At 37.3% G+C, this 288,358-nt stretch overlaps 3 protein-coding genes across 6 annotated transcripts; 1 reads left to right on the forward strand and 2 right to left on the reverse strand.

Moving 5' to 3' along the window:
* Nucleotides 1–294: 294 nt before the first annotated feature.
* On the reverse strand, nt 295–54,465 carry MTNR1A (melatonin receptor 1A; the record flags this gene model as incomplete). 2 transcript variants are annotated; one of them, XR_014183920.1, is made up of 3 exons in its annotated part: nt 54,066–54,170; nt 52,086–52,138; nt 49,036–49,305 (listed from the first exon to the last, which is right to left on the reverse strand). XR_014183920.1 is itself a non-coding variant. In XM_082051165.1 (2 exons), exons 1-2 carry the CDS (start codon nt 54,256–54,258, stop codon nt 295–297), a joined length of 1,062 nt encoding a protein of 353 aa, XP_081907291.1. In that variant the 5' UTR covers nt 54,259–54,465. The 2 variants fall into 2 exon arrangements, 1 of the variants encoding a protein (XP_081907291.1); XM_082051165.1 differs by lacking the exons at nt 49,036–49,305; nt 52,086–52,138 and adding an exon at nt 295–1,163 and having other exon boundaries at nt 54,066–54,465.
* Nucleotides 54,466–90,841: 36,376 nt separating this feature from the next.
* FAT1 (FAT atypical cadherin 1) lies at nt 90,842–202,490 on the reverse strand. 3 transcript variants are annotated; one of them, XM_082051729.1, is made up of 29 exons: nt 202,472–202,490; nt 190,952–194,240; nt 165,056–165,370; nt 144,295–144,356; nt 139,203–139,532; nt 138,463–138,673; nt 134,052–134,191; nt 124,589–124,864; nt 124,158–124,368; nt 117,569–121,636; nt 116,742–116,938; nt 115,905–116,058; nt 114,237–114,470; nt 112,481–112,870; nt 110,923–111,137; nt 110,375–110,512; nt 109,913–110,056; nt 107,544–107,741; nt 102,629–103,430; nt 101,559–101,690; nt 101,285–101,448; nt 100,275–100,737; nt 99,612–99,765; nt 99,292–99,402; nt 98,441–99,072; nt 98,056–98,193; nt 95,954–96,013; nt 93,239–93,274; nt 90,842–92,309 (listed from the first exon to the last, which is right to left on the reverse strand). In XM_082051729.1, the coding sequence occupies exons 2-29, from the start codon at nt 194,217–194,219 to the stop codon at nt 91,684–91,686; spliced, it is 13,869 nt and encodes a 4,622-aa protein (XP_081907855.1). In that variant the 5' UTR covers nt 194,220–194,240; nt 202,472–202,490; the 3' UTR covers nt 90,842–91,683. The 3 variants fall into 3 exon arrangements, with proteins under 3 accessions (XP_081907855.1, XP_081907856.1, XP_081907857.1); XM_082051730.1 differs by lacking the exon at nt 95,954–96,013; XM_082051731.1 differs by lacking the exons at nt 93,239–93,274; nt 95,954–96,013 and having other exon boundaries at nt 202,472–202,486.
* Nucleotides 202,491–202,859: 369 nt separating this feature from the next.
* On the forward strand, nt 202,860–233,290 carry LOC309439505 (uncharacterized protein; the record flags this gene model as incomplete). The annotated part of the gene is made up of 4 exons (XM_082052172.1): nt 202,860–203,187; nt 221,519–221,662; nt 231,781–231,935; nt 233,198–233,290. The coding sequence occupies 4 exons, from the start codon at nt 202,860–202,862 to the stop codon at nt 233,258–233,260; spliced, it is 690 nt and encodes a 229-aa protein (XP_081908298.1). The 3' UTR covers nt 233,261–233,290.
* Between the last annotated feature and the right edge of the window lie 55,068 nt (nt 233,291–288,358).

Consider the following 288,358-nt stretch of genomic DNA (forward strand, 5'->3'; position numbering starts at 1 on the left):
CTTCAATCTGTTTCTAGTTGTTTATCTCCATTTAAGGAAAAAAAAAAGTATCCATGCATAATTTTGTAATTCCCTCAAGGATATCACTGTGTTGCTATATGAGAGATACAACATAGTATAATAGAATCTGTTTGACAGAGCTCTGTAACTTGAGTTCCCAAACACCATGCAAGGAATTTGATCAAAGTGCTTTCAATGTAGAAGAGATACTTCACTATAATATTTAACAGTAGGTCTAATAAAACAGATACTTTATTTGGATGATGTTGAGTGACAATAATAAGATTCTCATTTTCAGACAGAGTCCACCTTCACTTGATTGTTGTTTGTGATCAATGGAGAAGGTTTACTTCTCATCCTGTCTCCTGCATCATTAGAACTATCCTGGAAAAAAACATTTGCTGTACACAAATTGACAATAATTCTCTTGTATTCTCTTCTGAAGTTCTGGTTCAGGAGTCCATATATGATAGCATTAAGGCAACTGTTGAAATAGGCCATGTAATAACTAGATACAAACAACCACTCCGGAATCCTAGGGATTATAGTTTCTGGGTTGACAGCCACAGCAAGGCCTATGAAGTTCAAAGGAGCCCAGCAGACTGCAAACAGTACAAATACCACAAACATGGTTACAAAGTTTCTGAAGTCATGTGGTTTCAGTCTGGGGTTGTTATCTGGTTTAACCCTTCGCCTTACTTGAATAACGAGGATCCATATTCTCAAGTAACAGAAAGTAACTATGGCTATGGGAAGCAGGAAATGGAAAAACACAACTGCTATTGTATATGCTGAGCTCACAGACTGTGCAAATGTACATGAGTAAATCCGGGGGTCATACTGTAGCGATCCCACAAACAGATTGGGCACAATAGCAACAAATGTTAGGACCCAGATAAGAACAACATAGCACAACGAATTCTTGTCGCTGTACAGCTTGTCGTATTTGAGACTGTGGCAGATATAGCAGTACCGATTGATAGCGATGCCTGTAATATTGAAGATCGATCCAATGACACTTAGGCCCATCAAGAAGCCGCTAATCTGGCAGTGAAGGTATCCCAGATTCCATCCGTTGTGAAATACAGATGTGAGGACCAGTGGATACGGGTAGATTGCTACGACCAAGTCGGCAACTGCCAGGCTTACAACAAACACATTTCCTGTAAAATAAATATTAAAAGGCAAGTATTAGTTTTTCTTGCACTCTTTTCTGTCATTTCTGTTCTCAATATATTAATGACTAGCTTCACTGGAACACTTTAAATGTAATTAGTTTCTACTTTCTATATCAAAATTACGTGTCAGAAGTAAGACACTCATTTTTAATCTAAAAAGTAAGTAACATAACTTAAGCTGTACTTTTAAAAAGAAAACTGTCTTTGATTTTAATTACCATGACCTAATATTTTTATCATCTCATTTATTTGGATTCTTCTGATCATACAGACTCAGAAATTATACCAAATTAAAATATTAATAACTTTAAGCCCTGCTTTGGTTTTAAATATATAGTGTCTCTTGAAAAATCAAATAATATGGTTAGTAGTCAGTTTCAAAACATTTACCTTCCATATTTAACTTAATTCCCATTCCCTACGTTGCCCCTTAATTTTTTCAAGTCCTGAAATGAAAATCTTTTTTCCACTTGTATTTCAAGCTCACTAATGTGACTTTAAAAAATCGTTCTTTTTTTTTTTTTTTTTTTTTTTTTTAATCTCATTGCCAGCAATTCGTATTTTGGTAAGTAGCATCTTTGGAATTTTAAGTAAAAATTTCTAAGAGTCTAGCTGAGCACAAACTTAGTTGTCTTTCCTAAGCTGAGAGACATACTTCTCATTAAAAGGACTGATGCTGGGCAGTGACCAGGACAGTTCCCAAAGAGTAGCAATGCCATATTTTTCTCTGCCTCCCAACTGGAAAATTAAGCAATGATCCATTCTCTTGGTTCATTTGTTAATTTAAACAAAGACATTATTTTAGATTTGTTAATTCTCAACAGAACTTATGTCTTTTCTCCATAAAAAATTGAACTCATAATGTTTTGAATCAATATCTTTTGAGCATAGATTATACATTCTTTTTTTAGTTGCTTAAATGATAACTCATATGAATTCCTCCTAGACATTCTAGTTTCTAAAGAGAAGGTCACAATATACATCAATATAAATTTTGTTATTTTTTAAAAAATAACTACTACATGTATTAGTCTAGTTATTCATGTCCATATCTACAGAAAACTATAAATGTGTATCGATATGTACATGTGTGTAGGTAGATAAATCCAAGTGTATGCATGTAGACATAGCTCTGTGTGTTTGAGATTATATTTTGGAATTCTAAGATTATTTATTGAAGATGAAATATGAGCTCCTATTGCAACCTATGAGAAAAATATATTGCTAGATTATGTAGAACTTCCTTATTAACCCAAAGTGGGCTTAGTGAACTCTTTTATGCATTTATTTTGAGCAGATAAAATATCAATAGATAAAAATAGGTTAAAAGGTAAAATTATCTATGGACCAATAGGGCATTTTTACTGCTATGATTCTCAAACCAATACTTTTTTAATATATTATCTCACATATCTTAAAATGCGTATTCTCTTACTAATCACATGTTTTAAATGGTCAGGTAGAAATATTAAATCCACATACACCTACAGAGAAAAGAATAGAAATTATCTAGCTTGGGATGCTACTTGTTGTTTTTTATTTTTTAAATGTTGATACATGCACGAAGCATCACATTTGATATTTATACTGGCAGATGGGACAAATGGCCTCAGTTAAAAGATTGCTACACTAGTTAAATATATTTTATATCTGGTTTCATAACTAACTTCCTCTTGATGGTTGTTGTAGTTGTTTTTTCTTTTGCCCAGGAATTCACTGTCTGAAATACACTTATCCTGAAGGCTTTGGCAGAATTCCAGATCATTTCAACACAAATAGAATATCTCCTTTAAGCAGAAGACAAGTGAAAAAAACATTGTTTTCAGAATTTGTCCTTGATATAGTACAATCGATACAATAATGGATAAAGAGACTGTATGAAACTCAGAGCTCTGTGTTTATCTTATGAATCAAGATGTGGAAAGTGAATGAAAAGTTGCTGTTGGCAGGGTTTTTTTTCCCTATCCAGAATATGGCAGGTTTGAGGAAATGGCACTATAGAAACTCCAATGGAAAAAAAGAGCCAGGACATGTATTTATATGCAATACTTAAAAGAATCCTATTTATATTTGTTTAATTTTTTTCTGTTTAGCTGAAGACTGCCCATCCCAAGCTTCTCTCTCTGCCATCCACTGAAAATTCTCCTGGTGCTCTCCATTGATATTGTTAATATTATCAATATTTACACACTTGAGCCAAAAGGTTCAGCTATAAGAAAAAAGCTCAAAGTGTGTAGAGGTCTTCCCTTTGTTGAAATAAGACATGTGTTATACTTATCTCTGAATACTTCTAGCAGCCCTGTGCTTTGGATGTAACTGAGTAACTGAGTCCAGGAAGAGTAGGCGCTCTGGCTTCAAATCAGCCAGATTTTAGGCTTCCATAAACTGGTGCACCATGGTTGTCCCAGCTTATCTTCTCAGTCAGCAGCCATAGAGCAACAAACTCTGAGAGTCTTGGAAATACAAGCTGCTTCATATGGAAATTGAAGGCTAGGAGGATATCCTGGGAGCCTGTCTTTTTTTAAAAAAAATCATAAGCTTGGAAAAGAAGTCTCAGGCTGTCAGCTTATGGTTAGCATGTCAGCTGGATGACCAAAGCATTGGGCTAGAAACTGTCTTGAAAACAGATACCTGCTTGCAGAGAAGACTTTCAACCTGCCTTTCAGGTTTAACCTCAAACTTGAGTTCAGATACTTTTTCCCTTGTGATAACAGAAACTTTTTCTTTAAGAACGGGAAGTTCAAATAAAAATGTGTTTGAGATTAGTTTGTTAGATATTTGGAGGTTCATTGTTTCATACTCTAAAGTTAGATATGAAATTACTTTGAGCTTTCACATGTTATATAACATACACTTTAATAATATGATCCTAGACGTAGGCACCTGCCATCAGTGGAAAATATGGATATTCTATTAAATTCCCATATATTTAATGGCATATTCTGAGATTAAACTGCTGTGTTTGTGGAACACCTGGTATTGTAGATGTGAGTTCCATTAAATATATATATAGGAAAAATTTAATTTTCATCTTCAGCATCAGGTTTGAACAGAATGCTATAAACAAAGCCTGAATTTCCATACTGAACCCTTTAAAAACCCACATAACCAAAATCTTTAATAACTCTTCCTTGAACAAAAAGTATTTGTTCTCTCTAGAGAGTGAGATCACATTGCTGTGAAAAAAACATGATTTATGTAACTTAAGAATGCATTACTGTGCATTAATACAAGTTGGCTGAACCGAGAAGGTAGAGGTTGAATTTCTTGACTTTGACATAAGTCAAATTAACTTTAATCAACTTAAGCAGATGTGCTACAAATGTATGTGGGAATATAGATAACATATTTGTAACCAGCTTTAGCAGGCTATGCTCTTAGATGAATTCTAGAGCAACATTCCATTAAGGATTTTCGCCATTCTTACTGAAAAAGATGCCTTTCTGCTCAGCACACAGTAACATCAGACCTACCTCCTGAATAAAAAGCTGGTTTAAATCAACAAAAAACTAACAAGTGCTCTGCCAGACACTTTGACTTCTCCAAGAGCAAAATGCAACATGAACTGAGTGTAATAACTTTGAGAGATTATTTAAAAATGCTTATGGGATTGTTGTGGTGTCAAAATGAATATAAGAACATCAAATAAGAACTACATGATGTAGTTGTATATATTATGCAAACACAAATAGCAACTTGTATCTGTGCAGTATAGACAAATTACTATGTGGGTTCTTATTCCCCTAGATTTAGTGCTAATTATGTCCTTCAGTTAATGGGAATTAGGAAGTTTCCAGAAATGTCTAGCAACTTAAATAAGTGCAGAATATCAATTGAAAAAGTTACAGATACTTAGTCTAAGTGATGTTGAATGCTTCCCATAGACTTAGACTGGAGGGCTGAGCACTTCATCAGCAGATCAAAAAGGATTAATTCTTTCTGCAATATTAGGAGAACTGATACGGTCTGCAGAGCTCTTACCTGAAGTGCTGAGACGATGAAGTATTTAAACTCCTCCAAAACTTTTAGCTTGAGCAAAAAAAAATATATATTGTAAAAAAGGGTAATGGCTCAACAAAATAACAATGTTTTGAAGCATTAGGGACTCCAGCTAGGATTTTTTGGCACTAAGGAAATGTGAATTAATTGTAGAGAAGTTCTCATTTTGTTGGCAACACTGGTAGGGCTACTCTCATCCCTTTTTTCGCAGATATTACGGTACCTACTATTGTTTGTACCAGGTTGCTGTTTCTATTTACCTATTTCAAATTATTTCCCACATAAATAATGTATCAGCTTATTATAACAAATGCTTTCCAGACACCATCGTGTTTTCATCATGTTGCTGCATTTTTAAGTATATAACACTTCTTGTTTACACATTAGTGTTTCAGGTTGCACCAAATTTAACTGAGGGATACAGAATCTTTATGCTAACTGGAGAGATGCTTCTGCTTCTAGGTAAGACCAAATAGTATATGCAGCTACCGTCGAAATAATGTACAAAGTTTTTGTTCCAATGGCCATCAACTTGGATCTCTAATGTTTATTTTTTAAGTATATCTTTAAGGAAAGAAGACAGCATAACCATTTGCAATGTTGGACCAGTTACATAATCAAACTTAATTTCTAACTACCAGGTCCATGCCATCCTTATCTACTGGGTTTTTTTATTGTTTGTCAGATATTTCCAGATACGTTAACAGTCACTTGTGATTGTTTCATAACTGGGCTTAATTAACAGGATGTTTTGCTATAAATGTAGAACAGGTTTTCTAGAAGCTATAATGCATTCAAATATAATATTGTCATGATTGTTATGACCACAGCTTTTACTTGTTAAATAGCACCAAGGTTTTTATTTACATTTTAAAGTACTCATTTCTGATCACTCAAATACTTCTACTGATAACTTACAGATTTTTTTTTTAGCATTTTGAAGTGTTTCTCATTAATCCAGCCTTTCCTGAGACTGTGAATCTGGGGTTTTATACTGCCAGTTGAAAACAAAACTAAGATGAGGTGCATGCTAATGAATTCCTGCAGCAGGAAGTAAAAAATTTAAATGTGGTACCTCATAGTTATAACTTAACACAGGATTGTACTAACACATCTACACCCAGCAAAAGTGACAGCATTGATAGATAGCAGATAAACCATCTGGTTTAGAAAACTAGTCACTGACCTTCACAACTGAACAGCAGGAGCAAATTAGTCTCTGATTGCAGAATATAAGTTATCACACGAAATAAGGCATTGGGCTAGTTTATGAAGAAAGGAAAATTAGAAAGCTAAGTGTAATACTTAATTGTCAAGGTTTAATTGCAAGGCGACAATAAACCATTGCAGATGCTCTCTGTTAATCCCTCCACCCTCCCCGCAGTGGATAAAGTCCTCGCTAGGGGAAGGTGACAAGGAGGAAAAAGGGAGAGAGGCTTTTAAATTGGAAAAAGGTTTTAAAGGCTTTACAAATGGTACTAATAAATAGAAAAAATATACAAAATATACAAAACTAATCTTGAAATTCCCGGGCTAGAGCAGCGTTTAACCCCTCCAGTGGTGGGTGGAGCTGGCGTGGTTCCAGCAGCTGCAGGGCAGGCACCTGGAAGTCCTGGGTGGGACTGCACAGCAAACCAGAAACTGGATGCAGGGATGCAGGCCTGGGACCAGGCCTCAGATTTGCAGGCACCACTGGCAGGGTCCTCTTCAGATGCCAGCCATGGTGGGAGAGAGTGAGACCTGTATGATCTCCCTCTTATATAGCGTGTATGACGCATATGGGGTGGAATACTCGGTCAGTTTTAGTCACCTGTTCTGTCCACTCCTCCTTGCAAATATGCCCCTCTCATGACACAATGTGTGAAATCTTATCAATATTCTTGGCCGTCATAGCAATAAATCTAAACATGAGCTTCTTCAGCATTCCATTGGCCACTCTTGTCTGTCTTGGAGCACAGTGTCCAAGAAACATGCAGGCAAAAATTCAGAAAAGTGCAGTTACTTAGAAGAACTTAGCTGAAAGGAAAATTCACTAAAAGATAACTGGTCTTGTTTTTAACAAAAACAGGACATTAATACAATATGCTTCATTTTGCCACTAAAAGCTGAACTTCTTCCTTACAAAGGCGTTTTCTTAGGCTTTCCTACTGGTCATGCCTCTGCTTCTCTCACGGCTGTTTCCATGCACAAAATGGTGTCTCAATGACAGGTTAACACTAGATTTGTTTCATATTCCAGGAACATTTTTGCTCTGAATGTTGTTCCATTAACATTGGTATTTCACTTCTAAAACATCACAAACAACTATAAAGCCAAGTATTGAAAGTTGTTTTTGTGAGTGCCTAATGAAAACTTAATGTCCTTCTTCATGTACCTGGAGACAGAGCTCAACTCTACATGCTCAGTAACTCTTCTCCCTGTGACCTAAACCAGTCATAATGTTTCAAGAAAAGGAAGACCTGTCCATAATCTTTCTAGGCAGCACAGTTTGGGATTCCACAGAGGCTGCATGCAATAAAAATTATTAAGTGAAAATACCTGTAAGTGGGGTCATTGGCCACTGTTTCTTAGGCAAAATCCCAAAGCCAAGTAAGGCTACCTAGGTAAGTGAGCATGCAGACAGCCTCAGCTTCACTGAAGAAAGATTTGAAAGGTTTAAGAAACTAACAGTCCTTGGAGGTCAGCATCAAAATAGCACAAAACAGCTGAGCAGAAATGTAGGAATAAATATTACATAAGCTCCATTTACTCCTGGGAGCCTCATTCTCTTTACAGATCATAATATCAACTCCCTTAGATCTGAAAAGCCTATTTTTAAACTAAAGGCACTATTTATAAACCTGACCTGAATCAAGAAGTCCATGTGCACATTAAATTTTAATAGTGTGATGGGCCTGTGGGTTTTGCTTCTCATTAGCAAATTAACCCTGATGCTCCAGGTGGTGATGCAGGGAAATTTGAAAGGCTTAAAGCCCACAATGTATCTTTTAGCTTTAATCACATGCAGAAAAACCTTTCTCATTCCTTTTGAGGTGAAAAAAGACCTTGTATTACTTAGCAATTTTCATAAAACCTCATTCAAATGTACATCTCTGTCACATAACGGAAGGGATTTTCAGACCTTCTATTAATATCATTTGGTTGGGACAGTAATGAAACCAGCTGTGTAATTATAGACATGGCAATTGCCTGCAGCTGTAATGATGTCAGGTAGCTAGCTTGTTAGCACTGAGCAGAGAGTATGAAATATTTATGGTTTGAACTCATTTATAATCTTACTAAGGTAGAAATTCTGAGTATCATAGACAAGTTCAGATCCTGGAGGGACCTAAATAACCTCAATTGTTAACTGCAGTTGATAGAAATTCACAGTGCTGAGTCTTACAGGTCTGGACAGCTGGAGAACTATACAACAGTATATTTGAGAGATATGAAAGAACAGATTTGTTAAAGATTATGTTATCAGAATGATCCATATTGTAATACTTTATTCCAGGGTGCTGCAAGTTGAAGAAAATTTGACATAATCAGCACAGCATAAATGAAAGATCATTATGATGCACTCTGAAAATAAAATGTTATACTGTATTTAGATTCTAGTAATTATCATAAAGAAACTTGCAGTGAAGCTGCAGCAACAATTTAATTTGAAATGCCTATGCCATCTTCTGGCCAAGAAGATTAGATGCATGAAAGAGTAATTGGCAGAAAATGGCAGCAAGGAATTGTATAATACTCAGAATAAAGGAAAGGAGGATTTTGATGTCAGGTCCAAGTTGACTGTAGCCAAACAGTATGTAGATGCGATTAAGTAGTTTTGCTGATATGCCAAACAGCGTACAGTTTTCTGTGACTTTAGCACCTGCCATCTTTTTCTGCAGTCCCATGGCACATGTGTGAGACAGCTACTGCTCTCCTTCTTACAATCTAAAAATATTTGGCACTGCTATTTTTGGTGGTTCAGTCATGAGAGGAAAGCGATGTGAGTTTTGCTGTCAGGCAGAGAAAGGAATTGAATCCATATGCTGGATGAGTGCTACAGACTTGGGGATGTACCTTGCCTCTGGCAGTTCTGTATGACATGTCAGGGCTTCTTTGAAAATAACTCTTGTATTGGACCTCTCACATGATAGGACTACTTAATTTGTACTAGGCAGTAGGTTTAGTATGTGCACAGGATATCGAATATCTCAGTACTGGCAAGACTGAGGTATTTCTGCCTATTGTAGGAACAGACAGAAGTTGACTGAAGATCTTTTTGTGGACCTAAACTTAAAAATCAAGAGTTGTTCAGGGCTTGGGTGTTTTGTAAGGATTTTTAAGAAGTGCAGTTTTGAAAAGGACTTTAAATAATAGCAGTCAGAACTACCAGTGAACCTCAAGATACAGTCATCTTTCTGTTACATTATGCAGTGCCAAGAAATATTTTGCTTTGAGACTCTACATAGTAGGTTTACATCCAAGATATTTTGCTTTAGAAGCAGCAGCAAATTGAGCAAGGCTTCTCTTCTTTTATGGAACCCTCTAAAATTTGATCAGAGTAATATCTAGCTAATACATACTTACTTTGGTAACTAGATTGTAAGAAACTGGCACTGTCATACAGTTTTGTAGTTTTATAATACTGAAATACCAGATGAAAGTGGCTCTTGTTAAACAAATGGTCCTGAAATTGAAGTCAACAATTCAGGTTTTTAAACACTTAATTGACAAATCTCCAGTAGATGTTGATAAAATAAACAGTTCAACTGCTGTTTGACAAAAGTTTGAAGTGTTGCACTCATATTTCCTGACACTCAGAATTAATATTGCTATAGTTATGTGCCCCATTCAGTATCTATTAGTGTTTTATTAAGTTCTATAGGTGCTTTTCACCAAAATATGAAGTCATGACAACTAATCCAGTCAGACATAATTCTGTTTAAATGATTAACTTAGGTTTTGTTTGTCCACCCAGCCAAGGATGAACTAAGACATAAAATAAAACAGCAAGAAGGCTTGTAATGACAATGAAGTGAGTGAACAAACCCTGCTGTATTGCAGGCAGAAGTTAGAACCCAGGGCAGTCAGGCGTGGTGGTGGATGCCTCGAGTTCTGCAACCCTGGTTTTGGCTCTGGTAGCTGCCTGGACTGCTCTTTCTGCAGTTCACTGGGCTGGTGTGTTTTCAATGTCAGGACATCTATTCCCTTTGAATATCATCCCATTTTACCATGATGACAATATTTTGGAGACCAAATAGATTTGCCTGAGTAACTTATCCACTTTCACAGAAGGGAATTATATTACCGCTTCTGATTTGATCTTTTCTATCTCTAATTTCTATGATTCATTTGGAGGGAAAAAAATCCTGCAGAACAGTTTGTTTTCCAACAAGGTGTTGCCTAGATGTCACAGAACGCTAAGGTTGTCATCACAGTTCAGCAAGCTGTATGAAACCGATTAGAATAACAATACTGCTGATGTCAGAGGATCATGCTACTGAACTGCATCGCAGCAGGATCAGCTAAGGGTACTTTTTCAACCCTTCAACTGTATTTGCATTAAAGACTGGAAATAAATGGAAGGACAAAAATGGTACTATCACAGTAATATCACTGCTCAGATAAATAAAACTAATAATACAGTTCGGAAACTAAAATAAATGGAAGGGGAAAAGTGGAAAAAGGCTAAGAGGTATGCTTGTGAAATATAATTATGTTTTGTATTTGTACAAAATCTCATAGATTAGTCAGGATCAATGCTGGAAAATGTTATTATACAGCCAAATCCTTTCCCCTTGACAAAACAAGTAGGAGAAAACAGGAGAGTGAAGGTGCAACCACATAACTGACAGCAGACTTCTATACTGTATATAATATTGCAAACTTGAAATCCCTTTCCTGAATCTCTTTGAAAGTCACGGTTTCATGTAACAGGATTTTGTGGCTGAATTTATCCATGGAATTATTCATGGGAAGAAAAAGAAGTTAAAAAAACTCTTAAGTCTACAAAATAATCAATTTTTTTCCTGTTATGACTAAGAACAGTATAGGTGGTCATTCAGTTAATCCCACATTTGATTACAGAGTTCAGAGTAGACAGCAAAGCTAAAGAAAGGAGTTCTTAAAACAGTCTTCCCAGTTCTTTCTCCTAAAATCAGCAATGGTAGGACTTTTGCCAGGAAACTGGAAAATATCACTATAGAAAATATCACTTAAATAAAGTTAAACACATATTTACTCTCCCTTCCTCTACCCATTCTCTATTCCTCTATTCACTTTCTTCCTTTTCTTATTTATTCCATCATTGCATGTCTTACTGCTTTACAAGCCAAAGTATTTTACGTTTATACCAGAAGCCTTTTTCCTCCCTTCTTTCCTCTTTTTTTGTCCCAGGTTCCTTTAAAAAGGTGAGAAGGTTCTCATGTGACACTTCCACCTTAGTAGTTCGAGGATTTTTAGGGGATATTCCATAGTGTCATTTTCAAAGACCCAGCTGCCTCCAGTTCTTCCTGCCTCCATCTCATTTCTTCATTTTCTCTTTTGTGCTACAGCAAAAATCCAGAAGTTGGGTGGTCCCAGACCACTGGGGGACAAGTGAAACAGTATCAAATAACATGGGGAATTCACTAGAATAAGTGTGATTTTAATTGCAATACTAGTGGGTTCTGTTCATTAAATTAACTGATGGTATCAAGAACTCTTGGTCTTCTGTAGCATCAGAATTGCATTTAGCACTGGAAACAAAAAGAAGGACAAAGAAGTGGAACTTGTATACACATGGCAGCAAGGCCAAGGATCTTAATACCTGTCTAATGTTTGTCTATTCCTCTTTATGAGAGGGAAATGGGAAAACAACAGTTCTGATTAAGAGAGGGTAAGATCCCATGATATGTAGTTCCTTTCCTCTATTAAAAAAATTATAAAACCTGAGAAATTTACTCCAGTTATTGGACCAGAATAGACTGTTGTAGTCCTACCCTGGAACACCTACACTGTCCTCCCATGTCTGTGTATATCTGCAGCCTGCCAGCAGAATCCCTTTCTTAGCACATGTCCTTGCAATTTGGTGAGCACAACATCAACTGCAGGGTTCTGCACCTGCCACGCTGGGGTAAAAATGCAGTAAGGAATACAAATTAAACCTAAACTGGTTACCCTAAGTGTCAAGCAAATTCAAAGTACGACAAAGCAACAATTTAGGTTTCAGCCAAGTTTCTTAGAGCATGTTGGTGTGAGAAATCTATTCGGGATTGCTGCAGCAAGCAATTAAAATGATAGCCCTAGCAATTTAAGTGTGTCAAAAACATAGAAGCATTAGTATATTTTCCCCCTCTGTATTATTTAAAAAAACATCAATTTAGATATAAGATACAGAATAGATTATTAATGAATTAGGTAGTTTATGCACTATTCTCCTGATTCATTCAGGTAATTAATTATCAAATTTTAGCACCTGTATAGTATAGTTCACTCAGAAATAATATTTGTTTGCTAATATGAGATGTATATTTTAAACTAGCCTCCTGACTGCGGGTTACACTTGAAATTTTATATTAAAGGAGAAGGAATGAAGACTTTGCTATACCTTAGGTAAAATCTGTATTTTAATTTGTACCAAAAAGTTGGGGGAAATATAAAATTTCTCTGCACCTAAACTTTTTTCCTTTTCTTTTATTTCCAAAGGATCTAATTTCTAGTGCTCTAACAGAACTACAACGGACTTGGAGAAAAAAGTTTCTCAGTTCTCTAATGCTATCTCCTTTGCAATAGTCTATAGAGATCTTAAGAGAAACTTCAACATTTATGGCATTTGAATGACCATAAAAATATTTTCATTTATTTTAAGGGTCCCTAGGATTCTTATCTTTGTACAATTTAGCTTCTTCATCACAAAAGCAACTGGCAGTACAGATGAAATAACAGAGAAAAAATGACTATAAAGAATTTATATAACTTAAAAAATATATTCTGAAGTCATTATTCCTTTAATTCTTCAGACAAATAAAGACCTGAGGGGTTTTTTAAGTATTTCTTCTGGACAGCCTCAAATATACACTGTGACTTTACTGCAGGCAAAAAATGAAGCTATTTTAAATAAATGCTGATACTTTTACAGTGTTCAGTGATATGAACAGTACTGATGCATCCTCTAGTTAGTCTGCTACAGGATTCATGATGGTGTTTAAAAACATTAAAATGGTTTAAATAATTTTAAATAGAATGTTTAAAACAAGAACTGTAACCCTACCTAAGCTCTTCATAGTATGAAATGTTTGGAATGTCCTCCATAAATGGGTCAATTGATATTTACTGCATATGACCGAATATGGAAACAGGATGCTTGGCTTGCATATACTGTTACACTTGCAGTTAATGAATATCACTCTGATAAATCTTAACTATTTTTTTGCCTTCAGACTGAATGATAAATCTTCCACAGATGTTGGCCATGGTTTGACCAGGTTCTAGAAGTTACAATGAGAAGGGGAAATCATTTATTGCTTGTTGCTTTTTTTTTTTTTTTCCTTTCATGATGACATTTTTCACACAGCACAGAATAAAATTTTTAATCAATAATTATTTGAGACAACGTTGTAAGAGAAATACTCAGGTATGATTGCTCTTTGACATCATAGAAGACTTCAGGTACTTCTACAACGTACCTTAATGAGCCTGCATAACTAAGGTCAACCTTGTACAGGACCTTCCTTCTCTTTAGTAAATACTGACATACAACTCCAAAATATTACAATATCCTCTTGGTTAGTTAATTAGCAAATTCATTACTTTTATATTCAATGCTTATTAGAAATGAAATTGGGTTTCGATTTGTGCCTTTTATCTTAAGAGTATTAAATTAAGTTCTTTACTAAGAGCTCACGTACATGGAGACGTAATTTAGCATGCTGATGAACTTGCCAAACTGTTGCATCCTTAGAAGCAGGCTTTTGACTGGAAGCAGTTGGTTAAAATAATTATTTAGCTTACTTCACTGACATCCGATAAGTTGAAGTATTGTAAGTAAGCAAATAAGTGTCTCTGTGTATTGACTGTATCTCATAATTTTATTATTGAATTATTATTTCTCTCCACCTTGTTTTAGCTACTTCTCTTTCTCTGGATTTTTCTTTCATGACGAGTGGTGTGGAATTTTTCAGAAAGCATGTATTTTTCTATTGCTTAAGTCTACAATGAAATATAATATTAAAACCAATATTTGCTGTCAAAAGTATTGGATTTTGTATTATAATAATTTCAGTATGGTAGCATTTAAAAGCTAGGTTATGATACCTAATCTGACATATTTGTACCCATTGATTTTTGTTATGACTCAGAAATATCCTAAATACTCACCTTGATAATCCAAACACGATTTGTAAAATCAAGTTCGATACCTCCAGTATAAAAAATGTGAACCCTTTCTCTGTGTGAAAATAAAACAGATTTGAAAATAAAATAAAACCTTAGTCTCATAATACTAAGTATATAATATCTTGGCTACTGGAGGTCCTTTGCTTTTATAATAGCTATATTTTTCTTGTACTTCTTTCTATCTTTGTTTAAATGTTAGAGGGAGTCTTACAAAAAAAAGCTTCTAAGCAAGCTGAAAAGCTAAATATAGACAGCTAAAGATAGTATCCTTTGAAATATTCAGTAAAAACTTTGCTTGTTCTCCTTCTGAACCTTACTCCAGAGTTCTTCATCTTTTTTTACATACAGGTTTTTAGTGTACCAACATACTTCATTATTTAACAAAATTTAGCAAATCAGAAGTCAACACTTCTGCTTAGAAAGCTAAAAATAAAGAACGCACCCAAAGAAAGGTGGGATAATTATCTCAATGAATATATATATATGTGCATATATATATATATATATGTATATATAAAATCCTTATCCTGAAGAGATGCCAGAAAGAAGAGATTCTCTACTATCACTGTATGTCAGTACACAGATGCAGCATATTTATCCTATGTTGCAAAACCTGACCTGAAGTTTATTATGAAAAGGATACAAGTAGTGAGCAAATGATGTGGTAGCCTTAGCTTCAGACAGCACCAAATAGTGCCTTTGCTTTTCTTTACTTTTGTCTATTAGGGAATAATCACCTTATTTTTTAAACAGTAACCTTGTAAAATGGAAGAAAGTGTCTTCAACATCTCAGCTAAAGCCTCCCAGATTTTCTTACTTTAATTTAAGAAACATCTGCATTTAGCTTTGTAGGCGAAAAGCTTCCTTCGACTGTTTTAAAAGCGAAAGACGGCTTGAGCTCCTCAGAGAGCCACTTTAGCTGTTTGCATGTATGACCACAAAAAGGTCTGCTTTGGTAGATTAATGCATTTTGTAACGTAACAGCAGAAGGGCTTTCCCAAAAGATCTGAGAATCCTTTACTCTTTGGAAAGATACGTAAACCCAGGCTAATAGCCTTAATTTGTGTGAAATAAAACTGGTCAGTCCATGATGCAGAAGGAAGTTTTTTGTAACGTGTAAAAATACTTCTTCAAACTCTTGTATTAAATTGTGTGTGTCAGTCACAACCACCAGTGGGTAATCGTAGTATTTGCTGTTATTATAGTTGTTGACTTGAATATAGACTTTAATTCATATTTTAGGAAAGTCCAAGGGGATTTTTTTAATAAATTCCAGTACCTGGAAGAGGAAAGTGTCAGTTCTTTACAATCTTTTTAGGTATATTTTATTAACAAAGTCAAGCTTCCTGTAAATTTGGTGTGGCATGAAGTTGAGCTAGCTAGAGCTTTAAAACAGATCTATTAACTTTCTTCTTACAGTGAATTCAATGAAGAAAACCACTTAGACAGAGAAGAATAAAAATAAACTAGTTTCTCCCTGCCTTTTTTGTATTTTCAAGACAGATCCTTTTTTCCAGATTGATTTCAGTCAGTTCAAGGACTTTGATAGTCTCCTGTGGTCCTCTTCTCCCAATTTCTTAGGCTTGATCTGTTTTCTGTTCTTCTCAGACACCTCAGTCCCTGCTGCAGCTGCAAACTCTCTTTTTCTTGATGCTTTCCTGTGGCTGGTCTTCCTCTTGGCCAGTGCTTGCTTTTTTTTTGATGCTGCTCAGCTGCTTCTGAGGGACAGAGTAATCTCCCCTTCCTTCTGGGGGATCAACCTCACCCCAATATGTCTTTACTAACAGACTCTAGCACACAGTGTGAGAAAAAAGGAAACACCTTTAGTTTGACTCAAGGAAGAGAACAGTGGTTACACTTTTAATGTTCCAGAAAGTTTCCTGAAAAAGTTTCTTTTAAGTCTTCATGGAATTAAAAACTTATGCCAAACTGCCAAGTCAAACAAATGAACAAACACATTCAACCTTTTTCTTCCAGGATAAGAAGAAACAGTTATAAGATTTTCAGTAGATGTATGAAAGTCAGAGGTACAAAGCAGGAACAATTTCAGCAGTGCCAACAAAGTATCTACCTCAGCTTGAGTCATCAGACCTTTACTCTGATGGTTAATTGTCTGAACATCAGACCAAGTTGGAGACAGTATCACTGACAAGCAAGCATTGGTCATAATAAGAACTTGTTCCATACTGCTGAACAACTCCCTAAAGTGGGAAGAATAGGGGGTAAAATAGATGGTAAAAGTGACAACATGGCAGAACTCCTTCATATGACTGGATGCTGAGACAAATAAACAAACAAAAAACACTGTAAGAGAATGAGAGTCCTAGTGTAGGGAGAAAAGACTTTGTCAAAGACAAATATGTTCTTCTGGAGTAAATACATTAAAATTAAATTACGGCTGTTAAAGGCGAAAATAATATGGCATTGTTCCTTAGTTAATGTTCCCTTTTAGTAAATCCTGTCCTATAGGACACAGTACGTTTTTGCTACAAGATCTGTTTGGAAAGGATATAAGAAAGCTGTTGGCATGTTAGTTGCTCAGTATCTTTAGGCAAGCATAACTGAGGTTCAGCTCTTATTAATCAAGCAGCTAATATGAAGACAGGAATCAGATGTTAGCTTCTTACTATTTCTCTTTACCAAAGAGAATGTGATTGTGTTCTGTGGACAAAAGACACACTAGAGTCCAATATTTTGTGCCAATATGCAGCAGCTGGCTTGGTTTATTTAATCAGTTCTAGTCCATAAGTTTTCATGGAACTAATGCTGTAGTTCCGTGCTCCATACCAAGCTCTTAGACAAAAAGAAGAAAAAACAATATATAAAAATGTGAGAACCTTCACACAAATCTCTAAATATATTTTATAAAAGTCAGAGAATCTACCCTTCACCACATCTCTAGAAGGAAATATAGATGTTCAGTTATTTACAATCTGAAGTGGGACCAGCACTAAGTGGAAGGCACAGGACTGGATTTTGCCAGTGCCTCACTGTGCAACTTTTAATTCCTTTTTGTCCTATGAAGCTATACTCTTGCCTTGTATTTGTATTCCTCCTTTTCTCAACTTTTGCCCATATTTCTCTTTCTCCAGTATCTGCAAATTTTGTATTTATAACCATTCTGTGGACAAAAATCTGTATTCTCAGTGTTACATAGGCTATTGTATCTAACAGTATACAGTTAAGAAGAAACACTTAATTGATTTATTACTATACTTCCATTGCTGTCTTCAGATAGATAATTAACATTTAGCATACAAAAATTAATAATTTTTTATGGCAATGAAGTTCTCCTCCCTTTTCTACCTGTCTCTGAGTGAGCAAAATAGCCTAAAATGCACAGGATGCTAATCACCGAAGAATGATAAAATTCTGTTATCCTTAAATGACATAGAAATTACATTCCTGCATTTTATTGTAATAATGAGGACTGTAATACTAACTGATTGCATGAACATTTGTTCAACATCTGGTTTGCTATTGAGAAATGCTAGAATCCAAGCATTACAGGCTGCCTTTTCACAGTGAACACGGCTGCTCTTGCTCCTCTCCTGTGGAGACACTTTCTAAAACACAGTTCCCTGGGGGCAGGAGGGAAGTGGAGATGGTCTTTCTGCATCTTCCTGACACAAATGCATCCAGGAGCTAAAGCTCAGCATGGTAGTTTCATGTGTTTAACATGCTGACATTGTTTTCTGTGAAGATGTACACACAGTAACACTTTGATCTGTATGTGTTGCTTGTATCAGTTTGCTTTCTAATGAATTTACAAACAATAATTGAATAAATTCATATAGACATGTAATGATGACTGTTGAACAAATATGGGCCATGCATGGCTGGAAATAATCTTAGTTATATTGTGGAAAAGAAGTATGGACTGCTATGCATTTGTACTTCCATAAGTAGGGAAGATTATTGAAATCACTATCACCTCTAGTTCAAAATGAAAATTTAAATTTTAATGTAAATTTGATTATAGTTAATATAAGATTTAAGATTTAAAAATCACCCTATCCATGAGTTTAAGTTACAAATTAACCTCACAGCACCTTCAGTTAGTCATACAAATACAGAGTACTTGGACTATGATTTGTAATATTAAATGAGTGCATTAGTATTTTTAATGTGATAATCCTATTGTTTATATATAAAATGATTCACTGAGAACACCAGTTACTATACAGTGATCTCTCAGTGTTCCCTACAGCATCTCGATCACTGAGACTATTAATCTTCATACAAATGAAGACAGGGAATCCCCAGCCCCCAAAAAGCCAATGACAGAAGCCTAGTAAAATTTTCAAGCCATCATGAATACGTCCTGTATTTTTTATTTCTCAAACTCATTATTTTTGCACACAATCAAGCTCTTCAAGGAAGACACCTGCAAATTTCCATTAGCAGTAATTGCTGCATTTTATTATTTTAGTCACTTCAACCCAAGAAAAAATGACTAGAGTGTAGTGATTTCAAAGCAATGCTTTTCTAGAAGACAACTCCAAGAAGCAATAGAATTAAAATATTACCTTTTGGCTATTTAAAATGTTGCTATAGTAAACTGCTTCAGAATTTTTAAAATCAAATTCAGAAAAAGCAGCATGAATGCAAAAAACCCCACTTTAATGGGACCTGAATAATGCTAATTTTTTAAATTGAGCATAGCATCTTTTTGAGTTCCAACATTCTAATTCATTACGATGCAGTCTCCAAAACTAAGAAATTATGCATAACTTGTTTCCTTGTAAACTATTCTGCAAATTGAATTAATTTATTTGCACCTAAGTGTGTTTAAGAGTGAGTAAAAGCATCCCAATAGATTCACTCATACAAAGTTCTGACCATACCTTTGAAGCAAATTTGAGGGTAAAAAAACAGATATATCAACCTTTTCCTGGCAAATGTTAAAAAAATTAAAATAATGCTTTTTACAGAAAGCAGAAATATTTCCCGTTCTAAGCTGAACTTTGTATGCATAAATAAATTGACATTCTAAGTGGAAATAACTCATGCGGAATACCAGAGAAACAGATGACAGAGACCTATTGCTCCCTCTAGAAGACATTTCTGAAACAATTCCTGGTTAAGTGCTTGTTTTAAACATCTTTTAGGCACTATATGCTGTTCGCTGATGGTGCTTTTCCTTGCTATACTGTAAGATCAGTGCTTGCTGTAGAAATCCACCTAGATTTCACAGATCCTTTTCTGAGCGAAGGGATTATTTATTTTTTTTTTAAATCTCATTAATACTAAGCTGGATTGAGAGGTTAATTTAAAAACCCTAACACTTAGTACAGCCAACTTTGTGTCTAGTAGATTTTGCTAAAAGGTCAGAAAGCAAACCTTCTATTTTCAAAAGAATGGTGGTATTTAGAAGGACAGAGCTGTAAGAAATTCTGAGGTTCCAATAATCTTAAGAGAGCTGCAGCATGGTCATGTCCAGCCTGACGTGAGCCAGGAGAAGATATTGAAGATATATCACTTCTACAGACAGTAGATTAGTGGATTGCTTCCAAAATTATGCTGGCTTGTTTGACTTGTTTGTTTTTGTTTTCTTTTGGGTTTGGTTTTTGTTGTTGTTTGTGTTTCTGTTTGTTTGTTTGTTTTGTTTTTTTCTTTCATTCTTTTTCCTTCTGTGTTCTTTGATTTCTTCTCCCCTTCTTCTTCCCTCAGTTTGAAGAACAAGTAGCAGAAAACACATTGCCTCTAGAAGATGAACTCTGCTTCCAGAGCACTGATGTTCCATAGACAAAAGGAATGAGGCATTTGAAAGCACCTTAGCCACACTCAGATCAACTCTTTTGCTTCCTTTCTTTCTTTTACTGACAAATTGCTGTTAGATGGTATATGGAGAAAGACAGCCTCTGGAGAAAAATGTTTCATATTCCCTAGTCTAGTAGATATGTGAGAGGATATCACAGTGTTCTCCACTGAGTGATGGACAGCTTCTTGTCCTGAAGGTTTTATGTCATTCTGTTGAGAAAAAATAGGTGTCTTTGCCAATGGCATGTGTCAAGTTAAAGTGAATTTGATTGTCTTTCTTATATGGCTGCTGGAAATCTTTAGAAACTATAATATAAATATCCTATACTTGTGTTCTTGACATTGTAAGCACAGGATAAGGTCTTATGGAGGTTGTACTAGAATTACTATTAAATTATTATAATTGTTAAATATCTAAAAGAGTAAAAAAAATTCCTCATGTTCTCTAGCAGAAGATTACCATTAAACCTACTTCCAGTCTTTCAGGTAATTTTTTATTCCAACTGGCCAACGCTTCGTATGTCATTTAATGTTGGTGCAGTCACTTAAGTTAACAAATATGTCAAGCCTGTCATCCTCTCTTGCAAAGCTCACTGTTTTGTGAATATAATTTCCTTCTTTGCTCTCAGTTCTATTTAAGAATGAATACAAGTAACACAGTGAATTCACTAGCCTGAGAGAATCCTCCAGTTATAGACTTGTATTCTTACAGCACAGAGGAGTCATGAAAGAAAAAGTGAAAGACCAGTGTTTGTGCTACTACGCATTCATGTGACCATCTCTAAAAAGGGCTCCATGTTGGAGAGGAATTGTAATTGTGACAATCCTTGCTGGAAAAGTGCTGCTATGGGATGTGTTCACCTTCTGGTACATTCAAGACCAACAGAGGTGATTATGTTACCTGCCATTTATGTGTCTTTTCTTATGATTGTATTGGAGGAAAACTTTCATGTCCTTGGTTTTGCTTGAGTTAATCAACATATTCACCGTAACTTTGAGGAAAGTATAGAGGTTCACAGGCATTGAGAATAAAGCTATTTTACAGTTTCTCAGATTTAAGTCACATACATTTGTCAATGTGTCCTTCACGAGGCTTAAAATCAATAATTACTATTCTCCCATAGTCTTTCCAAAAAATAGACAGATGTACTATAATTTTATTACATTGAAGTCTATCTTATTATTTCAGCATATTTCCTAGATGAAAATAGAAACTCTTACTAAAACTCATGTTCACATCCTTGGCATGCTTGACTTTTAACTTTTATTTAACAAAGAAAATTGGTTTAAATATCAAACAGCAGGAGCATTTTTAGATCTGTGCATGTTGCATTTTCAGAAAGTCAAGAGAAGAATCCACTGTTTCTACAGGCTGTTTCTCAGCTGTATTGCTCTTTGTATGTGCAGACACAGGTTGAGAATGTTCTTTAAATCACCTCATCCATCACAATATGAGATATCCACATTTCTTGGTCCCTGGCCATTTAAGAACAACATGCACAAACAAAAAAGAAGTCAAAAATGAAGCACGTATAATTCTCAATTCAAAATGACATATGCTACCTACTGTAATAAGTATAACATCAGAGGTTAAAGTGTTTCACCATAGGAACACTTTCTGTTCTATAACCTGGACAGATGTTCATTTTATGAAACAATGAGCTTTTAGACGTCTATTTATTTCTGGTATTCACAAATCTCATGCTATTGGGAGCTGCAGCAGATGAACACATATTAATTTTCTGGCCAGTTGTTTGAGCTACAGGTCTGTGAAATAATTATTTTTATTTTTTGCTATACACACAAAAATATTATAGTATTTCAGAAGATATTTTAATTATGTCAACAGTTGGAATCCTGTTTATTAGCAACGTTTTATTTTGGCTCAGATCTTACTCTGTATATTTAAATTAAAATACTTTTTAAAAGAGAGAGCTTATATGATAATTTAGGAAAAAATACGTACTTCCCTAGCCACTATCGCTAATCCATAACACTTTTCCTTGTACATGACTGTCAACTGGAACAAAGAGTTATACACTGAAAATAATAAACAGTCCTTGTAGTCAGCTTAATCAGAATGACTCAGTGTAAGAAGATCTGCAAGGAAGAAAGAGATACACAGCAAATGTAAATTGTCCAGGGTCCTCAAAGCATTTCTATTAGCCCCAATATGACTACATATTTGATATGGACAGAGATTAAGGTTGGAGGAACTTTACTTAATCTTCTGAACCCTTTCTTTCTCCATTAGACTAGAAAGTGTACAGATTAAGGCTTTGGTTCATGTCCAGATCATACCTATATGCAAAACGTCTCTGGAATTAATCACATCCAAGGGAGATGAACTCTTCAGGATCCTCAGTTAGTTTTAAGTTTTTCTGAGATGAAATGATCAAATCAGTATGAATTTGCATATTTGACAGCAGAATTCTGCCCACTGATTTTTTGAGAGCTAGTAGCGTACTACTTGTGAAAAACTCTGCCATCATTGGAAATGTGTTTCATTTAATTCAAGGATGTCATTAACTCAGTGAATACTTTTGCCATAAAGAAGATTTCTGTCACTTCATTAAGTTTAAATTTATATTTGTAATATGCTTTTAAAAAATCCTATATAGTTTTCAAATGTGGATTAAAATATATCTGGGAAGACCATATTTTAGGCACCTCTTTTCTTATGCAATAAATTACACATATTTATGTACTTGCCAAGCTCCACTCATTTCAAGTAACACTAATAACCAACATGGTCTCAAAATTCAATGCTCAAAGAAAAGCCAAATATAAAGCAGTGACGACATCTCTAAAAAAGAAATTTGTTGGAAAAACAGATGGATGTCGAAGTTGAAGTTACGAATCTTTTCTGAGCCAATATTCTGTAAATCTAACATTTTAAATGTGCAACCATGAGTGGGTCCACAAAAATATTTTAATAAAGTAGTAACTTAATGACTTGCACACAGTGCAGCTCTGTTCTCTCTCCTCATAATGCTTGCATCTGTAGTTTAAATGCATTCCATCTTCAAAAGATCACAGTCAGGAGAGACGACTTGCAGAAGTAAATAACTGGATATTTTATGTTTCTGATAAGAGAAATTATACACTGGATACCAGTTGATCAAGTAGCTACTAGTCTTCCTTCTCAGAACAAAAACAAAACCAAAAACAAAACCAAAATTAAAACAAAACAAAAAATAACTTATTTACAAAGTAATTAAAAAAAAAAAATTACTGTGGAAAACATTATAATAGTATTCAAAAAGTGACAAAATAGATGTACAAGCAGCAACCCAGTGTGTGGTAGCACTGAATCTTTATCATTACTTTTTAAACTAGGGTATTATGCAAGCTGCATGTGATATTTGACTGCGCTCAGTATGCTATTCTAAGGAGTAAGCAAACACGCTTCCTGCACCGTGAGCTGCAGTGGAAAGATGGCTATACATCTTCTATAAAAGAAGTATTCTCCAACCTATTTGCTAGACAGGATACAAACATCACCACGATTCTTACAGCTCTCTGGGGAACTGGCTGAAACATAGTTTGCTGGCAATTTAGCTGCATTTGAAATGGCCCTAACATACAATACAGACCTCAGAAAGGACCACTGAGCTGTGCTAGGTATATGTATAATGTAGGCTTGAATTTTTTATGTACAGAACCACTTATGTAGGTTGGCTACAAAACCAACACGTAACATTTGTAGAGTGGGTTTAGTAATTTGACAGTAGAGGCAACAGAGATAAGAAATTGCAGAAGATTAAATTATAACCCATTTTTATAACTTCAGTTCAGATTTTGAAAGCTGCATTTAATGTTTCAACTCACATTGTCCAACAGTTTTAAGTGGAATTGGCCATTTGGCAGCTTGAAGTGGCTTTACAAATGTTACCCACCAATTATTATTTTACTCTACCAGTAGCTTGTGTTAAACTGTCTTAGGTGTTATGTCAGACACTATGCTGTAGTTGCTGGGTTAGAACCAAAATGACGGTACAAGAAAGAGTAGAGGAAAAAATATTTCCCATCTATATGAAGAAAGAAAAGTAGAAAATTTCTGGAGATTTTTCATATTTTATACGTATTGATAGTCTTTTGCGGTATAGATTATGATGAAAAATGAGATAAAATTTATTGACAGATATATTTGCTAGCAGAAGGATCAAACTTGGGTTCTAAACAGTAAGAAATGCTTTTTTTAGATAAGATTTTTAGCTATCATAAAGCCTCAAGAAAAAAAAAACAAACATTAAAGACACTGCAGTTTGGATGGCCCCCTTTTCCAATGTCTGAAACCTTTTATTGAAAGAGTGTCTCTAAGACACTGCTGCAATATTTCTACAAGTCGTGTGAAAAACTGTAGCTGGCTAAAAGAACTGGGTAGGCAGGCCAAGGGCCCAAGGTGATGGGAACAGAAGGGACAGTAATCAACAAAGCAGCAGAGTTGACGTGGATCCCTTCGTGCGTAGGCTCATGGAGAAGGAAGTGCCTGCAGAACAGCCTGTTGGGGAAAGATCTTGAGTCTGTACTGGGGAACTGGCACACCTAGGTGCCTCTCTGGAACACCTCTGTGCTGCATGCAGCATGGAGAACAAACAGGAGGAGCCAGAAGCCTGTGTGCAGCTATAGGGTTATGACCTGACTGGGATAATGGAGACATGGTGAGATGGCTTACAGGGCTGGAGGGCTGCAGTGGAGATACACAGGCTGTTTAGGAAGGACAGGCTGAGAAGGCAAGGAGGGGGAGTTGCCCTTTATGTGCTGCTGCCTCAGGACACGGATGCCCTGCAGGTTGTTTCTATGTCCCAACCCTGTGCAGGCTTCTGTCTCAAACACCATATAGCACCTCAGATGGTACCTAGGTTTAAGTACCTCATTTGTAAGTATCTTAAGAAAGTAAGATGAATGTCCAAAAAAGCTATGGAACAGACAGTGAGAAGAAAAACAAATAATATATAGAAAGGAATGGAATCTTTCTTTTAAATGTTTTCAATTGTTAGAAACTTAGTGCCATGCTTTGTCTGAGATTGTCTAAAGAAATATGCCCAAAAATACTGAAAAGATAAGCATGAACTTCTAGGATCTTGGAAACCGAGTTGGTTTGTGCCATATCTAGTCAAAGGTGAGACATTCCTGGAAAAATGAGATGGAGCAGACTCAGAATAAACTTTCCTAAAATAACAAGAAACAGCCTTCTTTGTAGAAGTACTTCTTTGTAGAAAGTATTTGGCATAGACAAAGATAAATCAATATTTCCATATAAAATATGTATGTCACATAGCTGCATCAGAAAAGAAAGAAACATTGTAGTAGCAACATGAAGAAACTAAGACTATGCCAGATCATTCATTTACACTTCCGTATTGATTCTCCTGTACTACAAATTCTCTCAGTAACATTTTGTGCTATTGAAGATTATCTGCAGAACTATGAAACAGGAGGCCTAACCCTGTGTACAACAGTTCAATTTTGTGGAATGCAGGTTAATCCAGCTTGAATTGCACTTAATCTTTGTTAGGAGATTAACAAAATATATTTTCCTGTTGCTTCTAGATTACATAGAAATGTTTGTAGATATTAGGAATTGACATAGTTCAGAGGTCAATAATAAAAGCTTTATTGGTTATGATTCCAAAACTGGAAAAACACTGTATTTGCAATTGACAAACTCTCTAGGAAATAGGAGGACACAAATAATCCAAAGTCACAGAACAAATTGAAGGTTTTCCTGGATATATATAGTTTTTTCCATAGGGACCCATTCAGGTTAATGATTTTACAACTTCCACATATGATTATGCAACTGCAGGAGAAAAATCTACGTCACTAATTATATGCATATACATAATCATGCTTAGATAGACATACATAGTACTGTATACAGGTACATAATGGCAAATTGTCTCTGGTATAAATATAGCACAAGAAATAAAATGCAGGTAGCTGCAGGCTCTATGAATATCAGAGTTGTTCAAGTACATAGCAAATCTATGGCAGAAGCCTGACTCTATTACAAACCAAGTTGTACTCTGTTGATTTTTTTTACTGCATTCATTTGATCATAACTCATAGAATAGCCAAAACTGTTGAATAACGATGTTAGAAAGCAATATGATAGAATAGTACAAAATTAAGCTACTTAACATATTCAGAATTCTCAGTGACAAGTCTCATTCATTAAGGATCTATTTTCCCCTTATTGAGTACACATCAGTCTCATTAATATTAACTGGAGTGATTTCTGAATGTTTAAAACTGAAGGTGACATTTAATAACTGCATCAGCATTGCATGAATATGTGTTAAAATAATCTGACTACTAATTTCTGGAAATCATTTTCTGGAACATTTCAGCCTTGCTAAGTAGACATGTTTGCTATACATTATGAAGCTGCCTAAAACATATGAAGTGCTCTATCTTGTACATTATTCCATTATAGATGTATTATTTTTACATACGTGGTACCTTGGTTTATCTAACGAGTTACACATTTTGATTTATAATCAAGCACTTTGTGTGAGGCACTGGAGTTTTATTGCTGAGAGAATTGTCAGAAAAATTTCTATAAAGACATATTTGTAAAAGAATCAATAAAAATAATACATTTTCACAATTATTTAAAGTAGCTGTATAGAATCCTGTCTAAACTGTGTATTTGGCTGTCTCCATGTAAAATCATCTACTTCCAGATGACTAAACCAAACAATTTGTTTGTAGTGCACTTTTCCTTCATGTTCAGATATATTTACACTTTAGAATATAACCTCAAGAATTTGGGAACTTCTGAAAGTTTTGCCATTTGTTCCTTTTTATATTTCTTAAAGTATATATATAAAAATTATTTTGGGGAAAGCTGTCAGCCTTTTGCTTGTTGTGATCATCTTCTTCCTCCTTCCCTGCCCCTGAATGTAGTTGTCACCTACTTTGTCTTCTCACATACCAAATGAGCATCAAATGAAAGTTCATGTTATTCTTCACTTGTCAATGCATCTTTTGTCACCTAGTAAAACTAGCACAGCATTATCTCTCACTGTACTATATCATTCAGACAAGGGGTAACCAATTATGTTGAGTAATTCTCCTGGATGACACTTCTATTTATCTTTCCTCTCTTTTACTCTGTTACTTGCATCTATCAACATGAAAAACAGATTAACATGCATCTCTGTCCTACAGAGAGTAATCCTATACCTTTCCCAGAAACGAATCCACCGAGACTGAGTCAATCTAAGCAAAGAAATCAAAGTAATAAGGTAGCAGATGTCTTCATAGGAGAACCTTGGACTGAGGTTCTAATAAGGGCCTCGGGACATGGATGCCCAGATCTCACTCAAGTTCAGTTGGAGCCAGAATTCTAGTTTTTTTGGGGAGAGTCTCAATTACATTTTTCAGCAGTACTAACAGCAGGTTGTATTAAGCAGTTGTAATAGAAGCACAACCATAAGGATTAAAAAGTTATGGTTCTGAAAACTGTGGAGATAACTGAACTTCAACCTACAATACATACAGAAAGCAAGCAGATAACATCCCACTGCTTTTAACACTGTCCCCATATGGCCATATGACTTTTAGTATTGGAGACATTGCAGCATCTGTGTTAGAATGCCTTTTGGCTTAGTTTGAGGAGTACACTTGCAGACATCTGTTGTGCTCTGTGTTACTCATGACTGTTCTACAGCTTTGTGTGTCTGTCTGGGAGAAAACACTGCTGAATTTTCAAAAATCTCCAAATTATTTTAATTATATATCTATTTATATATATATATATATATATAGGACTCTGTAAAGATCTAAGTATGCCTTTTTTTTTTTTTTTAATGTGTTTTGAAAAGCAGAACATAGAGAATATAGAGCTCAAGTAAAAAAGCTGAGGCACATGCTTGGAGAAAAATGATCACAAACATAAAAGAATTATTTGTGTTCATGAAAATTAAGGTGTGTTTCCCAGCAAAGATGAACCACAGTTTCTGTGAATGAAGACACATCTATAAAATGTTCATGAGAATTTCATCTGTAGATGGGAATGAAATGAACCAGCTATCATTACCTAGACAAAATTCTTACTGTATTTTAACGGATTTTCGGCTTCTGTAAGGATTAAAAAATCAGACTCTATCACTTCTAAATACCAGCTGACTGCTTAGTAAAGAATACTGTTATGAATCTTGTGTTCTCTCAGATCTGAGGGCTAATTCAATGACTCAGTAGCTACATTACTACAGTATAATTAATCACTTCCTGCTACAACAAGAAAATCTGTAACAAATGTTATTATAAGCGACTGCATTCTTATTCTGAGAAGTCAGGCATAAAATGGAATACATTACAGTTTGGTTTGCATCTTGATGGTCTAAAAACACAGAACATTTTTCCCCTCTAGTGTCTGGTAGTGGAAATTACAACTAGTTTAATGTGGTTTTGAATAATTACAATATTTTAGTTAATTTATAAAGATTTTTTTGAATTGTGAGCATTTCGAAGTCTTAGTTAGACCGAACGAGTTATTTTGAAATTATTTCCTAGTGAAGAATTAATATCAGACCGAATTCTCATACTGAAATCAAGAAAAGTTTTCTTGTTGATGTCAATGGGTTTTAAATTCCTTATTAAAATGAGAAACTGGGGAAAAGACATATCTTCAGAAACTTCACATGAGTTGAAGTAACATAATACTACTGAGCTAGAAGCAATTGTAGCAAATATAGATTGCAACTCATACTGAAAATCTAGAAAAATTCTACAGCTTCAGAGATATCAGTACCACCTGCACTACAAAGCAATTGGTTTTGGGAATAGCCAACACCTGTTAATTTGTAGTCAGAGTCTGATCTGCTCCACCTGAACTTGCCTATATATTTAATACAGTGGAGCCATAGATTGATACTAGCACTTGCTAGAGCAGCTAAATTCAAGAAATCCAATTCAAAGTGACTGCTATCTGTTTCTGTCATGTATGAGTCCTGTAGAGTCAACAGAGAAAAGCAGGATCTTATAGGAGATGCTTTGAATATGGAATTTTCCTGTCTGTGTAGAGTGCTTTGGAGAATAGATGGTCAGAACCATTCATTGCTGCTTTGAATGTCACTACAGCAACCTGACTTTCTCATAGGCCTGAGAGTCTGTTCTCTGAATACAACCAGTAAGAGGTAAATATGATTAAAAAGAATCAGACTAAACAATGGAATGTTTCTAATCTCCTGCATGGACTATACAAAATTTACAATCTATTATATAACTATATTAAACTAAAAACCTCTGTGTGTAAATGAGACTTAGCCTGGGTTTTGCTGCTTCTTGATGAATCTCATGGGAGGAGTCTATGCCTGGAAGTCTGTATGGTGTGTTCAGCTATTATTTTAGTGAAATTTATTATCTCTTTGCAAAAATCTTACCTCAGATAACTAAATTTCTGTAACTTTTCCAAATTGGTGTTCATGGCAACTTTTGAACATTGTTTCTCCTGATGATTTTTTTGTAGTTTTGGTTTTGAGTTTTTTTCCCCTGAAGATATGCTGTCAAAGAGAGCAAGCTCACTCTTGAATACTCAGCCTACTCTCCAGCTGCCCTCTGTCAGGAAAAGCAAAATGAAAACCACTCATGTTCACCTGTTCACACAACCAGAGTACACATACACCATTTCTTCCCTCTTCCCGTTCTCAGGCTGATAAAGGCCATAAGGTAATAGAGGGATCTTTTATGGCTATCCAGTAGTGAGCTAAAATCATGTGCACTTCTCCTTGATGAACTTCATGAGAATCCTGTCATCCAGCTTCTGAAGCCAGATTATCAAGAAACATGTGAGGAGTATTAAGAGAAAAACCTTTTCAATGAAACCTCTCACCATGCTCCCTCTCTGCTATACGCCATAGACATTCCTCTTCCTCTCAGTGATTCAGGCATGCCATATAAGAATGAGTAGCTATCCCAGTAACGAAATTAAAAACCAGAAATAGTTACTAGTGGAGTGGAGCAAGTGGCAGCCGGATGTTTGTCTAATAAGAAAAAGATGGCTCTCAGAAAAATTGTAATAGTGCCCATTATTATCAACCATCTGAATGGCACTCTTATGAACCTCTGAGTCTTTTTGCAAAAACATGATGGAGAGTCTTTTCTCAGCTGACCAGCTTTCTGAGCTGTTTCCATTGATTTTATAGAGGTCTCTCATACTGTACTCCTGAGGCACTTTGGTTGGTACTCCACAGCAGAATTCTTAAATGACACCCCAAAAAAGAGAGCAACTATCATATAAATCACAGATACAAAAAAATAAGAATGCCAAATATGAATACTACCCACTCTTGTTCAAGAAGCAGAGATATGAGTTTGAAATTAATAATAAACAAACAAACCCCCAGTAAACAGTGTCTAAAATAAGACTTCTATGCTTCTGTTTAATCTCTCAAACATATTACTCAAATTTCAAAAGTTTTTAGCTGTCAAAGATCCGTAGACTTTTGATACAACACTGTATTTTCCCTGTTCAGACAATTGCTTAAGTATTTTCTGGCCTAAAAACTATTAGTGGAGGAGGATACATTCAGGATAAAGAACTCCTACATATGACAGTTTGTTTTATTATGACTGTCCTATGAAGGCAACAAGAGAAGGCATATAATTTTTAGAGACATTTTATAAATAAACTCAAATGCAATACTGAAGTCCATTATTATTTAAAATGTTTAGCATTCCAGTATAAGAATGGAATCAAATAGTTATTTTTCAGTTAAAGAGGATGTTGGTCATCCTAATGGAGGCATTCTTACAAAAATATATCAGGCTTAACAAAAATGAAGAAACTATTTCAAGAAAAGAAAGTTTCAATGCCCTGTAGCAATCTCAGAAAAATATGCTTTATGTACATCAAGTAATTAATCTCTCTTACAGAAGTGGCAAACTGAAAGACGCTGCAACTTATTATTTTATTGTCCTTTAATGAAGATAATTGCCTTACAGGGAAAAAAGTGCTAAACAGTTTGATGCAATAACACACAAGATTTTTATTGTGGTATTCCCACCCACTGCCAAAATCACTGCTCACAGATTACTTTCAAAATCTCAAGAAGCAAAAAATCTTACCAAGCTTGGGTGAGTTGTAAAAATCTGACATTTGTTGAACCTTTGGCTAAATAGTGCCAAAGGAAGTATAAATCAAATACTTTGCCTAAAATTGCTCTTTAAAAAATCCCTCAGAGTTTGCTGGAGATGAATTAACCAGCAATTGGTTGCAGAGGGAGTTCTTTGTAGATGGCAAGTTAATGAATTCTGACAGGTTGAATGGTGCAGAGATAATGGGCTGAGCTGTCCATTGACTGTAAAGCAGAAGCTGATTAAGGTTAAGACTTTAGGAAAACACCCCAACAAAACTGGATTAAAACTGATTTAGGGGTTGAACTGCTAAGGTTCAGCTTCTTTACTAAACATTGATGCGTTAGCCCAATTCAAGCATTTGATGTTTTACTCTGGTTATCATGACTTGCTACATACTTCATGATTGTTCTAATATTGCCATTCACTCCTCCTTCCCAAATACGAAGGGTCACACAAAATTGACTTTATCATCTTAATACTGTCTTCCAAATAACTTCAGATTCAATTAGATATAAAGAGTCATTATTGCACAATTTGTTAGAAAACTTTTTCAAAACAGACTACCTGAAATCAGTTTTCAGGAGATGGAGAAGACTAAATAATAGTAAGAGTTATCCACCAAAGAACTGTTACACAGTTTTTCTTCCAGAAGTGTCATTTTTCCTATTTAAAATCATGGCTGATGAAACTAAGACTTCATGTAAGAAAGGAGACAAGACACATGTAAAAATGCTGGATTACTTTTGTCAGTCCTAGAATAAGTAAAAAATATGTAGGGCTTGTTATGTGAAAAAGGAAGTTTTGCTTCTAGGGATATTCGTTTAGCTTATGCACAAAACAGATTAATTAAATGTCTCAGAGACCAGCAACAGAAGAAACAACATTTACCCTTTTTATCAGCAGCAGAATGAAAAGCAACTAAAAAGATACTTATTTCCTTTTTTTCTGTCATTTTTCTACACGTCATCTGCAAAAGCAGACAACTGTTCTAGACGGTGACTTGTGTAATCAGGCAAGGCTGGATCCTATTATCACAACTCAAGTGTCAACAGACCAGGGTGCTTTTCTTGGTCATCATTACAAAGACTAAAAGAAATTTCCCCAAACCTAAACATAAAAAAGAAACAGAATCTGAATCTAAAGGTGAACTTGGCAAGACTTCAAATTTTCCAAGCTTTCGTAACAAGGTTCTGAAAATTCTGATGGAGTTATGAATCATCAACATCAGTACGGTGCTGGAAACAACTTACAGGGAAAACCAAACCAAAAACTTCCACAAGAAGACAAAGACTATTTTTAATGGACAACTGTGGAACCTTCAGTGTTGACAGTCAAGGTTAAGCTGTATCTTACCACTCTCAAACTGTCAATAAAAAAACCTTATTATTTTCAAAAGAGATGTAATAATATCACACAGTATTTTTTTTCCTTTTATGAAATATCACGTATCTTAAAGCATAAAAATACAATATAGTTTGAAATGAAAGATTTTGCCTTCCAAAACTGTCAGCATTCCAACCTATGCAGACATTTTTTGTCATAAACCTCAATAAGACCCAAAGAAGGTTTCTAATTGGTCAAACCCTTTTGACAATATTCTTCACAAAGTCTTAGGTGAAGGATAAAGACCAAGTGAATATTTATCATATTATTTTATTGGAAAATGATTATATGTTATTAGAAAAATGATTATATGTTACTGGAAAATGATTGTGTGTTTAATATTTCAACGTGACACAGATATGTGACAAAGATAGGCCTCTCAGAGATTGATGATAATACTCTTAAGATCTCCCTTCATCAATTCCACATGCCATGAGGAACAGAAAGAGAAACAACACTTCCTGAACAGAATGAGAAAGAAGTTGCTGTATGCACAGATGCAAAATCAGTCTTTATCCCATAACCCTATTGCACAGAAATAGGCAAGCTGATTCTGAAATACAATAATGAATTAACCTAGGACATACTTTTTCAGGGTCATGTTGGCAGAGCTAATCCTGTGTTAGGTAGAGTAAGAGGCAGACTAGCTGACTCCTTGAAATACCTACAACAGCTGTTTGCCCTCATCCCTCCAGAATTTGACATATCTAGTATGCTGACAGCTACTAATGTTTCATTCTGAGGGCACGAAAGACTAAGAGGTTGAAGGCAGATAGAGTGGAACAGCTGTAAATTTCCAACTAGAAAAAAAAATGTCAACATATATCGTAAGTTACTGAGTACCTTAAATTATTTAAGGCCATGCTTATATGTCCCACACAGAGTTCAAGTGCCACCATAATGTCCTAGGTCTTTTTTCAGCCACTGGAATCTGCCAGGTAGAAATCAGACAGCAATCACTATGGCTATATATTTTCCAAACTGTTGACAACACTGATGTGAGAGATTTTTCTATTCTGGATAACCAATTATAAGACAAGGGGCAATGGGTACAAACTGGAACAGAAGAGATTCCACTTAATATGAGAGCACTGGAACAGGCTGCCCAGGGAGGTTGTGGAGTCTCCTCCTCTGGAGACATTCAAAACCCGCGTGGACACATTCTTGTGTAACCTCATGTAGGTGTTCCTGCTCCAGCAGGGGGATTGCACAAGATGATCTTTTGAGGTCCCTTCCAATCCCTAACATTCTGTAATTCTGTAGTATACACGTACTCTAAAAAGACCTTCTGCTTCATGCAGGCGTTAATAATACCACTGGCAAAACATACTTGTCAGGCAGATTTGGCTAGACAGTCCAACAGCTAGTAACTTCATCCCTTTTCTGGAGATGGTATTCTCTTATGACAGTCATGCTCTTGGAAATTTTGGGAGAAAAAAATCTGCAAAAAGTGCCATTTAGCTTAAAGGACATGATGGCAAAAGGAATCACTGGCACAAAACAGTGAAGTAATTTGCTTGCTGGAAATGGTCAGAATTGTCTTTTGCAAACCATCCAGAATCAGAAAAACCCTGGCAGCTTAAAAACAGCAATAAGAGCTCTCATATGAAAAACATTCAAAGATGGGGTAAAATGGATACTAAAATTGTGGAATAAAATCACCTGTAAATTAACTTTAAAGCAAAAAAGACAAATAAACCCCAGAAAATTTATCACTGAAAGCTCCGTTTGAACTTTGGATTGCAATTGATGTGCACAGATTTGACCTGTCAGTACTCAAAGAACAGCATCACAAACTTTATTTTGATGAAAAGCAGCTGCCTCTATTAATATGACTTTCATGACAATTCAAGCAGCTGAGGATAAGCCAAAGGGGAATGCAGTGTGTTGGAACTGATTTTGATTTTAGATAAATCCATGGATTTGAGTGACTGGAACATGGACACACTAGGAAAGTAGATACAGTGACATAAGAACTCTTCCAGTTACCATTGCTAAAAATGTGTATTAGGAACTTCATTTTGAATACTTTGTTTACCAGAAGAAGAATCGAGTCATTTGAGCAGAAAGTGCCTTGAGCATCTGGATATAAAATAAAATAGATTTGTCTCTTCTTCTCAAGTGTAACTGGCACTGAGGCTAGTTTTTTTTTGTTTCCCTAGATGTTGAATACATCAATCATGCTCTGCTTTTGTGGAGGTGTTGCAATGAGTTGAAGACAGAACTATCTGAAATAAATCAAGTATTTTTGGGACTCATTGCAAATTCAGTGGCAGTATTTTGTGTGCCCTGAATATTTTCTGCTCTCAAAAACATTTGAATTCTAAGTTCAGTTAAGACAAGGAAAAAAAAAAAAAAAAAACAGGAAGACAAAAAAAAATCTCTATAATGGCTTTAAGTTTCAAGCATTCCAATGGTGACATACACAGCTGACCCCCAGACCTGCAAAGCAACTAAACATAAATCTGCTTCCAGAACAAGCATTGTTTGACTGGGGCATTCACATCCTTAAAATGTTTGTGTTGGAAATGGAACTGCACAGAAAAAGAACATTGAAGAAACAACAATAAAAAAACCCAGCAGTGACCACCTCCCCACTCCTTCACTTGTACAAAAAAAGGTCATGTGAAAAAAGAAACTTCATCTGAGCCCCATGTGAGGTAACTATATTTGAAAGACAGCAGGAACCAAGTTTCTAAGAAGGTCCTTAGCAAACTGTAAAGCCTTGCTAACCTACCCATGTTTTCCTGAAGCAGACAGAATGGACTGTTCTCCAGTCAGTAGTTTCCACAACACAAAAAAATTCCTCCACTGCAGGGACTGTAAACAAAGACATTCACTAATAATTACAGATCTTCCGAACTCTATGCATGCCCATGGCAGTACAGGAGGTACATGCACTGGAAACCCTTCAGCTGGAGAGTCTGTCTCAGGAATACTCCTGTAGAGCTCACCTGTTCTGCTGTTCTTTCTACTCTGCAGTGAGGATAGAGAAGCTGCTACTTGTTTCCCACCTCAGTGGAAAACTGAACTGAACTGCAGAACCATAGTCTGTCAAGGACTTTGAAAAGCAGATGGGGAGAGTAAAACAGGATGCAGAGCATGCATGTGCATATCACACATTGCAAAGCTCCAGTTCCTGGTACGGAACTTTTGTCGTTTACCTCTAGCACTTAGTCACATGCACAACATACCATGGGTGATTTCCATCTACCCTACACAGTTTGCAGCTCCAAAGATGTCTAGAGGACTGCTTGGCTAATCTGTGTGCTCTCTGAGGCCTCTGCAATGATGTAAAGCAAACTGAAAGTGTGTAAGGAGTTTTAAATGGCGTTATATGGAAACAAAGATTTTTGAAGGGAGGACATTTAATCTAGCTGATAGTATCCAATCAAGTTCGGTTTTGGCTTGAGTGGGCAGATGTCATATTGAATAAGAAAACACCATAGCTTCTTATGGCTTGAAATTCAATTTAAATAGGCAAAGATCATTTCAGGAGGAGTGTGTAACATCAGCTGCAGCTGACTGTCGCAGCTGTAGAAGCTGAGAACATTAACATCAGTCAAGGATCTGTTTGTTCAATTTAAAGCAGATTAAGGAGGAAACTACCAAACTCTGTGGTGGTACAGACACCCCACTGTCACACAACAAAATGTGGGCAATGCCACTGCTATTAAAATCTACTGTGAAACTCTCAATTCAATGTAAAAAAATCAGCATAGCTGAATTCAATGGGACAGATGGCTCTGAATTTTCATCGGATAGATGAAATATGACACTAAAGTGAAAAGAACAGTTTGTAAGGGATGCTGCTCCGGGCAACATAAAAGATGTAATGTAACAGGGATATATATATTACCCATAGTATATGATATGCATAGTATAAATACATACATATATATACTAAAAAGCCTTTCAGCCTGCCACATGCCTTATCCTACTCTAATACAAGTTATAGCTGTGAGACACATCTGGAAAGAATGATCAGTAGAGAATTCCAGAATACTGCTATGATCAGACCTGAAATAACAAATAATTGCACCAACACAATTCCTAATTACTTGATTACAATCCTTTTAATAGGGACCTCTTTTTTTGGTGCTTTTGCAATGTTTACTACATCGAAGCTCAATCCATGACAGATGCAGTATAGGCAAGCATGAAATTGGTAAATATTATTCCTATTGCTATGTACTTTAATTTCTGTTATCATAAACATAAGTCTCTTTCATCTTTTCCTATGGTTTAGAAAATAAGTTTTCAAATTAGTAGATAAGGCCCATGGAAGTTAAAACAAAAGACTGTTGCCAAATTTGTACCTTCCCCTTGTACTGGTCATGGTAGTTTCAATATTTAAACCACTGCATATCAACAGAGGGACCACTTCAATGCTTTTTAGAAAATCTGTTTACAGCTGTATTAACAAATCTCTGAGTCATGCTAGGAGCTTGATTTGTGGTTTACTCTATGTGACCTCAGCTTTGCTATTTAGTTTGTTCAGATAATTTTTTTTCAGGACTCTGATCTGCTGTTGCTTTTGGGAGAGAGAACATTTAGTTGTTAGTCCCAGACTAATATTCTAATGTAAAAAAGCATGTTAATTCCATGCGGATTACTTTCAAGTCAAAGTCATTTATTGTCTCTTAAAATTAACATCAATGTAGTAAACATGTGCCAGTAGAACAGAAACTTTCTAAATAGTTTTAACGTCTGCAGTTTATGTGGCAAAGACCATAACTGTAGTAGCAAGCATTACTGGCAATTCTTGCAATGATTTTAAAGCTATGTCATACCTATATTTTATGACTACTCTATAGCTGTCAGTTGAATTTTCACACACACATAGTCACTGTCAACTGGTCTTTCAACTTGTTTACAAGGACATAAACAATTTTATTAGAAATTTAAAAATTTACAAGCTAAAGGAGACCTGAATTTCTTACTATAAATCTGTTCACAGATAACCTGCAGTCTTCTAAACATGGTCATCAGATGTGCTGGTCTTAGGAGACAAAAGACAAAGCTGTCTGTAAATAAGAAGCACTGGAGGCTTTCCCAGCAAGTACACAAAAGTGGGTTTTGGCCAAATTGAGGGGCTGGTCACTGATTTCACATATTTACAATTCAATGTTAACTTCATTGATGTTAGCAAGCAGAATTTTAGCAAGCATAAAAATGTGCCTCAAGCCTATCTCCTGCTTTCAGCAGAGTCCAGTGTCTTCTGTGAAGTTTCTGATTTCAACAGTATGGAAAGCTATGGAAATATGGTGGAAGAGATGACAATACTTAGGTCACCTGGTAACATGGAGATTTTAGGGCCAGCTCTGTGAGGAACACCATTAACTTTAGGCACTGGTGCAAGAAATGAGAGAAGATGCATTCTAGGGCATATTAGACATTATTTGAACTGTCATTTGAGACATAGAGTGGAAATATCCGAAAGCTGTATTTTCACTGAAGCTAGGCAATATGAGGCAGAAAAAGTCAATTAAATGGCATGGCTAAAGGGGCTGACAGAAAACTAAAAGAATTCATATAACCTTTTGAACTTTGTATTACTAGTGACCAATTCATATGTTTAATTCAGTGATCTCCATGATGTACCTAGATCAAAAGAGAAGTAAATAGAGATAAGAGTTTAAAATGGCATTATATGGTAATGCTGGAAGTAAAGACTTTATGGAGGCAACATAATCTATCTGATTGTATCCAATACCCGTAATGTAGTAACAAATGTTTTGTTACAGTTATCCTGAAAAAAATGCTGTTGTGGAACCCAACAGGTCAGGTGAGTCACAGTCTCGTGAACTCCACTACTTTGCCTCCTAACTGATGCCTCTCAAAATGTTCTGTTTGGAACAATTCCAGAGAAAAACAAACCAAACATCTTCTAATGTTTATCTTCACTGTACCATCTAATTCAAAAACAGCTGTGCAAAATTAAGTAGGAAATTGCATGAGTACATGATCATGAAAGAACACCTAATCCCATAATTCATTTTTGAAGGTGTATGGTACATATATTCTCTGAATAAAACACTTTTGTGAACAAAAGGCATTTATATGGACGGGTTTTTGGAGAAAAACTCAAGTGTTCTAAAGTTATCATTCTTGCTACATGCAAGGTACATTTTCAGAATTTCACAAGCTGCACAAAAAATTGTTTTAAAAATGTATGGGAAAATTAAGACTGAATTGCATACTGATAGACTCACAGACCACTCACAAAAGAGCAGGGACAGTATCAAACTTGCAAGTCAGAAATAAATGTATGTAATTATACACATGGAATATATACAACAGCCTGCACAACTGGGTCTATATACAGACACAAGTGTTGAAGTAATGGATCACAAATGTAAAAAAACATAATCGCAATCTGCCATATTCAGAATAGATGACTTACCCAAAAGGTAGACTCACAAATTTCTGCCTCAGCTCTAAAGTACTGCAAAATAAATCACATATAAATCTTGGAATTCAGAGAAACTTGTTATCCTCGACTGTATTTAGAGAATTTATCTCTCAATCTTCTTTCAATCAACCTCAATCAGACTGAAGCCAGTGTATTGCATGATTATGGATCCTCACTTTATAGTGATAACAGGTCTCCCTCAGATAAAGTAGTCTGGTAGTCTGACATTGTGCTTGTAAAATGTGAAGGGATTCAAAAAGCCCAAGGTGAGATTACCTTAGTGGAAGCAACAGTCCAGAATAAGAACAGTTTTTAATACTTTTTCTCGAAAAGTTCTACAGTGCCACTGAAGCAGTAAAGATTCCTTTTTGCTGAGCTTAAATATGCTAAACTAGGCATGCTCTGAAGAAAAGCATCCATCACTGAAATAAATCTAATTGTGCAGTATCTGAAATTCTTTGAGGGGCTAAGGGCATTCCTGAGCATTGTACATTTGTAATGATTCATATACTCCCTTAAAATACACATTTCAGAAAAATGGATTGGACTCAGAACTACACCTAGAAAGGGAAGAACCACAGTAGTATGAATTTGTCACAACAAAGGTTAATAGCATAGCCCTAAGGTATCCTCCCAACAACAACTTGTATTGATCTAGAAGATCCTAACATAGGTATTAAGAAATAAGAAGAGTCCATGCACTTAACCACAAGTATTTAAGATCAAATAGGTGGTGAAAACAAATTAACTATTCTGGATAAGGAAAAAAAAAAGATGAAGAATCAGCTAGACTAGGCACACTATTATACATTTCTTCCTATTCTTTTGGGGATAAAGTCAACTATGGAATAGTTTTGTGGAATACTTCCACAAAAGAACTAAGAGACTAATTTAGGGATATTACAGGCATCTGTGCAATAGCTAAGAACATGATACAAACTCAGAAAATATGACAAGGCACTGAAGAAAGCAGTGACAGAAAATAGCAAGATGTATCAGATAACAGCAAGGACATAGTGAAAGAATTGACAGAAAAGCTGCAGTCATAGTGAGGCACATGGAACATAGGTGCTGTAGAACATTACATTCCCTGGACAGTTATTTCAAATAAAGAATCACTGACTGCCCTGCTGAGAAAAAAAAAAGACTGTTACAGAATGAAGCTGGGAACTGTTCATGGGAACATAACAAAGCATTGGTACAAGTAAATTCAACAGCAGAACTGGGGTGTTACGCACAAGCCATTATCATTCAAAAAGTGAAGTCCAAAAATGGGTTAGGAACTGGGCTTTTACAATACTACAACAGCAGTTGTAACAGGAGAGAGACAATTGCAGCATAAGATTTTCAGTTGAAAAGAAATTACTTATCATTACATATGCCTCAAAGAAATGTCAACAAATACATAAACAGTATAGGTCAAAATCAAACAGATTGCATTCAATTCCAGACGATACATCATTTTCTTGGAAAAAACTTTGAAGTTTATGCTGAGCACTACTTCAGTTGAAAAAAATTGAACTTAAAGTCATCTTCCTATTCCAGTTTGTATAGAAGGGAATCAGAGGTCACTCTAGTCTTTTTTTTTCTTCATCAAATATATTATTAACTCTGCCTACAGCATGCCTGTATGTAACTTCATTTTCCATCTGTATCTTAAATCAGCATGTTATCTAGTATGCTGCTTGTCCTGGACTGATTTTTTGCACTGTCCAAATCTCATTCACAAAGTACTACAGACTCTTAGAGAACTTCACAAGCTCTGAAAACTGAGTGTCTATAACATCTTTTGGCATCCCTGGCATCTGCAGTTCCAAAGTCAAAGGCCTTGTGTCTGATTAGGCTTGGACAGAATCATGTCCAGGGAACATACAGGTCTTTAAAAGAGAGTCACTACTTTTAACTGCAGCTGAGTCCAGATCTTTCTAATACTAGAATTTCAAAAAATCTCGTATCATTGGAATTTTTTGTTCCATACTTAGAGACCTTAGTCTTCTTATTTCATTACACACTTCTGTTGCCTATTTTTTGGTCTCAATAGTTTGCATAATGTATACACTTTTACTGCTCAAAGGGCTTTATGGTATATCAGAGAAAACAGTTTAGTCCCAAACAATAGTTAGCTGTACAAGTAAAAGTCATTGATAACAGGGGAAACCTGCATTGATTTTTTTCTGAATTCACAAAACTAGCAAATAGAAATGTCAGGTCCCTCCAAGTTTTAGGTTCAAAATTATTCTACCATTTGCTCCACTTAACTGAAACTAATTTCAAGACTCATATTAATCCTGTTTTCTGCAGTCCCTTTTCTCAGAACAGTGCCAGTACACCATGAAATTTTGAAGGCAATGCTGAGTCATTAAAATAAGTAATCTGTCTGGACAATGAATGAGGTATTACATACTGGTTTAAACAGCTTAAGTCCAAGTAGACTTTTTTTCCAGTGGCCATAATCCAAATCAGAACTTGAAACAGCAAGAAGCAAAGAACATTTGTCAGTAAATCTTCCTAAGAAAATCGCAGAAGTATTATTGAAGTAGCTGTACTGTTTTGCATGGTAGCTGAGAAGAATTCCAAGTCGGAGCTAAAAACTAAGTTGAATAACTAATTTCAGGCCAAATAAGTCACGGTACTTATAAAAATCAGGATACTTATCAAGTGACGCTAACTGCAGGAAAACCCAACCTAGAATGTTCTGGGCTCTGAAGGGTCCAATTTCTTTTCCATGAGCAAGAGAAATAAAAGAAAGCAAGAAAGCATGAGAGAGAACAGCACCATTTTTAGGCTGCTAGCTGAATGACAACCTGTGGACTAAAATCACCTTGTATGACTGAAAGTTTGCAGTGAGGCCCTTTCTGTCCACCAGGAGTCATGTAATTACTGCAGCTGCACTCACTGAGTGGACTGTGGGGCTTTTAAGCCTGAGAAGGGACTCCAGCCCTAAGGAACCATGTAGGTACACATGCAAAGATAGTAGCTTACTTCTAATAACTAACTCCACACTTACACCTGTGAGATGAAGGTTGCTTTTAGGATTACTGCCTCATATGTGCTCTACTATAGCTGACATGTTAACCTAACTTCTTCAGTTATGCTGCATTTCAAACTTTTCAGCTCATCTGACTCTCTTCTTACCTCAGTAGAGGCTCAGAGGTTCTAAATATAGAAGGCATAATAGTATTTGAATTTGTAGATGATTATTAGACAGTTCTTTATTTCCAGTAACATTCCAATATACTAAAAGTTTCCTTTTTAGTCTTCCTAGAAAAAGTACTTGTTTCCATACTACATTTGTACTCAGCACATGCATATGTATAAATGCTCCTACAAAACAAAATCTTAAAATAATGTTAATAAATGTTTTCAGAATGGGTTTTAGCTTAAATGAAACATATACTGGAGTTGCCACTCAGTGGCATTGGAAATTCTATTACTTATACCTGTGTAAGAGAACAGACCAAAAAAATGACACAAACAAATTCATTATTTTGAGATTTATTTGCCCAGTCATCACAACGAACGGTCACCAATTCAAAAACCAGAAACAGGTGAAATGTCTCTGAAATTTGAATCTGATCAAGAAAGTTTTCTGAGTAAATATAGAGACAGGAGATAATATAAATATCTGAATATAAGCAAAAGATCTTAGAAACCAATTCACTGCTTGCTGGTAGTCTGTGAAGTTCTCTCTGCACAAGAAAGATGTTCTCAGGCAGCTAGACTCCAGTAAGCATTCTGGTAGCAAAGCCCCATCACTGCAATAGCTTGAGAAAAGTAAAAGAGAAGGAAGACCCACTAGGAAAGCCCACAATGAAGGGACGCATCACTGTTGCGACAAATGGGATACCACAGTACAAAACAGGAACCAAGAACAAGCAGATTGTAAATATTATGTCCACTAGGTTGCTTCAACTTAGCTTATTTGCTTCTTTCCCCCCCTCCTTGCTTCATACTGCTGCATTTACGTGTTTGTCAGATACAGCCATATCTTTTGGGCATGTTTTAGATAATGATTGCTGCAAGCAGTATTAACAAGGTGCAAGGGCAAGATTTGTACAACCGTAAAATCTACCGCAGGTTGTCACTAAGTATGCACTAGAAATTCCTACCAGGAATAATTGCAAAAGCAGCACTCAACGTCCTTTTAAAATGCTAGTATTCATAATGCCCCTAAGAACAGTGCAACATCTCAGTATTCTATTATTATGGAGTGTACTAAAACCAGCTTTCACAGACTGTGTAATAGATCCCATAAGGGAGAGACCCAAGTAAAGAACAACTCTAAAACAAGAGCCTTTCTGACAAAACCTGTCAGATCTACCCTCAATGGAAAAATGCAGGGGAAAAAAAGAAAACAAACAATTTCAGCAGCAAAGAGTTTAACAAGAATAGCGCAAAGTTATTCTTCAATACAGTAGTGGTAATCTTTATGCCACCTTTGGCATAATAACCAGTGGGTACAGGTCATCCAAAGAAAAAGTGCAAAAGCATGATGAACAGAAGCAGGACAAATTCCTAGATATGTCCAAAAATAATTGAACAAAAGTTGGTATGTTAGGTAGATACTGCTGGAGGAGAGTGTCTATGAGCAAGACAAGTATTATCCCATTAAAACAATGAAAATTAAGGCAGATTTCTAGCAACTAACAAACTGTTCATAGTTGACAATCTTACCACACATTGCAGAGATTCCCAGTAGTGAGATGCACTGAATGAGCAAGAGAAAAAGGGATCAGGACAAGAGCTGCAAAAAGCAGGAGCAGGACATTGACAAATTTGTAAAAGAAATGTCCAATTATTTGCTAAAAACAGTGTTTGAAAACCTTTGCTATGGGAAAATGTGACTGCATTTTAAGTTCTACATTAGGTATTTAATATATGCTAAGACACAAACTTGGTTCTGCCATCTTCTCCATACTTAGCAGAGGAGATTAAAAACTGTTTTACTCAACATTATGCAGATTACTCTGGATCATGTCCTGGATGCTTACATGCAGAATGGGTACAATGTGCTTGGCCACTGAGAGCTATGTTTATTGGACACCAATACAAAAGTCCCTGTTGGAGCCGTTTCAATAAGCATGAATTACAGAAGCACTGAAACTGATCAAATTTATACCATGAACTAAACCCACCACCTGTGTTTAGGTGAAAGATAAGGAAACATTATTGTCCTTCCTTCCTGTCAGACATGTTGAATACTGTTCTCCTACATATGAGAGACCATCATTTCTAGAGTGTGTATATTCACAAAAAATACACAAAAATACAAGTTACAATGTGCCAATGGATGCTGCATTAATGAGAAAAAAAAAAAAAAAAGAAGGAAAATGAAAAGGTACTTACTGTAAAAATATCCAGATAATTAGAGGAAATGTTTCTAGATGCATCTGTATCTGTAAATTCGTAGAACAAAAGTACCCCACAAAATGAAGCAAACTTTGGTATGAGTATCTTCTTCAACATGGTAAAAAACTGTAGGATTTACATATGTTTTAATATATATGTGTTTCTGTATTTCCCCAAAACAAGACACAGCCAATGCTAAGAAAATCCTTAGCAACAGGTCTTGAAATTTCTTACATCATCAGGAAGGGAGAATAAGATGGGTTTATGAAGCACTGCAGATTATCAACAGCATGTTTCTTTAGGCAAGGAAAAAAAAAAAAAATCAAAAGAACTGAAAAGACAGTAGTTGAAGACAGTCAGATTGATAAGAGAAATTTCCAAAGGAACATCATACATATATATGATGTCATATTTGGAAACACAATCATTAGAAAATCTGTACAATGAAGCTGCAGCAACAAAACCCCAGTTCTGAAATTTATTCTGCTTAATGAACATACTAAAGAACTACGAGTTTGTAGAAAGCAGAAGAGGACAAAGGTAACATCAAGGATAAACTGATGTGATCTGACCAGGCAACCCTAGTACAAGAAAACCATCCTTGACCTAAGCAACATAATATCCATTTGCTAAACAACAACAAAAAACAACCTAGAAAGGACAGCATTGCAGTAGTAGGCAGCCTCTTGTGTTTTCTTTATTCCCATGGGTGTTCTTGAAGCATCAATTCTCAGACTTCATAGCTTGCATACCTACCATACATTAAATTGTAAGCAGCTTTATGTGATGCATCCACCTCAGGATATGCAGATCAGGCACTCATGACCCTGATCTGTAATCATCCTTATTGCAAGGATATCAGTGATCCAACAAAAACCCTGTTCTGAGTCCAAAGTTATGATAAAGACTTCTTCACTTACCACATTTTGAGCTTAAGATTGCCAGCAGTATAGCAGCCTTCATGGGCAAATATTGCAGCCAAAAAAGTGAAAGGAGACAGGCACTGACCTCTCTAAGAGGTTTGCTATTGATTTCAGTAAAACCAGGATTTTGCTTTCAAGGAAGGTATTTCCAGAGATGAGGCATATTCCTGGGGGTAGTGCCCTCTCGCAGAAGGGGAAAGGTTGTTTTGCAGATAGACTAATAGAATTTGTTATCCGCTTTTTTTTTTGGACTAGCAAAATGACAGCCAAGCAATGATGTGTTTATTCTTACTCATTACAAAAATAGAGACATGTTCAGTAACGTTAAGTAACATCAGTACGATAGCAAAAGCATATAAACTGATGGAAAATATATTTAGGCAGTGAGAATACCCTTCTTAAGATGGAATAAGAAGAAAGCTATACCTTAAGGTGAAGAGTGATTCTGAAAAGATTTCTGTGTACACCTATTACACTTGTAAATTAGACTTGATGATCAAGAAGGTCCCTTTCAATCCTTTGTTTTAAGTGAGAACCAATTCAGCAACAGATTCAGGGAATGTTGGGAGATGTAACGTGGAATAATGGAAATGTGGTGAAGAACCTAGGCTTTTTAAAGTAACCTATAATTATGTGAACCTGTATGTTAGGTTCAGTCATTACAGGATGCAAATTACACAGGGCAGACCCTGGAATTACACAGCCAGAGATATTCTGGAGACATAACTTTAATGTAAATAATTACTATAATTAAGACAAACATATTAATGTTTAATACATGTAAACTATTAATAAAAGCAGGTGTGGTTTTTTTATTTATAGGCCATTTTTCATCCAAAATGAAACAAAAACACAGCTGAAGTAACCAATTTATCTGCATGTATGCAAACTTTGATTCTTCATGATATGTAAGTCTCATATTTTCCACAATATCCAGTCTTTCAAAATGGGTCTGTGGATGCTATTACTAAAAAAAAAAAAAAATATCCAAATATCCAGAGTGCTGAAGGAAAATAAAAAGCACTGCCATTCTTCATTTTACAAGTGGCTTTGTGATGTTTGACTGAAGCAGCAAATAGTGGCTGTAAATGAGGAATATTTACATAAAGAGGTGCTTTCCTTTCAATAGCTCTAACATTAAATTGTCCATACCCTAACTGTATTGGGTTAAGAAAACTCTTTCACCACTGAAAATGAAATCACTTCTTTTTTATCAAACACAGACAGGTAAAGGAACGTGTCTGTAAAAAAAAAAAAAAACCACAAGACTACAGAGTAGAAAACCGCTCATTGCTCAGTCTGCAAAACAGGAACATAAAGTAAAATCCATAGCTACTACCCAGGTGGGAAAGAGCATTCATTATTCTTCCCAAAACACACAAAGGCAGGTATCTGCTGAAATTTCTCTATGGTGTGAATAGGATATCAGTTTTCAAGGCTGATCCCTGTACTCATACTCATACATCAGTTTGGCCAAAGGCTACAGAGCTGGCCACCTTGTCTGGCTAAATGTCATATTGACTGCTGCACTATAACCACAGGGAGCTAACACTGGTGTGCAGCTGCAACGGCTGACTAACAAAAGCAACATTTCCAACTGACCTCACTCGATATCAAGCACCAAGGGGCTGGGTACTTCTGTTTGGTAGCCTCTCCCTGAAGACCAGGTAGTTTTGCTAACCTTGCATCTGCACCTCAAAAGCAAAGTCGATACAATTTAAAGAGATCTTATATTTCAGCATCGCATCTAGGATTATGTGTACACATCATGTAGAATGGGGTTTCTGTAGGCCTAAATAAAAATTACATATACTGCCCAATTTACAGAACAAAGATAGCTAAATAGTCTGTTTAAAGGTGTAGGCAGGAAAACAAAATATAATTGGCCTGAAACTGTCTATAAAACTTTCCAGCTGCTTAGTATTATATTTGAATAGAAAACTCCAGTGCCTGGTCACACACAGCAGGATTTGAAATCAGCTGCTTCTCTTCTCCGCCCTTTTTTTTTGTTTTGTTTTAAGAGAGCAGGGGACCTTAGGAGTTAGGGGAGATTAGATAGTCTAAGTAACACATTAAAGGACTTTCTTAGAATTCTAGCAATCAAAAGATGAGGCATCACCCATGATAAAAAACTGACCCCTCTCCCCAAACCCAGACAACCTAATTCAAGTCCTCAACTCAAGTATAGGACTCTGAGATAATCAAGAGCTGCATTTTTATGATGATCAATAAGGTAACAACTATCCTTCAAAAAACATATCTATATGACCTGGTACTATATTAGATCATATATAAAATGAAAAGAATGAGCTGAAAATCTTTTACTTCTAATGCAAGGTGTTTCTTCAAGGAATGAGTATAAGTCTGCCTTGTCTTTATGGATAACAAACTTCACTAAAAAAGAAAAAAAAAAAAAAAAAAGAACTACAGGACAAAGTTTTGTACATTTACCCGTCTGCATCGTAACACTATTTAGAAGCTACAGAAGTCACTATTTGAAGGCTGTAAACAGACTCACTGATTATACCTTAGTTTCTGCTCTAATTGAAAAAGAAAATATTAAGAAGATTGCAGCATAGTTATCACCTGAATTCAAGGTTATAGATAAATTTTTTTTGTATATTTTATCCATTCTTAAAATTAAGAACATAATCAGACCTTAATTCTGTCATGTAAAGTAGTAACCTTGGTTATCCCACTGAACTGTAATACTGCCCATTTTTGTGATTTTAGGAAGGCTGGATTTTGAAAGAACACTTCTTTAGTAGCAACATTTGTATTATAGTCCCAAGCATTACTTAACTACATGTGTTTGTTTGTTAAATAAGCAAATGTTAAAACATTAACAAATCATGTTAACTTGTCTTCCGGAAACAGATGTTGGTAATTGCTTCTCAGGAAAATGTGGAATTAGAGGCAGCTCACAGATGTGAGTAGAAGAAAAACTGCCAACAGCAAGGGTGACAAGGTTCTCATTGAGGTTGCAAAATTAAACTGTGATGTGTAGCATTGAATTGACACTGCAACATTTTTATTGCTCTAGGAAAGCAAGCCTCACTGTACAGAATGGACATTGTCATATCAGCACTGGATGCCTATTGTCAATAGCATTTCCTGTCACTAAACTAGACTTGCTGATATTGTCTCATGCTAGAGAGACATAAAATATCTATGTAATGACATGACAGAAAAGGAGATATTGTAAAAAGAAATAGAAAAGAGGTAAGAATAGAAACAGATTAGAAATTGCTAATAAAAGATAAAAAACTTAATGGGAAAAGGGAGAACCCCTCAAAAAATAACCTAAAAGAGTCAGCAAACACTATAGCATCTCAGTACCACTGTCCACTGGCAGTAGCAAACTAGAGAAAGTAGTGGCTCTAAAAACTTCAGAATGCAGAATCTTGCAGAAAGAAAAAAATAGATGAGTTTGACAGACATACTAGTAAGAATAGAGTATTAATTACCTGAAATACTCACCTTTACCTTTGGTCACTGACAGAACAGTGCCATTTAAACAGGTTTCTGAAGTAAACCTTTGATTCAGTAAATTATTCAATCAAAATCATTCTGAAGAACAGCTTTATTTGAACTGTATTTTTATGTGAGTTTTGTTCAACAATTGGCAAAATTCAGGATCTCCACGCCCTTCTTCCAGACAGCTTACCATTTTTAATACTGGAAGTTATTCATATCTGAAATAAATGTTCATTGTCATCAAGATCTCATCTTTCAGGAGAACCCTGAATTCGTGCTGCAACTTGATCTTCTACAAGTTATCTCCCTTGAGTCAAATATTTGTCAGACTACCCATTTTCTGTCGAGGCACAAAATGAAGTCCAAGGATCACCTGTGACAAAAACAATGATTCCATTAGTCCAAATTCACAACAGGAGCTTCATTTATTATATAAATAAATCTTTAATAGAGCATTTAACATTATCATTTTACAATAAAAAACAAAACATCATCAAGAACAATCATATTCTGAAAAGGCTGATGAGATCTCCAATCTCATCAAAAGACAGTTCCATTATTATATTTAAAATTTATATTCTAGAAAAATGCACTCTTCAACTAGATTCTTACGCTGCTCAAACCAACACCCAGGGCCAGTTTGAAAAGCCTCCAAAATAAAATTTCTGCTGATAGATCTGATCCCCCAATTCTGCAATGGCTGTACTGTTTAACAAATATTGAATTAAAAAAAACCAAGTAGCTGTGTTCTTTAGTTCTTCCCCAAGTGACTTCACTGATCTTACAGATTCTGTCAAGGATTACTCCTGAGTTCATTATTCTTTTGAGCACTCACAGAGCTGTCTTTACAGAATGGTTTGGACCTAATGCAGCTGAGGCAGATTTAGCCTATGAACATTGGGGTTTTTTTCCCTTTTTCATTGCCATCTCATTCAGAAAAGTAGTTAACGCACATACTTAAGTTTAAGCATGTGTCCAGTCCTAGTGAAGTTATTAATAGCTTTTACTTTGCTGCTCTAGGGCCTTGGGGCCTCAGCAACGTCAGACTTCTTCTCTGGCTTCTTCACTAGACACAAAAGGAGTTTTAGCAACAAAATATTTGGGCCAAGGACACGGGAAACTCACAAAAAGTACATAAACCTAAATACACCTAGCACAGAACAGAGATGGGTGAGAAGGGAGTGAATGCAGCTTTCTGCCCTGATACGGCAGTTGCTGGTTACCAGCTTGGCACCAGTCCCTGTGTTATCCCAACTTGTGCCAGGCATTGGCAGACAGGATGGGCACAGAAGAGTGAGGGTGGAACTGCTGGGGCTCTTCTCTTGCCTACTGGAGGCTCCCTTCCAACACAGGAATCTGTTGAAGGGGTGGTCACGGCTCCTTTGGAGCTCAGCACATAAGGCACCCAGGAAAAAGCAACCCACCAGGCTAAGAGAAGTTCCAAAAGGAAGAGAAAGAAAAGCAAGAAGTGTAACAACACTCAGGAGAGCTTTCTTCATTGACCTTAAGAATGGTCCAGTCCTGCAATCACTGAGCACCCAAATTCCCCTGTCACCAAAATGATAGGTACATGTTAACTGGCATTTTAATATAACATGGTAAACTAATCTCCATAGTCAAAGACTTACAACTGCTCCCTCACCTTGTTCTTGATGCATTGTTTTCATTGGTGTGGGTAACAACAAAGGCATAAGGATACTAGCAATCACTGAATTTGTGTTTTACTACATACATCACTTTAAATGATCTCTTCAGTTTTCTGATATGCTCAAATGCAATGTTGATAGTTTCAAGTAAACACTCCACTTGTTGCAAAGAGCACTAGTAGTTCTTTAATCCACCTTCCCTAAGGCTAGTTATTTCATCTTTTCCAGGTGGAACGTTTGTTGAATGACCTTATTTCTGATCTATGAATATTAGTGATAGAAAACAAGACACATTAAGATGATTTACACCAAAATGTTTTAAATGAGCTATTCTTAGTATTTTTAAAATTAATCACGGAAAGCAGATCAGTTTAAAGTTCAAGATGGATGAATATGCTATCACGATATGGACAATGAAATCCTTATGCCTTGAATGTTCCCTTGAACTTTGTTCTAATGTTAAAAGATCACAGACATCATAAACCAAATTCAGTCTTTGTGTAGGCCAGCATTAAATCACAGCTGTTCCCATCAGAACTGAATTGGTGTCAGGTGCCTGTTAGATTACAAAGTCACCATAAAAAAAAAAAAGACCAGAACTATGAAGCTTATTACAAGTCAAGCACATTAAATAAAAGAGGATCCTACCAGTTGCATCATCAGCTTCTGTGTCTAGAAGAGCATCTACTGAAGCCATGCTTGTGACTATGAAGGAGTCTGTAGTATCAGACACTCCTCGCTTGCTGAGATAAACTTCTTTGAGATACTGACTTCTCTGTTTTGATCAGTGTCTTTTACTAACCTTCTGACTGTCAGGAAGGTTATACCACTTGTTGAGAAGGTTTTTCTAGGCCTTCCTACTATTTCCCAATGCACTTTTTAAATTGCAAGTCCACAGGTTCAATTTGTAGTTATCTTCTGAAAAAATATTTATATAATAGAGAGTGGGGCACAGATGCAAGATGTTTTCCCCACCAAATCCACCTTTTTGGTGGTGTCAAAATACTCCTTATTTCTGCTAGTCCTCTCTTGCAAAGGAGGAAGAAAGTCTTCAGTGAGTTATATTTTCTTCAGGAGGTATCTTCTGTTCCTCCCTGACCTTTTTCCAGTGGAATTTTCATCCTGTGTCCTTTTTCCTCAATAAATGTGCCAGCAAAAGACTTATTAATGTAGGTTGTTGTAAAATCAGAAATTTCTTATTACAGCTCTGTGAAAAGTTGTAACTGTCTTTATAATTAGCAAGTTACAAATTAGTTGTATGTATAAATCAGATTATTTTCAATGTAATCTCTTCGTTAATAATCTGATTTAGTGTAAGCAAGATTTAGGAAACTCTTCTTCATACACACAGGCCAGAGTTTTCTAAATACTTATGCTTCATCATAAAGTTACTCACCTGAGTAACCCCTTCTTAATTCAACACCAAGTTTAACAGTGGTGCTCATTTAAAGAAAAGTTATACCCGAGCACAGGTTTTTGCAGGATTAGTTAAAAACACTTCACACACCTTTTTCAAGCTCATTCATTATGTTCTTTCTAAAGTTTCCATTTATCCACGTACTAAAAAAAAAAACCCCAAAACAACCCTTTGAAGAAAAGACTTTAAAAACTTGTTACTATTTATTTTTTCCTACAACAGACTATAAACTATTCCCCATCTTGTACCAAGTATTTACTTGTTTTAGTTAATCCTTAATTTCAGAGGGTAAACCAGTAATTAGTTCATGTTACAGTCTAAAATAATTATGTTCAGAACACCCTGCTCTCCTAGCTGTAGGAGCTAACTGTTGCCAGTTTGCTGCAGTTCTTAACAGTCACTATGACAGTAAAGGCAAGAACGAGAAATGAAATAAGAATGAGCACATGAGCATGTGTGTTGGGATTCAAGAGGCATTACGTGAGACCTACAGTAGAGAATATGCGCACAGAGTCCAGTGATTCAGTTATATTTTCAGAAAACAGGCATCATATTTATTTCAGACTTATTACCAGACACATCTGTATTGGAAACTCCCCACAGAAGTGCTGAAGTACGTTTTTAGTAATTGAGGGGGAACAGAATATCAGCCTTTCCCCTGGAGTAACCCCAGTGACGTGTCTATCTCAACCCATTCTCCCTTAATCTGAAAAATCTCCCTGGGAATCAAGGTTGTCAAGTGCTGACCTAGACTTCTGGAGGCTGATTCTCTTCTCAAATACATAGTATTGCAGTGTGTAAACCTGCCAGCTCCAGTGAATGACATTTCTATCAATGAAAGCAAGAAGAGAATATAGCTTTTAGAATTTACATCAGTGACAAATATAGGGAGGAAAAAAAAAATCTGTCATCCTTTTGATTCTGTGTGTTGGCATTCCACTGTGGCCAAATAAAACTGAAACATACAATCCATTTGAACTACCTGACTCACCCTTAGAAAGTTAAGCACGCCACTGTTTGCTGAAGTCCAGTATTAGCTACCTTTATTAGACTAGCTTATAGCAAAGCCCAGGCTCAAGTTCTCCCCCCTCAAGTTCTCCCCTCATACGAACCACTAACTAATTGACTTATTTGAGCTATAATAAAGAACCTGACAGGAAGTTGTGGGAAAAAAAAAAAAAAAGCAGCAGTGTCTCAGTTGTCATGGAATTAAATTCTGCTTTCATTAACAATGCAGCTCTCTTCACATGCTCACAGATTTTTTTCAATGAAAGATGCATAGGGTTTTGAGTGCACAGACTTGGTACATGTGCGCAGCAGCTGGTCTGACACGATAAAGCAGAATGAATCTGAAGAAGTTCCAGCCTGTCTGACCAATAATCCATGAATTAAGAGGGATTTACTCAGACACTCACAGAACCTATCCTGTCAAAATTAGAGATTTATTTTTTAAGAATGTGCCAGATCTGTTTTCTGTCAGATGTTTCCCATTCCCCAAAGACCTAGATAGCAAATAGGAGGTGAACAAAAAAAATGAAATTACTATCTTGTGGTGGTCGTTTTGTTGTTGTTTTGTTTTTTCTTTCCCTGAATACTGCAATGTCTATAACTTAATATTTACTTGATTTGAAGCTCCAATCATAGTATTCGTTGCTGGAGGCATTTCTGTAACTCAAAGAAAATCGATCAGAATAGCATCCAGCACGCACAGACACACACCGTATGCTGCAGCAGCATCCCCAGCACCATGTCTAAATTTTATTCTTAAGTAAGGCTTACTTGTCGGTTTTGCTAGGTGGGAACTATCGAGAGCTAAAAATAGCACCACGATTTGGTGGCGGGTGCTAAAAATACCCTCACCCGCTCCATCACCGACTCGGTACAAAAACCGAAGCCCTTGGCACCTGTCACAGCCTGTAACCGCTCGCAGGGACGAACGCTAAGAGCGCCCAGCCCTGGAGTTCCACACCCGGCCAAAGTTTTACCGACAGAAGAGGCCACAGCGCTGCGCCCCGCAGCCGCAGCTCCCCACCCCAGGCGGCCCCCCCGGACCCTCCCGCCGCCCCTTACCCGCGTTCCGCAGCTTCTTGTTGCGGTATACGGAGAGGATAACCAAGAGGTTGCCCAGTAAGTCCACCACGATGGTGAAGATGAGGATGGCGGCCAAGGTGGAGGTCACCCAGGGCGGGCGGCGCGAGGCTCCCTCGGCCGGCGGGTCCCGCGGGAGGACGGTGCTGTTCAACTCGCTCTCGTTCACTCGCATCCTGCCGCTGCTGCAGCCACCGCTTCCCAAGTCAGAGCCAGGTGCCGGAGTAGCGGGCGGGCCCGCCAGCGTCGCCTCCTGTGGGGGCAGGTCGGGGCGGGGGTCCCGGCCGCAGCCGTCCTCTGCCGCGGGGCTGCCCACCCTAAGGCGGAGCGCGTCTGGCGGGAGCGGGCGCTCCTCCCATGGCCACCCCTCCGGCTCGGAAGTTTCCCCGAAGTGTGCATGTGCCGCGGCGGGACACTTTTATAGCCTCCCCCGCGCCGCCCGCCCCGCCCGCCGCCGCCGCCACCGCTGCCGCCAGGTGACACCGACCCACCCCCGCGCCGGCACGTGCGCGGCCGGGGGTTCCAGCTGCCGCGCGGCGCTGGCGGCGGCAGCGCCACAGCGCCCCCCCGCGGCGCCCGCCCCTCTCGGCGGCCCCATTCACGCCCGCGCGCCGCTTCCCCCATTCATGCTCCCGGCCGCCCATTCACGGCGGAGGCGAGTGAGGTTTCCACGGGTATTGCTGTCTGCGGTTATATGGTTTGCGGCGTTCGGGGCTATTTTTAGCTTTCCTGGTTAACGCCGTCTCTTAATTAGGCGCGAGCTGAACTCGCCTCCCCTCCTCCCGCGTCTTTATTTAACATCGCACTCGCACAGTAACGTGAGCGCGGCGAGAAACCCCCCAGCGGGTCGGTGCTGCTATAAAAAGCTCCTCTCGGAGCCGCGCTCGTGGGGGGCGGGCGTCTGAGGACCCGCGTCCCGGGAGCGCCACGTGCCGCCGCTGCACGGGGGTGGCGGCGGGTGGGGGAGAGACAGGGCCCCGTCAGCCCCCCTTCCTCCTCCACCACCTCGGCAGCGCGGGTGAGCCGCACACCGCAGCGGCTGAGCCTGATGGGGTCTGGCTCCGCCGTTCCCCAAAAGCAGCGCGGAGAGAACAGGGAGCCACCGCACAGCCGTGAGGAGGCACCGGCTGAGCGAATGGGGTACCCCCCTCACCCTCTCGTACATGTTCCGGTAAAAAAAAAAAAAAAAAAAGTACTTTCTTCTTGCTTGAATGGTATAAAGCAGTTTAAAATATCTGAGCAAACTGGGCGTAGGAATTACTCTCTCATTCAGGAAAACCGGCTGCGAGCGCGAATGGCCATTCACACTGCAGTCCGCTAAGCACAGGGCTGTGAGCGGCGCTGGCGGCCACGGGTGACCCCCGCGCACCGCGATCCCGCCCGAACTCGTATTGGGGTACTGTGACCTGGCGTACCCGAAACCTCGGGGGCGGGGGGGGTGTCCGCAGCGGGAGAGCGGGGTTCCTCCTCGGGCGGTGCAGGTGCTGCGGGGCTCAGGGGGCGGCTCTGCGCGGGAGACGCTCCAGCCGGTGTCACCAAGTGACACCACAACCCCCGCTAAACCGCCCAGCGGTTACGGCGTAACCCTTGTAATGGCAGTCCAGAGTGATGAATACTTAAAGCCATCGTTAGGAGCGGTTAAAAACAGTTACGGCCAACGGTGGTTCCACCGGCCGCGTTACGTAATGATGGCGGGTGTGACAAGAAAACCGGCGGCCGTTGGCAGCGCGGCCGCGTCCGGCCCTTGCTGCGGGGACCTCGGCCAAAGTGGCTGCTCGTACCCCAAGGCGCTACCGACGGCCGCGCTTTCCACCCAGGACTGAACCCCCTCTTCGGGCCCGCCTGGTGCTGCCGGTCGTCGCCGCCTCTAGCGCTGCCGCGGAGAGGCGCGGAGAGGCACGGCGGCGGTGCGCCCCCCGGCCAGCCCCGCAGCCCCAGCCCGCACGGTTGGGCTGGACTGGGCCGTAAAGGCGGTGGGTGTCAGGGAAACCCCGAGTTCCCGATGCACCCAGAGTTTTCTTGCACCACCGCAGGCAGCAGAGCACGGAGCACGGCGGCTCAGCCTCACGCTGGTGCATTTTTTTTTCTGTGGGGGCGCGTTGATTGTCTTGACTTAGAAAATACTCAGTATTCTAGTAGCGCGTTTCCCTTCCCCTCCCCCCGCCCCCCCAATAAACAGCAGACCTGTGGAGATACGTCGGCACTAAAAAGCAGTCCTTCCAACTGCTTCCCTAAGGAGAGCAAAGCCCATCCCTGGAGATGGAGAGCAGCAGCCCGCACACGAGGGGAGCTTGCAGTAGGGCCACAGCCCCCGGGAAGAGGAGGGTGGTGGTGAGCACAGCCTGTGTGTGTCCCCTTCCCCCGCCCTCTTGGAGGTGATCTTGCAGGGAGACAAAAGCGAGTGTGTGTGCCCTTGTAGGTGTGTTACAAATAGGTTATCAAGCTGTGGAAGAAGATTAAAATTAGAGAAAGCCAGTATGAGGGGGCCATCAAGGGCAGGCACACGTGGAGACAGGCAACTGGCTGGTCCTCAGCAGACCTCATCGGTGTTTTCACTGGACAGGGAGGGGCTGCCGAAAGACAGTTGTGAAGTTTCACAAGGTCAGATATTTTTAACCAGAAGGTAGAGTGTTGCAATGAGGATCAGCCCAGGATTTTGCTTCAAAGAAACGGAGTCTGGTCCATGAGGGTACTGCTCTCATTTGTCTCATTGCTGAGATGTTCAGCCACATCTTTGTGATTTAGCCCCACAGGGGAATGGAAACATCACTCAGTCCCACTTCAGTCTTGTGACAAGAGAGTACACTGGGCACAAAAGCTGCTTGTACTGTTACGATTAATGCTTAGGTGAGGGAATGATTCCAGAAAAAGGAACTGGAGAGGTCCTGTCAGAAAAGCCTCTAAGAGCCAAGGGTGACCGAAGCACCAACAAGGACCAAGATACATCTGGAAGCCTTGTGCTGTTGCTCTGTGTGCTGACCTTGCTTTCTGGAGAGTGGGAACTGAGCTACATGGGTCAGGCTCCAGCCAGAACTATCTTCTTATTCTCCCTGGGCTGTCCTCTCACCTTGACTGAGATGCCCGATGCTAGAAAACATGCTGCTCTTTAAGGTTTTACAGATCTTTGCTGACATTTGGAGAGTTAGAGACTTCAAGATGGCACCAAAATAAGCAGGCTGTGCAAACTGCAGAGGAGCAGCTCTGAAAACATCAGCCTAGTTCACACTGATCAGCATTCAGAGTCAGCCAGACAGTCTTAGAGGCAGTTTGTCTGGTACTGTCTGTTACATCCTCTGGGGCTGGTCTCTCCTCACATTTTCTACATTCTTTTCCTACATACACATTTTTAAAGTATAAGTAAGTGAAGTTAAATTATGCTTTACATGAAGGCAGTGTGGAAGTGAACAAAGCACAAACAAGAGCAGGCAAATCACAAGGGCCAGTCACACCCTATTATAATAATTTAAATCAGGATTGACTTCACTGTAATGAGTAAAGTTAGCAGAGATCCAAAACAGCCTTTGGTAAATTTACTTTCTTACATGAGTAAACACAGAACTTGGTTGTTCTGTCTTAGAAGAGCCCTCATTTAGCTTTGCTTGAGTTATGTTTTGAGTGTGTTTGTTGCCAGTCCCATCTCTAGTCTTGTTCCTGGATGACCTTGGACTTGATTTTGGTCCTGTCTCCTGTTGAGCCTACTTGGGCTCTCTGGATGGGTGCTAGGCCTGACTCATCTCATTGCCCTGTCTAGGGCTATTCATTGAGCCTGTTGTCAGCATCTGGCACTGCCTTCTGCTCTCACATCCTGTGAGATTCTGCTCTGGTTGGTGAGGGCACTGCCTGTGCTGTGGTTTCCCTTGGCTCCTGGCTTGCCTTTCCTTGTGGAGAAGGTCTTACTGCTACCCAGCAAGGGACACCAGCTGAGTCAGGGGAGGTCATGGTTCCACACTGTCCATCTGAAAAGATAAGTGGAAATGTAGAAAGCATTAAAAGAAATTAGCAATTAATCTGGTTCTCTGAGTAAGAGAATGGAGGTAAGAGAATGGCAGATGGGACTGGAATATGTGGTGGTCAGTAACAGGACAAAGTTCACACTCAGAGTGTGATGGTATGGGTGCCTGGCAGAGAATGGAGTGGGGGAGCAAAAGGTGTAACACTGTCTCCATCTGGAGAAGTCTTAACCAGGGTACTGCATGTTTTTCTTCCATCAGAGGGAACAGCCGGGGAGGCTGATGACAGATAGCATACCTGGGGAGGGGCTGACTTGGACACAAGTGTGGGAGGAAGGCCTTGGAGAGCTGTTCTGAGACAAGAAAGTAGGTACACTGTGGTGCCTGTGGCAGTGAAGCAGCAGCTTCTGATATCCTTTTTGTTCTGGTGCCTTTTTCTTCTGCAGAGAAGCCCAGGAGCTACATTAAATAAATACATGCACACTCTTTTCCACTTAATCCCAACAGGCATTCCAGTAGTGAAATGTAGAAGCTATCTTAGAGTTGAGGGGGAAAGGGATGAGGTAAATGAAGTGGCAGTGTGTTTCTGTGGCAGGCAGTAGCATGGGGAGTAGGAACAGCTGCTCATTTGAATGCTGAACATTAAGTTATGTGGGTGCAGATTCTGTCTGGTGCTGTTTTTAATAATAAAGCTTATTATTTTGAGACCTTCAGAATTCGCCCATTATCCTGAAGGACAGTTGTGATGCTGATGGTTTTTGGGAACTCTAGGAAAAAAAGAAACTCATAGGTCCTCTGCATGGTGGTGCTCTGAGCCGCATTCACTGTTAGGTTCGCCAGCCTCTTGGGGTGCTCTCTCATAGCACTGACACAGTCCTTTAGTTCTCCCCACAAACTTGCTTTGACAGCTGATGTTCAGTACGTGCTCTTGCTGTTACGTCTATGGGTAACCATGTGGGACAATTCCACTTTCTCAACCATAAAACTGGTGTGGCAATAAGTACGTTGTATCTCATCCCATGGCAGGAGTTACCTGCTCTTCATTATGTCAGCCCATTGGTTATGATGCTGAAGTACAAATGAACTTGGTTGTTGTTCCGTCTGTCTTTTAGAGGAATGATTTTGAGTGCTGAAATTTCATCATGTTTTATTTTGTGATCTATAGCTCTCTTTTCCTGCTGCATCTCTGTGACAAGTCTTTTATTTCAGTGTTGTTTGGGTTTGGGTTTGGTTTTTTTGTGTGTGTTTTTTGTTTGTTTGTTTGTTTCCCACAATTCCTGGCATCTTCTACCTACATGTTGTAAGTCTTAAAATAACTGTGTAAATTGCATCCTGTCTATGAGTACCTTTTTTGGGCAGATGATGTAAGAGATTGATGGAAAATGCACCAGCTCTTTAGTTCTTCATTCAACACTGCCTTAGTGCATGCTTTTTGCTTTCAGAGAGAGCTGTTATAACAGTTCTTGTGCAGCACAGGCTGCTTCTGGCTTCAGGTTTCTAAGGTGAGATGCCATTCACCACATGGCTAGAACAGGGACAAATGCTCCTTAGAAATGGAACTATGTACTAGGACTCTTCTCTGTATTAATACTCTTCTGTTGCAGCATGAAATGGCCTGAAAAGGAGACAATGGTAACTGCTCACTGTAGAACAGTATATTATCTTATTGTTAAAGCATTCTCCAGGATGATTAGAAAATTATCTTTGAAACTTTGCAAGCAGAAAAGAGAATTATTCTTGGCTCATCTGTGGTTTAGGGTGGGAATGTGCAATGTTGCATATTGTAGCTGTTTTAAGCATACTACCTCTTAATTTTAATTTTAAAGATTAATGCAGAGCTAACTTTGAACTAGGGGACATGTGAGTGGTTAAGGTTCAGGGCTATAAATCTTGATTAGAAACTGACACTTTCTGAAGTCTGTAGTCTGATACCAAAATTGCTGATATAAGTGAGTTAATACTCAGCTTTATCACCAGTGGCTCCTCTAAACTAAAAAAAATGAAATACTCCTACAATTAAAGTTCTGCCAAAAGCCAGAACATACCTGCACATTCAGATTGTCAGCTGATATTATTTTCTTGTAAGGCTGTTGCCTGTTTATATATGCCATTACAGTGCTTTGTTATTTAACAAACTCTGAAGTCCGTATTTCTTCCAGTCTACCCGTTTCTCTAGTGTTCCTACTGTGCTGAGCAAATGCAGGCTGTTTACTTAATACTTAAATTTGTGTTTTCTATGCAGGAGTCATACTTCCTGTGACAATGAGGGAAATAGCATATTCCTTTAACAGAGCATGAAAAATGGTTTAAATAGAAATTAAATTCTCTTTCTAGTTGTATATTTTTTTATACTCACCTTTGAATATTCTGCTGTCAAGGGTTTATTTTTTTTATTTTTTGGCAGCAATTTTAACATCTTTCAGTAGTCCCTTGTATTTTCTTCCATGACTGTTTTCTCAGGCTGAGTGAATGTTTTCTTTGGCTTTCCTTTTGTTTAAATATGGGGAAGAGAAGGGATGTGTTTTGAATTGAGATCACTGAATTGGAAAGGGACTACAAAAAAATTGAGTGCACTAAAGATTAATGTATTAAAATCCAGCCAGTACCATTCTTACTAAGTGTAGAAAGGCAGAAAAATACATGCCAGCTCAAAGAATGTGTAAATAAAGTTAACATGGATATGGTTGAAATGAATGGGAAAAATTGAGATTGATATTCTTTGGTATGAAGCTAGATGAGAATGAGCCGGGGTGGGGTAGGGCAGGGTGCTGAGCGTGGGGGAATGGAAGATGTTAAAATGTCTGTAATGGAAAAACATATGATTCTTGTGTCATCAATACACTAGTTTTAGGCTGATAATACTCTACTGAAATCAGTGGAATATAATTTGACTGAAACAGCGATGACACAATTCCATGATGTAATGCTATGGAGCACTTGGCAATGAGCCCTTTAACAAATGTAGAAACATGTGCAATTAGAATCGATGCAAAACCACAAAGATTTAATCTGATTTGAAGTTAGCAGAGGCTGTACCAAGTATTGAGTGCTTTTGATAATAGAGGACCCCCACAAGGAAGGAATCAGTGACATAGCTGCTTTTAAACTTTATTCAGCAAATATAGGCTGAGGCGTTTTCTTCATTTACAGTATTATCAGTAAAGCAAGGAAGAGCTCTTTAAACAGTCTCCTCTGTCTGTTTCCAAAAGCCTTTTCAGACCTGAGCCTACAAATAACGACTTTTTGCCTTGGAGCTTTTTTGTTTGTTTCTGTTTACCCACCCACCCCCATACCCTAATTCCTCCCCACCCCCCCGCCCCAGTAAACCCACAGCAGGCTCAGATGTAGTTTGTAGATGAGAATCAGGCTCATGACATGGTTTACCTTTTCCCCTTCATCTATGAAAATGACAAAATTTCCACTATATCATCCAGGTGATACACCACTGTGAGCAGTTCCTGAGGACAGAATGTGTATGATGAAATGGGGACTAGAAAGGCCAAATAAGTAATTTTGTTTGAACTGGCAGTTGTGTGCTACTGAATGTTTACTCAACTTCTCTTTATATTAATTTTTCTTACTGCCTTCAACAGCTTATTCCACATTTTATCTAATTTATTTTTATTTCCTACTCTTTGTGTTTCACTAGTAAACAAAAAATGGATTTAATAACAATTTCTGCCATAACCTGTTGATTCCCTCCTCACTATGACCCACCAGACTTCATCTTTATTAGTATTAGTAGATCTTCTGGTCATTAAGAGTCATATGTCGATATAAAACCTAGCCAAAAAATAAACAACAAGGTCAGCAAAGGTTTCTCAATCTTCTCAGGGATCTCAAAGTCAACAAATGTGATGTTTTCCTACACTAAAAAAGTTACACATCAGAGGTCTTTTAGAAAGGATTCAGCACATTTAGTATTGTTCAATAATAAAAAAGCACCTTTCTTTTTCAATTGAATGTAGTACTCTTCCACAAGACAAGTAGCAGCTCTGAGAAATGTTTCCTATACGTGGAAAAGATGCAATACACCCAGGGGATAGGAATGCTGTCTCTGTTACTGTTGTACCTTGAACAGGTCAGGTCAATGGTGTAATTCTGCCTTCACAGCAAGAGCTTGATGTCTTTTCTGAAAATGCGAATCAGGACAACCAGCTTGATGATAGCTATATTGAGGGAGTTAATATTATTCTGGATATGTAAGAAGACATGGTCTCATTTCCTCTGTGTGTGTGTGTTTGTGTGTGTCTGTGTGTGCGTGCGTGTGTGTTCGGAAAAAGGCTGGAGTGGTGACAACAGGCCATGAGAACTCACTGGGGTCAGTGGTGAGCACTACATCTCTGTCACACTCGGCCCAGCCTGCTCCAGGTAACGTGAACTGCATCTCGTGAATCCTCACGCATCCTATTCAGGGTTGATTGTATTCATTGGGTCTGCTGGCTTATATGTCCTCATGGCAAGATATGTGTGTGGGTGTTTGCTTATCTAACAGGTAACATCTTGCAGCTTTATTTAGTATTTCTGTTATCTTCCTCCACACGTCCCCATCCTCTTGTTGAGAAATCCAGCTTGTTTGGCCAACTTTGCCCCAATCTGTGTGCTTACCCACAAAAGTTCTCTTCAGTTTTGAGCCAGTCTCACCCTGTGATGTAATTTCTATGCCTGCAGTTTTTCATTTCACTTCCATCCTTAATTTCTCAGCTGTGGGACGATAAGACAGAGGTATTTATTAACTTGTGATCTCAACTTCTTCAGAGAATGCTGTTTCATGGTAATTACTCCCCTCTTCCAACAAACAACCTCTAAGGTCTGCACAGAAAAGATCAAGAAAAATGAGATGACAGTTAAACAGAAAAAAAGAAATCTGGTGATTAATCAGTCAGTAAACACCATTTGCAATACACGCGGTCACTAAGGGGATACCATTTAAATGCATTGGCTTAGAAATTTGACATCATTAATCCATTATTAATCTGTGAAAAAAAAATTTCTGGTTTCACCGAAACTGTTTTGCATTCTAAAACAAAAAGAAAAAAGTGAAAATATGCAAATCAAAACTGCCTGCAAAGGCAACATGCATGGTAATGAAAGACTGTCGAAAGAAATCTGAAAATCCTTCCCCCATGAGAATTATGATAGTTACCATAATGGTTATTTATTCTCACTAGTTTATATATATATATATATATATATATATATATATATGTATGTATAAAAAAAGGAAAGAAAAAGAAAAAAGAAACAAAAAAAGAACCCAGGTAGCCTCTAATAGTGAAAATGTTAGAGACTATTCTCATGAGTATAATTACTTATAGGCACAAGGCTTCTAGGCTAAACTCTTATAAACTGTTTTGACATAACAATTTATAGTATTTGTAACTCAGCTTGTGATATAATACTTAATAATCTGATGTGGTGGAATGGTTCTTTTTACAGCTGTAAAATTGTTTCAGTGCTCTTGAAGTTACGCACAAACAGTAGTTTCTTCACCCTCTGTGGAAAACATCAAGCCAAAGTTATAAAAAAAACTTGGGGAATTTCTTACTTTCAGGGGATACACATAAATGAACTGTTAACAGATATTTTCTTAATAATTTTTGGCTTTCAAAGCACATATTAAACCTGTTGGGTTTTTTTGTTTGATTCAGCAAGTATGAGTTTTTTCAAATATAGCAGGTGCACTCCATTCATGCAGCTTTTTTGTTGCATACTATTATGACACAGAAGAACATTTAGATTAAAATCTCACATAATCCTTGGGCAATTAACTTTACAATCCACTTTTTTTCTTTTTCCTTTTTTTTTTTATTTTTGCCTCAGTCAAGTGTTCAGGACGTGAATAGTAAGTTTGGGCTCTGAAACTATAATTCTGAAGTTTGCGCTACTGTACTTTTGGTAAAGGACTCATTACACTTTGCTTGCTCTAACATACTCTAAACATGAACTGTTGGGATTTGGTTAACTTCAAGACAATCTTCTTAATTTTCTTTGTAATGCCATTCCATTTTGTAGGTTTTCACTTCACATTTTCTTACATTCAGAAAGATAGATTTTTCTTTCTAGATCAATAGCAAGAGCGAGATAATTATATTTGAAAGTTATTATAACCAGAAAAAAAAGGAAGTGGCAAATCCAGAAAGATATTCTCTCTTATCTCTGATACACTCCATTAAACAACTGGAGGTACTATAAGAGAATGCTTACTGAACTGAATGAAGCAGGAATCATTCTGTTTTCTTGAGGTATTTAGTGCCCAAAGGATCAAGTTTTGCACTGATTTGCATTCTATATTGCTAGTGGATTTTTTTTTTTTTTTAATTATTAAATTATGTGCAAACTAGCAAGTTTGGATTTTATTCTAAATTCTAAAGTTTCAGTCTCAGGTAGATTGTGTTCTTGTAGATGCTGCTGACTTCAGAAAAACAAGCCTTCAAAAAATGGTGAATCTGCTACATGCTACATACTGTGCGTACTATGCCACAAATAGTGGAGAGCAAATAATCTTACCTACACAGGTAACATGAAAGTTACAGGTCTTTATCACTTACATTAGCTGAAGAGATGGAAACAGCAACAGTGGAAAGTTAAAGTCATTAAGAAAAGCAATATAGAATTTCTAAAAACAATTAAACCCAAATTGAGCAACTAATGTCTATTTTTTGTTTAAATTTGATATTCTTCCTCAAACCTAATACTCTCTCATGACTCAGCATTTGATTATGTGTAGTTTGATTGATTTGGTTAACTCGTAGTGGGCCCATTTTCTGTGGCAGCACATCTGCTCTTGATGTATTAAGATTTGATAATATTTGCTTATTTAGGATCCTATTATATGTAATTGTTTTCAGTTTTCCCAATAACAATTACTACAAATGAGTATTAAAATTAGTTTCAGTTAAGGTTTTCGAGTAACATAGCCTCAGTTTCTTTGGGGGATGAATCCTGGTTTGATACCGTTTTAAGAAAGAATGACTACAGGCCAATGCAATATGAATAATTCACAACTGGCATGTAAATTTTGCAGGATCACAGTAAATTCTGGCTATGTGCTATGTCATTGAGGAAAATAAACAGATTTCTTATGGGAAGGACTAAGAAATAAAATTATTTCAGGTACAGATACACACTTAGAAATATTTAAGAAGAAAAGTCATACTACAGTTAGAATTTTAAAAGAATATATCAGAAGCAAAAGGATAGGATAAGTAGAGAACATTTTGCCCACGTGGAGGATCTAGATGCAAGAGAGATGCATTAGATGGAAATTATTTTAGAAACAGAGGCCCATTTAACAGGCATATAAGAAGTCCCTTGTCATTGCCTGTGAAGTCACAGCTGCACCCCCAAGTAAAACCAATATAGTAACAATTCAGAGAAACAAATTCCATCTAAGTTGTGATTTTTTTTTTTCCAGCAACTAATCTGTGCATAAAGCACCTTATTTTCCACCAGAAAAGTTATTTTTTTGTAATGGAGAATAGGCTTAGGAGAAATGCTAAGAAATTATCTGATGTATTCCATTATTCTGTGTTGGAGTTAACCAAATTAATTCCTGACTTATTTTCTAACTTTTTGTTCTATCCAGGCATGGATGCCTCATAATACCCACAGGACACTGATTACAATTTTCAGTTATCCCTATAGCGGTGAAGATTTTCGTAAGATTTTCTTTACTTTTTTTTTTTTTTTTTTTTTTTTTTTTTGGTAGTAATTTAAATGCAGGCACTATCCAGACGTAGTATTGAAAAAAAATCAAGCTGTTACATAAGTAGTGAAACTAACTGTTTTACTATTTTCACAGATTTGTTTTACTTTCCTGTAAACTCTTTCTATATTCCTTCTCTTCCCGATGATACTCCAGACGGGTGAGAAGCACTGGAGCTGTGGCTAATTGGAAGCTATGTATATAAGTTTAGGAAAATCAGGTACATTACAGTGAGTTGTGTGCCTCTAGTTCTGCTGATGTCTTTCTAGCTTTTGTGTTGCTTAAAACTCATAGAAAGTGCCATTTTAGTTGAAACTCATAAATTAGGTAAGGGAGGCAATGTTTGAGAGAGATATAATGCACAATTGCATAAACCTTGTTTTGTAAGGAAATAAAGCTTAAAACTGCCTGGAAGATCAGCTTTTTAATTACAGCGTCATATTGAGATACAGAAAGCCCCTTAGCTCAGGTCTTGTTTTAGCCTAAGATACTCTCCATTGCCCAGGACAAGTCGTTTAGTGTCTGCATACTTTAGTTCTCCATCTGTAAAATGGATATAATTATACATTCTCTCTTACATTTCTTAATCTTATCTATTTTAACTGTCAGCTTATTAGGACAGGCACAATCTCTTATTAAATATTTGTTTTGTACTTAAACTGGAATTCTATCTGACCAGATCCTCTAGGCAATATTTAAATATAACTGGCTACTAATGTGTATTTGACTGTGGCACAAACAAGGTCAAATCAGGACATTCAGATGAGATTTTTGGCCATTCTTTTATCTTATTTACAAAAACCCAAAACCAAACCAATGACAAAGAGCCCCTCTGCCCCCTCCCAAAAAAGCTAAAACTGAACCAAACCAATAACAGCCCACAATGAACCTTTGATTCAGTAAAAGTTCAGCCTCAGTAATGACCAGTAAAAATTTCAGACTTTTACCTGTACTTGGTGAAAAGTAAGAAAACTTTACTTTTGCATCTATATCGTGTGAAGGCACTTCTTCCCTTCACTGAGTCCTGGCAAACTTACTCATTATGGAGAAAGGCCATGCTTTTGCTAAAGACATGAAGCATGAATTAAAAAAAATATCAGATAAAAACCAAAACAAACCAAAACAAACTAGCAATTAAGCTGATGAAGGACCTTGGAGTACAAGTCTTAAAGGAGCAGCTGAGGGATCTGGGGCTGTTTAGCCTGCAGAAAAGAAGGCTGAGGGGAGACCTTATTGCTGTCTACAACTACCTGAAAGGAGGCTGTAGCAAGGTGGCTGTTGGTCTCTTTTCTCAATTTACAAGCAATAGGATGAGAGGAAATGGGCTCAAGTTGTGCCAGGGGAGGTTTAGGAAAATTAGGACATTAGGAAAAATTTCTTCACCGAAGAAGAAGTCAGGTATTGGAACAGGCTGCCTAAGGAAGTAGTTGAGTTACCATCCCTGGAGGTATGTAAAAGACGTGTAGATGAGGTGTTTAGGGACATGGTTTAGTGGTGCACTTGGCAGTGTTAGATTAATAGTTGGACTTGATCTTAAATGTCTTTTCCAACCTAAATGATTCTATGATTCTATGAAAATAAAGACAAACTACTTGTTTAGATGATGAGAGGAGTGGTCTTAGTTTACAAGAAGAACAGTCATAAGCGATTGCAGCTGGCACTAGTGGAAACTCAGTTGCCTTGTGTATTTTCCTCTCTCATCTCTGTTTGGTCTCAAGAGTCTTTGCATAATTTCCTAAGGTTGTGGGGGGGTTGTCTTTTTTGTTGTTGTTGTGTGGGGGTTTTTTTTGTTGTTGTTGTTGTTGGGTTTTTTGTTTGTTTTGTTTTTGTTTTGTTTTTGTTTTATTTAATGCTACACTTATATATTGTGCACCTGTCTGGCAGTAAAATATTATGACTTACTTAATTTTGGATTACCGATGAAGAATGAGCGAAGACAAAATAAGAAAAAAAAGTGTGTCTGGAAAATTAAATTAGAGTCAGACTTTAAAATGTGCTGAGAATAGCTCACCAGCAAACAAAGGTGTGTGCAGATGCTATAGGCCTTGTTTAGGTTAATTTTTCAAAAGGGTGGGCAATAGCTTTCCACATTCACTTTTTGGCTAAAGATAACGGACTTGATTCCTGAATTTGTATTGCTGCCACCTTGTCTAATGTCAGAACTGATATGCACGGCCATATGAACAGTCTTCATCACTGACATGTTTTGATCCTCCTCAGTATTCTTAGAGGGGCAAACAAATCCAATACCTTCAAATTATTTAACATTATGATGGCAGGAATGAAACCTGTGGTACAGTTATGATATAATAATGTCAAGCGAAAGTCCTGCACTTTGATCTTATGTAAGCAGACAGTTGTCAGCAAATTTGTCTGGTTTTCTAATACCCAGAAAATGAATCAATCCCATAGAAGCCAAATTTCTATAGCACATTTCTGGTTGAGTTCAATTTGGCAAATGAATCCATATCTTCTGTTTTCTGCCCTAGAAGAATTTGCTACAGATGCAGAATCTTAGAGAGCCTTTAGGAGCTCCAGTCAAAGTGATAGCAAGGATCTGTAAATAAGTATCTTTTCTCTAGTGGTCTTCACTTTCCTCCAAAAATGTCAGTTTTGTAGAGGCTTTAGATTATATTTTTCTTCTACTGGCACTATTTTCTAATGTTTGTTCTGCTTCTGGTACCATGTGTTGAAAGAGAGTGAGTCTGACAGATATTTTCTCCACTGATTGATCAATATCACTAACATGATTACCCAGCAGCACTTTGAACTGGTTGATGCCAAATCAGCTTAAAGCTTCCCATCTTCAAAAGCCTGCCATTCTTTCTATCCCATTTTGTTAAGGTGTTTTATAACCAGCCTGTTAGCTGAAGTTAAGGAGACCCACCTGCTTTGTTCATAAGGGTAAATTAGTCACAGCTGAGTTTTGTATGTGTGTGCAGGCTCCTAACATCTATAAAGCCACCAGACAAAGAAATTTATTGTATCCTGATTTCTTGTGTAGTCACAGGTGCGTTAGCAGCTTTGTTAGGTTATGCTCAATTGTAATGTATCTCTTTTTAGCTGGTGGGGCTAATCAAAGGCCTATTGTATTCAATATTTGTAATTTTTTTAAGGAAGTTGATATGACTTGGAGGCTCAAGATTGTTATGGTAGTTTGTATAGGGAATATATCCTGGATGGAATATTTGATCAGCTCTGTGTTATCAATTTCACTGTATCTCAATTTTTACCATCTGTGACCTCAGCTATGAAAAACTCTGTAGCAATAATCTAAATACAAACATGCAGAGATTGCATTCACAAGTTGTCTGTGCTTTTTGAAGTTATACGTCACCCAGCAATTTTTAGTACCATCAACTTCAATTATGTTGATTATGTGTACAGTTACTTTGTTGACATGACTGATTAATTTCAGCAGCAATTTTCTATGAGGTCCGCTGGAGGTATGTTGTTTTCTAAAGTTGAAATTTTCTGTCTTAGATAAGGTCTGTACAACTTTTTACATAATTTTGATCTCTTTTTTTCATATCTAAAGATAGTAAACCACCACTTGAAGTTTTCATATACTTTTTATGTGGTCTGGGACACTGGGTAAATGCTGTGGCTATTATATTGTGGACCATGTGCATGAACTTTATGAAGCTTACCTGAATTAGTACTGCAATTCATGTTGAAATCAGCTTGAGAAGCTCATTTTCTTAGGATTTCATAGCAGAATTTAGCTATATCAGTGTGATTTCTTAGACAGGTGCACATATCCTTTAGATTTGTTTTTTTAATAAATTTGCAATTTTATTGATGAAAATGGATGACCAGCATTTGACTCTGATTCCTGTGATATCTTGTTATTATTGAATATATGCGGAGCTGGTCTGCAGCACTACTTTGTCAGAGTTAAATTGTAGTGTTTGGAAGTTGTATTTATTATTTGTGTAAGAGATTAGGAAATCATGAAGCTATTAGTGCATCTTTGGATATCTCCTTTATTGTTATATATTTTTGAATAATATAGCATCAAACAAAAGGGACAAATACATAATAGCACTTCAGTGGTGTTAAACACTGAAGCTTATTCTAAACTCCAGTAGCTGTGACATCATATAAACATATAAGCCCTTAAAAAGACTTATTTACCTTATGTTTACTCCATCAGAGTTATTTGGTAAGTGTTCACCATTCAGTGCTTTATATGAAATAGATTAATGCTTTTCATCCTGCTAATGGATCAAAGCGATGTTTAAACAAACAAAAAAACCACCTCCTTTTATCAGCATTTTGTAACAAATTCAGCTGACACAGTGAGAAAATAATGGAGGTGGAAAATGGCTTGCCCTTTTGTCTTTGATTGTAACTCAAAGTTGCAACTGTTGCATGTAAGTGGTAGAGTTAATTTGTCTGTAGAGAGTTTCTTCTGGATATCTGGTGACCAATTTATTGTGGACTGAATCCACTTGAAATAAACTTTGGTGAACAACTATCTGACTTTTAAAGAAGTCAAACATAATATTACTTAAAATGTTTTAATTAAGACAACTGAATTTACAGCTACTTCATTATGACTAAAGGACTCTTGCGATTTTATGCGAGAAGTCTTCTGACAGCAAACCCCAAAGTTCTGCACTCTTCAAATGATGTGGAATGATTTGAGCAAAATTTGCTTAGTATTATTGGTTTCTTTTGGTCAACTAGATTACCTTTTTTGATGACTTTTTTGATACTTGAGGAAATTGCTTAAAATACAGAAGGTAAAAAGGTGGTTGCTGGATAAAGCACAATTAAATAAAACAAATGTTACAAAGCTTGCCAGTATGAGGTCTGGGGGTTTGTGTGTTGTGGTTTGTGTGGTGTCTGGGTTTTTTTGTTGGTTGTTGTTGACACTAGTTTCACAGGATCGTAGAATAGCAGGTTAGAAGAGATCATAAGGATCATCTTGCCCAACCTTTCTTGGAAAAGCACAGTTTAGACAAGATGGCCCAGTACCCTGTCCAGCTAAATCTTGAAAGTGCCGAATGTTGGGGAATTCACCACATCCCTGGGGAGATCATTCCAATGGCTGATTGTTCTCATTGTGAGAAGTTTCCCTGTTATGTCCAATCAGAATGTCCCCATGAGTTACTTACACCCATTAACCCTCATCTTTTCCATGTGACTCCTTGTAAAAATGGAGTCTCCATCTTCTTTGTAGCCACCCTTTAAATACTGGAACATGGTGATGAGGTCTCCTGTAAGCCTCTTTTCTCAAGGCTGAGCAAGCCCATTATCAGCCTTTCCTCTTGTGGCAGCTTCCCAATCCTCTGGTCATCTCTGTGGCCCTTCTCTGGACCCTTTCCAGCCTGTCCACATCTATTTTGCATAGTGAGGACCAAAACTAAACACAGTATTCCTGGTGTGGCCTGACAAGCTCTAAGCAGAGCAGGACAATGACTTCTTTGTCTCTGCTGGCAATGCCCTTGTTGATGCAGCCCAGCATTCTCTTGGTTTGCTTTGCTTTGCTGCAACACACTGGTCACTCATGTTGAGCTCCTTGTCCACCAGGACCCCCAGGTTCCTTTTCTGCTCCCGAGTCAGGTAGATCCCAGCCTGTGCACTCCTGGATTAAGTTTTCCCAGATGTAAGACCTTATACTTGCCCTTGTTGAACTTCAGAAGATTCTTGATAGCTCAGTGCAAAATATTTCATGATATTTCCATGCATATTTGTATATAATCTCTATGAACTTCTTTCACTGCTATTAACTAGGCCTTCTGTTTTTGTCTGGAAGGTTGCAGGTGCTGTGTTTTTTGGTTGTTGTTTGGTTGGTTTTGTTTGGGTTTTTTTGTAGTTTGGGGTTTTTTTGTTTTGTTCATTTGGTTTTGTTTTTTTGTGTGTTGGGGTTTTTTGTTTGGTTGGTTTTTTTATTTGTTTTGTGTGTGGTTTTTGGTGTTTTGTTTGTTTGGGGGGGTTTGTTTGGTTTGTGGTGTTTTTTTTGTTTGTTGTTGTAGTTGTTTGTTTGTTTTTTTTTCTTTTTTTTTTTTTTACATGAGAAAGTGGATTGAGAGGTTGACCTACCATACACAAATATATCTGTCATTGTGTCTGATGTAGATTCATTACTTTTAGAGAACCTGGTCTCCTAGTATACAAGTTGAGTTATTTTTTTGTACTTCCTGCTTTGATTCTTTTTAGACTTGGTCATGCATGCTCTGGTCTCAGTGGTATTACCTGGGATCAGCATGCAACTTATGATGAGTTTTGTTTGACTGTCACAAAGTATCCTACAGAAGAAAATAAAAAATATAATCTGTTATAACTACCTGTAACTGTCAGTGTAGAGAGAAGATCCACAGTTTGTAAAAAGATGCTCTTTTTTACTTATTGATTGACCCACTGAAGCAAGTTATTACCAATTGAAGGTACCAAGTTTTTCCGTGTACATTCTTGCTAAGATACAATGTTCACTGAGTTAGAGGCTGAGATTTTTCTATTATTTATTAATATGCCTCAATTTGATATAGCTCTGTGGCATCTAACTAAAACAACATCAGGCTTAGATCACTGTGCATTTGTCTTACACACTCTTAAAGTCTTTTTGTCAGTGTTCCTAATGCCTCCAGAATCACTCAGGAAGTTTACTATGTAGCACAGAGCTACCTTGGTGTAGGGACTGCCAGATCTTCTGATATTAGGAATTTTTAAGTAGGAAAACAAAGAAACAGTGGAAATAAAGTTGTAATTTGAATGAGTCACTCAAAATACTTGGCACAGTTATGGATACCCGTATTTAGTTGATGCATGCCTTTGGTATGATTACGGGTGTATTGAGAGTAAGAGAAAATTAAATGCAGTTGCTGTTGCAGTGTTAATTCTTATTTGAGTGGGTTTTGTAAATTACAATGTGATTTGTTCAAATGATAAATCCTTTCCAAATTTTGCTTCACCCTTCCAGTAATTACTGGTATCATTTTCACATGTGGCTCTCCCATTGTCATGCTTTACTTACATGCAGAGAAAACTGTGGGCAGTAGTGAAAGAAAGGACAACATTTTTTCTTATTATATATTCTTGAATCTGGAAGCCTGGGATAGGTACAATCTGTCTTTCTAATCTAGTGAAGTCTGCACACAAAATACCAAAAAATCTAACAGAATTGATCACTACATCACAGAACTGGGGCTAACACGTGGGTGGCTCTTAAGGGAGAAAGCAGTGGCTTTTTTCTCCACTACCTCCTTCCCCATATTCCTTTTGCAGCAGATGCAATCACTAAATGTAAGGTGTGCTCCACTGTGCAGTGCAGAAAAAGCAAATGGAAAACTGCAGAGAGGACAAAATTGCTGTGTCTTCCTCATACACATACCCATTATTGATGAGTCCAGAAAGCATCTGTGCCTTATTTTTCTCAGTGCATAGGAGACAACCTAGATTTAGGTGACTGCCTAGGGATGTCGTGAGCATGTTTTCCAGGTATAGTTAGGCATATTCTAATGCTTGTTGGTGAAATTTTGCACTTGAAAAAAAAGTCAGTTTTTCTTATTGAGTCACCAGCTGTTTAATGTCTTTTCTCTGCGTGACTTTGTTCACATTAACCTGCATTTGAATGACCATGTTGGGTGTATGTGTGTCATTGCCTTTAATGAGCATGCATTGTGCACTTTAGTTGCACTATTTGCTTATTTCAGAGAGAAGTTGGAGGAAGCAGCAAGCAGCCCAGAAAATACATTGTCACTGAAGTGCAAGGTGAAGTTCAGTGTAGCGGAATCCAAACTTATAATGAAGCAATAATATGTATTTTCAGTTTGTTGGAAAAAAAAAAAAAAAAAAGGAATACATAACATACTGTCTGCAATGGGTAATACAGAAGGCTGGGATTGCGGGGGGAAAGAGATTTCTCTTGTTTTCTGTATGTTTATTTTCTGCAAATTCGACCCTGAATTAAAGCAAAAAGAATACAGTGTGCAACCATGTTTTGGACATGTACGTAGACTATCAAGCAGAAGGGAACCCCAGGGTTATGCAGAGCAGTGTATGGAGCCTGGTGTTTGTTTGAAACCTGGGCCAGAGGAGTTATTGTGGGAAAGGAGGTAAGAAGGGAGATTGTGCAGGCTGAGCTTCCTACTCCATGCACTAGAAATGGATTAAACAATATGGGGAGTAGTTTTTCAAAGCTGTCTTTCTTAAAGGACATTTCATCCCACTGTGCATATGCTAACTTGTTTTCTGCTGCTGACTTCTGAACGTATTCTTCTGTTCTTCCTACTATCCATACTCTGTTTTCTGGGGTTTTACCTACTTTTTTTTTTTTTTTTCCTTCCTATCTTCATCTGCTTCTTGTCATTGATGGTAATTCAATTTGGTTTGAAAAGACTGATATATTTTCTTTTCCTTTTTTTCTTAAATATATCCCCTTATTTCAGGATTTAGCCATTTCTCTACAGCTTTTTGCTTCCAAAACTGGAACTGTTCACCCTTACTTTCCTTTCCCTCCCAGTTTGAAAATATTGCTACAGAGATGCTTTTCAAGGGCAACTCTCTTTATTTTTTTTTTTTTTTTTCTTTTCCTGCACAATCCTCAATGGGCTACCATGGCTTCAGAACTATCCCTTTGGAGATCCAGCAACACAAATGCACAGTATCTTTTTTGACTGTGAAATTGGAGGTGAGAAGTGAGTACAGTATACCAAGTGTAATGTAGTATATAGAGAATAGTAAATGAGACTTGAAAACACATTTTGGATATTAGACTCTCAATCTTATTATGGGAAAAAAGGGAACACTATATATACGTGGAAACAAAAATTTGTTGCTCTTCTGATTAAAATCTTAGCAATCTAGTCAAAATATGACAAGGATATTATAAATGCAGTAATAACAGTATTGCCAGAATAATGGTGAAGTCAGACTATGTTAAATTAGAGGTATCATTAATAATAACTCTTATGCTAGAAAACTTACTAATATCAGCCCCTTTTCTCTGGTGGCATGTTCAGCCTTTCAATGACCCGCTGTGTCCTACAGTTGATGGCAACAGTAAATCTGAAGTGAAGAGGTTTTGGATGTCAAAGCAACTTATCTTTGTCTCAGGTTCATTCTCTTGAGGAAAAGTTTGACAGGGGATACAAGAAGTTACTTTCTTTTGAGCTTTGGAGTCTGCTGGGGCTGTCAGGCCTTTCCCACATGGGGTATTCCTGGTGCTCAAACCAAAACAGGTCAGGCAGCAGTCACTGACCACTGCACAACTGCTAAACCAAGCTATAACCAGCTCAAGCTGAGGCAGAGACAATCCTGAGACCCTGCACTGTGTAAAGCCTGGTGCCTTCTCCTGGTAATAGGGAAAATTGTGTTTATGGGGCTGCACAGGAGAGTTGTGGGGTTGCCTGGGGGCTCTCTGAGACCCTGAACTTCACAACCATCTCCTTGCTATGGTAGATGGCTCAAAGCATACACTGAAGCAAAATTTAGTGTCCCCACTCTAGGTAAGGACATCCAAGTTGTGTCAAGTTTTCATGACCAGTGCATGTTTTGCTCTTAAAAGACAAGTGAATTCTTGGGTGAAAGCAGAAAACCTGTATTTCCAGTTGCTTTTTCCTTTGTGCTTGTGGAGAAGGTCTGCTCCTGTGGAAAACCCAGCTGCCCGAGCCTGGCAGTTTTGCTTGAGTCTTCTCCTTTCCCTGTACAGAGTTGATGGACAGGAGAAGTAGCCCCAGTAAGTGCTCTTTTTAAGATCCTTTCTGTTTGTCTGGAGTCTGTTTGGAATGGCAGACTGAAAAACCTGGAAAAGCTTTTTTCTCACATGTGCCCTGTCTGTTTATCATATGTCATCTTTTCCCATTTAAAATCACTTTGACATATAGTAATTTTCTTTTGAGAGACAAATACTCTTTTTTAAATGATATGGAAAAGATAGTGCTCAATAACTGAATAAAGTCTTCTTTGTCACTGTCTGGACAAGATGCAGCTCCTCCTTCCTTTTCTCTTTTACTCATTTCTGATTACTGCAGCATCTCCAGACTTGCCAACTGTGGTGTATGTTCCTGCTGTGTCTGAATGAGCTCTACATACCTATGTAAAGCTGTGCTCAATGAAAGCAGGCGCACACACACACAAATATTTAGGTGACTGGACTTTAAGGTGACTTTTCTGTGGAAACTGCTGCTGGGACAACCTACTCTAGAGTTAGGGGAGGCAGATCTGCTCACAGAACTGTGCAGTTCCTGTCATGCTGCAAAGGGGGAGGATCTGCTTGGGTGGAAGAGGTTTTGGAGACTCTGGCACAGGTCTATTGGGAGTTCTATTGTACTGATGTCAGTATTGCAAGGGAAGTAGTGCAGTGAGGTAGAAGAGGAGGAATGAGCCCTGGATAGATGTTATGTCCTCTTTGATCTTTCTGCCTTTTCTGTCATATTATTATCTACACCTATCATATTGCTTTTGCTAATAGCAAATGAAGTAATGATACAGTTAACAGTTAATCTTCTGTGTGGAGGTTCATTGCTTTAACGGCAATAAAACATTCTTGTTACTAGTGTGAGAGCCTTGTTACAGCTCTTCCTCAATAAGCTAGTTATATCCTGATTTAGACTAGGATGAAGGATTTTTCAAATGGAGTTAAGATGTATGGCATATGAACACACTGGGAGCATGTGTTTTGCAATCCTCTCCCCTAAAGCCTCTCTTGCACCCTGGGAACTGAAAAAAAAAAAAAAGAAGCTGAATTGGAAAAGAAAATTCTGTGTTGTGTGAGAGACAGTATAAATACCGGAGACATTTATGCACCTAACTCTGGTCAGCTACTGTATTTAGATGTTTCCTAGGTCAGGGTCAGGGTAGAGAGAAAAACAAGTGAATGAGTAGGGAAAAAGACTTAGTTGCTTAAGCACAAGTAAACAGCAAAATCCAAGAGATGAACCTGGTATAAATATATGTTTAATCAATAAGACAGGCATTTTCCATCACTTATTACCCTATATGTTATTAGTCTTCCATTTTCCTCCAGGGGTCTGGAGGAAATTTTAAAGTACACCAGATGAACCTTAAAGCTTAGATCAATACACACAATAGAATGCTTAAGAAAAATCTTTAAACTTAGCCTTAACCTTATTGTGACATGTGCAAGAAGAAACACTGTTTCTGTTGGAAAGGTTGTTTGTGTGCTTCTCTTAAATTGCTTTTTGTTTAATATGGTGTATGCTGTTATAGGATACCTGTTAACATGAATACTTTGAGGTCACAGATATATTATTAAATAATGGACTACACCAGTACACTTCTATTTTCGGTCTGTTTGCAGAACAGATGCAGTCTTAACATTTATGAATGACAGCTTGTAGCTATAAGAGTCCAGAAAGATAAATATCTTGCATCACTTTATTTTTTAAGTCCTGTTATCAAGGAAATAAGATTTTGTTCTTTGGTGAATACACTTGCCACATAAAAATTAGCTCTCAGAAAAAAAAAAAAAAATGTCATAAATATTTATAAAACACTGTACCATTTAATTAGTCTTGTAAAACACAGAGTTCATTCTGATACCTTCCAGAATTTGTAGCTCTCTGCAAAGCAGACATAAGCCAATGTGAATTCACAATGAGACGTGTTAATGTCCAGGTAGCAGAGTGGCAGTGAGACTTAGGAGGGAAGGGTATCCAGGTCAGGAGCTCCTCTGTGAGATCTGTCAAATGCAGCCAATACACACCTGAATCCTGTGGGTTTGGTGTCATTATTGTAACTGCTGCCCAGATCCACATGTCTAAAAAGATGAGCAGCAGTAACAGTGAAAGGAAGAGGTGTGTGTGCTGCAAGGAATGAAGCCTGTGGGAGGCATCCAGGTTGTCTAGCATGCCCTAATATCTTGCTGTAGTTAAGTTTCTGCATTACTGGAGCCTCATGTCACAGGGCAGAGATCTATTAGCTTGCAAAGAGAGTTCACGTAAAGTCAGATTTGACTGTGGTGAAGCAACCAATGAAGTGATGTTGTGCTCAAGGAGGAAGAGGATATCTTCTTCCACAGTTGAAGAATGTGACAAAGACCTCTCACCAGTTACAAGTTAGAATGAGGAAGGAGCGCTTGAAATTAAGTAGCTGTAGAGTGGAGAAGAGAATGCATCTTTTCTGATCAGATACCAACAAAAGGTAGGAAAACACTTCCAAATCTTTGTGGGTTACAGGATGATAGCAATGCCCATTAGTTTAGAGAGTGCCACAATGATAAGTAAAAATGAGACTTCATGTTTTTGCCCTCTAGATATCCTGGTTCTTTTAGCCCTTTCTATCCATCTGCAGTTTAAGTAGCAAACTGGCTTGGGAAATGGAGTACTTTTATGGGTTGTTGTTTTGTTGTTTTTTTTTTTTTTTTTTTTGTCTATTGAGTTGACTTCTTAGTGGATTGTCACTTATTACTGTAACCTTTCCTCCACCTTCATTTTTGTATTTGCTTTTCAAGGTAATTTTCTCCCTAAATATGTATTCTGTGTGCACCCTTAAGGCTACTATTACATTACAGTCAACAGATACCCTTCATGATGGTATAGAGTATTAGCAATTACAGCAAAGAGCCAATGAAGCCCTCAGATGCCTTTGATCCTCTCACTGAGCAATGCAGCCTGTTTAAAAACCAAAACAGACAAAGAAGTTATTATAGATAAAAGAAATGGCATCCTACACAAAAATATATACTTATGGGAAGGAAAACAAAACAAACTAGAAATATTTCATGTAATATGTCTTCTAAATGAAGCTACCACTTCAGAGAACACACTGTGCAAATACTATGTTGTTTACAACTATTAGATTGCTATTTCAGGAAAACTGTTCTGCATTTGGTGTCATGTGGAACGGTACAACATATCTGGTGTGAAAGAAAATGTGTTGTTAAAACCAATGAACTGTATGTTTTAGAAGCTGAATCAGTCACAAGAGACTTGATGTTAAGATTTCTGGAGTTTATTTGCTAGCTGACAGAACTGGAAAATGGTGAACTTTCAACCTGATTCTAAAAGCCAGTAAATGTGGTGATGAGTGAACAAGGACAAAGGTGAATAGTTTAAGAAAGGGAACTTCATGTGTACATTGAAAAATAATGTTATTGTTGACCTGAATTCGTATGAAGTGCATGTAAAAAGATAATTTCTTTAACAAGATAGGTGAGCCTAACAAGAGGATTTACCTTGGGGGGCAAGGATTATTCTTCAAGGATATGGTGGTGTTGCTTATTGTTCTGTGAGGACTGCAAATACACAGTGTTGAGAAAGAGATGTTCAACCTGGAGATTAGCCAGGGTGGGAATTCCAACTGTGGGATCATGGTTGAAGGAAGCACACAGAGGCTTTAGGCAAGCTGCAGCACATGTGTTTGGAAGGGAGTTCATCTGTCCCATTCTGACATCAACTTCTGTCTGTTTAGATGACTTATAAACAGAGGACTGCACATTCAGCTTACTGGTGCTTCTGAGCTGCTCATGCACATTTCCCTTTTTAAACCTTTAGAACAGAATACACAAAACCCCGAAATCCTGTTTGCCTTTTTGTTTTTCCCACCCCATCTATGTTGACATGTGAACTTTCTTCAGATCCCTGCTGGAAACTTACTACTACCATAATGCTTTGCATTAAATGCTGCATGTTGGTATGAAGGTGTTAATAAGAGTGGTTGTCCTCAGTGCCCTGGGCTGCACCTGAGAGCAGGGTTGGATTAAGCCTACCAGAAACAGATGTGGGGGAGAAGGTTTGTTTGGGGAGGTAACTCCTCCAGCACAGGTGAGCTGCAAAAGGGCTTCTTGTCTTGCTGGAGTTGTAAGTGGGAATCCTGCAAGCAACTGAACTGCTTTGGGGGCTGACTTGAAGAAAGGAGGTGAGCCTACAGCTACATGGCAGCATTTGACCCTAGCCTGACCAAAGGGTAAAATTTCTGTATTTTCTAATTCAGTTTTCTGGAAAGGAGGTAGAGAAGGAGGGGGGGGTGTGTGTAAGCATGATGAAGGAATGGATATCAGTACGGGTCTTGTTGTGACTTGCTTTGGTCACTCTTATTACTGTCCTGGAGAAGATAAGTCAGTACTGCTTAATGAAGCAGAATCTGGACTGACTACTGTTCCTTCTAATGCACAATTCCAATCAGTTTGTGAAGTTTTCAGGACTGTGTGTGGTGATTTTATGACAAGAATATTAATTTGTTTTCCTGTTTAAATCCTTGTTACCTCAGAGGAATAGAGTGTCCACTGTTTCATCCTTCCTGATGCCTTGTTCTCTTGATTCTCTAACATGGGTGAAGGAACTCCTTTCTGCAGGTGCACCAACATTTTATTGGCATGTGAACAGCAACTTGCACTGAAGTTCAAACAGAACAGTGTTCCACAATTCTACCTCTCTTGAATAGTGTGTCCTTTAAATGATACCTGTTTCTCCTACATAAGCAATGCTGAGCACAATCAGACACGTAGACAGAAAGGCTGGTTGCAACTCTATTGATTTCCCTCCTGAGAGGCAGATAGCTGGGCAAGTTCCTGAACTGGTAGTGAAAACAGAAAGAAGAGATATCTTTGAACTGATACTTGAAGCACAAGGAGCCAGTCTGGTAGTGTGATCACAGGTTGAAGGAGAAATTGCAGTCACTGTGAAATCCATTTATATTTTAATTCTAGCTAGGAATAAATACTTCTTAGATGCTTCAGAGAATATTCACAAATCAGCTTCAGATTGCAGTTCCCTTACTCTCATGCTGCTTTGGTAGTATAAATAACCATAAAGGTAGTATTGCCCTGGGTCTGTCAGCCCAGATACGTGCAGTGCTGTATGATGAGCCATCAGCTGTGCAGTCTGATGTCATTGTACAATCTGAAACACAGCGGTCCCTTGGGTGTCTTGCATCTGTCCAGTGTCATTCAGTATCAGATCCAGTGTCTTGGCTATTACTGCAGCTCTCACGCACGTTACTTTTAAGTCTTTGTGTTTGTTTTCCCTGGGGAAGATTTTCCTTGCTAATTTGTATACCAGGCACCCATGACAATCTCACTGCATAACATCAAGTTTCACTAATTCAGGCTGGCATGCCATCTGCAATAGCTAAAGGTCAGCTCAAGTGTTACTTGTAATTCTATATCTTCTTAATAAGCAGCATAGGAGTGGTACACTGAGCCTTGTTCCCTGATAACAGCAGCAGTAATCCAAATTCTGTGCTTCTGTGCCAAACCCCCCCCATCTCTCACCTAGAATAAAAGTTATATGTCTTGTAGCTCAGGAGCCAGTACTGCATTTCTGGACGCTCCGTTTCATTGCTTTGATCTCATGAATTTTGCTTGAAAATGCATACAGTGCTTTGCAAACCCTCTTGTCTTGCTTTGAACAGTTAACAGCGTCCCCTTGTGATTTCAAGAAGAGCTTTTGGCATTCAGGGTTTCAATATAAGCCAGACTGGTTAAACAGGTTCCTGAGCTGCTGCTGAATGGGAAGAAGTATGAGGTCTGGGAGGTGGCTCTGCAAGGTCTACAGCTGCGTTAGGGGCAGCAGCATTAATCAGACTGAACAGCAGAAGGAAAGAAAGAAATCATGATAGAAGGAACCTCAGGAATCAGTCTGGCTGCAATGCCTGGCCACTGGCTTCTCCCCTGCATGCTGAGCTCCTGCTGGGATGTACTCTGGAAAAGAGCCTAGAGGTAGAGTTAAGAAAGTGTAGCACCTAAATGAGAGACAGAACTGGACTTTAAGAGGGGAGAAATGTGAGCTGAAGTATTATCTAGTCTCATATAGACACATGGTTGGTAAGGAAGCAACTGGCCAGTAGCTGGTTCTGCTTCGGGGCACTGGCCCCTCTGGGAGTGTGCACAGTAGGTGCCACAATGAGAACCGAACACTTGAAAATTCTCCAAGATTCCTGTTGTGTTTTTTGTTGTTGATTTTACTGGTCCAGTAGTGTACTTGGAAGGAGGGGCACTTTGTAGTGGTGAGGTCTAATTGAAGGAAGACGATGCTGGAGAAATGTTCCATCTTGCAAAGAGTAATAAATACTTCTCCACACACCGTGAGTGTACCTGTGTGTTTTGATCTCTATGAGATGCTTCTAAGGTGCTCAGGAGGAAGCACCAGCAATAGCTCCTGAAAGAATTGGAATTTGAAAACATAGGAAGGTCTTTGGGCTTGAGTGCCAGTGTTAAATGGTTGCCAAACATTTTCCGAATTTGTGGTGTTGCATTGCCCATGTGTTGCTGTTGGCTACTGGTTGCGATTTGTCACACCTTTCCTTTGAATGTGGAGCTGAAATAAAAATATTGCTGGATAAAATCTTGTCAAGTTGTAAGTGTATCTGATGTAATATTTATTATTCATTGAGCAGAATGTATGTTTGGCTTTGTAAATCCTAATGAAAAGGCACTTAGTCTGGATTAATTTCTACTGTTCAGTAATCCAAGTTCTTGGAAGGAATATTAGGAGGACAGAAACTCTTCTTTTAACCTATGATGTTCCCTGAAAGGGAAAACAACCATAATTTGGTTTTATTTTATGCATTCTTAAAGTCTACATGCTTTGAGATGCTGCATTAATCACTTCAGTCTGTAGAGTTTGACACCTTTACCTGTTTTATTGGCTTTTGTAATGATTTATATTTAAAGTTAGCTGAAAGAGGGATAGAAGAAGGGATTGTTAGAACTAATACCTGAAACAGTAATGGAGGTTTTAAATTACAACTAATACTTGCTGCCCATGATTTTTAAGACTTGGAACTGCAAATTAATGTATTGACAGAGCCATGCAAGAGTGTTCCTGTGGCTGTGACTTCTGGAAAGCTTTGTTTCTAATGGAGGGAATAACATTTCTTCAGTGTTGTTGTTGCCTTAGAGAAGTATAGAAGGAGCTTCAGTGAAGGACACAGCTGACAGCATTGCTGTATAATAACAGAGATGAAAAGCAAATTCAGAAAGAGGACAGTAAAAAATAACTTCTCCCTGGTTCAGACACGAAACTGAAAATTTCATTCAGTACAGCTGCATGAAAGCTCCTGGATCTTGCTGAGATGAATCCAAAGAAAGGGAAAAAAAAAAAAAAGCCCAAAACAGCCTTGGGTCAAGTGAAATTTTAGTTCATCTTGAAAGGAAAGCACCTTGTTTCTTATAGTTAACAAAACAGTGGAGGAATAGAACTGAAATAATTCACAAAAAACAGGAGAAGGCGCTAGTACAATTATCCTTCACACATTTATTCAGTGCTACAAACTGCTAAAACAGTTGTCCTTTTTGTGGGAAACCTTGGTAAAAAATCTGTTTCACATAAAGGAATCTGTTTTTCACATTCAAAGTCAGAGCTGGCTGCTGCATAAATCTGTATTTCAGGAAATACTCCTCTGGTTATGTTTGGGTAGTAATCTTAACCTAATATTTTTACCCGAACCTGATTTTCTGTCCCTGTATCACAACCATCTGAATGAAAGCAGACATGTGCAGCTTTTGTCCCCTGATGTTGACTACACTGCTACTGTCACAGTGCCCAGGTGAGATCTGCTTTTATGTTAGATAAGACTGAGCTGTTTGGATTAGCATTTTTTATAATGGTCATGTTGGCAGGTTCTATTTAGTTTTTTATAGGCAGGAACAAAGAAAAGATGGAAGGATTGTGCAGAGAATCTGCAAATGCCCAGATTGTCACTATGTGATTTGATTCAGTTCTCATTTTAGAAACAGCAGACCCAATTGTCCAGTTTGACAATCTCAATTTACCTGTTTGCTGCTGTTTCTTCTATTAGTATTTGCATTCTTTAACTGCTGCATCCATGGGAACCTGTTACTTGGTTCATCTTGCTTGGTATCTTTGTCAGTGGTCAGTTTTGTGGTACTGAGGCAGTTTTATTTGGCTGTGCCCCAGATAACATGAGCCTTTTATCCTTAAGTGCTTTGGAAGTGTTGAATCAGTGCCACGTTCTTTTTGATACAGCTTATTCTCTTTCATTAATATCCTTTTATTATGTGATCCTCCATGTTAAGACACTAAAAAGCAGCAAAACCTCTTGACCTTTCCTGCAGTGGACATAGATGTTGTGGGGAAAATATCTGTTTATTTTCATTTCTCAGAGGTTCCTGCTGCACTTTGATCTACCACTAGTTTTACATTTATAGATCCTTCGGCAGAATTTTCTGCTTTTCGTGTGTTTAAAAATAAATTTTCATTTTTGACATCTGCACACTGTTCCTCAAACATTTCTGGATAATCTCATTCTGCATTGTACTTCCCAGAATTTGTTCCTTATTTTCCTCACTTTCATACAACTTCAACCTACTGGAGGATTTCATCTAGTTGTTCATAACCTTCCTTGCTTTACTGCTGTACCATGCTAATCTCCTTTTTGTCTTTCAGGTCTTGTTGATATAAATGGCACAAGCTTGCCAATATGACATTTTGTAAAATCTGTAGTACTTGCTAAAAATTGCCTTCTGGTTTTGATCATGGCAGTAAGAAGTTTTAGCTTTCAATGCTCCTACAAAGGTTTAAAATTAAACTAACCTTTGTTAAAGACTGTCTTAAATGGTATTATTAATATTACTCATTGGGTACCGTGCACTGCAAAGAACAAATTCAAGTGATGCTTTTTACCTATAGGGGCTCATGGGATGTTTTATGCTGTGGTGGAGTCACTGACAGGGACAAGGCTGAAGATGATGCACATTGTGAATGTCTTTATGAAATACTAACACAAATGGGAATCATAGAGAGGATAGGCACCCTGCTTATCTTGAGGTAAGGTACTGTAGAGTTAACGTTGTGGTAAATGAATGATATATTTGAAACATGGAACAATGAAGATATTGTGAATTACTCTAAAATGCTCTGTTCACCAGAAAATTCCTTTTTGAAGTGATTAGGGTCAGATTTTATCAAGACGATCTCTGTTCTTCATGCTGCCTCAGTGCCAGAAACCCTGCTTGCCTTGATCACCGTGGATCTCCTTTTGCTTCTGTTTATACATAAATAGACTTGATTCGATTTGGTAAAGCAAAAGGCTTTTTCTTTCTGATTTAATGGGAAGCATTGATCTGGACTGATAGAGGTAACGATCATGTTAGTCTCTTTTTTAATGACATGGGATTCAAATTTTCTCATAATATTTGAGAATCTGTAGGTATTTGGCTATTAATGGATGTTGACATGTTTAGCTATTCTTAATGGCAATACCTGTTTAAGCCCAGTATAGAAATGAGGTGTTTTCAACCTTGTACACTAGTCCCTGGGCACAAACCGAACTGTTCAATTTACTCTGAATCCTTAGAGCATCCTTTTTGATCTGTCTCTCTATAGAGTTTGTAAAACTTGTTTGTTCCAAGCTTTCCTTAAGACTAACTAAGCCAGTTGTGAGAGACCAGCCATGCTGGACACTTGTGGGTTTTTAACTGAAGACCATTCTTTACTGTATAGGGTCCAAAAATGGGTTGATTTAAACAAGTTTCTTGCAGAATGGCTAAACTGAATATGAATACAGGGGAAGATATTTCTGCTTTTTCCCAAGGAAATGGACTAGTTATAGCCAAAGGGAGAAAATCACCTAAAGATAAGGGCTACTTAAAATAACATGCTTCACTCCACATATAGGGAAATAATTTCTGGCATTTCAAGTCCAACATAACTGTATGTTTTCCTTGTTCAAGGGGTGATTCCATAATATCTGAATCCAGGTACAGTCTGAGCTGAATGTCAGCCCCTTAATGTGAGACCTTTTCTCCACTTGTTTTAACAGTAAGTGTGAATACCATTGCCTTCTGGGAATATAAATTCAGCCCTGCCTCCCACATGCTTGTGCTTTGGGGTTAAGAGAGGAGGGATGTGTTTGCTAATCTGCAAAGTAGCTGTGGACTGTTTAGCAGGAGTTTGGCAACAGCATTTATTAACCTCAACTAGAGCTGAGGAAGTGAGGGGGAAATGAACTGCTGTCCCCACGAGACCAAGAAGGCTTAAACTGGAGTCTGCCTTACTTACTCATAACGTTAAAATACTGATCGTGGGATTTTTAGGGTGGCCAATAGAAAAGCCATGGCAGCAATGCAGTGATACATACGATTCTGGTAACTCTACCAAGAGGGCATTATATTGTTTCTTAGGGAGGCTATTAAGGGCAGCCCAGAAAGGTTTGCTACCACCAAAGTAAGATGGGACTTCAACTCGAGGAACACAGCTCCACATCTAGCTCTCAGAAAACCTTGCACACTGAGCGAGGATTAGCCCATGCTAAATCAGAAGAAGCCTCTGGGCTACAAATTTAAGTGTCTAAAATACTTAAGACATGGCCTACTAAAAGACTTTGAAACTGTTGTTAGAATATACTTTCTTGGACTTAAAGCACAACTTCTCTCTGCCTCAGCTGCTCTCTACTTGTAGTAGCTGTCTTCCTCTGATTTTCAAAATTCTTCATGCTTTGCTTCTGTGCATGCCTGGCTGATAAGCTGTTGTTGTGGGTTATGTGTGTGGTGTGTGGGGTTTTTTTTTTGTTGTTGTTGTTTTGATCACGATTGTTCTGTTACTCGTTTTCTTGGGACGCAAGGTGCATTTTCTGTCTTCATCTTTTCCCATTGCCCGAGTTAGATGGCTTTCTGGCTTCCCCAGCAGGAGCTCTCAAGGTAGGTGCTATGTGAAAGATGTGGGTTTAAATGCTTTAAGTCTCTAACTCAGACAAAGTAAGTTTGTTATCCTGCTTTCTAGGTATTTCTGAACAGCTACACTGAGTTTTTGGAGGAGAGTTCTGTGAAATTTTGGTGGGACAAAACAGTGTTTGGCTTTAAAACAAAAAAGCTCAATACATACAATCAAGCTCAGATTAGTAGTTTAATTGTATTTTTAGCCTTTTTCTGTGGGTTGAGGTCTTTTTCTGTCCCCAGTGAAACTCAAAGGAAAGGTTCTGTATGGCCATCACAAGGTATTCATTGTTTAAACAGAAGGCCTTTGAACTCTTCTGCTATAAATTACCGTAAGTGCTTCAAGTCCTCTAGAAAATATGTGAAATTAGAAAATGGAAACTTTTTGATGCAGCAGCACAATCTTTCCCTATGTATTTTTTCAAAGCTAAATGCAGGCTCTGAAAGCAATTCATCCTGCTGAGCGTGTTTTCCAATTAGTACTCTGGGGATTGTGGAAATGAGTCATACTATCATTAATTGGGCTTCTCTGTGCTTCTCCTCACACTGAAGGTTTCTACTCCAAACATATAAAAAAAATAAGAAACTGAGAAATGATCACCTGCAGCACAAGGTTTAGAAAGGCATATGGCTCAGCTTTGATAATTCTTTAAATGAAACTGTTTGCTCTTTTTATCATAGTTATAATTACATGTTCTTTTTGATAGCCTTGACTCCTGTATGACTGCTGCAAACACCAAACTTTTTTGTGTGTGAAGTTTATTAGATTTATTTTCTGATTGCAATGGATCAGATTTAGCAATAGATGTTGGGCATTGTTAATCAATAAGCTCTTGATTATCAGCAAGTTCAGAAATTTATTTACTTTACATGAGGGAAAAATCATCCTAATAAGCTTTCTCTTAAAATTTCATCTCTAAGATCAAAGCAACGAGCTCATTTTCCTGTTTGGAGCTGTACTGGATATTGTGTTGTACTTCTCTGACTTTTATTTTTTTTTTCCTTCTTCTCCTTTCCCCTCACCCCGGCTGTGGAAGAATGAGTAATGCTGCCAGAAATTACGTCTACTTCAGTATGCTTGGTTTAATGGGGACTTCATCTTTTTAATATTTTTTTTATGAAGGCTTGTGTGGGCTTGAAAGGCATTTAATGCTATAATAAAAGCTGGTAAGAGCTATGAAAAGAAACTGAGGTGCCCGCCTCTTGTCTGACTTCGGTGCGTGGAGTGTGCACAGAGCTTTGCTGTGAGGTGCAGAGCTTCCTTGTCTCCGGTTCCTTGGTGTGGCACTGAGCTGCTGCCTCGTGTGCAGAGAGAGCTGTGGTCTGGACAAAGCTTGTGAATACAAAGTCCAGAGTAATCCTGGGCACTTTGGTGAACTGCACCTGTAAGGCACTGGTCTCTGCCTGCAGAGAGGTGTCAATCCTGACCCCTGACAGAGCATGGACTAATCTCTGGAACTGTGTATTCAAGAGCTTTAAAGACTCAAGGTAGAGGTGGTGTGGCTCTTCTTTACACAATACCCACTTCCCCAATAAAAGGGTGGGTTTTATCTTTTGCAGTTAGAGACTGATTTAATACCATCTTTGCTTGAGTGGATTTGGACTTGTATTCCTTGGGCAGTGCAAGAACCCCCCTTAGACTGTTTTTTTGGGCCAGTACTTGCTGGACAGAGGCAAAAGGCAGAGCAGGGAATGGAGGACAAATAACCTAAGGTGTACATTATACCAAAATACAACCTAAGTAAATAGCATTAGAGGAGGGTCCAAAACCTGGTACTCCCTGAGTGTGTTCCTTCTTTTAAGTGTATGCCTCTATCCTGGAGTTCTCAGACTAGTTATGTGTTAAGTATTGACTGAAAGAAACTTTAGAGGATTGGCTGTTGTTTCTATTTTGGACACTATTAATCAGGTAGAATTGCAGTTTGTGCTCTTCTCCAAGGCAAACTTAGAACAGCGATGAGTTTGACTAAAATAAAATTTTAAATTATACTAGCTCACAGGTATTTTAAAACAGAAAAAAATAACTTGCACATTCTTCTGTACATGGAAGATAGGGAGCTACCTAGAGTGAGTCTAGCAAAGGGCCAGTATGATGATTGAGAGACTGGAGCCTCTTTCACATGAGGAGAGGCTGAGAGAGATGGGACTGTTCAGCCTGGAAAAGAAAATGCTCAGTGAGGAATTTATTAATGTTTATAAATACCCAATGTGAAGATGTAAAGAAGACAGCCAGGCTCTTCTCAGTGGTGCCCTTTGGCAGGACAAGAAGTAATGGGCACAAACTGAAACATGGGAAACTGGATCTGAATGTAAAACTCTTACTGTTGAGGGAGGATGAACACTGGAATAGGCTGCCCAGAGAGGTTTCAGTCTCCATCCTTGGAGGCAGTCAAGAGATGCCTTCCCAACTCAGCTGTTCTGTGATTCAGGGTATTGGTTTAAGACCTTTTAATATGGATATGGCAACTACTCAAAAGCTGAGAGATGAAGTTTGTATTTATCTGTAGCCACTTAAAAATCTGTAAAAGGAATTAGGTGAAACATATTAACAGTAACTGTGAGGACTTAAATGTATGACTTCACTGAAATTACCTGTTTTAAAATGTTTGGCTCATAAAGTAAATCATCTAGCCAATGCTTCTGAATGTGTCTGACTACTTTTAAGTCAAACAGTGGTGCTCTGCATCAGTGTTTTAACTGAGTTAAAAATGTCACCAGCTTGGTCTTGTGTATTGTTGTAACTCTGTTTGGGAAAACAGGTTTACTTGCACTTATTGGACTTGAATTAAGTGACAACAGCTCCTGGTACATCTACAAAGTCAGCATTTTTTTAACATGGCCTTGTTTTACTCACCAATTGCAAAGCTGTTGCCGAGTTGCAACTCCCATTTATTTCCGTAAGTGACAGGTATGGTGCCCTCTTGTCTTCTGCTGTGGAGTATGACCTGGGTGTTGCATGTTACCTTGCAGCACAGTACTTGCAAAGAGGAAGGAAAAAAAGACCCAAAGGATATTCTGATACTTTCAACATAAGGTTTTTCTTAAGCTGACTGGGAGTTTCTTTGCAGAGTAATGAGACATTGTTCCTTCTCAGCATGATATTCTACATTAGCCTTCAGTTCATAGTATTATGAATAGAAGTGTACTGAATTGTTGATATTTCTGTCCTTCACAATTCTCAATTTTAAAAACCCATTTTCAGACTTTTTTGCTGTAAATGAGTAATTTAACAAAATGTGTTTGTAGGGCAGGCTTTCATCTTTACTGGGAGTCCTTATCAACTGAGAAATGATGCAAGTCTGTGCTGACTTCTGAGGTCAGTTCCTACTGAGAAGCAAATATTAAGAAATGTTGAGCAGAACCGCCGCTAAGCTTAGCTGTCATAGCTCAAGTTGGACATTAAGCAGTGATTGTCACTACTATAGAGTGCATGACATGCTTTACTCAGTTTCCTAAGATTCTTTTAAAGCTATTAAATAAGAAATTAGAAGCAGCTCTTCATTATGAAGCCAGAATATGGTTTAAAATCCATTGATTTTAGATGTTTTAGATGAGATTCTTACCTGCATATGGGCAGGCTGCCAGGCTGTGATTTGTTCTATTCTGTGCATAACAGTCCAAATACAAATCTAGTACCCTGTTCTCCCAGATAGTGGAAGGTCTAGGCTTAGCTCTGATGCCTGAGACAATCTGATACTGTTGGACCTTTCCAGGCTATGGAATTTTATGAGACAGTAGGAAAAAAAATGGAGGTGGAACTCAAATGATTCCAGGCTACATTAAAAATTCACTAATGGGCTAGGAAAACTCTTCTGAACTTTAATTATCTTCTGCCTCATGCATGATAGACATTTTATCTTATTCCTTTAGTTACATCAGGGCAATTTATGCTAGAGAATTTTGTTAGAGGCTTTGTTATCTTCTAGCCAGAAAAGCAGCTGGATAACATATAGGCAATTTTTTTCCTATCTTGACTTCTTCAAGGTAAACTTCTAGTGTGAACTTAATACAAGAAACCGCAATTGCAATGTAATTTCATAAAAACCCCAATGTATTTATCACAAACTCAGAAACTGGCACAGAAATCTCAGCATGCAAGTGCACAATCAAGGGACAACTAGTCACGAAAGGAACTGTTCAGGTCATTAAAAATAAACTGCTTTTAAGAGCTTGGGTTTTTTTCTGTAGATATTTTTGGGACTTCAGAAAAAATACTCTGTAACTTACATTACTGATACATGGTTAAAGAAAAATGGAAACTACTGAGAAAGCTACCGAAGTTTAATACCCATCAATCTTTATTCATACTGGCCCGATTACTTTTAAAAACACCATTAAGTAGACAGACACTGCCATCTAGTGAGCATCTCTAACATAGCTGCAGTTTGATTGCGGAAGAGAGGAAAATGAGTTGTTTGGAGCAAGTAACTCAACACAGTACAAAACATTTACAGACTTAAAAATGCTGCACTGAATGCTTTTGTCAATTGTATATTATATAATAGAGATACACAGAGCAAAGCTAAAGTATTTTATTAATAATTTATTGTCAGTAAGAAAGACTGGCTAATGGTAATTTTCAGTAAAAACCTTTACAAGACCATAGGATCACAAATATACAGACACTATAAAAACTGTGTCATGGTGGTTTTGGTTCTGAACTGATATGTAGAGGGTCTCCAACACACTTTCCAAGAAGGGAAAAAATGTTTACACTTCTAAAATACAGCAACCCATTTAAGACATTTCCATGTAGCTGACCCAGAAAAACATCAGACCTGACTTCTGTACAATTGGAATTGTGTGAATATGTTGAATTTTTTATAATGAGATTTCAAACCTTAGTTTTTGGGGGAATACATACAGTGATGCCCTGATTATAGTAAGTCAGGGTGCTGGTTTTTAATGGCACACTAACACCACTAGCTTCAGTGGAAAACAAATTCACAAAATATCTACAAAATCTAGTTAAAACTATTAAAATCAAAACTGTACATAAAATTTACAAAAAGTAGGAGAAAATTAATTGCATTAGAACTATATAAATATATGCATCATGCTAACATGGAGAAGTGGTATGTGATTTTTTTTTTTAACATAGACAATGTAAGTACAAAAAGGATGTTCAGAAATGGCACAGCCAATGGAAATATTGGAACTGTCTGATTACCGTAGGTCAGGAAATGGAAACAGGCTGATAGCAAGAAATGAACTGCATGATCCAACACTGCCATGCCAGTTTAGCTCACTGAAACAAAAGCATTCCCTGTGGCTGGGGAAGACAAAATAAAAAAGCTCTAGAAAGTTGTTCTAGAATTGACAAAGTTTGTTAGAGTCCAGGCACTTTTGTTGAGCGTGTCAGACTTCTGTATGGTGCTGGGAATCAAGTGGAGGAATTTTCACATCTTCAGAATGACCATCGTCTCCACTCTCATAGTCACTCATCATGACTTCAGACTCCATTTCACAGCATGCTGACACATCAGAGCATGAAGCTGTGGAAGCATACACAGACATGGACATGTTGTCTACAGTGGGCGCTTCAAAGTCTCTGTTGTACCCTAACGTGTAAGGAGTGTAAGGTTCTCTGTAACTGCCGTTGACACCACTGGTGGTGGTCTGAGGTTCTGACATGTCTGCAGGATAGTGATGGGGAAGGTACTGATTAAGGTTAAATCTCTGCCTGCTTCTTGTAGAAGAGCCCAAGCTACCTACGGCTGGCATGTCTCTGGGTGGCTGTATTGACTCAAACTGGTCGCTGTATTCTGGTGGTAATGGTGGAAGCTCATCAGGTGCAGGAAAGTCATCAGGTGGAGGTGGAAAATCACTTTCGAGGTCATAACCACCAGGGTAATAGTCTGTATCGATGGCGTTTGGATCCGTGTAAAGGGGAGCTGACTCCTCAACCACTTCATAATTTGGATACTCTTGGATCCCTGGCAACTGAACACTTGGCATCCAATCTGATGTATCCCAGTGATAACCTGAAAAGTTAATTTTTTTGAAAGAAGAAGTATTAGTATCTTGTCTTCAAGTGAAGCTGAACTGAGAGGCTAACACATATATAAAGACAATGCAATCACTGTGATTAGGACACTAGTTAATTAGAGAGCAGTTTGCCCAGGTTCCACAAAAGACATTCAACACAACACAACCTAACATGATGCCATGCATTAAGATATTGCATCATTCACACTTGAACTTTTCAACTTTTTCAGACATCTCACCTAACATGGGAAGAGCTGTAGGTCACCTATGGAATGTGCGGTCACAATAAATAATGGTATAGAATCGTTTACTGGATAGCAAAGAACCAACAGCCTCCCTGGTGCAGCTAAATTCTTAATAAATTGTTGTATAGTAATTACAGCAAGGGTGATTACAGCTGCCTGTTTTTATTAATAATGTATTTAGCATATATAAAACATGTTTTTCTTACATAAAAGAAGTAATTTCTAATTGGTAAAGTATCCAGACCATTTAAAGTGACTTTACTCCTCAACTGATTTCTCAAGTTAACAGAATGCTGTTAGCTCTACAGGAACTTGCCACACCTCTGACAAAAAACTTCGACTATTAGTAAAGACATTCCACATTCAAATACAAGAACAAAACAGGACAATCAAGCCTAATCATGCATAAATGAATGAACTTGATCCTCTCTTGCAAGCTCCCCCTGAATAAGTTTGTATTGGTCTGCTGGAAACTAGATGTTAGCCTGATTTAATTAAAAAATAATTGTTTTTCTCATCTAAACACCAAAAAAGAAAATAATACAGAGTTGCAATAAAGTGCAAATCTATTAAAGAGTAATCACTGCAGACAAATGCACAGCAAGCAACTGATAGTAAGTCTGTGTTAAAACCAACATAAATATTTTGGTGAACATCAATGAACTGCATGCAGAAGTCACCTCTTGAATTGCTGAGGTCAGGAACAGCAAAAGATTCTTTAGGTGGCAAAATGAGAAGAAAAAGGAAAAAACATCTGTAGTTAGGAATCATATAGTAGAACCGATGTGAAGATAATGATGTTCATGCTGCTTTTGTCCATTATTAGTAGGCAAAATATGCCAGTTTACTTAGTAGTACTAAAATTAGCATTTTTTTTTCTTTTGGGCTCCTTCTTTGTTAGACTTGAACTGCAGAATAGCTACTGAGCTAATATAGCCTACCTGGGACATGGCTGTGTAGTGGCAAACTCTGCAGAGTCCATAGAAATCTGTCACTAGATTAAGACTTCTGCTAAAAACGGTAACAAGACTTGGACTTATTATTTTTCTTTCCTTGTATGTACTTGGCTTTCCATACTGGGCTTCATCTATTAGGAATGAGACTTTCAAATATCTCATGCAAAGATGGGAAGTCTCCCTCTGGTATCTAGTATAGCTTCCCTACACAGTGCACTGGGAGACCTGCCTCCCTTTGTACAGCAATCCTAACAGCTCATGCTCAGCAGAGAACTGTCCTGTGTTATCTGACTTTGTCTTCAGGAATCTATATTTCCTATTCAGGTTTGTAAGGACAGGCAATGCCTATCCTGATACCAGATTCTTCTCCTAGGAACTGATACTTTTATCTGTTCTTGAAAGACTAGAGGGGCAGAGGTTGACTCTTGGGAGTGGTGAGGTGACTTTTTTTTTTTTTAAGCTTGCCTAGCCCAGACAAGAAAAAAACTGCCCACACTAAAGGAGATATCAGTCTTGTTATCTGTGATCTGAGACTCCTAAAAGATTTCTGGCCTCATCTCCAAGAGAAGGTTCTGACCACTAGTCTGCCTAGAAGACTGCATTCTTCATTTTCCTAGGGAAACTGGGTGCAAAACTAAAGCCAATAGGCATTATGATTTACAGCACTTCTGCCAAAGAATGGGGAGATCTCAGTCCCATCCTCTGCTTCTCAGGCAAAGACCATTTAACATAAAATACAGAAACACAAACTAGAACCTGATGGGCCCATCTTTCTAGGTGACAATCTGCTAGGCTGGAGCTATAGATCCTCTTGCACTCAGTGCTGTCCATTTGCACGGAGCTGCAGCCTTCCCTGAGGAGCAGCACAGAGAGTGTGGGCCTACAACTGTCCTAGGATGCGACTCACTAGTTCACGCTTCCAGGATACCTGTTGGACAGACCACTGGGGAGACTAAAGGAAAAAGACAATCTGTCCAGAGCTTGACCTTGCCCAAGACTTAGGCAAGGATCTCTGCTGCTTGAACTGGCGCTCTCCTGAGCGTGCTCAAAAGTAGAGCTTGGGTCTACCCAAGATGCTTTGAAAGAAAGAATGCTTATTAAGAGCAGAAACATCCAAGTGTTAAGAAGTAGCTGAGCAGGACATCTTTAATCTCTCTATTCTGCATATGCATATTCTGCAATGCATCAAGTATTTGTATTTATCTTACAGAGATACTAAACCACCAAGCAATACTTTCAACTTTGACTTGAGAACTACATGCATCATTTTTACTTTCTACCAATTAAAATTTAAGAGAAAATCTGAATAAGTTGTTAAATATTTTCCCTGACAGATTTTGCTTCTTCTAGTCTTACAATTCTCCCTTTCATAAGTACTGCACATTACAATATTTAGCACTGAGGACTATGGTCTATAGGTACATATTAATGAAATGTTCTCATGTAATTAGAAGTCTTTGTGTTTGTCTACTTTTTTTTGCATGTCTGCATACATTAGACAGGGTGTACTTCCAATAACAAACCAAATAGAATCTTTAGCTACTATAATTAATTTTACGTTCTTAAAACGGCTTTAAGTAAGACTTTAAAAAAACAGTAAGGTTTCCTAGTCTGTATTAAGAAGTAAGAAACATGAACTGTGGATATTATTTCAGAAGTAACCTCTGCAGACTCAAGGTCATGGAGTGAATTACTTGCATATTACTGGAACTTTAAGGATTTTTAAGCCAATTAAAAATAACAGCTAGCATTTGTATAGACTCACTGGCACCTATTATTTTGTAAAGAGTTTGTGTTTTGCAGAGTTGTCAGTTCTGAACCGTTAGCAGGAATGAAATGTCTACTTCATCTCTTTAACTTCCAAATACATAAATACGCATACACAAATATATATGTGTGTGTATATACACTCAAACATACTTTTTAGATATTGATGTAATGTTGGGTAGTAACCACCTACTTAAACTGACATATACCTTTTCTGTTAAAGAGACAGATTGATCTGAAGACGGGGGGAGTACTGACATCAGACTGCTCCTGTCCTGCTCAGCTGGACAAGGTGCCAACAAACGTGGGTGCGAGAAGAAAAGGAAGTGGGGGCTGCTGTTTTGTGTCTGTGATGCTGTCTCAATTCTGCTAGGAACTTTAGTGTGAATATTTTCAAGAGAGAGTAAGCACCAAGATCTTTTTTTGCTGATACTTCCTCCCCCCCACCCTCACCCCCAAGAAATCACACTTTGAAACCTGTCCACAGAGTAGCTACAGCATACATGTGAAAATAGGAACAGATATACAATATAAATATATATAAATATATTCTTATCAGAAAGACCAAGTAAATAATACTTTCTAACTCCCATCTGCTAGGACTACATTACTAGAAGACAAACGTGCATTATTCTGCCAAAGCAGTAAATAAATATTAAAACATGTATATACCTTCTTTTTCCACCGAGTCAACAACAGCATTGACAAGGTGTATTACAGTCACTATGGAAGCTTGTAAAAGGTATAAAAGGAGCAAATTAAAACAAACCTATAGTTAGTATCACTTTAAACAGCATATAAGTATACAAAAAAACACTGTAAATTGCAGTTCATTACTATTTTATAAAGCAAAATTATTGGTGTACATATACATTTACTCTCTATCTAGAAAGCAGTTGCTTATCATATGTAAAATACATCTCTCAACCTGATTTTTATTCTTGATAAACATGAAAAAGTATTTGTAACTACTCCTGAAGCAAATTCTGCACAAGCACAAAGCTGCTCTAGTTGTGTTAGAATTTCTGGAATGTTGTTTAAAACATACTATATGCATAATACTTAATCTAGATAGCAATAAACTAGGCTTTTTGAAAGGCTTGTGTTGGGTGAATTAAGGACTATTGCTTCCCATTTTAGGCTGCAAACTACATTCCTGCCCCACTTCCACCTAGCCATGGAAGACCAGGGAACACATTTTCACTGAAGTGAACTAAAATGCTAGAACATGAAAAATATCTACTGAAAACTTTGGCTGCTGACCTGATTAAGTTGTGTGCAACCCATGGTATCACAGTAGGAATACCAAATTGAGGTTGTGACATTCTTATTTAAAACCAACCAAAATGAATGTATTTTTTTATCCCTTCCCTTTCCCAAGATACTTTTGGAAGGAAGAAGTATTTACTCTTATAGGGTAGGATGAGGTAAGCGCATGCAATTTGTTTGCATGGCTCAGGGATTACATTTCAAACTAATAAATTCAGAATCTACCAAAAATGAACAAAGAAACAATATCTACAATGCTACAGCTATTTCTTTTAAAATGATGTATTAATGAGTAATCAATACATGACGAGAAATACAAATAAGAACTGATAAAATACATGAGATGGGGAGGAGAACAACATGTACTGCACAACACAGAAAAGCACAGGAAAAAAGTTGAGATTTGATATCAGGTCTACTGATAAAATGATGAGTACTGTAAGCATACCATTTTACTTTCACCAATCATTAACACAGATATTTCTTTTCATGCTGTTAAGAACAAATCACTCCACTGAGAAGGAGAATGTTCTTTATTCCTAAGCTAAAGGAATTTCATTTTTTTTACCACTCGGAGACAAAAGCAGAAATTGGAATAGAGTCAAAACATCTTAACACGGTAAATTAGGTTATGAGATGACTGTGGCTTTGTCCAGTCTGCAATGTTTCTGAATACATAGATGCATTCATACCAACTGTAAAAGCATCTGTCATCACAATGGAAAAATAAAATACTTCCAATTAATAATAATAAAACCCAAAAATATGTACATTGATTACATTTTAATGGATTGGTGTTGTGAGCAAAATACTTTTTTATTTTTACATTGGCGTTTTTCAATGTATGAAATTTTTCTATTAATTCTTTTTAATCATGGTGAAAGCCAAATATATTCTTCCACTATAACAAAATTCCTTTTTTGTGCAGCTTCCTTCATTACTAAAGTAATCAAACTTACAAGCAGTCCCTTAAACTCTGCTCTCACTCAGAACTGATCTGATCCATATGGGAGCTGAGGTCGCAGCAAGAAAAAGAGAAGGAAACAAATGAAACTGTAACACCAGAAAGCTTTACTGAAAGCTGAACGTCAAGGCAAAAGTTATATTTGTGCAGAGGCCATTTTTAAAATTCAGTGTATTCTTGTATAAGGTGATAACTAATGATTACCTAGAAGAGTTTCTCAAATTTGAACACGCTTTTAACACCTTTTAAACACAAGGCTCTGAACACCTTGTGCTGCATTTTCACTGTTAATATTCTAACAGCAGAATGATTATATATAGTTTTAAGGTTAAGTAATTAACATGAGGTGTAAGATAGGCAAAATACTTTTAAAAAATAACAGATCTAGGTATTAACATAAGTAATTACAGATATATATTAAATAACCTCTTATTTAATATATATTTGCTATCTGTAAGTCCTATTGATACCAAGAGATATAGATGCACAGACAGAACGAACGAATGTAAGCGGCAGCACAGAACAATTGTATTTTACGTACCGTTGTCATCACATGATTCAGACTGGAAGGAGCTGAGTGACTGGACCTCAGACATGCTTTCTCTAGCACTGTAAGGATGGGAGTTCTTTTCATCCAGAGGCTTTTTTGAAAGGCAGGGGTCAAGATCTACTACTTTAGCTGAAAGAAAAAGTTTTAATTGAGATGACTAATAGATTCTAATTAAAGAGTCAATAAAATTTAAGGTGTAGATCTACACATTTTTACAAAACTTAATAGACCATGAAGCCTGATCAGACTCAAAATCTAGTAAAGTCAAAATGTTTTTTCAGCCTCAACGGGCACAGAAAGAGACTTTGCACTCATATTGAAATTGTAGCAGCACACACCTTTTACAGAAAAGTAATAAAATAAGAACACTTCTTACTGTCATAGTCAAAATCCCAGCTGGGTTTCTGTATTGAATCGCTGTCTGAAGGAGAGTTGGAGGGAGGTGGAGGTGGCAAATTTGGTGCTACGCTGCAAACAGCCACAGCTTTCCGGTGACCATGTACAGAATCTGGGTTAAAAGTACTAAACTCTGGGTGCTCGGGGATAGCAGACCCCTCAAAAGAATTCCTGTCAAGATTGTTTCTGGAGTCACTTGGAATGCTTGGAGTGTATGAAATGGGACGAACAGGAACCTGTGGTGGGATGTCAGAATAGATGTTCTTATTCAATTTTGCATCAAAATAAGGTCTTTGCAAGAAAGCTGTTGTAGTTCCCAGTTGCTTGTCTTCGGGTTCTGGCTGGTGCTTCTTCTTTCTACTAATCACTTTGCGGCAAACAACAAAAATCACAACTAACAAGAATATTCCTGCGATGAAAACAATAATCCCAATCACTTCAGCTAAGCTAATGTTCCAAGATGTTGACACATATTTGTTAAGAACAATGTCTGTGCAGTGTTTTCCTCCAAATCCATGGCTACAGTTGCAGTGATAGGAACCATAAGTATTCTCACAAAGGGCACCATTAAGACATGGGTTTTCTACACATTCATCCACATCAGTCAGGCACCTACCAAAAGCAGAGCAGAGAAATGATGGTTAGTTTACATCAGTAGTCTCTGTTGTAGTTTCCTTGTTCTCAATGATTCTATATATGTTTAATACACAGTATTGATACACAGTATTAATACATAGGCAATTTGCTATTTTATCAACATTTCAGATTTCGACCAGTTTGAACTGTTAAGTGATACCGTTAAAAACTCCATATATGTGGAACACTACTTACCTTTCTCCGCGAAAGCCTGCTTCACACTCACAAACAGGTCCATCCAAACTGTCAATACACTTGCCACTATTTTTACAAGGATTGTCCTTGCAATATGGACCCAGCTGGCACCTGCAAAAGCAAAAAAAAAGCAGGAGTATAAAGCAAGTATATCGTGTGCTATTGAGGGCTGTAACACAGGGGCTAGCATTTACATCAACTAACCCCAGTGGGTTTCAAGGTCTGAGCTTTAAGTAGGAAACAGATAAAACAGAAAAAATATTATCTTTATATCCTATTCTTTAATGGGTTAATTGGTACAGTAAACCATACAAACATACCTTTGGCCTGTGTACTGTCCTCGGCATTGGCAGATAAAATCATCACTGACCGGGATGCAAGTACCACCGTAAAGGCAGGGGTTGGAAGCACATGGGTTGACACTCACATCGCAGTAAGTTCCCATAAACAAAGGACCACACTTGCAGTAGTAACCTGAAATCAAATATAGTCTTTTTGAAAGACATACGTGGCTTTACTGGTTTTAAGCTAACATATATCCTTGCCCACCTACCTGTTTGAAGCAAGTGGGGATGGGAAGAAATAGAAATATTTTCAATGAAAGATGAAGGGAAGTCTAACAGTAAGGTTTTTCTTGGATGTGATTGAAGGGTAACTTCCATTTCTATCACAAAACACAAGCCTGTCACAATGATTTCAGAATTTTTAAAGGAAGATTTTAAAACAGGCAGTTAAGAGGGTGCCTCTGGTGTTGACACTGAAGATTAAACACCCACTTTGTCTGATGGACTTTGTCTACTTCATACCCCACGGAATTGAGTCTAGAAGACAGGCAGACACAGCCTTCCTACTTGCTCAACAACTGGCCTTCTACAACTCCCTGGGAAATCAAGAATTATTCACAAGGTTGTTTTGTCCTTCACAGCAGGGAAGCGGAAAAGCAGTTCTGAAAACTAAGGGCAGAAGAATATAGCACAGCTTACCTCCATTTGGCAGGGCACTGCAGATGCCTCCATTCTGACACGGGCTGCTTGAACAACCTTCTGTGGTAGTCAGTAAACATCCAGGAGTCACATCTACAGATTCTTCCATGTGTGCATAATTTCGTGGCTTCCTGTTTAGGGGCAGCTCTTGTCCATTAAGTACAACAGAATCCATACAGCCTCTGAAACCATTGCTAACCTGAGGACTTTTGCCATGTCTTGTACCTTGCTGCCGAATATGACCACCAAAAAACACATGATTATCTAGGTTTAGTGTCCTAAGTGTGCCAGGAGCAGTACCAGATGCAGTATGCACCCTATCCAGAACAAGTCGTGCATAATTTCCGTCCACTTCCAGAGATACTGAATGCCACTGGCCATCGTTAATCTGAATGCTCTGAACGGAGACAATCCCAGGTCCACTGCCACAATCAAATTTATATTGCAGCCTTCCATGGTGAATCTACAGAGGAAAGCCACAACATCAACAAATGATTTGCACACTTAGAGAGTATAAAATATTGACACCTATAAAAGTTTATGGTTGCTGGAGAGACAAGATGATGGTGGTGTTCATAAAAGGCAGCTTAATAACACCGTATTACAAACAGTAACAGTGATCGTGATTCATGCTATAAGTTTCTTTTAGTTAAAATGGATACTTTGTACATTTTTTCCTCTCATAAAGAAGTCACAGATCATCCTCAAAAGATTGCAGTACTTCAAAACCTTTCATCTTATGATTTAAGTGACTTTTTCAGTACAGTCTTCATGAGTATTATAAGCAAATTAAATTTAAAGTTGTTATTTAAAATAGATAATTCATTTATTTTTAAAACATTAAAGAAAACTAATTCATTTTACATATTAAAAGAAACTGTACAAATTTGTCACTCTGCCTTGAAGGCAATTCTCAGTTACAATAATTGTACAGAGATGTTATAATTCAATCTTGTAATTTGGCACAGGTAAGAAGAGGAGAAGATATGCACTAGGAGATTTTAATATACCTCTAAGATACTGTAGTCTGTTCCTCGAGCATACATAACAACTGCATGAGCAGAGTAAGTTCTAAGTCTCATTGTCAGCTTCATTTCCTCTTTGTTCTCATTTTCCATGAGACGGTACTTCACGTAGCTGCTCCCAGTGAAAGTCACAGCAGAGACAGTTGATGCTTAGGAATGTAGAAAAGCATAAAATGTGTTAATACAGGGTTGGAATTGAATTTATATTTGGAAAGTAATAAGATTTTTTTCAGAGATTTTTTTAGAACTAATTTCTTACCAGGACACTGTCCAGTTTTGCTGTCTTGGCAAACACAGGTGTATTTTCCTTCCTTTGGATCTCCTAAGCATTCGGTACCTTCAGGGCATGGGTTTCCTTCACACACATTATTCACCAGGGGGCATTTCCCTTCTGTAAAACGAAATACGTTATTTCGCTGCTGTTGGTGGTAATGATATTCTGTGAAAAGAGATACTTCAGTAGCTGAAAGCAACCCAAATTACATTCCTAACTCTCAGACAAGAAAGTTAAGTAACAGTTACAGGACATGGCCAGCACAAACACAGACTAGACAAATGGCATTTATAGTGGCTGATATTCATAGTTAGTTTGATTACTCAAACAATTCAATTGGTAGAATTTGGAAACTGGTGGTGTGGTGGTTTAAGGTTTACCATTACTGTCATACACCACAAAACACATGTAGATACTAAACATGAACAGCGTGGGTTGGGGAGAGCAGGAGTGTGTCTGTATTTGAGACAGAAAAGGAATGGGCTTTAAATATTTACTTAAGATGTGCAAGTTCATCCGGCAACATTGTCATGATTTTAAAAAGCAATGTTGTTTTCCTCAGAGATAAAGACAAATAAATCTTTTGTTGTAAATCTGTATACTTATATGTATCTTAATCAGTATTCATTTCCCAGTTCACCCTGTCATTTCCAGCCAAATTTGGAAGATATGTGGGCTACTCCTCTGAGCAGAAACCAGGAAGTTCTTCAGGTACTTACCTTCATGCACTTACTTTCATGCATACAAAACTGAAAATGTCTGGCAATTTAGAACAGGCAACTAAAAAAGGAACTGCTTTCAAAAAATGGAAAATGATGGTCTAAGTATAAAATAATCCCCTACCATGAGCTTACATTATGTAAACTCTTAAAATGAGGTAATGAGAAAAGAAAGAATTACTCCTTACTCTGAATAAAATTAGGCAAATGTTGCAGTAAGGGTTACAGGACATTCTTAATCTTGTCTTGTAATACAAATTTTCCCCTGCGGATTACGGCTGTTCAAAACCAGAACAAACTTGTCAAGGATCCCATTTCCCTTACTGCTTTTCTTACCTTTACAAAGACAAACTGCTGTTCTGTGATGACGAGGAGTGACAAAACTCAACCTGGCTGTGCTGTGGGTTGACATGATGTTCTCATCCACTGTTACTTTTTCTTCACAAAATTTCAAAGGACAATCTAGGCCAGCGCAAAGCTTATGGAAAACATCGATTATCCGGACACCTAAAATCTCCTCTAGGTCAGGCACGGAAGAGTTTATCTTGTGGAGCAAGATTCTCATTGGGTGCTGAAAGCTACCAGACTTTTCAATATTCAGGAGGACATCCAGGTTTGAAGGAGGATCTGAAGGCTGCAAACTAACAATCTGGATGTCATTTCTCCTCACGCCCAAGATGTTTCTTAAAGCTCTCTGGAAATTGCGCCAGTAATCACCAATGAATTCTTCAGGGGCAAGATTTGCAAAGCGTATTGCAATACTGTGGTTTAGTAACTCTTGTGTGATTTGTCTGATGTGTACAGTAATATCAGCTGCAGTTGTAAATTTTCCATCTGTAACAGTGACATTTAGGAGGTACTGTCCTACATCTAACCTTTTATGTGCTATTAGTTTGCCACCAGTACTGGAAACTGAGAACAAGGATTCCATTTTGGGGTCCAGACTGTATGTCAAAGTATCATAAACATCTTGATCGGTTGCATGAATTTTTCCAATGACACCACCTGAATATTCTTCCCCAAAGGCTGTGATAAAGATTTCTAGAGGCAGAATTGCTGGAGAATAAATGCTTTCCTCAATAACTCTAATGTCAATGTAAGTCAAAGATGACAACGGTGGTTTTCCATTATCTGTCGCCTAAAGGAAGATGAGGATAGAGTTATATTTTTGCTTTATCTCAAATTCTGCTGTACAAATTTGTACTCTCTACAGTAGAGTTACATTTTTCTACAGAAAAAAGTTACTACAGGAATATGCTTTATGAAAATTTCATAACATAGGTCATGACATAAAAGTTAATATTGAAAATTTAAAAAGCTTATATAAGCAGGCACACACAAACATGTTTTCGCTTCTTTGAAGATTAAAAGGCTACAGTGCTCTTAACACCTGAAAATTCCAGGAAGCTGCTAGCAAATACAGAGGAAATGCACAATAGCTGATTTCAGACAGCAGATGGTGCTTGAAGCTTTTTTTTTAAAGCATGGTAACAAATTACAAACTTGGAATGACTCATTCACTAGAAATGTACAGTGCTTCACCACAGTTATTAGCAGGTGGCCTTGGAAGACAACCTAAATGCAGTATGTCAAACAGTACTTCAAAGGGAAAAGAATACATGGAGAAAGTTAAAATTAGTTATGTTGTCTTCCATGATTTGTGATCATGGAGAGGAAAAAACCCTACATGTAGTGCTATTTGCTTCAGACAATCAAAGTAATTATCTTTAACAGAATCAACTTAATTCAATTTTGTAGCATCTTTGAACATTGCATCCCCTGTCCTCCACCCTTTTTGACAAAACCATACACTGTTGTTGTATGAAGAGCGGACAAAAAAACCCAGTAGAAAACTGAGAAAAGAGCATTCCCTTCAGTTCTCTTTCTTTCTCTTTTGCAGCTCTTGCTTTCCATCTACTTTTTTTCCCAGAGCTTTTTCTGTGCAAAAAAAAATTGGAGAGATAAGAAAGGACAGAGGGGATACAAAAGGCTCCAAAGGTAAATCACATACTGCATTGTTCAAATCATTTTACAGTAATTTTGCAATGACTACAGGTAGTTGGTACACTCCAAAGATCTATGCAGAGAAGCTGCTTTTGATTTTTCATACAAATTTAAGCAAAAGAGGAAAAACTCCAGGCACAAGACTATCTGTGGATGTACACAGAATCGTAGCATTTTTGAAAGGTAGAACTATGTCTTCATCTATTAAGACAGGCATGGCCAGAAACTTGCCCTGTAGTTACCCAAACTAGAAGGAGAGAAGCGTTCAAGTTGGCAAAGTTCTGTTTTGCCTAGATTTCTGCCTGGAAACAAGAAAAGGCGCAGGCAGTTCAGCTACAAGAGAACAAGGGAAACAAGAAAGGGCTCAAAACAAACAGGCAAGCAAATTATAACAAATGGACAGCAAGTAGGAAAGAAGAGCCCCAGGAGAAATGATTTTTCAATAGCGCAGATATTTTTAAATCTGATGTGGTTTTAAACTAAAGACTTCAGAGTGTGGCACAAAGGACTGTATGACTCATAGCTTTAAGATTTCACACACTAATGCCGTGAGACATTTGTTAATGGATAATCTGTTTCCTTTGGAGAGAGGGAAGGCAAATGTGAGTGGCATGCACATGTAGGTGGCTGTTGGGAAAAAAAAAAATAATCCTTATTTCTATTAAAGCCACAAAAGTAAAGTAGAGGAAAGGCTCATGTGAAGTGAAGTTTTTTGGTGGTAGCGAGTATGTGCAGTGTGTATGGGAGGGGTTCTTTGTGGTCTGTGGTTTTTATTTTTTTCCAATTAAAGTATGCTTGTAACATAAGAAAACCTCCGCCTCAACAATCACTTCAGAAAGCCACTAAGGTGAAAGTTGTCAATACTGAAAAGCACGCCAGTGGAGGTCAGTTAAAACACAAAAACAAGTATCAAGAGATCATACAGAGCCATTAAGTTGTGAGCTGCAAGATGAAAGTGCAGAAATTAAAGATGGTGTAAATTTGAGAAGGTGCCTTGCTACTATCTTTGAAAAATAATTCTTTTAAATGAACAGGGGAAGAATGTTTTTCCACAAAAGTCATGTATCTGTTTTTGTGTGTATCATTGAAACTGAAGTCTTGTGATATGGAAATGCTAGTTTTAGTCTTAGATGCCTTCATGCTCATGTACAGTGACTCACTAAGGAGAGAATAATAGCAAATTATAGCACTGTGTCTATTTAAAAAAGTTATCATAGTATAATATGATAAATGGCAATGAAAAGACGTATTTCCAGAATCCAAGCAGAGAACTTGTAAATCAAGGGATTACACAGGTCCAAAATACTGAGATTGGGTAGTACAGCATCCCAAAAATGCACATTAGTATAGTCTGCTTTAATGGTTGCCAATCTATGAGAAGCCTTTGTTCTAAATGAGTACATTTGATTTAAGACACTTGTTTAGCTCCTGGATGCCATTAAAAGAGCCCTTATTCATTCCCTAGAAAAAAAGGCACTTTTAAAGTGCTGTGCTGAAGAGAAGATGGCTGACGTACTGAGAGGCTGTTTACAAGCATCCTACAGCCTGGCAAGTGGCTTGGAAATGAAAGAATTGCATGGTTCCACCCAGAGGAAGGTGTCAAGTAGGCACCCCATACTTAAGAAAAGGCAGGCACGACAGGAAGGGCCAAAGGTGCAGCTAAATCATGAAATTTGACAAAGACAGTGGAACAGTCTACACAGAACAGGGAATCTCCTGTGCACACATTCATAGGAATATGTTTTAGAAACAAAATAAATAGAAATTAGTTACTGCTTAGAGAAAATATAAAATGAAACATTGGAACCTTGTATTACACTGATGGCCAACAGAGTCATTGTCCCACTTTAATTAGCAGATCACTACTGAGAAAAAAATGGCTAACAGAGAAATGATATACCTCCCTGCCCCTTTCCTCATCTCAGTCCTTAAGCACTAAACTGAACTACATTTAAATGGAAGCTTTATCTATGCTGGTTCTCATACTGATGGCTCCTGATAACATGCTTTAGTGACTACACCAGCAAATGACAGTACCTGTGGGATTTTTTTTTTTCCTTCTCCAAAGAAGAAAGATAGCCTTTATGTAAATACACCACGATTATTATCCTAATGTGGACAGAATTCAATATACACTCACGCAGACAGTACTGCTCTAAAGCTCTGCAAGTGCATGTTTACCCAGAAATTGTCTGCAGTATTACATATGAGAACAATTAGAGATTGAAATAAATTCCTCATGTAAAAGTAAAGGCAAGATTTTTTTCTTAAAACACAAATCTGGAAATGAAGTTTAAGAACTAAAGCCAGCTATTTTTAGCCTACTGACTTCAAGTTCCCAGCTGCTTAATTTATAACTGAATTAAAAAGGATTGGATAAGATTAAAAAAAATGGGCTTGAACTTTTTTTACATCAGGTTACAAAAAAGTATTTTAGAGAACTTAGCTATGTTCATGTAACCTGGATTTTTTTTATACGGTCTGCCTTTTTGGTTTGTTTTGGTTGTTGGTTTTTGTGTGTGTGTGTATTTTTGGTTTTGTTTTTTTTTTTTTTTTTCAGAACAATGGCAAACGTAGGCATATATGATAGCACTCAAAGTAATTTTTTATGTTTTATGCTGTGTTTTCCACTGCAAGATTCTGAGATTTCCAAGTGCTGTGCTGCAAGTTTCAATGCTACGACAAAGGTCCACTGACCTGGTTTTCCGTACTTTAAAAAGATGCTTTCAATTGCTAATTGTTTCAATGGTAAAAGAATGTGGCACTATAGAAAAATATTTCAGTACTGCCATAATGTGCAACTTTAAATATCCCTGTTTCCATTGTATCAGTGTAGTCCAGCTCACAGCTTCAAGGGTCAAAGCGACAGTGGCTAAAGGAAGCCTACAGCCAACAGTAGGTGGCTCGAGGGACCTGTCCCTGCTGGCTTTTCCAGCATCCCACATGAAAAGCAAAGGACTTCTCAGGACCACTCACACAGTTAACGTTTCACTTACACCTTACCCTCATTGTGAGTTTAATTAAGCTTATTGTTACAGCTGCGTGGATTTCCATTTAAACCAGCAGACTTTGTCTCTGAAGATGTTACTACAAGGGACATGCCTCAGATGACTACTTGGCATGTCAGGATCTTGTAACAGAAAGAAAAGGTGTAGGTAGGAAAAAGTGGTGAACTGGGCATGAGTGGGACAAGTTAACTAAATACTTATACTAATAACACAAAAGACCTAGAGCCAGTGCATCCTACCTTAACATGAAGTAAATAGTGATCCCTCACTTTGCGATTGAGAGCGGCAGTTGTTGTCAGTACTCCCTGCTGGTTAATCTGAAAAGTGTTCTCTTCATTTCCACTCAGGATGGTGAAGAGAAAAGGAGGGCCATTGTGAGAAGAATCCTTGTCTGTCACCACTAGCTGTAGCACGCTAAATCCAATAGGCTTATTTTCCTGTAAATGCGTAATACAATTCATTTGTTTTACTATAATTGAGGATATAGCCTGATGTTGATTTATTTTCACAACAGAAAAACAAACAAACATCAAATTACTGTCCAACCAGTTAATCAGTATAAGAGAAATCAGAATGACAATATTATTTAAGGAAAAAATACTACCTTCTGAGAACAACAATGAAAATAGCAAAGGGAGAAAGGCAGTACATTTTTAAACCTTGGGGGTTTTAAACTTTGTTTTACTGCTTTAAAAGCAGCTCAGGCTTGAAACTTTACATTTTTCACTTTTGGTCTGAATTACGATTACTGTAGATTAATTACTAAGTCAAAGATTTCAAATTTAGCTAAAACTCCTGTTGAGAATAATCTAATGCCTTTGTTGGGAGGACTAGAAACACACACTCCTCCACCTTAGCCCTTGAATCCCTAATTAGTGTTCTGACTACAGTTATGGCTGCTACATACAGAATCCACGTTTTAAAATTTGCATGACAGAATCCCTTCAAGTTTGCATCACATAGGATGCCTGAGGTTTCGCAGACACTTTACATATTTTGGTGTATCATGTACCTGATACACACACACAACCTTATCTAGCACTTCTAATACCTTTCCCAGAATATTTGTGATATATTGTATTTACCAGATTTTTAATATCTATACATACTTTAAATGCAATAAAAAGTAGAAGCATTACTGTGAAGTACAACAATAACAAAATGCTATTCTTTCACAGTTGTGAAACCTCCTAATAACAAGCATACTCTTTGTTTTCGAGAGAGTAAGTCAGGTTAACTATCAGATATTGCAGCTGAAGCTTTTTTCCCCTTTCAGGAAAACAGACAAGGACCATCATTTTAAAATACAAATATTTACATCTGGATATTCAAAATAATTTGATTTTTGTAACAGCTAAGTACATTTCCAACTGTGTACAAGTATGTCCATCTCAAATATATCAGGAAATGCACACCAGCATTCTTGGGCAACTCCTCTAGCTTCTTCTCTGCTACCTTCATACTAGGAGAGACTGATATGAATGAACTATAAAACACAAGGTCTTCCTTTTTAATTGAGTAAGGGAAACATTACACACATTGGATATAGTCTGTAGTTTAAGGGGATACATTAATTAACATTCAGTTCAAGAAAGACTGTAACTGGGGAAAACAAAATAGCTTTGATGGCACACAAATGTATGTATCTGTTGCTTTTAAAAGGAAAAGTAAGATCCAGGACATTTTACCTGCATACTCTGTACATGTTAGGTAGCAATGAATCACTTCGTCCTCTTTCGGAAAGCTCCCTTTACAAATCAAGTACATGGTCTCAAACAGAGGGGGTGTGTTAGGATGGTACAGTGCACCAAATAACATTGCCTGATCCCCACTTATCTATTGTACAAGGTCAGGCATCAGCAACAGCAAAAGGACCCAAGGGATTGAGCTCACTCACGTTACCAGTATAAAGGTTTTACAGCAATTCCTTTGTTCCCTTCCATTTATTCTCTAATGGATTTGGGAAGACAAGAAGTACAGCTGCTGCCTTTGCCATCTTTGCTTCAGCAGAGACTCCTCTCAATCAGGCAAGTGCATGCCAGCCATTTGAGAATCTGACCCACTACTACCATTCTAAGGTGCAAAATAAGTCAAAGGATTGGTATGTAGCAATATGAAATACTACTCCTGTTTTAACTACTTCTGATCCCAGGGGAGGCCAATAGGATTTAACTCCTGAACTATGTGCCAGAGTGCACAACACTTGCTTCACAGTCACAGATACCTAAAGTATCTCTTTCAAAGCACTAACTCCAAGATTAAAAAGAAATAGCAAAATTATTATGTATTTTCACTGATCTGTATGATGCTAAGAATGTTATAAACATAAATGCAATATATAATACGTATATACACATACACACATGAAGTACACAAAAAAAAAAGAACATACTCAACTTGCAACTTACGTTTCTAAACAGACTGCACAATATGAATTTTGTAACCCTTAACACTTATTCAGATAAGCAGTCTCACTGATAACCTTAAATAAATTAAAAATACAGAAAAGTTGAAGCATTAGATTTAGCATATCTTGCAGAATTTGAAAAGTCACAAATTAACACTCCTATAATATTACGGATTTGATTACTTCACTATCTGTATTTACCTGAATGATAACACTATAGTTTCCTTTTGAGAATACTGGAGGATTGTCATTTACATCAGAAACATCAATATTAACTGTGGTTGTGTTAAGTCTAGGTGGGTTTCCATTGTCTGAAGCTTGAACTGTCAAGGTATATCCTGAAATCTAAGAAATAATAAAAAAAATTTCAAACATCCACTGAGGAGCAGAGAATAACAAACTCAGCTTTCCTTTTAAGGAAGAAATATTTTATTGCCACCCCCCAATAAAACTTGCTTTCATATATTTAATCCTTTCTCTTCCTGCCGCAGATGCCCCTTCCCCAAAAAGCATGGACATAACTAGATGCTTTCATTTTGTTATAGTTGTCTTAATTTGGGAATACTTGAAATGGCAATTTACAAATATAATCCAAAAAATTGTGGTCATCGATTAAGTACAGCTAAATTAATCCAAACTGCTCAGAAAGCATAAAAAACTTACCTTTTCTCTGTCTAGAAGTTTTGTCACTTTTATTTCACCCCTAGTAGGGTCAATTGTAAAAGGATTTCCCTGATTGCCATCTATAATTGTGTAGTGAATGCAGTTGTTTGAAGGTCCATCAGCGTCATCTGCCATAACCTAAGGGAAATTACAGTCTCATTTAAAACAGGTTAAAATAGACTTTATCATCTTTCAGATAAACTCATCCTGAAGATGAGCAAAACTGTTTTGGTCTAACACATTTCACAGTTCGCAGGAGAAATGCCATCTGAACAGAACACACCAACATCACTTACTTCCCTGAATTTCTTCTGAAAATTAAGTCATGTTCTCACAAGGAGAACACAAATATATCATAAAATATCATCTGCTTTCCCATAGCATCTCAAGTCCCTGGTTCTGAAACTTTTTCAAAATAAATTTTCAGTTCACTCAGTGGCAAACTTATCTATTCATTTATGTCCATGTTCAAATCAGTATGTATTGCTTCAAGACTAAAAATCATGTTTGTCGTCACAGGGTATTTCAAAGGAAAAAACAATACATACTGTAATGACAGATTGTTCAAGTATAGCATCTTCACTGATTACTGCAGTGTAGGTGTCTTGGCTGAACACTGGAGTATTGTCATTGATATCTGTTACATTAATGTTCACTGTTACAACATCACTTAAGGAAGGTGTGCCTCCATCTGTGGCTTCCACTGTCAAGTAGTACTCATGAGAACTTTCATAATCCAAGCTCTCGATTATAAAAATGGCTCCTAGGGAAAGAAAAAAACAAAAACCTCACACAAACTCTGCTATTACTCGTAGTATTATACATCACAACTCTTGGTTTTGGTCTGACAAATACTCAGCTTCTTCAGGGCTTGATTTATCACCGTAAAAAGTTGGAGCTAAACAGTGAAATGATCAGGCTTTACACATATAAGTAAAAAGATGAGAAGTTCCTGCCATTACCACAAGGGATTCACAATTTAAAACCACCCGGCTCACATTTTTTTAATTAAAAAAAAAAATTTTAAAAAAAGTATTTTTAAAAAATTTCAATTAAAATTAACCAAAAATATGAAATGACCATTAACTTGACTTTCCTTGCAACCAGCATTAATGTCAGGCATGGAGTATGCAGAGGTACTGACAGAAAAGTCTGACCATGAATTTTGATTTATAGAAATATCGGAGTTAAAATGTGAGTTTTTAACTGGATAGTTAAGATAGTGTAGTCCCTAACATACATGCTGATTTGCTGCTGGAAAAGTGGAACACATTTCCTTCTTTCAAATATGTGAAGAAATTGAACTGGTAAGCTACCTCTACACCATAGTACCAGTGTGCACACTGGAAAAAGCAGCTGGAAGAATTATAATTTAAATTACACTGGTATAATTAACTACTATTAACTTTTCGGTAGAAAACTTATTTAGAAACAACAAGTGTCACTAGAAATTAACTCTAGAAAAAGAACTATATAAGAAAACAAAACTAGAATTGAGGTGTATATTGATTTTTAACAAAGAATTGTCATTAATAGGGAAAAGTTCTCCACAGAACCTAAATGTTTCCTGAGACTAAATCTGACTAACACGTAAGCCTAAAATCTCCACTGTCATGCTGGATATATGACTGAAGAAAATATTCCAATCTCCCTTTAATGCCATATCAAACTCCTCTATAATTGTTGTCTTTGTGGACCAATTACTATTTTTTCCAATCAACTGAATTTCTGACCTTTCTTTTACCAAGTCTGGCCGCTCATTCTGATTATATAGCTTTTGTGAAAAGTCTATTATGGTTCTATCATTACAGAACTATGTCTTTCTGGCCCTAGGTGGGGAATATTCCAGCTAGGAAACCCTTATGCTTGCCAGCTCAATGAATCTAACCCAAGTAACAATAAATAGCAGCAATAAAGTCCCTGTTTTGCATTGTACTGCACTCCTCTAGTAAGCATGCTGGCACAATGGGTGGACAGTACAACTGCCTTTACATCCAGGATGAAGCACACATATTATATATAACCTATTTGGCTGAATTACTGTAGAACACAGTATGGCACTGTGCTTGGTTAGCATAAAGGATATTCATAGTTGTATTCTGTTACCTGTTGTTGAATCGATGCTGAATTTTCCATGTTCATTCCCACTGACTATTGAGTATGTGATTTCAGCATTGGCTTCAATGTCCCTGCTTGCAGCATAGATCTGGAGAACTTCAGTTCCAACCAAAACGTCCTCTGATACACTTGCACTATACTCCCTATGCTCAAATACAGGTGGATTATCATTTATATCCAAAACAGAAACTATAAGACTACTTGTTGAAGACAGTCTTCTAGGTAAACCTTCATCTGTAGCCTTCAAAGTTAGAGTGTACACAGCTTGTAGTTCCCGATCCAAAGGCTTCTCCAACCGAATGATTCCAGAAAATTCATCAATAGAGAACTGGCCCTCTGCAGAGTTCACCAGTGAATAATGGATTTTACGGTTCATCCCTGCATTTTGAAAACAATTACAGAGTATGAATCACCCATTAAAATACACCAACATAATAACAGATCTGATAGCTATAAAAATAAAACACACATGCTAAATATTATCATTCATGTTAAAGTTAATTTCAGCAAGAGTTAAAGGTTCTTGTGAAGAGCAGAATGATTTCCAAAACATGTAAACTGATTAAAAAATTAAGCTAACACTTCACTGCACTGATTTTCTGCCACACAAAAACCATGAAGCATGGTTCGGCTTCAGTCACAGTACTAGCTAATATGAAATTAGTAACATAAATCTAATTTTAACTTTAGAACAACAGCATCTGCTTAGCAGGCTTATAAATAACACAGGAGTATATGGGAGAGTTAGGCTGCATCGAATAACTAGACTCAATCCCAGTAAGTTTATTTAAGAGCCATGTCCCAGAATTAAATGTTGCCGGAAATTATGCTCCTGTTATGTATTAAAAAAAAAACCCAAAACACAACAAACAAACCAAAGCCACAACAAAACAAAAACAAAACCAACCAAACAAAAAAACAACAAAAAACCCAAACCAAACAACACACAACAAAAACCCCATAGGTTTTTGGGCCAAGCATCTTGCTCCTCCTGAGCCTCAAAGACTAGTAAAGTGTGAGAACATCTGTCTGTTACCTTCCAGTTCAGCAATCTAGCTTTACCACAGCACAAAGCAGGCTGGTTGTTTCACACTACTGTGGCAACTATTAATTAATACTATTTGATTAATAAACTGATGATAAATGGAAAGCATGTACCTTTAAAAAGACCTTATGCTGTTGTATTCCTTACAAAAAAAGCCTAAGAACAAACTCTTTCTAATATCATTTTCAGTCCATGTTGGCCTAAATACTTGTAACCAAACAGCGAAGATAAAGAGGTAGCAAAAGTCGTAACAGGGGAGCAAATACAGAAAGCTACAATCAACCAGGGTTCTCTTAATGGTATGATCAGCAATGGTTATCCTGGGAAGCACACATTCAAAAATCTATGCATGCACATTTACATGAACAGACATGGCTTGATATTGCTTTTACTTACACTTTTACTTTAAAGGATGGACATAACCCATAATAATATTAACAGCTTATCACACTAAAAATATCCAACATTTTGTCTGTCTCTTCCCTCATCTCTTTTGCAGAGACACAAAAGGGATGTTTTCCAAGCTACTCACACATGGAAGTCAGGTGTTACATGATTTATCTTTCAGGAGTCTAATCCTGAGAGGTACTGAACACCTGTCAGTTCCACTGACAGACTTAACACCTCTCAGGATAAGGCTAAGTAAACATTACTGTAACTTCGAGAATGTGACAAAAGTATTGGTCAAAGAATGCATACCTGCATCTGCATCTGTTGCCTGTACTCTTGTCAAAAGGGTTTTGGGCTCTGTATTTTCAAATACTGTAATGGAGTAAGGATCAGCTGTGAACTCTGGGGCATTATCATTCACATCTTCCAGAGTCAGAATAATATTCGCTTGGCAGAACCTTCCTCCTCCATCTGTGGCTTTCACTAGTAGATAATAGACTGCTTGCTGCTCACGATCAAGTGGCATTGATGTTTTCAGTTCACCTACAAAAAGAATAACACGCATAAGTTGATGTGAGTTGCAAGACTTAAGTATCTCTCACGTGTTTTCCTCTAAAATTTTTGTACTCAGAAAAACTAAACCATTTTCTTTTTGAGGATAATTTCATCAGTGGCTAAATCAACAGCTGTACTGCACTAATGAGCTCCACTTTGGGTAAAGAGTGTCAGTGGCCTGCCTTTTCTGCTTTAAAAGATTACTAAAATCCTTTGCCTTTTTTTTTCAAATGCCTATGAAATTAGCTAAAGACTACCTGACTCTGCAGAAAGAGAATGTGTATTCATGCAGGAATCCGTGCTTTTATGTAAAGAAAATTAAAATATTAGAACTCTTGCCTTTAACAAAATGCAAGATAAAATCTACATATAGTCTTCCTGAGCTATTTAGTCGTGTTCCTTCTACAGCTATTGAGCTGATTCTCCTCCTCTAACATTCAATTAATAAACAGAACTATCCACACTATCAAATATAACTTGCTACTACAGAGAAGTCTAGCACATAATTTTTTTCCAGCATGACAGAAAACACTATGACAGGCATAAAGTGTATCAGTTTTGGCCTTCTTTTAACCACTTAAGAACAGTATTCTGAATTATTGTTTATGAGTATTCTAGCCCTACTAAATCTGAATTTATGTAACGACATGCTAGCACAGCACACAGGTGACATTCAAAGTCAAAAAAACCCATGAAGATCCTTCTTATTCATTTTGCCGCTGAAGTATCCTAATCTCCTTCTTCACATTCCCACTATATCTTTGTATTTATTGTATTTAATTTTTTCTACATTGTTTACTACTCTCTTCCTACTGCTTGTCTACTACAGCCTGCAAAAAACAAGATTTGGGCATCAGTTTTGGCCTATATTATAATCCAGAAGACATGAATGCCACGAAAGCCAAAGTCAAACAAGTTAAACTTTCATCTCATTTTATATAATGCTTCTAGTAAAACTGGAGGCACTTTTGGTGTTTACTACGGAAAGGAAATTTGTTGCTCCATCTAGCCTCATCCCAGTTAATAAGCCAAACCAAATGATGGCAAAGAAAAGCTGAAAGAAGGTATTTTCAGTTTATAAATCATTATTGTTACTACTACAATGAATATAAAAAGTACAAAATTTAGCGCATACTTTTACTCCAGTCACTTCAGCATGGACGTTTCTAGCTTTGGTCTAAGTACCCTATTTACTCTTTAGCTCCTCATACATTAAAATACTTGACTTTTCCCAGACTTCTATTTAAAATATTACTAGTATTTGTGAAGTAGAAACTCACATTTTAAACAGTTATATAATAAACTAACCCTTAATGGAAAGCTTAAAGTGCTGACATTTATGTATGTCTTAATGTAATAATAAAACATTTTATAAAACAAGGTGATGGCTGGAATTTTGTATAATGTGTAAAGCATTATTACCTGTGTCGGGAGTGAGCCTGAATTTTTCTGCTCCTGTGCCATGCAGTGTGTAAGTAATTTCTGCATTGGAACGAATATCTGCGTCTGTGGCAGATACCTGCATTATCAGTTTGCCAGGAAGGGCGTCCTCAGGAACAGAATCAGTGTATAAAGCCTGTAAGATTTTAAAGTTACATTGAAAGACTAGACATATGAAGTAAGTACAGCTTGGAAAGGGGAGGGGAAGAAGGAAGGACAGATGAGATAATATCTTGTTTGAATGTTTGGTAACATATGAAGTGAACCAGAGGATGAAATACCTGAAAATGAAAAGTATGCATGATTTTCTAATTAATTACCTCACATTTATTAAATTATATTCAGATAGGTAACTAATACTGCAGGAACAGGAAGTCTTGAGTATCACTGCATGGCTAAGAACTCAAATCTTATCACAGGAAATGCACAAATACATCAGCTAAGTGATGGTATGCGGCCTTCTTCAAGACTTGGCTTCCTTCAGAAAATAGAGCACATGAACTCTAATGGCTGCAGCCTGAAACAATTCCATTTGGAGAACTACGCATTAACACAAAAGAAATGTACAATTCTCCTCATACTCTTAAAATATCCACAAAGTGTCAAAATTACATCACAGAATTTTCTTTGGATTTTTACTTAAGAAACTTGTCCATGAAATAACTTCTCTTTGACAGCACTCTATTGCAATAGCCCAAGTTTCTGTTACCAACTTAAAAGGAATAGCTATTTGTCAGTCTCCTGAGAAGCAATTTCAGGGAAAGTTTACACTTTATGTATGGAAGCAGCTGGAGACAGAAGATACAAGATTGTGCCTACCTTTTCGCAAACAGGGCTATTATCATTAGCATCAAGGACTTTAACCTCCACCACAGCCTTAGTTGCAAAGGTCCCATCAGTAGCTGTAATATTTAGAAGGTAATTATCCTTTTCTTCTCTGTCCAGAGGCTTTTTGACATAGACCTTCCATTCATTCTGTATATTTTCAATAGCAAACTGTCCCAAGGGATCACCTCCTGAAATACAAAAAGAAACATTTAATTAAAGACTAGAAATTGCTACTATCACTCTACCAACATGAAGTTAAAGCTAAAGAGAAAAAAGTGTAAATGCAAATAAGCAGCCACTCTCTGTGGCTTTATAGGGAAATAGCTTCATTTTCCAGGTATTATAGAAATAGCCAGTAGATGCTCATACAACAAAATTAACTGCAGCCAATAGAATCTACGAAAATCAATGTACAAATTCATGTAGCATTATAGATATATCAAGACATATGCTAAATAACAAAAACAATAAAATACTCCACTGGAAATTAATAGTCTATTATTTTGTGAAATTTGTTTGTTCTTTAACTACATCACTAATTTCAGTGTAAGTATATTTTTAAATAAAACTTGACATATAAATGAACAACAAATGGAGGAAAGCATTTTAAGCAAAGCACACGTGAAACAGAAAGCCAAAGACCTGTTTTCTAAAACTATTTTTTTCCCCTTAAGTTTTTAATATTAATTTTAAGACACATTCTTTCTTGCAGCTCTATAGTTTCCACCTCTTTTCAATAATTTGGAAGATTAAGTTGTATCACACATCATTCCCAGACCACTCAAATGATTATTCTGACATTACTAGAAAAGATTTACCTGTAATGTAATAGGAAACTTGTCTATTGGCTGCTTCTGTATCCGCATCAGTTGTACTCAAGATGGCAATTACTCCACCAGGAGGGTCATCCTCACTGACTGTTCCTTTATATATCTCTGCAGTAAAGCGTGGAGGATTGTCATTCACATCCGTAACAGTAACTTCAACCACAGCCAGAGAGGACAGTTGAATTTTTTCACCCCGATCAGATGCAATCACTGTGATTCTGTACTTGTCTCGTTTCTCATGATCAAGTTCTTTGAGAGTGGTAATCCAGCCAGTTTCCATGTTTATGGTAAAAGACTCTATAGTGTCTAGTTCTTGAGAAGGATCCAAGCTGTAAGTAACCTGCCCATTGAGTCCTGAATCTAAGTCAGTTCCTTTAACCTGGATGACTCTTGTTCCAGCTGGCATGTTTTCTACGATGAATGCTTCATATGGATTGGACTCCAAAACTGGTTGGTTATCATTTGCATCTTTTACCTGAATGCTTACCTCTACTGAGGAAACAACATTATAATCTTCACTTGCATACTGTGCTTGAACTGAGAACTGGTACCACTTAGTTGTTTCATGATCAAGATTCTTCTCAAGTTTCAACGCTCCAGTCTGTCGGTCAATCACAAAAAAATCATCTCTATTGCTTTCAGGAGTGTTCCCTTTAATCAGACTATATACTAAAGTCTGATTATGCTCTGCTTTGATAACATCTATCACAGTCCCAACTGGAATGTCTTCAGAAACAGTGTAGGAATAAAACGGCTCTGAAAATTTTGGAAGAGGCACTTCTGGTGGGAGTATTCTAGCATAGACAGGAACAACTGACTCTTTTTGGGGGGATCCACCATCAATTGCTCTAACAAAGAAGGTCAGAAATTCATTTTCTAAACCGATTAAGCTTTCTTTTGTAGTAATTATACCAGACAATGAATCAATTTCCAAATTCTCTTTAACATTTTCAGACTCTGCTTCAATAGCATATGTGATGTCTGCATTTGTACCCTCATCAGCATCAGATGCCCAGACTTTAATGACAGAAGTACCCCGTGGAACATCAGATCCAATATTTACTTCATACTCTGTTGCTCGGAACTGAGGAGCATTATCATTGTCATCTGTAAGTATAACATTAATAGTACAGAAAGCAACTTTTCCTCCTGAATCTTTGGCCATTAAACTAATGGCAATTACTTTTTCTGCTTGTGTTTCACGGTCAAGCTTTTCAGAGGTAAATATCTGCCCTCTCTCATTGGTATAAAACCTGTCTTTGGCAAAGTCATTCACAATGTGGTAAGTGACGTGGCCATATGTACCAGAATCTTCATCTGTTGCTTTCACTTGAGTCACCAAAGTACGCAATGGAGCATTTTCAGCTAGTTCAACCTCATATTCATTCTGGCTGAAAACAGGGGTATGCATATTGGCACTAGTTACAGTTATATGGACTTGGGCTGAGCTTCTGAAAACCCCATCAGAAACAGACACATTAAGATTATAATGTGACTTTAGCGCCTGTCTGCGTAGGTTTGAGATGGTGATAATACCAGTTTTACTATTAATTACAAAATTCTTTTGGTCGTTGCCTGTCAGAATGGAGTACTCCAGCTTGTCAACATCTGAACTATCTGCATCTGAGGCTTGCACACATGTCACAAAATGCCCTCGGGGAGCAAGTTCACTAATTTTAGCTTCATAAAGCAATTGGTTAAAAAGAGGGGGGTTATCATTGAGATCAGTTACATCAACAGTTACAACAGTATCACTGCTCAAGGGCAGCATGCCACCATCTATGGCCCTTACAAGTAACTTGTGTTGTTTAATCTGTTCGTAGTCCAAAGTTCTTGCAGTAAGAATGAGTCCAGTGCTGCTGTCTATGTGGAAGTAGTCATGACTTTCACTATTATCCTCCACCAAGTGATAGGAAATCCCCCTGTTTGTTCCAGAATCAGCATCTGTAGCGCTCACTTGTACAACTGATGTTCCAATGACAGATGCCTCAGAAAGGGTTGCAGTGTAAGACTGCTCTGTAAACACAGGAGGATTATCATTGATGTCTTCCACTATTATGTCTACAAACACATCAGCATGCGCCCCAGTTAGGGAGTCAGTTGCTCGAATACTCAGTTTGTAGGCTGGATGAGACTCAAAGTCAAGAGGCGCAACAACATTTATAACGCCAGTGTTGAAGTTGATGGTGAACTGACTGAAAGGATCTCCATCTGTGATGCTGTAAAACACCTTAAGTCCTTCTGGGCTGTTTGCTTGTACATGAACCACAGGACTATGGAGCTGAATGTTTTCTGGTATCTCTGCACTGTAGAAAGGCTTTTCGAAAACTGGCATAGCTTTACTCATAACTGTAATTGGGACTACAACTTCAGCAGAAAAAGCAGGGTCTCCTCCGTCTTTTGCCACTACTGTGACCAGATACTCCTTATTTACTGTGTCTGGTTCAAACTTCTTCTTCAGTGAGATTTCACCAGTGGAATCAATTTGGAAATGTTCTTGATGTTCTTTGAGATAGTAATGCACCTCTCCATTTCTGCCTGTATCTTTATCTACTGCAGTGACACGTTGAATAACATGGCCTACTTCAGAGTCTACTTTAACGACAGCATAATATGGAAGATTGACAAAAAATGGGGCATTATCATTTACATCTTCCACTGTGACTTTAACTACAATGTGTGCAACAACTGATGGTTTATATTCCTCTGTCACTTCTATGACCACATCAAAAGATTCTTGCTGTTCACGATCAAATGGTATTCCTGTTGTTGAAAGAACTCCTGAAGTTGGGCTTATTTTAAATCTGCTGTCTGGATTTATAATATTGTAAAACAAAGGCTCATTTATTTGATTCCCTACAGCAGTAACAACAGCTATTGTTTTTGCCTCTGTAGAATTCTCCTGCACTGTTGCAGAGTAAGAACTCTGTGTGAACTTCAGCTGGCTTGCTTTGCTTTCTTTCACATTAATTTTTACAGATGCAGTGCTTGCAAATCTTCCATCAGATGCTCTCACTGTTAATTCGTATCTGCTTCTTAACTGAGTTGTATTTTGTATTATTATATCTCCAGTCTTAGGGTTTATTGAAAATTTTTCTCCAATGTTGCCTTCAATAATTGAATAAATTAATTGTGAAAAAATGCCTGAATCAGCATCAGTGGCATTTACGCTGATGACTTTCACGCCTTTATAGGTTGGAACCAAAATGGATGTCTCATACAACTCTCTTGAAAACACAGGAGGGCAATCATTGATGTCAATTACATAAATAGTTACATTAGCTGCATATTCTGCATATAAACGTGGTATCCCCATATCATGTACTTGCACTGAAAAGCGGAAAATATTTGTCTCCTCATAGTCCAGACTCGTTACTGTCCGAATGGCACCAGTGCTAGAATCAATGGCAAAATATTTGCGGACAGATGGTTCAACAATTTGATAAACAAGCAAAGCATTAGATTCTTTATCAGCATCTGTAGCTCGAATTACTAATGGGATATTCTTGTCAGTCAGAACCACACTGTTAATTGAAGCTGATTCGCTGATGAGTCCGGTGTATTCAGCCTGCATAAAAATTGGTGTATTGTCATTCTCATCCCGAAGATGCACCACAACCGTTGCATTAGTTGACAAGCCAGCCATGTTCGTTCCTTGAACAGTTAGAGTGTAAACAGGCAAAGTTTCAAAATCAAGTATCTTCTGAGAAACAATGACACCTGAGTTTGGGTTGATAGCAAAGGCATCACCTATATTACCATCTTTTATTTCATAAACTACAGAAGATTGACTGTATGCTGTAACCATTCCAACGTAACTGCCAATGCTGGCACTTTCACTGATTTCCGTAGAATATTCTTTGGCTGTGAATTTTGGTGAAGCATTATCAGAAACTGTAACAAATATATGCACAGAGGTCACTTCACTCATTGGGGGGTCTCCTTTGTCTGTAGCTTTTACCATCAGGTTGTATTCTTCCTGTTTACTACAATCTAATTCCTTTGCAATTTTAATCATACCCAATACAGGATCTATAAAGAAGGAATTTCCAATATTCCCTGTGAAGAAAAATAAAAGTAATTAAGAAAAATGTATACAGAAATTAAAGGATGACTGCTTATTAAAGGATGACTGCTTATTTAGCTGTACATTTAAAGAGATAATATAATGAGAATGAAGAGAATATTAAAGTTTCTTAGCTTTGTTTAACAAATATTTGTTAGCCTCTTTGAAAAGCTTTCTGTAATCAAGAGTTAGCACTAATTCTAAGTTTACTTGTAGAAACATTGCATAAAACATAATTAGCAAAGCCACAGAAGCCTTGAAAATAAATGCAAAAAATGTGTTCAATTTTCCATTTTAAAACCTCAGAAAGATAACAAGTATTTTGCAAGTTTCAACATTATAAATTACGTATTTTCTCCAAATAATCTTTGCCATCAAGTTCATGTTTTAGCCAAATTAAATATCTACTAAAGCTGAAAGAAAATTATATTCAGAAGTTAACATTAGTGAAATACAAGTTACATTTTATGATCTAAAATAACTAGACTACTTTTAAAAAGAAAGTGTTTTAATGAATTCACACTTGTGAACCTTAGTTGCTTATGCGTGTATACTTTAAACAGCTCCACGAAAATTAATCTTTCTGAATTGGATGAATAGTTATATCTCTCCTATATCTCTAACTTCATTTTAATACATAGACAAATTATTCCCTGTGAAAGTATTAGAAAAAAAAATACTACCTGCTGAGGACTACAGGCTACCATTTGATAAACACTTGCTTTCTCTATATTTTCAACCAGATACACCTGAACTTCACTACACACAATATTCAGCTTATATGCTAAATATAAGATTTAACATTTTACTTCCTTAAAAAATTGCATTACTATGTTCTCAGCATGGAAAAATTCATTACGAACTTCTGAGTAGGCAAGATGGTGGGGTTCTTTGAGCTTTTCTGGTTTTTGGTGTTTTTTTCTGTGGGTTTTTTTTTTAGTGGAGGCTCTGAACACAGTGGCATTCTTAGAATATCCCATTACAAATCTAAGCAGCCATTACAAACATTTAAGGAATGTCCCTTCCATATGCTTAGGACATCAGTTAAAATGCTTTAACCTCACAGTACATCACAGTCCTGTAAAACAAACCTAAGAAAGTCTTACATTTACTTCTACAAAAGACTAGAAGAAAATAAAAGAACAGGGTGTGACTTCTTTCTAGACAGCATGTACACACTTTTTTTTGCCATGTTTTGGCATTCATAAAACAAGCACTACTGATATAGGAAAGGCAAAGAGAAGTTTCACAGACATCAGTAAAACGATAATATTTCTACAAATAACAGAAAACAAACTTATTTTAAGCAACTTATGAGACACTTAAATACATTCTCTTCAGAGTATAACAGTCACAGCTTCATTTTAATACAGTGTTAAAGTATGTTTTCATATCAAAGTAACACTTTAGAGGAAGAAAAGGAAAATATTTACAGTATACAAATCCTAGGCTTTACAAAGCAATTTATGTCAAATAAAAAATACGTTTGTGCATATCATCTTGCATGCAACAGTAACTGACTAACTTTTTACCTACTGCTCTCTTCAATAGATAGTTTCTCATGCTGGTTACTAGGATTTTTATTTTAAATTACCTTCTATCTTGAAAGTAATATTGCACAAAGGTAATGTTAAAGTATCCTTTTTTTTTTTTTTTCTAGTTATAGTGCCTAAATAGTTCAGGACCTTGGTAATAGCAGGCTTGTATCTAGATTTAAAGGACTGAACCAGAACTCACATCCATCTAGTAAGTGAACTCAGTCAATGTCACCCTGTTTTCATATTATTCAAAATTGCCATCATTTGAATTGCATTCTTACAGGCAAATTCAGACATTGAAAATAAGCAGCAGTACCTAATGCCCTTCTCTGTCCTGCAATCTGTAAGGAGCTTTAATGACAAATTGACCAGCTATTAAGAATTTCTTAGACATTTTACTGAGCTAGAATAGCAGTCCCACTATTTAAAATCAGCCACAGTGAACCATGCAAAGCAACCCCTAAACCTATCAGAAAGTTTAAAACCTGTGACTATTTAGTAGTTAAGCATATGGAGATAGGTACGTTATTTTTAAGATCTTTTCTTTCACATTGTGCTAAACATGAAAGCGCTTATCTCAGGCTCTTACTCTTGTCATCAAATTCTTGCATTGCCTATGCCACAGAATACCACATTATCAAAAAAATAATGCTTTGTTTAGATATGAATGTAATGCTTCTGTAATTTCTACAGAACATATCTCTCTTAAGGGTTTAAATGTTGCTTTTTCTTCTACTACTACTAAAATGGTCCAACTCTATCTAAAGGATCATATAATTGGCTGAGAGACATGAATATTTGTCATTGTAGTTTTAATTGTTCTGAGGCTGCATCTTAAATACATGCCACAGAATATGACACACGGACCTGTACTGCCCTCTTCTTTATATCTGTTTTTTTACATGTCTACAGTTGAAACAAATTATCAACAAACATTGTTTCAAAATAAACTGAAGGTGGAATAAAGTCAATTTACCTGATTCAATAGAATAGACAATTTCTGCGTTTTTTCCTTTGTCCTTATCTAATGCTGTAACCTGGAGTACTGCAGATCCAACAGCTGCTGACTCATACACCCGTCCTTCATAGGAAGAGCTCGTGAACCACGGAGCGTGATCATTTGTGTCACTAACACTAATGATGATTCTAGCATAGTTGCGCTTTACAGGAACATCTTGATCTCGAACCTGAAACAGTAAATACATTACTAGCAATTAGCACTTTTATTTCAGTTGTTCTATGAAATACCAGTAATAATTTAAGGTTCAATCTGTACCAGTCACAGAGACAAAGACTGCATACAAATTAGACATATAAATAAATGTTTGAATTAATGAGACAAATTAAAAGACATTTAAAAAAATCTGTTTGTTATTGTCTACAGAAAACATTTTGTGGTTTATTTACCATTACTGTGAGAATATGCTGGTTCATAGTCTCATGATCCAGTTTTTCTGAAGTATAAAGAGAGCCAGTTCCAGGGTCCAGACGAAATTTTTTAAGACTGATGGGATCAGTGCTGCCCTGCATAGTATAAATCAGTTTATTCTTCTCATCTCTGTCCGTGGCACTGACTTGCAGAATTTCTGTCTCTGGCATGGTGTCTTCAGGAATAACAACTTCATACTTCGAAGCAGAAAACTGAGGCCTGTGATTATTTGTGTCTATAACTTTGATGTACACCTGAAATGATACAATGGGAAGCGGTAAGCACTGATGATATATGGGAAACAGAGATGAAGAGGATATTTCACTAAAAATCAGACCATAATACTGAAATAATTCCACTGTGATTTTTTTTTTTTCAAGGTAAGGTAGAGATCTAAGAAGTGTAGTGAAGAAGAATCTCACTAAACCCAAATGCCTCACCTTCCTCAAAGTCAAACCAGAAACACATATAATCAAAAACGCCTTACATAAGATATCTTAAAGGGAATTATTTTTGTCTAAAACAAGATGAAAAAATAATTTTGGGATTTAAAATAAAAGAAAAATTCTCAATATAGATCCCAGGGTGGGTAAAAATCCTTCTTAGTCATGTAGTTTGGAATTTTAATTGTTGTTTATCAAGGCAGTGGATGCGCTGCACTCCGCCCTGTCTTCACATGGAAATGATCCTCCTTCAGTTCCTTACATTTACAAGCCTAAGAAAGAAAAATGGTGGAATTCCCACTAAAGTATGTTATTTTGAAGAACCACGGGTAGTGTTTGGTCTTTTTCAGCAATGTAGCACACTCTCAGCATAGGTAACTGGTCACCAACGCAATTTCCCTGCAGTTAAGAGTTACATTAACGTTGATGATTCAAATTGCATTTTCCCACAGCAGTTCAGTTGGGCTCACATCTGTGCAATGCAGGCAATGCTCTCTTTGTGTGAACCATAATGTTCACTGAAACCACACAAGATCCCTGCACACCCACTTGCGTTTCACAGCATCGAACTCTTGTACAAAAAGGGCAAGACACTCAGCCACCACCCTGCTCTTTCACCAGTGATAACATCAGATGAGTAACAGTAATGCAGAAGACTTGGCAGCAAAGACAGCAAAGCTCCAAGAACACATGGCTAAATTCAGGTTCTTTATATGCTGCACGCAGAGCCACCCAAAGTTTAGCTGCTTCATATAAATTAGTTAAGTGCCATCAACATGTGTTTAAAATAAGTACTTATGATTTCATAAGTTGGGCAGGAGTGTTGATCTGCTGGAAGGTAGGAAGGCTCTGCAGAGGGATCTGGACCAGCTGGATTGATGGGCTCAGGCCAATTATATGAGGTTCAACAAGGCCAAGTGCCAGGCCCTGCACTTGGGTCACAACAACCCCATGCAACTCTACAGGTTCAGGGAAGAGTGGCTGGAAAGCTGCCTGGCAGAAAGAGTGTTGGTCAGTAGCCATCTGAACATGAGCCAGCAGTGTGCCCAGGTGGCCAAAAAAGCCAACAGCATCCTGGCTTGTACCAGGAATAGTGGGGCCAGCAGGAAGCTGGTGGAAGGGTCTGAAACACAAGTCTTATGAGGAGCAGTTGAGGGAACTGGGGCTGTTTAGCCTGGAGAAAAGGAGGCTGACCAGAGACCTTATCATCATCTACAACTACCTGAAAGGAGGTTGTGGTGAGGAGGGTGTTGATCTCTTTTCTCCCAAGTAGTAAGCAATAAGATGAGAAGAAGTGGCCTCAAGTTGCACCAGGGGAGGTTCAGATTTTATATTAGGAAAAAATTCTTCACAGAAAGAGTTGTCAGGCATTGTAACAGGCTGCCCAGGGAAGTGGTTGAGTCACCATCCCTGAAGGCAGTTAAAAGACATGTAGATGTGGTGCTTAGGGACATGGTTTAGAGGTGCTCTTGACAGTGCTATGGTTAACAGTTTGACTTGATGATCTTAAAGGTCTTTTCCAACTGAAAAAATTCTACAATTCTATAGGTGGATTAAATTGCTATTTGAAGATACTTATTGCTTTCCATTGATCCTGGTGGAGTCTAGAGGTATAATTTAGACAAGGTACCGAACTGCATGCAGTAGAAACTAGATGAGATGAACCATGATGATAGTAAATAACAAGAAAATGCCGTGCACCTCACTACAGGAAAAGAAAACTTCCTCAACTTCAAGCTTGCAAATCTAGCATCTTATCTTAAAATATGTAACAAGGAAAAACAGGTGTTAAGTATATCAACAGGAATCACACCAATTCGTAAAAATATTTATTTCCGATTCAAGTATATTATTACAGGTTGTGTCTACTACCTAAGCTCCAATACAATGAATTCTTCCTAATGGTAACGAAGTCCTGCACCAGCCATGAAGGCACCACGAGGCAGACCGATTAATGGCAGTGAGAATCTGGGAGCACAAAGACCTGGGTGTGGAACTCTTGGGATAACTTTGCATTATAACTTTGGTAGTTCCTCCCAAAAACTAGGCATATTGCCCACTCTGGCAGCTGAAATAACTGTCACCAAAAAGACTCTTTTCACTGGGAATTTCACTCTGACAATAAAAAAAGGCAAGCATATAAAAGGGAATATAGGAACAGAGTTGAAGATGGCAAATGTGGAATCTTGGGAGTCAGAATCCAGATACGGAATAAAAAGTCAGGTAAGGAATAAAAAGGGTTTTAAGTTTATTTGAAACTGTGAAACAACGTATGGGTAAGCAAGATCACCAGGAAATATAAAGAGCAATTAAGGAGGAGGAAAGCCTGTCCCAGATTACAATATTGCCTCAGTCTTATTCACCAAGAACAATAAGGAGCATGACCCTGCACAAAACCGAAGAAAAAGGAGACCCTAGCAAAGCAGTGGTGCTACAATAAACTGCTAAATGGAAACTAATCACCAACACAAGATGGGAGCTACCCCCAGGTCCTGCTGAACTGCACAGGGAAAAAAATAAAAAAAAATAATAAATCAGATGGCAATATTCCTAATGTAACACGCATTGTCAATAACACTGAGCTCCATCTCCAGCTGATCTGGGCAGGGGGGTGGCATGTGTGTGTATGTGGGCATACACAGGTGTCCACAGCCACACACACAAGCCTCTAACTTTTTTAGCAGATGCAGTCCTAGGTGCTGCAGGTCAGTGAGCTGTAATCCAATATATAGTACATTTAGGGAAGTATTCACAAACATGGAGTTTTTAGTGTTTGAAGCAGTCTGTTAGGATAAATATAAACTACTACTGCACAGGTAAATGCTGCCTCCCACAGTTTGTTAGGTTTCTCAGAAAACAGAAGAAAAAGAGAATAAACTAATCATTTGGCACATTGATAAAATTCCTGTGAGATGTCACTAGAAAAATTAAGGGATTTTGTTTTTGTCATGGATTAGAAACTGACTAAAGAAAGGAAATAGACTTGGAGTAAATATTGCTTTTCTGTGGGGAGAAATATTTATGGTTGGTGACCCAGGATACATATTAGGTCAAGTTTTCAAATATATTCACTAACAAATTCAACTCAAAAATGAAGAGCAAGAATTAAAGAATGACCTTAAATATGTGATTTTTTTAATTGTCATGATTAGAGAGGATCTAATAAAGCAACACAAGCACAGTAGTTGTTTCCTTTTTCAATTCTGTATAAATGAAATAAATTTTAATGCATCTTGGAAGAAGAAATACAGGAGGGTTCAATACAGTCACTTACATAGCATTTCAGTAAAAAAACCTGCTCACTGAACTCTGGTGCTCAGGAAAATGAAAAAAGAAACCAAGTGAAGGTGGCCAACAAATTAAAAAGAAAATGCAGAAAACCCCAACCCTCAATTCTATTTAAACTCTACAAGTATTTTATGTATAATTAAAATGTTAAAAGACCATATGCAATTAAAATAATTAATAAATACTATGCTTTCAAAATGAGCACATCAAGTTTTTTATTCAATTCCCACCTGAACAGATTATTAAGTTTAGACCGAGAAAAACATTAAGTGAAAAGATAAAGTGTCAAATTTGATCAATTCAAATCAAAACTTCTATTTAAGTTCATGTCTACTTCTCTGTCAAATGAGGAAATATAGAAACTTAGGTCAAAATTGGAGGTGAGAGAGAATGCAGCTCCAGGGCAACTGTGTTGGATGAATCTTCGGGGTAGAAGACATGGCCACCTGTGCTGCTGGTGCTACACAGAATGAATACAGGAAAACAGCATTTCTAGAATGGAGCACCACAAAAACTGTGCAAAGTACTTAGTTAAATGCCAGGAATGGAGAGACTGGAAGCAACATTGGTGCCTGCAAGACAAACCACACAGCTGAACTGAGAAGTGATCTGTTGATCTCACCATCAGGACTTGGCATCAACTTCCTCTAGTATTGCCTAGTGAAGCAGTTTAGATGGCCTTCCCACTAAACACATAAGGAGACATCCTCTAAAAAGGTACTGCTGGGCTGAACAGATAAGGATATAGCTCTTCAAAATTTACAGCACTGTTAAACATGAATTATTAACAAAAATACTGCAAAGGACTAAACATAATCACTCAGTCACTATGAGTGGCTTGCTCAGGTGTTCTATTCTTTTTCAAATTACTTGCTCAGACATGCAGTTTTTCTCCATGCTGGTAAAAACAACTGCAATAATTTTAAATGTACCTAAAGTGCAAAGTGTGTCTTTGACTGAAGTGAATTGTGTTTTATGTACATACTTCAAGATTCATTTTTCACTCACTGATGTTGTTACCTTAGGTTCCTCCACAGATTCTGGTAAACAGGTGTGATATGACTCGATGGGCAGCCCTTCTATAACTTGGCTAGCTGCATGCTGGGCTGCTTTAATAGGAAATATTAATAGGAAATATTAAAGGAATATTCCCTTATGTTTGACACTCACTGGTGAGACTGTAAATCCACTCCAGTTTTGGGCCCTGCAGTGCAAGAGAGATCTTGACAAACTGAAGCAGACCCAATGAATGGTCATTAAAAAAATCACTGGGGATCTAAAAGTCCTTCACGCCCTGTATCGGAAGGGCTGAGGAGGGAGAGCCAGGCTCTTTACAGAGCTGCACAGTGAAAGGACAAGGGGTGACACTCACAAGCTTCAAGAGGGAACTACAATTAGATGTATGAGAAAATTATTTCCAAGGAGGTTTATTAAACACTGACATAAAAGGATGTCCAGGAAGAGACAGCATCCCTGTCATCATTACTTGATTCAACTGTACAGTTTGCTTTGAGCAAGAGTTTTAACTAGATGAACTTGGGGGCTCCTTCCAATCTAAACTATTAAGTAATTGTACTAAGGAAATCCTACTTTCAAGACAGGGATTCTTACCAATGCTATGTGACAGATTCTGGATGTGCTATCTCATCTTAAATTTAAAAGGAACACTTTTTCATGTAAGCTGTTAAGGTCTTCAAATTAAATGAAAGGCACCTAAAACAATAACTGTGACTACAATTTTAAAGACCAACTCAGAAAAATATGGGCTTGTGCACCTGAGAACAACACATGAAGTTTGTGTTATTCTAAAGTAACATGTATAATAAAATAAAAACAGCTACATAAATTCTCAATGAAATTATAAGATTAAATTCAAATTAAATACTCTAATATCATGTCTTAAGAAAGAAGTTGCATATTTAAGAGGCATAGTTAAGTTTGATATTAACAGACCATAATATGATCTCTGAAACAAAATGCTCTGGAACTAAAGGAAATAGACTGATTTTGCAAGGCTATGCAAAGGCTGTGTTGCACAATTGCTCTCTACCCACAGATCTCACTGAGAGCGATGCAACCTGGTTATACAGCAGCCCAGGATAATTTAGGAAAACGACTTGAAAACTATTAATTATTTGGCAGGTGAAACCTGGTAACCTATAGAGGAGATATGTGCCAACATGCTCAGTGTGTTATATTTACACATGATGTTCCTTTGGATTGTTTTCATGTAATTTTGCATTTGCTGATTCTATGTGGAGTTTAAAAATTTCCTCCTCTCTTAATTCATAATTACATTATAGTTACATTGACATGTTTATAAGAATTTTCATAAACAAAACGTCATGTTATACAGAGATAACATAGCTGCATTCCAGTTCCAAAATTTCTCTGTGGAGCAGTGTGGTGATCCCAAGAAAAATGCACATTTAATCAATGAAGAATATTCTATCCTGCATAAATGCAATTTTATGCTGCAATTGGCTTTAAACCACATTAAGTATTACTTCCAGTGAAAAAAATTGATAGACATAGCAATAACTGCAGCTATAGCTAGAAAAAACAGGATTTTTTTTCTTTTCCCACCAAAAAGTAACTTGATAGTTCACATGTTACTACTTACAGTCTGTGAATTACTTTTATTATGTAAGGCAAAAACATTATAAACCAAAAACATTAGTACGTTGATTTTTTTTTTTTAATTATATTCCTTACTTGTGTGACACTAGTCAACTCTAACATCATCTGTCGAACACCACTACTGTAGGTCTCGAATTTGTTTGTCCTTGTTTTGCATCATGCATTTGGCATTTAGATGCATGCAAAATTCTAACAGCCTCCACGCCTACTGCTGCTGTATTTTTCAAAAAAAGCTATTTAACTGAAGTCCTGAAAGTCAAATGCTCTACAGATGTTAATGGCCTGAGGCCAGCAAATGCCTTCTAGTTTCAAGTCAGATTTAATACACTGCTTTTACACAAAATTCTCCTTTCTTGTCACCCTCCCCAATGAGCTGAAAATGTAATTTCCTTTTTCAAATTAAATATAAAATTACTTACTCTGCTATTAATCAAGCTATGTTAAATCGTTTACTGTACTTCCAATATTTACAGCAATTACTTTGTAAGCTAAAAGCTGTGTATGGCATACTGTTGTTCCTAATGTATGCACTCAGTATTTGATAAACACTTCTTCAAAGAATCCAACACAACATCACTCAAACTTTAATCAGCATTATTTCAGCAGTAAGTAAGGGAATTCACACACTGGCAGCCATAAATCACACCTTCAACTTTGATTTCACATAAACTACTTTAATTTCCCTGAAGTTAAGCCTCATCTGAAATGCATCTCCTGAACGATAGTCCTGAGGGCAATCTTAACAGATCAGTATATTTGGGTGGGCCAGGAGTTACAGGGAAATAAGAGAATCAGTTAAAATCAGGAGTCTGTTCATGCACCAACAGTTGCAGAGTTTGAACTAACCCACATGCCCCAATCTATACACCTCAGTAATGTGAGACTTGAACAGCAACAGCATAACTTGTGCTTATGCTACAAGCAGGGGAAAAGGGAAGGCAATGCAAATGAAGCCTTTGTGCTCTGTTGTAACAGAAACCACAACTTCTGCTCCTGCCAACTCCAGCTCAGAGAGGAAAGACATAAAAGAAAATCATACAAAAAGCAATCACAGAAATAAGAGACGATAAATTTGAGACTCTACTTCAATTCTTCTACAGAAGAATGCTGTGGTAAATGTTTATAATGTTCACCCAGCTTTACAAAATGCTAAAATAACAAATTCATTTAAAGAAATTGAACAAAAGCTACACTGTGCACTTCTGAGAAGAGCTAAATGAATAGTGTAACTCAAAGGAAGAGAAGGGGTAAGGGCTAAAGTATTTTTGTGACCTTCCAATTTTTGGTTGTTCCAGAAGACAAAACAGATTATGGTTCAAATATGACAGCTCAGGATGCCCACAAAAATTCAGCTATACAAGCAGCAGCACTGGGTAGAATATCTGCAGTCACTGAGACCACAAACGGCCTTTACTAGTCCCCAGGCCACCCCAACATACTCTGCGTGGTGGCATTTTTGAATGCATTCTTGGGAGAGGGGGAAGTGTGTGTGGAAAGCCTCTTGCTGTCTTTCTGACTTTCTTGGCAGAGGGAATTCTCTTTTAGTTGGATTTGGGTTTCTTCAAATTTTTTTTTCAAAGTCATGCCTTCTATCCAGCATTTTGTAAATGGTAGAAATGAATCTGCGCTATATTTCTCCTACAACTAAGCAATAAATTTACAGCAGGATTCTCCAAAACTTTCATGGTGATTATCAGCACCAGCAGCAATGGCACCATGGCTGTGATAGCAGCAAGTTCTGACTGGGTGACATGTTGTTGTGTTTGGAGATTCATGGTCTAAAGTATCACTCACTATTGTCACCATTAAGGGAAAAGGCAGCTCTCAAATGAAACTGCTAACCTTGCAATATTCTTGTGTTGAATTTAGCCTATTTGACCCATCAAGCCTACAGACATGCAGTCAGCTCAATAAAGATTGTTTTAAATCCTGAACATCAACAAGAAACAACATATAAGACATTAGAAAAGAAAACAGGAAAACATACATACTACATGGAAGCTGAAAAACAAGAAATTGCATTCGTAACAGATTTCCAGGCACAGAGAAGACATGAGCAAACCACTTATTGCTCTTTGTGCTCCTGAGGAGTAGGCCAATGATAGAAGCAAGTAACACAGACACATCACGGCCTCAACCCAACAGAACAGTCTTAAATCTGTAAATAAATCCTTTCCTTTTTATCTGGAATAAAAGTGGAGTTCCACTATGCTCATGGCTCCATTCATGCCAGCCTCAGCTAAACCTTACTTCCAAATATATCCAGATTCTGTGCTGGGTGGAAAGAAACTAGATGAGTTAAAAACGGGAGGGATATATATCATAACCTACTTTAAGTTATTTCCAGTAGTGTCACTTCTGCGTTAATGTGAACTTATCAGTCCAACTGCAAAGAATTGCCACCACCATGTAGCCTTAGTAGCGAGGTAATTTGAAAAAAATTGTTTTGTCTGAGATTGCTGCTTTCTGGAGAGTGTTTGGCAACCTCTACCTCTACTGAAGCTGAAGGAAAGTACTCAGGAAGATCTAGAGAGATGTCATCATCTATATCTTGTTTCTATATGCACAACATACAGAAGGAGCAGCTCAGTTTCATCCAACTGTAATTGGACGTGGTACAATTTGTCATCCACAGATCCTGGGATGGGAGGAACCTGCAATGGTCATCTTTAAAATTTGAAGCGAAGTAATCATATTATTTGGTAATTTTAGGGGAACTGGATAAAGAAGAATAATAAGTATTTATCCTTTCCTTGTGAGTAAATCACCCATGCAAAGGCTTAGTTTCTGGTTTTATTTACTCAGCTAATGCAAGAACATGGTATGACTTAAAAGCTGCTGATTCAGACTACAGCACACTAATACACAACATTCTACCTAGATCACCAAACAACATGGGTCTATGAATATCAGAATCCACTTCTATTATAGAGAGAATCCCTAATTTATATAAACCATATTCATTGTCCAGGATGAAAAAAAAAATAGTAAAAAGAAAATGCAACACCCTCCACACTCCCCCAGCTACAAATTCCTTCTTATATAAGTGCTTCATTAGAAAGTTCATTACCTGAGTGCTGATAGATCTGGTTCCATCTGTTGCCTCTACCGTCAAGTTGTAATTTGATTTCTGTTCTGCATCAAGAGGTCTAGCGACAATGATAGTTCCAGTGCCCTTGTCCACATCAAATCGACTGTCATAGTTGCCACCTTGTTCAAAAAATTGGGAGAAGTATTTCATAAAACACAGCACTGTTGCATTATTTTCATGTATGATCACGTTCTGTCTTCAGATGCTTAATGAAGGTGGAACTACATACACATATACATACACTTAACTTTAACCCCCTTTTTTCCTGGTAATGTGATATACTGCTGCTTACAGATACATAAAACTGAGTAGCTCTGGACAAAGCTGATTGGCCTCATTTATGGAAAGTTAGCAGGCAGATTCTTACCAAGATTCACCTTTTTAAACTAGAATTTAAAGATTCAAAAGAGCAGGAAACTGAGAATTACTAGGTGAAATGTGGTAAGTTTATTTTATGCTGTCAGGCTAATTAGTGAAAACCACACTTTGTATCAAAATAAATGAAAATCCCAACTTGGACATACAGTCAAATTTATGTCTCCTGGATCAGAGTACAAAGTACTATACTTGTATATGACTATAGGTAAGGCTGAAAAAAACTATGGTACCTCCAAAGGCCTCTCAACTCAATGCTGAGTGTCTAAAGAACTCGCATTCGAACTCCTACTGAGATGAGTGCTAAAAGTTTAAATGCCCAATCTTTAAATATGGCCAAGCTCCTTTTCTGAAGCAAATTATCTTAACTTCCCTTGTGCAACTTTCAAATTACACTTTGAAATACAGTTAAATAAATGTGCAGATCAATAGCTACACTCAGGCATTTAAACATTTAATTGATCATCATCATGCCACTCTGAGCAGACTGTCATGAGAATACAATGTCCATTAAGTCCAAATATTATTAACAATAATAAATACTGCCATTTAACTACAATTGCTTTAGAACTTTCAATAAACTGCCTAAAATGAAGGAATCAATTTTTGTTTTGGTCAAACCAGAGCTAGACATTGCAAACCAATTTCTCCTGATTATGTGCATGTGTTTTTCTAATTATATTTCACAAATACAGCATCTGAGTGCCTTTTCTTTTTTTAAAGAGTTTTTACATGCTATGATTTGTAAATCACTGAATGCCTTTTATGAAAAGCCAAGGCTAGAAGTGGGAGGGTGAAGTTCCAAAGGCTGCAAATTTATAATTAATCCAAGAAAGAACAGTAACAGAACTGAAATGGACCCCCATTCACACATAAAAACAATTTCACCTTCAGAAGGTCACACTGCACGACAGACATATCAGTTTAGGAAATATGGAGTGGATTCTGCTTCACTGGATTTAAGATATTTGATAACAACAAAGATAATGTAATTTTTCTAGTTTCACTAAAAGCCAACTCCTCTTACTGGCCCCAGCAGTAGTTTCTGAACCACACAAATGACATAAACTGGACAAAGTGAAAAGCAGTAGCCCTTTTTTTTTTTTTTTTTTTTAACAGGAGTACATGAAGTTTTTTAATGGGCTTTGTGCAAGATGTCAGCTTCAGAAAGTGACTCTCTAATATTTCTTCTATAGTTGGCACACCACAGCATTTTCTCAGATGGCTGAGATGTCTCCATGAAGTCATCTCCATTTCAAGAGATGAGAATAGGGTGAATGGATATGAATCTGTTCATTGAGTTTCCCTGATGTGAGGATGAGCTCTTCAACCAACTCTTTGTCTTCCTTATCAAGGAAATCACAAAGCCTTGCTTAATTTTTGTAGCAGTGGTGATATCTGGTAATCCACTGAAGCAGAACTCAACCCAAACTTCTGCATCTGGTACACTGGAAGTGTAACAGCAACAGTTTTGGTCAAAGCCAAAACTAGATGCTCTGAAATGATGCTGTATAAATGTAATGATGACAAAACAAAACAAAAACGAACCTGTCACAAATGCAACTGTGAGCACTTTGATTTCCGAAGGGTTAATAAAATAAATATTTTATAAATGTACGCTTTCATTTCAGATCTCATAATCTGGTAATAAATTATGTGATCTCAGCAGATACCTTCTGCTGTACAGTTCAGGTCACAAGCCATCTGAAAGATGTAAAATACTTCACTAGCAAGCTTGTCTCCTGGCTCAGCCAAAAAGAAAGAAAGCATGGAAAGCAAGCACAGAACACAAAGGAAAGCTGTCAATCAAATTAATTCATGCTATTAGAAACAGTAAAAGAGGGCAGTAAAGTGACTGCCTGCAAGAGTAGCCAATAACTTCATAACATGATCACATACTTTCCAAAACACTTTTACTAAGAAAACAGTCATAGAACCATAGAATGTCCTGAGTTGGAAGGGACCCACAAGGATCATCAAGTCCAGCTCCTACGAAAATAAAATGGTTTATTTTACAGTGTATGGACAAGTTCTGCTCTTTCCCTGTGGAGTTTTCTGTATGTCTTTCTAAAAACAGCAGGAAAATATAATCTGTTTTCTGCATTAAACGTACAATAAAAATTCTATAAATGAGCTGCATACTTAGAAGGAACAAATAAAAATAATACTATAATCAGAGTTCTCTTCAGAGGTACACACTGTTCACAGTGCACAGCAGCTGAAACAAACTAAACAGAACAACAGAAATGTACATCCTTTATCTAATTAACAAATTCTGCTAATTAAAGACCCCAGAAAACACCGTTGCTCTACTCTGTGGAAACTCTCAAGACCTATGAGGCCTCTTCTGCCTATGCTCTTTCATCTCCATGAACCACTCACCTTTTTCTGACAATATCCCTTTCTTGACCTTTCCTTTAATGGACTCTTTTTGGTTTGCAGATGTTAGTTGTTGACTGGATGACTCTGTCTGAACTGGAGCACATGGAACCTTCTTCTCTCCTGCTCACTTAAGTTATTTTTATATTTTCTGCTTTTCTACTCCCATGTCAATGTGTGTGTATGTTTGGGAGAACAGTAAAAGAGCAGTCTGAATTTCAGAATACCTCCAAAGCAGAGAGCTTTGCCACTAGGAGAATGCAAGGAAGTACCCTGAACTTTTTACTCTCTCTATACAGTTGTAGAGATCTCTAAGCCCTTCGTTTGTCTAAATCCAAACATTTCTTATTCGACTATGATCTATTTGGACAGGAGCACCTTTTTCTCCCCCACAATACATTTGAAAGAACCATTCAAAAAAGCCTATGTAAATATTTAATACATTAGAAATTATCTAGGTGCTCCTGTTCCGATGGTGGGATTGGACTAGATGATCTTTAGAGGTCCCTTCCAATCCCTGACTTTCTGTGGTTCTGTGTTTATCAATGTCATCACAGGCTGTTAATGCATGAAGCATGTATTTATGGAACTGTTGTGTCTGTTCTCACGTGTTTGAAAGTTTTCTGAGAACACCCTCAAGTATTTGGCATTTATATATTCCTGCTACATATATTAGTTTTACAAACATTGTTTTTAATTGTTGCTGTTCTCAGCATCCCTTAGAAAACACACACCATCAAAGGAGACCTTAAAAATAATTAATTTTTAAAGAAATAATTCAAAAAATGCTCTCCCCAACAACTTAAAACCATTATAATAGCTAAAGTTTTCAGCAGCAACCAAGGTGAAAAGTCCCAATCTGATAGGGGCTACCTTAAGACCAGAAACAGTTCACTACACGATCCCCTTCCTAAAACAAGGCTGTGCTATTCTCCTTGATTCTGAAACACATAACACAGGACAGAACTTGTTTTTAGTATCAGCTAAACTGTGAATACTCTGTGGACTCCTGGTGCTCATAGGTCTACTGAGTAAGTCTAAAATGCAAAAGTACTATTCATTTTGTTAACACAGCATCAACATATAGTCATATTACTGATTGGAATTCCCCTTTCATTGGTAATAGGCTGAGGTATGTTATAGTAGAAAGAGCATGTACAGGAAGAAGTTTGCTGGGGTTAGGAACACTGCAAGCTTTCCTTTTAGTATTGCATCAAGAGCAAACTGAGAAGCAGCCCAGAAGACAAGAAATCAATGTGAACACTATAGTCTCTGAGTGTCCTACCCCAATTTACAGAAAACTGGTGTTTTATTTCTTTCCCTATCCTACAGTCTATGAGATTGATTTGATAGGTTTTAATTTCACTGACACAATATTCATAAGTCATTTCCAAAACTGTAACACAGCAGTTATTTTGCAATGTAATTTTAATTTTTGATATGTAGTAGCATTGACAAAAAATTTTGAAGTTGATTTATAATGAAATAAGGGAAAAATATGTATCCACAAGCTAAAGAACACTGAAACACTGCATTATTTAGAAAAGCAATTAAGCAAACAAGCTGCAATGAGCCCTCCAGTATCTGAGAGTCCATGCATTTGTTTCTAATTATAAAAGCTGTTAAGGCGCCTTACCCGTTATGTCAAACCAAACTGGTGTTCCAAGAGGTTCAACAGCTATTACACCAATCATGTGAGCAACTGGGTCACTTTCCATCACCGTAAAAGAAAAAAATGCTTCCTCAAAATAAATAGGCTCTGTGGGTGGGACAGGCTTTGGAATCCATTCTATGTGAAGCCGTGTAGTTGATGATTTTTGTGGACGACCATTATCTACAGCTTTAATCTGTGAAACAGACACATCTTTCAGGCTACAGGATCACATAAATCATTATGTCACATAAATGGAAAAGTAGTAATAAGCTCCAAGCATGTTTGTTTGTGTGAGATACATCTGAAAAGGTTAAGTGTCTCTCAAAGTGCCACTTGCCCTTCATTATCTAGGCAGCAAATGGAGAAAAAGCATGCAGCACCTGATAGTAGCACAAGCTGTAACCATATATTCACTTTTATTTTGCTTTCTTCCTAAAAGAGAGTCAAACTGATTGTTTATGTTCCCTCATTGTGTTCATTATCTGTCATTTTCTGGAAAAGAACAGCAGCTTCTTCATTCACTTTCTCAAAACAAACATCTGAAATGATCATTTAAAAACCCACCAAAACAACAAAGCAAACACACAAAACAATACTTCTGGATTTGTTGAAGCTTTCTTCCTTCAGATACTGCAGTCACTCATCTGCCAGCTACTGAATTAAAAGTGCTGATAATACACAGAACATTTCACATATTCATGGTAAACAAGATTTTGACTCACTGAAAGGATATCATAGTCCTTTGCTGCAGAAAATTTCTTTGACGAAACCACTCCAGTTTTCGGTTCAATAAAGAATTTGCCATGTTCATCACCATCTTCAATGCTATACGAGATCTCTGCATTGGGGCCTTCATCTTTATCTGCAGCAATAACTCGGTAGATCGGCTCTCTTCTGGCAGTTCTCTCTCGTTCTGGCTTACCACGCTCTGGTAGCTGGATTTTGTAGAATTTTTGCAAGAACTGAGGCTTATTGTCATTCTCATCTAAAACCTTCACAATCACCCGTGCAATTGTTGATTTTGGAGGAATGCCGTTGTCTGTTACCATTACCTATTTTTATTAAAAAAGGATATGGTTAGGGCTCATCTCAAATATGGTCCTTGTAACAATGTTCTTTAAAATCAGATTTTACTACAACTTCCTACTACAACTGTAAGGTAATTCCCTAACTTCAGTTACTTAAAAGACCATTGGGTAAAGCTACTTGGTAAACATTTAGAAAAGGCACTACAAAAGTTTACTCCGCTACTATCCTAACATTTTGACACTTGATGTATGGCATGTAGGAGTTGGCAGATACATATTAAATCTATTTCACTTTTTTGCAGTATTGTAACTGAAATATTAACTTGAGTACAGGAACAGCACACAAGTATAGTATCTCTGATAATAGCTTCACTGTATTAAGAACTTAATATACTTCCAGCCTAGTGGTTTTTTGCAGGTTTTCAATATAATTTGATTTTACACCTCAAAAGAGGCAATTAATTAGAATATAGTTTTCAGAATGTGACAGGCCTATGCACTAAAAATTCCCTATATTTTAAAATATAAAATAACTATTTTGTTTGAAATAAGCTTAAAAAATTACCTTTTAAGAAAGACACAAAACAATCTGTTTCCAGGGACTAAATGAAATGGGAAATTAAACCAAGTCTGCTCTTTCAGCAATAGTCAAAATTTCTACTAAAAAGCCAGGAACTCAGTACAAAATCTTCTACAATATTAATTCTAGGACTGAGCTGATGTAATTTACATGGATAATGAACAAAAATATAGTAAGAGTTGCGTTAATCTGCAGTCAGTAAACAGAAAAATATCCGTATCTACTGGAAAAGGATCAAACTGATGAAAAAATCTTAGTTCATTTATAGGCATCTTACCTTATTACCTTACCTCTTACCTATTTAATTCCTTATTGGTTAATAAGGGGCTAAATATGAACATTTGTAAATTACTTTAGTATCTATTGGAATGAATAAAAATATAGGAGGTTTATGTTCCTGCCTTCTGAAAGAGCTCGGTTAGTAGAAGAGTTATGGAATCGGGCCCATCATTTTCTGGGTGCACTCTGTCATCCACATAAAAGCCACTGGACTCAGGCAGACACCAGATGTTTTCAAGGGAGAGTTTAGCTCCTATCACACAGAGCATTTAAAACACATGCAAATTCCTCACTGATAACAGTATTACCTGCCCTCTAGCAGTCTGGCTAAATCTCAGCTTCTGAGGGGGATGTCTTAAAAAAAAAATGGCATTAAAGACCTAGGTAATAATGATGAGTAAAGACATTTTTCTTTCATTTTCTGTTAGGCTGGTTTTGGTTTTAGCTATGAAACTTTCATCGTGTCTCTCATTTAAAGAACAATTTCATGACTGAGTGCAGCACTCCTCCTCAGCCTCTTTGTAGTCTCCCTTTTTCATTTTCTTTCTCTCACTTTCCCCCCCCCCCCTCATTTATAATTGTCTTCCTTGACTTTACCTTTCTTATTATTGCACAGAACCACACAGGGATGTCTAAGGGTCACCTATGCCGGCCCTCCTGTGATTAGAGGAAACTAATAAAGATATGCTCATCTAATTCTACCATACTTGTCAAAAGATACTTGTCAAAGAAATTCAACAAAAAACCCTCCAAAAAAGCCATCAATCCCACAACCAAAACCAGATTAAACTCCTAAGGTTTCTGAAAATAAATTCTATGGCAAATGTGTTAAACCCTGCAGTTTTATTTTGGTTTTGAGTTTGCGAGGAAGATGCAAGTCTTTGCTGGGAGGAAGCTTCGTGTAGAAGTCAGTCACTACAGTAGCACTGGGAAAACATCACAGGGAAAAACAGTGCTCTGGAGGGTGTTAAACAAAAACAATCCCAACCAAAATACCCTACACACCACTGGTATAGGATATTCCTGTTCCAATAAGCCCACCCCAATGTGGGAAGAACTAATGTTTTTCTGCAGGAATGTGAGTGGTGAATTCCTTCACTGGTTTTTAGGATGCCATGGGAAATCTGACTATGGAAAAAATAACAAGGATACAAGTATAGCATGATACAAAACAATGGAAAGAATACTAATAAAGACTAGAATTGAGTCGCTGATGAAAACAAGAAATCTACATTGACAATGAGGACAAGACTCCTATCTAAACATTATCAGTTATTCTTCTTTTTGCCCTTTTTCATCTATTTTAGAAAAAAAAAAAAAAAAGCAAACACAAAAATATGAATAAAACGTGGTTTAACTCGCAAGCATGAAGGAAATGAAACAGCAGGAGTAAAGTGATTTCCACAACAAATCTACATCTAACAGATGGCAAGATTTCCACATATATTAATACTTGTTCCCCAACACATATCTTTCAGTTCACCAAAAAAGCCCTACAAAAAAAAATCAAAACACATCCCAAAAGAGGAAATTCCAGGGGCTATGGGATAACTTGTCCGTTAAAATAAAATTAGCATTGCCCTGAGCCAAGCAGAGAAAATGGCAAGTCTGAAGAAAATCTAGTTTGATTTGAATGTAACATCAGTTATGAATGCGTTACTGACATAAACAGAATACTAAGATATGAGTGCATAATATAAAGTTAACCTAAAATAATTGCACAGAAACGTGCCATTGGGCACACAGAAAATAGTTAAAAGTTGTGAATAAAAGAATGAGGCATATTAATTACTATTATGTAAGCAGGACTGCAATCAAGGATCAAATTCAATAGCAAATGAGGAATAAACCCACCAACCCATCTGGTCAATATTTCAATGCTCAATTAATTAGCCAGATGGTCAGCACTTGGCTCATAATATTGCCCACCATTCTGTGTATTTCTGGGTTTCTTTCCAACCTATTTTCAAAAGTGTCAACATAAAACTAACAAATGGGAAAACTGCTGCTTTGGGCTGCGCTACCAGTCATTATCGCTCTGCAGTTAAGAGTTCTTCTGTTGGATACTTCACAGACTTTTATTTAAAAATTTAATAAAAAGCTGGGATTCAAAATTAAGGAAAAATAAACAATACCAGCAGGAAATGAGCAATATTCCAACCTAAAAAGCAATCAGCTTAATCTGCTATCTTTATAGAGAATGCTGAAACCAGGAGGATTAATATACCCATTGTGTGATACTGTGACCTTAAAAAACAACCAGCCGAACAAAAAACCCCAACTTTAAGTTCTGTATGTATTATCTTCCAATAAATTAGGTTAAATTAGGAGGCATGACTGCTAGCAGACAGCTCCCCATAACATTACACTTCCCAGTGTGATCTCTGGCGTAAGTTTTGGTCCAGAGCAAGTTGCATGCTCCCACACATTGTTGAGCTGCAGCATGACAGTTCACACTATTCAGGCACCATTCTTAACAGGCAACGTGGGCATACCAGCCTGCTCCAGGGATAAGGTATAAATAATCAAAGCCATACTGTGCCAGGTGGCTTCAGGGTCACAGAATGACCCAAAGCTCATTTTATTTACTGTATATATCTAATATAAAAGCCAGTACAATATGCATAGGAGTAAAAGTTGTGAATTACCAGTTTTACAACCTATATACACAGCAGTTGTCAAGAAATAAGACGTAACTAACACGAAGTGCTTTGGAAAAATGTCACAAACAGATTTAAGGATAAGGATATTCCTTTACAATGTAAAAGAATAGCATGACTAGTACTAAACCAGATTTGCCAATTAATTAACTTTGCTATTATTACTACTAGAAACACATTGCAAAGGAAATTCCACCTTATTGCTACTTATGTGCAAAGAGGTCTTTCCAAAGCTGATGCATAAATGAAAATAATGAGAAAAATTTGGTCCAAAAGCTGCATTAATCCAGTTTACAATGAACCAAAGGGATAGAAAGTGGCTAGGAAGACCATATGTACATTGGAGTTCTGCAAAAGGATAGTTTGCGCTATCAAGGAATACATTAATTTCCACGTCTATGCAGTCCTTGCATTCCTATTAGAAAACCCTTCTACAGATTTCACAAGTTTTGAGTAAGTCCAGACTTGCTTCTCTAGTGTTAAGATTAGTTTTCTTGACTCACATTGCAGCCCTTCATCTATCATCCAGGAGGTGAGGCATAATAAAGGTTACAGATAAAGCTCAGAATTTAAGTATCACTGTGAATACTAAGTCTTCACTGCAAGTGAAATACAGTATTCTCAGACTGCATGGCAACCTTGTGAAACTTGGAAAACTCACAGTTGTCCACATGTTTTGCTTTCATGTTGTTTGACAGAGAATGAGAACACGTATTACATAAATGCCAGGTGAACAATTAAATGCAACTAAATAAAAGAGTTATGTGATGATTTTTATGTTCTTGGACCTCAAATCTGTAATACATATTTTGCAACTCATCTGCTTATGTGATTGATAAATAAGTTACGCAGAAAAAGAGTCTCGTCACCCAAAATCTGTTTGTGTTCTCAATGTTAAAAAAAGATTCTGCACTTCTTTTTCAGAGGTCTATATACAGCAAAAGGCAGGCTTAAACAGCTATTACAATAATTACATTCGAGGAAAAAAATAAAGAATCACAGTCTTCCTTTAATAATCATGCCTTTGTACTGTTTGAAAGAAAATCTTGGTTTATAGATATAAAAAGAAAAAACTGTCCCAACACACTGTTTTTACAAGATAGGTAGTTTTGTGCACTGCAGTAAAATGAACACAGAATCAAACTACTTCTGAAATCCAGTTCTCTAAATTCTTCATATGGTAATCAAGCATAGTAAACTTAAATTTCTGCAAAAGTGTGATGAACTTACAGTCACTTTTTTTCAGAGATCTAAAGAAATTATTTACCTCCAGTATATGTTCTCCCTGCTGCTCTCGATCTAGTTTTCTAGATGTGGTTGTAATTAGACCTGTAAACACAAAAGAATAATCAATCAGATCCTTCAAGAAAATACTCTGAATGAAAGTTAAGTTAAACCAGTAGTTATTGATACACCCAGTTTCAATTTCTTCTTAGGTGGACTCATCTATTTTTGCGGAGCTTATGCTTTCATTAAGTGAAGGGGTAAGGAGCTTCCAGTGCTTAAGGGCTGTGAAAATATTATTTGCAATCAGAAAGTTAAGCTGCTGTAGCCATTAGACAGAAACAGTTCAATTTTCCAACACATCTGTGCACGTCATCTCTCTGACAGGAGCAATGTATGTTATTCTCTCACATGAAATTTTGTTTCCAGCGGGTGTTCATACACCATATTCAAAGGGTGCTTACACACATTATTTGAATAATTACCAGTCTCTTCAGGAGAAACATCTTTTTGTATTTTTAGTGATAACAGAAAAAGAATTACTTGAAAAGATGCATTGTGCTGGTTGTGGCTGGGATAGAATTCGTTGTCTTCATAATACCTTGTACATGGCTGGTTTAGATTCGTCCTGAACACAGTGTTGATAATACAGAGATATTTTAATTATTGCTGAGCAGCACTTACACAGAGTCAAGGCCTTTTCTGCTCCTCACACCACCCCACCAGCAAGTAGGCTGGGGGTGCACAAGAAGCTGTGACAACTGACTCCAACTTACCAAAGTGCTGTTCCAGACCATATGATATCATGATCAGTGTTATTAAGCCAGGGGAAGAAGGAGGAAGGGGGTACATTCAGAATGATGGTGTTTGCTTTCCCAAGTAAACCATTATGCATGATGGGGCCCAGCTGTCCTGGAGATGGCTGAACTCCTGCCTGTCCATGTAAAGCAGTGAATGAATCCCTTGTTTTGCTTTGCTTGCACGCACAGCTTTTGCTTTACCTATTAAACTGTCTTTATCTCAACCCATGAGTTCTCTCACATGTACTCTTCTGCTCCTCTCCCCCAGCCCACCATGTGGGAGTAAGCATGTGGCTGCATGGTGCTTAGTCACCAGCTGGGGTTAAACCATGACACACATTAATGGTGCAAACCAGAGCAATTTTGTTTTGTTGGCTTGATTTGGCAATGGCAAGGAGTCAAACAGTTGCTGTTGGCAATAGCAGAGAATGAGGACAAATTTTTGATGCATGATGTTAGATTTTGTTACAAGAGTCTGATCCACCTTTGATGCAAGATTAGGAAGGCATGATGACTTTTGCTTTAAATGAAAAAAGTCATTAAGGGGTGACAAAAAGACAGTGAAATCGAAATACAAAAGGATCTTATTTGAATTAATTCTTCCTCACAGTAAGTTCAAAATTTGAACTGCTGAGTTTCATGAAAAGTAAACTCAGTCAACTCTCAATTATAGTGTGCGTTAACTGTGCCATGGATGCAGACAAGACATAACTCAGTTTATTTGCTGCACAAAAGCTGTTAACCTGTTTGCAGGTACAAGTTGGCCCCACAAACACCACAATTGTGTTTACATGGCACTGAGCCTGTGCTAGTATATCCTGCTAGGCCCAACTTGGCTTTTCATGGAGCAAACACCAAGATTTGGATTCACCTGACTCAAGCCACTACTAGCCATTCTGTAGTAGGAATCTGGCATATGCTAGATACAGAAAATGCTGCAATGTCACGAGAGCTTTTATCTAACTATCCCAGCTTTTTACAGTGATGGGAAAGCACTGCTGTCTTGACCCTTTATTATCAAACTGAAAAACAGGGAAGCAATTATTTAATCAAGGACAAAATAAACATCAAAAGACTGGCCGCATATTCCATGTTCCGTTTTCTAGCTATAGTATAAGTTATTAATAAGATTTATTATAAGCAAAATTAAAGTCCCTTTATCAAGTTTTCAAGGTTGATCTGCTATAACAAAAAAAAAAAAAAAAGCCTTAAATTCTGTCTCAGCAGCTAAAAAAAATAGAACATGTAGGTAAGAAAAGCAATAAGGATTTCAATTTCACTTAAAGAAAAGCCAATAGAAAGAGAATTATATACCACCAGCGCATAGTTACTCAGTGCTCCTGTCAAAACAGAGTTATAGTCTACATACAGCAACAAAATAGACAGCCTGTACTAAATAAAATGAAGAAAATTTTATAAAGCAATATCACGGCTGTCAAAAGTTCAAACAACTACTCTTCAAAAACTAGATACTGCAAATAATGGCTCATTCAGTTATGGTCAGATTTGCCCTAGTTTTCCAGCAATTTGCTTTGCTATCGTATCAAATCCATTATATACCTTGTATTCTAGACTTAAAGATCATCTCCTACTTTACCTTTTTATGCTTTTAAGACACATAGAAGATAAGTGTTATTGTCAGGATAAATCTTTTTGGTATTATTTAGTAATTGCCCTTAATAACAAATAAAATGGGAATGAAAATTAAAAAAAAAAAAAAGAAAAAAAAAAGGAAAAAATGTTGCATTAGTACTGCAAACTTACAAAATGGGGGATAAAACAAAAGGAATATGACAACTCTGTATTGAACCTCCTTGAGGTAATGTCTTCCCATAGAGATCACAGGTCTGTGAATGAAGACAAATGAAAATATTTATTATCACATATTCTAACCAAAGCTTTCTCCTAATTTCCTGGCTGGGGCTAGTCAAGCTACAACTTTTCACAGGCTCTATGGGGAACAACATAGAACTGTTAATTGGAAACGAACAAATGGCAGGGTAGATGGCTCATCTGCTTCCCTCAAACAAAGGGACTTGTAGATGACTTCAAGGAACACAAGCTCTCTAAAACACCTCTTTGTATCATGCACCTCAGGAGAAAGCCAGTACAAGTTCTCCCATGAAGCATTAATTCCCTGAGACTCATCACAGTTGCAAGGGAAAAGGCTAAATTTCAACACAGCCACTAAAGGAGTTGACTGTTGAATAGCTGGGTTGAGGATAGGGAGGATCTCAAAAAGCACAGGATGAATAAAGTAAATCCAGAGATCTCATTATGCTTGCATTTCTTTGAATAGTCAATATTCAGCCTATATGTTCCAACAATATTAGATTCCATCTCCCACAGCAGCAGCAAGTAGAGAATTGCTAACACATGAAAGTAGAAATATGGCACCTTTCAACAGTTTCCTATCCACTTCATCCCCATCAAGAGCCATTAAGATTGGAGCCACCACTAACAAATGTCAAATAATATTTGGGGGGACAGGAAAAAAAGAAAAAAAAAAAAAAGACAAACCAACCCCCACTTTTTCTATAAGCACTCCAGACAGAATGCGACCACTTCTCTACACACTACAGTTTGGTAAAAAAAGTCTAATTCCAGATGTAATTCCTATTAATTCTATTAATTAAGCTGGTCAATACAACTCAAATGGGTAAGCAGAAAAATATCCAGTAATAAAAAAAAAAAATATATATATATATGCTTTGATCTGTTAAAACTTCCAGTCTTTTAATCTAAGCATGCCACACTTCTGTTAAAACACTTCAGACAGTAACAGGAGGTTTTAGACTTCACCATATATATCCTGTATTCAGCAGAAACTAATGCCAACAAAGGAAATGTAATGCTTCTGGATTTAGAATCACATACACATGCATGACATTCTTTTTATTTAACTCTTTACTGCGAGACACTTTCCTAAGTGAAAATATAGCTGCATTGAAGTGTTTCACTACAGCTAAAGACCAGGCAATCACCAAGCGTTTTCATTTTTTCCAGGTTTTTGTATATTACAAAATGCTTAATGCTGCATTGACAGATGTTATCAGTTGTTGAAGTGTTTCTAAATTAAGGCCATGATAGTAAGGTCAAGTGCTCCTATGAAATGTGTTTTTTGTGACTGCCCATTAGGATGGTTGAAGAGAATCTTTGGACCTAACGTAAATCAGCTCCCTGCAACAAGAGCCACCACTCTGCTCTTTCAACTGAAATAAAAAATTCTCAAACCTTTTAGATTGAGCTTCCTCTCTTTTTCTGTAACAGTTTGGAGATCTCTTTGCTGTGCCCCTCCCTTTACACAAAAAAATGAATAACCATACCTTTGCATATACCACATCCCCACAGAAATGACAAGTAAAAGATTTCAATTTAGCTTTGAAGAAGTCTGTAACATCGGTTTTTAAATCCTTATTATGAGATGGGGATTGCTGAGTAAGGAAACAACTGCGTGTGTGAGAAACAGATCACTGTGACAACACACTCATTTTTGAAGCAAAACTGACTCTGAGCATCGTTTTGCAGTCATGTTTTCCTTCTGCCACCTCTTATTCCCAGCCATGTTTCCTCTCCAAAAACAAAACAAACCACAACCAAACACAAAACAAAACACCACACAACAAACAACCACCACCAAAAAAAAACAATCCACAACAAACAACAGGAAGAATGAGCTCCAGTAGTTCACATCACTGACTATTATTCTACCTGGAAATCAATGCATGTTATGGCAAGATGGTTCAAGCATCCTTGAGAAGATGCAAGTTTATAACAAACATTTCTAAGATAATGATGAGCAAATGGTATCTCTAGTGAATTAGTACAATTTTTCTATTTAGTAATGATTCACAATTACCTAATCAAAAACATTTTCATAACATCAGCTTAATAATTTGGAGAGACTTTGGGTAAACCAGAGCTGTTCTGCCTTGCTAGATGGATAGGTACTATAATGAACTGAAACTAACTGTAAACATCCATAACAAAAACAAAACAAGAAGCCCACAACATGTAACAAATACAATTGTATTCTCCCTTCCTTCCTCCTTTGAGTTTATATTGTGGGGATATTTGCTGTCTATTTGAGGTCTACTAAAAAAAAAATCAAAAAAAAAAAAAAATCAAAATAGTTACTATTGTATTCAAATAAAATTTACTTCTGATTTCTATTTTAAACAGTATTAAAACAAACAGATAAAAATGCAACCATAGTATTCAATTACATTAATATAAACAAAACTGCTACATTTGGAACAGAAATCAGCACAAGGAAGCTGATATTAGCAGGTATTTCTTTTATCCCATATAAGCTTTCATCTCAGTGCCCAGTTACATCACATTACCTCTGTATCTGAAAAATAGTATATCAACAACTTCCATTCAATGCTGAAATGGCAGCCTCTTAAACAAACAAACAAACAAACCAAACAAAAAAAAAACCCAAATACAAAAAAAACCACAAAAAACCAAACCCACAGAACATTAGGTAGGCACCGTATTAAGAATGTTAATATTAATTCCATACTATGAGCTATTTTTAAGGCATGGATGATCTCAGTGATTAAAGTAGTATCAGAAAAATGTGGTCTTTGCAAGGGGAGGAGAAAGGCTTGACATTTTTGTCTCACTCTCTCTCTCATGCATTCCCTACTACAAGCATACCTGCAAACACATGCATTTGCGCTTTCAGAAATATGCACAGACTTCCCAACTGCACATTCAGCTCGAGATGACACAGGTTCTGGAGCTGGGTGGGAGTTTGGCTGTTAAGTCAGGGTTAACCTACCATGATCCAAAAGACTACTATGCTGCCTCCAACACATTTGAATGAATAGGCTTGATTTGCATGTAGTATAACACCATTTGAATTGTAGCATATGAAAAGAAATACAGTTTCTCCAATCTTTGAATGCCTTGATTTAAGGAAATATGGAAAGCAGCTACAACATTTTTATCGCCAGCTTCAAACGATACAAGACATTGGAATTTAATATAAGGGAGGTGACATTTTGTTGATGAGATTTTTATCTTCTGTGTTGAATGCAAACTATAAGCAGTATGCAGAAATGGTTTCTCTGGACTGCATTAGTGCAAACTAATCAGTTTAAAGCTTTAGATTAGTTTACTTATATTGTATTCTTATTTAAGCTCTCATTCCTCCAATTCAACCTCAAAAATTACAAATTAGTAACAAATGTTAAAAACAATTATCTTGGTATTACCTTTAAAATGTTGTAAAATATAAATCAGTGTAAGACTTGAAGAAAGTATAGATTTTACATTCATAGGTAGCTGTAATGATAACCTAGTTTGACTCCTGTCTAACACAACCCTAAAGCACTGGGCAAATTACAGCATACATTCTGTAAGTCAAAGACTAATTATGTTTCTTCAAGTGATAACGATGCTGTTGCAGCTCAAGGCAGGATTTCCTACTAATCATCCTCATTTAAGAAACAGCATATTATATGCAATTCAAGACAGCTTTCCCTTCTAGACAGATTAATATATCTTTCTTTTGTCTGATAGACTAAGAAGTCCACTGGAATCAGCAGTTTCCTCTTCACGAAAGTACTTAAGTGTGATCAAATAATGTCTTGGACATCTCTGACAATACAGTGAGCATGAAGTCTCACTGTCAGGAATTTCTTCTACGACATTGGTTTAAACAGCTTCCAATATCTCTCACTTTCTGAAATACAGACAAAATGACTGATGAGCACAATAATCCATGATTGTTTCATCACTGCCACAGAAAGATGACTCTTTTTCTTCCAGTCTTCTTTCAACTGATTTAAAGTTAACTATGACTTACACTTAACTTACTTTACAAGCAGTGATCATCAGAAAAGGCCCATATTTCCTTTGTAAAGATGTTCAGATATACTTTTTGGCAAGACTGTAGTCAAATCTTGTCTTCTATGTGAGTCAAGACAAGGCTTCACAACCAAAGTAAATAAACTGCTTAATAAAAACAGGTCAATTAGAAAAAAAATAGCAGAGAGATTTAAGAATAGATTCCAGCTTTGCAGCTGACAAAATATAAAATCCACATCTTACCAGTCATGCACAGATGATGACTATAAGCTACACAGCGTGCCATTGTAATATATCACCATGAAGGCAGGCTGCCGAGTTAAAAAACAAACAAGATCATAGTCCTAAACAGCTATCATACTGGAGAAAGCATATCATAAGGCAACTGAACAGCTTTGGTTTACATAGTCTTAAAGATAGTTTCTTAGCAATTTGACTTGTTTTCATTCCTAAACTACTCCTCGTCCTAAGGACCTTAACAGCTCTCAATAAAACCAGCAACAGAATTGTCACCAGCAATTTTCAAGTGTTGAAATAGGATTGCAAATGTAGTCCCAATAGAAACTAGCAATATCATTTACAAGCATATTAAGCAGCTGTAAATGCTTCTTCTGCTCAAGTAAAACATTTAAAAGCAATCATTTATGTTCTTTCAATAAAGAATGTAAAAATGATACCACTTTTTAAGAGAAATCTAGACTCCAGATTCCTCTTTCTACTCTCTTAGCTGAATACTCTCTCCATTAGCTACAGAGTTATGTTGTGCTTGCTTGTTCTCGCTGGTCTCTTGAATCTTACCTTTTTTTGCTATACAGTTGTTTAGGTAGAACAAAGATCACTTCTGCCTAGCACAACTTATAGCCTGAGGCTATAGGTAGACTTTTCTAGGCAGTTTAAATCCACTTTTGGGGCTAAAGGAGTAGTTTTCCACTTCATGTATTTCCACATCTGATCAGGGTACTTTACAAAAATGAGTTACACTACCCTATAAATAGTTCTAGAAAAAATAAAAGGGAAATATACTGCAGCAGACTGTGCTGAAATCAGAATTCCCTCTCTGTTAAGTATAGGGCCTGTTGTGATGCGACAGGGGGTAATGGTTTTAAAGTAAAAGAGGCTAAATTCAGGCTAGACATGAGGAAGATTTTTTTTTTTTTTCTTTACAATGAGAGCAGTGAAACACTGGAACAGGTTACTCAGGGACATGGTAGATGTCCCATTCCTGGAGACATTCAAGGCCAGGCTGGACAGGGCTCTGAGCAACCTGATCTAGTTGAAGATGTCCCTGCCCACTGCAGGATGAGTGGATTAGATGACCTGGTAAAGGACCTTTCAACCCCAACTATTCTATGATTGCACACAACTAGTACAGTCTTTTGCAGCTTTGGTGCCTTTCCCCCTTCAACTCCCATCTGCAGCAGTTCAGACAAAAGCCAGCAGGACGTTCCCACAGTGCACAGGTACTTCAGTAAACTCCAGACTGAAAAGTCTAAAATGCTTTATGGAACTACACACTGTATTTGCTCTTAGATCACCTTTTATTTTTATTTAGGCACTTCCTTATTCCTGTTTCAGCTGCTGATGCATAAGCTCTGGATTTCATCTACCAAAAAATATTTTTGGCACATTTATGCCAGCTGAATAAATGTATTTCCCTTGGAATGGTACTCCATGAAAAGGAAAGTAATAATTGAGATCTCAGTCCTACTCAAGTCAGGATTGCATCAAATAAGGGACAACTAGCCCAGTCCATAGGGGCGTGCTCATGTCAGCACATTAGACATTTATTGAAGTACAGTACTCTCAGTGTTTATGAGTTTGTTACTTGTTGCCAAGGCAGACTGTAAGCTTTGTACATACAGTCAAAGAGTAAGTTACTTAATCCGATGGCTTACATTTCATACCACCAGTCACCACATCAATCAGTAACCAGGCCATTTCAGTACTCAATCCTATTTCTACAAAGTGTAAGTACAAGGTGCACATCTGAAGTTAAAAGTCATTTCCCTGAACTACTTTAATAGCATCCAAAGACCTGGAATTTGCTGATCAGAGTACTCATTAATCATTTAATGATTGCAAGCAGGGATCAAAGACAAACAACCCACTAAAGATTACTAATGTATGGCATAAGGAGAAAAAAACCCACACTTTACATAAACAACTAACTCATCCAATTCAATAAACACTGTAGAGCTTCAATTTCAACTAGATTTCAAATGAAGTATAAAATCTGTGTTTAGCCATCATGTAATTATAGAAAACTGCTCAAATGTAACTAACAAAAGGAAAACCATGTAGTTTTGTATACTCCAATTTGTCAAGGAGTACATTATTTTCAGTCTGGATTTAGTAAGACAGTGGAATAACTGCTTCTGCAGTAATTCTTTTGCTAGTAAAACTATCTGAGGAATAATGAAAAGAGATAATATAAATAATCACAACCCCCTAAATAGCTATACTAGAAAAATAAACTTAAGCCCGAGATCATGCACTGAGTACTTCAAAGCAGTTAGTATGTAAGCAGTTTCATTGTCAATCATATTCTTTTGTTAGTTTGTTTCTCTCATATATAAGAAGGTGAAAAACAGAACTTTAAGTCACAAGCAGTCTAACATGAGACCACACAAAAAAACAGTACTTCATAAATAATAAAAAATAGCTAAAATGATTCTGAATGGAAAATAAAACAAAACTCAAGAATGATTATTGAAAGGAAACTAGTAAGTGATGGTAAATTTCCTGTAGAATGAACTTTGATCTTGCTATCAACAAAACACAATAAATTTTTGTTAGCTCTTTGCTTACCTTGCAAAAATACTCTTGCCTTCAGCACCATCTGGTATGCTAAAGCCACAACAATTCAAAGCTCAAACGCCTTCAGTAATTAAGTAACCTGATATTCACCACTCATCTTTATTATATCATTTTGAGACACATCATCTTCAACAATTAAGTACAGAATTATTGCCATAAAAATCTCAATTCATCTTGAAAGACCTTTTCAAACCTGACATAATCTTACTGCATTTATAGTGCTTGAACAAAGAAAGAAACTCCACACTCCTTTCCAAACTGGCTTTTTTTCCCCCCTGAGCAAAGAAAATGTATTTTTCAGCTTACTGTAGCCAGCACTGAGTTGTTAATGTTTAAAAAATATCATGATCGGTTGAGAGAAGTATTTAAGACCAGTTATTAGAGGATTGCAGTTAGTTTTGAGGTAATTTCCTCTGCCACAGAAATTTTACAATTTCATAATTAATCTCCCACATAAAACTGTTGCAACACACACATAGATTAAGGAAGATTGACAAGCTCACAAAGAAAGAAAGAACATATATAGTCTTTGGAATCTACTCTGCTGGTAAAGCTATTTACAGTTGGTAAATACTGTCTCTGAAATGCAAGGTAGATAAACAAATCTTAATTCTCAACTTTTTGCAGTCAGTTACCTGAAAGTATTCATCAATTAGTAGATTTGTAGTTACAATTAAATAGCAACAACCATAAAGTCAAAGTCTGCATGCACTGCAGCTACACCTCACTACACAAACAACCAACCTAAACTTCAATAGAGAGATTTAGAAGTTATTACAGTGAGTTTAGAATACATGAGCTCAAAGATAAACATCAGAGCAGGTCTCCATACTGCCTATTGCCTTGATGTCAAAATTTCTCTTATGCAATTCAACTGTTTTTGTTAAGACTGTTTTTTAGTCACAAAACAGTGTTATATTACATCATATAACTAATGACAGCATTGGCTGAGAATGCCTGCAAGTAACATGATAAATTACTGGACTCTTCCTAGCATTTAATAAAATTATACAAGCAGGAAAACATTTTATACCACTAGAACAGCTGTTCAAAACTTTGATATATTACAGTTATATTTTCTAAGTGAAATAAGAAATTTAAGTTTCTAGTTAAAATTTATTTGTATTTATCACATTATAATAAGGAAGTGTCTTTTGGGAAAACAGTTTCCAAATAACCCTACAGAATGCCAGAAAATTGAAGAGAAGTACTAGTTTGAAATGTGATCTCTCTTCTTACAAACTTGGAAACAAAACTGTAAAAGAATGGTTTTGATCTCAGTTATCTTAGCACATTCAAGACTCAATCTATGTAAAGACAGATGAGACCACCCACTGGACCCAAATGTGTACATATCATAAAATACCATGAGCATAAAAGTCTTTCATACTTAGATATAGTTCATAATTCCATTACAACACCATGCTAGTAACTAGTGCCATCAAAGGAAAAAAAAAAGGAGGGTAAGCAGACACACAAAATACAGCTTAATATTAAAAACATTCATTTTAATATAGATAAAACTATTAATTCATGAAATACAAATTCATCTGATAAAGTCACAATGTTTCATTCAATTAACATTACATTTGAAGATATAAAAGTGTGAAAGATAATATTTACTTAGCTGATTTATATGACAGGCATTAAACTATCTGACTCTTATGGACAAAATCCCTCCAAATATTGAAGAATTACAGAAGGGGGGAAATTCACTTTCCAAATGCTCATCACTGGATATTCATGTGCATGTGTCTATATGGTTTATTTATTTCACTATTTGTTTTTTATTAATTCAAACAATGAAGATTTCCTTAAGAAAGCTCATTGTTTGCAAAGGATGATTGGTCTTCATTTGTCAACTTCATAACTGGGCATCTAATTTGAAAATACAAAAATCTGAAAACTAACGTAGGCAAGTTACAGAATGTGTCTCCTTAAGAAATCAACAAACAAAAATATATTTTTATTGCTGAAATATAGCCATTTTTTGAAAGACTTGGGAAAGATGAACTAAAAATATGATTTGGCAGAGGCTTTTTTAAACATTTTAACATTTATCACAGCACTGAGGTGGGTCATTAAAATTTTTATCTTGAAGGAACTGAGGCAGGAGCTAAGAGTAGCATGTCAGAAAAAACATATCATCTAACTGTATCAAAATCAATTATTAAAAAAAAAACCAACCAGCAAACAAAAACCAACCACCAAACAAAAAAAGTATTTCCTTATTCTAATGTTCTCTGTCTGTAGATAAGCAAGGTACAAATTAGCACTTTGAGATATTCCAAGGTTCAGGGCAGCCTTAAACCCACAAATAACCTTGGAGTTTTATTTGGCTACTCATTTAAATCTTTCACAGGAAAATGGAGGCAACAGTCTAACAACCCTGTTAGATATAATCACCCATATTATATTCTCTCCTTTGAGCTTAAAATTTGTTTGGATGGCATATGTATTTGCAAAAGCACAAATAAAGTTGTTCAAATGACACTAAGAATATTGGGATATTTCCAACACCATTACGAGCTTTCATTTGAGGTCTCCTATATGTGTTATACATCTAAACTCTAAAATACTCATTTCTAAGTGAGAATTTGAAGATTTACACAATGCTGCTGCCTATTTTTTTCTTTTGTTCTAATTGCATGCTATTTCCTGTATTCACAAGACAGAATGCTACTAAAACAAGTCTGAAAGGCACTGCAGTCTTTTACCTACTGTTTTAAGGGGAACTGCTTTTGTAACTGAACCACATGTAAAGACCTCTGTGCAACACTCATGACAGAGATGATCACATAAGCTGCTGCCAGAGGTCTTGTTTCAGCTCCCAGAAAAGCTCAAGAATTTTACAGCTGACTCCTAATTAGCCTTTGGCTGTGATTCCACTGTGAACTTTTCAGACAGAAAAACTATATTACTTCATGTATTTCTTTGATGGGACTGATCTTTTATTTTCATCACTTAAATCTCAAGCTAAGCTAGATGTGAATCAGCGCACTAATTCTGAGTAATCTTCTCTTAAGAGAAAATTAATCAATACTAATGTTTTAGTACTGTTTATATATAAACTCCTTTAAGTTACACTACTCAGCCTATCAAGGAAAGATGGATATCTTTGAAAGCCATTATACTGTGTGAAGGTGGCACCATGCAAATGTCTCATAATAGTATTTGATCACCATCTCCTCTCTGGCCAGAATTATAATTTTACATGTTATATATTCCATCTCAAAAGAGCATACAATATAGAGGGAGTCGGAATATGGAAAAATTGAAAGAAAACCTCAGTTTCTTTTAAATTCTTGCTTTACAACATAGATCATGCAGAGTATGAAGGGAAGGAATGCTGTGCCTCCTGTTTATTTTCCCAATTCCTACCGTTTCTCCTTTCCAAAGATATCTAAGAGAATAAACAAAATAATTTTTAAAAGCCACCACTACCACCACCCAAAATTTAAAAGAAATTATCTCTATGTAAATGCTTGCAAACAATTTTTAAAATAGCTGCCTATAATATAGCAAATTTTCTATCTTTTCAAGTGCTAAATCTCTAAGTATTGTATAGTGAGTGGATGTGAAGATGTTATTAGAAACTCCACAGATATGAACTTGTTTTCCCATTTCCAAAAAAGAACTAGGTTGAAAACTACTAACAGCACTTCAGGTGCTTTGAACAATATTTAAATAGCAAAACAGAAGTAGCTTTTTGCAGAATAAAACTCTCTTTCCAAATGTATGTCTATACAAACTTTTGTCTACTCCTGTAACCCTCCCCAGTTCTAGGAGTTCAACAAACATTTGGGTTCATTCTGGTTACATTTTCAGTAAAGGTAAAGAAAAAAAATAATCTGTTCTAAAGACAGTTTATTTTCTCTGCATGTGACAGGTAAACATGGAGGCTGCTACATATGCTTTGAGCTATGTGACATGAACGAACAATAATTGAGCTGTTTTCCACCTACAGAAGTAACAAGAACAATTTCAGTGTTTGGGTCTTAATTTAACTTTAAAGCACATTGGTGTGCAATATAGTAATACTGACTTTATTACAGTTCTAAAATATTAGGTCAATTGGGATTAAAACCCACAAGTAGTTAAACAACAAACATTTCCTTTGTTAAAATGAAGCCAATACTACTGTGCGGTCACTGGCCCTTCATTTCCTGACTAAGTAATTCTCCAGTGCTATCGGAAACCCATGTAAGTTGTTTGCAGCTGTACCCATTTCCTATTTCACTTCAGTCTCCAAATCAGACACACAAAGATACTACTTTAAAGGTTAGACACGGTGTAAAATGCTAAAACCGTGTGAGGCAAATGTATTGCCTATGACCTATTAGCATTTTATAACTTCACAAAGCCCTAATGATTACTAGAGGCTAACAGACAGCAAGAGCCACAGACTCAGTGTTACCAAAGTTTAAATCCCGCTGGCTGACTGAACAAACCTTTTACATTAAAAGAGCATTCTATTTATGGATTACATATTAAAAAGAAAAACAAAAAAATAGAAGAGTCTTTAAATTAGCATTTAATTTGAAGGTTGATTTTACCTTTGTAATGCCTGTGTTGAGATGTGGTATAATTTATGAAACAAAACCTGCCACAATCCTAAATTGCCACAGGATCAATTTAAGTACTTTCAAAAACTTGAGAGAGTAAAAAAGAACATAGGAAAAAAAGGCAAAAGTTATGTCAAATAATATTAAATCCTAGACAAACAGTTATATTCAGATTTAGCCACTCAAACTAGGAAATTCCAGAGTCAAGACTATCATATCATCTTAACTTGACTGTCTTGTATGTGTACATTAAGATGCACAGACTCAGGCCTCATGAGGAGCACAGTATGTTCTGAAATCAGTAATTACTCAAGGCTTTTGCTAGAATGCCCTGTGTAAGAAAGGCCTTATCTAAATGGCCTAACTCCTACACCACAGGATTACTAATTTCCTCAAAGGAATCCCTGTGGCATTCTCATGATAACACCCAAGTGGTTCATAAATATGAATGAATGTATCTTCACAACACTCCCAAAGCAATAAGGTCTTGCAATTATTCCTGGTTTATACCTGCAAAACTGAAGTACAGGGAAATTAACATTCAAAATTAATTTTGTCATCCTCCTGTCCAGGCTATGAACCCAAGTGTTGTTTTTGGAAGCATGCATCATTTTCATATCAAGTTGCATTAAAGGCATAGAAAGCTATACTTCTGCAACCAGCATTTTTGCAAATCTGACTCTCAATTGTTATATGGAGCAATGCCAAGTAACTCCCCATCTCAGTTGTTATTGTTGCTGTAAATTTCTGAAGTAAGGCATGGCTTGTGGAGAATGTGTTCTTTGCTACCCAACCCTGATTCTTTCCCCAGGCAAAATCTAGTCAGTACAATAAATGTAACCAAAGTGCTGGGGGAGTGGAAATAAGCATAACAATTTGCCAAGAAGATCAGAAATTATTTCTTGCCTGAATACACTGGCAAGGTAATACAAAAGAAAAAAAAAAGTGCAAGCATCTTCCCTTACCCTATACGGACATCTGGTTAGGATTCCACTTTCTTGATCAGTAATACTACGGAAAACTGGAATTCCTTTCACTATGCAAATGCAGTTTTCGCCATTCTAATGTGTGTACTGCCACTTAGAATGAAGTAGTGCAAGCTTCTTTCAGGCACCTTAGCTCAACAATCTTTGAGATATAATTATTCAAAGTCTGTATCACTGAGTAGCAGCTGTATTTTAAAATCGTGTCATGGCAAAACTATTCCATCTATATGGAAACTGATACAGAGCCTAGGGGAATTCAGTGCGCACCTTTTGTTTTGGTTTAATGGCTCTAGTTCTGCAGCAATTAAGGATGTTCTCCTTAGCTCTTCCCTGACCACATTTCACATATGACTTGTTGAACCATTACTGTTGGCGAGTTAAAGGTGAATACCTTTCTTCTAATTTCTCATGAAGTTTACAATCCCACAATTTAAAGTATAAAAACAGAATAAAACTACCAAACATAGGGAACTGATAGAAAAATAATTGCAATGACCATGTCAGTCTGGGGAACGCTAAGTATAGTTTTTTAAATTTGGGATCTAGTTTGCACACTACCCTTACAATTCTTACTGGATGCAACAAAAAGCTCAGATTTAATGCATGTCCCACTCTATTAAAAATGTTTTGATTGAAAGCTCTTAGTAAAACGAATACAATAACTCTATCTTGAATTGGCACAGATATATCAATTTCTAAATGGTTAATCCAATATAGATTAGAAATTATATAATCATAATTCATAAACAGGTCATAAATGTACACTTATATACAATGGTATTATCGCCTGTTATAAGTAGATGCCACATTAAGAAGCTGTTCTACTTTCTCTAAGAATTACTGCAATCCTGCTATCAACTGTCATACTTAACATTCCTCCCCAAAATGAATAAAGTAAATTAGATATTATAATATGAAAGAAACAAAGATGGAAAAAATATACATTTGTTTACCCAGTATGACTGTGTTCATGTGAAAACAAAATTATTCAGAAATTTAATTCAAACAATATAATATTTTTATTTCGTAAATACAACCATTAAGTTTATATCAGTGATATGTAAAACTTTTCAACCACATTAGAGTTGAACCACCGACTTTTAAGCAAAATGGCTCATTACCTGCTCCCTGAAGCAAACATTTTTTGTCCATCTCATTGCTTTCTCAGACAAAACTTATCCAAATGTATCCAATGAAATATGGAAACTAGCAACTATGAGTGTTTTGATAATTACATTTCAAAATATTTGACTTTGTTACAAGGTAATTACAAAATGTAAAAAGAAAAATACCTGAATAACTCACAAGCAAATAAACCACAACCACAAGAAATGGTGAAATATTACTAAACTTCTTTCTATTATACATACCAGAAAAAACTTCTGCACTGCAAGCTCCAAAGCACAAGCCCCACAACTTGTCTACTCTCATATAATCCTTTGGTTTACAAGAGTGTGGCTAAAAGTGCAAATTTTTTCTGATCCTCAGTGCAATAGCTCTAGGGTTAAGTGGTGAGAATAACCATAGAGTCCCAAGACATGTGTTCTGAATAGCTATCAAATTCTGCCAACTCCAACTCCTTCCATCTAAACATATTAAAATGCCTTGGAATTCTACTGTTTCTCGTCAATTACTTCTGTATTTAATTACAAGCTATTTTTGCAAGAAGTTAAGCCAATATAAAGTAGTTAGCATAACTCACATATTTGTCTACAGTTGTGTTCAGGTTGAGCATGAAAGTTGCACAATTAGTCTTTGCTCTAATTCTTTCCTGCAAATAATGTTATGATAACTATATTTATTTCACCTGGCCAGCTCAGATGTACAGCTTTTTTTTTTTTTCTTTACATGAGAACTCTGAAACTATAGAAAATGGTATTTCATTTGCTTTAATGAAAGGCCGGGTATACCTGAAAAGATCACAAAATGCCCTGTGATGTGTTACAATAACAGTATGTGTTACCTATCCTGCTCCAAAAAGTGAAACAGCATTTCTACATGTGAAGAAAAAATTAGCAATGCTTCTTTGACTAAGTTATTTTACAATTACTTAAAGTAAGATGTCTTTAGGTGCCAGTCAAGATTTACTGAAGGGGATGCTCTGAAAGCGATCACTGTAAGAAGCACATAGGTGCTACTTCAGCTAGTAAGATTTTTAAGAAACAGGTCAATCAATAGTTCTTATCACAAAAAATCTTTCTGTGAAAGATGAACTGTATCCAACATAGGTCCATGTCAGTTTCACCATCTAAAAATTCAGTATTATTGCAAAAAGACATCTCAGTTTGGAGCCTAGACAATTCTAGAAATGAATTAGCTATTTCCAGATAACCGAACGCAGTATTTTACTTGACATAGGCTACATGTAGGTTATTGTTATTTATAAACTGTATTACTATTATGTGTGGGAGTTCTAGCCATGGACCACAACACCATAGTGTTAAAAAAGACACACAAAACGATAAAGAGACACAAAACGATAAAGAGACACAAAATGATGGATCTGTGACCTGGAAGGGAGACAATAACATTATCGGCTGAAACTTTTTTTTTTTTTTTAAACACTCACCACATATTTTAAGAGTCCCAGCATTAGCCTTTCCTCAACTGGGAGTGAATGCCATTACAGTCCTCAATTTGCTTTTGGGCAAATTAACACACACTTAACTCTTAGCTGTCACTTTCAATGTTACAGTGGGACACAGTTAAACACTTGATTCATATTCCAACCTCAACTATCTCCTCTTTGCCTGGAAGGGAAACCTGGGGCCCTGGGAAGGTTTCTCTTCCTCTGACAAATATCTTACAGTGCCACAGCCTCACAAGGTCCCACAAGGATAACACACCTGCGTAACCAAATGAGAGAGGATTTGAGCTCATTAATTCCAGTCAAAAGGACTCTTCAGCTGAGGCCTATTTTAAAATACACTGTGTTTTAACCACAAGAATAACTACTGCCTTTTGATTTTTCAACTCCTTATCACCCCAATCCTAGTGAAAGTGCTTCCACCTCAAATAAGATCTATTCAGGCTAAATGTATTTGTTTTCTAATAGAAGACAGACTTGGGAAGGTACAAACCTGATAACCTCAGTCAAAACTCATACTACATTAGTGCCTACTGCAGACTGACAGTTTTAAACCAAATATGCACAGGAAAAACAAGACAGCCCATTAGATCACCTGAAATCCAGTATCCTATACAACAGGAAGACAATATACATGATCTATCTATTTAATATCCATTAAACTTGAGCGCACTCCAGGAACACAACAGAAAACAGTTAAAGAAGCTTCCCTTCTCTTCCCACCTTTTATCTTCCCCTCTTCTCTATGTTTATTATGTTTATGTAGTACTACAATGTTAACAGTAACAGATATCAATGAATTTACCTATCGCTGTAATTTTAACTGTATTTAAAGAAAAGCATTTCTCCTGCCAAATGTAAATCACAGGAAGATTCATTTCTTCTCAGTGTTTGCATTTCAAAACAGACTTTTTTTTTTTTTCATTTTAAACACAGAACTAAGAAGGTCTCCATACTGTACTGCTTGGTTCTAGAGTATGCATGCTACAATAAAGGCAGGCAAACTCTCTTAATAGAAAGCTAATAAAGATTTTCTGTCAAGTGTTCCTTATCACTTCCCTACCTAGTGTGCTGAGCTCCCTTTCTAACATAAATGGAGATTGCAGTAAGCTGCTGACCTGGAAAACTACAAACTCTGAAGACAAGTCACAATCTCCTGCTGCCCTAATTTTTCTCTCTGTTCAATAAAGGAATAAAGATGTTTCTTTATCTCAAAACTTAGGTAAAGGAGGACTGCAAACATCTCTTTTAAAAAAAAAAAAAAGAAAAAAAACGAGAAAAAAGAAAAGAAAATGCTGCATAATGATACAAAAGACATAGAGAAGCATGAAATTATGGGAAGAAAAAAGAATAGAAAATGAGCTACAGAAAAAATAAGGAAAGAGAAAGCAAATTGTTGACCAACTATACAGTAAAGACTAAATGAATGTAGGTGGAATTTATAAATTTATACTCATTTGCCATTTGAGCACTGCAGTCACTCAGTTCTTTCCACCCAACTCACACAGGCAATTTTACTCCCATTTTTATCAGTACCACTGATTGAGATGGCAAGTAACACCAAAGTAGCAGGCAAACAGTACTTAAAAAAAAAAAAAAAAAAAGTGAGGAAGTAGATAGAAGAGCAGATTTTTTTTTTCTTTTGCATCGTGTATAAGCAGAGAAAGACAAATAGAAATAAAGTACACACACAGGAGTTTCTGCATTCACTTTAGAACGTTTCGTGATTGATTTTTTCTTGTTTTACCTCTTAGTTTGCCTTTGTTCTAAACCCAGTGCTTCTGTAAATACAGTATTTAGATACACACTTCAATTATGCTAAACATGTTCTGTTGCTATAGGTATTTCATATGTCCCTCTTGGCAATGTCTTCACAAGCAGATGCAGCACATGCTGTTATTGTCAGAAATAACCCAAATAACACGCCTGTGTTTGCACTCAGAGCTTTGCTGACACAGTTGATACAGCACACAAGTCTCTCATACCCTGAGCTGAAACAACTACAAAACACAATGAAGGCCATAGTGTCAACCCTGCCTTCAAAACATTTTTCACCCAGATTTTGCTCTGTTAAATTCCCAGGAATCCCCTTCACGAATGTGCAAGAGCTAAATGCTGCCTTCTGCTTACTGGGTTTGTTACAGATTAAAGTCCCCATTTACACCTCTCAGGCACCTCGAGTCTTAAAAAAAAAAAAAAAAACAAAAAAAAAAACAAAACAAAAAACCACAAAACTCTGGATTCTGAGAAGAAATTTCTGGCTGAATGAATCAGAAGCATCTCCTGTAATTTGTTTTGTGTAATAGCATCTAAATGCAACATATGAAAAGCTAAGCATGCAACCCAGCAAAATATTATTTAATTAAAACTAAACCCTTCTTCACCATTAGGAAAGATCTGTGGGAAAAAAAATATCTAGTATATGTACTATTTTCTCCACATTCATTCAGAAGCAAGACGGTAGGACACCTTTTCATTGTTTTCAAAATCAATGTGTAGCTTCAGTTAAAATGGATTATTTTATTTGTTCCCTGTCTCTCTGAACTACACACATTTCAGTATTTGTACTTCACAGTTACTAAAAGGTCACTTTTTCCTTGTACTTCCCTGTTAAAACCTCAGTGTGTTTTCTTCTTAAGCTTTCCAAACAGTCACTGAACTCAGACTCTTTCTTTTCATTAAATAACAACCACACCTTCAAATTATCATCCAGATTTTGTATTTCTTACAACAGCAACAGTTACTTACAATGGTAGTCCCTTTGTACCAAGGGATACGTAAGTTTGTACTTAATAAATGGTTTGCATTGATTAGGCTAACGCTACCCAGAAAATAAAATAGCCTGACATAAAAAAGTGTGAAAATTGGAAGACTGAGACTGCTAAAAACAGCTTGGATAAAACTAAGCTGAAATACGTATTTTTAACTGTATATTTACTGCACTACAAAAGCAAAAGGGCATTGACCATTTGGAGCTACTCTGAAGTAAACCTTCCCAAAACATGCAAGATGTGGATCTGAAGTACTGTGAACCAACTGTTTCATTCTCAAATCCTCTTGTTTGTGTATCTTACTAATACTGACCCAGCCCAAGACATCAGGTTAACTCTAACTATTGTGAAAGCATGGTTACAATGTCAAACCAAAGATCTTTATTTTGCCTGGCTTATGTATTAACACAAATGTGTTGATTCATTTATATGTAAAAAGAGCACTGTATTGTACTTACCAGTTTTGGGGTTTATTGAAAAGAATCCCTGTGGATTTCCACTTGTAATCTTGTAGGTTAATTTTTCACTTGAGCTAGAATCTGGATCAAATGCCTCAATCTGAATCACAGATACATCTTTAGGTGAGTTTTCCATGACCTCTGGGTAATAAACTGGTTCTGTGGTCTGAGGAGCATTATCATTAACATCCCCGACTTCTATGTAGATTTCAATGAAAGATGATAAAGGCACAACGCCTTGGTCTGTTGCATAAACAGTTAACCAGTAATGTGAAGTAGTCTCACGATCCAGGCGATCTGCCGTCTCAATAATACCTGTTTAATAGGAAGATAAATAGAAAATGCTCAATAAATATGCAGAAATGTGCAAAAATAAAGAAACGAGCTTAAATAAATGAATAAATAAAAATGAATACAAGTGCAAAAATAACGGACAATGATTCTACAATCTGTATTAACATACAGACAAACACATTGAGGCTAACCTGAAGCCACAACAAATGAAATTACTATAACAGTTTTCAGCAATTATGTGCTACAGATATTAAAACAATATATTACTTAATTTCCTTTCCGACATCCTTTGAGATTTATCAGAACAATTAGCACTATTCATAAAAGCTATTTTGCCTGAAAGATTAAATACAATGAGTAATTCACAGTCTTTTGGGACTTGAATGACCCTCTTACTCATCACTGATTTCAGTGAATTTCATACCATATTAAACTATCTGATTTAGATGCCAAACTCTTGACCTGTTTACCATTATTCATATTAATGAGCAGCTACTTAAATGTGAAACGTTCTTATCTATGTGCCCAAATGAATTATTTAACTGAATTTTCTTAATGCGCACCCAGAAATTTCACAGAAAAGGAAACAAAAGTTATACCTGAAGCTAAGCTTTGTAACATTAGGACAAACCAATGCCTGACACTACTCTGGCAATGGAAAGTAGTGCTCAGCTCAATTTCACACAGAAAACAAATCACCATATAAGGAACAGTGACACTATTCACAAACTTAATAAAAAAATCTGTCTACAGGAGCTTGTCTGAACCAGAACTAAATAGAGAATGCGGGACTCAAGTTTTTATCTACTGTGAAGGAAATGCAGATCTATTTTTATGAGCAGCTTACACTACAGGTACAGTCATAATATGCATGTGTCAAAAAGGTACGTGACACATAGCAACATATTTGGTGGGGCATGAATATTAAGCAGATTCATAGAGCCATGGCACAATAAAACTCTGCACTTTCCTTTACCTGATCCAGTTGCTCTTATAGGTTGTCTGATAAGAGATATTTGCTAAATAGATCTTAAAATGAACTTGATATATGCCAGAGTGCAACCATTTCTGTGGAAATCTTGAAGGGCTTTGTCACGGCTCTTACTGTTTGCTTTACTGACACACACCAGGCTTGATCAGGATGGGAGCCAGGATGAGTCAAACCATAACCGTGACAGCCAGTTTTGGACTCTGGATACACCTACATAATGCAACCATGTGTGATGTGGCGCTTCTCCTAAGCTCATTTACTCCACACGACATAATACATACACACACACATACCATGAGTAAAATAGGACCTCGATAAAACTATGCCACTGTGCTTTTACAGGAAGGAGTTCTTCAGGAAAGAATTAAGCCTAAGTATAATTTCCTTCACACTCCAGACTTTTTTTTTTTTTTTAAGGCATTATACCAGCTGAGCAAAACGAGATAAATACTGAGGAACTGGTGATCTATTCATTACTTTCTTTGCCTTGCAGGAAGCTGCATAAAGGTCTGATAATGATGTTTTGAAATTTCAAGATCTCAGTAATATCACTTCAGAAGGGCTGGAGTTGATGGCACCTCATGCATAGACCTGCCAAATACCCATATATAGTATTTCAAGCAACACAGCATTTCAAAACTACCACCAGATGTCAGTGTGGAAATTTGTTTTATACAGTGTCAAAGGCTTCGGAACTGGGATAAAAAGGAGGAGCACTGCAATTTGAAAATATACATGCATTACATACAGTCTATAAAAGTTTTCTTGAAAGCAAAGTAGTGGCTTCTTTTTTTTTTCCCTTCAGAGGAACATAACTGAAAAATAAGCCAAGCTGTTAATTTGAAGAATACTAGCATTTTACATTACTAGTCTCCTCACCTCAGTATTTATATTTTGTTTGATTGCAGGGTTATTATTTTAAAAAATAATAATCCTGTGTAGCCACTGGATTTGTGCTGTGGTTACCTACATAGTATCTGATGGTTAATTTACAAAAACTTGCTCCTAAAAATGGACACACAGACTTAATGAGCCAGTTACCTAGATTCTGTCTGTAACTCACTTATGTTACACCTTTTGCATTTCTCTCCTTCTACCAGAAGACTTGCTCCAGAGTAAATCAACTTGTTACTGTGGCCTCACTTCTAAACCTAAATGCTGCATGTGGTAGGCGTCTGGGTAATCTCCACGTATCCCTTGGAAAATTTTGTAAAACCTTCATGTCCTAGCAAAAACACAAGACTAGACTATATCAATTCCCTTTTAGCAAAGCTTCCAGCCATGCTGCTCTGCTGCTTGCAATCTGTGCAGAACGGAGTGGGCCGGCTTATGTGCTGAATTGAGCAACTGTTATCATTTTATACCTGTCCTGCTTTCTTAACAGTAGCTACATCAGAAGTGGCAGATTAATTTTTGAGACAGTCTTGCATGAGTTTGAATAAACAAAGTAAGAGACTTCCGTGGTAATGGAGCTCTCCTCCTGCAATCTGCTCACCTGGCATTTACGAATTCTGCCATCTTAATTATCAAAGCCTACCTCAGGGGAAAATAAGACTGAATCTATTTTGCTTTTCTGGACTATCAGTTCTCAGGTGTTCATTCTTTTAAGTCACATACTTTACAAGGGACAAAGGGGAAAAAGTATCATGCCAAAAAAAAAAAAAAAAACAACAAAAAACACACAAACCCACAGTAGCAACAGTATCTCAAAAAGAAAAAATACAATAGATTATAGGGATAGTGACGAACAGTACTTTTTTTTTTATTAATTTTTATTTCAAATTAGATCTGTGTATATGATGTTATTTCTGTATATTTTACACTGACTTTTGCAGAAATGTTCAATGAAAGGCTTGTAATCTGTCTGATCATCTGATCACTGAACACATCATGTAACACAGATGTTTACCCAACAGGGTAGCTCTGGTTTTCAGAATGTCTCCATTCTTCTACAGGGTCACCCACACCAAGCATGCATTAGTGAAAGTAACATGAAATCTCATTCACTAAAATGATTTTTCCTTTTTTTTCATGTCTCTCACCAAACAGATGCTGAATTGTTGGGTGAACATTTTTTTCTGTACATGCTGTTTAGAATTCCAAACGGAAATAGAAAAGATCTAGGAGAAAGATTTTATGATCAGTCAGATATGCAAAAATGTCTGTGTAACTGTTTAACAATAACCAACAGATTAATTCATGAATTAACATTTTCTAGAGGCATCAAGGGTACTTAAAAAAACCCTCCACATATGCTGCTTACAGTTTAAAATAGATGTAATAGACAGGTAGGTATGAAAGTTGGAAAACCGCTAGAGATAGGTATCACACATAAGTGGATTACTTTGACAATACTAAAAATGAAGACTCAAAATACCATTCCTCCAGTACATAAGCCATGCAAACGTGGACAGGAAATAGGGAGCAAAATCTCCCTTTACCTCTCACACATTGATGGGGGTGGAGAAGAGGCAACCACACCTAGTTCTCCTCCAGCACTCCAAAATGCAGGCACAGTGACCGGTCTATTCACATGACTCAGCTTTCACCCTGTTGTTTCCACACAGCAACAAAATGGAACAGATAATGACCCAGCACACATGCCCGGGGGTGAGGGGAAGATCTCACTACCAAAACCTGAATTTCTTCTGGTTCTGCATCAGTACTTATATCACAAAACACAATCATCACTAAATGCACATGACAGAGTACTTCCCCTGCTCTCTTAACATCACTGTACAGTCTGACCTTACATCAGTAATTAATTTAAAAAAAAAATCCTTTTCTCCTTACTCTAGTTGAAATTGCTCCTCAAGTTTAACACCAATCTTTCCTTTGTCTATGAAAACACAAAAACATCTTTAATTTCTATTCAACAATAATGGATATAAATGTATCTAAACTTCAGTAGTCTACTATACCTTACAAAAAACACAAGTCCAAAGAATAATTTAACTGAGGACCTTTTTTTCTTTTTTCCTCTTTTTTTTTAACAAACAAATGACAATCCTACCAAATCACCAGTCTAGAAGCAGTCCTTAAAGTATCATTGGTTGGTGTGCCAACTTTTTGCTTTTGCATATATTGACTACAGTGGCCTATTTTACATATTAGGGCAGCATACCACTGTATGCCGGCTGAAAGCCAGCACTCACTGAGTTCATAAATTCACTGGCTTCTAGCTCTAGTGGTTCTCAAGACAGAGAGAAAAAAACAATGGGAACTCATATATCAAAGAGAAACAATTAAAACAAATTAACTCTTACTTAGATTGTTTTATCTCACAATCTGCTACATCCATGAAGCATCAGTAAGATGTTGATCAGTATCATTCGTTTCAACAGCGTGCTTGGGCTCCTAGAAAGTATTTTCACTTTGTTCTTCAAGAAGTGTAAAGCACATTTAGGGAGTACATCTTAAGTGTTTCTATTATATCTCCAATGCTGTAAAATCTCCATCTCTGCTCTAACTCTCTTCCCATTCACAGAAGAATCTTTAATCAGCGAATTTCCCATCCATTCTCTATGCTGAGGCAATCTGGTAATTTTAACTTTTACAAACCATTTGCTTTTTATGTAGCAAGACAAGCAAGAGAAGTCTTCCGCAGAGCACTACTAAAGAGTCTTTAGCACATATGATAATCTCAAACACTTGTAAATATTATTGTTCAAAAAATATGGTGAAGTGAGGATTCCAAAAACATTTTCCACTTGGCTGGATATGCAGTCTTGAAGCCTTTCAGGTGGTCAGAATTAAAAAAAAAAAAAAAAAGAAGACAATTCAGTCACTAACCACCAGAGGGGAATACAAAAAGCTCGGAGTAAATGTTTCTCAAGTCATCTGCAACAGGACATCAGAGCTGATTTTACAATATTCATAGGTCTGAAATTTTAGACTAGGTATTGTTCCCATTTGATGCAATAGGACTTTTCTATAAATTCCTTTAAAACAAGGCAAAAGTCCTAAGTGAATACTACAAAATAGAATTCAGACAGAATTCAGTATGGGGGAAACAGGCTAGTTTGTGAATACAGCAGCTGAAAAAAAATCAGAATTTTAACCCCATTCTTGACAAGAGCCAACATTACTTCCGATTTAAATCTCACAACCCAAGTCAGCACAGCCAAAGTCACTCTTAAAACAAAAATAAACATATAAATCCACCTCAAATCTGACAGTCTTACATATGCCAATTCTATCTAATTAACAAATGCTCAAACTATAATACCCTCAATTCCCAGGGATGATCCTCCTTAAGCGTGCTTATCCATGAGAACTCTCATTAACAATATTAATGATTCTCTAATGGAAATCAAAACCCACAATCATTTCTCAGCAAAGCATGAAAATGCAGTATAGCAGAATTTGCCCTGAGAGTGACGTTTGAAACAAACTAAGATAAATCCCTGGCCTGGAACATGATACTTGAAATCTGATTACAAACTTGATTAATCTAAATTCTAATAAGCTGAGTAAATCAAAAAGCTTCTTCAGCTGCTTTAAAAGCCATCTCTGGAGAAAAAAATAGACAATATTTTAAGAATTGCATGAACAAAGGTTTTGATCAAACATGACCTTCAATGAAGAATTCAAATCAAAGTTTTTAAAGTGAGTGGATTAAGCCTGTTAAAAACACAGAGGCATGCTGTTCCTCAATAGCACTAGTCTGCCAACACACCAACAAAGACTGCATCTTTGTCTTGAATTCTAAATAAATGGTAAGTCACTGCAGTGTAAACTATAACCAAGGTCTGCAAAACTTTTTGAATTAAAAATAAAATTGGGTGAAATGCTCACCGCATACTGCAATTTACTACTTGAATCTCTGCTGCCTCTAGATAGGTCACATATATTTTCCATAAAGTTAATATTTATGAAATTAGCTTTATGTGGAGAAGGATCCTCAAGAACCCCAACTCCCAGAAGCTAACAGTTTTTCTGGCCAAATTTCTGCTTTATATTTGAGGAACTTTGTGTTGTTCTAACCCAGACTTTGCCCTTTGGTGCAAGTGAGTGACAGTGCAGTTCTTCAACACTATCAAGAATGAATGCAGATGAACACAGAAGGCTTCTTTGGCAGACTTCTCATTCCTATTAGTCTCTTCCTATATGTTCTATTTTTGCCTTTCCTGCAATACACCTCTCTTTCTTAGATTATTACCTGCCATGACATGACAAGCTTTTTCCTGAGCTGTATAAATACAGAGGCTATAGCAGAGCTGACAGGAACAAAAAAATCACACACGAAACCAAACAAACAAAACCCCACAACAACACAAGAAAGAGCATCTGATACAGAAGACGACACAGTCCTTGTCTGCTTCTCAGCAGTCCCCAGAGGCCTCAAACAGGAACATATCCATATTCTTTTGTCCTCCTTTTCCCCTTGAGTAACTTCTAGAGGCACAGTCAAATCAGGACAGTTGGCAATCGCACTCCTGTGTGTTATGCAGGGGGTTTTGTACAGGTTTTTCCTCCACTTCATGCTCCCTGTCAGGCACCGTAAGAGAAAGCAAGGTGACTTGAAAAAAAAAAAAACAACCAAAAACAAACAAACAAAACAAACAAACAAAAAACAATCAAGCAAACAAAGAAAACAAAACCCCCAAGAAAACACACACCAAACAAAACCAAACAAATTTATTAATAGTTATGGCACCCACTTGCACAAGATAAAACAGACTACAGCAGACTAGAGTGCACAAGCACTACGCTCAACTGTAGTACTCAGTATAAATTCTGATTCTATGACTAATTGTGACCAGCGTCATAGCTCAGATTCTTTCCACTTTTACAGCAATAAAAAAAAAAAAAATCCTCCAGCCAATTTATCTGTATTTCTGTTAACTTCTTAACTTCTGATAAGTTCTGGCCACCACTGTAGCTTGACATTGGGAAATGCCTTGAAGTAGCAACCAAGTACAGCCACATCCCTACAGGCCATAAAGACTTCTGTTAAGTGAAGGTTTTGAAACACATAGCCTATTGAGCTCCTAAGAAAAAAATTCTCTCTTTCCTTGAGGCTGCTGTACCTCTCAGGCCTCTATCAAGCCCAAGTGTGTAAGGGACAACTGAGCCTTAAGCCTACAGTCTTCTAAAATAATATCCAATGCTAATGTCGACAAAATGTAATATTATTTCATCAGTCAAGTAATAACCACTTGGTAAAACCAAAACAAAAGCAGCGCAGTATCACACCATCTTTATTCTACATAAACCAACTGTCAAGCACTGAAGATTTCAAGTATGTCCTGCCACAGAGACAAGGAACTATTCAACACTCAAATGTCAGTTGAAAAGACCAAACTCTCCATCCTGTGAACTCCTTGAAACAATCTCCTTCCTAAAGAAGGAAAGGAATGAGATTCCTTTTGCAGAAGTGAAATGTCAGCTCATCCACTGGATAAACAGGGCAAAATGCCAAGAGAGGCACTGCTCTCTAACTCCTGAAATGCTAAAGACCTGCAACAGGCAGGTCTTTTTTTAAGAAAAGTAATATTTTTGGTAAATAAACTGAGCTGGATAAGTGCTAGCCTTCATTACTTGAATCACATATGCACTTTGAACAGGAAGCATTATGTGTTTACACCTCTGTGGAACAAAGTGCAACAGCCACCCAGAGAAGTATTATTTGCTCTTCAACTCCATAGCAATTCAAAGCTTATCACTGACAACGCAGGCTACTCACATATCAGATTTCTTGCATCTGAAGATTCACACAGACTAAACTGTACTGTTTCAGAATACAAATAATCCTTGGTTGCAGCCCTGCAGGAGAGCAGAAAGTTTTAGCAACCATTGCTTGCCTTTGAATCACACACGAACACAAGAGGTGTTTGCTGCTCTTCTCCAGGAGCATTAATTAGGCACAGCTAGAAATACTGTAACTTAGCAACAAACCATCGATACTGTGTTTTGCATAACTAATGAAGAATTCAGATTACTTGTTTGCAAACATATCTGAATAATATGAACGTGCATAACAAATAATTCAATCTAGTTTGAAATAGTTTCATTGCTTCTTTTCAATCACTCAATGATTCTTCTATTTTGCCAGAATAAAACTGAATCTTAAATTAACACATTCTGATTTATTTTTTAAAATGATTTGGTGGCTTTAACTTTTACATGCATCATGTTTAAAGGTATTTCAATGTTAAAAACAAAACAAAAAGCTACCAAAACCACACCCCACAAAAACACAGCCACCCTTGAAAAATTCTGCAACAAGTTATGTTTGCAGGCTATGGAGTTAAGATTTTCACATGTACACCAAAAGTCTTTTGCTAATATAATCTGTCATCAATACAAACATTCCTTCTAATAGTTACATGTTGTCATATATTTAGTTTTTATACATTTATTTCTTTAGATATTCAGGGGGTCTTAATCCACTTTTACACACACATTATATATACATATATATAATATATAAACATTTCTTTATAAATACTGAAGAAAGGCAATTAAAAAAAATCTTTACGATTTCTGCTTCAGAGAATGCTCAGAAAAATTTTTACTCGGGAGAAGCTAGAAAAAAAATACTGAAAATAAGCTGAAAGTAACACATTGGAATTACAAGTCATTTGCCAGCATTTATAAAGGCAAATTCCCAGGAAATTGAATGAAATTTTATTTATAGCTCTTTGAAATAGAAAGCTGTATATATTTCAAGTTGTGTCTTGTGTACTACCAGCTGAGAAATCATGCTTAGACAGGATTGTTAAATGGTAAGTAACTCTTATTACTGTTTCAAGGACAAACTGCTCATTTTCTAACAAATCAAGGCTTAGGAAGTTTTGAGTAACTTATCACTAGCAGTATCAGCAAGCTGATGGAACTATAGTGAACTTGCACAGGTTCTGTAACTGGAAAATGCCATTTCATTGTGCAGCTGCAAGACCTTCAAACATGTCAAGTTTACCTCTGCTTGCTCTCTTTCTAGGGACTAGTTATTTCAAGTTCTGGGAGGTGGAAGGAGGTGGAAGGAGAAGAATATCCCTGCAGAACACGCATGGTCTCTAGAGCACGAGGAACCCTTAACAGAGTACAGGGACCATCATCACCAGAACAGATTTGAGATATTAACTGAACAAAGTCAAACTGAACAAAGTAAAACCTCAATCATAATATAATGACAACTTGGTTTAGATCTCAAATTTAACTTCAGTGAACTGTCTAGATGTAATGCATTATACAAGGCATTTCAAAAAGATGGACCCAATGTCAATGATATAGTTATTTCAAAGTAGAACAAAATGTGGGACAAAAAAAATTGTAAATAATGAGACCCAGTAACATTTTGACTTCCAGTTCCTGCCACATTGCTTTCTGCATATACATACAAAAATAAGTCAAGTGAATGGAATAGACAGTGTTTAGGCCATTTATAAAAGACAAAGTTCTGAAAACACATTCTTAAAATTGTCTACATAAAAGATTATGCCCAGAAATTATCATTCAATGCTGGGTAGTCTGGGCTAAAAGTAATAAATCTACTAAGTTCACAGAGATTGTGAACTTGCTTTCAGGAAGTCAGGGGGTGGCGAGGGGCAATTTTCGCAATTAGAAGATCCATGATGGGGTTGCCTTAGAACTCAACTGATTACTTCCAGTTCAAAAAATCTTTTGGGACAATGGCAAACAGCTCCTATTGTCAGACTCATTTATGGTTATTTTAATAGCTCCAGCTTATTTCTGTCAACTAGACTGCTTGTATGTCAGGCTTTCAGACAGGCAATATAATTGCTATACAGAAAAAAAGTACCATGTTGCTAAAGCTTGATATGGAGAGACATAAAAACCCCCTGATGAGTACACATTAGGGAAATGAAATGTTAACTCCAATGTCAATAGGAAAAATTATTGTAATACAAGCACATACAATCTACATTTCTTTGAAGAGAGAGAGCAGAGCAAGCTTTGCTGTTAACATGAGCAGTCACTCATGATTTGAGAGAAAGCATGCTGAAAAAACATGACTGCACTACTACACCAGCATTACAGCAAGATTATAAACGATTACTGAAAACAGAACAAACTGCCAGCAGATTCTGGGCCAAGCACGTGGGATCTCGGTACCCACAAAAAGCAGCTCCTCTTACTGCATTACGGGAGCAAGGTTTGCAGGGTCGGATGCAAATCATTGCTGCACTCATTCATCCTCTTCTTCAGGACAGATTTTTCTCTTCAGGTAAACACACAAGTGTTTTCCACGTCCCAAGTAGTACAATTACACAGTATCACAGAATTAGAATAAGCAACTATGTTTGAGCATAACTACTTTGGGATAACATTGTTACACTATTCAGTTACTTTCAAATCCTGCTCTCTTACTACAGTTTCATGACCAACAGAGAATTTCTACTGAAATGCAGGTGATTCAGAAGCAAGTGAAGGGTTCTACAGGCCTAGCATTTGTTTACTTATGAACGTCAAAAACAAAGAAGAAAACGCATTCAATCAGATTTTTAGAATGTATGTATACTTGCATGTGTGTAAGAAATGGAAAGGATTAATTTCTATGTTCTTTGTTAAAGTTTTGTTTGTGTGTTTGTTTTACATACACACACACAAATATGGTCTTTAGAACTCTGGCTTCACTCTGCAAAGTCCCTCTAATTTTACTGTCAGTCTTCCTAGTACTAAGGAATTGTTGACAATGTCAGTGGTTATATTACCACTCTGATGATTTAACTGGGAAATGGGGAGCCTCTGAAGGGGAAATTCCTCTGCACATGGCCCCAGGAATTTCAAAACTAACTGGAGTTGACAGATTAACCTAGGTCCCCCTTAGGCAGAAGAAGAAGCTACAAGGAAAATAATGAGATGCATGGGAAGCCAATTGTGCACAAAAGTAACACATTTAATTGTACAGAAACTGGTTTGTTGATCCAGAAAGATCTAGCTTTTTAGACCTTTGCAAACTATTAAAATACCTGGACAGTTCTGCAACAAGTATATTCACTTTTTGTCTGTAAATCTCAAAGTTTAATGACCACGTTAAATAAGGAAAATTGTTCCATGTATCCTAAAAATATTTTTCTTGCATACACAGCATTTCTCTCGTATTCAATTTCTGGTTGTAATTTGAACAATTGCAGCCTACCCTGTATTACTTCTGCAAAAGTAACTTTGAAGGCCCAGCAAGTTCAACAGACCAGTCCTACTCTTCAGTAAAAGCAGTTACAGATGTGCTTCACAGCAACACTGGTTCACGACTAACCCACATGCAAAAAGCTGTCATTTAGCATGTGTGTGTTATTTATACTGATTTGTGTTTTGGACTGCTGCAGTTTTGCTTCAAGCCTTCTGTCTCCAGATGATTTTCAGTTGCAGAAACTGCTGGCTAACAATGACAGTTCCCAGACCAGCTCTGAGCAAGAAAGGATACTGACACTAATCAAAAAGGCAAGTAGCATGCTGAGGAATACTGGAAATCAGGCTTTACGGCTGTTCATGTTACTGCACCAGGTAGCTACATAACACAATGGCACTTAATTACTGTCAACGGAAACTGTGCTCCCAAGCAGATTCATGTGTACAAAGAAGAGCTGGTGTACCTGTGGGCATGCAAGTGCTAGGAGAACGAAGCAAACCAAGGAAGTAATAAGATTACAGCATCTAGGATCCAGTGGCATCAAAAGACATTTTCAGCCTTGTTCTGACAAAGCCAGATTTATCAACCTATAAAGTATCATTTATTTATTCAGACTTTATTTCGACTGATATATCCAGAGGGGATTCCACACTGATCAGTACTTATTACACTATGTTTTTTATTCTTTGCTTTTGCATATGAATCAAAATAAAAGCCACACACAGAAATGTTTCTGAACTTGCTTGTTTCTGAGTAAAAATTTCAGGACACAAGAGTCATTAAGGTAAAGAACTCTGGGATAAAAAAACCAAACCAAACCAAACCAAACCAAACCAAACAAAAAACCACAACAATAAACAAACAACAACAAACCACATTCATTCTCTTTGGTTAAGATTACCATATCAAGTAAATGAGAAATGCTCCATTTGTAAGCAAATTCTTACATGCACACTGAAGAATCAATACTTAACATTTAAAAAGGAGACTTGCAATTAGAAAACTAGAAATTACTTCTTAGATGCCAATAATATTTATTGGTAAGTGCCTTGGATGCTTGCTGGGAGATGGGTGCTGTCTTTTTCACACAAATAATGAATAAAAGCCAACAAGTTTTTAAGCAACATTTTGCAGAAGCAGAAATGATTAAAGCTAACAGAAATTAATGAAAGTGAACAGTTTAAAAAAATGATATACATTCAATTCACCCTATTGCTTAATAGTAGAACCTACAAGCATTTGGATAAACAGACCAGAGTTTCTCAGTTCAAATTTCTGTTGGAAACCTCTTAATTATTCCCCAGAAACATTTTTCGCTGAAGATAACTGCACCTTTAGTAACAATACCTAAGAGAATGAGTGATGTTAATAACTATCCACCAAACAAGAAGTTCAGTTGTCACAGAGCCATGATAAAAGTAGATCAACTCTGCCTACACTAGTACACTCAGCATAAAAGAACATGATATTGCAAGTAACTAGTAGACCATTTAGGCACAAAATGCATTTTGCTCCTGAAACACTGAAGACTTTTTCCTTACTTAAGAAATTCAGAGAATCTACAGTGACTAGAGATGCAGTTGCACCTGGTAACCTCTCTGGAATTACAGACATAGCATGGCATACATTTTTTATTCCATTTCTTTCCATCATCACACGCTGGATCAATATTCACTCCAAATTTAATCCACTTAATCTGCATTAATCTTGTTCCCACTGTAATCACCACTCCCTTAACTTCTTATTATACAATGCACACCAAAACTCATACATCACCTCAGTCAATGACAACTTGACAACTCATCTTTCACTAAAAGTTTTTGAAACTTCTCACATTCTCTTCCGTTACCTTATCTGAATCTGGAAGGATTCAAGTCAGTCCAAAATTTTATTACGAAATTTCACCGTTCAGCATGAAAATTTAAGCAAGTAAAAAACTAATTGAAAAGTGCAAGTTCCAAGGTGGTGGGGTTTTTTTGTTCTTTTGTTTGTTTTAGTTTGTGGGTTTTGTTTCATTTGTTTGTTTGTTTTAAATATTTGCAAGTATGGTTCTTGATCTCTGGGCTTCTGTACTTACTTAACACACAAGTTTCCATTCAGAAAGCTGATCAGAAAGGTGTGAAATAGTGGGGACTACGAACTGCTTATGTTTTTTTATTTTACCACCTTGTTTTTTGAGCCATGTTTCTTCTATATCCATGCACAAAGTAATACACTTCTTAACAAGTTGTCATCTCTTCTTACACACTTGTTACTTTAAAAAGCTCTAGACACACCCAGGCAACTCAAAATACTACGGTACTAGCTAGTAGCACAAGTATGGAAGCACATATGTATACCCAGACAAAGAGAGAGGTACACATTTTTCCAGTTTGGTTATTCTGATAAAATCTGTACTGTAATATTCAAACTACTTTCAAAGTGAACTATGATACCAGACTTCTTATGCAAAGGCATAGTCATCTTTCCCTCCCTCCCCAAAGTAATTAACATTCCTTGCACAGGCAGCTGGACATTGCTTAATCATTAACTGTTCATGTAATAAAGACAGAAACTGTTCGCCATTCCTCACACTGGTATGCCAAAAAAACCCTTAAGACAAGATTTAGTGAACAGTATAAAATTATTTGCAGTAACAAAAAACTTGTTGTATTATCATAGGACAGTCAGTATTTTGCTGGCAATATCTGTTTTTGTGAGCAAGACTTTCCATGTTCAAACCTAAGTAATTACCTTGGGAATTTAATCAATAAAAAACAGCACTTCTAACTAAAACAGAAAGAAAGAGGTATCTTTTAAAAAGATGCTGCTAGTCTCTTGGATAGTAAAATAATACATGCAACTAGAATTGCAACACCAAATATAATAAAGGCATAACCAATGCACACATTCCAATCTTATCTAGAATCACTTTGATTCACTCTACCTTGCTTTCATTACAGGAAGGGCACAGCAAGGGCATTCCTCTCAGATCAAACAGAAAATTCCACAGACAGAAGTTTCCACATGTCTGATTCGTTGCAGACTAAATCCTTATCATTAGACAGCAATCTCTAATTTTCATAGAGACAGGATATACCCTGTCATGGTAAATCTATAGGCAAAAGTTCAGGGGGGAGGGGGAAGGGAATAACCCTCCCCTCCCCCGATCTGTAGAACAGAGACACATTCCCCATGAAGGAGCGATGAATGCCACCCCACAGCTTTGGAGAAATGAAGGGGACAAGGTACCAGCACTAAAGATCACATACATAATTCCATTCATACATTCTGACATAAGCTTCTTTGTACTGCAAGTCTTTCAAGCTGAACTACCAAACTCCCTCTGTGCATGAATATAACGAGGACTACAGGCAACACAGGAGAAATCTGAATTCATTTTTAACACATTATTCATTCATTCTGTATTCATTTTTAGCACATTATGTTACCAAAATCTTAATTTCTTTACCCATGACTGGAGCAGTCCTGTAACACTCATGTAACACTAAAATCAGAAGGTGATTCTATAACTATACTACTTACATTTTGAAATTTTTAATATAATCTTTTACCCTTAAAGTCCTGTATAAGATATGAATAAGCACACTAGGATCAGCAACTTCAAAACCAAAACTCATGAGTTTTCATTTTTCAGTGTATAGAGGAAGTTTTGGACATTTTGCATCAGCAAAACAAAAATGGCCTTTTGTATAAGCACCCAAAATGATTGATATTAAAAACATGCACATTTCAGAAGCAATCCTTGTCAGTGAAGATTATTCTAAGTAGTAGACTGGCAATAAAACAATGGTTCTACTGAATTTCCTTTATGTAATCTTCCCTGTCATATAGGCACATATTCAATTCTGGTATCAGTAATGCCCCACTGACAAGTCTGCACAGATGCAGAACTCTTGAGCTGAAAGAACAATTAATGATCACCACTACTGGTAGGTCAAGAGAATTTATATCCATTAGCTCAGCAGTTTGCTCTTTAACCCTAATGCCTATCAAAATTACACAATTCTTTATAAGAGCCATAAACATATTGATTTATCCTTGTTCACAACTTAAAATGAAATAGAAGCAGCTATTAGAAGCATGAACAGAACACAAGGAGTCTGGGGAAACATCCCTTCTGAATACAGAAATTACCTGTTCCAGCCCCATTGCTGGATTCTTTAGACACTTCTCCTTTCCCAAAAATACCTCTTTGATGGCACTGGAATGCTAGAGGTTGTGGTTGCTTTTTTTTGTTGTACCACATATAGACTGATGAATTGAAAAATTCTTTTGGGTCACTTTCAGATGATCAGTGTAATCAAGTCACAGATGCAATAAGAATGATACACACAATACAAAATGGTATACAAAATGAACCTGCAAACCACAGTTTCTGCTAAGTCCAAACTATTTTTAAAATCAAAGTTCTAAAGCTGCAACTACTGCATGTTATAAGTTGTGGAAGTTTGCCAAATACTCATGTAGGTTTGTCCTTTGTTAAATATATCCAAATGCTGTATGATTAAAGTTTAAAATCTTCAAAGAAAAGAATAAACATTACACAATAATTTCAAGCTCCCCTCCTTTGACCTTAATATGTACTTCAAAAGCTAAGCAGATGCTTAGCAGGAAATAAATCCCCAACTCAACAGATGTACCAACAGTGATACGGCAAGATGCACCTTCCATAGATTTTGGCAACCCTTCTCTTTTATTATTCCTCTGCTCACAAGTACTTTTCAAGTCAAAGAGAGGCCTAAGCAAGTTAATAGGCCCTTAATATGCACTCTGCTGCCTGAATTGATTGCTGGTTTTAAGGTAATCTTTGAGACTGCATGTGGCATGTGCCTCAGTGCATCTCCTACAGAGACAGAGCCCCCAGGCAGCTCTGTTTTCATGAGACCAAGTTGTAACCCAATCAACACCTTCCACAACAAAATAATCCCTTACTTTCAGCATCCATGCAGAAGAGGAGGGGAGCCCCAGCTTTTGTATGGGCTCTCTATTTGGCAGCTAAGGTGATGTTTTACTCAGCAGGATACCTAAGAAAACTCTCAAACTATTTTGGAAGATCCATCTGTCAACAGCAGAACAGAATATGTTTGTCTGAAACAAATTCAGCTTCTTCCACACACACATTCTAAAAGCTACATTAAGAACCTAATAGCACTTAGTAGTGACCACCATCACAAATGTAAATTATATAGTTTCCTTCCAGCCTAAGAAAGAAAGGTAATCAGCTAGCTCCAGGCTGCTCAGGACCTTGGTCCAAACCCAGGCCTCCTTAAACTCTGCTAAACTGAAACTCAACATTAGCTCTAAATGCCAAGCTTAGGTCTAGCACGTATGATGCACCTGAAAAGAAACACAAATTCCACAAGTTAACCCAGCAACACCATCAGTTTCATAACTTAGCCTGAACATAATCATACCCCAAGGACAGTAGCACAAAGCTGTAGAGGTAGTCAAGACCAGATGGTCCTTGATAGGTTAACCAGGTAACCTCTTCTGAACTTGAGTACTTAAATGCATAGGAGTAAATTCAGGTGTCAGGCAGCCAGGTTATTGGTACCAGCAATAAAGCAGAATAACGCACCCTCGAAAGTTAGTTATCTCCTAGGAAAAAGCCTTCTGGATTGGGTTTTGGTTTGGTTTTTTTTTTTTTTTGGATAGTAGCAAGTTCAGGACTTCTCAGTCTAACTGATCATGGCCCTTACCTTTATATCTTCAAACAAATTGTGCTGAACTGGGCCCATGCTTCTTCAAAAAAAGTTTTAAAATTTCTCCTAATACTAGAGACGATCTAAAGACAACAGTTACTCTTAGTAAGCTGCTGTTACAGCTATTTGTACTGTCTCACAAAAGAGAACCTATGTGCCAAATGCCTCATTTTTAAAACCATAACAAATTGGTGGAAAATGTATTTTAGTTGCATGAAATTTTAAGCAAATATTTTTTAAACTCAAATTATTACTCAATTTAGGCACATTTTTGTTGTTGTTTTGTTTATTTGGGTTTTTTTAACATAACTATTTTTTCAACATAACTATTTTTTTTCTTGTACAATGGCCCAAGATTGGCTTAATGCCACTGAAGAAAAATGCTGTAAAACCAGAACAAAACCATACACATCTTCTTGTGTCAACTTCACTCTTATTTTCAACATCATACTGAACACACCCAAACCCACTGGGTATCATTAATTAGAAATCAGAAAATAAGATAACACCCCATTTTGAAAATACTCTACACATTTCTAAAATATCTGTATTAAGCAACCATAGGTATGCCTCCTCAGTTTAAATGTCCCATGCAGACAGAACTGTCTCTCCCATCTTGCAGACTAGACTACAATTTCAGCTCTGTTCCATATATTGCACGCTTGACTACCACTGAAAATTCTGGTAGGGAAGAGAAGCCATGAAAACATGGAATAAATGCTTTAAAAAAAAGCTTATACTGTTGGGGTGGGCATAGTACTGTAAGAGGCTTCATTATTTATGTCACAACAAAACATTTCTTCTGGTGGGCTCTGGAGAAGTTTGATAAGGTCTTTTCTACAAAGGATTCACAAGACTGGTGGTGGGAGCATTGAAATGGGTAGACCTTCACTCCCAGCCATATAAATTCAAGTTGTTCTCATGCTGCTCATCTTTCTCAATTCAATACCAAAGGTAAGGAATGATCAGGCACAGTAGAAAATAAATAATGCCACTAGAAAAAGCAGTGAACAAGTATCAGCATTGAAATATCTTTCCACAGCAGTTAACTACCAAATTAATCTTCACTTGCCCCAACCCCCCCTTTATTTTTTTTTAAATACTGTTTTATTTTTACTAAACTTTCCTCAGAGAAAAAGCTAAGGGAATGACTGCATGTCTGACCTAAACTACTTCCTGTTTCCAGAATAAGAACAGCTGTATTTTTATGATTATTACTATTCTTAAACAGAGATAAACTAATATTTATTGAACAGATATATTCAACATTTCTAAAAAAAAAAAAACAAAACAAACCAAAACCAAACCAAAACCACAACATACTTTTATCCTGATATGCACAAGAAAAATGCCTCTCAAACTCAGAAAGTATTACTCGAATTCCTTTAAGAGATTTAATTATACTCTATTAAATTAAACAGATGTTTGCCTTTGTATTATTTTCCAAATAAATAATGAATTCAACAGTTTGTACTTGAATTCCAGGTTTTGACCTGGAATTCTGTTCCAGATGTCAGTGTGGCAACTGACCAGCCAGTTCCAGAATGCAAGAATAATCTGCATAAGTCATTTGATTAAGAAAAAAAACCCCTCTCTTGCTGACTAAAATTTCATTCAAATCTCCAGCGTACATATTTGAATCAGATTTTAGGTCTCTTAAATGCTAAATGAAGTGCTGATGCAGCCCCTCATTTAAAAGATTACACTTCCAAATTAACATTCCCAGGCTTATAAACTTAAAGTTCTTAAAACTGAGTATTCAGTCTTCAAGGAGGGGATTTGGGGTTTTTTTTTGTTGTCGGTTTTAGTTTGCTCCCCGCCCCGCTTTTTTTTTTTTGACAAACCACATCACCATAACCTTGGAAATTCATACTCTATCACATTTATACCTCAACCACTGAAGAAAGTTAGCTACTACAGCTATATGGGAAAATCATTAACTTCAGTGCAATGTAATGTGGCCTTACAGAATTCAGCATAGTGTGAAAAAAAAACTTGCCTGAAAAGCTGTTTAGATACCTTGGAGATTAGTCTCTGCTCTGAGCTTTACTCATGTCTGTACTCAAACTAGCTAGGTTAAAAATTTCTTGTGCAAAAAGCTGCAACCACTTAGTATTGCACAGAAATAGAACATCTCCTAATTCAGCTCTCTCTTCAAAAGTAGTGTGAAGAACTACTGTGCTTTGCTGTGCTTTCCAAGAAGGAAACACTATGAGAAGACACTCATAGGAGAAGTTCTTCCCATTCATTCTTTTTCAACTGGTGAAAATACTCACATAAGAAATGTTAATGCCAAAGCCTATGTGCCAATCTGTGGACAGAATCTAAGCAGGAAATGTCATTGTCACAACTTCTGTAAACAAACTTTGACTAAATCTTAGAGCATTTCCTCCTTGTAGCCTATCATATCAAACCCACCAGGAATATTCTTTCCTGACTATCAACATCTTCTAACCGATTATAATTTTTAATTCAATGTTTAACAGCTTTCTTAAAAAGATTTGCTCAATGTTTTTTCTGTTAACAGTTTTCAGTGACCCATAACCCATCTGACAGGTCTGCAAGGACTCAGGATAAACACAGCACAGAGTCACCATATGGCTTTGAACAGCAGCATATTTGGAATACGTGTAGTAGAAAACCAGAAATTATTAGGAGCTTTTTTTTTTTTAATTTAAACTGAGGGAAACTAAGTTCTTGTATATCCTAGTGTCTATATCCATGACTTATACAAAAGAGGTAACAAACTAAAGTATATGGAAGGTGCAACTTCAACATGAAGCATGCACTGAAAGAGTGTGAAGTCCCACATTTGTAAGGCTGCTTAATTACAATTAACTTGAAATCAAACCATACTAGTCTCAGTTTTGATTAAAAATGCCTCCCCTACCTTCAAGTGGTTTATAGCTGTATCAGTACAACAGAGAATGTTCCCAGGCACTGTAACTTGCTTCTCTACATTGCTGAACTGCTTTTGGCCTGTGCCAGCTACCCGTCTTCCAAAGAGCACTGGGGGACAGTTAGGAGTCAAAATGCAGCAGATCGCATTCCCAACAGACCATCTGAGTGCAGCCACCCTGACTGAAGGTATGAGAGCTATTAGGCCAGATGCAGGCCAGTTGGCTTCTGTTCCAGACAACACTGCTGGTTTAATAGCCAGCCAATAGGTACTTAAGGGTTCCGCTCCATTGATGATCATAGTATTTAATCTTTGCTAATGCCTGTCTTCATACTGAAACTCAACAACAGCGAGTGGCAGAACAATTTTGAAAGCTCAAAAGTCAAAGATTGCTGAAGAAATGGAACTTTAAGATGGGCCTTATGTATAAATGTTTATCATATCCTGCATTTTAATTAATGCAATTATGAGAACACTACAAAAAATGTTAACATGCTTATGTGTTAGCAATGCTCTGTACCTTTTAAGAGTGTAATTCAGTACTTTGCTCTACATAGTTCAAATCCTATTCATTCTCCTTAATGAATTACTGTCTTCCCTGCTGGAAATGGTTCTGGTAATATTAAAAATAATGCCTCATAGCCATTAAACTTTATTGATGCTATGTTATGCACATAGAGATAGTGCATGCCCCTGTTAACTTTTTTTTTTTTTTTACTTACTCCTCTAACATTCTTTATCAAAACAAATCATCTTTCCTTATCATGGTAGCAAGGTTACATTTCAAAATTACATGGTTCCAAGGGAAGACTACGTAAGAAAGATAAATCCGCTAAAGGTTACAGGCCACATCTGACTCAAACACTCCCCAAATAGAAAATAACTAGAGATTGGGAAAGTATTAGAAGGAAGTATCATGCGTCTGCCCTGTTCTTATTGTTCCTTACACTACTAGGGACAGCCTGTCAGGCTAGACAGACCTTTGTTCTAATAAAGCACAGTCATTATACTTCTATCTGTCTGTCAGCAAATGAGCTTGATCACCTTAAACTTTGTTGTTAACGTTAGAAGAGAATTACTGTTATTCTGTATTACTCATGGCCTAATAATTTAACTCAGGTTACTGAAAGAACAGTCAGATTCCTGGTAACAAATAGCTATATTAGCAGATTAAACACAAGTAATAAGGTTATAATGCATGAAGTTCAGACTGTCACATTGCCCTTAACACCATTCTGGAACTAGGTTATGGGAAAATTTTCAAATATTTTCAATTCCAATAGTTTGGAAAATTCCTGCTGGTAGCCTTGCAAGTTGAACTAGCTGGGAAGGTTCCAATAACAATATGTTTGTAAAATTCACCATGGTTTATAGAAATAGACCAAACAAACTCTCATCAGGGGAAACTACTGTGTAGGGCCTACATGTAACACCCTGCATTTGAGTATAAAAGGGCTGGAAATCCAACGACTCCAGTACACTGATTAGACACAACCGGACACCACAGAATTCAGGATGCTTGAAATTTCCTTAATTTTTGAACATCAGATTCCAGGATGGGCTCCGATCTTCTATAAACACAGCGATGTTTATCGAAGACCTTATATAGACCTTTCTTAGGCTAAATGACCCAAGACATCTACACTCCCGAAGTCTGCTGGCTCCCTCAGCTATCTAAATTTTGAGCACTAGAAAGAAAACCAAAAGGAAGACAACCTTGAAACAATATAAAAACTAGCTCTCAGTAATAACCTAGAAGCCCTGATATCTCATGCAAAGCAGCAGTCAGCTTGGCAAAAATTCTTTGGAAAAGGGCAGATAGTGAGCAAAACTAGTAACAGTTCTCATTTTTACAGCTAAAAATCAGTGTGGGAACTTGCTCCTCACATGCTGGTGTCACATCCAGCCTAGCAGCCTCATTCACCTGTTCAAATGGAAGAAGCACTGGGAGTTCTTTCTAATACTGTTTTTGCAAACTAGAGCTTCCATCTTTCATTTAACCTTTGAGAAGTATAAATACTTAATTTTATATCCTTATATTTGGCAGCGAAAAAGCAAGCAGGAATACATTCTCCTTTTCCCTGTTTGCCTGCTGGGATGAGAACTGGGACAAGGAAGGAAGAGCTATCAGTGCCACCTTGGTACAACATAGCTTCTGCTCTAGGTTCTCCTCCAGCAATTGCTTCTGTCATTCCTTAAGGCTTTTCTAAATGGCAGTAGCAGCTTGGTACTGACATGATTTATCTCGCTTTTATTGCTTAGGGCTAATGGGATTTAGATGGTGCACGTGGGGTTTTTTTTGTGGCACACTGGGATCTGTATCAACACAACGCATTATATTATTAATACATCCCAACCTGCTCAACTCCTTATCAAAATCATTAGGAAAATATTTTACAGATGCTTTAGCAGGCAATTTATATAGCCAGCTCATCATCTCAATTTGCAGACTTCAGTCCAGCTCACACTTAAAAACCTATCTTAAATTTCAGCTTCTCCTGAACACACATACCTAAAGGATAAACACATCACTTTGCTGGGTAAATTCACTGCACAGACAGAAATCTTGTTTTTACATTTTCCTCCCCTCATAATGTTACAATATATTGAGAGTCTCAATTTTCTATGTAATTTTAATTTTATCTCTGTAAAATAACAGTCACAATGCACTGTTGTACTTCTGAATCATTATATACTGAGTGATGATCTCTGATCTTCCCTATCCACTTGGCTCCCCATTAACAATTTATGAGCTGGAGATAACATAAGGCTGAACCTCAAAATAATCTCATTAGTACCATTTATTTTCTTTAGTCATTCTTTTGGTCTCTATAACTTCCTGAGGAAATGAGTTTCATGACTTTATTACACTTTATGTGAAAAATACTTCCTTTTAAATTGGTTACCTGTTAACTGTGTGTGTCCTATTTCTTGCATTGCAAAAACCACAAAGTGATATAAGGAAGGTGGTACAGAAACTATTGCAACTTTATAGACTTACATCACCTTGCTCTCTGCCTTTCCTGACCATTACTCCCTTTTCAGGCTAAAGAATACTTACACGAAAGCTAAAATATGACTGACTACTAAATTCACCCCTAATGTACTTGTTTCTGTGTCTTCTTGAAAAGCATCAGACCAACAAGGCAACAAAGTAATCAAAGTAACTCCTGAGTTTGGGAGTATCGGTGCATTAGGGCTCCCTGTTAAGAGACTCAACTTGTAACAGTTCGGACAAGACAGCAGAAAACAGAGCCTATGGAAAGTAGCTGACCTAAATGAAAACTAAATCTTAGAAAAAAGTACTCTTATTTTCTTTAGAAAAAAAATATTCAAGAGCTAGTGGCACAGATATATTAAATTATCTTGTGAAAATTTCAGACTTACAGGTACAAAATAACAATCACTAATTCAATTTCCTACTCTTTGAAATGTAAAATTGAAAACCCCATTAGCATGGAAAAGATAACCTGAAAGCTAACAAAAATTCCATACATGAAATTTGATGTTTCTATCATCATCATCAATCAACTAGTCTGTCTGCAAATATGACTGTTGTCCTTGATTCCTAAGAAGTAAGGCACAAAAGAATTCCGCTTCGCCACTGAATAGTTAAGTGTCGACCCTAAATAAAACCAGTTTATCCATCTTTGAACTATAAAGTTTAGTGTGATGCTTTCAAAGACAGCAGGAACAGACATGTAGCTCAAGGGTAAGTCAGAAGAGCCCTTTAGCAGGCTGAAAAAAGTGACCAAATTGCTTGCCAGGTTTCCCCTTTCACAAATTCTTTTGTTTGCTTTCTTGGCTAACTATCAGCCTTCGCCTTGTATCAAGGCCAGTCTATTTTGAAAAACATGACAAATATTCAGACACTGCAATGTAAAGAGTGCCTTCTGTAACGATTTCAATAGCTTCTGAGCCAAAAAAAAAAGTGTCAAGACAACATCTAAGCAACATTGTCAAGCTTGTAGATACTCCATGTTCTCTCCTCAGTTCCTTTAGATCAACATTTCACAAAAAAAAGCACACCTACCAAACACAAACGCACACATTCTTTCCCACGCCAGTGTCTTAAGTGTAATTTGTTCAATAAGATTAAAAACTAACAACCTCTCTTGACCATCACCTCTCCCCATCAAATCCCTCCACTGTCATCCCTGAAGAACTGCAAACACTAGATACCAGATATTAATATAGACAGTGCCTCTCTTCAGCCTTGTAAATACAGAGCCACTGTCCTGGACAAGATTACTAAACAGAAGCTGGTTTTGCCTCAAGTTCTGCCTACTTTGTAAACCTGGCAGATAAAAAGGAACTTAAACTAATTTAAACTAATACAAATTCTTCAGTAAAGCAAACTAGCCTTGTGCCAAAAGAGTAAAGAGGCAACACATGGAACTAATTCTGCCACAGTAGTAGTGTCACAAAAATACACATACCTGTCCACATATACATAAATAGGTACACATGTACATATTGGTCTCGAAATATAAATCACTCTTCACTCTCTCGTTCTCATTACTGTTATCTATCACTTGGACAATAAACTGGCAAACTCAGACTCATTCTGCAGGACAACTAGACACTTCTGAGACACTATAATGCACAGTGAACTTGAATGTACTAACGCAGAAAGAAAGGCTTAATGATTCATAAATGGTCTGCACACATACCAGAAATCTAGCACTGAAACAACTAGGTCTTGGAAAGCACTCAATTCTCCATTTTTAGAAAATCTGTTCCACAATCGTAACTATGTGCTTTATAAAAAGTAAAGCTATGTGAAGCATTTCTACTTTTGAAACTCTAGAGCTGGTTCTTTAGCCACAAACTACAGAATTTAGTAACTGACATCCTATAGAACTAAAACTATCACCAGTGTGTTCACCAAAATCTTAAAGAGTGAAGTGACCTTGTGAGCGCATATTACCCATATTCACAATTGTGAAAAGCATAAAGAACACACAGAATGACTACTGGACGAATCAGTTATGATTGCCATTTTTCATTCACAGTTACATGTTTGTTTGTTTGTTTGTTTTTTCTGCAAGAGGTAAATCACATGTCATAATTCACCTACATGTAACCTGAAGCTGAATTTTGCACAAGATTTCTCCTCAATTTATTTTAAGGCAGTAGTCCAACATCAATGCTCTATCTTTACCAGAAACATAAATGGATGGGTAACTACATAGAGGTCCAACCAAAATGTTAGAAGTCAGCACTTGAATTTTATTGAAGCCATAATTATGTTTCTTCTGAATACATGACACTGGAATAATTATCACATTTGCTCGTTCATTTATGCATCATTAATGAAATAAGTCAATAGTTCAGTCTGCTTCATTTATAGGAGTTTTTAAAGGCTGCATCTGTGCTTTCTTTGACAGAAGCCTTTCCATGAAGCAGACACTGCTTACTAACTTATATATGGACACCTATGACAACTCTGATAGATAACTACCAAAACCAGGATGCATGGCAATATCACGCCCATGCATACTTCCAGTAATTGAAGTAACTGAGATGTCGTCCAAGACTAAATAGTATGAAAATCCTTGCAGAAAATGGTTTGCTGCCTTAGCTTCACAATCCCACTGTCCACAAAACAATCGCAATCACATGAGGCAGATTTTCATTTTATATCAATAGTATTCTTATTATCGCCAGGTAGCATCAACTTTAAGATCTAAGAATGGTTTTCGGTAGGTTGGATAGAAATGAGGACAAATGAAAAAAACTACTTATCAAATGTATACATATAATTTTACTACAGTGGTAGACAGAACCGTACATATTATTGGTATTGTCCTAACAAAAACATCTATACCAGTGACAACATTGCTTCTCTTATCTCTTTGCTGACATATTTTATTCAGAATATAAAAATAACGGAAGGTCACCTTACCTTTTTCTTCATCTATTCGAAAAACTCCTATACCAGATCCATCTCTGATGGAATATCTAATCTCCCCATCTCGTCCTTCATCTTCATCATAAGCAGATACTGTCATTACTGAGGAGCCAACAGGGGCATCTTCTTTTATAAAGCCTTTATCTGCAAATATAGAGAACCGTGGAGGGTGCAAGTTTTCATTCACATCAACTATCTCAACCTCAACGTAACACGTAGTGGACAATGAAATGGGTTTTCCTTTGTCCTTGGCCCGCACAGTCAAATTATAAAATTGCTTCTTTTCATAATCCAGTCTTTGTACAATACGTATTGCTCCACTTAGTTTGTCAACATCAAAGGTGCTATCTCCACTGTCCAGAAGACTGTATCGTACTTGACTTGACTGGCCTAAATCAGGATCATAGGCTTCTAACCACATAATAATGGTTCCCTCGGGAAGGTCTTCTCGAATTTTCACATGATAATTTGAAGGAATAAACTTAGGAGGATTGTCATTAACATCTTCTACAGACACTTTCAAAATAACTGTTGAAAATAATTGAGGTTCTTCAGTAGGTTGGTCTCTAGCCTCTATCTTCAAGAAATGGACATGCTGTTCTTCACGATCCAGAACCCCTATGACTTTCACAACTCCTGTCACAGCATTAATAGTAAACTTGTCTGTATCTGTAAGAAGAGAATATTTCACTTCTCCATTAGCTCCCAAATCTTTATCAGTAGCTTCAATTTGAATTATTTCACTGTTTGGCTCCTTGTTTTCATTCACTTCAACAAAGTAGCTGTCCTGCAGGAACTCCGGGGCATTGTCATTAACATCCAAAATTTTTATATCTAAAAGGTGCCAGGCAGACTTCTGTGGTACTCCAAGATCATAAACAGTAATATTTAGAGTATATTTATCCTTTACTTCTCGGTCAAGGGGAGATAAAATTTTCAGCACTCCTCTTTCCATATCAACAATGAAACTACTATCTTCATTACCTCCTGAAATAACATACACTAGCTTTCCATTGAAGCCAGTATCAAGATCAATAGCACTCATAAGTATTACGCTAGAGCCCACAGGCTGGTCTTCTCTTACCTCAATACTACTGGGGAGAGTATTTCTAAATTGAGGTGCATGCATATTCACAGAGTGCGTGTCAAAGAAAACATCCTCAGCTTCTCCACGACTGTGCAACTTATTTGCTTGTAGGAGTTTCTCAGCAAGCATTTTGGCAACACCAGTTTCTTCGCATTGCAAGTCTACCGGTTTGCGACTAGTTGCTACAGTTATGTTGATATACAATGGTTCTGCAAAGTTTTCTCCATCTGTAGCTGTAATTTTCAAACTGTGAAAAGAAATCTTTGCACCTGGGCCATCTATTAGTGACTGTTTGAGTGAAAGGACTCCAGAATTTGGATTTAGGCTAAATAAATCCAGTTCATTTCCAGATTCAATTTGGTATCTCACCAACTGGAGCTCATCAGCATCAATAGCAGATACAGTTGTTATTTGTTCTCCAACACCAAGATCCCTGGGGATTGTTCCCTCACAATTAACTTTTTCAAACAAAGGTATATTGTCATTCAGGTTATTTAAAATAATAGTAACAGGAACTTCAACTTCTCGACGATATGGTATACCCCAATCAGAAGCTCGAATCCTTAAATTGTAAACCCTTGGCATCAATTCATAATCCAAGTCTTCTGAGGTACTAATAATCCCACTGAAATGGTTAATCACAAATGGCAAAGGATTTAGGTTTGCAATGCTATAGGTCACATAACCATTCTCCCCTTCATCAGGGTCTCTTGCACTTACTCTCATGACACTGGTACCTATTGGCACATTCTCATCAAAGGAGGCTTTATAGGATGTCTGAGTAAATTCAGGAGGATTGCTGTTCATGCCAAGTACCTTAATTAATACTTTTGCAGAAGCTCTTCTGTCACTTGTCACAACTTCAAGTTCAAAATGGGATGCATATTGTGCTTTTATAGGCTCTAAAGTGGTAATAAGACCAGTGTGAGTGTTTAAATTGAATTTTACTTTGCCTGGTGTATTTTTAAATACATATTTTACATGTGGGTAACTAGGCAGAGCTTTCACCATTATCACAGGTGTATTTGGAGGAGCAAATTCACTTATTTCAGCTCTATATATCTCTTTTTCAAATCTGACAGGACCAGACTTAAATTGTGGTGATGTCACATGAACAACCTTCACAGAAGAAAACTGGGGGGGGTTTCCTTTATCTTTAGCTTGAAGGGTAAGGTTGTATCCAAATGGGTGACTCTCCCAATCAATGTGACCCATGGCTTTTATTCTGTATTCTTTGCCTCCTGGAACAGACCTCACTGTTCTGAACTGTTGAAGTGGATCACCTGCAACAATATTTAATGATGCTATTTCCCCATTTGAACCCTGATCATTGTCCTCTACAGTTACAATTGCATAAGTTGGATCTTTGTCAGATTCTGATGGAGTCAATGTAACAGCTGTAATAACAGGGGCATGTTCATTTGCTTGCTCTACATGAACAGTCAGTTTTGCCATACTGCTTATTCCACTGCTGCCATAGAGCTTCAGCCCACGATCCACTGCAAGAATTTCCATCTCATAACGCTTAGTGTCTGAGTAGTCAAGTCTACCAGTTAGAACTACCACTCCACTAGTTGGATGTATAGCAAACACATCTGTTCTTTCTTTAAAGCTATAGTAGAACTCTCCATTTGTTCCTATATCTGCATCTGTTGCACTGACTCTTGCGATGCTGGTCCTTACTGCTGTGTTTTCAGGCAAAGAAACACTGTACGATGTTGGAGAAAACAAAGGCCGCAAGTCATTTGTATCCAGTACCTGTACTCTGACCTTTGTGCGCGTTTCAGTGTTTGTATTTTTTTCAACTGCTTTAACAGTCAGCACATAATGGTCTTTTACCTCTCTGTTAAGGATAGCTGTGTTCCCTCCCTTGGTCCGTATTCTCAAAAAACAAAAATTTCCAAGAACATATTCTTCAGCTTTGAACAAGTTTTCATTGTCACCAGAAATAATTTTGTATCTTAGGTCCCATAATGGATTTGTAATGTAAATGCCCATTTTCACTGGATGCCCAACATAAGTCTTGGCTGCAGAATTCTCATACACAGTGGCATTATACTGTACTTGCGTAAATTGCATTGGTGGAGCATGATGTGGTCTTTGATTTCCTTCACAGTTTCCAAAATGCTGCACAAGCAGCATAAGCAGCAACAGCATAGTCAAGTATCTTCCCATGACAGCAACTACAAAGAAACCCTGAAACAAAAGAGAGATGTGTTAAGACCTATGACTGTTCAAATATTATTCAAATAACCTTGATGTTTAGTTTATAATTCATGCTTGAAAGAAAACTGTAAGTTATGCACCTAGGTTATATCCTTTTTTGCACAAAGTTTCAATATCATTTCTAGTAAGAAAAAAACTACTAAAAAATGCTAGGAATCCGCAAGAGCAAAAGTCTAGGAATTACTACCATGACACAATGGGAACAGAGTTAACTTCAAATGAACAATTCCCTGGAGCAACATGTTAGATGAAATAACCCAATGCTGTCTGCTAAAAGTGAGCAAACTAGATCTGAACTAATCCAGAGTAGTGAACAGTTGCTCCAGTCCTCCACTTCATACATGACATTGTCTTCCAACAGAAAATTCTTCTCCCTCATTTCACTTAGACTGTAGAATGGCTGATGTCCAGTGACATGGAAGCAAACTGCAAGAGTTGGCTTAAAATTGCTATGAACTCTTCAAAGTATCTTATGAGCACCTGTTCCAAGAATTACACCACTATAAACAGAGAATAATTGTGTATGTATTGTATTCTCTCCAGCTCTGAGTAGCCTTGTAAGTGTAGTGGATAGCAGTACACACCATGAAAAACAAAACAAAACCAAACAAAAAAAAAAAAAAACAACAACCACACCACAAAAAAAACCCACACCAACATATTCCCTTTTTCCCCTCTCAGAACACATCTAAAACAAATTAGCATCAAGGCCTATGAGAACAGGAATCTATCAAAATAAATGGAGGGATTATTATGACATGTTTCTCAAATACACTCCAGAAATAACAGGGAAAGAACCTGGAACAGCAAGACAGACGACAGGGAGACATATCCTCACTGGCTTTCTCTTTCAAAGAATTCAGTGTGTCACTTCCAATGCCTAAATCCAGGCAAGACTGCAGCAGAAATAAAAGGAAAAACCTCAGGAACATGACCTTTGGGACCACCTTCTTCATCTGGGTTTACAGCAACAGTCTTCCCAAAGTCTCACAAGATAACAAAAATCAAAGCTTCAGAATGCTTCCTCAACAAGACCAAGCTATCAACCAAATCTTAAGGGAAAAAATAATTTCCAGAAAGTAGAAAGCAATCTAGTTTTGACTTGATTACTTTGATTAATTACTACAAATTCTTTACTTTCACCTTTCTCTATTTATCCTAAATATTTTTCTGTTACCTCTCATTTAGCACCTTCTTCTCTGGCCAGTGTGTCACAGAACTCATACTAAGTCCTAATCATACTAATTCCTAACTGCACCCTTCTTTCATTCTTCCCAACCTTCCACATTTTAGCCCTAGTCTGTCCTCACTCTGTAGTCAGCTGTCAGCCTCTCCTCACACCAGCTCAAATGGTATCACATCATGTTGTCTCTGTCCTCCACTCACATTTACTGTCACAGTTATTTCTCTCTCCCGTAATTCCTGCCTGCTCAGGTAGATACATTAAAGATTGCACCGGCTAAAATTCCATGGACTGACTCTGTCCACTAGAAAGCATAAGAGCAAATTAATCTCCTTGTATCAACAGTTCACACGAAAACCTCCAAAGAAGTTAATTTGGTCACAGCTGTTAGCAAGTCAATGACTTTGAGAAGCATTTAAGACTCAGATCCACGGAAACTATAGGAAATATTGGAGAGGAATAGTGAAAACTTAGCTAGTATCTTTATGGAAGGAGGAAAAAAAAAAAAAAAGGCTGCCCATCTTCCAAATCTAGCAATTGAGTTACATGACTAAAGCTAAAACCATAGCAAACAATAAAAAGTGAATGAGCAAACAATAAAAAGTGTATGAGCTTTTAAAAGTAAGTCACTAGCTGGAACCACTGCTTACAAGGTCTTCACAGTGGATGAAGGTTTGGAGAGCAAATGAACGTAAGGTTGGAACAGCCAACATTTCAATGGGTTCAATGGGTTTCAATGCGTTAAAAGTATTATTCTTCTCCTATCTACTCTTTTTCCCAGGCTATGATTCATCCTGGGAATAAACAGACTATTGGGTCTCCAGGGCTTCATGCCCCTAACATACTGTCAAGTAAACAAGCACTTTCATTAAGAAGAAAAAAAAAAAAAGGCAAGAAAAGGCAAAACAAAACCCAACAAAAAAAAAATGCAAACAAACACCAAAACAAACACACAATCAAAACCCTGCAATAAATGATATCAATACTTCCAAAACCGCAAACTATTTCGGATGCCATTCTAAAAGACATGTTAAGAAATTATTACATAATGTTTAAGTAATTAACAGAAACAGTTTCTTATACTCCATCTTGCTGAAATTTTGGAAGCTGTTTATTATCAAAAAACTACTTAACGATTCAGATCCTATGCTGATCTGATCAGCTTTTTCCCTCTTCCTCAGTTACACTAGGATATTTTCAAAAATATATGCCGAGGTCTAAAACCCAGCTTGATCCCTCAATGCTATGGCATCCCATAACTCACTGCCTATACTTACGTCTGGCAAAAAGTTCTCTGAAGCCATGTAATTATTATGTAAAACATTGTACCTGTCTGCATCTTATCATTTGTTCCTCACATTCCAGGCACGTTAGACACAAGGTGCACCACACTATGATGCATTAAACTGCATTAAGTTATCCGAACTCCTCAAGAAAATTTCAAGTTGAACACGTGGAGGTTTTTACTATTACCATAAATATTTGTTCTGTGCCATAATACCTGTAGCACTTTTGCCACTTTTCTGTTAATAACTTCAAGAGGAGTCTACTCAGAACTGGCAACAGGCACACGATGACGCAACTACCAGTAAGAGAATCCATTCCTCAGCAGCAATTTCTAAGGTTTGCGGAGTCACAAGCAAGAGTTTAAGAGCATCTCTCAACTGAACAGTTAACCATGTTAGACAAAAACAAGTTAACCGTTTCTATTACAAGACAGTTTTTCCATCTTGTCATAATTTACAGAACTACTGGAAACTAAAAAATGTTGATCCAGGATTATCCAAAAATCAACACAATGTAATCTTGATAAATACTCAAAGTATTAAGCAATGCCAGTTGTAAAGACAGTTAACACTTTCATACTTTTCCTTACTAGTTAAGATAAAGTGATAATGTGTTAGATATAAACTCAGATGGCTCATTACAGGGAGCCAGAATGACTGAATTTCAGAAACATTTCAGAAACATTTTAGCCAAAGGCTACACTTTGAACTGCTAAATTTTTTATTATCTTTGGAATATGACCAGTTTAGGATTTTCTGCATCCATTTTCAACACATAAAGCAATCGTTCACTTAACAAAACATTATAGCCCTAGGTTTATAAGTGCACACTGTATTTATTCTGAAAAGCTACTTTCAAACAAATATTGAAAAAATTATTATTTGGATAATTTTTATTTATATGCATATCCAGGTCATTTTTATCTATACACATACCTAGCACGAGGATACACAAGATAGTTTTACATTTAGTTACAATGTTAACAAAATGATTAACACATCAATACTGTTAACATAATTTGCATATGGGAAAAATACTAATGGAACTTAGAAATATCAACTATCTTGACATTAAAGCCCTACCAACAAGCAAAATTTTGGGGTTAGCAGACCTCAAATTGATAATTTACAAATGAAGATGATTTGGATAATATAGCAGTCATATAGAAGACAGTTTCTCTTAGCAGTATGTTAACAGTATATAGACTTCAAAGTTTCCAGTTTGAGATTTCAAAGTTTTAAGCATAAAATACAGAATCTAGTAAATGGCAATCTCAATGCCAAGCAAGCCAACAACTACACAAAACAAACAAAAACCCCCTATCACCACACCAGAACAAGCTTATCTTCTACAGAATTTATCAATGAGGGGCGCATACATTGAGAGATTTACTCCCCCAGCAATCAAGTAAAAATCACAGGTAGATAAAGAATCTAAACCAGGCCACGTGGCCCAAGTCGGGATGAGTCTTAGTCCAATTGCTATCCGTTTTCTCCACGCAAGATCCCAGTTCACTCCAGAAAGACATCCTGTAAGACTAAAGCTATATCCTTTACATTAGCAGGAGACCGTGAGCATGGCCTGTTAAAATGGCTCTAGGGAACTTAAAGAATTTCTTTAGTGCTGTTTCTACAATGCCTCCTGAAATCTTTCACTAACTTTTAAGAAATGTAGTGGTGATTCCTCCCTCGCATGTGCACCAGCTTCTTTGAATTGTCATGTTCAGTTATTAACACTAAAATATCTCCATCAATCAAAACAACACCTATTTACTTTAAGGTCAATTTTGATCAGCATATGCAACTGACACCATTTGACACAAATGCACTGTGAAAAGTTATTACTGCAGTAACTCTACTGTCATGGGAGGGTTCCTACTGCATATGTCTATGAGAGATCCTGTGGCTTTGTGGGCTGTACTAACTAGTTGCATCTACTCTTTCAATTGTTTAAAAGCAATTATTTATGTAGTCTGATTAAAAAAAAAAAAAACAAAAAAACAAAACAAAACAAACAACAACAAACACAAAAATCAGGTTTATCTGTTTCAACATGCTTAAGTTTCCAATAAAAAAACTTAACAGTGTCATGTCCTTTGCTCTTCTAGGAGGAAGAGAGTCTGGCTCTTTTGGTATCCAGAAAACTAAACACAAGACGAAAGCATATGGTATGTTACTTTAGTAAAGCTGGTAAGTTATTCAAAAAATGTACTTTGTCACCGAGATTAACATAACAGTTTTAACTTGTGACTAAATTCCAGTATGTTTTACGCTTGTATTCTCCACAGTATGAGTTCATCGTATGAAATACTCTGATTTATGCTTTCAAGATCTTTGCTGTTAAAGGGTCAATACAGCAGCTGTATTAAAACAGCATGCAAAGATTATGCATTCAGAGTGAAACAAAGTTACAGAGAATTTTGACTATTTACCTGTATGGTAGTTATTTACTAGTGTATCTAATATTGAACTCGCCAGTTGTGCAGGGCAAAGCAGACCTCCAAGCTCTGTCAATGAATGAAAGAGTTTGATCGAAATTTAACATGGCACCTTAAAGCTTGTCATGACAAAAATTATTTCACTGAGCTTGAAGTCAGTTTTAAACTTAAAAAAAAAAATAAATTGGGGAGGGTACAAAGGGATTTTATGCTTGCTTACTTGCACTGACAGCAGCGACAGCTATATGAAGTTCTTTTGCTTGGTAAGTTATAAAACCCGGGAGACTATCCCACAATACTGGGACAACTACTAAAGCTTGCCTTCCAATCTCCCAAAAGTGAGATTTTAGGATTTCACAGAGAACAAAACAAAAACTTAAATAATAAATAGCTTTCAGCACTAGAGCAAAGTATTTTACTTACTAAATAGCTGAATATTTCCACATAGTTAGACAGGTAATTAGGAAATACATTACACAACATTCTTTTGTTTCACTGAAAGACAGCAGAGGTGGTGAAAGAATACAGGTAACGTTTCCCATGCAACTGCCCAGGAATAACTTGCATGCAAGTAGTTCTAACCGCAGCAAAAACTGCTATTAGACTAAAGCAGCGTTTACGTTATTCATGCGTTTCTAAAAAAAAGTTCATAACGGGAGGATACTATCAGCGGTAAGGCACACCATCACTTACTGAGACCAAAAGATTAAAAAGCACACGTTTCAAACACAGCTTTCTTTCCCTCTAACTGCCGTAAAGATGAAGAAAAAAAGCAGAAGAAACCGGCAGACCCGTTCAGCCGGGATCTCCCGGAGAGACGCCTTGCGGACCCTGCCCTTTATCTTTCGGAGGAATCCGGCGAGGCACACAACAAGGGACGCGGTGTAAAAGTGCAAACAAAGGAAGAAAGTCACCCCAAGGTACGTGCTCGCCGCGAATCGCCCCTGCCGGCTTACCAGGGAATGAAGTTTGTACTGGCCCATCACACGCACCCTAAGACACCTTGCCTCCAGGGGGAAATATCGCCGCCACCCTTTTTCCTCGCCCTAACTTCAGAGCAACCTGCCGGCTCAGGGGACCGCGGCCGCGGGTCCAGCCGCCGCCAGCCGCGGGGCGCCAGGGCCCGCCAAGCGCGGCGGCCACCCCGGCCCGGCGCCGCGGGCGGGCGGGAGCTATGGGGGAGGGGGCCGGCGCCGCTCCACAGCCCGTTCCCGCGGCCCCTGCAGCACGAGGCGGCCGCTCGCCCAGCGCCTCCGGGGGGCTCCGCCGCGCTCCCGGCCTCACCTCAGCGCCGCAACTTCCCGAGGGGGCCCGCGCCGCCCCCTCCCCGCCCTCCCACGCTGCTGAAACTTCTCTCAACTCGCCTGGTTGTCCCGGTCCCCGCCGCTCCGTGCCGCACCTCACCACTCGGCGCCTCACTGCCTGCGGGGCGGGGGCACGGACCGAGGCCAGCCCCACATGCTCCCTTCAGCGCCGCTCCCCACCTCTCTTTCGCCACCCGCAACAGCGTCTCGCCGGTGCCCCTCCGCCCCATTCGGCCGCGGCGCCCCCCGCTGCCGTATTCCTCCGCGGCGCTGGACGGCTGGTGCTCCGGAACTCGTTTCGGCGGCGTTCCGCGGGCGCGGGAGCAGTTTGAGGTCTCCGCACCCCGGCCCGCCTCTGCGCCCAGCGCCCGCCCCGCCGGGGGAGGACGAAGAGCAGAGAGGGGAGCGGAGGGAAGGCGAGACACAGCATAAGCTGTTCCTCCCCGTGGACCGGCGCTCGCGGGGAAGCTGGCGATCTATCCCTCACCTCTGCCGCCCTCGGCCCGCTCCAGCCCGGCCGGGGCGCTAGGGAGCGGGTGCCGGTCCGGGGACGCGGGGGCTTCGCGTGTGGCGAAGTCCTTCCGCGGAGAGGCTCCTCGTAAACTTCAGAAAGCTGCTGGCGGGGAATATCTTACGGAGTTGGCGGGGGAGACCGTCAGACCCCAAGGGTGCTGGCGGTCCTCGCTGGCGGGGCTCTGCCATCCGAGGAGCAGCGGGTACTCGGGACAAGCCCCGCGGTCCCCACTCGCGTCGGTGGCAGTGAGGACCGCCCTGCGGCGAGCGCAGCTCCTCGGTAGCCGCTCCCTCTTCCCCCGCGCAGCGAGTGGGATGGGGTGCGGGCTACCGCGCCGCTGGGCTTGACCTCACGCCTCTCAGCCTCGGGCCCTTGGCTGGGCGAGCCGCAGCTTAATGGCCGTGCTGAGGGAGGTCTCCCAGCAGACAGCAAAACCGACTGACGGCTACCGCGGCTCCCCGCCACCGTTTAAGGAGCAGGGCCGTGCCGCGGAGCCGGAAAAGGAGCAGCAGGGGTAGCGTGCCTGGGGCCGGGGACAGCCAGGGGAGCGCGGCGGTGACGACCACCACCACCACCCCCGCGCCCTGGAAAGAGTAGGGGCTACCTCAGGCGGGGGAGCGCCCTGCAGGAGTCATGCCAGAGGGATGTCTGTCAGCCAGTCCAACGGTAAAGATTAATACTCCCAAACAGTCATCGGAGGTTTCCTCGCTCATTAATAAGTTATCACACTTAATAACGATCAAACGTTTGCCTGGGGAATCCCGACCCAGCGGGCCAACGGCGAAGCCGGGCTGCGGGCAGGAGAAGGCGGCGGGGGCGCATTTACCGCGCATTAGGCTCGCCACGTATTTTATTAGCCACATAAATAAATAAAGCCAGCTGCGCAGGGGGCCCAGGGGGCCCTTCTGCAACCAAAGCCCGGGGCTGCACATCAGACGAAACCGACCCCTTCAGAAAGGGCTGGCTTCCAGGTTCACCAGCCCGCAGCCAGGAGGCTCCGCCGCGCAGCGCCCCCGCAGCACCCGTGCCCTTTCCCGGGTCCGCCCCGCAGCGGCGGGGCCGCAGTTCCGTGGTGGCCGGGCAGGGGGCGCCGCGCCACAGCGCACGGGCAGCCGTGGACGACGCCGGCAGCCAGCCCGGCCGGCTCGGCCAAGCGGAGCCGGTATCCCGCCGCGCCAAGCCCGGCTCCGGCAGCAGGGAGTTGGGTCGGGAAATCTGCGTGCCATTCTTTCCGTGAAGGTGCCGGGGTAGCTGGAGGTGCCCTCGGCCCCAGGTACGCATAGCTATGGATAAAGTCGGTGTGCATATAGATATTGATATATAGAGAAGGATACATACAGTACACACTTAAAAACTACGGGTTGAAGGGAAAACCTGAATATTTTCAATAACGCAGCAAACTAGAGCACCAAACTCCCATGGGTATCATCTCTCTAAGCACCCTGCTGATAATAAACTTACTGAACAATAACTCACCAGACCAGCTGGACTCGGCCCTTTTCTTCCAAAGTCCGCTCCAGCTCAGTTCATCTCCGCAACCTTCCGCCACCCCTTCCTTTTTAGTCCTTTTGAGAAGAAGCGAGAAATGACCCAGTGACCACGCAGCTCTAGAGCCTGAACTCCGCCGCGACTCCGGAGCTCAGCGCGGCCCCGGCGCGCAGCAAGCGCGGTGCCCGTCTCCATCGCTATAGCGCGGCATGTCGGCTTCGACCCATCCGCTGTTTTAAACTTGAACGAGAGTGGGAAGGAAAAATAGACGGGGAGAGGGGAGATTAAAAAAAAAAAAAAAAAAAAAAGAAGAAAAGAAAAAAAAAAAAAAAGAAGAAAAAGCCGAAAAGAAAGGTGAGATCCAACTTCTTAAGACATGTCCAGGCAAAGAACGGGCAGAGTTGAGGAGTTGCAGCAGCGGAGTGAGAGTGGGGAAGCTGCGCCGGATCGCCGATTCTTTCCCTCCCTCCTCCCTTTCTTCCCCCGCCTCCCTCTTTCCCTCCCTTTCTCCCTCCCTCTCCCTCTGTCTTCTTTCGCACTCAGTCCGTCCTCCCCGGACCTGCTCCCGGCACCACCACTGCCTGCCTCTCCTCACCAATGCAGCGGAACGCGGAGGCCGTGGCAGCAGCGCGCACCTCTCCGCGCCTGCACAGCTCCGCGCGGGGCCGCTGTCGCGCACCTGGACCGCGACCGTCCGCCAGCAGGTGAGGCGAGCGCCCTGCGCTCCCCCCCGCAGCCCCCGGCCCCGTTTCGCGGCGACTCTGCGCGGCTGCCGGCGGACACGGGCCCCGCTAGCTGCGCTGCCGCAGCGCCGCTCGGCTCCTCCTCGGTGGGCACAACCGCTGAAATAACCGGGTGGCTCCAAGTGGGCTGAGCTTCTTCTCTTCTCTTCTCTTCTCTTCTCTTCTCTTCTCTTCTCTTCTCTTCTCTTCTCTTCTCTTCTCTTCTCTTCTCTTCTCTTCTCTTCTCTTCTCTTCTCTTCTCTTCTCTTCTCTTCTCTTCTCTTCTCTTCTCTTCTCTTCTCTTCTCTTCTCTTCTCTTCTCCTCTCCTCTCCTCTCCTCTCCTCTCCTCTCCTCTCCTCTCCTCTCCTCTCCTCTCCTCTCCTCTCCTCTCCTCTCCTCTCCTCTCCTCTCCTCTCCTCTCCTCTCCTCTCCTCTCCTCTCCTCTCCTCTCCTCTCCTCTCCTCTCCTCTCCTCTCTTTTCAAATATTGTTTATTTTCCTTTCTTTTCCTCTTCTTTTTTTCCCTTTCCTTTTTCTTCAGGAGAGCTGTACTTTTCAAGGCACAGCAAAAGGCTCTCCCGCCCTCCCCAACAAAAAAAAAAGGGGGGGAGGGGCAAAATGGCAGCTCCTTCTCAAAAATAATAAGGCATAACCAAGCAAGGCATGTTTACACAGTGGTTGTCCCTCAAAGTAACCTCCAAACAATTACTAGTTATTGACAAAGTCTAGGAGAGGTGGCTCTGCTAAGTGGCAGCAATCAGGTCAAAGCAGGGGCCCAAGGAGTGCCTGAAAGGTAGAAACTGCTTGAAACTGCTCTAAAAGTTATTTACCTGAGAGAGATAGCATAACACTAAATTTGTAGAGCACTCTGAGATTCTCAGAAGGTAAAATGTTCTTTTACGACACCATTTATCCCTAAGGACCTAGAAGTCGTGGCCTTCCTCCAAAAGTCAAATTGAGTTCTGAAGACATTGAGTCATTATTTCCTATGAGATGCACCACTAAAATCTATCAGCCAAGTGAGCGTGCAAGTACATTCTGTGTTAGGAAAAGCAGATACAAACTGCAGTATATAAATACTAAGTACATTTCCAAATAGTACATACAAGCCAATTCAGCCTGGAAACAATCACTTTGAATGAACCTGTCTGGAAAGTTTAATGTCAAAATTCTCTGGCCTTGCAGATTTCCACCTCAGACACAGCTGATTGATTTACTTAGCATCCCAAAGTTACTTTTTGAAGAGCCCAAATGGAATTATACTAAGTCCTTATACAAATGCCACTGGGCCAAATGATCTTTCCTTCTGTGAAAACTGCTTCAAAGTGATCTTCATAAAGTAAACTGCATTGAAAATAGCATTCCAGAAAAGAGCTAAAAGAGGAATGCTTTAAAGGCATTATATTTAGGGGCTAGAAGAAAATGTAAACCACACTTCTACTCAGTACAGTTGCAAATATTTCATAATTTTGGAATAAAAAAATTACTGTCTTTCAGATTCATGGCCATATTGTGGTTCATTGCTGCATTAAGTAATTAAAGACCAGAGCAACAGATTGTTTAAACTTCTGTCGAAACTTCAACTCTCAGTGCCTGGAGAAGTGGCATGGTGCTTAATTGCACTAACCTCCCGTAAGTGGGATAGGAGCATCTCTCAATAGTAGCTCGTAAAGATAAAACACCAGGGTTTTCTTATTTGGATTTCCTGCTATACACATGCTATGCTAACAGTAAGTACTTTAGATGAAGAATAAAGGGATATGCCTTCCCCCTCCAATGGTAGGTAATGGTGCTTAGCACTTCACATGAAGTTTTGGAGCCCAGATGTCCAGACAAATGTATTTGTAAGTGTTCTCTGGATTAGACAGTTTTCAGAGAAACACAGATCCTTCAGCTTTCGAATTATTTCCCAAAAACTGAAATAGAATTCTGATATCAGACTACCAGCAAGAAATTATGTTAGAGAACTCTTGTCATAAAATAATGAGACATTCAGAAATTATATTCCCACATAATCATCATTATCATCTCCCTATAAGGCATTATGGCACTATTCTCACTAATCTACCTCACAACCTAGTCTCATAGATCTCAGCTTTTGTTTGCTATATATTTAACAAACACGAGCTGATAGATCAACTGAGTACTCGGAAGTAAATACCTAAGTCAAGTGTCCTCCAGAGAATTTTTCCTGCCACTAGCCCCAGGTATATGCATGGGGAGTGATATCTCAAGTACTTTGGACTGATTTCTCAGCTCCCATTTTGAAAAGAGAAGTTAATTTCAAATTGTAGGGACTTCAGCTACATAAAGCTTTAAAGATCAAAATCGGCACATTGAATTGCACTGGCTCAGAGGTGGCAAAGGCGAGGATAATTATGGCTTGGTCTCTATGAGGGCAAAACGGTTGCAATTGCTACACCAAGTGCAGCTTCAAAAAAAGCACTTCTGAACACAATAGTAGCCTGTGACTCAGGGGCAATCAAGGGCCCATAAACATTGAGCCTCTGTGGCAGAGGGCAAATACATCTCCTCAGTAATGGGGTTAGGCGCAGTGTCAAGCAAGTTCTCCGTCAGTTAAATATGAACTGATCTGACATTGGGTTTACAGTAATAATAAAATTCTCTACAGTACAAAAAACTAGCACAAAACCTGTACCTTGCCTGAATCACATTTACACAGAGAGAAGGAGGCTGATTATTCGAAGCTCTGCTCTGGCCTTTCTCCTTTTCCTCATCTGGCCCCAATGTCTTAGGAAGAACTCCCCAGCATCTCAATTAGTTTTAGCCTTCAGAAAGCAAAACAAAACAACTCCCAAAAACTTGGTAATCATCCTCTCCCTGGCCTGTAGTCAAGGATTGTATACTCCTTTACCACTCTGTTTTGTTTCATCTCTTGTAAATTCAGACCTGGAGAATAAAAAACAATTCTGTGTTTCTGGCTATTCTTGCAAGCTTGAATTGAATCACAACTGTCCACTCACCCACCACTGCTGTCCCTTTTTAGAGGGGAATAGGGGGCAAATTTTATGAAATACACATTTGAGGGAGTGCTGATATTTTTCTATGTAAACCAAACTTTTACAAAACCTCTGAAAATCTCTAGGATTGCCTTTGTATGCATCTATTTATCTGACAGAATTTGAGCAAGAATATTTAACTTTTCATAGTTTAATTATATTTATTGACTTTCTTTTACCCTAGAGAATTCTTACCGTGTAAAATATCACTGACTATTTGATTACGTACCCTTTCACAGTGCTTTTGAAGACTTTCAAGGCAGCAATGTCAAAATAAAAGTCATCTATCAGTGTCGGTATAATGAAATGCTAAACAATCTCATCTATTTGACAATTCATGTGTGCCCTGTGAACCTAAAGAGGAGTTTACTGAGGTGACTCAATCATTAGACTTATGAGCTACAGCTATTTGTAGATTTATGTTAAGTAACACACATATGAAATAGTAAAGAAAACCTGGGGCAATTCCATAGAGGAAAAAGGAAAAAAGACTTAAAAGATAATTTTATGTTTCTAGGTACAACTAGTTCTTCAGGTATTAATGGGGGAAGGGCACCCAAATATTTGAATAGCTATTTCCTCAGCCTTCAAACTGGCAGAGATAGCTGATTTGGAAAACAGTGAGTGATCTAGTGATCTTTCTAGTGATCTATATTTATTTCCTTTCCTTTCCTTTCCTTTCCTTTCCTTTCCTTTCCTTTCCTTTCCTTTCCTTTCCTTTCCTTTCCTTTCCTTTCCTTTCCTTTCCTTTCCTTTCCTTCCTTCCTTTCCTTTCCTTTCCTTTCCTTTCCTTTCCTCTCCCTCTCCTCTCCTCTCCTCTCCTCTCCTCTCCTCTCCTCTCCTCTCCTCTCCTCTCCTCTCCTCTCCTCTCCTCTCCTCTCCTCTCCTCTCCTCTCCTCTCCTCTCCTCTCCTCTCCTCTCCTCTCCTCTCCTCTCCTCTCCTCTCCTCTCCTCTCCTCTCCTCTCCTCTCCTCTCCTCTCCTCTCCTCTCCTCTCCTCCCCTCCCCTCCCCTCCCCTCCCCCTCCCTCCCCTCCCCTCCCCTCCCCCCCTCCCCTCCCCTCCCCTCCCCTCCCCTCCCCTCCCCTCCCCTCCCCTCCCCTCCCCTCCCCTCCCCTCCCCTCCCCTCCCCTCCCCTCCCCTCCCCTCCCCTCCCCTCCCCTCCCCTCCCCTCCCCTCCCCTCCCCTCCCCTCCCCTCCCCTCCCCTCCCCTCCCCTCCCCTCCCCTCCCCTCCCCTCCCCTCCCCTCCCCTCCCCTCCCCTCCCCTCCCCTCCCCTCCCCTCCCCTCCCCTCCCCTTCCCTCCCCTCCCCTCCCCTCCCCTCCCCTCTCCTCTCCTCTCCTCTCCTCTCCTCTCCTCTCCTCTCCTCTCCTCTCCTCTCCTCTCCTCTCCTCTCCTCTCCTCTCCTCTCCTCTCCTCTCCTCTCCTCTCCTCTCCTCTCCTCTCCTCTCCTCTCCTCTCCTCTCCCCTCCCCTCCTCTCCTCTCCCCTCCCCTCCCCTCCCCTCCCCTCCCCTCCCCTCCCCTCCCCTCCCCTCCCCCTGCATGCCAACTTTTGAGAAGCATTTTTGCTTCCCTTGACAAATGATACACTTTCCCACATCACACTTTTCTTCACCAATCTGTCTCAGGCTGAGGCCTAGTCAAACAGGTTACTTTAGGTCTGCATAATAAATAATAAAAAAAAAAAAAAAAACAAACCACATCAGGGAAGTTTGCTTTTCTGACCTTTGACCAACACTATACCATACTGACACACAGGAACAGAAACAGCTGCACAGGTATGGACAGTACTGGTATTTGGATTAAAGGTTTGAATTGGAATTAGGGTAATTTAGCCACTGACTTACACCCTCCCCACCTCCCCCCTGCCTCAAATAGGGGAGAGAATGAAAAGGGAAGGGAGAAAACTGGATTGAGATAAACACAGTTTAATAAAATAACAAAATAATAATACACTACTAGTAAATATATATATAAAATGGATATAAAAGATACTCAAGGCAATTCCTGAAGAACATGCTGAACAGCCAGTTCCAGGAAATGGCACCTGGTCCCACAGCCGATCCCAGAGAGAGAATAGAGAGGAAAAAGGCAGAAAAGCCCAGAGGCCTCTGCAAAATGGCAAAAGGCCAGACTAAACATCTCTCACTATAAACTCCCCAAGCTGTGCCCCAGAGCAAGCAAGAGCAGAAGATGCAACCAGAAGGCTCCAACTCCCAACTCTCCTTAAAAAATTAACATAACATTAATGGGATGGAATACTCTTATTGATTAATCTGAATATCAGTCAAGCTCTGCCCCATCCATGCGCCCCTTCCTCACTGCCTCACACCTGTGGGCAGAGCGCTCAAAATGTCCTTGGCTCTCAGAACAGAGCAATTAAAAACATTAGCTCTGTGCTGGGGTGTTATCTGCTTCTTCTCAAACTAAGTCCAAATAATGAGCATGTTAGCTATAAAAAAGAAAAGTTTCTAACTGCATGAAGAAAAATAACCCATTTTCAGTCAAACCAGCACACTGGATTTAACACTGGCATTAGGAACAGGATTTCCAGGCTCACCGGTTCAGAGACAACGTGACTTTGGCACTCTGTAGGACAAAAAGAGCTGAAAGAAATCCACTCTCCACTGGGTCTCAAAACCTCCTGTTTTTTTAATCCCATTCTTCAAATGTAAATTTAGTAATTGGAAGCTTAGATCTTTCAAAATTAAAATAGTTGGAGTCCAAATGATGTTAGTATATCATACTGGTAAAAGACGGTGATAGATCAGGAACTTATCTTCCTTGGTTTTGAGTAGCTGGAATTAGTCATCCAGATTCCATTAATCCTGAACAAAACTAAACTAAACAAAACTAAAGTTATATGATCTCAGGTGACATCAGTATTACATAGGGCTGAATGAAGTAATATAAGAGCTGGTGTTTAAGTACTGTGTTCAGTTTTGTAGTAAGGTACTGGTCCTTCTGGTTCTAAAACCGGTCCTAAAGCTAGAATTAGGGTTTGAAGAACTGTAGAGAAAAGTAGAGAACCCCAGCAACTGTGGTACTCATAAACATCAGGAATAAGGTTGGTCTCTGCGTAAACCATAGATTTGACTAGTGTCCATGATTAGTAGCCCAGTTTTAATTTAGTCTAGGATGATTAATGTTGGAATTTAATACTCTCAATGTCTTCAAAATTAATCAGGTCATAAAGAAAAAGGGAAGGCATAGGTCTCTACTGGTCATTATGCTGTTTTTATTGTGGTCATTGGTCCTTTTATAAAGACTAGGTGTAGACTTACAGCTTATAAATCTATAACTTTAACATATATGTAACATATAAGTCTGGAATCCAATTGACTTCAGTGTATTGTAGTGCTCAAAGAGATTTTAACTGAGCTGGCATCTACAATGTCATAAGCCTCATGTTTCTTTAAAAGGTATTGCATATTTCTCTTAGGTTATGGTTTGGTTTAGGATTTGCAAATCCAAATAGTTAAAAGACTAGATGACTTCAGAATTTTGGGAAGCTGATAGAAAGGAAAATGTTCTCCATCATCACCAAGACTCAATATTTTATTCTATCAAATGGAATACTATACCTAGTCCTGCTGCAATTAATCTAGACTTAGAGCTAAGTTGAGGATTTTCAAAGGTAAAGAACTGAGAACTCAGTGCTTGTCTATATGCTGTAGAGCTCATAAAGGTTTAGTCTCCTGTATGTGTTAAGTACTACATCCCTTTTTACTGTGGGCTTGGAACCTTTAGATTTAATTAAGATGAACATTCCTGGTCTTTACTGATGCTTCTATCCAATTTTACTAATATTAGATTTCATTTTTGATTAAGCTTTGTGTACATGTATCCAGCTTCTGGAGTTCAGTGTATTTGGGGATATTATTTCATCCAATGTGGAGAGGACTCTTGTGACTAGACATTCCCACCCCACATGATGTATCTTGTACTATGAACTGAGTTGCCTGATCCAAAAGGAGTACACATGTAAAAGCCCTTTCTTCATTTGCTCACATGGTGTTCTGTGTTATTAATCAAAACCCAACTTAAATCAATTAAAATAATCCAAGTTCAATGAATGCCTATTGGATCTTGAAAGTGCCTGAATACCTGAATAAAAAAGAGAAGGTGCTCAAAGTGAAAAAAATCACAGAATCACAGAATCACAGAATGGTTGGGGTTGGAAAGGACTTCTGGAGGTCATCTAGTCCAACCCACCTGCTAAAGCAGGTTCACCTAGAGTAGATCATCCCCTTTCCTTTTAGCTGTCTAATTCATGCACAGTGTCATAGCAAGGAAATTAGAGTCTATGTTTTAAGGAGAGTTTGCTGGAAGGAACAGAGAGTTGGTACACAGCCATCTGCAGGGATGATGGAAAGAAAAGTGGCTTCCTGAGTACCAGGGGACAGTTCTTTACTTCTCAAAATGATGTTAATCTAGCTGAAATGAATTCAGAGTGTGAAAAAATGACCCCTCCTGCAAGAGCACGGTGGGCAGGGAAAGAATAATTTATGGACTCTTTTTATTTCTTTTGTGTCTTACCTAGTCACTGGGATTTTTTTCCTGTTTAAGAAGTCAAGTCTTTTACTTTAAATGGAAATAAAATTTACTTTTTCTCTATTTGAAAGCAATTTACTATCCTTTTTGGAAGCTCTGTGTATAAGAAAGGTCTTGCTCTATCCACTTAGTACACTACCAGATCTGGGTTTCCATTGCAATCCTTCTCATAGAACTTTGGCATTTCTTTTCTAGTATATACAAAGAAATTGTGTTGCCAAAACAAAATTTCTGAATAAAATGATTAATATATATATCCAACAAAAAACTTATCTATTTGCTCTCTTTTTCCCATGTGTTCTGTATTACTCAATAGGATCTGACAACCTGTTTTTTCTCTTATTCTTTCAGCACTTGCAAAAAGTTACGTTTCTCTTGCATTGTAGACATAGAGGATAAGGTTTGCTGATTTCTTTACTCCTTTTTTTTTTTTTTTCCCCAAGTTCTCTATTTTGAATAACTAAATCATTAAAAGCCTCATAGAACATCCAAGATCAATATAACAAAGATCAATATAACACGCCATCCTCCATAACAAAACTATGTCATATTTAAGCTCTAGTCTCTATGCTATCTTTAGTACTCTATACTGTCTTTAGTACTGTTCTGGCACACCAGATATGGTTATTAGCCATTCATGAACACTGTGGAAGCATTCATTCAGATGAATATTGTATCACTGTGAATGTATGGAAAAATTCCTTCATATAAATGGGGTCACATAAAGGTCAATGTCTGTAAAATAAAAGCATATACCAAAATAGGATCTAAGTAAGAATCGATATAAATATATCACATTTTCACATCATAAGCATATATAAACTTGTCAGTCACAAGAAATATATCATGTCCTTTTCTGTTTGTAATTGCAACTTCATTGCTTACCTACAGTAAGTTATAGAGCATCCCTTCAGTCATGAATTGTCCTTAAAATAAAATTCTGCTACATTATTATTTTATATTGCTAATCTTTATAAAGGAAATGTCTCAGAAGCTGAAGTTGTATAATAAATCTTATATTCCACCTATGCTCAACTCCTAACCAGTTTATTTAACTTCAGAAAAACTTGTTTTAGTTCAAGCTAAATAGAAAGACATATCTACCAAGAAGGTCTTAGACAAGGAGAAGAAAGAAGGAAAAAAAGTAGATCGTGTGAGGTAGATTGGGTAGAGTTCAGCAGATGGTGCATGACAGGGAAAGAAGGAAATATTCTCACTTTCAGAAAAGGTACTGTGCAAGCTACAGAGGTGACATTCAGTTGAGATGTTCAAACTTAGCATTGTACCAGGCAATTTTTGCATGTTTCATGCTGATTTTTAAATTAGCCAATGTATTTAGATCTATTTGTACCTTGAAAGCAGATGTAGCCATTAATAAATGCTTGTGGTGATTCATTCATCTATATATGTCATTCACAGATGGAATTTTTCAGACCTATGGATGGAATTTTAGATACCTTGTTAAAGGATGTTGAGTCAAAAACCCTACCAGGCCCTTTCCAATATTCTGAATAAATCACAGTGCCACCTAAAGACTGGAATAAAGAATACTTCAATATGTATTTTATCCTACACAAAATGATTAATTAATACCCATAGAAAAAATTATTTCAGTTAATCAAGAGCAGTCTACTAAAGAAGAACAATGAGGAAAAAGGCTGTTTTAAATTTTACATTTGGCATTTCCAAGGCATTGCATCAAATGAAATAATTTTGAAGAAAAATCATACCTGATTATGCCTTTCCTTGGTTGACATTGTATTTGTATTTTCTGTCTTTCCCTTCCCTTTCTCCATTTTTTAAAAGATTTTAAGGATATTGCGGTCTGTCTCATAACTTTTCTGTGTACTTACCATCCCGTGACTGTAATAGGAATCATGATCTCACTACATGATGGAAGGCTGGGTTTGATGATAACTCCTTCTCTGGTTTCTAGTTATTGACTTTTCTCCCTGTTCAGTTTTTTATCCTGTTACTGTTAGCAGCTTACATGTTCATGAATGGGACACTCCATTGACCCTTCGTTTGAACTTCCACTGAAAATCTGCCCAAGATCAGCAGAACATCTTTTCTAGTATTTCCTTGATATAAATAAGAGGCCTTTCTGTTTCATGAGATCTTGGTTTTGAAACTTTCTTCCCACCAAATGCAGTGAATCCAGATAAATTTTTAATCTTTTTTCTGCTGTAAAGCCCATTACTCCATTTTTTTAAAATATTTGATATTATCAAGGCACTGTTCAAATGAAACAATTCCAAGGAAAGGATGTGTTGAGGTAGAAATGTTTCTACACTAGCATTTTTAACTTATGACTCAAAGAAAATCAGATAAAATGAATGCAAGAATTTATCACCTGTACTTTCCTGTCAGGACAGAGGTATGTCAGAGAATCAAAAGCCATTGAGTGATTATATCTCATTAAGTCACTACTATAACTCTCTCACAATCCTTTGCAAAATGAAAGTAAAATGCAGACTGAAAAAGACTTGCTACTTTCACAGCAATGGAATAAGTTCGTATGTTCAGTAAGTAACGATGTTTGAGCTGACAGGAGGTAAGTTTTTTACTCAGCTACCTGAAATATTCTGGCTATCTCCTTATTTCATTATTGGGGGAATGACAGAGACTATAGTATGTGAAACTGTGTATTTGCTGTATACAAGTCTTCTCATCTCGCTCATCTCATACAGCCAAATATGCTGTTAAATTAAGTGATTAGTCTTTATGGTGACAAGGACTGTGCAACTATCTAACTGCATAGACAGAAGTGCCTATTTAAAAGATTTTGTTTAGTTCTTCTGGCCTCCCTTCTGATGAAAATGGGTGGTTTTGATCAGGTAGGCTCATCAAAAAAGATTCTACATAATTAAATTGCAGTGGCTGTAAGAGAGCACTATGTGATTGTATTATATTAACTGTATTTGTAAAATGAGTTATGAAGATTTTGTCCTTTTTTTAAAATATTTGGCAACAATGGCAACTTCAGTTCTGATGAAAATATTATTTCAGAGTATCTTCACACACAGTGGACTGTATTTCTTCTTTTGTCTTTTCTCCAGTTGTGTTCTAATTGCAAAGATCACTGCACAAAAGAATAAAACTTCTGACTATGAATGAGTTTTCTACATTTTGATGAAATATCAAATATAAAAGTTAAATTGCCTGTATCTTACCAAGCATCATAGAGTACTTTTGAGTTTACTGGAAATAAATAATTGCAGAGTGAAAAGGCTATCCAAGATGATGGATGTTCAGGAGAGTGAGAACGGATTTTTCACTGCCAGGTCACTGGCTTGAAGCTGACCCATTTCAGTGGAGGCTGAATGTAGTTACCTTCCAATACTTCAGCACTGGCTGTAAGAAATTTGGTTGTGATTTAATCTGGTTATGTCTAGAAGTGTGTTTAGGATGCAGAAAAAAGACATTATATGCACGTAAAGTTTCAGCAGAGAGAGGAGCCTGAGAGGAGACCTTATTGCTGTCTACAACTACCTGAAAGGAGGTTGTAGCATGGAGAGTGTTGGTCTCTTTTCCCAAGTAACAAGTGTCAGGACGACAGGAAATGGCCTCAACTTGCACCAGGGAAGGTTTAGATTGGATATTAGGAAAAAATTCTTCATGGAAAGGGTTGTAAAGCACTGGAACAGGCTGCCCAGGGAAGTGGTTGAGTCACCATTCCTGGAGATCTTTAAAAGATGTATAGATGAGGTGCTTAGGGACATGGTTTAGTTCCAGAGGTTAATGGTTGGACTTGATGAGCTTGAGAATCTTTTCCAACCACAATGATTTTATGATTCTATGTTTGCTCTGTGCATTAAGGACTTGAGTTTCCCAGGCTACTCACAGACTGCAGATGATCATTCTTTTCAAAAGATACCTGGTTAAATATAAGGAGAAAGTCTGTAACTACTACGGAACAAAACTGCTTCTGCAAGCAAAACTCAGTGTAAGCAGATGTTGCAGGATTGGACCCTAAGCAAAACTGAAGATCAAAATAATGTTTACCATAATCTTAAACTGTAGAATAATACAGACTGATTTTTGATGAAAGTAAATTCAGGAGAAATGTTACATACAACTTGAAGGAAAACTTTCTCATTATTTATTTGTTAAGAAGACACCTTTCAGATTTCCAGCTGTGAAACAGGCAGTTATTAAAAAGGAATATAGTCATCCAGTGACTGATCTTTTTTTAACTGCTTTTCCTCTTTGGTTAAGATCTTAAAATACCTTTTCAAGCTGTTTTGTGTAATATAATCTGTTCTGAGATGTCTGTAGTTTATTTATGTATGCATTTCATTCTGTTATTAAATAAACATTTTGTTTAGCTTCTTAATGCCATGAGGAGCCTTTCACTAGCTAGTATATATTCTGAAACAGACACAGCAGTAGAACGACACATATAAGTATGCTCTCCCTTACAATAGATGTGTCAGGAATGTTTGTTTGTTTTGGTTTTCGTGTTTTTTAAACAAACAAACAAAACAACAAACAACAAACCCCACCCTTGCTTTCTTTGAATTATTTTATTTTCCATAGAAACTATAGTAAATTAAGAGTTTGCTTTCTTCACCTTTTATTTAAACACACTTGGTTTCTTGGTCGAATTCACAACATACATTAATGTTGACTCTTCTGTTCTATAACTTGTCATGATTTCTACTCAACAAAGGCCTATAAATCTTAAAGTGTATTATTGTTGCTATTATCAAGTATTGCTATAAAAGTAGCTTAGATTCTCTGTTCAGGGACAATTTTTCTTGGATTTTGTGTACATAATAAAAAATTCCTGCTCCAAAGATTTCATAATATGTGTGTGTGTGTATAAGCAAAATAGACAGATACAGACTGGTGGCTGGATACATCTATTAGGTCACAGAGTAGAAAATTTTTCTCTTTGTAAGCTGTTTTCATTTGGTTCTTTTAATGACATCTGGATTGATATATTCTATTTCTTTTATCATTTTTTTTTCTAGATGTGATAAATATGAATAAGGCCTTCAATTTATTGAGAAGCCCATTTCCAGCTGGTTTATTTCGTTTTCTGTCATGGCATTGTTCTCTAGATCTATGGTCATGAAATGCACTTCTTCATTCCTCTCAGATGAATGGACTCTCTGATGGTGTTTCAAGACTCCTGCATGATTTTAGGAAAACATATAGGACAGAAAGGTTACCTGGGCAAGAGAAGCTCACATTTTGGTTATTTCCTTTAGCTGACTGTAAACAGCAAGATTTATGAACCAAACTTTTAAATTCATTAACTAATTAGATAAAATAAATGCATTTCAGTAGCATACCATTGGACACTATTGGCATTTGAGCTTAATTTCTTTTGCAGAAGAGAAGTGAAAAGTGTAGCAAAGCTTCTAATATAAGATATTTTATTGTGAAACTGTCATATGACTCATATCCTTGATCTAGCTCAATATTCAGTGCTAAAAGTCTATGTAATTGCCATCTTACATTGTCATATAACCATTGTTTACTTCACGACTTCAGTTTGTTTCTTTTTATAAAAACACTTTGTGGTTAGAAGGTTTTAATATATTCATTTCATACCTGAGGAAGAGGAACACAAAGGAGAGCCTTTATTAACATGCCTGAGTCCCATTTTTTAATTACTTTGATGCCAAAATATTACTAAGTGCTATTGATATTCAAGCACCTAAGTGCCATATTTTAAATTATTAGTTTTGAAACACTGAGGCATCAAAAATAGGTCAATAAAGTCAGAAAAACAGTAGTTAGCATTTTATATGAGACAGCATCAGAAACAACTGCATGTTGTTATACTTAATTTAGCTGTTACTACTGGTGCTATGCCTGATCCTGAGTAGTAGAAATAGTGGTGACTGCATCTACTCTTAAAACTGCTATTTAAGAATGAACCTGGTGAATGGCTTCAAGTTTTTTACTCTCAAGCCTTGGGAAAGCATATATGACCATCATTTAGGAAGGTAAAGTGCTATTGCAGTGTAATGGTATACTGACAGTTTATGGTTTGGGGGCTGGAGACTTAAAGGGTGATATCATTGAAAAAAACAAAGACTGGAGAGCAAAAAGCAGCTCTCATCAGCTCTCTGAGAACCTGTGTCTCAAGATATGGCTACTGAAAATTATTCAATATTAACCCCTATGGCATTTTTTTAGATTATGTGATAATTTTCTTGAAATAAGAACATTTGAGTGAAAAAAGTTGCAAGCTTGGAGGTTGATAAAGTTTAGCTGTACTATAAAAGGTCCTAAAGAGATTTAGTAAATTAAGGGCTATTGACACAAATATAGCACAATATCAAGTGCCACTTATGATACAACTTAAAAAGGAAATATGCAAAGGTAGCAACTGAACTGGACTGCCTCAGCAAGTAAGTGCAGTTTCCTGTGTTACCTTCCAGCATGTGATTATCTAAGATATGAGGAACTGGTGTCCAAAGGTAAGGTGTGACAGAAAATACAGTTAAATGCTTACAGGTGTTTTCAGGAGTTCCATAGTAAGTTAAGCACTTACCTCATTCAAAAAGTTAATGCAAATGGTGAGTTGCCACTGAACTCATCTATCAACAGCTGTAAATTATATTAGGCCCTAACCACATTGACAGATTGCAGGGATAATATAAAAATATTAATCTGAAATAACTCAGTGGTTCTTGTGAGTGTGCAAACTGGCTGAAATTAATGCCTCTTCAGAGTGTTAACTATTTAATCACTGGCTGAATAGTAGAAGAAGAAAACAAGAGAATAATTTGAGAGAAAACTCTGAAATTTATGACTGTTCTGTTAAATATCAAAACACCACTTCTGGCTGAAAGAAATTCCCTAGACAAAGTGTTAGATGAGTGTTCAGGAGAAAGATCCCTATGTGCTTACTTTATATTAACGTTCTTCCCTAGGCATTCCTGTTGTCACAGAATCACACAGAGTCACTGAGTAGCTGAAGTGAGATCATCTAGTCTAACCCCTCTGTTCAGGCAGGGTCACCTAGAGCTGGTTGCCCAGAACAGTGTCCATTTCTGTTTTAAATATCTTCATGACCTCTCAGGACATCCTGTGCCAGTGTTTGATGATCCTCATAATAAAAAAGTGTTTCTTATGTTCAGAGGGAATTTAATTTGTGCCTGTTGCCTTTTGTCCTGTCAGTGGGCACCACTGAGAGGAGTCAGACTCCCTCATCTTCTTTCCCTTTCATATGATACTTACACACACTGCTAAGATCCTCCAAACCTTCTTTTTTCCAGGCAAAACACTCCCGGTTCTCAGCCTCTCCTCACATAAGGAATGTTCAGGTCATTAATGAAAGTATTAAACAACACTGACCCCAGTATTAGTCTCTTAGGTTACACTGACTCCCCTACAGTTGGACTTTGTGCCACTGATCACTACCCTGTGGGCCCAGAGGTTTGGCTGCCACTTGATATTAATGTTCTTCCCAAGGCATCTCAGTTGCCCACGCTTAGAGCACATGATACTGGAATAGATGGACCTGTGATGACCATTCTTGTGTTCTTCTTTTAGTAGCTAAGGTAGAAAGAGATTGTTCTTAAATCAGGACTTTCTGCCCTCCAAAACACATCCCTGGGCCTGCAAAGCAAGAACTGCCATGAAGGGATTTTCTGTAATCATGTTCCAAGCATATAATGAGAACCACTTGGACCAATGTGCCCTTTCCTTGATATTAAAAAGACAGAATAGCAATAAAGCTATGATGTTTTAAGTTCCTTGGCAAAAAAAACCCCAAACCAAAATAAAACAGAAACACAAAAAAACCTACCCCCCGCGCCCCCCCCCCCCAACCAAACTCTAGAGATTACGTGAATATCCAGTTGTTTGTTTAATTTTCACAGAGAGTAACTTTGTCCTTCAAACGGCCTCGACAGTCCTAACCCACAAACTGAGTCCATAGAAATAAAAGTATGTCCTTCTGAATGGTCTTTTTTACCATAATTTTCTGTAAATTACAGAAGGAATAAATTAGTGCAAAAGTTCTTGTTTAGCCTCAACCTCTGCATGTGTTGTATTAACTCAGTGTGAACATCTATATTCACTTGTCACATGTCATTCTATTATTCTTTGCTGGCATGAAAAGACAGAACATTTAAAAATATATTATAAAAATAATGCATCAAAAGGAACGAGCAGCTTTGATCCTCACATCTAATTAATTGCACATTGGACAGATTTAGCTCATACAAATGTGGAATAGTTACTTCACTGTAAATGATTAATAACAATGTATGAACAGTTGTTTGTTTTTCCTTCATTACTTCCCAATGCAAAAATGCAGACACCTACAGTTCAAGCATCAGCAAAGAGGTTAAAGCATGCTACAACTGACCTCTTCATAGTTATTTATGCTATGTAGAGCCTGAGTAGCACTCATCTTCCAAGGGCTTTTCAGTAATTCAGCTCATAAGCAGGTAGAACATGTATGCACTTCCCTGAGCATCATTTGTAAGTCAATACAGATGCTCTCTCATACCAATCAGTAAAACATGAGGAGATATAATTTATAATAGCTAGTATACCATGATCCATTTATTATACTTTACACCTATACAGCAATTGATGTATACTGCCAGTTCCCTTGGGATATGTGAAGACCTTGGGGACAGACATAACATTATTTAGAATCATGAGGCACATCACAAGCTTCTTTGATCTAGGTATAAAAGGAAGCATAAAATAAGCCTACTTTTCTAATGAAAATTTTAATCTAACCACCAAATACTTCGACTTCTTTCACTGTACCCAATATACTGTGGTTCAAAACTAAAATTTTAAAGTTGTCTTTCACATTATAGTCTGTGATGTTTACAATACTATTCATGCATAATATACAATCCTTTTTTTCAATTACTTTTTGACAAAAACCTGCCAAACACGATAGATATGAATTGTCCATGATGAGTGAAATTTACCTTTGGTTACACAGCGGTAACTTATCGATTTAGCAGAGTATGACTTCACAGTGAAGAAATCATTGTGTCTGGTGATTTATGCTTTCGGTATGTTTGAGTGTGTTTGTGTATGTGTACATATAGATCACACAATTCTTTTGTAGCTCCAGATACTTGTCACAGGGGAGTAATTTATGGTTCTGCTTGCTGCGGCACAATGTTTAGATTTCTTAAAGAGAAGCGCAACATTAAAGAGTTTGGTGGTGGGTTTGCTCTTCTATTTACTGCATGGGGGAGATATACCAAGCCAAATGCTGCTTACCTTCTCTCCAGGTGCCTGTAAGCAAACTTTCAGGTGTCTTCTTTGCCTGATAACTGTTCACTCCAGGGGCTGTGTTTTGAAGCTCCAGAGGCAAACTTTCAGGCGAGGCTTATGTCCATTGCAATGCAAATGTTCGGGATTCTTCTTTCTCTGATAACTGTTCACTCTGGAGCCTGTACTTAGAGCTCTGAAGGCAAACTTTCAGGGGAGACCCGTAACTGCATGCAAAGCAGACTTCCAGGAAACAAAATTCTCAGAAAATAAAAGAATATAATGGAGTAGAATAGCAGAAGCACTGGCTCAAGCTGGGTATCTGTGCAGAGATCCGCCCAAGCATAGAACACTACAAACTTCTATATCTTTACAGATCATTCACACCAAGATCCAGTCCAATAGAAAAATTTCACCACCAGGTCCTTTGCTCCCCATTGGACCCTTTTACCCTGACTCCACGTGGGCCTTTGTTTTGTTCAGTTGTTGACATTGTTTTTGGTCCATATCCTTGAAGTTGCCGCTTTGTCTGGATAAATCCTTTCTTCTCAGCAAAGCGTAAAAATAGGCCACACTTTGCAGATGTTGGTAATGTCTCTGCATTAGACTTGGATTGTTTTTTTCCCAGTCAGTTCCATTTTTCCCAGCAAAATGCAAGCTAGACTTTATCTTGCAGGTGTTTAATGTAGTTCGCAGTTGCTTTTGTTAAATAGAAGCTTAAAATTTTAGCAAATCTAGTCTACAATCATACAACCTTCTATCTCTAAATAATGCATTACATGTGGTGTGCATCTACTTAAGCTAAATGACTAATATTGAACTTGAATTTGGCTCATCCACTGACCTCTGAGTAGTAAAACCATTGCCATACAGCTCACTTATTAAGCAAGAAGATCTCAAAGTGGGCTCATCCAGGCTGTTGTATTTATAGAATGAAGTGGTTGACTCGTAGTCAAATTGCATACAGTAGGAAAAGTATGCACGAGACTCCCTGTGTCCACAAGCCACCTGTGTTCAGTGTGCCATTCTGCTTCCCTGTGGGTCTCCTGGAAGGAGTTCTTGGCCTGGCTGCGGCTCAGGCCTTTACCTCCCCTGGAGCCTGGACCAAACTGCTGCTGGTTTGGCTGGGGGGGGTTCGAGTGCACCCACCACAATACTCTGTAGTTTCTCTGGGATGGCAGACATTGAGAAAGTGAAAGGTGCATATTTTCCCAGCAGGGATCAAAGCAGAAAAATAGTACAAGTTGGATGACCTTTCTGCCAGGCTCTCTCCACAGTGGAATTTCCTTTTAAATGTCTTTCCCAGAGTTGCATCTCCTCCCTCTCTGTGCTTTACTGTTTCTACACCAATGGCTGTAGAGTAGGAGGTGCAGTGAAAGGTGAAACCTAAATGTTTTGATGCTGGGGGCTTTGATCCTTTTTGCACTTTTAGGATCCCTTGTATCTGAAGCTCTTAATCAAGTTCTGAGAAACTTCTGTAAGGAAGGATGGTCTTAAAGAGTTTTTTCATTCCTTTTTTTGTTTCTGCAGTTTTTCCCACAGAAGGGCGTATTCAGATTCCTAAAGAAAGCTTTGAAATGGATCCAAAGAGGCAATCACATGCATGTGCAACTATTTTTTCACCAGACAAGAATATATGGAATGTGAATGGAGTTTCAGCAGAGCTCTGCAAATGTGAGTATCAATTGAAACTGGGTAGGCAAATTCCATTAAGTTCTAGATAAATTAATGTGCATATAGCCATTGAATTACTAACTTCATATAGCTGAAAGCAGGAAAATATGTCTTCATCCAGTTGCAAATATAAAGTTTAATTAGAAGGAAGATCTTTAAGGCTGAAGAGCTGTCACTGAGCTGTCACTGAGCAGCACAGACTTTACAGTAGCTCAGGAACATGATTCTACTCAGTACAGGATTTCTGAAGGGAAAAATGAATGTTAAGCATGTTTCATTTGTACAAATAATAATATCTGTAGACTTTCTATCCATAGGTTAATCCTAAGTAGGAATAAATATTTTCCAAAGACTAGACAATATATTCTTTCTCCTCAGGTAAAAAGTCCGTCTAACTTATTAAGTTTTCAAAATGTAAATTGGTTCAAACATATCTGATTTTCACATTCAAAATAGCTAGTAGATACAACACCATTTGCTCTTAATTATTGCCTATTGTTTTTTATTATCCTTCTTTTTTAAAAAAAATCAAGTAATCCAACAAGACAACAAAACGCACTGTGTGACCTAAGTGACTACTGTGACTAATATGAGGAGACTGACCAAGCAGACTTGCAAACAGCATAATACTTATGTAGATGGTTTTCAGGCTATAGATCCATACACTGTACCCATGAATAAAGGAGACAGTTGCAGCAGTTAGGATTGATTGTTGGATAACAAAGGCAAAAACATGATACATTGTTCAGATACACCCTTTGCTATGAAAAAAATTGTTTGTAGCAATTATTTACTGCTTGAACAGTTGATTTAAGAAGTCCCTAAAGTTACCTTCTGTTATTTTTAATTTTTAAACTTTATTTCCATCTTAAGTTTCTTGGAGTATCCTATATGCCTGTATTTAAGGACCTATGCAGGATAGCAAAATCCTTATAGAAATTTGACTAATTACTCTTCCTTAACTGAATTTTCATTTTGAAACTGATCTTTCAAACTGTATAGAAACCATATAGATAGACGGAAAAGAATAAAAAAATTGCTCAAGAGCAGAAGTATACTCTCTGTTTTTATGTCTGTCTGCAGAAAATATGTACACTGAGTATTTAGAAAAGTAGATTAAAGTTATCATTGTTTGAAGGATGTTTACTGGATGTAGTTTGTAAGACTGTAAGTGAAGCACAACCCATTCATGTTGGCTTGACTTTTCTCAGTTTAACGTGACCCAGCACTGTTTAGTTCGTTGTATCTTTATTTAAACTTTGTTCCTTTTGTGAGGAGCTGTAGGTTGTGTATTTCTCATCATCACTGTACCCCATAGGTGACATTTTCCTCTGATCCTTAAAATGTTGTGTTTCAGATGCTATAGCATACCTCTGAAGACTAACTTGCTAAGGATAATATAGCTGTATTTTCCTGAATAGACTGAAGCTACATCAGGTTGAATTTCACCCTGTAGGTTATTTAAGCACAGTATGATGTTACACAAACTGAACACAGAGGGCAAATTCCTGTCTGCTACTGAAGAGATGTCATTGAGGGGGAAAAAAAAGCAAATAACTCCCATTCCCTTCACTGGTGTCTTAAAGGCAAAGATTTAATTGTGCTGAACTAGAGAATTAAATTAATTTCCAAGAGGAGTGACAAACTGATAATTTGGCTTTTGCTTTGTAGCTCAGGTAAATAAAATCAACAGTTTACAGTCCCTTGGTCTGACCTTGTTTACAGAAGGTCGAATGAGGGATTTTTTGTTTGCTTGTTTGGGATTTTATTTTCTAGTTTCAGTTGATTTTAGATGACCTTCCTCTACTTTTTCACTAGATTCAGATGTCTATAAACGCTGTGGCACGATCTGCCTCTACGTTAGTGATTTTTGTTAACATTTTTTTATTGAATGGAGATTTTGTAAAGTCTGTGTGTCATCATGGACCCATCTTCCATTCTTTTTATCTGCACTCCTTCAGTGCTCAAGATCCCCCACATTTTCCATAGTGATCTACATCAAATTGCAGTAAGCAAGGGATCAGGGTTTTCTAGCAGCACTACAGAGACAATGTCTTTGTGCAGTGTGTCTGGATGGAAACCTGCTCACCCATGTCTGAAAATGGCTGGGGAGAGCAGATGAGAAAAAAACATAGAACTCTAAGAAAATTTGAGATGCACATACTAATGCTATTTCATGTTCTTCAGCGTCTGAGTTGCTTAAAAATCCATAGAGATCTTGAAGGGTCACATTTTCCAATGCTGAAACCTGTGAGAAGCTGCATGGGTCAGGTCCTTCAAAACTTGGATGAATGCTCTTTCACTTGCCCATGATCTTTGTCTCTCTTTGAAACACCTAGCTCAATCTATAGTCTTTGTTTTCGAGTATAGTTCCACCATTTCTCTGCTGTAATAAAACTGTGTTGTTCCTCAGTGTGAGAAGTACAGCAAGTGACCTGCTTTGTAACATTTACTTGTACCTCCTCCTCTCCTAGTTGACATTTGATTGCCGGAAATGTTTTACGCATATCTTTTAGTATATAAATATATCTCCATGTAAATGTATATTTAAGTGAAGAGATATGTAGACATATAAATCTTTGTGTATTTCTTTATGTTCAGAAAGTTAACACTAGTGAAATTCCTTATAGAGTTCTCTAAAAATACAGTGTAAAAGTATAGTTAAGTAAGCAAAGCAATCCAAGAATCTGAGTCTGTGCTTTGTAGCAACATCAATTACAGCAGGAGTTAGCAAAAAGCAAGAAGTGCAGGGCATCTTGAAAATCTGATTAACTTGTAAGTGTGTTTGTAGGGACTAAGAGCTGGTTAACGGCTAGTCAGGTGTGCTGCTTTGTCTGAGGCAGAACACAGAAAACTTATTTTCTTCATCCTTTTCTTGCTAATTTTTAAGTATTAAAATTCACTGTTGTAGTTCTGCTTCCCTTTCTAAGAAGGCAGTTTGTATGAACACGCAGCCTCGTCTGCATCTTAGTCTTTTAAAAGTTGCTCTTTTCCACTACAAAGTACTGTGATATACTGAAGAAAAGGGCCTTGCAATTTTGTCTCTTGTTTTTGTAGGTATCTTTAGCCATCGAAATGCAATCTTCCATTTGTCCCTGTCAAGAACTGTGCCCTGAGCATGTACTAGCACAGAATGAAAGGATGCCCTAACAAATGCTTTTAGACACTACTCTGGATCATTGTTTCACAGTAGCTTTTTAATACAGTTATAAAGTTGCATCTTCCAGTTAGTAAGAAAAGACATGATTTGTCTGATGGTGATAATACTGTTAAAAGCCTTTTTGAAACTGTAGAAAAGGTTTGAAACATTTATTTTGTTTTGAGCAGCAACACCATGTAATGCAGTGCTGAATTTTTAATGGGTGAATGTTTTGTATTGGGCTTGTCCTTCCCATCTCTCAGAATTTTCCTATTTAATGTAAGGAGGAATTGATACAATACAGAGATTTTACATGTTTAGAATATGAATAATAAGTGTTGTATGCAAAGTTTTCAGAAATCTCTTTCTGTCTCAACAAACTTTAATTCCTTCTCTTTTCCTTCCCCTTGCATGTCTGTGCTCATCATTTTAGCTTATGCATAGTTTATATTTGAATACAGCAATGAAAGTGAGTTCCTTCTCAGTTCATATCTTCACTTCTCCTGCTAATCTTTCATTTAGTTGTATATCATTGTCTCTCCTCATTAAGTATTTTTTTTCCATTCCATTCCATTCCATTCCATTCCATTCCATTCCATTCCATTCCATTCCATTCCATTCCATTCCATTCCATTCCACATTATACTCCTGATGATTTTGCATGAGGCCTGAACAAAGTCTTGCAAAATCGGATCATCTTTAAATTTTAAGTTAATTTGCAACCTGCAATGACGTGTAATGCCCAAACATATGTGAACAGATAAACAGAAGGTTGTGGAGACTGGTAGACTGAATATATTAAAAACATTGATAATGGGAAAGGGAATATGAAAGACCAACAAAAAGGAAATGAAAAAAACACTGCCAAGAATAAATTGAGGCAGCTCCAAGTTAATGCTGCTCTGCTGATATCCACTTATAACAGCTGAGGATCTGGACCTGTGACTACCAACCCTATGTGTATAGATACCTCATAACACTACCTGTATTGAAACCTATTGCATATTTAGTCAGTTTAGCTTACTGTGATACTGGAAATTGAAAAGCTGTATTGTGCAACATGATCCAGAACATCAGCAGTGATATCCCCAGCAGTTGGTCATTTCTCCATCTGTTGATTTACAGGAGGGTATATTTACACTGCATCGTGCGATGTTGTATCAAAGATGTCTCAGTTAACTTCATGCAAGCAGCACCATGCAAGGCCAGGTTCAGATACTACCCTAGGGACCTGGAGATGTGTAGTTTTGTTCCAAGTTATCAGAAAGGGAGCCTGACAGAATGCAGCATAATATTTTCTCTCCTTCTCTTTGCCTGCTTACAGGGCTATGTATGTGCCACATCACACCAATGGAGCTACACTACTCCTGGTTTTGAAGCTAATGTAATTGGAACTGACTAGATATCTCCAAGCAATACAGTATGGATAACTGTAGACACCATGTACAGTTGTAACCTTTCCCCAGTGGTTGAGTGTCATTAAAACCTGGTTAAAAGCCAGCTGGATGCTTTTTAACAAAGATTCTTTGGTTTTCAGTCCAAATTCATTCTAGTCATTGTGCCTATCCACAAACTATTACATTATCATAGGTGAAGGAAGAGTGATGGGTGATGTAGGTTTGTGATTGTCTAACTTCATCACTGAATAAAAAAAGTACCGTCTACAGAACTCCTGAATTCACTGGTTTCCTGAGTGTTCTAAATAATCCTAGCCATTTTTACTAGAACAGTTGAACTTCTATGTTGCCCAATTTAATATTAACAGAGTGAAATGGCAGCTGAAATGAGTTCACTGCCCAAAGGACAAGGCATAAACACAGACCTTCTGAGAATCAAATGCAAGACCATTACCCAAACTGATTGAAGGGGAAAATTTGAATCCCACAAATGATCAATATTATAATGTCATAGTTGCAATTCATGTCTCCTCCTCTGTCACAATGGAGAAGATTTTTTTTCCTAGTGAAACAGCTTAAAAAAAATAAATTATCCTCTTTTCCTTTAAATAGCTTAGGGTTTGAGCACTTTTCCAGAACAGCGAGGGTTTACCCTTCAGTGAGAAAGGCCTTGAGTGAAGAACTCCAAGCTACTATATAAGCACTTTGGCTCATGTGCTAGCAAAACCAGTGTTACTTGAGGGTTTCTATGAATCCTGATTTTGTATACCTGTGACAGGGTGTGTTGGAGCAAGCCAATAGACTGAGCATCTGAAGGTAGAAGGTGCCTAGAAATGGATCCATGTTGGGTTTAATGACTATTAAGTGGGTAGCTATGAAGCATCAGGAACAGAGCTCTTCTGTGTACTAAGAAACAGAACTTCAGGTGTTTGGCAACTATTAGCGTTCAAACTTCTGTGCCTGTGGAGCTTAAACACTTTTGGCCTAGGCAGACCTGAGCAGGAATCACAGCCGTATTTCTGGAGATGCCTTGTCTTTCTTTTTTTGGGTGAGCTGCCATGCATTTCATGAGCAACTTATCCACCTGGCTCAGAGCTCTGGTTTCCAATACACAAACAAGCACCTAAGAATGAAAAATTACCTAAATAAGATTGAGTTTCCTGTACGGAGCCAGCATCGATTGTATTGATTTCACAGAATCACAGAATCGACTGGGTTGGAAAAGACCTCAGAGATCATCGAGTCCAACCCTTGGTCCAACTCTAGTCCGTTTACTAGATCATGGCACTAAGTGCCATGTCCAATCTGAGTTTAAAAACCTCCAGGGACAGCGAGTCCACCACCTCCCTGGGCAGGCCATTCCAATGCCTGACCACTCTCTCTGTAAAGAATTTCTTTCTAATCTCCAGCCTAAATTTCCCCTGGCAGAGTTTAAGCCCATGCCCCCTTGTCCTATTACTGACTGCCTGGGAGAAGAGCCCAGTCCCCACCTGGCTAGAACTGCCCTTCAGGTAGTTATAGAGAGTGATGAGGTCGCCTCTAAGCCTCCTTTCTTCTAGACTAAACAACCCCAGCTCCCTCAGCCTCTCCCCATAGGTCTTATGTTCAAGTCCCTTCACCAGTCATGTTGCTCTTCTCTGGACTCGCTCCAGCACTTCAATGTCTTTCCTGAACTGAAGGGCCCAGAACTGAACACAATACTCCAGGTGTGGCCTCACCAATGCAGAGTACAGGGGAAGGATCACTTCCCTTGTCCTGCTGACCACGCTATTTTTGATACAGGAGAATGAGACAATTTTGATACAATGAGAATTTTGATACAATGAGAATGGGACAATTAACTTAGGAATTTTTCAAAATGTAACCTACTTAATGAAAATTGTAAAACTTTAGATTAGTCTCCGGAGGTATTCTAGTAATTTTAAAGACCAGAATCACAATTTTGCCTTAGGATTGTGCTTTTTAGAAATACTGTTTATGCTTGATTTCTGCTTTTGTCCAATATCAAGTGCAATTAAAACTGGATGACTTCTTTGTTCCAGCACAATATTTGGATTTGTGCATGCACTGTTTATACATATGGCTATTAGTCATAATTTGCAAAATCACATGTATTTGTATACTTGTTCATTTTGTTTGCAAAAATGACTGTTTCTACCACATCACACTGTATTACATGGCTTTTAAAAATGTCTTTTTGAAATTTAGCCCTGATTGTTCTTAAGACCTAAGAAGGGATTAAACTTCATATATCAGCTTCTTTATCTTTAAAGCTTATTAACATCTAATCAAGATTAGATATGTGGTCAGACTTCTGAGGCAGGTGTGTCAGCAAACAACAACATGTAGAATACAGTGCAAAGTGTTCCATATTTGTTCATCCTAATGAAAGTGTCAGAAAGGCTATGACTGCTGGAAAGTAAAGTCTTGATGAAAACCCCAAAGGAGGTTCTTTCCATGATTCTGTCATTGATTCAGTGTTTCCATTTTTTTTTTTTTTTTTTCTTCAGGAGGTAGATCTATCAAATAGAGGAGGATAACAGTTTTGTTTGAAGTATTATGATTTACTTGAAACAGGAGTGATTATTATACTACATTTGAAAATAACGATATGTTTCTGATTTGTCTTCAACCACAGAATAATTTATTAACCTGTTGATACAAAGTAAACCCCAGCAGAATTGTAATAGTCAAACATCTAATATTTATCAAAATATCTCTCTGACCTAGAGAAAGGGCTGTAAAATATTAAAAATTAATGGAATTTAATGTTTTAAAAAAATGTCCTTAACTTCCTGCTATAGAAACATACTGTAAATTGTATATACAATTCAAAAATTGTCTCTACCTTTGGTGTAAAAGTTCCTGATCTAGGTTTTCCTCCATTAAATCAGAGGGGCTTATTTCATGTACTGATGTCAGGAGGTGCAAGAACAAATTCTCACTTCACTACTACTCCACTCCTCAAACATATTTTTTCATAACCATGTAGTCTAAACTTTAAAAATAAAACTTTCCTACAAATTGTGGTAGTATATAATTCTCTTTCCTACCAGAATCCATACATTCCCATTGACAGGGGTTTACCGCAAAGCCTCTCTTAAATGACTGTCATCTGGAAAGAATGCATGCATAAGCATGCTTCTCTGGGAGCTTTCTTTATAGACTATAATGTCCTTAACCAAAAATAACAGCTGTCTGGCCTTCCTTTCTCTCTCTCTCTCTTTTTTTTTTTTTTTTAATTCTTTAATTTCTTTAAGAATTATGTGTATTGACAATGTTGAAATGCTGGCTTTAAAAGGAAAGTTCTTTATCTCCTAATCTGCTAGGCAGGCATTAAAATAAAGGAAATGTTCATTGGTGTTCCCATTTTTCAAGACAACTACTTCTGTTATCAGGAGAAATCTGAAATGTAGAATTTTATGTTATTATTGAACCAAGACTCCTCTTAAAATAATTTTTAACATACTGAAGATAGCTAAAATTATTTCTTGATTCCTCTTCTATACACATTGTATTACCTACACCTGTAAAATAATTGGAGAAAGGTCAAAATCCATCACATTTACTTGCACTTTTTGTGCAAAACACAAGTGTGGTAGTTCTGCAGAGTGTTGGCATTTTTAGCTATTATTACACTGTTACCAAGGGTTAGTCACATAATATATATGAAACATATTATATGGTTGTCTACTACCAATCTATATTTTATCAGATACAAATTTCTCCAGGACAGATGAGTACGCTACATAAAGAGTAACTATAAATGACTTGTTGAGTAAAACCTCATCTTAATGTAACATCAAGATGGCATTTGACAGTAACTCATTTAGAATCAGCCTTACAGTTTCATAATTTATCACCAGCTCCTTTGAAATTTTTCCAGATTGTAGGAGGGAAGACAGCAAAACTCAGCTGGACTTTGGGTCAGCAATTGTGGCATACAAATGTCTTAGTTTTAAAAAGATGTTCTATAAAAGATTTCCCATACGCTTATTTATAACTCAAGACATGGCAATTTAGCTTCCACAAAAGAAGAATGAAAGGCAATTTTACCTGAAATACCCAGAATCTGATATAACAGGCACTATTATGTAGTGCCTGTTCCTCTGTCCTTCAGCATAATATAGTGCCTCTCTATCCTTCAACACTCATCTCTAAGAAATCTTAAGAGGGCTCTGAAATGAAGCAATGATCAGATATTGATTAAAGAAATAGAGATGATATTTTAAGATATTAGCAGTGTTTCTGGTCTTTGTTATTGCCAGTCTGCTGGAAAGCTAAAAGCCTCGCATAATCATCTTCCATGCAAAGACAGAAGAGTTAGTTTAAATACTGTTCTCCATGTAGGATTAACTGACTGGACTGACTTTGAAAAGAACTAGAAGAGCAACTAAAATTGTTACAGATTGAGAATTTCTGATGTCTTTTTCTTTTTTTTCTGTTCAAGTTGTTCTATTATTTAAGGGACTCCAGCCATTTTTCAACCTGAATAACAAGCACATGGATATTTAATGAAATTATAGATAATGATTTCTTTAATTGAAATAGCATGAACAATGATTTACAAGACCAAAATAGAACATAGAAGAGCTTAGAACAGTAAATGTAAAGCAATTTCTTTCATAATATTTGCATTTTTATTGATCTAATTAATACTCTGTTCTGTTTAATTTCACTATTGAGATCCAGTGAGCATCAAAGTATTCTTTAAATTATCCATATTCATACTTCAGGAACTGCAATGCATTGAATGACAGAGATGATAATTCCCTTCTGAAAACTGTGGAGAAGTGAAGTAACAAATAATAGCAAGCACCTAGCATAATGTCAAATCAAATCATTAAGAGAAAACAATCCTCAAAGCATATATCTCTTTTCACACACTTTTTGTCAACCAGAGAGACTATTTTAGCCACTCTTTGAAGTTACCTGGAGTCCATTTTGTATGACACTTACAACTACATGGTAGCTGAGTTATTTGGAACAAGAGCAGTAAGCCTCAAATCGAAGGTTTCCAAATGCAATATAAAAATCATATACTACATCATCCTGTTTTGTTTTGTTTAAAAACTAGAGTGTATGCATTTAGTGGGCTTTCTTTTTTTCTAAGAGGCATTTATGATGGAGAAATATCTTAGCATTGATGGGCTGTAATTTATAAAACTGACTGCCAAAATATATCCTAAAATATCACAGTATAGAATGTTTCCTATATTGTCATCAGTTTCTGATTTATCATTATTTGAAATCTGTGCTTTCCCCATAATTTTCCCAATGAACCAGAGAAATACAATAATGATCAGTATTTAAATTCAACTGCCCTGATCAGCAACATTTTGCAGAATGGAGTCTAACAGAATGGAGTCCCATTTTGCAGAATTTAGTCTAACAAAGTTCTGGAGTAGAACTAGTTAGTGATTCATTTCACTTTCAGGAATCTTGATTAAATTTCTGAAGAAATATACATGGAAGCCAAACAGCTTCCATTGGACAATTATTTTTCTTTGGTTGCTGGTTTGTTGGACAGGGCTGAAGGGGGATTATAAATATAGAACCAGACTATGGTGTTTTTTCTACAGGTGCTGTTTATTACAGAACCACAGAAAATGTTCATGAATATGAGGAACCCAGTAAATATGATATATACACAGTAAGCATGATATACAAGCTTTCTTCATGTGAACAAATAAAACCCACAAGACTGCCCACACATGCAATCTGCAGCCTCAAAAGGGTAAAAATGAATTAACCACACACTTCCACCCATTTGTTTAACTTACTGGACATTTGTTCACTAATTTTAGAAAATAGAATGAGATGCCTCGTTATTACTAGCTAGAAAATTGAGAGAATTTTTAGCTATTAAAATAGTCTCTATCATAACCTCTTTTACACAGTGATATTTAGCAGTGCAAAATATGATTTCATCCCTTTATCACTGATGTATTTCTAACTTTTAGGTATATTGCATTTGCATTTTATCTTCAAACTCTATAAAATGAAAAATTGTTCAAGCAGATTTTTTAAATGTTTATAGTTTTTAGCAGATAATAGTAGATAATAAGAGGACATCCTTTGAAGAGGTTAACAGTAAAAATGAATATATTTTGCTGCTTTTTTTTTTACAAGTATGAAAATAATTCTGAATGACCCTATTGCATACTCTCATACTTTATCAGAATTATACCCCATGTATCAATAAGTAATGTGACAAGGGAACTTCTTTATGCTTGATATAAATCAATGATTGCTGCCTTAGTTTAAAAGCTGAGTGATGATAAGATGCTGTGACTCAATAAATTTGAGCTTCTAATATTATGCAGAAGAACATAAAAGCTGTTTGTGCATTATAATGTAGTAATAACGTATCCCTTCCTAATCACTGGCATACCTATCTTTTCTAGCTTGCCTATAGCATGCATAATAAAAACCTTGCACAATGTGGAGAAATTCTAATTTTCATATACCTGCATTATGAACCCCTGCAGCTATTACAAAAAATACTAAAATCCTTAAACTATGAGGTTAAAATACAATTTAGAGAGTATATTTTCTTACTGCCTTTGAAGATAGCATCAGTTGTCTACACAGACCTATAAAACGTTTCAAGGGTTGAAAGATACAGCTTATTGCACTTATCTTTCTCTTCTTAATAAAAGATAAAACAACAACTCTGACTGATAAACAAACAAACACAAGCACTAACTGTTTGCCTAAGTTGACCTTGGGTTTAAGAATCACGGATTGTTTTTTGTTGACTCTGGCATTAGCTAAACTAAATCCTAAAGTATATTCTTAGATGGTGTGAAGTTGGTCTAATTGTATTCAAGCGAAGTGACACTGATCTGCATCAGCTGTGGATCAGAGCCCTTACAGGACTAACCACCTGCCCATGTTTCAGAATTAAGGGGATAAGACTGATTGCTTTGTAAACGTTTAGTAGAGGATTGGCTACTGATTAGTTCTTTTTGACCTTGTCTCTTTAACCTTGTACAGATATCTCAGTGGGAGAAGAAACAGGAATGGAGAAGGTGGAACAGGATGATAAGGAAGCTGTGATGATTTCTAGTGCAATAAATTAATAATTTCATATATATTCAACATGCATTTTGTGATCTATACATGCTGTATGGGTGTCTCTTTCAGCTTTTCAGAAATACAGTCCCTAAAGCTTGTAGATCAGCTGGAAAAAGAAGAGAAGGTACAAATCGTTGTAATGTATCTAAGACAAGAGTGAGAGGGAGGGGGTATTTTTTCCTATATTGGAATCACTTCACAGAATATTTTTGAGAGGTTTCTTTAATATGAATCACACCATTCTAGTTCAAAGCAACAAATTCAAACAAACTTGTAAAATATACAAACTAGTAAGTTCAGGATACTAATTTAGATATGGTTGTTTACATTCTCACCCCATTTTGCAAAGTGTGAAATGTTAAAAGCAACTGTAGAGACCACAAGCATTTTAATCCTGGCTTTAAGTAAAAGAAAAGTGTAAAAAGGGAGTTATTGCCTAACTTAATGAAAGCTTTTCCAGTACTTGCATTTTCTTTTGAACAGAAGTTTCATACACTTAAAAAGATTGTTCACTGGTGGAACACATTATTATTATTTTTTTTAAGTAATAGAAGGGAACACAGAACCCCAGAAATATGCTTACAGTTAGTGTTTACAAAATCTGCTAATGATCTCACTAATGGAAGCTAGATTATGGAATATATTTTGCATCAGGTTTATGCCCAGAGCAGCTGTTTTAGAAGGAGCTCCAGATAGACATTAATTTTTACTTTTGGATCTGCAGTTCTTCAGTTAGAAGAACATGTCTCATGCTGAGGAATTAATCTCTCGGTGGGTGCATTTACACATACTGTGGTTTGATTTCTTTTGCCTTTTTTTTTTTTTTCCTTCATTCTGTGAACCTTCTTACACATGCACATTTCAATTATCAAAAAGTAAGTTCTGATGATTTCAAGCTGAAGTACATTAAACAAAGGAATCCATGATACCTCGTTTCCATTGGTGTGTGATCCTAAAAAAGTCAAGTGTATTTGTATGATGAGGTAATCTTCCACCTTTAAACACTGTTTGTGACCAAGAACAAGTCAAGTTTTATGTTGATGGCAAAGATAAATAAACTCCCACTAATGTGGAAGAGATTGTAGAAAGTTTTTTACAGCAGGTTTGTTTAGAGACTGCAAAGCCTAGTGCTGGTGCTGTTCATGACAATGAAAAATTCCCAATTAATTATAGTTAAGAGAAGATCAGGTACAGAACAGGTAACCTCTATTAGATTTTATTGTTCACCTCTTGGGCTGTTTAAGATACACACTAACTTTCCATTTTTCCCTGCCTTCAGTTTAACGGGAACACGAAGAAATCTTGAGGACCTTACTCTGGTACCATATAATCGAAGACTAAACTTCAGAGCTGAATTTAAGAAGAGATTTTGACATTTCATATTGCAGAGACTTAACTCATTAGAAAGATATCTATATATATATTTATGACTAATATTAATTGTATTAGCTAAAATATTAATTCAAATTTAAAAACTTTAATATCATACTGTTAGGTTGGAAGGGAATCACAGTGTGAAACCTAATGTAAAGATATGAACAACAGGTTTTCAAACTTTCTGCCATTCCAAGAGTCCTGATCATTTGAATTTTGAATTTTCTATGTTACTGCCAAAAAATGGCATCTCTGATACAGGTAAATTAATAAAAAAGCTAATCCTATTAATTAATTTTACACCAGTGACTATCTAGCCCTCTCTTGGAAAAGTTTTAAGTTTTTGAAAATTTAGACAAAATTAAACAAGTAACCTAAATATTTAAAGTTTTTAAATTCTGAATCCCTTCCTTTGCCTATCCGTTGATTTTCATCCATTAAATTAAATAAATGCTAGCCATTGGATTTTTTTTTACAGTTACTCATTATACATTCCTCATATACTTTTTACTAATTTTAAATTCACCAGGTTATCATCCTTCAGATACTAGAACTCTAGAATCATACCATATTCAAAAGCAAATATTCGTTTTAGCCTTGTGTGCTTCTTTATGTCTCAAAATATTGTGACAAGCCTTAGAGAATAAAATGGTTTTTGAAAAGGAAGTACAAATGTGAAAACTATGTATACAGAATGAGATAAGTATAAACCTACAGAAGACAAAGGGAATGGAATTAGAAGGAATTCAGCTGGGATGCAAAAACCATTTACGTTGGTAAGTGGGAAGAAAATAGCTTCTGGGTGGATTTTTGAGATACATTTCCTGTGTTACTTTCTGAGAATATTTGGAGATGGACTGTTGTAAGTATGGCTAACAGGGTCCTAGGAAGGAAATATATATTGTATTCATCTTCACTTATTTACTTTTGTTTTCTCTCTTCTTATATCATGCTCACATGGCAGTTGTCTTCCTATATTAATTCAAAGTTTGAGGCAACCTTGGAGACAGTGTGCTTTGTCTCCCTCACTGTTCAGAGGCCGCAGTCAGTTTGTGTGGAAATCGAAGAAGGACCAATAAAGAAACAGCTAAAAGAAGTGATATAATATTTAGTTTTTACCAGCTATCTAGAGGAGATAATGGGAGGATTCATGTGAAGTTTTTTCTTATTAAAGAAGAATTGCAAAATGCCACAAAACATAAATTTTTAAACTTCTGTTAACTCTGTACTTTCCTCGGACACTGGACCCAAACCAACTTGTTGGTATGGCCAAGTATATGTATGTTCCTAACAAACAGCTTACACCAGAAAATGAAAAGCTAGATAACACACACTAAAAGGATGAAGAAGCTTAAAGAAGATTGGAAGTGAAATGAAAATCCGAAAATTCCAACAGTAAATATGTACTGGGGAGTTAACACACTTTCATAGTGTATCTATATAATCTTCATCCCAACTTCATTAGATACCTACAGATCTCCGTGTACAATAAAGACTCATAAACACAAACCTACGTTTATGCTTAGTGTTAAGCTTTGCTTTTTAAAAATAATCCCAGCCATTCTCTGAGGGATTCCTTTGCTACAGAAAATCTACAAATGCATATTTTTACAGGATGACTCATTGATTTATCTTCCTATATTTAATTTTATTTCTCATGTGGAATCTGCATAACAATTAGATGCTGAGGTTTCTGTCTGTTTTCTCTTTCAGGTTTTCCTTTTGAGGATTCACTTCAGCCTTAGTTGGATTTAATGTATTTCTTTGTGGAGCTCTTAAGCTGCAAATTTTAAGGGAAGACTTAACACTATCATAGAACATCCTTTCTGCCTTATTTCAATAAGTCAAATCGAAACATGTATGGCAAAATGAATCTTGGCATCATCAGTGATATGACAGACTGGTTTAGACATATACATTTTTAAAAACCCAAGACTTCAATTATTCAGATATACTCATGCATGTGCACATGCACATCCACAGTCAAAAATCAGAGGTCAAATCACTGAAATCACTGCATCTTGGTTTTAGTTATTTCAGTGTGTATTACAATGAAGATGTGGTTAAATGGTAAATCATATTTTTTCTAAAGGTATTAACTTCAAAAACTTGTAAAATTTTTCAAATCTACCAAATGTTTGCAGTTCTGATTGATTTCAGTCTGTATACACCTTTAGAAAATCATGCTATGAGGTGTTGATTCTTAGGCTTCTTTAAAATATTTAGTAGAAAAACTTACAGTGGAATCTTTTTACTCTTGATGAGGTTGGGTTGACAATTCATTCCCTGATGCAAGCGTGCCCTTTTTGATGAAAAGAGGTGATGCAGCATGGGAATTCATAATAATAGTATGTTATAGCAAATGGAAACACGGCCTAAAGAAGAGAATGACTAGCTGAGGCAACCAAACTGCTGTTCCCAGATCTACTGCAACAGCACATCCAATTAAATGTTTTGGAAGACTGCCAATATTTCAAGTTGCTGCAATATTTTTTTACTAGAAATTGAAATTTTTACATCAAATCCGATTTTTATATGGAGGTATAAAACATATCAAACTATATAAAAATGACAAAATCAATCTCCATTGCCTATTTCTGAGGGATTTTGGGGATTATGAGAGGTGTTTGTGGTTTTTTCTCACTGCAGTGCTGGAGTTTGATGCATATAGGAAAAAGCAGAGTAATATACTCTTAAGGTAAGAAACATGTATGTTTGAAGTAATCTTTTATGTAAGAAATTGTATAGCATAGGCAGATAAAACAATAACTTCATACACAAAGTCCTCAAGAAGAAACAGAGGTGTCCTAGAACCTCAGTAAAGTTAGCTCTCAGGTAAATATGTTTGGAGCTATGAAGAAGTGAACAGAACGCACCAGATGGAGAAGCAGCTGCTTTATGTGTAGTAGGAGAAAGGTATTTTGTTTTTCTGCTTGTTTTAAACTCTTTATGTATTTTTGTGTGTGTGTTTGTAACTAAATATTTAACAACATGCACTGAATAACAAATGTTTCAGAAGACACATATGTTAATAAAAGACCCATTGTTTTGCTGGTAGACAACAGGAATCAACTTCAATTGTCTACATGACCCTGTGTGCTTCCTGTGGATCTGTTCCTAACATATACCTTTATTATTTCTGACACTTCACAGAATTGAAAGAGCACTAGAAATAAAAAATATTTACAAAACCAGACGTATATCGCAAACATTTTTGTGTCAGAGGATATAATCAGATGGAAAGATACATTTCATCCCTGATTAGGGACTCTATTAGATTCTAGACTCTGTCCCTTTATCATGTCTTTGAAAAAACAGAGAATTATGATATACTAAGGGTCGCAACTCATATGGCTCACAGCAATGTACACAAACCTCTATATAGGCATATCTTAAAACAGATAGAATATGCCTCATAGCCATTTTCCAGAAATGTCAGGAAAATGTGAAAACCTGTGCTGAGTCAATGCAATATCTGCAGCAGAAAGAAAACAGAGGGAGAATGGTTAATATTAAGGTGGTAAAGACTGAAGATGTGCTTTATTCTTTACATAAATGTAATTGTCAAGATCTAATTCTATGAGGTTGGTGAGAAAAAATATTTCAGAATTGCTGCAACAAATGCCCTGAAGCTTGCAGCTTCATGTGCCTGACATACATCATTAGTGTGAGTGGGTAACACTATGTAACAATTAAGGAAATGTGCCAGAGAAGTAGGCATCTGGGTCTGATATTACCAGGGAAAGAAGACTGCCTGCTTAGCTGTATTATACTTAATGTTGCAAGACAAAGTTTTTCATGATCTTGCAGATTGAAGACCGTCTGGAAAAGGCCTGTCAATGAAGAAGTAATTAATCAAGTTGAGAAATATTTCCACTTTATGGATGCCATTGCCCTTTGCAATGAAATCTAGTTCCATTACAGGTGGGAGCAAATACAAATGTACACTGTAAAGTGAAGGTGGAAAGGTGGAGCCAAGCACATTTGCTGGGGAATGGAGAACTGAAACCCTGGCAACTAAGCTATCAGCTTCAGCAGACATGGGCTGAACAGGCAGGCATCATTTGTCAAGAAATTATAAACCTCACTGAGTTTATAAGGTGACTGAGCCCCATGCTTGCAAGCAAACAGCTGCTTTATTTTAGGAAATTAATGTTTTCTATATCTGCCTGCCCCTCAGTGACACATTCCCACTTCCTAAGCAGAGGGAGCAGACATGAACACTGAGCCAGCTCTAAAGACAGGGTATGTGGTTTTCTGTGAAGGGAGAGGGCTGGCAGCAACAAAATGCCTGTGGTCTGTCTACAGCAGCATCCTGGAAAGCCTGTCTGGCTGCTGATGTTGCGCCTGAGGCAGGAGATGGTGTGGCATGGTGCCCTGCTTTGGGCAGTTAGGAGACAATGGCAGAAACTATTGCTTCTAGAAGGAATCATCAACATCAGCTGCTGCAGTGAGTAGCTGGGCTCTCCCACTATGTTTTACCAGTCTCTTTTCGCCTGCTGCTTCTCCCTTCTTATCTTCCAACACAGAAATGACTCAATGGTAGCCAACCCCTTGTCACTATGGCAATACAATTTAGCTTTGTCCCTCCTATTCAGGTCCTATTTTCACCATTTCTGAGTTAATAAGTGCCTTCCAGTGATTAACGCTTATGTGTTATACTGCAGTACCTCCTTCAGTTACACTTCCAACTAAGATTTGAGATGGAAGAAAGGGCTGAGCTGTGATGTTGTAACCCATTTGATTTTGCAGCCCATAACAGGGGGCTAATAACAACTAAAGGGGGTACAAGAAGACAGTTAGGGACCTGAAATATCTTTTAAACAATGACTGAACACACTGTCAACACAGATGCTGTTACTTACTAAGATATTTCAGTCATACAACACAAGCTGGACAAAATAAAAGGCAAATCAATTACACATTGGGCAACCCTAGTATACCTGATGTAAACATTGCCTTTTTTAATACACTAAAATATTTACTAGCTAAGTTTTGCTATTTTAAAATTGATATATTTTGAATTTTTGTTTGAGTAGATTTTATGTTAAATATAGTAACCCTTTGCTTGTGCCATAGAAATTTCTGGAATTTTCAATTTAAGATGTTGACATTCCACATTTGCTCTGGGCAAGTGTTATTTTTTTAAATTTAGTAAGAGCTAATAAACTAGAAAATCAATTTCCTCCCCTAACAGAGGACACTTTGAGGAACACTGAAAGAATAAAGAGAAAGAGGGCATCTGTTGGCTTTTTAAAACGCCTTCCTGCTTGAGTTAGAATGCTCTCACAACTGGTACAGAAGTCATGGATACCATTGATTTTCATGCTTCTTTCAGCTTTTAATGTGATTATACACAACTTAATGTGAGAGCAATAAAATACACACATTTAATTGGAAGTTTCCTGTTTAAATCTGGTGTTTTAAGGGAAGTTAAAAAGGTTGTCAGTAATAGGGAATAATATGAAGGACTTCATGTCTAGTACATAAACCTTTAAAGAATCACCTCTTCTTTAAAATGTCAGGTTTTGGTTAAATATAAAGAAAATGTGCTCTGGGATTTGCCCTGTTTCACACTGAATGTGATAATGGAACATGTGCTCTTCTTATTTATTATAAGCAGGAAACCCAACAGATCATTTCAGACACAGAGGAATGCCTGTAATTTTTGACATTTTCTGTACCATGCTTTGCTGTTTATGATAACTTCCTGAGGGAATATTTATCTTAGAAACCATCACAGAAAATCATGGGCCTCAAAATCAAAGGAGAAGACATGGATATGAAAAACCGAAGGCACAGTGGTATATAAAAAAAGCAACTAAAAGTAAGTGAAGTAAAAAGAGCATTTCATTGCTAATTAAAAAACTTCCGTGTCTAAAGGCCAAGTAATGGAATTTCTACTGATGAGGAGATGTGTATGTATGAACAGATGCAAAGAAAGCAATTATATGACTTGTTATATTTAATCTAATTAGGAATTATGATGACTTTAAGATACGTGTTTAGGAAGAAATATGGCTAAAACCTCCCTGAAGTATGTACTCTGACCAATGCATTAGATTCAGAACAAATGAAAGCTTTTATGTAGTCCTTGTGTAAATTAGCTCACAAATACAGAACAGACCTGAACACTGTTCTTCCTTTGTGCAAGAATAATTTACAAAAAGAAATCTGCTGAAATGCATATGAACACAGAACAAATGAGATACAGTATGATGTTTCAATAAAGGAGAAAATGTTGTAAAAGAGATTATCTCCTGCTATTAAAAAAAAAAAAAAAATAGGGTCATTCACTGATCTATACAGAAAGATACCGGAATAAATCACAGAATCACAGAATCTAGGGGATTGGAAGGGACCTCAAAAGATCATCTAGTCCAATCCCCCTGCCAGAGCAGGAACACCTAGATGAGGCTACATAGGAATGTGTCCAGGCAGGTTTTGAATGTCTCCAGAGTAGGAGACTCCATAATCCCCCTGGACAGCCAGTTCTAGTGCTCTGTTACCCTTACTGAGAAGAAGTTTCTTCTCAAATTTAAGTGGAACCTCTTGTGTTCCAGTTTGAACCCATTACCCCTTGTCTTACCATTGGTTGTCACCGAGAAGACTCTGACTCCATCCTCATGACACTCACCCTTTATATATTTGTAAACAATAATAAGGTCACCCCTCAGTCTCCTCTTCTCCAGGCTAAAGAGACCCAGCTACCTCAGCCTTTCCTCATAAGGGAGATGCTCCACTTCATTAATCACCTTTGTTGCCCTGCGCTGGACTCTCTCCAGCAGTTCCCTGTCCTTCTTTAACTGAGGGGCCCAGAACTGGAGACAATATTCCAGATGTGGTTTCACCAGGGCAGAGTAGAGGGGAAGGAGAAACTCTCTTGACCTACTAAACACCCCCCTTCTAACACACCCCAGGAAGCCATTTGCCTTCCTGGCCACAAGGGCACAGTGCTGGTTTATGGTCATCCTGCTGTCCACCAGGATCCCCAGGTCTCTTCCCCCTACACTGCTCTCCAATGGGTCGTTCCCCAACCTATACTAGAACCTGGTGTTGTTCCTGCCCAGATGTAAGACTCTACACTTGCCCTCATTACATTTCATTAAATTTTTCCCTGCCCAACTCTCCAGCCTGTCCAGGTCTCGCTGGATAGCAGCACAGCCTTCTGGCATGTCAGCCACTCCTCCCAGCTTGGTGTCATCAGCAAACTTGCTGATAGTACACTCTATTCCCCCACCCAAGTAATTGATAAATATATTGCGTAATACTGGCCCCAGTACTGACCCTTGAGGCACTCCACTAGATACAGGCCTCCAATTAGACTTCGCCCCATTGACCACGGCTCTCTGGCTTCTTTCCTTCAGCCAGTTCACAGTCCACCTCACTACCTGATCGTCCAAAACACACTTCCTCAGTTTAGCTGTGAGGATGCTGTGGGAGACTGTGTCAAATGCTTTACTGAAGTCAAGACAGACCACATCCACCACTCTGCCATCATCCATCCATCTTGTTATGTCCTTATAAAAGGCTATGAGGTTGCTCAAGCATGACTTCCCCTTGGTGAAGCCATGTTGACTGTCCCTAATGATCCTCTTATCCTTGATACGCCTCGAAATGGCACCAAGGATAAGTTGCTCCATCACTTTCCCGGGGATGGAGGTGAAGCTGACCAGTCTATAGTTACCCAGGTCGTCCTTCTTGCCCTTTTTGAAGACTGGAGTGACATTTGCTTTCCTCCAGTCCTCAGGCACCTCTCCCGTTTCCCAAGACTTGGCGAAGATGATGGAGAGTGGTCCAGCAATGACCTCAGCCAGCTCCCTCAGCACTCGTGGATGCATCCCATCTGGACCCATGGATTTATGGATGTCCAGATTGCCTAATTGCTCCGTAACCCTGTCCTCATCAACTAAGGCTGACTCCTCCATTGTCCTGACTTCCTCTGGGGCCTCAGGGGTATGGGGCTCCTCAGGACAGCCTCCGGCAGAGTAGACAGAGACAAAGAAGGCATTCAGTAACTCTGCCTTCTCTGTATCTTCTGTCACCAGGGCACCCACCTCATTCATCAGTGGGCCTACATTGCCTCTGGTGTTGGTTTTATCTGCCATGTATTTTAAAAAGCTCTTTCTCTTGTCCTTGACCCCTCTCACCAGCTTTAATTCTAAGGAGGCCTTAGCTTTCCTAGTTGCTTCCCTACACCCTCTGACAGCAGCCTTATATTCTTCCCAAGTGGACAGACCCTCCTTCCATGATCTGTAAACTCTCCTCTTCCACTTGAGCTTACCCAGCAGTTTCCTGTTTAACCACTCAGGTCTCCCAGCTCCCTTCCTATGTGTTGGGATGCTCTGATCTTGAGCCTGGTAGAAGCAGTCCCTGAACACTAACCAACTATCTTGGGCCCCTTTACCTTCAAGCAGCCTTGAGATTTCCCCTAGCAATTGCTTGAAAAGGCCAAAGTTTGCCCTGCTGAAGTCCAGGGTTGCAATTCTGCTTGCTATTCTGTTCCTGCCAAACAAGATCCTGAACTCCACCATCTCATGGTCACTGCAACCAAGGCAGCACTCGACCTTTACTGCTTCAACCAGACCCTCCTTGTTAGTGAGGATGAGGTCCACCAGTGCACCTCTTCTAGTCAGCTCCTCCACCATTTGCATCAGAAAGTTATCATCTATGCACTGGAGGAACCTCCTGGACTGTGGCTGGCTGGCTGAGTAGTCCTTCCAGCAAACATCAGGGAAGTTAAAATCCCCCATGACAACCAAAGGCCTGTGACTGTGAGGCTGCTCTCAGCTGCTTGTAGAAGGCTTCATCAACTTCCTCACCCTGATCTGGTGGCCTGTAATAGACACCCACAACAGTATCACCCCTGCCAGCCTGCCCCATAATTCTCACCCATAGATTCTCAACTTGCTCCTTATCTGTGCCTGGACAATACTCAATACATTGTAGTTGCTTTCTCACGTAAAGAGCAACTCCACCGCCATACCTGGCTGGCCTGTCTTTCCTGAGTGTTGGCATTTTAAATCACTTTCTTTCTTTTATAATGATAATATTTTTTACTTCTTTATTAAATCAATATCTGTGGTGTAGTGTTAACAGAGAAAACAGGAAGTAAAGGGTAACCACTGAGTGGCCAATGGCTATTTTACACTCACTGTACGTTCCCTGCAGGTAGGGAAGACTCTGGCCATTTGAGTTTAGTCATGTTGCAGAGCTAGGGCAAAACACATGCAACTTGGAAGATAATCAAGATTAATGACTAACAATGTATAAGTGCAGGTTTTTTGTTGATGTTTTGTTTGCTTGCTTGGTACTTTTCTTCTCATCACATTTTAAATTGATTTACAAATTATTTTATCTGGGATAAGCAAGCATTCTCAAAGGACAAAATTAAAATTCAGTATGCTTAAAAAGTCCTCCAACTTGGACTAAAGAAAGAGATGACCTTTAAGAGATCCTTTTTCTTACTCATTTATGCTTTCATAATCTTTCTAGAAATTCTATTTTATCGGTGATAATATTGCCTCTGACGTCTACTACATAAATGCATAGCATCCCTCCCCAAGAAGTGGCCAGCCAGTTGCAAAGTGTCCTATAGAAAAGTCAGACCAGAATTAAAGTTCTAGTATTTTACCATTAGCTTAGTACAGAGACAAAGTTCTTTGGAAAACTTCTTTCCACTAAAACTTGGTGTGGTCTCTGTAAGAGAGGTCTGATCTTCCCAATGACCCATCCTTTCCGTATCCTCTCCAGAGAGCAGTGACTATTATGGTAAAGGACAGAGGTGTTTACAGGACAGATGCACTGTGCTCTGAAGCCTCAGTGGCCTGGTTTGGGTCCTGCTGCCAACACAAGTGGCAAGTCTTGTAGCACATCCTAATTCCTTCATGCCTTAACTTTCCTCTCTGGGGTGCTAGGGTGCATAAAAGCACACCTTGCTTCCAACCAATATTCATAATTTGCCTTTAGGACTAGTGATCATTGTGGAGTGTCCTAGAAATGGCACCACAGAGTTTAGATACATGCATATGTGCATGTGACTGTCTGCACTTATCTGTCTGTCTGCATGTCCATGTGCATGTATGATTGCAAGGAACTTTCACAGCCTTAGGGACAACATGAGCATAGAGTAAGGCACCAGATTCCTCTTTTGTTCATGAACCACCTTTGGGTTCAGTTTGTGTATGTTTTTACTGCCATGCAACACTAGGTAGATGGTGCTTGTTTCTCTAATAGGGTCAAAGTGTTTTTTTATTATGAAAAATAAAATATTAAAGAAAAGGTAAATATAACACAGAGAAGCTTGCTTCTGCACAACTAATAAGAAATTTCTTTCTCTTGCCTAGGAATATAATATCTTGATAGTGGAAAATGGAAGAATATTTAGGGCCTGCTTAATGAAAAAATTAATTGCCTGATAACATTTTTGCATAGTTGCAGTGGAAGAGTACAAAATGTACCATTTCTGTATTTATCAAACTGCCTTCTGACCTGCACATAATAAAACCTGACCACAGTTATGAATACAAGAAATAAATTTAAAAGTATGTGACTTAATTTATAGGTAAAACCCAGTAGATTTCTGATAACTTTTTACTAAATCCAGAATCCTTTCCTCTAAGTACCAGTTTTTCGGTTAATAGCAGAGTTATGTGAGAGTGTAGGCATATACCTGCCAGTTATGTGCTGCACTGTATGATGTGTTTGGGGTGTGCCATGAAGATGAAATGCAGTATTCACTATAACAATTCATTTGAACAGTATTATGTGTTATATAGCATGCAAAGTATAGCTATGGTGTATAACAGTGTGTTAAGAGACCAACAGGAAATGTTCCTATTACAAACAGCCCTTCCTGTGTTCCGTCACCAGCATGCTGGTTAGTAACACATAAGCAAGAGCAGTGTCTGTGAATTAAAAGCTTAATATCACCACCATCTCAGAATGAAGTAAATTACAGTGTGGATGCTTATAAAGCTTTAGGAAATACTAGACATGAATAAAAAACTGCACCTGAAATTCACAACCAGTGAAAGTCCTCTGTGACCCGTCTCAACTAAATGTATTTCTTTGCAATAAATAACTTTGAGGAAAGTTTTGATTATCAGGATTCCCCATATGCTTACCAAATCGAAGTAAGTATTAGATGCTTAGAATGAATACTTCCTTTGAATTTTTAATATTTTAACACCAATGTGAAAACATGCACAAATGCATTTTGTAAGAGCAGTTGGCTTTATGGGAACAGTTAAATGGAAGATAGGGGTGGTTAATATAACAATAAAGGCATTTTTAGTCATACCACAGCACTTGCCAGTTGCTCATGAGGTCTCTAAATATTCTACCCATGTAGGGTCTCTCTCAGGACTTAAGCTCCCTGTATACAACATTTCACTTCTCACCTGATTCCCAGGACTACTGATGATACCTTGGCTTCACAACAGTTCATGAATATGCTCTCCCAGAGCATCTAGGTGTGCTGGATTTACAATGTACTCTCCAAGGCTTCTGTTAGTTGAAATAAGACTTCCAGATTTTCTAAGAGTCTTAAACTACAATTACCCTTTACTTTAAATAGCACAGAAAGTAGTTGTAACCAAAATAATAAACATATCATTCTCTCTGGTTTTGTCTGTCAGGAAATTGGTCAGCTTTTAGGAAGTGAGTCAAAGTGCTCTAGGAGTATTTTGTGTCTGGTACACCATTTCTTCTTTAAATCATAGAACCAGAGATTCTCATATATGCATTGATTACCTCTTTATTTTTCTCTTCAAACATCCAGAGGGTAAAGGGCACTTTATTTTATAACTCTTACATATACCATTGCCTTATGTTCCTATAGTCAGCCTATTCAGGTAATTAGGTTCTTTCCTCGCAGGCTGACCACTAGCCCACAAGGCAGAATAAGGTTGATTTATCTACAGAACTGCATAGTTAAATGTGTTCAAATGTCATTGAGCCCCAGTAGTTCACTCTTCCAACCTAGACCTGGTAGTGTGCCACACATCAGTTCATTGCCTGCCTTTTCCTCAATCCCAGAGAATATCCCTGAACAGAAGTTAATCCCCTAAAGTCAGTTAAGCAACCAAGATCACACAGTTACACTAAGTTACACTTAATATTTCATAAAAATACTGCAAAAAAAATCCCCTATGGTCTCCAGCAGCTGACTTTTGTTGGAATAATTTATGCCTAGGCTTCTAAAGGTGTTCAGTGGGGAGAGGTCTGCCCATAAGAGATTTTAAACATGTTTTTTATAATTCAGACTTCTTTAAACATTCCTCAAAGGCTCCAGGTTTGCCTGTGAGCCCATAATTTCTGCAGGATTTTGGAGTCCAGTGGTAAGTAATGAGTTATTATACTATATTCAGCAGTGAGAAGAGCAGTCTTAGGCTTATTCTTTTCATCACGCTTGTACTGGCTGTGTTGTAAGGAACTGTGAACTATTTTACATTTCCAGTTCTTCTGGGGTTGTGTTTTCTATGAAGCTCCACTTGGTTTTAAAGTCTTAGTATTCTTTCTCTCCCTCCACATCCCTTTCCCCAGTGTTCATTTTATCTCTTGACGGGACAGATCAGGCAGCCAGCTTGCTGTGACAGGAGGGTTAGTAAGTGTTAAGGGCCTCTCTCAAAATGACACACAAGCTCTGAGAAGAGTAGCCTGGTGGCTGTAGGCTGGTAAGGAGTTGGGTGACCATATGAGTCCTCTGTCTTCATCAGTCTTTCTGCAGAAGGGTGTGATGAGTGTAGAAAGAGTAAACTGTGTGACACAATCTGGGTGTCCTAGAATTACATATAGTTGGGACACCGGATGTATGTTCCCATTAGAGAGATTGACCCATAATGTGGAATTTTGTTTCAGAGATTATTCAAAATGCTGAGTAGGTCTTCCTGAATGAATAGATCTTTTATGGTGGCACCTGATCATTATGAGCTCTCTGTTTAAATGTATCCATACCCCAATTTTATTTAGTTTGAAATTTTGGGGACCAGTAGCAATATGTGGTTCTGGAGTATATTTTGGGAGTAATGAAAATGAAAACACATATCCAATGTTTTAATCTTTGCAGGAAACCCTGGCTTCATTAAAATGAATAGGATTTTTTTTTTTTTTTGGCACTGATTATGCCAGTTTTCACTGTTTATCTTTTTTTCATTTTTTAGCAGGAGATGCGGTGTTTAGATTTATTTAGGGTCATGTTGTATAATATCCCACCTGCACAGAAAAAATTCTGTTTTTAATTTTAAAAACACTCTGTCTGTAAGGACATCAAAAGCACATATGGATCAAAGACAGAGCTGGACATTTGTCTCCTCTATTGACTTTGAACACACTGTGAAAAGCAGAAGGGATAAACAAAAAGACAGTTTGACTTAATCTACGATTGACTTTGATTTTGTAATATGTAAATGTAAGGCATCAAATGTTTACAGTCAAAACCAGCCTTGTTCCATACTGGGAGCAAAACTACAGTAAATAATGTTAAGTAATTCTGGCTGCTTGTATGAAGAAAGTTAAAATATATAGCAGAGAAGAAATGTTGAACTGGGAACACCTACTATCTTGGGCTACTGAACAGAAGGAGGAGATCAGTGGCAAAGTTTAGCTCTAGATTTTCTTATACAGTTATACCTGATTTTTTTTTTCTTTGTGTTTTGTTGTTGTTGTTGTTGCTTTGTTTTTGTTTTTGTTTTTGTTTTCCTCTCATCTGTTTTCTTCCTTTCACAGTGATCAGGCTGTTTTATCTCATCTTCAGTAGGTCTTGGAAAGAATCCAGGGCCACCCACAGGTTATTCAGAATTCAAGAGAGCAACTTATTTTCCTCCCAAAGAAACAACATTTTCTAGAACTGGAATTTATTGCTTCATTACTTAGGAATCAAGAACTGTAAATGGGAAATTCTGAAAAGACGAAGCAAACACAGGAAGGAGTGTGTTGCCACTAATTAATTTGGTTTCAAAAAGGCAAAATAGAACCAGACAATGATTAGGAAAATTGCCTAGGACTCCCAGATCTAGCAGAAATTCTCTTCCTGGGTTTATATCAGGGAGAAGTGTAATTCTACATGAATTTGAAAGAGGAGGAGGAAATACTCATGTTTACCTGGTCTATGCAAGGCTCCAAGAGGGCGAACCGTCTTGAAACTTGTGAGAAAAAAAGAGTCACCATACAGGTATGATTCACCAGCTTGGAGACCATCCTTCATGAATTACCATGTGGCAGTTTTTTGTCCTTGTCCATTAAATAAAGAAACAAAGGAGTGGGTAGTATTAAAGAGAAAATAGGTAGAAGTAAGGGTAAGAAGCAAAAAAAACCCCATATAATTTTATGACATATCAAGCAACAGTAGTGGTATATAGTCAAGTAGTAAGACTACACAGAATATAAACATGAATATGCCAAAAATATACAGTTTTTATTGTTGCTGCTAATTCTTGTTGCTTTTAGTTAAAGACTGGAACTTCAGAGCATGAACATTCCATACTCAACGTAAGTGGCCAGCGGGACTAGGGAAGTGATTGTCCCCTGGTGCTTGATGCTGCGGAGGCTCCACCTTCAATACTGTGTTCAGTTTTGGGTCCCTCTCTACAAGAAAGACATTGACGTGCTGGAACAAGTTCACAGAAGGGCAACAAAGCTGGTCAGAGGTCTGGAACACAAGTCTGATGAGAAGTGGCTGAGGAAACTGGGACCTGTTTAGCCTGGAGAAAAGGAGGCTGAGGGGAGACCTTATTGCTGTCTACAACTATAATATCTGAAAGGAGGTTGTAGTGAGGGGCATGTTAGTCTCTTCTCCCAAGTAACAGGACAAGAGGAAATGGCCTCAAGTTGCACCAGGGGAGGTTTAGATTGGATATTTGGAAAAATCTATTCACTAAAAGAGTTGTCAAGTGTGGAATAGGCTGCCCAGGGAAGTGGTTGAGTCCCAGCCCTGGACATGTTTAAAAGACATGTAGATGTGGCACTTAGGGACATAGTTTAGTGGGGGACATGGCAGTGCTAAGTTAATGGTTGAACTAAATGATCTTAGAGGTCCTTTCCAACCTAAACGATTCTATGATTATGATTTTGTAATTCTAAGTAGCAGTTTCCTGCAAAACAGTGCAAAACATCATGCAGTCCAATGGTACTGTTCTAGCTCTATTTCTTGCTTGGCTGGTTCACAAGTCAGCTAATGTGAATCAAAAGGATGTGGCAGCTAGTATACTTTTTAGAGAATGCTTTTCTTTTGAGAAAAGTAGAGACAGAGGTGACGTGCCGTGCATGCTGCCTAACTACTGTGCAAAACTTGTGAGCAGACATAAGTTTTAGTACACAAATTGTATAATCACTTACACATAATGTAATCACCTGCCTACTTTTCTCTCAAGACTTGGTATTTAGTCTGGAAAGGTGAGGGAAAGGCATTGGAACAAAAGACAACCTCACCCTGAAGCTCTAGCCATGTGCAGCACCATTACCCAAGCACAGGATCGCTTGCTGCTGTGGGCAGGTCTCTCTGTGGGAGCTTTTTGATGCTGATCCTTAAAACTTCAAGCTTCACCTCACACTTCGTGTTGCATTTGAGACATCTTCTGAAATTGTTGGTGCACTAGGTACAGAGCCAGGAGCTTTCATGGGTGAAGGTCCTAGCAGCTTGAACAAATACCTAGATCTACTCACATTCATTCTGTGATTTGAGCAACAAAGTCACATATATGTAGTCAGTTATATAATCAGGTTATACACCTGCAGGGAAGGTTTGTTCCTATCATCTGAGAAAGGGGTTCATTATTTGGCAGTGAATATAGCTGATCCTTCTCTCTAAGGTTGGTCTACATCTGAGGCAAGGCTAAGAGCTGATCCTGGGCCCCCCTGAGCCTATCATGGTGACACGATGCCACGTGAGACAGACTGGGCACAGCACACAAGACCCAAATGCTGAGAACCAGCTTTCCTGTTTACAGAGGACCAGGACATCAGGTGATGCAAGACAATGTTGCTCCAATGCTGCTCTGTGGATATATGAATTGGGAGTTCAGTTTTAAATCCTGCTATATCACTATAGTAAAATGGGATGGAAAGAGGTCCAATAAGTGGGTCATTGGATGGCAGACTAAACTTCCATGGATAGATAAAACATAGTCAAAGGAGTCTTACTGTAGCAAGGCCAGAAAAAGAGAATCCTCTTGCTCAGAGACAGTCAGAAGACAGCTGACTTAGAGAAAATGGTGTACCTGACTTGAGTTTAAATCTTTATGTTTAATTCAAATCTTTCAATTCAAAGCTGAGCCAGGCTAACAGAAAGCTATGAGGTACAAACTGAAAGTTATGATATTAGATTAGTTTTAATCCATATAATACATCTGCTAGATGAATAATGTTTCAGATACTTTAAGTAAATTTGATTAATTAAGTTCCCTAATGACATTCTACTGTTTCTTATAAGTCTAATTTTGTTTCAGGGCTAATAGGAGAAGAGCAGAGAACTGAGACACAGTCTCTCATCTTGGCTATATTATAAATTAGTTACAAATGCAACATGCAACTCAAAATCACACAGCTGATTTACTATTATGCAAGCAAGCACTTCAGCTAATTGTATAATGATACCTAAATTACTGAGGCACAGTGACACTCACTTGTTATGCTCAAGGATATAAGTAGCAAAAAAAAGTGTCAAAATGTATAATTTTAGTGTAAAACTGGACCAGAGCTGAATGAGAGGTAAGTCCTTAATTAGTATCAAACTGAGCTACCTGGCCATTACAAATCAAACACTCACCAACACTTAAAAGTCATTACTTTTCTTTCTGCACACTTCAAAGCCAGTAACCCACAGAGGCGTTTTAAATGTAATTATTGTTACTTAGTGGAACCCAAACATCTACTTTTTTTTTTTTTTTTTAACCAAAAATAGTGCTTCGTCTTGTCTTCTGCTTGTGTGTACATTTCTGTTTATTCTTTTAAACAATCATTTCTCAAGTAGCGACTTTCTTTCCTCTGTGCTATTGGTCTCCACCCATGAAAACAGCAACAGTTCCTGTACAAACAACATACACCTGTAAGAAAATTATGATAACACCCAAAACGCTATGCATTTTTTGTCCCATATAGTTTTTCTTAAGTAAAATTATAGTACTTTTTTTCTATAATTTTATTGTAAGGTGAAAAATAACAGTTTCTCATTCAAAAATCTTGGATGCCCAAAGCCCATGAATATGTACACAAATTTGGCTATGATTATAGAAGAAGATCAGAAAAGAAAATAAAGGAAAAAATAGTGTATTATCAGTAAAGGAGACCATGTATTTTGGAAAATAAATGCCAGGAATAGAAAATGTTAACAATACCAGAAAAATAATATAAAACTAAAATATTTTGCCTACTGTGAAAACTCCTGTGGCAGAAAACCTGGGTGCTGTATTTTAAGTTTTTGACATTAACCTTTTCATTCTGATCTGCAAAGAAGCCTAAAGATATCCATAGTCTCTTGCAGACCACTCCACTAGGAAATGTCCTGTGTCCTGACTGGGAGGAAATAATTGTCAACTGCACAGAACAAAACAACTCTTCCATCGAAACTCTTCTAATTAGAAGTGATCAGGGAAAGAATTAGATGCAGAAGCAAACAAGCTATGTAGAATGCAAATGAGCTGTTTTCTCAATTGTATTCAAAGTCATCAACAGCTGAATGAAAATTTGTTATCCCAAACCAGGTGCATAGGCATGGAGCCCTCAGCATATAAAAAAATATATGAAGGGTAGTTGCTTAGTGGTTCAAGGCATCTGTGTCCCCTCCTGAGCCAGAAGTCCTGGAGTTGCCAGCACAGGTGGATGGTGTTGGCTTACTGGCTATGAGTCTATGGAGGGAAGGAAGATAAGAAATAAAGGGATATATTGATTAAGAATATCTTCTATTTGTCTATTTCTGCCAGATTTCCTATAAATCCCTGGCAGATGGTGAAGCTTTCCTTGCCAGAATCTAACACAAGGGCATCTAGCAATATAAACAGGATTTATCCTACCATAGAGGTAAACTCTTTCCTACCCTCCCACAGGATTCAATATCACTTAACTCATGCCAAGTGACACTGTTTGTACTTAATGGGGTGTTTGAAGCCCGAGGGAAAGGAACAGGTATGGAAAATGTAACAGATCATTTTCCTATGGTATGTCACTGCCACGTGCAGGCTGGTCATTCTTTAGTAAAAACAAGGTGCTTGTATCAGTGGGTTCACTCAAAGAATAAGTTGCTTTGAGAGAGAGACCAGCATCTGGTTCTGTTCTAACTAATGTAACCCACAAAGAAATTGCTGTCATGAAACTAACAGATGTGCTTAGAAAACTGAAACTGAGTACTGGTCAGTCCTATGTGATGCCATTATCTTCAGCAGAGCTATATGGGAATAAGTGACTGGAAATTAACTTTGGGTCTTTGCTGCAAACAGTTCAGATACTTGGGTGAAATTCTGCATGAGCTTAGCTCTGGCTTAAATAGTATGCAATTCTGCTATGTAAAGCAGAAAAGAGTTCAGCCATTTGATAGGAAATAGCTGCACATGAATACCCGTCTGTTACTACTGAACTCTAAACACAATTGCGTTTTGTTGATGTTTTAATTCATGTGTACTGCTGTAATGTGCCACAACAATCTCCTCCAAATTGTTACTATAATTAATAAGAAGACTGCTGTGGTTTTAGGTTTGAGTCAGGAAGCTGCTATTTGAATGATAGTACCAACTGATTTGGAGACAGTAATATCATCTGATGCTGTGCATGAAGAACATGTCCAGCTGGAGAAGCTTTGAAGCAGTCTGAGTAGGAGAGTGAAGTTCTGTAGTATAATTAGTCTGGAAAATAAAGACAGTCTGAGTCAAAGATGTTATCACACTTATTCATTTCTGTTGTATTTTCATTACGTATCATTGAAATCTAGAGGACAAGCAAAAACAAGTATTCCCTGAGGGACAGATTCTGCTGCCACTCTTGATACAAAGCCTGTATAGACTTTTGTAGGCATTTCTAGTAAAAAGAGATGGCAGAATAGAGAATCGCTCTGTCTGTGTTCTGTGCATGGCAATGGGCAACCGAAGAGTTAACATCAGAAACCCCTTACAGTGGAGATAATACTGATTCAGCCACATGACTTCTGGATTATCAATAAACAACTTAATGGTGTTAAAATCACACATGATGTTTTGCTCTTGCCTCTACCACAAAGCAGTGGAGACCACCCAACTCAGCATTTCAGTTGTGCTGGATGTATGCATATTTGAAAGAACTCATGAAACGGTTTAACACAAAATGAGTTTCAGAACACATACTTCTATGATAATGACACTTGGGAACTGTGTGATGGGAGGAGTGGTAGATGGTGTGAGTGCATGGGAAGCTCCTTTTGGCAATATACACTGTTAGGAAGAGGTAAGTCTGAAATGTTGGCTCTTGAAATCAAGAAAGTAACCAAAACTTTCAGGGCCACATACTGAAATAGGCTGGGGTGAACAGAAGCTTATGAAATTACAAGGACTGAGGAGATCACAGCAATGGAAGATGAAGTGAAAAGTATAACTTCTTTACAAAAAAAAAAACTTCACTGTAATAAAAACAATGATAGTACATGGTTAATATACAGTCAAAACAAAAGCATAAATCACACTTTCCACTTACTATACAATTCATGTGTACATTTTAAGCATGTCTCACTAATAAAAGCCAATGTCCTCTAGTGTTAGAAGCTATAAAAAAAAGGAATGTGAAACTGCAAAAGGAGCTCTGTATGAGAAAGAGCAACAAATCAAAGCACCACTAAACAATTCAAAAGTTGTAAATGCATTGGACTTTCAGTGCTTTTAATTGGACAGAAGATGTGAAAGTGAGAATAGGACTACAGATAAAAAAATAACAGTTCAGACTGTAAATTCAGCAGAAAAAACCCACAACTCTTTAAAGTCTTATAGAAAATATAGACATTTTCTTTAAGGTGACTCAGAACTGCGGCAAGATTCTGCCTTTGTCATTTAGAGAGGCTACTGCTATTGCAGTGATGACAACAAGTTACCACTGGACAATAAGTTACTTTGGACAATATTGAGGACTATCCATCATTCTCTGTTAAAGGATTGAGTGAAAATCTCAGATGAAAGCAGGATCTTATTTATATCAGTAAATAATACTGTAGTTGTAGCTGCTACAGACCGAGGCTGTAAGTTAGCCTACTGGCTTGCCTAGCCCTGCTACAGCTTTCAGATTTGCCCGAGAAACTTACTATTCTTGGCAAACTTTGTAAGGTCTAGATCAGCTACGCGGTGATTTCCTCATATTTACAATCACTAGCTGTATTTAATCATGTACGAAAGACTAAATCTCTGCTACCCTAGGATAGTTATATACATCTCAACTTTTGCAATGAATTACGTGCTTACTGTAACATTTTTTCATATCCTCTTTCTGAATTGGTTTGTACTTTAATGGCCACACAGACTGCTGTTTATGTACATCTTCCTTCTCAGGGAGTCTGCGGGGAGGCTTTGTAGTTCCACATCTGTTTTTATACATCCTTCTCTTTCTGCTTCTCTTTTATACCAAAAGAACATACATATGCATAAAAAAAAAAAAAAAAGGAGCAAAGAAATTCCTTTATATCTCTTTCTGTCTCTTTCTGCTAACCCTCCTTCCCTGTTTTATTAAGATTCAGGATTGTCACTTTCCAGATGATCCAGCTGTGTCAACAGTGGCACTCTGACAGTTTTATGTATACATATGTCTCATGGATTCACACTCTGGTCTTGCTCAGGTTTTGTGAATAGACCAAATGCTCTTTTCTGCAGGAAATGGCGATGCAGAATATGTCCAAAAGCCAATCATTGCCATGCTTGGTTGCCTAGGATTTAGCTAGGAAGGACTTAATATCACAATATAGATCAAGGCAATGCTGGAAAAAAACCACATCAGAAACCCTGATAGCTTTTTTTTTTTCCATAATTTCTGCTCTATTACAGTGTCTTTCATAGTCTTTCAGTTTATGTTAAGCATTTATTCATATAACTATTTTTCCTTCTTCTTGCTTCTTCACAGGGTATTCAATCATGCATTTGTGTCTGTTTATCCATATAGTAGTTAGGAATGTTCCTTGATGATGAGAAGTTCTTGACTTGGTAAAGCAAAGACAATAACTATGAATCTTAACTGAAGAGCAGTTATGGGGAAAATGTTAATATAAGCAATTTTACTCTTGGATAATGGAGAGAAAAGTGTTTAGAAGAGAACGAAACAAAGATCTTTTTCTATTTTGATATGAAAAGGTAAATGAATAGGTGAATATAAACTGTATATTACTCCCATCTTTACTTGACATGGCAATTTAGTCAAAACAGAATTGTTGTTTATGTAATGTCAGTAGTGGAATCTGAAAGAATGAAAATAAAGAATTAAAATGCAAGTTGAAAGAAACTGTGTGCATTTTTCTCCGCAGCACTCTCACATTCATAGGCTTCCACTGACTTAAACAGCTTCCCTGGGAAATTGTGTGCCAAGTAGAAAAGAGAAGAACAAGAACTACTATTTCTTAGAGGCAAATTTTCCTGCTCTTATTTATAGGAATGGTGTTAAAATAATTTTTCTATTTGCTTTAAAGAACAAAAACTGGTGAAAAATTTTATTAATACTAAATTCTGCAGCTCTCAAAATCATGATTCGCATTTTACATGGTCATTTCAATGAGAACAATATGAATTGCAATAAAGCTCACCTATGCTCTGTGAATCTAGATTTTAAGTCGATGTTGAAAAATCACTGAAGAAGTATGAATATTTTGCTCCATAGTTATTTCTCTAACACTAAGATTTGGGGTCAACTATTTTTCATTTTTAAGTGATATTGGTACATCTTTTATTGAAACATTACTATCTAGGATTTCTGTGAACAAACTGTTATTACTCTGAGCCAACAACCAGATTTAAATTCATATGAATATTTAATTGGCTAGTTTGAGAACACAAGGGTCATTTGAGTCTCCCAAAAACACTTGAAGGAGGAAGGCTTGTGAAGGGAGCATATGCTACTTGCAGAATGTTCAGGTATGGTAGTATAGCTATGGTTTACACTATGGTGTTGTAACTATGGCTTATTAGCTAGTGCAGATTTGAACTACCTCCACCCACAGCCCCTAAACTTCACTTAACCTAATCTAGGGAAATCCAAGATGTACCTGAGCAGATATAGGGCAGGATAAGAAGTCAGCTATTTCTGGAGGAAACTGGCATTTTATGTGAATTTATTAATCACATTTAAAATCATTTATCCTTCTTCTACAGAATCCCACTCACTCTACACTGCCTGTAGAAGTGGTTCAAGCCCATTAGAAGAAAAGGCAGAATAAATCCAGTGGTCAAGAGTGGTTTCTTCATTGACCTCTGACAGTTTTTATTTAGTCCCTAGATTTGATCTGGCAACAGTTTGTATAAGCCTATCTACCCTTGCACTCAAAGTGTTTGCAAATATTGGCACCTTTTTTATTTAAAACATCTGTGAACAAACAATTCTTGATTTTATTTTTTAAAAAGTGCATGTTAAAAACAATACCTGAAAGTAAAGTATAGGAACTAGAAAGTGGTGATGATCTGAAAAGAATCAAGAGAAAAATAAAGTCTTGGAAAAAAACCCTGATGAAACAGATAGATTACATGGAGGGAAAAGAGAAGACAACTCTTTGGCATCATTGGGAGTGGACGCTACACAGGGTGGAGCACAGTAGTATCACACAGACAATCCGCACCTCCTACAGACAGTTTAGATCAGTTACAAGCAGCAGTGCTGGTGGCTGTGCCTGGGATAAGGCTGATCCTAGATAGATACAAAATCTAAGGTATGAGGTAGTATGGCCTAAGTGGCATAGAGGTCATACACTGAACCTGTTTCCACAAATTAACATGCTATTGTGCATCCCATGAATCAAGATAACTTACCCTCCATATATTAGCTTACAGCAAGTTTGGATTCAATAAATACCCTAGCTTAGATCTTAACTGATATTAAGTACCTGGTTTTCCATGCAAACTTGTCTATATATCCAAATATCTTATTCTATTTGAAACCAAAACTGATGTTTTTGTTCTTCAATGAAATTATACTCATTTTAATATTCATTAGATGCACCAGTAAGGGGTTTAGAAGAATAAATATGAAAGAGCTCAATCTCATGTACTTATTGTGTTAACTCTACTTCTTGCAGTCAGAAAATGTGTTCTCTTTACTTAAGGTAAGTACTGCAATCAAAGCTTCTGATTTACTTGCAAAATAATATTTCCCCATTCCAATGCCTGGAATTGCTTCAAAACCTGAAAAACCTTTTCAATTGGGAAATTACAACTGTTGTGACTGGGCTGGAAAATAACCATGAGAAAAGGGATTTTGCCATGGGAGGCCACAACACCTTACCAAACTCCAGTAGCCGATAGGTTTTTTGCAGGTGAAATAATGGCTAGCTGTTCTGAACAACACTCAAGAGTCAACTCTACATAGAACAGTTCATAAAAGGTAGCCTGTAATGGAGTTTGTACTTTGTCCTCTTAAGTTAAACTAATTGAACTTTGAAGTGTAATTAAAGGTATGGCCAGCTGATACCAGTAAGACCATAATGTTTGGTATTAGTATACTCACACAGCCTAAAATCTATTATTTGTATTGGTGTACTAGGTAATCAAAAGAGATAGAGTCTAGAAAAAAACAGCCAGCTCTTGTCACTCAGAAATGCCGAATCAGTTTTCACACTGGAAATGGCAGTACCTTAAGTACAATGTGACACAGCTGTTCAAAATAAATGCCAAATACAAAACTGCTTTTGAATTAGTAAAGGGGGAGCATCATTGAATAGGCTTGTAAGCAGCTAATTTACTTTTGCTTTATTTTGGAAATAAAAAGAAACTTTTCTGATAGTGAGCAAAACTGGAACTCGGCTTCTTGTTGTCAATATCCACTAGAGATATGACTCCCTCAGTTTATAAATTAAGCTATAATTTGGACAACATTATTTTCATCTTTCTCACCACAATATTGCTGAAGACACCCTGGATCAATCACTTAAAAACCATATTAGCGTAAATAATACTAATTTAATTTTATAAACTACTAATTAGTAGTTGTAATAATCTGTTGTAGTTGTAGTTGTAATAATCTGTAGTAGCTGTAATAATCTGTTCAAAAGAAGTTTAAAAAATGAACCTAACAAGTTCACTAATATTCTCACTGAATCTGTTGATCTCTGAACTTCAGAGGTGAGGTGATCCAAGCAACCTTGACAGAAAGCCAGGTGCCTCACCAGGCTGAAAACAAAAAGACAAAAGCTTGATTAAAGTGAAGGACTTGGCAAAACAGAAGCTGCACTCAAGCTTTTACGAATATGCAAGTCGAAGACAGTGGAGAATCAGGCCTTGCATCTTACTATGTATAAATATTGTCTCATCTGGTGCTCCCAGGAATTTAGGAGAGTCCTTTGAACTGGTTAAACAAGTACACTGTACTTCAGTCTTTAGCAGACAAGCATTTATGTCTTTCATTGGAGTCAACAGCCATTTTACACTGGCTTCTGTTGTAAAACCCAGGAAAAAGGTTGGGCTGCAAACAGCCTACAGTGCTTGTTCCACATTGTCATGGAATGACACTTGTCACAACCTTCCCTTTAAAGTGGCTCTGCTGTTCCAGAGCTTTGTGATTTCCTGAGCAACCTGAAGGACAAAGCACAGAGGAGCATGCATTCCTGCAAGGCACTTACAGTTGTTGTTTTATTCTTAAGATTTCTGAAGGAAGGTACCACTGAAACCAGCTGTGCCATGAAGAAATTTAAGCTAGATATTTCTCCCTATGCTCTTTGTGCTCAAAACACTTTGAACACAGAAATTACTGTTTCTAGAGGTAGAACATGCAGGCTACATTTGGTCTAGTAAAACTTGAATTCAGCTTATCACTTGCTCAGTATTTTCCATGGAAACTTAACTCTTAGCCATATATTAATTTATTTCTTAATCCCAATCTATTTGTAAGAAATTCTAAATATATTTTCTATATAAAATGTGTCCTAAACAGTTTACACTGAACTTAAAAATAATAATAGGAATAATAATATGTTTCCAGGACACCAATAATTATTTATTTTCTTATTCCCGTTTTTCTCCCAGAAAAAAAGAAAAAACAACTGTCCTACTTAAAAGAGGCTTTGAGAAATACAAACTAAAAGCAGCAGAGTAAAAACCATTTACAAAACTTGAAATGACTGATGATGTAGATCACAGGCCTCAGTTTAATTGCATCTGTATCTTCTATTTGTAACATTAGTGGAAATATGGAAAAAATAACTCTGAGGTCAAATGTCATTCAGTTTCACAGGAACCAAAAACCCTCTGGTATACTATTTAGCTGCTTACACCATATCGGTTTTCAAGACAGTGGTTCATGAGCTATGAGAGTAGTATGATATATGAAAGGAATCCTTTCCCCACTTTCCATAAATCATGTTTTTACAGTTCAGGAGGAATTCTAAATAAACAAAGTAGGAAAGAAATGGTGGCAAACTTTTCTGCAGATGGTACACTACATGAGAACAGCCGAGAAGTAAATAGGGTTTTAATGCAGAGACTGGGACTTTAAAGGATATTTGCATTGTTTGTTCTTTTTTTTTTTTTTTTTTTTTTTTTTTTTTTTTTTTTTCCGTTCAGCTCTGTTAGATTGCTTAGCATCAGCAGTTTGTTAAGTTGGGTCTAGGAGAAAAGAAAAAGTCCTTTTAGAAGCATTATCCTTCACACTTCATAAATGAGCAGAAGGACCATTGCTCAGTGGGTTTTGTCTTCCTTGTTTATGATTATTGATAGACAGAAATATCTGGTTCAAGGCCCTAATACTTCCTTGAGCTGAAAAGCTCCCAGACTACACAAAATAGGGGCTCAATCTGTCTTCATCTCTGAAAAGATTGCCTTTAAGTTCCTGCAGTGGAATGGACCACGCGAGGTTTGCTCAGGAGTCCTGCTGCTAAACATAACTTAGAAATTAGTCTGCTGGTGTAAAGTATAATTATTTTTTTTTTTAGCATTATGTAGTGATTGTTTGTGTGTTTGTTTTTTTTTTTTTGTTGGTTTGTTTTTTGTTTTTGTTTTTTGTTTTTGTTTTGTTTTGTTTGTTTTGGCCAAGGTTCAGTCTTGCATTCTTTGTATAAATTGCAGTCCTCTTTACCTGGGTGGTACCTTGGAGTGTTCTGAAAAATTGAACTATTGTAAATCATTAAGACAATATGGGAAAACATTACTAACGCAATTATGACTACAATCTTTAAATGATTATACAGGGATTAATGATGCAATAGCTTGCAATATTCTGTTTTATTACTAGCTGAACATTGCTATACATTCCAAAAGAAGAGACTTTTTAATAAAATATTTTATTTTATTAAATTACATTTATATTTAGATTATTTAAAGAAAGAAAAACAATGACTACATTAATCTGCTGTCAGGAACAGTTTCCATATATGAATATTATTATTTGTTTCAATGCTTGCTCAAAATATACTACAGAGATGTTATTCATACTTACCTTTGACATAATCTTTTTTCTGGTTAAATGTCTTTGAGGTTTTACCTTCAGTGATTCATGTACATAATACTTAGTCACTGAATTCTGCTCAGTGTTTTGCTAATCACTGTCATACAGTCTGTTTACTTTATCAGTTTCAATTTGCTAAAAATCTAATTGGAGATGGTGTGATAGTATTTTGTTCCTCAGATACTAATGTTAACGAGGAAGCTTTTTTTCTAAAGCTTTTGTTCCACTGAGTAGTTCTTGTTCCTGACAAGGAGTATTATATGAGAATACTTTTTACTTCTGGAGAGAAATTTGAATCCTGTTCTACCTGTTGAGCAATGCAGGGATTATTTAGTCCTTTAAAACATGTTTTGACAAAGCACATCCTGACAGAAGAAATATGCCTTGTGAAATGGCAAATAGCAAAGCCAGAGGAACTTGCCTCCCTATGTGTCTTCCATATCTGTAGTATATGATGTAGATAGAAACAAATCCAGAAATATTGCTTCTTGTGTGGATATCTGGACTGGTTCTTTCAAAATTTAGAATGACACTGTGAAAGGAAACTGAAAAGGAATCTAAGTCAGAGAAGAGAGAAATAACTCCATTGCTAGTAAGTGAAATGCTAATGAAGAAAAACTAAAGGAAAATTATTTCCTTTCCATTTACATTCTGTTTCTATTGTATGATTTGTGCTCATGTCACATAAGCAATGTGAAATAAGCAACAGAGAGCCTCACTTTATGTAACAGGAGAAAGAGATTTCACAGAATCACGAAATGTTAGGGATTGGAAGGGACCTCAAAAGATCATCCAGTCCAATCTCCCTGCCGGAGCAGGAACACCTAGATGAGGTTACACAGCAATGTGTCCAGGCAGGTTTTGAATGTCTCCAGAGTAGGAGACTCCACAACCTCCCTGGGTTGCCTGTTCCAGTGTTCTATTACCCTTACTGAGAAGAAGTTTCTTCTTAAATTTAAGTGGAACCTCTTGTGTTCCAGTTTGAACCCATTACCCCTTGTCCTACCATTGGTTGTCACTGAGAAGAGCCTGGGTCCATATAATGTTATAGTTACACAGTACAATAATTTAGTGCCTCTGCCTGAAACTTCCACACTGTGAATGGTTCAATCACCTTTCTCCTTCTTCGCATGTTAAGGTGTAAATTGAGCCCAGTTTTGCCACCGGAGCTTTTTTTTTTCCTACATGTTTCATGTGTATCCCAGACCAGGGACAACTGAGAATCATTAATGTGAGTCAATTGCATGGGAATAAATTGAAGAATGGATTGGCTTCAGCTTAAGGGAAAAATGTTGGAGTCATGTATATTCTTAGCGGAAAAAACCCAACTGCTTAGCTTGTAATAGATTCTCCCTTGATGAGCTGGAGAATTAAGGTCTGAGGCAGGGGACTACAGGTCCCTGCAGAACCTGGAATCACTCAAAGGGTTCAAGATTGTGGTGGGGATCTTCCCACGCAGAGCTTTTCAAAACTGTGAAACGTGAAGGCCTTTAATTTTTACAAAATATACACATAAAGGTGACAGAAAGGTTTCTAGGACACAAATTTCCATCAGAACTGAGAGTGGGACAGATACACGTAAGTTATAGTGGTGTAATCACATATTTTCTAAGTTTTTATTGTCTTGACTTACAACTTGGCTTTGATGTATACTGACTTCCAGTTCAGCTGCAGCGCTGTGGAACAAGTGATACTCAAATGTCCTGCGCAAAAGCATCTCCAGTTGCTCCAGTTCCTTTCTTTCAGCATTTCAACTCCTCTCCCACTTTCCCTAATGTGTTTGAAACATATTTTTTTTGGAGGATATCTTCTGATTTGTTGCCTTTTCATTCAGAAGTGGGAAACTAAAGGTTGGAGAAACACTGCAATGAGAAATATTGGGAAACTTGTAACAGCTATTCCATATAGGATGATGTGGAAGATGGAATACAGTCTAGTTCTCACAAGTGGGAAAATCTGACAAGAGTAACAAAATATCCTTTAGCTATAAAGTAAACAAATATTACGTGGTTAACTATAAAGGCACAATTCTTCTACTGCTATGGTTGTAGTGCCACCAAGTCAATAAGATTTTAAGGCTTCACTTATGGGAAAGGATATCTCAGTAACTTGAACAACAGGAAACAGAAGTAACAAAAAAAATCTAATTAGCTGGTGTTCATATTACTGTGATAGGCCTAATAAGCAATAGGCCTAAAATAGCTTTGTGCCTTGGAAAACTCCTATATTCTGCTTCAGAAGTGATAAAAAATATCACTATACACAAAAAAATCCTTATTATGATCAAAAATATTATTATTATATCCTGTTGCACATAGAAGTATATGGAGTTAAGGAACTATAGAACAGCAAGTGAAAGGTGATTCACAGCAAGGCTGGGGCTTTTGTCCTTCTGTCCAGATGGAATAGGAATTACATGCTCTTGATATGGGTACCCACTTTGCAGTGATAACACAACAGAGGCTTGAAGGATCTTGAGCCACTGAGTTCATTACCACTGTATTCATTTCAGTTTTCAGCTGTATTAGGTGTGGGTAGTTTATACCAGAGTGTTTTGTTTTTCCAGTTTTGCATTGGAGAATTGTATACGCAAACTGTCAACAAAACACATGTCCAGTTGCACAAGTCACATAAATTATATTCAAATGAACAATGAATGTGAAAGTTTCCAGATGAAGACTGGTAAGATAGTTTCTTTCTTTCTAGGGCGACCACTGGGACAATATACAACCTCTTTTAAAAAATAAATTCCTTCACGAAGTTATAAAAATGATGAAAATACTTGTGTACTTTGTGCATGACCCATACAATCTCCTACTGCTCCAGGACATCAGGCATGTAACTTTCTCAGAATGGCATCAATAAAACTAATTAGTTGCTAAGAAAATAACACTAAATTAATTCTAGCAAAGAAAGTGAATTGCAAATTATTTTGCAAAAAATGGAAGATCAAAGTCATGAATATTAAAAAACTAATTCAAATAAATACACTTCTTTGTGCTATTATTTTTACAGCCTTTTTCCCAGGCAAGAATTATGTATTAGAAACCTAAGTTCCCAGGCAATTCACGAGTAAAGTGAGATTGACATTTAGAATAACATGTTGTGTGTGTAGCTGCTGAGTGTTAAACAGCTGGGTGGGTAACTGAGTTATTAATGCTGTCCCTGAAGTCAAGCTACCTGACGCCTATCCTGGAGACAAGTGCCTGAGTCTTAAAGAAATTCAGTTGTATAAAGAACTTCAGTTTATTGGTCAGAGCGTCTGGCCTAGAAATACAGAAATTTTGGGTTAGTATTTCCTTATTGCCTCAAAGAATTAAAGCCCACATCACTTATTAAAAAAATTTCCAGACATTACGGGTCTGAGATGGAACATGACATTTCCACCTTGTAATATGGACACTTGACTAAGAACATGAATGATCTGGAGGCAGCAAAAATAAAGCACTGGCAAATTTCTAAAACCTGCTTGGGGAGGACAGCCTCTTCAGAAACTATCCTAGGCATTAAACTACTCCAGCTTAGGTGTTTTTTTCCATCATTTCCTATTCATTTTCTAGTTATATTCATATTAAGACAAAGAAAAAAATCCACACCTTTGAAACTGGCTAAGGAAGGTACTGTTTTAGAATTCCACAGCTCTTCATGATAGAAGAAAGGTCATGTTTTAAAAGATTGTAGTTACTTGCAGCTGCATTTGAGTTGAACTTGAAGGCTGAATTTGTATTAGATATGCTCAGATGATGTCTCTCAAATTGAGTTCCTTGGAAAACATATGTAGGAAATGACATAATTTTGGATCTTAATCTAGCCGCATAAGCAAGGTGTGAGCCAAGCATTGTGAACTACTCAGACATGTCAATTGTAGGCATCTCTGGAATTCAGTTATAGAATGAGTCAGCTTGGTAGTTCGCATGGCAGCACAGTAAAGATTTTTCTGAATGCTGTTTGGGCTTGATTTCCAAACTGTAGTGCAGCCTGAGTGCCTCATTCTTTTTTCTGCTTTTGAACCTGTGCTGGTTTGTTTTCAGGGAGGTTACTGCACAGAAGGACAGAGAGTTGGCTTATGTTGTAGAATAAGAGAAAACATAGAAGTGGACTCGGTTGTGTATAAAGCCACATTACATGGCAAGATTTTGCTTTGGCTTTTAAGGTATCTAGGTATCAGGAAGTTTTTTCTTCTAGTTCAGAATAAAAATTAATTGTGCTTTTGTATACATAGTAGAAAGATCTTGTAGGCAGCACAAAAAGGGCATTGTTCTTAGGCTATTTTTCATTGTTTTGTTAGTGCATGCCTCAAGATAATTTTCTTCCTTCCAATTAGGAATCTGGCGTGTTTCAGAGATATGGAATGTACAATAATTATAATGATCAAGTAGTTGAGTGTTTGAATGTGTGCCTAAAATGTATGGGTAATTGGTATAAAATGTGCAAATATTTGACTAAGTGCCCTGAGACACTCTTCTTCACATCTTGAAGATGATATTGTGGTATTGAGACTTCATACAACTAACACCTTACATGATATGCTTTGTTCATATCTATTGCATACACTTGCATTTACATGATTCAATTCACTGACTGGGTTTCCTCAAAGTGACTGTTTTCCATGCTTTAGGAATATAAACTAACATGGGAACCTGAATTTGTACTGCCTTTATCAGTCTGTTGCTCAATTTCTTTATGTAGAATATCTACATTGTGCTTTTACTTGGAGCTGAAAGCAACACATCCATGTTTGTGAGGTGTTTATCAAGTGAACCATCTGAACCTAGTTGTCCTTTATTTTCTCCTTTAGTTACCATACGTTCTTTTAGCTTAATTTTTACCTACTTTGCAATATCCATGTTTTGAGATTTTTTCAGTATATCACATTAACAATTATCCCATTTGACACTTAATTGGTTATTCTGCATAATACTGTTGTCCTGGTCCAGCCAGTATACGCTGCCCTTTGTCAGATATCACCTTATCTTAGAAAGATTATTTTTTCCACTTCCATTTACAGACTGTACCAGAATAAACACAGGGAAATGAGAAAAAAATCTATAGTGCTCTGAAGAGGAAAAGTAAGTTGTAACTAACACCTGAAAGACTCATGGAACCAAATGAATAAGACTGAGAAAGAGAAAACAGATTAAAAGAATCCCCTAAACCCAGAGGGAAGGGTACTTCACTGGTTAAAAACTCCACGTGTATAATTTTCTGATTCTGAATCTTTCCAAGGAGACATCTCTAGAATTACTTATTTTAGTACTTTCCAAAGCTTTTAAGTTACATCAAGATGGTTGGTTAATCCCTGCCAAATAACTCTGAAAATTCTGTTTGCTTTACGTAAATACCATTTTAACTGTGCTCCCTCCAAAAATGAAGACTCCTGAGGGAGAGTTTCACTGAGGAACACTTTAATAAATGCATAGAAAAACCTTGTGTTTTCTGAAGGTATGCTGAAGTTTTATGTGAAATTATGAGTCACATTTTTAAAAAATTCCCTAATTTCTCATCCTAGAACTGTAAAAATGAAATCACATTTTCCCTAAATGATAACAAACCAAGACATATTAACTCTTTCTTTGTCCTGGTGGATTTTTTATAAGAAACAGATGGCCAGCTCTCTATTTCCTCATTCTTTCCTGACCATACTAACAGTACATAGTTGACTATCTATGTTTGCTTTTTTCTCCATGGCATTCTGAGTTTTGTAAGTGATAGGAAGAAAGGTTTTGTGATAGTGTGCACATAGCATGACTTTTTAGGAGGCTGTAGCACAGCCTCATTTTTAACTTGTTATCTAGCAGCATAGTTCTATCAGGTTAAATGTAATAATCTGTGACCTATCAAAGCGTACAAGACATCAGCTTCAGCCTGCTCTTCTTCCCAGAAACTCTTGATATTGAATCCTCTGTGACAGTACAGTGACAAGTTATTCTGCCATGAAGCCAGCTCCCTCCGTGGTATTATAGGAAAACCTGTGGATAAAAACCAAAGAATAAATGTCAATGTATCGGTTAAAAGATAGATATCACATCTAAAGCCAGCACTGGAAATGGTACCTATGATTACTGATTATTTTCTGCCTTGAGGGCTCTTTCAGTCCACAGAAAACAAGAAGCATATAGTAAAAGTGAAGAGAAAACCACAACAGATCCAATATCCTTGTAAATGGAGAAAACGAAGCAAAGATTACATTCAGTGGTGGATAAAAGACTTTTAGGATAGGATCAGCTAAGTGCCAGAAATAAAAAGGTTGCAGTGGTTATAGGCAGACGGTGGGAGGTTCAGGGCTGGAGTGATAACAGACAATAGCAGAGACAGGAAGGTGATAAAGCTGAATGGATGAAATAGGATTAAGAGAGATATAAATAAATTAAATCAACTGAAACCTTAGTTTGGTTCTGCCATGTAATTATATACAGTTATTTTACTGATCATGCAGCTCAGAAAATTGCAGCCATTTTCTTAGTTTGAAAAAGAAAAAACAACAAGCAAACCAAAACCGCGCCAAGCTAATAACATTCACAGGCACAGAGGGAATATATTTTTGCAGTTTTCTTGACCCATATCAGAATATTTTCTTCTCTATTATAAACCTCCCTGTGTCAACTAGAGGAAGGAGCCATCCCTGGAAAGACATCACATATTACTGCTCAAATCAATTTTATAACAATAAAATTCCTTAGAGAAAACTGACTTAATAAAGGAGATCTTTTTACTGTCTTACAGCAGGGCCATTTTTTCACAAATTAGCTATGGGGAATCTATCCATCAAGTGGGTAAGACTGCGATATAGTAGTTATAGTAGAATCTATTAGTAGATACTAGTAGTGAGATTCATCTCAAATAATTTCATTTGATTGAATAAGCATGTGGTCAAATTCAGTGTCATTTTTTTAGTCACTGGAGAGAAGCTGGTGCCTCCAAAGTGCAATTCATCTACTCATTTCCGTAAGGAAGGAATCTAGGCAGCTGATTTTTAAATGCCTGAAGTTAGTTGAGAGGAATATCACCCAAAGTGCCCAGAAAGACTAAGCAAAGTAACTTGGATATCTACTGTTACCAGTGGAATTATTTATCAACACAGACTCTCGATGATTTAACTTGAGGATAACAGACCCATGCTTGTATTCGTAGCTTCTGTTCTTTAGAAGTCAGAGATCTTCTGTGGAAGATACTGGACAATCTGAATGCAATCCCAGGTGCAGAAAAATAGCCTAGGTTAGGAGAAACAGAGAGAAAATTAGTAATAAATGCTGTCTGTGATGTCTGTCTTCCATCGATAAGAGGTGTGAATCACTGCATCTTTGAGGAAAAATGTTTACCTGATGGTCAGCCCTGGAGTCAGCTACAGCCTGGGAAAGGTGGCCTCAGGAGCTGCCTGCTCAGCACTAGATGCACTTACTCTGAATTATGCTGTCAAACAGCTTTACAGAGGACTATGGCAAATAAATTCACTTTCTTATAATATTTTCATGAGTCAGACACCATTATGGGCATGGAGTGGCATGCACTGGCCCGCCACACACGTCTCATCCTAGAGAGGCACAGTGGCAGGGATTTCAATAAGTTAACACATATTTTCCAAAGCCAGCCTCAAGTGGCCTTTGCTACTATCTCTTATTATCTTATCCTTCTTAAAAGTTTTCTTCTCCTGGCTCATTTGCAGTACACACTGAACCAGGAAATACCACGAATAAATGTGACAGTCAAGAAGTTGAGTTAGAATAGTCTTACGAAAAAAAAAATCAAAGTTCAAAGCATAACAATGTTCTGATCTGAAAATCAAATAAATCATTGAGATGTCACTAGGTTTTAAAGAAGGCCTCAATAACTTTCTAGTGCCTTGATAACAGGATTAGTTTTCCCCTGAAATTTGGAGATAGTTGCAAATTTTCTATTGGATCAGTTAGAGTCATTGCTTTAGAATTTAAATCCAGCTTTCCATTGAATATATGGGATTTGATTTGCTTATTACATAAAAAGATAGTTCAACCATTCAAATAAAAGCCTGGATTGCAGTTCCAATCCGTGTTACATCCTCCTAATATAACAACTTCAGCATTTTATCTATTTGACTGGAAGGAAAAAAAAACTACAAAGACAAAGATTTTAAGACTGAATTAAGGAGACAGATATTACATAGGAGCATTGATTTGTTATGAAGAGTAGATAGAAAAAGATTACATTCTAAACTCATATTTTGTGAATTAAGAGGGCAAAATACAACAAATATTGATCTCTGCACATAGGTAAACAGCAGTTGCAAATATAAATTGCTATCTCATAACACCATTCATGCAATGTATCCCCAGGAGCTTTACTTGCTATCAATATAAAACTAACAAAACTGCTACTGAACTAGATAATCCTTAGAAAACAGATGTCTTTTAAGTAGTATTAAAGTCAGAAAGCCAGCTGCTTGGACCTAGCCAGAGGTTGATGCAGGATTTGAGAAAGGGAAAAACATCTGTCTTTAAGTCACACTCTTATCTGGGACTGGCAAAGGGCAGGTAATGGCTCGCTGCCAGTAAACTACTCTACTGAGACTGGGAATGGGACAGATGGAAGAAATCTCACAAATTCTCCCATACTTCTCCAGATTGCTACCAAGGGCAACATCTTTTTGGGTTACCTAAACAGCCAGAGTCACTAGAACAAAGGCCTAAGAATCCAACCCTAAAACAAAAGTGGGATGACACAGGGATGATTCCAGGGCCAAGAGTGGAGTAAACCATAGATTGCTTGAGAGGCTATACCAGGTCCTAAAACTTGTCTATATCCTCTTAGCATTGCTTGGCAAGATGTTGTTTGGACTAGAGAAGAGTTTTAACATACCTGCTCCCAGGCTGCTGGGTATTCTGTCATCAGTTTGTGTGGGTTTTTTTTAATCTATAATATCAAGCCAAGAAGGAAAGTGCATATGTAGTAAAAGGATTTTGTTTGACTCAGTGGAGGATTTCCTACATCAAATGAAACTGCTATGCCTATGTGGAAATGTATCAGATCACTGAGAATCAGTATCTGTTGGTCTTTTTCTTATTTTGACTGGTCATGGAGTGATTGTTAATTTGTGCTGCCCTGCTCCCCTCCTTACACCTGTCACTTCTCTCTTTGTCTTCTCTGTGTGCTCCCCTTTGTTCACATTTCTTTCTATTTAGGTTATTTTCTCCTAAGTAAACCTCAGTTCTTACAAAATTATGCATATATACATATGAAACAGGATTAAATTAATAGTTTCTTGGCTGGTTTATTTGTGTGTCATACTTACTTCCTTTTTTTCAGGTTCATCTTACGAGTCATATGAAAACTATTGAGAACAAAAACTGTCTGTGATGTTGTTTTTACACTTCCATGAGCATCACTTTTCAGTTGGTCTCCAGAACTATGTTACATTTATTATAGTGTCTAATGGTGAGTCCAATAATTAATGTAATTAATAATTCTGAGCTTAGAGAAGTACTAATGTTACATCAAAAATGCGAAGTATGAAAACCATATAAGGCTATAACATTTAAAAATAATAAGCTAACAAAGAACTGTCAGGAATATAGTAAAGTGAATGATTGTCAGGAAGTCACAGAAAGTTATGTATTTAGCAAAGTACATATTTTAGTAAAACGCCTGTTTATGAAATACTGCATAGAAACCAATCCTCTTCAAAATATTGTTTTATGACAAAAAGTAACTAAACAGCAGTTAAATGCCACTGACACTAAGAATACTTTCTTATTCAGGAAAACAAAACTCCAGTTAAATGTCATTTTTACCAAAAATATGTATCCCACAAACAAGCTTTCCTAAATGCAACGGAGAGCTATGATATTTACAAAGTGTTGCAGTTTCTGAGAACATCACATAGCTTGATGTCATCATCCATTGAATTCTCACATGAAGTAGAAACATCACTTTTTCTATATACCTTTCAGATATAAAAGCAAGGACTTTGAAACCTGTCCAAGTCATGTGAGATGACTGAGTTCAGGCAGTGATAGGAATCACAGTTCCTTAACTTTCTGATTAGTGCCTTTTGTAGCCTTCTGATTAGAAGCTTTCTGTGACTATTCCACTCATGAGGGATCTGAGACGCCTGTGCAGGCACCTGAGATCATTGCCTTTTCCTGAACAGCAGACAGACAGGTTGGCCTATGGAGATGATATACGGGCAACATAAGACAGCTACAGAATAAGACTATACCAAATTGTAACCTTCCACTCATTTTGTGAATAAAACTTTTACCATTATCTCTTTGTGAATTCCTTTAGCCAGGAAAGTCCAACTTAGAAGTAGATCTCTGTGTGGTGGTGAAAAACAGTGACTTCTTGAGATTGACAATATGATCTGGTAGGACTTAGGGCAGCCCTGGAGAACTAAATGGTTGAACCCTTCCTTACTGAACAGGCACTCTTCTGTAGAAGAATATTCTGTATTTGCTACCCAGTGAGTCACTGCTTTGAACATCTGCTTTTGAGGGGATCTAGCATGGAGAGGGTGAGGGTAGAAGCTGCTAGTCAAAACACCTGACTAGGAAAAAAGTTTCTTCTATTTGACCAGATAATCCCAGGTGACAAAGAAAACTTCAGTAGATGTTAAGACTGGTTATGGTTAAGTGATTAATTATTATGTAATGTGATTATTTAATATTTGTCTATATTATGCAAATGTTTGATCAAAAGTCTAGGAACTCTTCCATGTAACAACTAAGACTTATGAAGCGCAACTCAAGGATGATCAAAAAGATCATTACTTTCTTTGAAAATGTCTCAATCTTACTGTAGCAGAGGTGATGCTGAAGGGAGAAGAAGTGGTGTTATCAGTTAGCTCTTACATGGTAAGAGAGACGTGGTGAAGAGGAAGGGGAAAAGAAGGAAGGTGAAAATTGGAGCAGATACAAAAAGAATAATCTGAACACAAAGTGTGTGGTTTGCAAATTAAAAAAATTAAAGAAAAAAGATAGAAAGAAGGAGTAGGAGCAGAGATGGGACAGAAGAAATAGGAGGAAAGCAAGCCTTTGAGGCTAGTACACTATTTTGCAGTACTGCAAAATAACATGATTCAAAGTGTCTTTAGTTTTGTTAGACTCTTGAGATATTTGTGAGTGAAACTTCCAAATCTGACTGGTAATATCCAATTTTATGAGTCTGTAGCACTCAACAACATTGTGTTGCATGCTCTGGATATTCACACACATTTCTAACATCCTGATCACTTCCCATATGCCCGAAATTCTGAATCAGCTAGTCCTGAGTATAAAACCAAAGAAAGGACTACTAGCAGAAAAAAGTGTTATAAGAAAAAGCCTACTGTCATAATAATTGAACTACTCTGTGAAATTATATCACGAAGAGATAAATTTTCTGTCATGTTATCAGTTCTTAAGCTTAGCTAATGCCTTTCCTTATGAATCTTCGCCTCTTGAATGATTTATAGCATTCAAAAGCAATACAAGTGAAAATTGCTTTTTCTTAAAGTGAAATTTCTCACCCGTGATATTGTGCCTATGAATCAACTGAAAGATAGCTGAAAATATTGCATGTTTGGCTGAGCTGTGTTTTTGGGTACAGAACATCAAAGCCTACAAGACTTTGGGATAAAAGAGCTACCGAGAAGTTCAGCAATAAATCCAACTGAATGGGGTGTTTGTCCAGGTTTCCAGCAGGTGTATGGCAGAAGCAAGAACCAAGACTTGTGTGAGCAGGACTGGAGTCGGGATTGGAAGCAGTGCAGAGAGGAAGGCCAAGCCACAGACAGAAAAGAGGGGCCCAGAGAGAAGGCAAGCCTGTTTGTGATTTGCAGTAGGTTGCACAGTACAAGGATGTCATGTACTGCATAGCTTCTATAGTAGGAGCTTTGATAACCAGTTCCAGGAGCTATGTCTCTGGATTGTTTTTGTTTAGTTGAGATGAATCATCACACAGCAATATATGCCAAACGCCACTGCCAATTTATTTCCTTGTAAATTTATAATACGTAGGAGGTAAATAAATGGAGGTAGGAGGTAAAAGACTATCAAATGGAAAATTAGTGTTAGTATTTCTTCATCTGATGTTGGCTAATAAATTTGCATAATAAATCAGCATAGCATAAATGCTTAACCTATCTCTAGTGACCAATGACAGGACTCAAGGGAACGGCAGGAAGATGTGCCAAAGGAGGTTTAGGTTGGACATTAGTAAATGGTTCTTCATCCATTGGTGGTGGAGCACTGGAACAGGCTCCCCACGGCAGTAGTCATGGCCCCAAGCCTATCAATATTCAAGAAGCAATTAGACAACACTTTTAGACACATGGTGTGAATTTTGGGGTTGTCCTATGCAGGGGCAGGAGTTGGACTCAATGATCCTTGTGGATCCCTTTCAACTCAGGACATTCTATGATTCTAATGAGACCTGCACCTACTTCTTATTTAGATCTTGTACCTTTTAGAAGAAAACTATTCTATATTAAATTTACTTGACAAATATTGACCTGAGAGATGAAAAAAACCTCAAGATTTGTGCAAAATTTCAGTTATATGTGACTTTAAATGAAATTCAAAGTATTCAAAAAGTCACCTGCTACCTGGTATACAATGTATGTAATTCTTTCATTACTGCTAAGATATAAATTTCTTTGCCAGAAGCGTTTTTGAGAAAACGTGTTTAGGCACCAAGACTTTGCTTTTAAGGGATCTTTTGAGATATTAAGAAGTAGTTTTACTTTAGCTGTGTTATTATCTTTGCTCTTTGCTGTAAAATGCAGTAATGATGCAGTTTTAATTGGACTTTGAATCCAGTAGTTTTGAGATGGTAATCTACAAGAAGGTTTAAAATCTTTAAAAAATGAAGGCTGTTGATCTAGTTATAATAGTGTCTTGGTTGAAGAATTAATCCAAGATGTTTGTCTAATACATGTGAATAAGCAATCATAAAATGTATGGAAATCATTAATATTTAAAGAACCACTGAAAGTGGCTACATGGAAATGAACAACAAGAAAAATCTGTCTTTTAGTTGCTCATATCTATAATCCCTTTCTGTGATATGAACTTCAACAATGATAGCAAACAAATAGAAACATTTCCTCTCAATTGCTTCTACTTCCAAGTTGAACTTGTGTGGAACAGAGTTCTGCCTGCTGCAAAAGGGGCAAGGATTTTTCGGGGCCTGGACAGGAAAAACCAAAAGAGGTTATACATACATACATACATACATACATACATACATATGTTCTCAATGAAACTACAGAAGTCTCAGAAATGTTTCATAAATGTGTGGAATAAACACAAGTTAGAAAAATATGTCACTCCTCAGGTGTACAACATCACTGAGTTGCAATAATCTAATTGTCCTAAACAGAAACCTGTTGTTTTGCTGGAATGAAGAAATGTTGAATGAAAACTTGTATGTTTTTCCAGGGATGAAAAAGACTCATATTCTCATGTTGCAGGTGACGGAAATGAAAACAGAAAAAAGACATGAGTTTTCACCACATTGATAGCTATAATGCCTGTAAACACCCTTTCTGAGTGCAAGAAACAGAAACTATTGCATCTCTAAGTAAATGGGAGATTTCAGAAATTAAATGTCAACTGTATTTAATTCAAATGGCTATTAGAAGGATTCATCCATATGTATGCACAGCACAATCTCCCTTCTTGACACATTATTAGGTAGAATTCAGCTCAGAAGGGCTTCTCTTAGTAAAAAGAAAGTTGATAATATATACACAAATGATGCTACAAACACAAAAGTAGTGGTTATCAGACAAAACAAGAGTTTTCTTAAACACAGTGCCATCTGTAGTATTTAGCAAGGATAAGAGCACCAGAAAAAGCTTTTTTTTTAGAAATTCTGTCTTTTTTTGCCTTTTTTTTTTTTTTGAATATTGTTAGTATTCTTTTTAGCATTTCAAGTGACAAACCTTAACCTGATCTTATATCTCTTTCTAAGTTACAAAAAAGAACTTACTTATTTCAACTACATGCCATTCATTTTCTGTGGAAGTTGGCAATTTTAAAGTTATTGATTTAAATAGCAGCATTTAAAGGCAGTGCAATTTGCAAACATTTCCAGTAACTAAGTTAGGACTTGGAAAGAATGTTGGAAGCTATAATGAAAATTCCAGTTTCTCTCACTTCTTATCATGTTGTCACATTCCGCATTCTTGAGGCAGACTCAAAATAATTATGTAGCCTTTATGATACAGCCACTATTTTATCAGGAAGTTTAGTGTTGTCATTTTAACAGCAGAGCTTGTATACTGTACTATATATATAAATATATATATATACATATTTATTTTCAGCAAGGATTTACAAATATGTCTACCTGCTTATTAGGCCAAGGTATAACCCTAACACACAGTTTCCAAACAAAAACAGAACAAAAGCTAGGCTGAGCAACAACTATAATGTAAGTACTTGTCTCATGCAAAGAGAAAAAAATAATCAACACTTGCATCCTGGAAGGTGCTGGTGTATGTCATTTTCTGCTTTGTTTGGTTCAGTGGTAGTCAATGGCATGCAGAACTGAAACCTGAGAAAGAAGTCTGTTTCAGGCTAGTGCTTATTCCTATTTCATGTAAGAAAGAAAAGCAAATAAGAACTAATGCTCATTAAAGTGTGGAATTTCACAGCGGAAATTCTTTACAGATCACTAATTTAATGATCAATGATCCCTTGCAAAAGCAGATAGTCCCATTCACACTTGAAAAGTGTGTAATCCGTACTATCTGGCAAATAACACAAAATCTAAACCGAGTAGCCTTTCATCTTTCTGCACAGTTGCTTTCCATTGCTACACATTTGTCCAGGCTGCGTATTTTAAAACTAGTGCACCAGACCTGCTGACTCTCCAGTTACTCTTATGAAGTTACTCAACTGCGGTGACTTAAGAGAAATATTTGTGGGCATGTCTTTGCTGCAGAATCAGCCAGGAGGCTCAGCATGTGGGTTTGCTCCAAGGAAGAAAGGGAATACTCGATTCTATATTTGAGTTACCCTCTCCTGATGTGAGTTACCCCAGTCTGTGGATTATTAGGACTTTCAGAGTCATATTTTTTGTTCCATATCTTTGAGGTCATATCTTTGAGATCATATCTTTTGTTTTGCTTGTACAGCATAGCAAGTCTGAACCTTGCTGAGAGAATGCGGGTCGCATTTGAGGGTGTGGAGGAGGGAGTTTTCGGAAGGCAGTGAAGGACAATGAGCATAAGAGTATTTTACTCAATGTACTGCTTTTAAAGAAGCCAATGACAGTGAAAACCCAGCCCATGCTCTCAGCCAGGCTAGCTAACCTGCATTCAAAGGAACTTTCCATTATAGTGCCTAGCCTAGTGCTTTGGACAGGAGAAGCAAGCAAAGAAACCCCATAAACAAATAAACCCAACTAAACAACCTTAAATCCCAAATGAAATAGTGGATTTTGGTCTGAACCTGGAAATTATAGACTGCTGTATCTATGATTGTTACTACCTGTTGCATTTGGCTGAGGGTGACAGTGGTTCCTGTAAGGGAATGTGCCCTGCTATAAATTCAGAAGTGGATCCCATTATATGCATATCTTTTGAACATGGGCTGCAGAGTCTTGATGTCCAAATGAGCTTCAAAATGTGAACTAATTTTAGGAAACTGGGAATGTTTGCTGCCAGTGAATTAACTCATTAGGAAGTATGATCTTTTGAATTTGATTCAGTGTAAAGAAATAAACTACTATGCTTAAATCACTGTCAGAGAAAAATATCTAAACTTAAGTATTTGAACAAATGCACACAACTTTTGGAATATATAGTTCATAGGATAGTGAAGGCAGTGAATACTGGAAAACTGCAAACTGTTCACATGTTAAGGGTTTGTTTTGACTGTTTATATTCCTTTTGTAACACTTCTTACAAATTCTTTGCTGGATCCAATTACTATTAAAATACTGCTTTGGGCTGATTTTTTTTTTTTAAGTAAACATTGCAAAGCACTTGCAGAAAATTAATGATGAATTTTATATGTAAATATTCACACTCAAAGATTGCTATTTAGCAGTATGTTCATCTGTCATCGAATAAAAACAAAGCTTCTGCAGATGTGCAGAACAACATCCAATAAATACTTTGTGGTTGTTGTTGTTTTTTAGGTAAATAATAACTTTTTTAACAGAAAATTCGGTTAGAAAAAACACCTAACATTATTTTTCACAAATAAATCAATCAGTTTGAGTGCGTATATCTAAATGAATGTAGGTGCTTGTTTCACTGACTGATTGGCTGACATTCATTTCTCATAGTCCTACTTCAGCAGATACTTAAAGCTTGTTGTACAACCACTAGTAGCTGCTAAGCCCAAGATGAGCTTCATCTTTCATATGGAATATCAGACCTTCATGCATCTCACTGAACCACAAGAGAGTTTTGGTTTTGAGCTGATCCTTGGTGAAAGGTTAGGGATAAGGAAAGCTCTGGGTCAATGATAATATTAATTCCTACTTAAGTCAGCTTCCTAAGTAGTTATACAAGGAGTGTCTGTCTCTGGTTGGGTGTTTCTGGAATTCTTTCCTCTTGTAGTCTCAGTATATATACAACAGTCTTTTTCAATAATGCAGATCAGCTTTTTAAGTTAGGCAAAAAGAAAGTAGATGTAGTGACTGGTAATTCCCATACTGGTCACAACATACAGTGAAAATCACCATGTATTTGCACCATGATCTAACAGTTACATGGATCCCTGTCCGGTGCCTGAATGACATAGATAATGCAAAATTGTTTGAAATTCTATTTAACAAATGGCTGACTACATCTGAAATATTCTTTATCCAAACGCTAGATAGAATCATGGTAGAAGCTAGTACTGCAGCCTGGTAGCAGCATTACAGAATGTTAGGGATTGGAAGGGACCTCGAAAGATCATCTAGTCCAATCCCCCTGCCAGAGCAGGAACACCTAGATCAAGTTACACAGGAATGCGTATAGGCAGATTTTGAATGTCTCCAGAGAAGGAGACTCCACAACCTCCCTGGGCAGCCTTTTCCATTGTTTTGTCACCCGCACTGAGAAGAAGTCTCTTCTCAAATTTAAGTGGAACCTTCTGTGTTCCAGTTTGAACCCATTGCCCCTTGACTTGTCATTGGTTGTCACAGAGAAGAGCCTGGCTCCATCCTTGTGACACTCATCCTTTACATATTTATAAGCATTAATGAGGCCACCCCTTCACCTCCTCCAAGCTAAAGAGACCCAAGCCTTTCCAAGCTAAAGAGACTCAGCCTTTCCTCATAAGGGAGATGCTTCACTCCACACACAGCCACAGTGTGTTTGGGAGACAAGTATGGTTATTGTTTCATATACAGGAAAGCACCATTTTTATTATTACTTTAATTACTCTGCCCCCACCAGACAGAGAAGAAGTTAAACGTGACTTTTTAATTCTCTCTATGAAAACTGAAGCAGGTAATGGTAGGTACACTATCTGATAACTCCTCAGCATAGGAACTCCCCAGTATAGCAGTTGTTCAGGTTAAAGGAAGCTGTGAATCTCAGAAAATGGAAAACAACACTTCTGTTCACAAATGAGAGAAAAAGGTTTCAGGACAGAGGATGGGAAACCTTAGCAGGCTGGACTGGAAGACTGTGAGGCCATCCAGCTCAAGGTTTGCTTGAGCCTAAAACCAATTGCTGTTTGACAATAGACATGTAAGACCACACTTGTGTTATTCTTCAGTGTGGAGACTGACCCTACTTCATATATTTAGCATCCCTCATCAAGCCTTTCTTGACTAGGACATTTGCTGTAACTTTTGAAAGCATCGATTCTTAATTTTTCAACCAGATTTTGTTTTTCTTTTTGTTTCTTCAATCGATGATTAAAATCAAAGGCCTGTGTGAAAACAATTGTAGATCCTGGGACACCAGTAAATCTTGCTTCTTCACTTAACATACAGAGACAAACTTTTAAATTCAGTTAATAAGCTAGACCTTTTGCTTTCTATGCACACACTCTGTTTACTGAAGGGACAAAGCAAAGATAATATTTGGGATTTGTATCATAAGTGTCTGTCTTCACCAAAAGACTGCTTGCAATGTGTCATGCAGCTTTGCTGTCCTTACTTGGCAGAATAATGCAATCTATGCTGGCTGTGCCACTGCTGGATAGACTCCTCTCATTGACCCCCCTACTCACCAGCCTCCAACCCTAGATCTGTAAGCTAACCATATCTGTACTGAATAGCTGATTCAAGCCGTCACAACAGGGTTAGAGTGTGATTACCAACTCTTGAAAGCAGATCATCAAAAGAGTTTTACTGTGGGGCAAAATTATTGAATATTTATGGAGCATAGCTTGAGCCAATTGTTCAGAAGCTCCAACATACAAGCTTCTAGAAGACTGTAAAAAGAACGGGGTTGTCTCAAACTGGGGAATGTTCCCCAAAACCAAAATCTTTAGCTGTTTTCTTCTGTAAAAAAGGCAACTGTACTCTAGTTCCTACAGCTGTAAACAACATCAGAAATAGTTCAGGCAGACCACTGTACAGAATGAAATCATAGGCCACAAAAATTTCTTATGTTTTATATCCTGAGGGTAACAGTTTAAACACAGTAATGCTTTGCAATTATGCAATGCCTTTGAGCTGAGGAGCCCCAAATTTTTACAAAGGTGTGTAAGAACTATGCTTTTGAAAGACTTACAAACAGCAGTGGGGAGGCTTCCATGCACAGTTGTGTGAAAAAATAATTATTTTCTCTATGGTTCTCTGACTGTAATGAAAACAGAAACAAAAATTCTGTTTAGGTCAATAGATAGTTAATTTTTTGTTTTCTTGGTGAAGATGAAGGTCACACACATTCATTTTTTTCATCTAAAATAAACCATTCTCTTTTATTTTGCAAGTTGGACCCTTTTGCTAACATACCCTTTACTCAAAACAAGCTTTAAAAGCAAAGAAATTATGTTCTATTTTTAGAAATATTGACATGATTGACCTCCAGTGTTGCCCATTTTAATCTTGTTTTGAGGTCTCTCTTGAATTTGATACAAATTCATGAAATATTTGTGTTCTTCTCCTTTCTAATTAATGGAGCTCTTTTCTGCTCTCCTCCCATTTATGTCATTAATACCTCTACATCCTGAATTTGCACCAGTAACTGGTCCCACTGTGTAATGATTGATGTAACAATGCAATCTGAAAACAGTGTCATGATGTCTGAAACACACTTAATTGCACCGCAAGCCAAGCCAAGCTTGCAGGGGATGGATGGAGTTTCAAGGCAAGCAATAATTCTAGTTATTAAGAAGCTGTGAGTAATGCTGATAGTAGAGGTTATCCATACTGGGAATCATTCTTAATGTAAAATGGAGTACCCGAAATAATCCTTGTTAATCTTCTTAAAGCCTGAGACAATTAAATTAAACAGGTTATGAGAGGGAAAAAAAAGCTATGAAAAATTAGATGGAATTGTGTTTCATTAACATTTTGAAATTTCCGGGTGTGTTTTTTTTTTGTCTTGTGTTTCTTTTTTTTTGGTTGTGTGTGGGTGTTTGTTTTTGTTTTTGTTTTTTTTTGTTTTGTTTTGGTTTGGTTTGGTTTTTTGTCTTTTTTTGTTTGTTTTTGTTTTTCACACTAGCTGTAGAGTAGATGGGAAACTGGAAATGAAAAAGGGAAAATAAACTCATCGGTTCTCCAGCTTCTGGGAAAGCATTTCTATTGGCCTAGAAAAACGTCAAGCACATAAACGTGACCATTAATTTTCTGCTGTACTCTGAGAGTGTGGCATGTGCCCAGTTGTAACTTTAGCTGTCTCCACTTATAGAAACTTTAATGACAGAGGCACTGAAAATGAATATGGCATCTATCAATAGTGAGCTAAAATTCTTAATTTTAGCTAAGTCACGCCTAATTCTAAATAAACTGACGTTCGCTAGGATATTGCTTCTGATGGCTTATGATCAAGTACAGTATTTGACCAAATAGTGTTGTCCTTGAGTTATCCCCTTCAGACTTGAGCTTTGGAACAATTAAAGACACTACCGTTAGGGAATCAATGACAGCTTTCACACAAGGCCTACTGCCAGCCATGAGACATGAGGAGTTTATTCTGGACAGAGATTATAGCTAAGAACTTGGAAGCAGTGAATGTTAAATCCAGGAAAGAGCGTGAAGGATGGAGAAAGGAGCGAAGGAATCATCTGAAACAGGGTAAGCTTTCTACTGTGGCCATCAGTCACATCTGGACTAACATGTGTGTATTTGTACACTGATTGGATTTTCAGGTGTGTACGGAGATCACCTCAAAAAACTTTCTCCAAACTGAGCACCTTTTAGTACACAGAGATGAAGTAGCAAAAAATATAAGCCCGTGGTATAAAGGATGAAATTCTCAGATTTTCTTGCAAAAAACTTTCTTGCCATTTAAATGACATGAAGTCAAGGCAACTCTAATGACTATGAACAGACACAGCCACTCAATGCTGTCAGCTCTTATTTCTTTGGAGTCTTATAATGTCAAGATAGAAGGTTTTCCACAGCATTTCTGAATTCGCTTGTCTACTTACATGTAAAAATGAGGAGACAGAGAAAATTATTTTATTTTTGACTCTAAGAATGCCTATCAGATTTGGATTTGGGTCAAAGGTGTTGCAAGGTTGTTTTCATTGTGCACATTATTTTTCTCATTATAAAGTTTTAATGTAAGAGCAATCTGATTTTTCTTTTTCCTCAGGCTGGTTGGTAAGTCTCTTTTCTGAGAATTCATCTCCATGAACCATACTGGAACATTTCTTATTTGTGACTACTTATATAAATATGAAAGACCAGAATATGTTTTGTTACTAATATTCATGTTTCAAAGAGCAGATCCATTCAACAGGCACTGCTTCACTAGTCTTTTTTGTATGAAAGTGTAACGCGTTTGTGGTTAAATATCCTGAGAAGATTCCTCCTCTTCTTTTTTAATAGCTTTGTTTCAAATTTCCCACAGCCATAAAAGACCACACAAATAAAAAATTCCTGTAAAAATGAATAGCACAGTATCACAGAAATTATCTTAGTTAATTTGAGCACAGAACAGTTGTCAAACATGGTATTAATTTTTGATGTGAAATATTTATTGTCTCATTTTCCCTTGTCTTCAAGAAGAAAATGAGATGATGCTTTATTTTAAAAATTAAAGAGGAAATTTCAGTAACAGTTTATATTGCATGGTACCAAAGTTCTGTAATCCAGGAATAAAAATGTAGTTATTTGCCAAAGAAATAAAGAGCCTTTCCACTGAACTAATACTGCTCAGTGAATTATAGAGCAGGATAAATACTGTAAAAAATTGCAAGTATATTAACATGTTTTTAAGAGAACCTTGGCTGTGATCACATTCTTTTTATATCCTGTTTCCAAAAATACTCCAGCAACAATGTTTTCTGGCAGGAACATGTACAAAAATAGCCAAATGTTAGGGTGATTATTACAGAATGAGTGTGAAAAAAAATTAATTTCATTTTGCACTTTTTGGATATAAAATACATTTCCTGGACTCAGTAAAATACTTAGGCAGATGCATAAGTCTCATTATTTTCAAAATGTATGCTAAGATATTCTCGTCTGGAGTTGAGAAATAACTTGAAAGTATGATATTACTCTAAAGTTGCATTCATTTATCAGGAAGATGAATTACATATCTGTAAATAAAATGGGAAAACAGACAGTACTGTAGTGGAAGGGATAAAACATGGAGACTAAGTGTCTCATAAGCATTTTTAAAATAGAAAATATTCAGTAGTTAAGTTTCAAACCACAAATTTTGATATGTTCAGAGTTGTGAGTAGCCAAAAAAAAAAAGTCATCAGTTATTTGTGATAATTTTTTTCATCTAATAATTAACAAATTATCCACTTGTGAGGAACAGAGGATTTTCATACATTAATAAGTATTTGTAATTTATTCTGCATTGTGTTTCCCAAATAAAATATATGCTACTGCTTTCTTCTTTGATAGTGATGAGTCAAATCTGTTTAAGGGCAACTGCTGTCTTATTTAAATTCCTGACTCACCACATTCAGATTTTTGATATTTCTGGCATTTTTATTAATGTGGTGTTTTTCTGCTTTAAAAAAAATTACTCCAATTGCTAGCAGATTCATTCTGGTGATAGCCAGTTGTTACCAGGTCTAACTTAGGCCAAGGCTGCAAGTACCTAACATAACTTGTTTGGGGCCTTGTCAGTACATGCTCAAGTCCTTAGTTTAGCCAATACCTGTTGAAGTCAACAGAAAGTCTTCAAATAGACTTTGACTATATCCCCGAGACAGAAGAATCTGTATTTTTCTGGGAATCATGACTGCATCGAGGACTAAAATAGTTGGTAGATGAGATATGTAAGAGTTCCTTGTCCTCTGAAGTTCATTTTTTTTTTTTACTAGAAAATTCAATTTTTTATCACAAATGAACACTATTTTAAAATACTTTCTAAAAATCATAGGAGTGTCTAAACTACCTATTAATTAATGTCCAGTCTCTGTCAGACTTACTTCAGTTCTTATATTCTGGAAAAAAAAATATTAACTTCTACAGTGTCACAGAAATGGTCAGGGCTACTAAGTTCAATAATTCCCATCCTTTCTTGTTATGTTATGATAAATCTCTAGTGTTTAGTTAACCATCAAAGTAAGGAAAACACAGGGCAAGCTTTTTAAAGCAAAGCGGGTACATAAGCCATGGCCTTTGGCATATTTTCCCATGATTTGCTTGTACTGCAATTTTCAAGCTGAAATTCAGAAGCTGAATATATATATATATATATATTTACTGCAACTCAGAGTAGAATAAAAGCTTTCCATGTAAGCATTCTCAGTAAGCAAAAATATCTGTAAGGCTATAGCTGCTACCACATTCTAGAGTTCCACAGCATAATGTTTTTCAGACCTTTTTTTTTTTTTTATGTTTTAGATTCCAAACAGTCCTAAATGGTTTCAGCCATCGTATAATTTAACACTGAGTCATTCCACATTCCTACAACAAACCTTCTGTTATGCATAATTATACATTTTGAAAATAGATAGGCTAATTTTACAACATGAATTTTCTATGGTAGCTGTTCTGCTACTATTTTAGCCTGTTTTTAATGCTATACTCACTGCAACAGCCCTCTTATATACAATTACAATTCTGAAAAGTGACCAACTTTCACTACAATTATATGCATCAACCCAGACTCTCTCCTGTGGAAGAGTGGTGTGCACAAATATTTTTAGGTGTTTCTAGACCTAAACAAAGATATTTGAAAGAATGTGCCACACTACAGACATTACTATTAGTTAGAGGTAAAAATGAGAGAGCTCTGACAGTTTCTCAACAGTCAAATATTTCTTTCACCTTTACTCACTTGTTCCAGTTTCTAAGCTGATGTGCAGCAGAACAGAGTGGAGCTGCTTTGTGTTTATACAAGTTATGGGTCCAGGAAGTTCATTTGCTTCACAGTAGCCAAGAGCCTGCTTTTATTTCTGCACACCTAAAAAAAAAATATATATTTTTCTGTTGCTGTCCTAAAAATAAAATTCAACTTAAACCTGTGCCCTGCTTTTACTTTGTACATCTCAACCCAGAGAAAGAATTGACATTTGGTAGACATCTTTTGCTTGCTGAGCAAAATGGAAGGTTAAATTAACAGAGTGACAAATACTGAAACACTCATTTATGCGAAAGGACAAGACATACTGGTGGGCCTAGAAGGTGCTGTACAACATCCCACTTAAAGATGTAGTGAGAAGGGCAAAATTTCTTAAAGAACAGAGTCTCTTATTCTCAAATTTGCCAATAGGTCAACACAAAAGCTACTGCTTGTTGAGGAACAATAACTGAAAGAAAGAGAAGAGGTTAGGCAGACAAGTGAAGCACAAAAGGCTTCTGAGTTGGAAGTTCTTTTCTTTGTACAAAGGAAGAGCTTTGGATTGTCCCCATGTGGAGGATGATAGAGATAAGCAACTCTCTGGTGGTAACCATCTGGGATGGGAGGGAAGATCATAGGATGTTGTGGGATTCTCTTTGTTTCTTTCTTTAACTGTGTATGTCTCTGCTGTTTTTTTGAAGCTTTTCCAAACCCCAAGGCTTCTGAGGTTCTTGCATCACTAATTTTAACTTTTTTTTTTTTTCTTTATATAACAATGTCAGAGCAATGTACATATGTGTTAACACAGGAGAATATCAGTGTTGGGCCCCTAATTAGATTCATTCATATTGATACTGAAATTTTAAAAAGTCCCCAGCACAAATACTTTCAAGTAGTCATTACTGCCCTTCTGATGGGAAAATATAGCAGTTGTTGCTCAAGGTACTAGTCCTGAGCCAAGAATATCCATAGAATTAAGTCTGACTGAAGCTCAAATAGATTGTGACATAATGAACCTGATTCATCAATGCTGCCTCACTAAGTTTCACATTATATCCTGGGAGATCCTTGGAAACTTATTCTATGTGGGGTGGTGGTGTCTGAAACTGAGATATAATATTCAAATCAAAGTCTTCAGTAGCAGAAGCTGTTGCACATTACTGGAGAATGACCAAGTAAATATTGGAGTGCTGCCATGTAAGTCAAGAGACAGAGAAACATGTTAACAGAGACAATTTGCTGCAGGGAGCTACTTGGGAAGAGTTTAGGGGTGGGAGGAAAGAGTTTAGGGCACAAGGGAACAAACCCAAACATGCCTTATATTTATTCAGCACTCTGTAGGCCATTCTCCAGTGGCCTTACCTTTAATGTCGAACATTTAATTTTTTTTTTGTAGACAAACAAGAGCTCAGTAAATGTTCTATTTTCAAGGTCTCTGCTCATCCCACTCGTCATGTATTCTTTGATCAGTGGGAAACTGAAGTAAAAGGCAATGCTTTAGGGCTTGATCCAGAAAGCTAGATAATTTTATTTACATGAAAAGAAATAGACAAATGTATGCTTACAGGTAGGGGCTGTACATGGACATATTTAAAAGATAACTTGGGAAGTGTTAACTTGTCTGTATGTGAAAGCTGCTCAGACAACTCTTAGCTAATGAGGTAAAAGAAAACAGTAAAATTGCAATTATCAGCATGGATGAGAAAGGAGTCACACATTTGACATCTGATTTATAGGTAATTGATATAGCAATTGCTTGAAAACTGTGTTGAATTATATTTTATTTCAGTATCTTTAATGATTTTAGTGATTTCTATCTAGAGCACAGGATTTGAAATCAGAACTCAAAATCTAATGGCATTTTTTACAATTCCATAAGAAATTAGGTCTTCTTCAACCAGTTGCTCCGACTTGCGGTCTGTTAAAATGGCAGTTACTGAAAAATGTGGATTTTTTTTAACCACTGGGACTTAAAAAGGGCTATAATTTCTCAAAATGCCTAATTAAGTGTGAAATTTTGAAATATGTTGTATTCCTTCTATTTAATTTTCTATTGAGATGTGCATGTGTAGCATAATGTATCTTCATAAAGTTTAAATAAAGGTTGATAGATTAAATACAAAAGTAGTTTAGAATGTCTCATCAATCACGAAAAAAACATGGCAAAATCTTACTAGTTTATTTCATTAAACCAAAGTTTTGTACAAGACTTCACTTGTATAGACAATAAAGTTCATAAAATCTGCTGTTACCTAGATCGTGATGAACAAAATGTTCAGAAGATTAAGTTACTTCAATGGTCACTGTTGAAGTCAAGTGTTTGAGTTCAGCTTAAGAACACATTTCTATGGCCTGTGTTTTATATAGTTTCAAAGCGTCTGAACTTTGTTACACTCCAGCTGTTCTCCGTTTCCATTTTCTACTGGCTTACATGCATTTTGAATGACCTTATCGTATACCAGGAGGTGTTTTTCTACCTGTAGATCTTGGTTTCACTGTCTAAGGAGTATAATTGCTTTGTTTATGTCTGGAGTAGCATAGGTAAGATCCAGTGGTGCAACTTTTTCAGGCTACAGCTTACTTTTTTTTTCCCCCCAATATAAGTAGTTGTAAGTTATTCTAAGTTACAATTTGCACATTTTTTCACACAATAATTGCCTATCATATCTCCACTGAGTGTAGCTGTTAATAGCTTGTCATTTGCTACATATAGTGACATGACTGATAAAATATCAAAGTGGTCTTTCAAGATTTAAGGCTATATGCAATGAAACTATACGCTGTATACATTCAAGGGAATTATGCATGCCCACAGATGAATATGATTTACAAGTACATGGATCATTATGAGTGATAGAAAATAACATAAAATTAAGAAAATGTTGTAAATGAAATGCACGATAAAATATAAAAGATCTGTCGTTTGCCATGCCTGCTTGTTGGTGGTTTGGTGTTTATTTCCACCCTCTGCCCCCGCCGTTTTTCTACTTTTTTCAGTCCTCATTATCAATTCCACTAATTTTTGTGTTGCAATGTTACATCCTTATTTGTAATTTGGTTGAATTTGGCAGCAGATACAGGACTTAGGTAGGCCCTACCTTGACGTTTTGGTTTGGAAATACTGAATCTTGATGAAACTGTATTTATTTGCTTATTCACTGTCATTATTATAGTAGATACATCTCTGTATGGCTTACTGAAATTTTTTATTTTTTGAACAATATTTTCCTCTGATAGGCAGTACTTTTTCAGATACAATTTTTAAGGAAAACTTGGTATATTGAACAGTGACTTTTCACTATTTTCACTATTTTTCCTTTTTTTTTTTTCCCCAATCAATAGTGCTATTGATTTTCTTCTGCTAAACAGCAGTGACCAATGTCCTCTGGTCAGTATGTTTATTGAAATTCCAGTGGGATCTAGAATGAGGAACATTTTGACAACTGGACATAAATAAGATTCAAGATTGCAAAGCTGTATTTTATCTTGGCAGCTGCCCTGATTAGTTGCATTGGAAAATGGTTTCAGTTCTATGAGTAAGGAATAAGAATGTGACTGGACTATAGAACGGTTTTGGATTTCTTTTTCTTTTTCTTCCCTTCCTCGCACCCCCACTTTTTTAGATTTGAGACTGGCACTTACACAGGCTGCTTTTGTAAAATGCCTTGATATGATATTTCTGGATTTTTAAGAGTATATAGAAAGAGAGGAAGGTGGATTCAACTACCAAAAGAAACTTTCTGGTTTAATAAATACTTTGAGTTACTGAATCTGTAACCTGCAGGGTAATACTATTCAGT

This window comes from Streptopelia decaocto, assembly GCF_964273445.1.
Source record: "Streptopelia decaocto genome assembly, chromosome: 4".
Taxonomy (NCBI): domain Eukaryota; kingdom Metazoa; phylum Chordata; class Aves; order Columbiformes; family Columbidae; genus Streptopelia; species Streptopelia decaocto.

Excerpts from the sequence above, each read along its gene's own strand:
- FAT1 (XM_082051729.1), bottom strand. The coding sequence starts at position 194,219 with ATGGGAAGATACTTGACTATGCTGTTGCTGCTTATGCTGCTTGTGCAG. Across the intron at positions 138,674-139,202 it reads AGGACTATGATATCCTTTCA|ATTAAAGCTGTAGATAATGG; the intron begins GTGAGTCAAAAT and ends TCTGTTTCACAG. Across the intron at positions 114,471-115,904 it reads CAGGCTCACTCCCGACACAG|GTGAACTGAAAACATCAATG; the intron begins GTAATAATGCTT and ends TTCTTTTTGTAG.